The sequence below is a fragment of the Lepidochelys kempii genome, chromosome 1 (genome assembly GCF_965140285.1).
Source record: "Lepidochelys kempii isolate rLepKem1 chromosome 1, rLepKem1.hap1, whole genome shotgun sequence".
Taxonomy (NCBI): Eukaryota; Metazoa; Chordata; order Testudines; family Cheloniidae; genus Lepidochelys; species Lepidochelys kempii.
Window position 1 is genome coordinate 56,767,520 of NC_136380.1, and position 270,303 is coordinate 57,037,822.

General features: G+C 41.9%; 3 protein-coding genes and 1 long non-coding RNA gene across 13 annotated transcripts; 2 read left to right on the forward strand and 2 right to left on the reverse strand.

Moving 5' to 3' along the window:
- Positions 1-4,426: 4,426 nt before the first annotated feature.
- Positions 4,427-82,026, forward strand: INTS6 (integrator complex subunit 6). Of its 7 annotated transcripts, XM_073343191.2 has the most exons (19): positions 4,430-4,774; positions 5,743-5,828; positions 5,965-6,042; positions 6,749-6,898; positions 30,992-31,081; positions 41,130-41,313; positions 44,182-44,307; positions 44,964-45,118; positions 52,212-52,364; positions 52,552-52,684; positions 53,266-53,360; positions 53,868-53,978; positions 55,802-56,017; positions 56,130-56,256; positions 57,836-57,978; positions 58,731-58,965; positions 61,536-61,910; positions 68,931-69,024; positions 79,358-82,026. In XM_073343191.2, the coding sequence occupies exons 2-19, from the start codon at positions 5,757-5,759 to the stop codon at positions 79,449-79,451; spliced, it is 2,631 nt and encodes an 876-aa protein (XP_073199292.1). In that variant the 5' UTR covers positions 4,430-4,774; positions 5,743-5,756; the 3' UTR covers positions 79,452-82,026. The 7 variants fall into 7 exon arrangements, with proteins under 7 accessions (XP_073199318.1, XP_073199306.1, XP_073199303.1 ...); XM_073343184.2 differs by having other exon boundaries at positions 4,430-5,828; XM_073343217.2 differs by lacking the exon at positions 61,536-61,910 and having other exon boundaries at positions 4,427-5,828.
- SERPINE3 (serpin family E member 3) lies at positions 81,042-130,078 on the reverse strand. Of its 3 annotated transcripts, XM_073343218.2 has the most exons (11): positions 129,907-130,078; positions 109,355-109,376; positions 108,111-108,306; positions 106,865-107,162; positions 99,409-99,642; positions 97,278-97,475; positions 95,391-95,589; positions 94,044-94,144; positions 88,777-88,863; positions 82,753-82,836; positions 81,042-81,248 (listed from the first exon to the last, which is right to left on the reverse strand). In XM_073343218.2, exons 4-11 carry the CDS (start codon positions 107,121-107,123, stop codon positions 81,205-81,207), a joined length of 1,206 nt encoding a protein of 401 aa, XP_073199319.2. In that variant the 5' UTR covers positions 107,124-107,162; positions 108,111-108,306; positions 109,355-109,376; positions 129,907-130,078; the 3' UTR covers positions 81,042-81,204. The 3 variants fall into 3 exon arrangements, with proteins under 3 accessions (XP_073199319.2, XP_073199342.2, XP_073199323.2); XM_073343241.2 differs by lacking the exon at positions 82,753-82,836; XM_073343222.2 differs by lacking the exons at positions 109,355-109,376; positions 129,907-130,078 and having other exon boundaries at positions 108,111-108,327.
- On the forward strand, positions 86,916-116,630 carry LOC140911044 (uncharacterized). Its single transcript, XR_012158822.2, has 3 exons — positions 86,916-88,881; positions 91,758-91,864; positions 116,527-116,630. It is a non-coding gene; the product is annotated as an uncharacterized LOC140911044 (long non-coding RNA).
- Positions 130,079-153,460: 23,382 nt separating the features above from the next.
- FAM124A (family with sequence similarity 124 member A) lies at positions 153,461-223,255 on the reverse strand. 2 transcript variants are annotated; one of them, XM_073343264.2, is made up of 5 exons: positions 223,026-223,255; positions 213,589-213,620; positions 188,027-188,065; positions 169,399-170,138; positions 153,461-158,141 (listed from the first exon to the last, which is right to left on the reverse strand). In XM_073343264.2, exons 1-5 carry the CDS (start codon positions 223,082-223,084, stop codon positions 157,305-157,307), a joined length of 1,707 nt encoding a protein of 568 aa, XP_073199365.1. In that variant the 5' UTR covers positions 223,085-223,255; the 3' UTR covers positions 153,461-157,304. The 2 variants fall into 2 exon arrangements, with proteins under 2 accessions (XP_073199365.1, XP_073199374.1); XM_073343273.2 differs by lacking the exon at positions 188,027-188,065.
- Positions 223,256-270,303: the final 47,048 nt, after the last annotated feature.

A 270,303-nucleotide genomic window follows, 5' to 3' on the forward strand; every position in this document is an offset into this window, starting at 1 on the left:
CCATACTGGGGGGCCATGATCTAAAGGGGAGGTCACATGTCCCCGTGGGCCAGCCCCCCCGCACCACTGCACTCTCCCGGCTGCATGTTACCTGCGGGGGGACGCTCTGTCCTCCAACTGCACCTTCCCCACCCCACCCCCAGCACATTCTGCCACTCTCCCCGGAGGGAGGAAACCCAGGCAGGGAGTGGGAGGGAGCCACTTCTAACACCAGCCTCTCCTGGTTGCTGCTCTACTGCCCAACAGCTGTCTGAAAGAGCCTGGCTGGGGAGAGGTGGCTTCCATTCCCTGCCCAGGCTTGGCTGCCAGGGATAAGTGAGCCAGAAACTTGCTAGGAGGGGGTGAGGGCGCTTCGGCTCACCCACCCCCAGTCCCCAGCACATGAGCCGGGAGCGGAATCTGCCTCCCCAGCCAGGCTCTCTCAGGCAGCCGCCAGTCCACCACGCTGCAGAGTAGCATCCCAAAGGGGCTGATCCCACCCCTTCCACTCCCTGGCATCTGGGGCATGTGTTGCCCAGCACTGCCCCCACGCCATTGTGTCCCCTCGCCCCCCAGCGCCGCCTGCAAGCTGCCAAACAGCTGATTGCGGGGGGTGGGACGTGCTGGGGGGGAGGGAGAGGAATTGATTGGTGGAGCCCACCGGCCACGGGAGGCACTGGAGGGGATGAGGAGGGGCCCGCCAGTGGGTGCTGAGCACCCACTATTTTTTTCTGTGGGAGCTCTAGCCCTGGAGCACCCACAGTTAGTTAGTGCCTATGCCTAGGCCCATCACCCGCACATCTGACAGCACAGATGCTAGCTGCTTAAGTGCAGTACGCAGGAGTCATTCTAGAGAGGTGCAAGATATTTTGACTCAGAGCAAAAAGTCTTTTACAAGGCTAACTGATATAGCCAAATGGCAAGATCTTTCATTTTGGGCTGCTCAGCAACAACTTCAATAGTTGGAGACATCTGTTCCTGTTATTCTGCATTATTTTATTTTTCTTGAAATGCTGAGGATTTTCCATCAGATCAGAGAAGGTATATTTAGCTGTAATACATGCCCATCACCACTCAATTTGGGATCACACAGTATTTTTGCACCCACATCTTTTAAATTTCTGAAGTATCTGATCCACATTTCCACTAGAAATATAACCCTGTCACGCTCAATTTGATGTTCCTGGCCCTCAGAGAAACCCAATTTGTGTCTATAGCACTATGTTCCTTTTATCATCTCACATTGCTAGTAGGTCTTGTTCACACCCTCACGGTCATACTGATTATCATTTTTGGGGTCCAGAAGGAATTTTCTCCCAATTCAGATTGACAGGGACTTTTTTTTTTTTTGGTGCACATTCCTCTGCAGCATGGGGTGTTAGTCACTTGCTAGGATCATCTGGGTACATCTCACCAAATCAATTCCCTGCCACTGCAGGGGTTGCAAGCATTGGTGCACCTCAGTCCTTCCTATTTTCTGCCTGTAGCACAAATAGTCTCCCGAAGGGTATAGTACCTGAGTCTAATCCAGGCTATTTGGCTCAATTCAAAGGTAGCTGGGTTAGTGGCCTGTGCCACGAAGGTCAGACTAGATCTGTTGGCCCCCTCTTGCTTTACACTCTATTATCAAGAAAACATTTTTGTTGGTTTCTCTAAGAATGAGTGAGATTGAAGTATAATGGCAGGTTTCTCTTACACTATATTTCATGAAGACAAGGTGATTCTAAGACCTCACTCAAAGTTCTTACTCAGTGAGCTCAGACTTTCATCTGATCGGTATATACACCTAATGTTCTTTCCCAAACTTCTTTTGACTCCTACAGAAGCAAAACTCCATATGCCTGACTTGTTGAAAAGACTCTCTTACTACCTACATAGAACTACCTTCACAGAATCAGACCCTTCCAAAAGTCACCTTGGACACATGTAGTGTTTAGGGACAGGTCTAGAGCAGTGGATCCCAAACTTGTTCCACTGCTGGTGCAGGGAAAGGCCTTGGCAGGCCAGGCCAGTTTGTTTACCTGCCGCATCCGCAGGGTCGGCCGATTGCGGCTCCCAGTGGCTGTGGTTCGCTGCTCCAGGCCAATGGGAGCTGCTGGAAGCGACGCAGGCTGAGGGACGTACTGGCCGCCGCTTCCAGCAGCTCCCATTGACCTGGAGCAGCGAACCACGGCCACTGGGAGCTGCAATCGGTCAACCCTGCGGACACGGCAGGTAAACAAACCGGTCTGGCCCACCAGGGGCTTTCCCTGCACAAGTGGCGAAACAAGTTTGGGAACCATTGGTCTAGAAGGCAAACTATTTTGACCCACAGACTCTAGAAATGCATATCAGATTGTATTAGATCTTCTGGAAACTAAATAAATTAGCTCCTTCTCAAATTAAAGCATACACAGCTAGGGCTTAGGTAACCTGTTTGATGAACATGCCTCTATCAGAAATTTGCAGGGCAGCCACTTGGAATTCAGTACATTTACTCAACATTACTCTCTAGTCACAGTTACTAGCCCTGATGCTCAAATTAGTAGTGCAGCCCTACAGTCTTACCATGGCACCCAACTTCTTAGGGAGACAGCTACTAGCCAATCATCTTCAGTGGGATTTAAGTGAGAAAAAATTAAAAGAAAAAATCATTAATTTGCCTTACAGTAACTTTAATTCTTCAAGGTGTTTTGTCCATATGAATCCCAGGACCCACCCTTCTTTGTTGCTACTGTGGAGTCCTTTAAACTTAGGATTCTATATTGGCAAAGGAACTAAGCGACAGTTGGACCCACTCATTTATATCTTCAGGAGAGGTGGGGGCGGGGTGGTGGTGCAGGACACATGCACGATACTGGTGGCCAAAAGACTGCTCTTACACATGACGTGTGTATACATCTATAGCAGGATCTAAGTGGACAAAACATCTCAAAGAATCAGAGTTACTGTAAGCAGCCATTTTTTAGCTTGAAATGAGCCTGGGAAAGTGAGCTGAATAAGGCTGGGAGCTCCTGGCTTCTTTTCTGGAGGCAAGAAAGGAAGGAGCACAGCAATTCCTAAGCTTCTAGTTCTTTGGGAGTGATGGGAGCAGATCAACTGGAGCCGGTACATTTTTTCACAGGAAGGGAAAATCAGATAGGGAACAGAGCAGCTCCTGAGCTGTTGCTAAATTCACAAGTGAGAAGAGAAAAGAAGCCTCTGATTTCCTACTTCTTTAAGGGTTGGGGAACAGAAAGGAAAAGCAAAAGGCTCAATTGCTGGAGAAAGAGCTGGGAGCAGATGGGTCCAGCATACTGGTAGCAACGTTGCACTAACTGATTGGAAGCAGCCCCAGCATTACATGATTTACTGGAAGTAAGTTTAGGTTGCCTCAGCACTGAATGAGGAAAGGTTGAGAAGAGGTTAGACTGGGGTTAGCTAAAATGCATCCCCTAACCTCAACCTATTATCATTTTTCCTAGTCTAGACAAACTGTAAGACAGCCTGAGCCCCTGACAGTTTATAATTGAGATGGTTCTGCCTGTGCACTATTCACAATTTTTCACACATTAAAAACCCTAAAGTGAGCTGCAGCTCACGAAAGCTTATGCTCAAATAAATTGATTAGTCTCTAAGGTGCCACAAGTACTCCTTTTCTTTTTGCGAATACAGACTAACACAGCTGTTACTCTGAAATCTAAACAAAACAGCTTGGGTTGTAAATATTTAATCCTGTCATGAGTGCAGGGGACTAGACTAGATGACCTCTCGAGGTCCCTTCCAGTCCTGTGATTCTACCTTAAACTTCCGGCATTCACTCTAGTTTAACTCACCACTTTAAATGGAAGAAAGTATCATATCTTTGCTTCTGTGGCCTGGCCCTACCTCTTAACCTGAGAAACAGCACAGCCTTGGCTTCTTTAAACTAAACAGGAGCAAAATCTTGCTAGTTTTTCAAGTTCTTTGAGTGGGCTCTGAGTGACTTGTAGGGTGGCAGTTTTGTTTTTATTGGACAAGTTAAGTGTCACATTTCAGATCCAACTAGGGGAGCTGGAACAATATTTTACAGTGCAGGTGCTGAAAGCGAAAACCATGCATTTAGTTTTTATTACTACTTCAAGCCAAGGGATGCAGCACTCCCACTTCCAGCACTCCTGGATCGAAGCAGAAGAAAAGTGCAGTTCTTCTAAGGTCAAAACCACAGCACTCCAAGCATGCAAGGCTGTCTCAATCTGAACGTACCGACTGTCACACTGAAAGATACAGTAGAACTGCCCCAGCTTATTCCTCCAGAGACTGTAATACTGAGTCCCGCCGCCCTCAGAAAAGGCATCTACCCCCACTCCCCCCTCCCCAAGACATGGTTGCTACACCCCACGCCTGGCAATTGCCTCCCCCAGAAGGACTCGCCCCGCAAAGCCTCCGCCCTTGACCCTCCCACGAGGCAGTGTCCTCCGCACGCAGAATGCAAGACACACCCCGCCTCCAGTCCCTGCAGCCCCTGGAACGGATGCGGGCGGACGGGCGCTCCCAGCCCCCGCTCTAGCTCAGGCCTAGCCGGAGCTTCCCCCGTGAACACGCCTCCCGCCCGCTCCCTGTTCCGGGTGCCCCTTGGGCCCGCCCCTGCCGGGGACTGCGTCGCCGTCAGGAAGGATCCCAGCGAGGGCTTCCCGCAGCCCGAGGGAGACTCTCTGGGCGCCTGCGTTACGGGAGCCGGAGCGGCCCGCGGACAGCAGCAAGCGCCGCCCCGTGACTCACGCGGGAGCCGCGGGTGGACCGGACCGAGCGGGCTGCTCGGCCAGCGCGCAGAGGACAGTCACCGCCCCGGCCGCCGGTGGGCGAGCGGCTCCCCGCGCCAGGCCCTGCCGCCTCCCGGGCCTCCAGCGCCTGCTCGCCCCGCAGAAAAGCGGCTCCCACTGTCCTCGCGCTTGAGCCCCGGCCCCGCACGTTACTCCCGAGCCGACCCCCGGGTCCTCAGCTCCCCGCAGCCGGGCATCCTGCTCCGTCCCGGCCGCGGTACCGGCCTCCTTGGCGGCCGAGACCGGCCTACGCACCCGCGGGCCCCACCCCCTTCTCGCGGCCCGCCCTGCCGGCTCCCTCTTCCCCCCACCCCCTCCGTGCCCCATCCAGCCCCACTGAGCATGTTCCTGGGGGTTGCTTCCTTCCCTGTACAAGGCAGCCGGGGCACCTATGTCATTGCTACTCCCCCTCGCTGAGGCTGCAATGCGCACGCGCACCCCTAGAACGCGTGCTCATCAACTGCCTTTCCCTTAACGGCTGGAGCCGCCTCGTTTCTCTTTCCCCACGATTTAAATATGCTAATGACGGGTCGTCGGGAGTCCTATGGCGGAGCAGGAAGGCGGTCACGTGGCTTGGGGACGTGCCTGTAGGGGGCGGCTCCCGACCTGCCCAGGCTGCCTTAAAAGCGGGCTGCGAGCGAGGAAGCGCCTCAGTTAGAGAGCGAAAGTGCCGGGGTGGGTGGGTTGTGGCTGCTCTGCCTGAAACTTCTGAGTAACATCAACAGGGGGGCCAGCGGCGGCAGCAGCCGTGCAGCCCTGTCCGCCTTCTCCTCATAAACCAGCCCGTGCAGGGTTCGAGCGGGCCCCTCACACAAAGGCGAGCAGGGCAGCTCCCTGGAGGGGAGGGCGGGGGGGGGGGTGGCGGAGAGGCGCTCCTCCCTGTGCAGAGCACTCACAGCTCCTACTGCCCGCCCGTCCCCCGTGTCTGCCCCCCGCCCCCTGTCCATGTAGCCGCCGGCCCCGCTGCTGCTCCGCACTATGCCCATCTTACTCTTCCTGATAGACACGTCCGCCTCCATGAACCAGCGCACCCATCTGGGCACCACCTATCTGGACATAGCCAAAGGCGCTGTAGAGACTTTCATGAAGGTACCGGCTCTGCCTGCGACAGGCGGCGAGGGGGGGGGCGCCGTGCCGGCGCGGGGCTGGGGAGGGCCGGGCGGGGGCTCGCATGTGGGGCGCTGCTGCTGGCTCCCTCGGGTAACCCTGCGCTTTGTGCCCGCAGCTCCGCGCCCGGGACCCCGCCAGCAGAGGAGACAGGTACATGCTGGTCACTTTCGAGGAGCCTCCCCACGCGATCAAGGTAACCCCCGTGAATCGCCCTCCTCCCCCCGGGCCGGGCTGCCCGCCCCTCCCCCGCGCTCCCGGCGGCGCAGCGCAGCTCGCCCCGCACAGGCACACACAGGCTCTGGCAGCGGCGGCGGCGCTGACATCAACATGGCCGACATTTTTCCTGTGCGGTGTGTGAGCAGCAATGGACTGTGGGGGATATTGATTCAAGTTAGGAAAAGTGACAGCAACTCCGAGGCGAGTTCGGCTGCAAGGGGCGGCGAGGAGCGGTACCTGCTTCGCGCCGGGCAGCCTTGGCTGGGCGCTTCCCCCTCGTCGTGCGTGGGGACCCGGAGCCTCCACATGACACATCAGAAGGGAGCCTGCTGTAGGTCATTGACCGGCCCCGTCCGCTGCCGGGGACCAGGCTCTGGTTATTCCAATGACCCGCAGTAAGTTGTAGGCTCACTCTTTGGACCGTGAAACCAAACGCTGATATTCTGCTGGGTGCGGGACAAGGGGGCGTGAAGGCTTGGGGGAGGGGTGGGGGGAGCTTTGAAGCCTTTAGAACAGAAGAGGTTCTTAGTTACTTGTAAGATGAGTTAGTAGTTTGGGGGTTATTTTTTAACCACATGCATGCAAGAGAGGAAGACACCATTTTTGTAATCTGTAACAGAAAAGGCTCTCCTTGTGCATAGCTAACATCTGAAGGATAAGCATTCTTGCCTTTCTCTTTGCAGGCTGGCTGGAAAGAAAACCATGCAACCTTTATGAATGAATTGAAAAACCTTCAAGCTGAAGGACTTACGACTCTTGGCCAGTCTCTAAGGACAGCTTTTGATTTATTAAACTTAAATAGATTAGTAACTGGCATAGACAACTATGGGCAGGTAGGTTGAATATAAACAGGGGGAAAACCTTTTAAAAAAAAAAACAGACAAACCCTTTCAGAGACCACAAATGATTAGTTGAGCAAAATAACCTCTATTCATGAAATATGAAGTATAAAACATAACAGGAGGGCTACTGTACAAATAAACAGTGCTTAGACAATTGAGAAACCCATTACTACGATGTTGTTTTGTACCCAGCTTTAGTTCAGTTTTTATTTTATATCAGGCTGAAACTTCAAGTTTTTTAAACACAAATGTAGGCATTGATTTTTTTTTTCCAGTTCACACATGTCAACTTTTGGTATATTTATTATGATCGAGATAATGAAACCTTATATTTCAGCACATTAGCCAATTGCATGCAGAAGTCATGAAGATTTTTTTCTCTTCCATGTACAGTGGTGCACAATCAGTTGAGTGCACTTTGAGGCTTTAGCTTTCCTCTGAAGTACACTTGTTATTAGCCACTGTGGGGACCAAACTATTGGGCTAAATGGAGCAGAGGTTTAATCTTACATGTCAAATCTTCTTTTACTCATTAATTAGACCACTGCTTTTGGTCTTTGCATACCCCCATATCATTCAATCTGTTTCCCTCATATTAAAGCCCTGAAAAGCTCTGGCTTCATTGACAGCCTGTACTGGAGCTGCCATCCTTCTGGCTCAGAAGGATTTGAACAGGACTTCTTTTGGAGTGTGTCAACATTACCTTTTAATCAATAGTATGGGTCACTGTAGAACAAAGAGGCACTTCTTTACCATTCTCCCTCAGGTTGAGTGTATGCCCTAGAAACACTCTCAGTTGCTCTTGGCCTGACGAGTAAGAGACTGGGACTATGAATCCAGCCCTAGTTTTGTTTTGCATAGTAGTGGAGAGCATTACCAGAGGGTACACATATTAAATGTATATTGTGCACTTTTTAGCCTCACATTTCCCCTTTTTATTTTCTCCTGTGACATAACGCCCTCTGAGAGGAAGAAAGGCTGTTGCTGCTTGTTTCACTAGAGAATGAAATAAGTTGCTTCAGCCAAACGCTCTGAGGCTGAGCATATTGTCTCTGCGTTACCATGTTCTGCTTGTGTAGGAGGAAAAAAAAAGTGTTGCACTGCCACTAAACTACCAAGTCACCCTAAACATGTTTTTGAATGCAATCCTAGTAATGAAACTTTGAAATGTACCAATTCCACACACACAGCTAATCTCTTTAGTCTGTTTTCATGCGTTGCCCTCTTATAGGCCTATGTGCATTCACCTGTTTTTCTGCTTTCCTTCATTCCAGTTTGTTAGGTCAGCCTTACGAAGTTTTCATGAAAACTTACCCTCCCAGGTGCAAACCCCCCCTGCCATATCCACCCTTTGCCCTGGTTATTGATAATTAATACAGCAGTGATATTCATCCATAAAATATTACATGCCCTGGGTGAGTCAGCTATGCTCACTTAGTCTTTTTTAACAAGTGGGCAACTGAGTTTATGCCATGGCTCTCATTGGCTGGTTATACGTTGAAGAACGAGTGCTTTTTGTTGTCTTTTGAGCATCTGCATTGTTTTCATTTGCGCCTGGTCTGTCTTGTCCTTAGATCTTTGATTCCAGGTCTCTTTCTGACCTCAGAAACACCCTTACTCTTCTAGATATTATAAGTTGATAACTTCTAAACAAAGTTTATCAGATACTTCACACTGTTCCATGTGTGGTGGACTTAGCAGAAGAGAATGGTTTCTGGTACATGCAAATATTCACTCACATGATTAAACAATCTTTTCTGAACTTTTCGGTGTCCTTTACAAAAATAGATGTCTATGTGTTAAATAGATTTGTTCTGCTAGATCCTGTGCTGCTGAAGTCCCTAGTTCTCATTGTAGCACCACTATCAGACTAGAACTTTTTCATAAATTAGACTAAAATTTCAGCAAAAACAACGAGGAGTCCTTGTGGCACCTTAGAGACTAACAAATGTATTTGGGCATAAGCTTTCGTGGGCTCACTGGAATTCACTTCTGGGACTGAACTGGTCCTTGAAGTTCACATTGGCCTATAAGCAATACATATTGCCGTCCTGTCAACTGACATCAGCAATGGGAAGATCCACCGTTAAACTACTGTTCTGAAAATAAACATATTAAAATTTACATGTTGCAAAGGACATGGGAATAATTCAGAAAGACAAAGGTGGTAAGAATACTCAATTGTTGAAATATTGGAGACAGTAGCTTACTCCTACTCATCTAATTTTTTTAATGAAACACTTAGAAAAAAATTTTTACACTGAGACTGCTTGAATAGCTCAACCAGTCTACTTTAGCTGTAGCTAAAGCTACTCTTTCTTGGGTTCAGAAGACAGGATGATTTACAAATAAACAAGATCTAATAGGTATTCGAGAAGCTACTACCTGAACCATACAAACATTTTTTAATGAAGCATTTGGGAAATTATATCAGGCTCTCTCTTCCACTAAATTATTTATCTGCCCCTCCCCCCATTGGATTGGCAAGATTCTAAAATATTTGTTCAGATTCCTTTTGTTTCTAGTACTTGAGTTGTAGAACAAATGTGCTCCTCTTTTCAATACTAATGACAAGACGTGTCAAACTTACTGAGATTCAGTCTGGTTAAACCAGACTTCTGAATTGGAACTTCTGAATTGTTTATCTAAATTGCTAGGACACTTGTTATATCTGACATCTTTTGAAGTTGGCCAGAGTTCACCATCAGCAGACTTCCTGGATCGGACTGATGGCTGAATGTTTGTTCTGAAATTAAACTTGAGGAAAACTCCTGCTGCATATTTTATTGTATCACCTCTGTTTGGACCTTAATACAAATATCTCAATTCACTATATGTATTTTGCATTGGTACCGACTCATGAACAGATAATGACAGTGTTTGAGTTACCACTTGCACAGATGTATTCGATCACATAATTTCACATTTGGATCTTTAAGGGACACAACCTAATTTATTTTTAAAAGTTCTAGTTTCTAACAGAGGAGCTTTTAAACATATCCTGAATTTATAAACCCCTGTTAGTGTTTTTACAAGGATTTTCATGCTCCCTCATTTTTTAAGGATCTTGTTAACAAAGGAGAAACTCTCTTACTATATAGGAGAACAGTTGGCCTGACTAGAGGAAAAATATTTTTCCTAATGTAAGTTATAATCTAAGGGTTAACTTGCATCTACTGCAGTTAAGTTTTCAGACAGAAATGTGATTTTTTTTTTTAAACGTTGGCTGTGTCCCTTTAATTTGTGTAACACTTTCCATTTGATGTTAAGCCATATCTTATCCTTGCTTGGCTCTAACAGCATTCGCAAAGTGGAGTAGTTTCGTTCATGTATTTCACTGTCTGAGACTGGTTTTGATAGATGAATTTACGAGGTTTTTAAAGAAAGTGTTAGCCTTTAATATTACCAGTAAAAGGTACTGGTCCTCTGCACCTTACTGTGGATCTTTATTAGGTAAGCTTCAGTAACAAAAACAGCTTAAATGTGAATGTGTATAGTAGAGACACCATTTAAATACATTGACTTTATACATCTGCTGCCTATCACATCACCTTGTAACTTTGCTAGCCTAGCTTGCACTTACCTAACTGACCTGTTTTATAACATTTTTTCTCTGATCAGCTTCTCTATCCATTGTCTTACACTAGCCTGAATTGTTAGACCTCTTATTAGCAGATTTTCCTCAATCACCTCCTGCAATACAGTGATGCATCTTGTCACTATGGTTTTTCGTGATTGCTAGATAAATTGTGGCTACCTAACTTAATGGATAAAGTTAAATATCACTAATATTAAATGCAGTTTGCTGTAACTGGTTATAGGTTAATACTACTAGTGTTTGAAGTTGTGGTTAATTCTGAAATGGAAAACAGAAGTATGTAACTTCCTAAATAATGCAGCAGAAACGTAGTGGACCATCTAAATACCTATCTTGACAAACTGCAAACTGTTGAATTTGGTAGTGAAACCATAAACTATTGAAGCTGTAAAGTATGTAACACCAAAATAGTAAAAATTAATGCATATAAATGAAAAGTACAATAGTGCTGCAAGATTTAATCTGATGGATCTGTTTTAAGTCACTAAAACTCTGATTCTGTGCAGCCTAGCGCACTTTGTCTTGCAAACAGTTATTTCTGTGGTGAGTGGGTCATTACCATGCTCTCTTACTGCAGGACCAGTACAGTATGAGGTGCATGCTAAGAGAAAATGTGCTTGTTTAAACAAATGTTTTCACAAAGTACTAAGGCAAGAGTGTTTCAAGCTAACAACATTTTTTGTATGATGTCCTTTTCAAATTTTCACCAGCGTGAAATTTTCTCTCATGTTTTGGGTAGAAACTTCTGTTATCAGACACCAACACAGTATCTCTACAGATGTACCTTGCTTTTAATCAAACTTCTAAAGTATGCGGCTGATTCAGTGAAACTGACCCATGAGATGTGAACTGAATTTCAAGAGCAGACTTACTGTAACAAAAGACAGCCCAGATTACAAATTTCTGAAAGAATATTTTCCTATAATCAAAGTGGACTTTCTCTAAAGTAGAAACTTCTTCTTCTTCACACTAAATAACACATTACATGGAATAAAATATAAATTCCATGAAAAATTACTGTAATACCACACAACATCCTTGTTCTTGGCAAAGGTCTTCCTAATTTTGTTCAGTGCATTTCAGGTAGAGCTGGACAAATAGCCATTATTTATTAGTTTGCAATTTAAAAAGTCAAAAAAATTTTGAGTTGAACAAAATGTTTTGTCAAAATTGAAACGTTTTATTTCATTTTTGACCATTTTTAAATACTTGATTTTTTTAATTACATTGTTGAGAATTTTTAAATAGAAAGTGGTTTCAAACCAAAAAATCAAAATGTTGCATTCTGAAAATGTTGAAACAAAATGTTCTGAATCTTTTGGAAGTTTTTTTTTGTGTCCCCCCACCCCCCAACAATTTGGTGAAATCAAAACAAATTAGCAAAATTTTGGTGTCACTATATCCATTTTTTGCTGAAAAAAGTTTTGGCTGAAAAATTTTGGTGAGCTCTGATTTTGAGTATTTACAAATACGTGGGAAAGAAACCTTGAAGCAGAAAATAACCTAAAATCAGATTTGAATCTTAAATACATGAAGGCTATCTCAAGCCATTTTGGAATAAGCCAAAGGCTGTAAAGAGATTTATCATCCTGTACATTGAGAGGTTTTGTGCACATAATGGGATGTTTTTAAACAACCCAATTATCCAAATTTTATCCAATTTGCAAGCTTCTCTCAAGTAACCTCATTTTAGATTGATCGCTACTCGAGTATTTTTTACTTAATTTTTCATTAAAGCTATTTGTAGATGCAAGAGATTTTTATTTATTCTGATCATTGGAATGTTTACACAATAAAGCTTGCTTCACATTGGTCGGCAGAGGATCAGTATTTTTGGCTTAAATATGTGAACTTCTACTAATTTGTAGAACATTTAGATTGTGTAAGAGAGGCATCTTATTTATGCTTGTGGAAAGACTTCATTTTGTCCAAATTGTTGGAATTGTTTCCATCTGTGGCTCCTCACACCTGTGTCACTGAGTAACCTAAATTTAATATATTTGGTAATTGAGGTTCAAGTCACAAACTTGGTCACTTTGGTAAAAGGGGTTGTATATGTATATAATGCCACTTTATCTAAACATCTTTTGAGTGAGGTGTTGTAAATAATGCCTCACTATATCATGTCTTAATTTGCATGTTAGTCTCTAAGGTGCCACAAGTACTCCTTTTCATTTTTCGCTAGTTGTCATGCTGAGTTTGATTTGATTTCTTTGAATAGTCACTTAAATAGTAGTGTTTGACATTGCAGATTTGTAGTTACTGATTGTAGAGGTTTGTAGTGTGTTGTCACGGAGAGGTGGGTTCTGGCTAGATGTCCTTAAAGCTGCTGGGCTGTTCGAAGGTATGGCAAGTGTCTTTAATGGGCTTGTGGATCATGTGACCTGGAGCTCATGACTTTGGGTAGGGGTAGAGAATGTAGTTATCTTGTCTGCAATCCCTTGCTTACAAAAAATTAAAATCTTTCAAGTATAAATCTCTTGGCAGTCAAGGGTGAAAAGTATTGCAGTGGAATGACCTGTGCTTTGAGAGCACATCCAGATTTGCAACCCAAGTTTAGACGAACATTTCCTGCCTTGTCAGACTTGTCCTGCTGCAAAGGCAGTTTCTTTTTTTTCTCTTTGGTGGTGATAGAAGCTTGTACTGCTCTAGAGTAACTGCGTCTTCTTTTCTCTCCTCTCCCCCACCTCTTTAAAAAAAAAATTCTACTCAGAGCAACTCTGTAACCCAGTCTAGGGAGAACTTCATCCATTAGGAAGCAGGAGCACTACACTTTTAAGGCCTGACAGTTGCAAAAACAACAAGGAGGTTAATTGATAGCAGTAGGTACACAGAAGGATTCTCTGTCCTTCAAAATCTCGCTATTAAATGGAATTGGAACAGTCTACGAAGTAGTGTTCATGTAAACGCGTCCAAAGCCTTCAATCAGTAACTGACTCTAGGCTTCTGTTAAAGGCATGGATACAGAGTGCTTGGGTGAGCTGGAATCTTTGCCTTTTCATATTTCCATATTGGGTGGTATGCACTGAGCTTGAGTATTTTGCCTTCCAATTATGTATTTTTGGTATAAGGAGTTATTTTCTGATCTCTAGGCATGCCATCCCCTCCACTGCTTTCCTAGAGTAGTTTAAATTTCCAGATACCTCTTTTGTTCCACAGTATCAGTTAGCAGTAAACACCACTGGGGGACCATTGCAAGAAAGCATGCTTAGTTTTAGATCTCTACCCAAAGCTTGGGCCCAGCTAAGTGACCTGTTTTACTCTGGAATAAATGAATGAATATCTAAAGTGGTGACTAGATTTTGAGCCACGTTCATGTATGCCATTTATCTAGCCTTAGGCTGCTTAATGTGTTTTTAAAGGAAGTTCTAAAAAGTAAGACTCATCCTGGTAAACAAGGTTGCATGAAGTCTACCTTATTTTCATTGATATAAAACATTCTTATCATCCTGTTCCATGAGTGGAAAGGAGGTATCTTTTATTTGAGGTATTTCCTGATATTCATATATCAATGAGGCTTTGATCATGTTGAATCTTGAGGCATGTACTTAAGTATGTACATCTTAAGTATGTACTTGTAATTAAAGGAAAAGTACACCTTGGGATGGACAACTGAATCCCCTGTTGTCTGTCTTTGTCTCTGCACCCTGTGTCTTGGATATATCAATACTAATAGTTTTGCCTTTCCACTAACCCATTTGCAAGTCATCAGAGCTAATTGCCCTCAGAAAGGCAGGAATATACTGTAGGGAAGGGGGTTGGAAGAAAAATAGGTTTTTGCTTAAGCCTTGACTGGTAAGGCTGCAATTCAGACCTTTCTTATACCCTGAGTTTAGTGAAATATTTTCTGAGCAAGTGTCAGGTAAGTAAAAGCAAGTTGAATAAAAGCAACAAGTATAATTAGGAAGACGCTGAAAAAATTCATATACCTCAAATAAGTGATCTGGATAAATCCTGCTCAGTATTGTGCTTTGTTTGTCCCTCTCCTTGGGGGCTACGGGGAGGTGCTACTATTACACACTTCAGAACTCTCCTGTCCACAGTTAAAACTATCACTGTTACCTCTTGTGAAACTTTGTGATTCCATCCCATCCCTCTTCTGTTAAAGATACATTACACAAAATTCTACTTGTTTGAATACTAGTAGGAAGAGAAATTGTACAATATGTCTCATTTCACACAGTATTCCCAGTTCTGTACAAATTTCCTTTATAAGAACATGTTTCCAATTCAAGCTGTTGCCTTTTGACCTTGTGTTATCTGGGCATGTTTTCAGTTGTTTTCAGCCATTGTTCTGTTATTTATTCAGCAGTCTGAGAACACATTTGGTATGCCTGGCTATTTTAATAACTGGGTGATCCAGGGCCATATCAAGCTGTACATTCTGTATGCAGTGACATGAGAATGGTGGAGTTAATTTTAGTTCTTTCCCTAAAGGGTAGGTCAGTCTTCCTCTCATTTTAAGTATCACAGTTTTTCTTGGGGTGGGTTGAACAGAAGGTGGCCTTTCTAAATGCAATTAGAGCAAATCTTTCCTATATCTCAACAGATTTCTTATTTTAAAGGTAACTTCACCAGTGACAGTTCCATTATTTTTGGTCACCATGTGTAATTTCTCTGTAGTATTTTCAAAGGATACATGCGTATCAGTAGTCTTAACTTCATACAATCTTACCATAGCTGTGTAAGTCATTTTCCTCTGCTATATCCCACCTTAGTTGAAAAGTGTGTAGACATGTAGATTCTTCACTGTTAAAACATTATATTCAAATTAAATTGGGAAATGTTTAATGAGTTTTGTACTCTGACCTTGGCTCCTGACTGTACTAGACCCTTAAAAAAATCTACTGTACAGCTATCTCTGTCTCTCTAGGTATGTATATATCCCCCATTACTGTTGTATCTGAGCACCTCACAATCTTTAATATATTTATCCTCTCAACACTGCTGTGGGATAGTTAATAGTATAATCCATATTTTATAGATGGGGAACTGAGGCATAGAGACGGTGACTTGCCCAAGATCACACAAGATGTCTGTGGTGGAGCAGGTCTCTCAACCCAGGTCTCTCAAGTTCTGGACTAGTGTCCTAAATTGAATTATTATTACAAATAAATGGAAAGTCACTAGTATTTAATAGCATGGATATTAATATCAACAAGAATAAATTGAGCCCTTGTGTTTGGGAGCAAGGCAGTAAGACTTTCCTGATTGCATTTTACCTTTCATAAAAGGAAAATATGTAGTGAGATTCTGGTCCTATCCAAGCTACAAGCCACGACTATTCTAGCTACAATGGTTGTTCTAAAATGGTTGTCAAGCATGGATTTGGCAGAGCTATGTCTGACAAACATCTTCTGAACATGGTGATAACTAGCACAGTTACATGGCTTTCAGAGGCTTTCTTAAACAGCTATGCTACTAGAAAGTGTGGTATAGACTCTGTCACACTTAGTACTATGGTTTCCAAATAAATATGTGTTCCAAACACATACTAGGCAGGTTGAAAATATGTTTAGCTGTAACTAACAGCTCAAATGTGCTTAAATGCCCTATTGTTGACAAGACCTCATGTTTTCACCTGAGTCATAAAACTGAATTTTCTGGGCATAAAATAATTGCCTTTACAAGTGTTAAGTTTTTTCCTGTATCCATCCCAGTCATCTTCAATTGACAGTATCTCACAATTGCCTTGATCTGTTAATGGGTTTTCCTTTCTTTGTGGTATGAGTTACTGGCTACTGCTAGAGGCAACATACTAATATCTGTCTGGTGTGGTAACTCCTGTGGATGGGTCATCTTGAGTTTCCCATATATTATGTGAACAACCGTTCCTTGCAGTCAAAGAACTGTGTGGAACTCAGCCAGAACAGCAACAGTTGAGGTGAATCTAAGTGACTGACCTCTTTTTTTCATGTAAATCAAAATTTGCTGTCTAAATGAGCTAGAGTACTAAATATGAGCATCTTCCGAGTCTCTGCTCTTTAATACACTTGGAGTAGACCTAAAGCATTTGGGTAATGAGTATGTTATATGTAGCTCAGGTTCCAGAGGGAAGACCTGGAAGAAAGTTGCTCAAAATCAGCCTTACGGTGGATAACATCACCTCCTAAAAGGCTATGGCTGATATACATTAGTATACCTTGTTGTTTGTCTCCGGTGAATGATAGCATTATGTAACTATACTGTAATAGTACGTTAGTGGTACACAAGTGGAGTACACAGTTACAAAAAATCAGACAAGATATAGCATGTACAGAATTATGACAGTAATGGGGGTGTTTTTTATATTCTTTTTAAAAATATACCTAAATATAAAGTAATCAAAATACAGTAACTTCCATCCATGCATCCTTTTTTCCTTTTCTAATCCAATTTCCTTTTCAAGTCCAGTGCCAAATTCTCTTTGGCACTGCTGCTGGAGTGCTTGCTTGTGGAATCTAGCAAGGACATGATGTTTTGGATCTTTCTTGCCCCTCCACTTAAGCATCTCAAACTGCCTTACAAACATTGACAAATTGAACTCTCAGTACTCTGGCTCGGGGTCACACAGGAGTCTTTGGTCCCATTGGGAATACAACCTGATCTCCTAACTCCCAGTCCCCTGCCTAACCACAAGAATATATCTTTTCTTGTAGAAGCTCAATTTTTTTTTCACTGATTTTAGTGATGATGTTGGCTCTGTCACACTGTATTTAGCTCCACACCTTGCTACCTCTTCTTCTTAATGGCATTCTTTAGCAATATATTTGTTGGTCTCATTTTTATTTATTCACTGTTGTATTAGTGACATTAGTCAACTCCTTTGCATGTCTTTAAAAAAACCAAAAAACCTTCAAATGGAATCTGTATGTTATGTTAACCTAGATGAAAGGAGAGTGATCCAATTTTTATTTTAATGCACAATTTAAGGAGAATTGTTAAGACCTGAATATGGATACCTCTTCTCACCCAATCCTTCTCCATTTCATAGGGTACATTTTAAAAAATAATCGTAAGTGTGGAAAGAATTATCAACCCAGTAAAACAAAAAGGATGCAATAATTAAGGATCTGATCTAAAGCCCAGTGAAGCCAATTGTTTTTGGATTTGCATCAAGCTCTTTACAGATGTCTTTAGAACACATGACTAAAACTAGCTTGGGAATCCAAATTCCTTGGGATAGATTTTAAAGGTAAAGCTGCTAATTTTGGAGGAGGGGTTTGGGGGTGGGGGGAAGGTAATAGGTATTTTTACTTATACTCTTTATAAAAAGGGTATTATCTAGGCCCAAAATTTAAATCTGATGATTTTACTTTTTTTGTACAACAGTTGTAATCAAAACTATAACTAGACAGAAATATGACTAGATTCTAAATAACTTTAAGTACATTCACTAGGCCACTGAGAAGACCTGGGGGCAGGGAATCCCAGTTTCTAAGTGATTACACTAGCATATGTGTGTGGGCTTCTCTCTTAATCTGCAACTAGCTGTGCATACTTTTTTCTTTTGCATTTTAGTAAGCAGGAATCAGTACCATAGTTGGATGATGAGTTTTAAACTGAATACAAGAGTGCCATTTTTATAGTACATTCGCTCACAAATCGTTACTTCTGTATTTAAAAAAATTAAGCAAATTAGATGTACTGTCAGTAGCTGTCATTCTATAATATTTTCCGTTAAACTGACATTCTTGATTTTAGTTGCAAAACTTAATTTTTAATTTTCTGTAGTGCAACCCAATCTTAAACATCTTAGCAATAGTTTTGTTGAGAATTCTAGGTTTTAATCAAAAGTGATACTAAATTAATACAACAGAACTGCTCGATCGTTATTCTTATTTCCTGATCTTCACTAGGTGTACTTAGCTCAATGCTCTTGCCTTTACTTGATAGTGACCTGCAATATGATATTGGGAAGGATTTTTAAAGTAGTTAGGCATCATATGGGATTTTCAAAAGCATCTAGGTGCCTAATATCCATTGAAATTAATGAGTTTTAGGAACCTCTGTGTTTTTGAAAATCCCACCAGATACCTAATACCTTTAAAAATTGGTCCGATTATCACAAATTGCTCAGGATTCAAGGATTTTATTATTTCTCTAAATTTATCAAGGAAGTAGTCTAACTTATAGCACTTTAAAGTTTATTATCCAAAAAGTTAAAATCGTTTATATAATCCTTTAGCTACAATTCACTTAAATTAGCTCTTACTTAATTTCCCTCTCACTTATATCCCTGATCCATTTTGATTTTTTAGGTGGCAGGGGGATTTTTAAAAGGGTCTGTAGGACTTAGGAACGCAAGTCCCATTGGTTTTCAGTGAGATGTGTGCTTCCATTTTGATTCAGACTCCTCTTCCCCCATCTCTATACGTGCATATTAACATACACTGAAAAATGTTGTACCTTTTGTATTGAATCTTCTGTGCTTGGCCTTTTTGTGTTTGAGCAAAAGCTTATCAGGCTTTGTGGGGTTATTAGAGAATAAACATTTTTCTAGTTTGTGTAAAACAAAATGACCATCTTTTTAAACAGTTCTAAAGAGGCTGAAGTTTCACAATTAGTAGCTAAACAGTCTTAATAAGCAGCACTTTCTTAGCTAGACTTGTGAGCTCAGAAAAATTTTAAAGTTATGAACTTTTGATAATGTGGCACCAAGCACCCCCAGTAAAATGTTCCATTAAGCAGCCAGTTGCACAGTTCAAGATAGATCTGATGTGCTGGTAATTGTGTGTATTACTGTTTGGTTTCAGAAATTTACAAACTCAGGCAAAACTAGAAAAATGCTAGTTTAAAAATGAACTGCAGAGAGATTTTTGAAAACTCGCGTTGGGACCTTTTTGCTGCCTTATGGTATTTCAAGAATGTCTGAAACTTTTGGGTGTTTTAAAAATATAATTAGGAATGTCATGTTTGATCTTTCCTGTTTTTGCTGGAGGACTTCTTGGGGGGAAAAAGAGGGTCTCAGAAGATGTTTTTTGAGCTTTCACCGATTCATTGTAGAGGTTGTGCATATTGCTAAATTTTTAAGGTAGCTCCTCTCTTCTGACTGCTAGCCATTGGTGTTAAATTTTTGTTAAAAACAAAGTTTTGACTATTGAAAATACAAATTCCTTTCCCTCTGGTTCTCAGTTTTCAGTCTCATGACATTTGTCACAGCATGATTTCACTGGTTTTCTGGTAACCATAGACTAATCAGAAGGAAGAAGTCCTTTGTTTTGGGGTCTTACAAACCTTGATAGTGTCCCTCTAATTCTTATTTAGAATGGATTACTTGATTGCCTGTTCTCTTCATTCCCTCTGAAGCACCTGGCATTGGCCACTCTCAGAAGACAGGATACTGGGCTAGATGGACCTTTAGTCTGACCCAGTATGGCTGTTCTTATGTAATATGTTTATTGAATTTATTAATGTACTGTGTCAGAAGGATCAAAACATTCAGCTATAAAGTATCTTACAGTTGTGGGTTGCATTTTGTTGCTCTGTTATTTGCCAATTTTCCTCAGACCTGTCAGTGGGAGGAAGAAGGGGGCAAGAGCTGTTCCATTTTTTGACCATTTTAGAGTTTCTCTTTGAAAAGTTGTCAAATGTTTTATATAGTGAATATAGCAACCTTTTCATGAAGTTGTCTGTTTCTAAGCATAAAAACTAGGAGAACAAATGCTGTTTCTCTAACTGAATGATATATTTCAGTTATGAGTCTGAGTTTGTTTTGATCGGAGATTATCAGAAGTCTCATATTGTACATATGCTCTGCTATGTAATACCACTTGGTGACTATTTCATGTTGTGTGTCACTTTTCACTTATATATTTAGCACCTTATTGTCCAAAGATTCTAAATTGCACTACAGAATGACTGACTGTACAAACTGCATATACACAGATCATTTAATCAAAACTGTACTGCAGCTACCTCTAAGGTACAAGATGGCAGCCATCTGAAGCACCCAGTAATTCTCTACCGAAGTAGGCAAAATTTACTGTATGCCATTGAGACAAGTGGGGAAAATTTTATGTAGGTAGAATGTGTAATTAGCCTAAAAAGAATTTTGTGAAGGTAGTAAGACTAATGCTCCTACAGTGTTTGTGAATGGCTGTCTTGTGATCTATTGGATTGAACAAGGGACTTAAAACTCAGACCACCAGCATTTTATGCCTGATCACTACTGCATCATTCTGACCTTGGAAAAGTCATTTAATCTTTTTACTTCTGTTAATGCATTGTTTAAACAATGCTTACCTATCTCATGGCACCTTAGAGACTAACCAATTTATTTGAGCATAAGCTTTCGTGAGCTACAGCTCACTTCATCGGATGCATACTGTGGAAAGTGTAGAAGATCTTTTTATACACACAAAGCATGAAAAAATACCTCCTCCCACCCCACTCTCCTGCTGGTAATAGCTTATCTAAAGTGACCACTCTCCTTACAATGTGTATGATGATCAAGTTGGGCCATTTCCAGCACAAATCCAGGTTTTCTCACTCCCCCCCACCCCCCACAAGATCTCTATCAAGCATTCTTACAACTACAATACCCACCTGTGGAAGTGAAGAAACAGATTAATAGAGCCAGCAGAGTTCCCAGAAGTCACCTACTACAGGACAGGCCTAACAAAGAAAATAACAGAACACCACTAGTCGTCACCTTCAGCCCCCAACTAAAACCCCTCCAGCGCATTATTAAGGATCTACAACCTATCCTGAAGGATGACCCAACACTCTCACAAATCTTGGGAGACAGGCCAGTCCTTGCCTACAGACAGCCCCCCAACCTGAAGCAAATACTCACCAGCAACCACATACCACACAACAGAACCACTAACCCAGGAACCTATCCTTGCAACAAAGCCCGTTGCCAACTGTGCCCACATATCTATTCAGGGGACACCATCACAGGGCCTAATAACATCAGCCACACTATCAGAGGCTCGTCCACCTGCACATCCACCAATATGGTATATGCCATCATGTGCCAGCAATGCCCCTCTGCCATGTACATTGGTCAAACTGGACAGTCTCTACATAAAAGAATAAATGGACACAAATCAGATGTTAAGAATTATAACATTCATAAACCAGTCGGAGAACACTTCAATCTCTCTGGTCACGCGATTACAGACATAAAAGTTGCTATATTACAACAAAAAAACTTCAAATCCAGACTCCAGTGAGAAACTGTTGAATTGGAATTCATTTGCAAATTGGATACAATTAACTTAGGCTTGAATAGAGACTGGGAGTGGCTAAGTCATTATGCACGGTAACCTATTTCCCCTTGTTTTTTCCTACCCCCTCCCCCGACGTTCTTGTTAAACCCTGGATTTGTGCTGGAAATGGCCCACCTTGATTATCATACACATTGTAAGGAGAGTGGTCACTTTAGATAAGCTATTACCAGCAGGAGAGTGGGGTGGGAGGAGGTATTTTTTTCATGCTTTGTGTGTATAAAAAGATCTTCTACACTTTCCACAGTATGCATCCAATGAAGTGAGCTGTAGCTCACAAAAGCTTATGCTCAAATAAATTGGTTAGTCTCTAAGGTGCCATGAGATAGGTAAGCATTGTTTAAACAATGCATTAACAGAAGTAAAAAGATTAAATGACTTTTCCAAGGTCAGAATAAATTGGTTAGTCTCTAAGGTTCCACAAGTACTCCTTTTCTTTTTGCGAATACAGACTAATACGGCTGTTACTCTGAAACCTACCTATCTCATATGTGCTTTGAGATCCGTGGATGAAAAGTGCTATGTAAAATGTGCCCTTGATTAATTTAGGTCCTTGTTTAAGTATCTGGATGGTCATCACAGCTCTGGGGATATATTTATTAACTTGTTTCAGAGTAAGAGCCGTGTTAATCTGTATTCGCAAAAAGAAAAGGAGTACTTGTGGCACCTTAGAGACTAATGAATTTATTTGAGCATAAGCTTTCGTGAGCTACAGCTCACTTCATTGGATGCACCTAAGGTGCCACAAGTACTTCTTTTCTTTTTGTTTGTTAACTTGTGCTCCCTCTGCTGGCTAGCTATACAATTACAAAGCAAAATTATAGCATCATACATGGTCATCGTAGTGATATATTTTTAATTTGATTACAGAGGTTTTAAAGAGACATTGTCACCTGATTCACTACTTATACCTTCAAATTATAATTTGTGGTGTTAGGGGATCAATGCGATAATAGAAAGCTTGTCACCGTTAATTTACAATATTTACAGGAGTCACTGATTTTAATAAGACTACTGAAACTTGAGAGAAGTACAGAATATGAAAGTCATAAGGACTATCTTAACGTCTCTGGTTTTTTTGTTAAATTTCTCAGACTAGTGATGGTGACCCTGTGACATTGATCTGATCCAAGAAATGATAGATACACCAACAACTGTCTTACAAAATTTGTTTTTATTAGAATAACAGTCATTCATTGGCTCGCTGTACTATGTTGATCAGTGTTTGGAGGGCAGAAGTTTGTGGACTTTGTGGCTCTACTAAACAGTATGTAATTTGTTCTGAAAGTCACATGAGAGTATTAAATGTGTACCTTGTGCTCATACCTCACTTGAGTTGTTAAATGCAAAATTAGTTAATACAGTAAGGTTAGATAAAACAAAAAGGTTAATGGAGACAGTAGTTCACCCATATTATACATATAGTAGGTACAACAGCATTTAGCTTTGCATTCAGTAGCCTAGTTAGTAATCGCAATATTTGTAAATGTGGGAGGGTTAACGTTATAAAATCCTATGAGAACCTTAACTTTGCATTTTCATTTTCATTTTCATTTTATTTTTGCACTTAAATATGCATCCATTATGTCCTGCTAGTATAATTTTTCTGTCTTTATTTTAAATTTTCCTGAGATGACTTGTAGACAGAAGTAAAATTGAGTTTGTACTTCTTTTGCTTAATACAAAATGAAGGCCTGAACAAAAAGTAAATGTTGCTTTACATTAGATATTTGTCTGTCTACCCTTCTCTCCTGGTAAACTGTAGATTACTAAAGAACTAGTAGTCATATTACACATTACTGAGGAAGTGAAACATGATTATTAATTGACAGGATATTATTTTTATTTAGACTTTTTTCTTGTTGATGCCTATCTGACTCAAACAGCCTGCAAACAGTTGGAAGAAAAGATGTCTTAAATATTCAGCGTCTCTACCCCCTCAATAGTGAGCAGAGGGATTACATACCACATCCGTGAGTTTGACAGTTGAGATATGAAGCAAAAACAAGACAAGATTCCACATTGATGGTCACAATAAACCTAGTTAGATGGGGTAGCTGCCTAGACTCTTTGCCTCTTGATCCTTTAAATCTCTGAGGCTTTTCTATCCACTTCTGCCTCCAGCCCTTTTCAGTGTTACCTCTTGGAGGACTTTTCTAAAAAAAAATTCATTTTTTTTCATACTGAGATGATCAAGTCAGTTCCTTAAAGCCAAGAAGGTAGAGTATTTTATACCCAATATTTTTGTCATCTCCTACAAGACTAAGTTTTTGAGGCTTATTTTAGATCTGGGAAGTAAAGTAGTAATTCCCCAGTTTCCTCAATCAAATCTGCATGCTTTCGGTTGTAAAGTGTGCTTGCATTAATCTTACTGTGTTCTTGTTACTTTTATTTCACTGTTGAAGATTCTCCATATTATTGCAAAGTTCTGGACTTCGGCATTTCTACAGCTTTGTGTATGTTTCTTCCTTACCATGCTTCTTCCACCCCAGATACTTGGTGGAAGTTGTACAGCTGACTTGGATTTACAGATGATGATTATGATGTAAGATATCTATAGAGGGAGGGAGCTCTTTCTTCTGCTAAATTAGGCATGGAGATCCAAAATCCATTATTTTACTACAGTATGTGGTAGTATCAGACCCTTGAACACATTTTATCCCTCACTAGAATGAGTTACTATCATACGAGGATGAATTTAAGTGTTTATTCAAAAGATATAAGACAGCAGTCTATATTCAGTGGAGTAAGAGGGAATCTGATTTTACCAGAGTACTCCTTTGCTTCTTTATTCCTTGTGTTGTCTGGTTTTCTCTGCTCTGAGTCCCTGACCCTCTTTCTTCAGCTTACTTTCACATATGTTCTTTTCACACATCCCGTTCACCCTTTCCTCACTGGTGCAAAGCCTGCTCTTTCTACTCAGTTTTGCTGTTCAAGTTACACTTTCTCATTCCCTAACTGCCCAAATCATACACAATTGTTACAGAACCTTCTGATTCCACCTTTCAGTCCCTCTTTTTGTCAGAGATATATACTAAAACATTTTGATTGCTGCATGAAAAACAGAGGACAATAACTCCTTGTTATACTGAAAATTATTACAACTTTGAACTTTCAGTTATTTCACACTCTGCTTTGCTTTATCAAATGTCATATGTTATGGTGCCAGTTTACAATCTTCAATCCTTTGTTTCTTACCTGGAACCTTGTAGATTATGCAAGTTGTTTGGAACAGCGGCTGTTCCCTTTGTTACTTGTCTGCATGGTGCCTAACACAGTGGGTTCCTGGCCCTTGATTGCATTCCTAGGTGGTACTGGGATATACATCATAAATATGTCTCTATGTTCTTGCTGGAAGGAAAATTCCAGACTAGTTGAGGAAACTAACGTTATTCCTTCAGCTACTGGCTGACAGCAGGCAGTGAGACAAAGGAAAGCAAATATAAACGAATGATTTCCCTATTATAGACCACAAATTTCAAGGCCAGTGGAAATGGTAGTCTGTAGACCTCCACTAATTTGAAGCTAATCTGGCCAGCTGGGAGGTATATTTTGTGAACCCTAGTTAGTTAGGGAAATTTGTCTGTGAGGGAATAGAGGAGGCTGAAAGTGATCTCCTAACAAAGTCAGGAACGTGGCACTAGCACCTTGATAGGGATCTACTTGGCCCTTTTTTATCAATGAATTATGACAGATGGAGCTGTTGTATGTGGAAATGGAGGCATCCAGAGCAATCAAGTTGTTCTCAGTACGACAAGATCTTTTTTGCACAGGCATTCTGATAAACTTCTCAGCTTGAAAAGCAGAAATCAGATTGGATCATTTTCTGATCTCGGAAGAATGGCCTTTCCATCCACAAGTCTTTTAGTTTACCTAAATAGACTAGTTTCCTTTCTGGTCTAATATCAGACTTCTCAGGTTAAAATCCAGGTCCTATGGCTTTAGGCTTCCTGCATATATACTTTTGACTTCCTGATGGATTTGGCAATGGAATTTAGGTACTTTGTCCTTTCATTCTTAAGAACTGAGAACCTAATAATCTTGTAAGGTGGAATATGCAAGGTTTCTTTTTCACTTCATGTGAGTCTTACCTTTCATTTGCTTTACCTATAATACACTTTTTGAACTCTCAGAATCTATGTAGGTACATCTGGGTCAGCTTTCATTGATCTCTAAACATATTTGCACATAATGGTGAAATGTTTTGTTACACTGTAAAATCATGACATTCTATCAGTAACTTTATTCCTATTGTAGTCTTTCAGAGGTGATCCAGGGTTCCTTTCAGAAGGTGTCATATTGACCAAAGTGTGCTAGATGTGGCTTGGGATAACTAGAGGGAATTACTTAAGAGCTCTGCAAAGAGTTCCCAGTCCCTGCTTGGTCAAGGAAGCTTGGGATCAGTGGGCTACATACCCCAGTTGGGGTAAGTGGTAACTAACATCATGATTTAATTGCCTCATGATGTGAGACAAAAAAAATGACATTTTAACTATTCAAAAATAATTTTGTGAGATGTATTGGGATACTATGTTAACAGTAATTAAGATACTAACTTGTTACTGGTTTACTGGGACTTTCATTCTAAGAGTTTGAGGCCCTCATTTCCCAGTATATTCTATATTAATCTAACAAATTTCAAGTTTTCCCTGTTATTTATGCCAACTTCAAATATAATTTTCTTTAAAACTTGCTATGCTGAGCTAATGGAGCAACTACCTTTTCTTTTCACTTCAGTACACATCTGCGCTTGATAGTGCAGGGTGTGAGTGAAGGGAACAAATTTAGACTTCTTCTACCACTTCCCAGATAATATCTGCTAAAGGAATAGAATGAGTCAGTCTGCCATCAGATGCTTCTTCCTCAGTTTTGGGTATTCTCCTCCCCCGCCCAGAAGGCTCTAGAGTGGGAAGAAAATTATTCCAAAGTTGTTGCAAGATAGTAACTCTAGTAGTTACTGAGTATTGGAAGCTATTGAAAAATGCCAGCTGAGCTAATTAGTTGTCTATTTGACACAATCAATTGAAGTCCCTACAGGAGCAAGTTGCCACTCTGAATTCATCAACTAGAATCATCAGTAATGCACCTTCTGTAAGGAACTTGTCTGTGAGCAAGCCTATTTAGATAACTAAGTAAATTTCTCAGTTTTCTGCAGGCTGAGTTGGAATTTGCTGTTCATGGCTTCTCGCCAGCCTTATGTACAGCATTAAATATAACAAATTAATGTTTAAAGCTCTAGAGATATGATATACATATTCACCTTCAGTGCTCATAAGTCTATCTTAATATCATCTTAAGTCTATTAAAGGATTTGGTATTTTGGGGATTAGTATATTTTTGTGTAGGACTTTAATACTCGGACAAAGGCCAGTGGCAAAATGGATTTGAATGATTGTTTTGAAATTGGAAACAAAGACTATTAGAAAAGTAAATAAAATTCTACCGAGACATCCATGGAATAAATAGTTTGGTATAGCTTTCCATTTACATGAAAAAACAACTTTTTAGTCTACTGCTAACTTCTGTGTATATATTTTTTCTACAGTACTTGATTTAAAGTTGCTTGTCCTGCATACCTTCTTACAGATGAATTGAAAAGTCATAGCTGGTAAATCAGGATTCCTCTGTTTCCTTCAAGAGTTGATGACCTCTATAATTGGTCAGAAAATTGAGAAATTTTAATAAAAAGATATTTTGAGCAGAAATCTTTTTCCAATATTTACCCATTGTAAATGATATCACCATTCCTTAAGACAGAGTGTTGTAGGTGTTTATGATATTAGAAACTGTTGCATGAGGTACGTGGGGTCTTGAACTCAGCTCATCTTTAGCCTTGTTCTGTGGTCTTCTAGACAACTGAAGTGCAGCTGTTGCATTAATCTATAGTCTTTGACTACCACGAAATATATCTAACGTCTAAATTATAGAGCATCAATGTAGACCAGTTCAATGTCATCAACCCTTGCAGGAGTGTGGCTGGGTGGACTAGGTCCGGAGGCCACCTGCTGCAGGCCTCATGGCCCTGCATCACCCTGCCCCAGAATAGAGCAGTGAAAAGTCCTCCAGGCAGCCTAGAGTGGCTGCAGAGGAGCAGCCAATCAGAGGAGCTGTTGGAGCAGCCAATAAGGGGCCGGAAGGGTCAAGTAAAAGACAAGCAGCAGAGGAGAGCCATCAGTTGCTGTGTGGAGCTCAGTGAGGGAGGACTGGGTGCCTGGCTGGCTAGAAGAACAGCTGGACCGCGGACAGCTCACTGCACAGAGCTCACCAGACAAAATCGAGTCCAGGGAAGCCTGCGAAAGACCGGGTGACTGGCTGGATAGAAGAGCAGTGGGACCATCAAAAGGTCAGTGTGGGCAGACTGAGCACAGAACTTGGCCCTACCAGACGAGAATACCGAGATGGGCTCTGCTGGTCTAGTTGCAGAATGAGCCCAGGGAGGGCTGCTGAAAAGGATACTAGCTGAGGGTACTGAGATGGGCCCCAGCTGGGTGTCTGAAGAAGGCAGGACCTCTGGGAAGAAGCCTAAGAGCTATCGCCCCATACCAGGGCCATGATAAGAACTTGGGACTGTATACCTTGGAAGGGGGGACAGTGTATACGGCTCGGCCGGAGGGCTGAGTCGCTGAAGACCTGCTGAAAGAACCATTGGCCAGAGAAAGGGGGAGCTCTGAGAGGCAGAGTTTTTTTTATATACTGGTTATGGTGGGAAAGATTTATCAAAGAGGAGGGTCTTGCAGCATGCTCTGAATGGTCAGATTATGGAAATGTCTAATATCTGGAATGTCTCTGCACAGCCAAATCCCTGGACTAAGAGTGCTTTCTCTCATGCTTTGACCTGAGTTTTGTAAACTATTTTGTCCAAAGGAGCACAACTGTTTTGGTGGATTATGGATGGAGAAGTAGTCACTGATATAGCTGAATTCTGACCCAGTTATGGTTTTTAAAGGTCAGATCTGCACTGAAAAGTTTGTTCAGCATAGCTATGTCTCTCTCAAGGGTGTGAAAAAAAATTCTTCTGGATTTTGTCAACCTAGCTTACGCCTCGCCGGGAGGTAAATTACTTATAGCTATCGGAGAACCTTTCCAGTTGCTGCAGTAAGTGTCTTCACTTAAAATGCTATATTTTAAGTGAAGACCTAGCCAAAGATTTCTCATACCTGTTAACAGAAGCAGACTGGAAACCATCAGACAGAAGAAAGAACAGAGATATGCTCCTGGAGCTCTGTCACAGGATTCCATCTTCAACCCCAGATATAGTGAATTATAGTAACCCACTCGGAATTGACGCATGCATGGATGGAACACTCTGGCTAGATACTTCTCTTGAAGGTTCCTGGCAGGTTCGTGGTGGAAATGGGAAGTGCCAATGGCAACGTAGGTCTGATTGTCAGGGCTTAATGATGAGTTGAACTGGACCCCAAGGCCTTCAAGCCATGTCTTCTGTAATTTTGGACACTGTATCTTAAATGGCGCTGATGTAGAAAGCTTGTCAATGTTTATGAAGACTTAAATAGTTAATGAAACAAGTGTGTTTGTGTGTGTGTGTATGCATGAGAGAAAATCACTCTGGTTGGAATGTGACCCAAATAACTGGGTACCACCCAGTTCTAAGTAACCCTGTTGTTTCTAGAATATTAAGTTATCAGCCTTTAGGTTGTGAAGATGTTTTCTTGAGATCCTATAGTATTCTGAAAATCTTAATTTTTGATCGGTAGTAGTGGAGGGAGTTGCAAGCTCTTCTGGTTATGAAGATAATGTTCCACTTGTGAACAGCTGCACCATTGGATTTACTGAACATTTAGTATTTGCATATGTGCAATTAATGAAATTCTCAAAAAGGCTAAAATTTTTTTGTTAATTTAACATATGACATTCTGCAATGCAGGGTGGATTTGATTTAAATCAAATTGATTTAAATCACTAGTCAGGAAGACTCGATTTAATCATGGATGTCTACATAAAAGTGCATTCTTGTTGGTTGTCATAACCTTAATACATATTCTTCACAACTCAGAGATGTTTCATTTTTAGAAGGTACACACTATATATTTTTAAACAGTAAGTTTATTTTGAAAATTTTTCACAATAGTTTTACTGCTATATCAGAAAATGAATGATTGGTTATTTCATTTACAAAAGGTAATTGAAGCAGATACTTATGAAGTCATTGGGAGGTGAACTATCTCCAATTCAACAGGTTAATCATTAATATTTGGAGGATTTTCTTGCCATGCTGTATTAGGAGGAGAACATCACCAGATAGGTATTTAAGTGGTTTTATTTAACTAAAACAACAACGTTAAGTATTCTGGATTTTTTTCTTCAACAGCAAACTTACAATATTTTAACAAAACAAGCATATGTCCGTCGCTTCTCACATTTATCTCCAGACTTCTCCTTGTCCAGATCTAGTCTGCCCCCAACAGTCTTCTATTCATTGAACTTTTTGAAACTTGGCACGTTTAGAGAGAGGTAAGGGATTGACTGTGTGTACACAAATCTGCAGAGGGACAGTAGAGTTGAGATCTGTTATTTCTCACCTCTATATATTTTATTTTAACACTTTTGCTGTTAACAAGCATGTTACCTCTGGAGACACACATCCACAGTTTGAAAACTGCAAAACTAAGCATCTCTGATGATATCTTCTAGACTGAGCACTGAGTCCCATTGGGTAGATAGAAAGATTAACCTAAATAATCTATACAGAAGCCTGTGGAACCCCATAAGATTGGGTCCCTAATCCATGAACTATTGGAACTCATTTACAAAACTTTTCTTAAACATTACTATGAGACAATATATTCATGTATAGAATTAGAATTTGTAATCCTTATTCCATGATGAGATATCTTTGAGCTATAATGTATCTTTATCTTTATATAGGTTTTTTCCTCAAAGCATTTTATAAAATAAATCTGATTAAAATTAAAACTGATTTTTGATTTTTTTTTAAATAATTGATTTTTATCCATCCTAATGAAATGTACAGTCAATAAACGTAAATGCCTGTTTTAGGTGTATGGTAGCATATGTATTGGCTCTAGGATTGCAGGTGTAAAAAGGTTGAGGAACCTATTCATAGCATAGAGTATTGCCATGGAACCAAACCATCTACCTACGACCCCAATCCATCACCTTCTGAAGTCAATGGGAATATTTCCTTGACTTCAGTGGGTGGTGTATTAGGCCCTTGGTGCATCACTATGGGTTTAAGCAAGAACTTTTTAAATTTGAACGTAGCATTTCTAATGTAATTACACTTTCTTTTAGGGAAGAAACCCTTTTTTTCTGGAGCCAGCAATAATTATAACAGTTACTGATGGGAGTAAATTAACTACCACAAGTGGGATACAGGATGAGGTAAGGTCTGATCACTGTTTATCTACTGTACCAGACTTTCTGATAGAAGGCTGATATGTTAGGATTACCAGTTATTTAAACATGTTCAAATGTACATATAGGATAAACTTACTGTGTTTCCTTGAGTTTGAGACATTTTTATGTAATCATACTGTGCTAGAAATGGTTTGAAAGCCTTTTCAGCACTAAAAACTTGAGCATTTTTAAGGAATATGTTTTTAAACTGATTTGAAGAGTTTCTAAATACTCAGTTTGCCAGTTTCACAATCTGATTTAAAACACTGGCAGAGACATGGAACACCATTCTATTGAAGGTAATTGGGATATTCGACACACTTATCAAATGAGTATACATAGCTTTTTAAAGGACTTACCAGAATAAATGGATTGTACTGAAGCATATACATCTTGAAAAAGTGTAAATATACATAATTTGTATGGACCTGATTTAATGTAGTGATCTTCCAAGGATGGGAACCATGAACCAGAGAGCAGGTTGGGACACGTGAAGTGCAGAAGAAGAGATTACTTCTGGATTTTATAGCTGTCTGTTTAGCATTATTGTCTGAGCTCTGGAATGTCCCTTAACAATTTAAAACAAAAAGGTGGGCTAAAGAGGAGTTAATTTCAAATTAAATGCACACCTATACCTTAGAATATTTAAGATAAAAAATACTGGGTCCATGCTCACAATAAACTTTACAGGTCACCATAGCTAAAACTCTGAGGCAATAAATTGTTTTATCACCAGATGGCATGAGCCTCCCTGCTTGTGAAGTTACAACTATTCCTAACTGCTTTGATTGTCAGATCCTCTTTGTCAGATTGTCAGACATCTTAGGGTATGTCTACACTACCCGCAGGATCGCAGGATCGGTGGGCAGCAATCAATCCAGCAGGGATCGATTTATCGTGTCTAGTCTAGACACGATAAATCGACCCCCGAGTGCTCTCCCGTCGACTCCCGTACTCCAGCTTGGCAAGAGACCCAGGCGGAGTCGACGGGGGAGCGGCAGCAGTCAACTCACTGCAGTGAAGACACTGCGGTGAGTCGATCTAAGTACATCTATTTCAGCTATGTTATTCACGTAGCTGAAGTTGCATAACTTAGATCAGTATTTCTCCCCCCCCCTCCCCTTAGTGTAGTCCAGGCCTCAGATGAATGGTGAGGGGTTCTTTACTGATACAATGGTTCTGGTCTGGTTTCTTCTTTGTACAGGCCTTGAAACAGAAAAACATTGCTACAGGCTGGTCCCTCTTTTCAAAAGCAAAAGCTAATATCTGAGCCCCTTTCAGTGCTGGTGGGTTTTCTTTTTTCTTGATTTTTTTTTCTTGGAACAGGTTCTCAAACATTTTTGTATGGTGCATCACATTTTAATATAGAGATTATCTTACAGACCACTTCCCTTCCAAACTGTAATTGTGCAGACTTTTTCTCCTGTTTTCCTTGTATTACATTCCTGTGGCAATTTAGAGAAAGAGCTTTCATGGAAAAGTGATATTAAGAAAGTGTGAAATATATTTTTAGCTTTCTTTTAATGTACTTAAGTTGATAAGGAGCAGGGTAGGAGAAAGGACATGGTTGCATAATGTGTGAAGCCAGCTGTCTGTGGACCACTAGCAAGTAGTCTGTAATTCAGTTTGATCATTTCTGCTTCAGCGTATTTGATGTTTTGGGTTTTCTTTTTTTATGTCTTTGCACTAGTCTGTCTCCTCCCCCCCCCTTTGAGTGATGAGTAATGAGGTACAGTAACTCCTCACTTAACGTCATCCCAGTTAACATTGTTTCGTTGTTACGTCACTGATCTATTAGAGAACATGCTCGTTTAAAAGTTGCGCAGTGCTCCCCTATAATGTTGTTTGACAGCCCCTGCTTTGTCAACTGCTTGCAGGAAGAGCAGCCATTGCAGCTGGTTGGGGCTTGGAACCAGCAGCCAGCAGCCCCGCTGTCAGCTCCCCTAAGTTCTCTGTGCCGCAGCCGCCTAGCAGACTATCAATTGCCGGGCAGTTCAGGTGTCCCTCCCCCCACTGCCTTGTGTCACACATACATGCAACCCCCGGGACTTTGGAACGAGTGGTGTGCTCCAATGGGATAATGTGGGTTTGCAGCCACTGCCTTGCATCTATTGTGTCTCCTCCCTCCATGCTGCCTTGTAGAGTGTGAGGCTACATTAACAACAATGTGTTAACCCTTGAGGGCTCAGCCAAGTGCTAGTTCATCATTTAGCAGCAAGGCATTCCCTGGGAAATATCCCACGCTCTTTCACCCTCTGACTCCACCACCTCAACCAAGCTTCACAGTCATCATTGCTGTGTACAGCATTAAATTGTTTGTTTAAAATTTATAATGTGTGTGTGTATATATATGTATAGTCTTGTGTGGCAAAAAAAAATTTCCCTGGAACCTAACCCCACCTATTTACATCAATTCTTATGGGGAAATTGGATTCGCTTAACATGGTTTCACTTAAAATAGCATTTTTCGGGTACATAACTACAATGTTAAGTGAGGAGTTACTGTTGTCTAGTACTGCTCCAAATGTGCTCACATAACTTTCCTCCCAGAGAAATACTGATATTTTTGATTCCTGCATTGGAGATCACCCTGATATATCTGATTGTGAAGTTTACTTCAGGGTCCTTGAGATTATTCTTGACTTCCCATAATTCTGTTAGTCCAGATGTTCTTAAAATTCTTCAAAGGCTACAGTGACACTATCCTGTAGGCAGTTCATTCTATAATTGAGCTGTCTATTTCAATGCAGATGTGATTAGTTTGTCTAAATATCACTACTAGGCTAACTTTAAGCAGTCTGCATATTTATGTTTTCCTACCGTCCTCTGAGTAAGGGCAGTACCCCAGCCTAGCTGCTGTTAAGGGGCCATGAGGTTTTAAGGCCTGACTCTGGACAGACAACCACAGCCAATAATCAGGAAAGCCACCTGTGTACCTTTTTGGATCTAGCAAATTACCACCTAGTATCCAATCTTTCTTTCCTGAGCAAACTAACCAAATAGTTCTTGAAAGTAGTTTTCAACTATTCCTGTACATTGCTGAGATCTTGGACCTTTCCAGTCAGGTTTCATGCTGGGATGTGGAACAGGAACTGCCCATGCAGATGGGCTACCACTTCTTGTCCATTGATGAAAGGAAGACATTTTCTCATGTTACCAGCTCCTTCTGCAACATTTGCTACTGATAGCATCAGAATACTATTGTTCTGCTTTGACATTTCAGGGGTTATTGGGAAAACGCTGAGCCGGATGAGGTCCTTCCCTTAGGATTGTACTCAGGGTGGTGATACAAGTAACTTCTTTTCTGTTACTAGACCACTCATTTGTGAAATCTCTCAGTGCATTCACTATAATTTTTCCCATCCTGTTCTTGGTCTAATAATGGAAGTCTCAAGGGATGGCACTGTAGTGCTGCTTATGTTTAAACAAATCGTCTGGCCATACCAATCCAGAAGATTCTGGATCATGCAGTGCAAATGTGGCTACTTTTTGTCCTACCTGCCTTTTTAATATGATTTGTCAATGAGCATTGGTGTCTGTTGTTCTCATTACAAGAATACAGTAGAGGATACCACATATAAAGGTGCAGTCCGTGGATGAGGACCTTCTGTTTTGAGGGCACGAAGCTCTTTGCTGAGAAGACTGCCACCTCCCTTTATATCCTGAAGGATTCCAGGGCTACCCTCCGGTCACTGGTATCTATACAGTGGGACAGAAGAGATGATTTAGTCCACAATCCCAGCATAGACCATGCATGTCTCAATACCAACCTCAGCTCCACTGTAAGATGCAAATAAAGAAAGGGAAATTTCCTAAACAGAAACCGTCTGGCCCACAATCTTCATCCCAGCCCAATACATCTAAACACCACTTTTGATGGGCAGGTCGAGGCACCGTTAGACTATTCCCCGCCCCCAGCTGACACAGCCAACCATCGTTCCACACCCATATGGCCACTGATTGGCAGTGTTCTGCAGTGCCTGGAACTGCATAACATCAAACTGATGAGACTGTCTGAACTGGATACTCCAGCTTACCTCCGTACCTCCTTCCTTGTCCCTCTTCAGGGACTCCTCTCATGAGAGTTTACTATGATGCAAGATAGGTCACTTCCTCCAGCTAGGAGCCATAGAACCAGTACCTCAACATCTGTGAGGCATGGAGTTCTACTCTCGTTATTTCCTAATATCTAAAAGGAAGGGAGGTTGGAGACACGTACTAGACTTCAGAGCTCTCAACAAGTTTGTCAAGGCTCAAATTTCAAGATGGTCACCTTATTGACAATCATTCAGCATTGGAACAGGTAGACTGGTTTTTGGCCCTCAAACTCTAGGACATCTATTTTTGCATCTCAATCTACCAGCTCACAGACAATTTCTTAGATTCACTCTGGGACACGACCACTACCAAAACAGACTGCTTCCCTTTGGTCTATCATTAGCCCTGAGGGTATTTTCCAAGGTTCTCTCAGTGGTGGCCACTCATTTATGCTCTCAAGGGATAATGATTTATCCATACCTGGACGATTGTCTCCTCGGACCCGATCTCTCCGGGAAGCTCACCAAGTCACCGACACTACAATACATTTGTTTGTAGAGCTGGGTCTACAGAGCAGCACCCAAGATGTCAACCCTCACTCCAGTGCAATACCTGGAATTCATAGGGGCTGACCTCGACATGTTAGAGGCCAAAGCTGTCTTACTTCAGTACAGGTTCCTATCCTTAGTCTTACTCATAGACATCTTTCAGAGCAGCCCACAAATACTGGTCAGGCTTTGCCTCCAGTTCTTGGGACATATGGTAGGGGCACGGCGGTGATACCTCATGCCAGGCTTCCCATGCAATGCCTCCAAATATGGTTTGGTTTACAGAGTGAACAAGGACAGGTTGTCACTACCCACCAGGATCAAAAACTCCTTAAACTGGTGGAAGGACCCAGGCATTGTTTACAAAGGAATCCCCTTCTTGAAAACATCACAATCATTGCTCCTCGCCACTGACACGTCATTCATAGGTTGGGGCGTGCACCTAAATGGTCGCCCACCAAGATATCCCTCCACATCAATCTCCTCAAGCTGAGAGTGGTTAGGAATGCCTCTACTCATTTCCTCCTACTGATCTCGCGCGCACGCACACACACACACACACACACACATATCCTGAGACAACGTTACCTGTATGTACTACATCAGTTGGCAAAGGGGAGCCAGATCACCTTTCTTTATGCAGAAGCAATGAGATTATAGAATTGGAAATCTCACACAACATTACACTGTCTGCAGTGTACCTCCAGGTGCACAAAACTTGGTAGTGGACGGTATCAGTTGCAAATTCCCACACGAACATGAGTGGGAGATGCTTAGGTACTTCATGACCTATTCAGATGATGGGGGACACTGTCTACAGATTTGTTCGCCATTCAGCTGAACAAGAAGTGTCCATGCTACTGCTCCAGACCGGAGATGGGATAACATTCCTTAGTTGATGCTCTCTGTTAGAGAGCTTATTCCTTCACTCTCCCACTTCCCTGGTCCTTCTCACATGAACAGAGAGCATCAATACCGGAAGTCCGAAAGTGCAAACAATTCAATGTTTGTTGGGGTGAACTTTCAGCAAGCTTAAATCCAAGTTCCTTTTTCCTTATTTTCGAATCCCAACTTACTTCCTGTTTGCCCCTAATTTATATAGTAATATTCTTAGCTATACCTTAACCAATCATTCTACTGAAATTTAACTAACCAATCCTAACATATTGTAACATGATTAGCGAACCAATTATATCCCACCATCTTAATTGGTTTACACCCAGCAAAATTAATTATACAGCAGACAGAAACAATCACAGAACCAGACAGAGACCATGCCAATAAACAATAGCAAAGTGGGAACTATAATGACAAAACAATACAGAAGTGAGGACTTCACAATTACATCTATAAAGACATAAGGGTTTCCCAGCTGTGTCTATTGATAAGTGAGTTCTTACCAGACAGAAAACTATCAACCTAAATTTCCTTTTACATCTTCTAGGCTCTTCCCTTTCTCTGGAGGTGATAGATCGGATCACCTTCCTAACAGCCCCACATTGACTAGTTTGGAATGTGAGGATGTGACCGTACGCTTCCCAGCTTATGGCTGCCTCTGCTGCTTAGCCAAAGGCATTGGCCTAAGAACAGGGCCTCAGACTGTCACAGTGAGAGAAGGCCCTTACACAGATTCTTTCTTGTATACTGCTATTACTAGCTAAATGATAAACATATACCTACATTCTTAGAGTATAGGCCTTTACAGACAGGCCTGAATATCTATATCCTAACACTCTACCCCTTTTTTTTCTTTTGGGATCCTCCTGCCCAGGTATCCCTGGAAAAGCATAGGACATATGGCGACGCACTTTCTGACAGGGCCAAGCATCAAGGTGGAAGGTGTTGATGTTCCATCTGTCCCACTGCCCCTTGTGTAGTACCATGCACTGTACCTTCTCTCGTACGGTCATACTACACCTATTCCAACTAGTGTTCCAGACTTTCCAGTATAGTGGGAGAAGGTTGGGTCCGGGTTGTCTAGTACACTACAGGGGCTTACTACATTACTTACAGGTTATAATTAGTGGCTGTTCTCTAGGGGGTTGTGCCCCCCTTGATTGTTTCCATATGCAATGTAACACACATATAGTTAACAATACACCAGCTGCTATGATAATCCACGGCAACACCAAGAGTCCTGACCACTGCAGTATGATCCAGCATCCTGGCCACCAGCAAAAATACTGCTTCTCCTCCTTTGATAAGGTTAAAATTTTGTCAGCACCATCCTGTAGTGTGTATTGTAAGTGTGGCCAACTGTTGGCGCTTGCAGCAAGTTGCTCTTGTAATTTTTGTGTACTTTTGTCCATTTTGTGTGTCCATTGAATATCCACAGTGAAATTTGGTATTGTCCAAACCAATTCAACTACCTGGTACAGTATGGGATAGTAGGTGCTAGTTCAATTGTTTACAACGATTAAGTCCACTGATCCATTGGTGCACCATAGTCCAGGTGGCAGTTTATAGAAGTTCATAATTTGGTCATACACTGAAAGGATTTTGCCTCCTAGTGTTATATTGGAAGATTGCATACATTCCCAACAGAATACACCGTACCCCATATACATTACCCCTAAATGCCCCCCCTTTGCAATGGGCCATTGATCCTGCTCTTCCATAGTCATAGGAGAGGGACACATCCATATTCCTCCTCTGGATATACAACTGCTTAGTGTGATGCAACTGCTCCAGACCGGAGATGGGATAACATTCCTTAGTTGATGCTCTCCTCCTCCCCTGGGACAGGGACCGTTTCTACATGTTCCCTCCATTTCCCCTACTGTCGAAGGTCCTGCTGAAAATAAAAAGGGATGGAGCTCATGTCATTGCGTGTTTCTACTTGGCTGAGACAGATGTGGTACCCTTACCTCTCTCAGCTTGCAACATGTCTGCTGATCTCTCTCCTGGCCATTCCGCACCTCCTCTCACAGAGCAAAGGATGTACTCTACATTCCAAACTGGGAATTCTGTGCTTCAAAGCACGGCTCCTGTTTGGTTCCAACACCTAGAAAGCTTGTGTTCAAGAGACATGACGCACTTACCTGCAGAAATGGTCCAGGTTTCAGATTTGGTGCATGTCCCAACGAAGCTTCCCAGCATCTGCAGTTCTTTTACATATCCTAGTCTATGCTTTAGTCCTAAAATGGTTCGGACTATCTCTAAGCTCTCTCAGCGTCCACCTAGTGGCTATTACAGCCTTTCACCAACCTGTAGGGGAGTACTCTGAACTGTCACACCCAACTACAAAAAGGTTCCTCAGTGACATAGTAAACTTATTCCCTCAACTTCAGCTTCCTGTCACCACATGGGACCTGAACGTTGTACTGAAAGGACTGACTAGGCTCCCCTTTGAACCATGGACACCTGTTCACTAACATACCTATCCTGGTAGTAGCGTTCCTGGTAGTGATTTTCTTGACCAGGAGAATAGGAGAGATAGCAGCTCTGATGGCACATCCTCCCTACATGGTATTCTTCCGGATAAGGTTATGCTCAGACTGCATCCAAAATTCATCCCTAAGGTAACCTCCTACTTTCACATGAATCAGTTGATTCACCTTCCAATCTTCAACTCTAAGCCTCATCAAGACAACAGGGAGGCTATATTGTGTACCTGGATGTCAGGAGAGCCCTGGCCTTCTACCTGGACAAGACAAAGATCTTCAGGAACTCCCCTAGGCTTTTCCTCTGCACAATGGAAAGTTCCAAAGGCTCAGCCATATCAGCCCAAAGACTTTCCAAGTGGGTCTCGAACTGTATCAGACATTGTTACCCAAGTTCATCATATGACCCCTCCAGATGCCATTCATACACACTCAACAAGGTCAATCTCCTCATCCGTTGCCTCCTTCAAGGATGTCATTATCTTAGAGATCTGGAGAGCGACAACATGAGCATCAGTCCACACTTTTGCAGATCACTGTGCCATCGCTGGGGACTCTGCCTTTGATGCCATCTTCTGCTCCATGGTGCTGTCATCTGTAATAGACTCAACTCTGAAGTTCTGACCCTCCAGAAAGGATACTGCTTGGGAGTCACCTGCAGTGGAACACCCATAGGGACACTACTGGAAGAAGAAATTATTCACCTTGTCCAGTAATGATGGTTCTTTGAGACCAGTGTTTCTATGAGTGCTCCACAACCCATCCTCCTTCCCTCTAGTTCTTGTGTTCTGTGCAGTAGAGAAGGAAATGGGGAGGGTTAGCCTGCATGCGCTGGCTAGTCTCATGGCACAGCACGAGAAAAGACCACATGTGCGGGCTCAACGGACACTGCTACCAAAGTTCTCCCATCAGCAGCACAGGGACACAAGCATACCTAAAGTGGAGCACCCATAGGGGGGGCACATCTTGAAGAACCACTGTTACTGCATAAGGTGAGTAACTTTTGTCCTTTCTTCAGACAATGAAAATAAAATGGGGAAGACTCTGTATTCTTGGATGGCATTGTTAGCAGCTTAAAAGTTCTTCATAGTTCTCTTCAGATGTTGAGTCAACAGCATGCAGTAGGAAGGCATTTTTCCCTGTATGGATGCTTGTTAGACATTGTGATGTCCTTGGGTGAACATGAAATGGGTCATTTTACGTAAATATTAATTTAAATCTTTTTATTTTTCTCTTTCTGTACCATGTCATGGTGGACCTAAAAGTTTAAATCTGTCTGTAGTATATCCAAGGTGAAGTGCTTCAATCACTTCTTTAAATTGCTCATTGTGTGCGACATTAAAAGTGATATTGTCATAAAAATTGCAACTCTTATCAAGTTAAGTCTTTTGACTTTTAGTTCTGATGGTGTAATCACCAAATGAACCCCAGAAGTTGGCAAAGGATAAAGATGAGCAGGATCTACTCTTCAGTTAAGCTGCTGTGGAAGCTAGAAGGCCTGTAACAGAGACTTGATTTATCATTAGTGCTAGATTTTGATACCGATGGCACTGAAATTTTTCTTTTGCAGGATCATCATACCCACCAATACTCTGTTCTCCACTTAGTTGATAATTTCATTCATTGGTGCATTTTATATTGAAGATGAATGCAAAGAAACAGACTTTCTGAAATGAGCCTGGATCCTTTCGGTACTTACCAAAAACAAACTTTAATTTAGTACACTTTAGGCAAATGAGATTTTAATATTGCTGTGGAAAGAACATTGCAGTAATGCAGTTCTGCTTGCAGGATTCTAAAATAAAACAAGTTTAAAGAACTTAAAAGTAAATGTACATCTTCAGAACTTCATATTGCTGTGAAATGAATTTATGTACAGTGTTGACTGAATTATGGATCTCTCATATTTATTAGACATAAAAAATCTACTATGTTTTATATTGTAAGCTTCTCTGGGTTACATATCCATGTGGTTGACTTGTACAATAAATTGCAGTCATGTAGCTACTAGAATTTTGAATTCACTGTTTTGTGAAGAAAAAGTTTAAATATTTTTCTTTTCAGCTCCATTTACCTCTCAATTCTCCTTTACCTGGAAGTGAATTGACTAAGGAACCTTTTCGTTGGGATCAGAGACTGTTTGCTTTAGTTCTGCGTTTGCCTGGCATCACAACTCCAGAATCAGAGCAGATAGCAGGTGTGCCTGTTGATGACTCAGCAATTACACCTATGTGTGAAGTCACAGGAGGTGAGTGCCTTAGCTTCACTTGACAAAGTAGATCTTTCAGAAAAGTGATCTAGCATATAGCTCAGTTGTATTAGATAGTGTTTGAAAATTTGACTCCTTTGTTTAATCTCTTTAAAACCCTGGGCACAATGGGGCTACGTGTTACAGCTTTCTTAGGACACATAAGTAGTAACATTACAAATAAATTCATCTGCTAATAGTCTTGAAAGTAGGTGCATTTGCTTTCTTCAGCAATTTTGACTAGAAGGGGGAAAATATACTTTGTAGTTTAGACACTCAGCCAGAATTCTTAAGAATCATGAAATCTGTTGGGTAGTGAGATTGTGTTCAGTTTGCTGGCACTGGACATGCTAGTATTCGAAGGCCATGGGGTGTGTTTTCTTTTGAGAGCTTTTAAATATTTCTTAAATGAAGAACATCTTTGGACAAATGTCTGCACTTTCCCTTTTCCTCCACTGCTTCTCGTGTTCTTTTGTAATCTCTCATGGTTATCTCTCATTTAGATTGTAAACTTCTCTGATACAGTCTAGAAGTTAAGTCTTGTCTGTAGAGTACCATGAGCACACACCAAGTATTAAAAAAGAAAAAAGATCCTTTTGATAGTAATTGGGGTGGGAGAAGAGGGAGAAAAGGAAAGAATTTAAAGAAACTTCAAGTAGATGTGATCCCCACACTTCTCAGAATGTAAAGCAGATGCCTCAACCACTGGATTAAAAAGGCTTTTTGGGCCATTTAAAAGGTGTTGAAGTGTGCCACAAGGGGGAGCTCACATTCCAAGAGTTCAGTAGAGACCTTAAGTTAACAAGGAAAAAATCCTTAAAATGTAAAAGGCAATAAAGTTAAAATGAAGTATGTTTCTTAGTTGTTACCAAGATGCGTTCAGAACTTCATTAATGAAATCATTTAATAGACTCTCTTGCTGCTTCAACGAAGTAACATATGTTTTCTTTGTAACTTGTTTATATATTTCTCCATAACTAGATCAGCAAAGTTTCTTGTTCTTCCTTCTAGTTTCTTGATTAAGAATTAAAAGAGCTGAATGTCAGCAACTTGGCTAAGGGATGACTAAGAGGGGACATAAGTCTAAAAATACTTGATAGGCATAATCTCGAAAGTAGAAGAGACAATACATAGTGATACACGGAGGTATAACTAGGAGTAATAAGATGCAATTATGGAAGGAAAAACATTTACAGATGTATTGGGCTGTGTAGTGTCTACCAAGGGAAGTTATGGATGCATCAGTGTTCCCTCTAATTTTTACATCCATGTGTGGAATTAATTTTATGTGCATCAATATGGAGGTGATGTGTGGTGGGGCTGAGGGGTTCGGAGTGTGGGAGGGGGCTCAGGGCTGGGGCAGAGGGGTGGGGTGCGGGTTCTGGGGTAGGGCTGGGGATGAGAGGATTGGGGTATGGGAGGGGGCTCAGGGTTAGGTCAGAGGGTTGGGGAGTGGGGCGGTGTGGGCTCTGGGCTGGGGCAAGGGATCAGGGATGTGTGAGGGTGCTCAGGGCTGGGGCAGAGGGTTGGGTGCAGGGGGTGAGAGCTCCGGCTTGGGGTGAAGGCTCTGTGGTGGGGCCAGGGATGAGGGGTGGGGTGCAGGCTGCCCCAGGGCTGCGGTGGGGAGAGAGGACTCCCCCAGCCCTCTCTTGCCACAGCAGCTTGGGGCCAGGTGAGAGGGGCCTCTCCCTGGCTGTGGCAGTTCCAGCTTGGTTGGGCTGGGCCAGAGAGAGGGGCTCCTCTCCCTGGCAGCTCTGGCCGGGCTGGGCTGGGCCAGGCTGGAGAAGGAGCTCCTCTCTGTGGCGGGCTGGGGGAGGGGCACCTCTCCACACGTGCAGGACCCTTGATAGCCTGCTGCACGGCTGTACAGCTTACAGGGAACTTAGGACACCCCCTTGGGAAAACAGACTTAAAATATAGTGTAGGAGACAATCCTGCATTGATGTGGACTGCATGACTTTATAAGTCTCTTTCCATTGGTATCTTGTATGATTTTATGTTCTGTTAAAATGCTCTAGTTGCACTATACCTTTTTAAAGGATTCAGTGCAATACTTAACAGTATTAGGGCAATACCTCAGGTTCCCCATCAGGAAGTAATAGAAGTACTCTTTTTATAGCTTTGAGACATTGATACACAGAGCACAGCAGGGCATTATTTGTCATTTGGTCATTTTCTTACATTGACAACACAATCCTTACTTATATTGACAAACATAATCTATGAAGCAAAAAGAAAAGGAGGACTCGAGGCACCTTAGTGACTAACAAATAAATTTGTTAGTCACTAAGGTGCCACGAGTCCTCCTTTTCTTTTTGCGAATACAGACTAACACGGCTGCTACTCTGAAACCTATCATAATCTATGAAGACATCTTCTATTCTGTACACATAAAACTTGTTACTTTAAGTAATTGTATAGTTTGATACTTTTTTTATTTTTCTAATTACTATGTGGTTGGTTATACAGTAGTTACCAATAAGATATTTGCTAACAATAATCCACTAACATAGTATCTGAGGTACTACACTATTTCTTTATACAGGGTACTTCAGAATAGTATATAACTGGAGCTCCTCAAATATCATAACCTGGTAGATGTTGATATCTGGTGTTCTCTGAATGGCCACTGCTTTATAAACAAAAATACCTGCTTGCATGGGCAAAATAATTTTGAGAATGTAATAAACATGCAGCATACTGTCACTTTTAGAATACTTGTTACATTGGGAGAGGATGGTAAATGTCTTAAATTAAATGCATTATAGCTAGACTTCTATTAAATGGATTAGTCTGAAAAAATTTCAAAGGTGAAGGGAGAAATATAAAATAGTAGACTTGGTCTTGAGACTTTTTCTTTCATTCTAGGTCGCTCATATTGTGTGTGTTCTCCAAAAATGCTGAATCAGTGTCTTGAGTCATTGGTTCAAAAAGTGCAAAGTGGAGTAGTAATAAATTTTGAAAAATCTGGACCAGATCCTTCACCGATTGAAGGTATTTGAAAAATTCTACATACTTTTATAACCAATTGGATTTGCATTTGGTATTCAAATTTAACAATAGCCAGAAATGTACATAGTTTAATTTGAAAGAAGCACTACAGTGTTAGACACCATTGTTCCTTTCTAATGTAATAATATGACCACATTCTTGAGTGGTTTAAATTTCTGTAGCTTTACTCCTTTTTTGTTCTAAATATGAATAACTTGCCTACTTCTTCTAGAACAAGTTCATGGAAAATACTAGCTTTTTTCTAACTCTGAAATGTTGTATATTAAAAGTTCATTCATGTCATCTTCATGCACCAGGAAAATATTTGATTCGTCTAGTATTTGTGATAAGGAAAGGACACTTCAATTGAGTTCTGAAAGTACATCAGATAATAGAAGAACTGGTTTTTTTTTTCAGACTCCCATTCAGTAAGCATTCAACAGTGTTACTCAACTCTAAATTAGTTAGCATTCCTGCTGGAAATGCTAAAAATTACTTGGAAACTGGTATATACTATTGTTGTGGTTTCTAATATACTTTTAAGGATATCCCTCTTAAGGTGTATAAAAATCCTTGCACACTCCATTTAAAGTGTTTAAATAATTTGAAATACTATATAATTAAATATAGAGTTATGGAGGTAATTTTTTTTTTTATAGATGGACAGATGGATATAGCTAGGTCTTTTGGACCCCAACCTTGGCACAGCTGTCACAAACTTATCTATGTCAGACCAAACCCTAAAACTGGAGTTCCCATAGGCCATTGGCCTGTTCCAGAATCCTTTTGGCCAGATCAAAATTCTCCAACATTGGTAAGTCCTTGAAGTGAGGGAAAAATCATTTAACTGTTTCCTGTTCATGGTTTTAAATCCTGGGTTACCTGGTTCAAATATAAGCACTGTAAAGGAAATTCAGGCTAACGTCTGCTGCATTTCTTTTCAGAAACAGATGTTTCAACTGCTGTGAATAAGATACTGCGTGGCAATTAACATACTATGTTCATTGTGGAATAATTGCATAAGAGACATCTGCTTCTTTAAAAAACAAACTGCCTATAAGACTTTTATTGCTAACATCTGAGCACAATGCTGTGAACATTAAACATCTTACTTAAATGTATCTCTTTGGAGTTTGAACAGAGATCAAACTGAGAATTTTCCCTTAAGACACAATTTAGAATGCAAACAAAGATCCTAGAACTGATGCATGTTCGTCTCTTTATCATGTGAACTATCATATTTAACCATCCAAAAGACATACTATTGCTGGTTAGGGGCGGGGGGGAGGGCACTTCTATGTAAATATCTCCTAAATTGGGAAAAGGTAAAAGCTAGTGGTGACAGTGTTCTTTCAATGCAGAAGTGGCAGAGTTGGCCCGTATCGCCTGTTGTTCAGTGTAGCAGTGCTTCTAATCTACCACAAATAGAAATTTTACCTCACATTGTAAAAAGTCTTCACTTGCAATACATTAGTTTTCTTTGTGCTCTATTTAATTACGAATAAAAGGATGTACCCATGCCAATTTGTATTAGTAATGTAGTATAATATAACAGTCAACACTGATTGAAAATATTAGTTGAACTGATGTAATTTTGGGCTATTTCCTGCTTTATAAGAGGATCTTCACTTTAGTCTTTGTGCCCTACCTCTGATTTATTAAAGTTTACAAACTTTAAGGTGTTCTGTGCATTTGGCTTGCAGAGAACATGAAATGCTTCAACTGAGTATAGAAAATGGAAGACTAGTGTGGTGTGTGGGAGTATTTTATTCTTAAATTTAGTTCTTATTTAGTTTGTGTATATTCATTGTCTCATTGTGCCCAGTCCAGTAAGACATACACAGCCTTCTGAGCTGTATGGCAGGCTAGCCTATTCTGAAGAAAAATTAAACTCCTGCAACTGTTTAAAAAACAAACACCTCCTCCCCCCAAAAAAACAAACAAACAAAAAAAACCAGCGTTGTGCACTTGGGTATTATGGAGCTGTTTTTTCATTCATCTGAGTCTGGACTTAACACAGTTTTATGAATTACTGCTCTAGGCCCGTGGTTCCCACACTTTCTAGTAGTGCGGCTCTTTTAAAGATATTTCAAAACTTGGTGTCTCCCCTCAACCAAGTACCCCCCCCTTTTTTTAAATAACTTACTTGGGACAATAGAGTTCAGATGATTTTGAAACTTTATTAAACTACACACAGTTTAATTATATAATCTGATCTAATCTGGGTTTTTAAAACTAATTTGAAAATACGGATTGCTTGGCATGTTTGGACACAGACTAATATTTTAGTGACAAGGATGGGTCTGTTAAATAAAAGTTCAACTATTGTACCTGCTTTGACCAATCTCGCATAACTATGGCCTGCTATGTCTTAACTGACTGCCTATCCAGTTTTTTGCTGCCGCTGGTCAGAACCTCCAGGGCCTGGAACTTTCCTTTGATTCCTTCAATCTGTAATAAGTTAGCCATGGTGCCTTTTGTATATAGTTCCTGATAGTAAGTTTTAAATAGTTTTATAGTTTTTAGCAGTTTTGTAGTTAATTTCCCAACTTGGGGACCTTCTCTATCCCCATACCCCCTTGTGAGTACTGGGGAGAACTTGGGACTTCAAACTCTGTGTCCTGCCCACATTCGGTCTTCGTCAGCAACAATGACCAGCTCTATCTGTCGTGTCTCGGGAAGGCACACGTCGCAGCTAGGTGTATTATCTGCCGCTCTTTCCCTAGCCATAGGCATGACATGAGGGAATTCTGGCTTAGAAAAGACCTCATGCAGAAGGCCACAAAGCTAGCGTCGGACACAGGCTGAGGCAACCCCTGAATATCAACGTGAATTGACGCAGAGCACACTTCCTGCCAGAAGCTCTGACTGTTGCAGGGTGATCCATACCCACAGATTCCCCCCCTTCAGCATCTTGTCAGGAGACGGAACACTTGGATAAGCATAAGAGCACCCTCTAGTTCTGCTTCAAAGACGTCCAATACAACTTTGCCTAAATCGAGCAAATCTGCTTGTTCAAACCCTAAAGACGTTGGACATCCTGAGTCCCCGGGCCATGACTCTAAAGCTCATAAATACAGGGCTTTATCAGTATTAGACTCTCTGCCAATAACATCCACTCCAGTGGTACCATCCAAGGCAAAAAGATGATCCATTGATTCCAGCATAATCACAGCTTCTACCACTGAAGGTACCATCACTTTATCGCACACCGGCCACACGGAGCCTCCCTCCTCCAACCCTGACAGCACAAATGGATTGGACTCCTTGTACTCCAGAGAGATCAGACTTATACTACACTGGAGGATATCTTTGCTCTTTATGAGTCTCAGTTTTCCCCCATCATTTGGGACCTTCTCTCCTGACTCCACCAGGGGATGTACTTTTGATAGAAGCCTATCTCCTCTTCTATCTGCTAGCTGTGCTTTTCTTCCGCCAAAACTGTTGATTCCATTGTTGGATCCAGACCCTTTTTTCCCATTCCTCAGCAGAATTCGAACCTCTAGAAGAGCCGTCATCTCCTCCAAGAAACATTAGTCCAGATAGGAGACCGAGCCTTCTGGTACCAACATCTGCCTCGACATTTGCCTCAGGACCGTTGGTACCCCATGCCTTTGAGCCCCCCACAACTGCCTCCTGAACCAACAGGATAGCTATACTGGAGAACCTGGGACCTGTGTGTCAGATATAGAGAGCCCATGTATTCTGCAAGGGAATCATTTCACCATTCCCTTCTAAGGGAAGAGACAGAGACTCCTCCTGAGACCCCATAGAAGAGGAGGAATATGAAACAGTTCCATCTCTAACAACAAAATTACCGTCTTCATCGCCCAATGAAGCAGTCATCCTGACATCTCTGTCCCCTCAGAACAATCATAAACAGATTCACAATTCATTACAAAAGGTGGCCAGAACAACTCCAGATCTCCCTAGAGGAGGCCTAGGACCCTCAATACAAACTCCCGGATATCCTGCAAACCACCAGCTCCAGTTAATAAAGCTATTCTGGAACCTGCTAGAGCAGCGTGGCAGACATAACCACATACCCCACTACTCCCAAGAGGGCATAGAGATACTATTTTCTTCCAGCTAAGAGAGTGGAATTTCTTTTTACCCATGCTGCACCAAATGCTCTGGTCATCAGGGCTGCCAGGGAGGAATCTAGACAACAACATTTTACCTCCAGTAAGGTGCAATAGAGCACGTAGAGATTTTTGCTCTACGTATTTCCAGGTTCCCAAAAAGAAGGTTGGAGACCTATTCTTTAACTTCACAATCTCAACAACGTTATTCACAAACCGATTTCACATATGAAAGACATTCTTTCACATGGCTGTTCACCCTGCCCATAATGGTGTTTTCTCAGATTCATGGTGGGTCCTGACCATTTTCCATACAGGGTGCTCTTATTTGGCCTCACCATTGCGCCCCCCCTCCCAGGTTTTTACCAAGGTCTTTCTGGTAATAACAGCTCATTTCAGACAGAACAGTTTCACCATTTCCCCTTCTCTCAATGATCAGTTTCTCATTGCAAAGACATCTCAGGAAGCCCATAAGTCGACCACATCAATGCATTAACTACTTTCTTCCGACGGAATCGCTGTGAACTTTGAAAAGTCTCTCCTTACTCCAGTTCAGCCTGTAGACTTCACAAGGATCACCCTATATTCAGTTATGGCACGAACTTCCTTACCATGGGACAGGTTTTGAACTATGAGCGCCCTAGTAGGTCAGGCTATACTCAACTCTCAAGCTCCAGTTAGAACTTATCTTTCCCTTCTGAGGCATATGGCTTCATGTACTTATGCTACCCCATTCACCAGACTCCTCCTATGTTCCATTCAGGTCTGGCTCCAGACAGTACATTCATCAACCAAACACAGCATGAACACCATGGTAACAATTCCTTCAAGAGTAATGTCTTCCCTGATCTGGTGGAAGAATCCCTATCAGGTATGTGTGGATGCACCCTTCTTACCATCTTTGCCAGACGAGATAAGTGTTACAGACGCTTCTCTCTTAGGCTACAGAGTCCTCATGGACAACCCTATGGTGCAGGGCACTTGGATACCCTGAGAAACCAGGGTGCACATCAACTTTCTGGAACTCCAGGCAGTTTGAGAAACTTGAGAGGGTTTTCTACAGTTCATCTGGTCCCGCTATGTCCTCAATGTCCGATAACATGACAACTATATTTTCCTGTGTGTAGAAGCAGTCATCCTGTGGAAGTGGTGTATGAAGAATTGAATCACCATGTTGGCAGCTTATCTTCCATGAATTCAAAATGTTGGAAGACACCCTCAGCAGGCATTTTGCCATCGATCACAAGTGGGAATTGCATGATTCGTTAATAAACATCATCTTTGCTCATTGAGGGACGTTTCCTTCTCAAACAAATGAGATGTAACACATACTGCTCCACAGGAGCTCTAGGGCTACACTCTCAGGGCAGTGCTTTCCTTCTTCCCTTATCAGACCATCTCAGCTATGCTTTTCCTCCCTAACCACTACTTCCTCGGGTCCTGCAGAATATTCTTCAGGACCTGGCAAGTGACGTCCTTATAGTCCCCGATCGGTCCAGACAGTTTTGGTTCCCAAATCTCCCACAACTGTCATCTGAGTCTCTGGTCACCATCCAATCCTTTCCTGATCTCTTGACACAGGAAAAGGGCAAGATCAAACATCCCAACTCTGAAGAGATTCCTCTAATCTCTTAGTTTTTGGATGGGAATTGACATTAGAACATTACTGCTCTCAAGCTGTATAAACAATCCTTAATAGCAGAAAGATTTCCACTAGTAAATGCTATTCAGCCAAGTGGAAACGTTTTTTCATCTGGGTACATCAAAACATTTATCTCCCGAGTCAGTGGATATACCCCTCATTTTGGACTAGCTTTTCTCTCTCAAAACAGCTGAGCTTTCCCACAGCTCTGTATAAGTTCATCTGGCAGCAATCAGTACGTGCCATCCACTATCAGATGGTTGTTCAGTTTTCACTCACCTGTTGACTACCACATTCTTAAAGAGACTTATCAGAACTTTTCTGCCAGTAAAGGGAACATGTTCCTCATTGGGACTTGCATCTTGTACTTTCGGCACTCCCAAAGCCTCCCTTTGAACCAGTATCTACATGTTTCATGGGTCACTTATTAATGAAAGTTGATTTCCTTATGGCCACCACCTCAGATGGAAGGGTGGTTGAGCTAGGATCCCTAATGGTGGGTCCACCATTTGCTATATTCCATGAAGACAAAGTCTCTTTAGGACTATGTCCGGTATTCACTTCCAGAGTAGTTTCGGAGTTTCACATGAACCAGTGAGTACTTTGTTTTTTCCAAAACCGCATGCATCTGAAAAAAGGAGACCTCACTCCCTTGATGTGTGTGACATATTCTCGCCTGCTACCTGAAAAGGACAAAACAAAGTAGAAAATCACCTAGATAGTTTCTCGCTATAGCAGAACGAGTCTGAGGTCAAGTTATATCGTCGCAGAGGATCTCTGGGTATATCCTGCTTTACCAGTAGTTGCATCTTCCTTCCCCTCATAGGGTGAGAGCTTGTTCTACAAGAGCATAAGCAACTTCAATGGTATTGCTTCAGGAAGTACCCTTATTTGTGGGGGAATTCTGCACCAAAAAAATAAAAATTATGCGCACGATATTTTAAAATTCTACATATTTTGTCAAAATAACAATATGATCATAAGAACATAGCTAAGGCTATGATTTGATCATGGAGGTCGTGGACCGCAGACCTCCATGATTTCAGCCCGCAGCAGCTGGGAGCTGCAGGGTACCCCCACCTCCTCTGGTGGCTGGGAGCTGCGGGGTATCCCTGCAGTTTGGAGTGAAAGGGGTCCCCTGCCAGCTCCCCAACTCCCGCAGGCAGTGGGGGATACCTGGCAGCTCCCCAGCAGGTGGGGGAGGGGTAAGCAGGGAGTAAGCAGGGTGGGCCCTTGGGGAAGGGGCGGGGTAGATTCTGGGTTGACCTTGAATTCAAAACATGATCTTGTGCGTAAAAAGGTTGGAGACCACTGCTGTAAAACATGTTTTCTAATCTTCTTGTCATTCTTGTGGCTATGCTCTGAACCTTCTCCAATTTATCAACATCCTTCTTGTATTGTGGGTACTGGAACTGGACATAGTATTCCAGCCGTGGTTGCACCAGTGCCAAATGACCTCTACTCCTATTCAAGATTCCCCCTGTTCATGCATCTCAGGATTTCATTAGCTCTTTTGGCCACTTCATCACACTGGGAGCTCATGTTCAGCTGGTTATCCCCCACGCTCCATCCCTGTCCCCAAATCTTTTTCATAGTCACTACTTCCCAGGATAGAGTTCCCCTATCCTGTAAGCATGGGCTACACTCTTTGTTCCCAAATGTCTACATTTACATTTAGTTGTATTAAAATTCATATTGTTCGCTTGTGCCCAGTTTACCAAGCGACCTAGATTGCTCTGAATCAGAGACCTGACTTCTTCATTGTTAACCACTCCCCCAATTTTTCTGTTATCTGTAAACTTTATCAATAGTGATTTCATTTTCTTCCCAGTCATAAATAAAGATGTTAAATAGAGTAGGATAATCTACTCCATTTGCAAATCATTGTCCTTGCCTGACCTGTTGACTTAGCAGTTAAAATACTTAGCTTTTACTTTCTAAATATACTTACTCTATATTAAGATAGTATTTACTACCTACCTAAACCCAACAGCTGTTCAAGGTTCAATAAGATGAAATATTAAGTTAGTGTTCATATTTCTTTATTTCAGAGACACATTAACAGATACTAAGGGACAATTTTCAAAAACACTTTTATATTGTTTCAGAGTAAGATTTAGTATGCATAGATCTTGTATTTGTTGGTGCAGACCCACACTTAACAGCTGAATGTTTCTGTTTAGCCACCTCGCACATCTCACCCTGTAGTGAAGTTCTCCTGCACTGACTGCGAACCAATGGTCATTGACAAACTGCCTTTTGATAAATATGAGTTAGAACCTTCACCGCTGACCCAGTTTATCCTGGAAAGGAAATCTCCTCAGACGTGTTGGCAGGCAAGTTGAATATGTACTAACTAAAGGACATTTAGCTGAGAAATAGTATTCTGTAAATAACTTGAAATTAAATTATAATTATGTGTTGATTTACTGTAAATTCACTGACATCAGACCTTTAACTTAGAACTCGCACTTAAAAAATATTTATGTACAACATGAATTACACGAACTCTTCTTATTGCAGGTGTATGTGAGCAATAGTGCAAAATATAGTGAACTTGGCCATCCTTTTGGTTACTTGAAAGCCAGTACAGCACTGAATTGTGTGAACCTGTTTGTGATGCCTTACAATTATCCAGTCCTCCTTCCCCTCTTAGGTAAATACAGCTTTCTCAAATCCTTCTGATGTGGTAGGCAGATGGAAAATTGCTTCAGCCTAGTTACATTTTTTGTGTTATTAATGCTACTGTTAATAATCATAAGCCTATATAAATCCAAAACATTAAGAACGTAATATTCCTACTGAAAAGAGAACTTCTAATTTTTCTGACACCTTATCATGAATCACCTTTCATGATTCACTTATCAAAAAATTGCTACCATTCCTGAATCTGTGTATAATCCTGTTGATTTCTAAAAATGAGTGTTTATTGTTCAGGTATCTTACTCCCTTTCTAATATGCTGTGACTGCCACTTCCCCCCCTGCTGCTACTGCAAAGGCACTCTTTTCCCACTCCCATGGATCTGATGAGTTAGATTTTATAAATATGTTACAAGATTCTGCCTTCCTTACAAATCTCATGGATTGCATCCAATAGTGATTAGCTCGGATTAAGCCTTAGTGTAGTAGGACGAACCTTTAGAAGAAATGTTCTTAGAAAATGTGTGGTGAGTGATGCCTTATATTAAGAAACGCACCTCTTATTTAACTTTATCTCTGTTTGTATAACTTCTTAGATGACTTATTCAAAGTACACAAAGCAAAGCCAACCTTAAAATGGCGGCAGTCATTTGAAAGCTATTTGAAGACAATGCCTCCTTACTATCTAGGGGTAAGATGATTTATTGTACGTGCTTTTTAAAATTGCTGCTGTATCCTATAATTTATGGTAAACTTGTATCTTCAGTTATTAGCTTGTTCTGTTAACTGCCTTCTTTTGGATTATATTTTATAAAGCAATTAGGATGTTCTGAACATAATAAAAGATTAATGTGTACAAATCTAGGATTTCACATTTATGGCGTCATGTATGCCCCTGGAAGAATAACTTTCCTAAAATTTACATTAATATCTTGACTTTTCCCTTTGACCATAATATTATAAAAACTTGGTCAGGTATAACTACTGCTTGAACTATACCTCCACGAACATTTAATAATTCCGCATTAATGTTGCAATACTTAAAGGAAACGGATGTTATGATGTTGTCTTCAGGGGTTGCAAATTCACTTTGAAATGAATGCATTAAGCAATATTGTGCTTTTAATTCTTGCTACAAACTTAAGGGTACAAATGTACAAGGATATAAATATGTAAGTGTATATATTACTTGTTTCAGCCTTTGAAGAAAGCTGTGAGAATGATGGGAGCGCCTAACCTTATAGCAGACAGTGTGGAATATGGACTTAGTTACAGTGTCATTTCATACCTCAAAAAGTTGAGTCAACAGGTAATGTTGATGCAAAAGAGCAGTAAAAAATGAAAACTAAAATTAAAAAACACTGTTATACTAATATCAGACTAACCTGAAAATATCAGTAAACCATGTTGGTTCTCATAGTAAAGGGGCAAGAAACCTCAAGTTACCTGAATTCCTACATGTGATTACTGTTGGTACATTTTCCATTCTCTGAATTAGTTGAAAACTTTGTTTATAGACTAAACTGTACATACATACTGAAATGTGGCTGATTGGATGACTCAAGGTATATAGTATACGAGCAGTATTTTCATATGTGCCAACTTGAATATATTTGTGATTAAAAAGGCGCAGTCCTTCCTGCTCTGTGCTAAAAATCACCTGGCATGAGATTAGGGATTTGTGCCTATATGTAATTGGGCCAAAATGTAGCCGCCTTTCCTATTTGGCCCATAGTTTTTGAAGTGCTTCAGGATCCATAAAAAATGAAAGGCATTAGCTAAATATAAAACATCAACAGTGCCTTTCATCCCTATTGAAGTGCTTGCTTACAAATGAAACAGGCACAGAATGGACAAGGTTACACCCCAAGCCACTGGCAGTGGTGGGGAATCGAATCGACATCTCCCGGCTAGTCTCCTGCTCTAGCAGCTAAAAACCATTGATTTCCCATTATCACTTATGTTTTGTGTTGTGTCAAACTTTTTTTTTGGATAATCACAAAATTGAGTAGCTTTGACACAAATGGATGTAGAGATGCAAGTATTAATGCCTTTGTATGTTAAAATTTCATAAAGTTTAAAAATCTTCAATATAAATATTATTTTTTAAACTCCTAGCTATAGCCTGTGGAAATCTGTGATGAATCTTACCAAATTGTGTGATCATTTTGCTCAAAAAATCTTGCATAATATATAAATCTGTATATTTATACATTTTTGGCTCAAAATACATAAAATACATTGTTCTACAGTATGTTTTAGCTACGTTAGAGTAAACAGTGATCCTTCTTCAAATATTTGTTTCCTTTTGAAAAATTCTACTAGTTTAAGAGAGTTCTGTTCTTAAAATGGGAAATAACATTTGATCTTGCAGCATGGAAGGAACTTCTCAAGTGCAGCCTCTGAATAAACACTATATAGCAGTCAGAAGTTCTCAAATGATTTTTGGCTCATTGTTCAGCTGTATTCTGCCAAACTACTAGTGATACATTTTAGAGCATATTTATTTTGGGACATACTGGGCAGGTGAAAAATTATTGGCTGTGGTGGATTGTCTGCCAAATGGAGGAAGAATCAAAAGATTGCAGTGTGTTCCCTCATTTTGTTGGAGTTGAACTGCTTCTTCCTTGCTTTAATCTCTGGTTCTTTTCTTATCTTCTGTTGACCTTTTAAAAAAAGAAATTGACACAATCATATGAGTCCATAATAAATACAGTTAAATGAGATAAGTTACTTTGAGAATTCTAAGACTTCAGCTGTTTTCACAGGGAAAAGTGAAATCCATGAGCACATGCAGAAATTGTGGCACAGTTTTCCTATAATGGTAATCAAGGCATTTTTATGAAAATAAAAGCATTGCATGCATATTGGTGCGTAGATACTATGATAATGGGCACCCTAGAAATACCTAAAAGAGCTAGACACAAAAACTGTTTACCATATTCTAATGATTTAGAATTGTAATAGTACATTCAGCAAACCACCTTAAACACTCTTCCACATTATATTTTTTATAGTGTATTAGCACATTGCCGAATCTTCTAGGTGAGAATTAGGAATGAATTTAATATTCTGACTAATCATTTTAAGAGTATATTGTCAATTTTATTTATTTATTTATTTCAAATTAAGGCCAAAATAGAGTCCGATAGAGTCATTGGCTCTGTAGGCAAAAAGGTAGCGCAAGAAACTGGAATTAAGGTCAGAAGCAGATCACACAACCTGTCTATGGCACATAGGAACGATTTTCAACAACTGCTACAGGGGATTACTGGGGAAATTCCTCATAGACTTCTAGACCTCAATATGAAGGAGTATGCTGGGTTCCAAATAGCTTTGCTGAATAAGGTAAGCACCATTATGTGTAATGTTGTTATTTTCAATACACTTCCATTGAAGTATTAGATGTTGTTTCATATGTAGTATTAATCAAAGCTTTATTATATTGCTGCAACTGTAGGAATTGAAACCTCAGACATTTAGAAATGCTTATGATATACCCCGAAGGAATCTTTTGGATCACTTAACAAGAATGAGGTCTAATCTTATGAAGATAACTCGCAAGTTTCTCAAAGGACAAGATGAAGGTTAGATTTCTTGGTTTATTGTTTGCATATCTTAATATATGTAGTAGTTAGTACTATTAGCATAATTTTGTATAGTGTTCTGAATGGAGTTGAGCCTTCTTCAATAGATGCTTAGCTAGGAGCATCTTTCTGAAATGAGGTTTTCTTTCTGAAATGAACTTATTCTAAGATTGCAGCTGTTGCACATGAACCCCAGTGACTTTTCTTGGGCTTTTCCACGACACCTTTATTATAAGTTAGACATTTTCCAATGGCTCATAGAAGACAAATCTTGTCTTCTGTTTAATTTCTTTGACTGTCCTTGTCTTAAGAACAGTCTTGTTTTCATCAGCTTTTGATTCTTTTGTTTTTGTTTCACTTCTTTTTTCCAGCTTTCTGGGTATATCAAAGGACAAATATCTTCTAGACAGTCCTGGACACTGAAGTCCTCTGTCCATATAATAGGTACATAATAGGCACTGGCAGAACAAGCTTTCCCCCCGCATCCTGCCAACTTGCCTCTCCCTTGACCTGAAAGGAGAGTAGTTGTCTCCATGCTAATTCAGTTTTTTTCTCTCTCTGGTGACTTTCAGCAGGCAATACAATAACCTGTGCTAGCCATAAATGACAGTAGTAGTAGTAAAAAGAAAAGGAGTACTTGTGGCACCTTAAAAACTAACAAATTTATTTGAGCATAAGCTTTTGTGAGCTACAGCTCAGGAAAGCTTATGCTCAAATAAATTAGTCTCTAAGGTGCCACAAGTCTTCCTTTTCTTTTTACGAATACAGACTAACATGGCTGCTACTCTGAAAGTAGTAGTAGTAGAGCTCAAAAGTAGAAGTACTCTGCAGTTAAAGTGCTTCATTACACTGTGGCACCTGATGAGTAGAAGACAATAATGGAAAGAATGAAATAAGAATAGACAGAGAGAAAGGAAAAAGAACAAGAAAAAATAGGACTTCCAATAACATTTCTAGATTACGAATATTAGTCTGGTCTAAGTAGCGATAGAATGTCACTACCATTCAGTGTTTATTAAAAAAGTTGTGTCCAGTTCCTGGAGAGGTGTCCATATTACAACTGACATTAATTCTAGTGTAATCTGCTACCCAGCCTACCTCCTTGCTGAGCAAAGGATTGATGGGTGAATTTTGACATGTTGTGCGGTCAAGAAGACATTGAGGACCTGAATCACAAGGACCCTTAAGAAAATGCTGAATTTTGTTTTAAGTGTGTACAAGATTACAAGTATCTTGTACCTTGCTGACAATATTAGAAAGGACATTTCTCAAGTTGTTGGTGTTTTACTTCTAATTAATAAAATGTCTTCATGTTTTTGGCAGTTATGAAGGGGCTTTTGAGTAATCATAGTTCAGAGTAGCATGTAAAGTGGAATATTAGATAATAATTTCATACATCAGTGTAGTAGTAGCCTCAGTGCATTTTACAATTAATGTGTTCAGATTATCCTGATCAAAAAGATGGGATATGAAAATGTGGATGTGTGAAATACATCCAGAATTAAATTCTGACAAAACAGTGTCATACTGTTTCTATAGGCATAGTCTTTTGATAAAAAACTGTCTTCAATTCCAATAGATCAAGTTCACAGTGTACCAATAGCACAAATGGGAAATTATCAGGAGTACCTAAAGCAGATACCATCTCCTCTTCGAGAGCTTGACCCTGATCAACCCCGAAGGCTACATACATTTGGTAATCCATTTAAATTGGACAAGAAGGTAATTTCTCTGTAGTACTCTTTTTGTGTAAAACTAGTGCTGTGGAATTTGTATGTGTTGCTAACTAGAGGCCATCCAAGTGCATAGGAAAAGAAGGCCACTATATTTCTTAAGAAATTCCCTCAACCTTTTTCAGACCACTTGTTTTCTCATGGAGGGACAGGCTTGATTAGAAATCACTTATGAAAGCTCTGCATTTTTAGTATGAAATATTCATATGTTGTGAAATTTCCAACACCCTACCCTTTTTTCACTCCCCCACTCCTCCTTTTATTAAACCCCTTCCTTAGCAAAAGCTTGCATTAACTTGATGGCTTCTCTAGTTTTCCACTAGCCCAAGGACATGGATTCTCAATCCCTCACAAATCCAGGCCTTTGACTTGACTTCAGTGAATTCCCAAGATAGTTGAATATTTAACTGACTAAAAATTACCTTGCATTTGACTCCAGTTTAGAGGTCATGTTTTACAGACAAATTTTATAACCATAGTCAGCTTTCTTACTTGGCATATTGTTTATAGTGTGGTCTTCAATACATCATCCCTCTCAAAGTAAGTCATTTGCCCAGGTTTTTTTTAATTGGCATTTGAGAGAAGCCAAGACAAGGTGGTATATTTTCCTGATTGGATTGTCTTATATCTGGCAAAAGTCAGGAAATTGTTGGATATGTGATATATTTTTTGTTAAACTTGCTATGCAAGATAACACAAATTTGAGGTTTTTTTTTAAAAAAACAGATTTATTTGTTACAGGGAATGATGATAGATGAAGCAGATGAATTTGTATCAGGGCCTCAAAATAAGCACAAACGACCTGGAGAACCAAATATGCAAGGAATTCCTAAAAGACGTCGGTGTATGTCACCCCTTCTCAGAGGCCGGCCACAGACTCCTCCTGTCATGAACAATCATATTGGAGGAAAAGGACCACCTACACCTGTAATGCAAGCACAGCCAGATCTTGTTAAACCTATTCCTATTCTCAAAAGTAAGTGTAACTCTATTTCAGTTAATTTTTCCTGTTGCCTTCATTTGGTTCCTCTTCAGAAAATTCGCTTTACTGTTTATACAAAAAAAATTTTAGTTGGTCTACAACAAATACTCATCAAGAAAGTAAGCATGCTGTAGATTTCTCAAATGCGTGCATTTGAATATCCAGTTCCAAAATGTCAGTATGTAAATGTTCAGCCTTAATTATCCAATTACTTTGCTTATTTGGCACCTCATAGGTTTCAAACCTCTGCCATTCTTCTGTAATTTCAAAGCAATATAAAGGTTTCTGAAATTTGTTAACTATCTGCCATTGAAACACCACTTCCTAAAACTAAAACTACCTTGATGTGTACAAGGGAAAGTATTATACAATGTAGACAAAGGTACTTGTCCTATGCCTTTTAATTGTTTCACATACATACATTTTTAGGATTTAGTAATACATAAATTGATTGTGATTTTATAGTAAGTAAAATAAACGTCAGTGAAATTTATAGTAGTTACCCTCCCAGCAAATCTAAGAGGGGGAAGAATATGGGAGGGTTTCATATTTATAGACTTGCCATATTTGTTGATTGTTTACCTGCGCTCTTTATATTGAGGATTTATATTTTTCTTCCATAAATCACTCTTCTGAGCCCCTAATTATTTCTGTTGCTCTTTTCTTCCTCAGCATTTTTGTAATAAGAAAGTGGACGTATTAATTTAACATTTCAGGTTCATTTGCACCAGAGACAAGTAGAGGGGTCCTTACCTTCCTATTCTGTGATAGATGAAGAGTTTAAAAAAGGAATTTAATATTTCAGCCATTACATTTAACTCCTTTGTTACAAATAGGCCTACTTTTTTCTAGCACTCTTTTCTTAGCAATATTGAAAAGCTTTTTACTTTCCCCTTAGCTTTTTTAACTAACGTTTTAACTCATTTTCTTATATGCCCCATATTTTTTCATATATTACTAATTTAATATTGTAGTTCGGTTTCCTTCTGTCATTTGACTTCCTGTATTAAGCAGATCCTTGTGAAATCAGTTGGTTAATCCTTATATTCAATTTCAGAGGAATTGTAGCTTGTTTTAATTATGGTGTCTTTAAGATTCCCTAGCTGCCTTGCACCATGGTACATTTAAAACCTTCCATCTTGTGGTGTTCACTGACTTTTTTAATTCCAAATTTTTATTCAGGTGGTGGTTGCATTTTCTTATTTTTGGTTCATAATCTTTCCCCTTGTAACACAGGAATCTATTAATTAGATAAGACCACACTTAAAATTAGATACTGCTATAAGGCATTCAAGTAGACATGCAAGAGTAATAGCCAGCACCTGATTTTAGCTGAATTTCAGCCTGGCCTCACTTCTTGCAGGTGTAATTTTGTGCTTGCAACTAAATGTTTTATTAAATCTTACTATTCAGATGGCAAAATATATGACTGATTTGCAGATTCAAGTTAGGTATGCAGCGGATTAAGTAAGATTTCTTCCTATAAGTGTGGGCAGAAGAGTTCAGTTTTTGCAGGCACAAATTGTCCCTCTGAAAGAGAGGATGTCTGAAAAACTAGGGTCAGTCTTCTTTTGTGGTGTGACTTTTTTCCAGGAGGAAGTGTGTTGTACTTAACCTGGCCTGGAATAATTTTTGGACTTCTGGTAAAGGCATAAACAAATACATATTTTAAAGTTTTTCATATGGTAAAATACATTTTCAACCATTGTTGGTTGTTCGCTTTTCCACTTTGCTGATAAAATACAGAACATAGTGCATTTGAATTTGGCGGTTTGCAGTAATTTTCTCACTTCTCGGAGGTCGGACAATATTACAAATAAGCATGTAGTTCACAATCCTGTGGGAATTGACACCAGGGCAAATTACAATTGAATCACTGTATATAGTCAGAAGTACTGGGATATACCTTCTTATAACAAAATTTAGGAACCTTCTCAGTACAAAGAGTTTGTTTCCCCTCTTCTCTTTTAATACAGTGAATAAAGTAAAAGCAAGGCCAGTATATCCCTTTAAGTGGGTCTCACTGATATCTGATTACATTAGTGAGTACAATCTTTGATCTGACTCACTCCAAAATATTGCAACACACAAGCTTATCTGGTGAGCTTCGTTCCAGTGAAGAGTGAACTTTATTCCTTAATGTGGGCCTGTGTGTTGCACAGGGCCCTTGAGCCAGCCCTTCTGCACTGAGGTGAATTCTACCCATTAATCTTAATGGGACCAGGTAAGTAATTCCTCACAGAAACATCTTTTATCTTCTGTTCATTTGACTTCTTGCTTTGTTGCTAGTCTGTGTAACTCTTCCCGTTTCCTTATAAAGAATGCTTCCCTGTATTGCTAGACCACTACTCCTCAATGGACATTCCAGGGTGTTCTCTGCCACCAGCAACATCATCTTGGGACTCCCCTGGTGTTGCAGAAGTATCTCTTACCTTCCTCTAAACCTACCTGCTGCAACATGACTGCACAAGACTAGATTACCCCTATATCTATCAATACATGATTTTGATGTTTTTTAATGCATGAGTGCCAGCTTGTCCCTCTTCATAGTCTTTATTTTTCAGCTTCAGAAACCAATAACGAGATTGCAGCGGATGATGTGATTGAGAATCATGTTGCAGACCCACTTTCATCAGATGTTTTTCCAAATGCTATGGATTCTGAATTTTCAGTGTCCTCTTCTCCATTCAATTCATTGGACGGACCAACAACTCATTCAGAGCATTTAGGCCATGAACATTTAGGAACTAATAACCTTAGCATTGATGAATTTATGAAAAATCATGAAGAGTCAGGTGGTAAAGAGCGAAGTACTCAAGAAAACTTGCCAGCATCTTCGCCCAACAAAGGGAAAAAAGTGATACATTCCAGAAGTGCGAGAGAGGTTAATATAGAACTAAAAGCACAAATTATGAAGGAGATTAGAAAGCCAGGAAGAAGTAAGTATAAGAACCCCAAACCACTATCTTTGTGTCCAGATGATTGGAGAGACAACTAGACTCAGTTGAAATATTTAGACTAGAACATTGTATTTTGTAAGCTACTGAGTCATGCAAGAATTATAATAGAGAGAGATCTGTGATTACTAGCAGAAGTAAAAATAAGAGAAGAGAAACCTAATGTGTAGTAGAGAGGAAATCCTTTTAATTCAAAGTTTATAAGGCCTCTTTAGAAAGTTTGAAAATGTTTTCTTTCATACTTTCCTGAGTGGGTGGGTGGAATAGGACTAAATCCATCTGTGTTTATATTCAGATTTTGTACTTACCTACTTTGACAGTAGCCTAGATTTAGTACAATTGATTTTTACATTAAAGTTAACAACTTTTAATTTTTCTTTGAGTGATGGTCCCTATGTATATTCCACACGTGGGATAAGCATGTGCACCATGAGCTTGAGTCTGGAACATTTTTTTTTACAAGCAGTGTCCATTGGCCTGTACATGTGCCATAGCTCTCCTCGTGCACTGAAGCGAGGGCATAAAAGGTGGTGTGGGCTGACACCTTTCCAGTTCCTTCTTACTGTTTCAAGGTCTGAGTCAGAATCTTTGGTGTCCTCAGCTCCTTTTTTTTTTTTTTTTTTTTTTACTGTGTCATTGCTGTAAGCTATTGTGTATAGTTAGTTTTAGTAGTCTACATAGTATAGTTAGTGTTTTTTTCCATTGTCTTCCCCCCCGGTAACTTTTTCCCCTTGAGAATGTCCATGGTTCCAGGGTTCAAAAACTGTTTCCTGCCCTCATTCATTTTTGGTGAGCAACTAACAACAACGTTGCCTCTGCTGCCTGTGTGAGGCTCATATTTCTGCCAAGGAAGGGTATAAAGATATGGATCTGATGGTTCAAACATCAGGACTGATGGTGAAAGCTCGGGATGAACAGCCAGTTGATCCATCCTACTGTGAAGAGTGTGGGATCCCTACCCTAGACACCCAGGATTGGTGTAGGAGTCCTATTTTTCCATCACCTGGACACTCACAACTGGCCCTGTTGGAATATTTGGAAGGGGAGACTGAGGAAGATCATATGGTTCTGGGAGCAATCTTGTTGTCTTCACCAGATGAGGCGGTTACTCTATTATCTGTGTCTCTGCCAGATGACTTGAAATAATATGCCTAGGGTGGCTGCAGAGCTATAGATTCAGCTTGAGGAAGTCCTGGAACCGCAGCATATTTTTTTAAACATTCTGCAGCCTTCCTGTCCCAGTTGAGTGGCCCTCCTCATAAATGAGGCCATCATGGACACAGCACAGATAGTTGGCACACTCCTGCTTCTTGTGCTCCCACCTGTAACCGCTCTGAGAAGCACTACTTTGTTCCATCCATGGTGGGAGCTTTTGTTCTCTCACCCACTGCTAAACTCTTTTGTGGTTTAGGCAGCTACAAAGCAGCCCAAGCAACAGCACCCAAAGGCTACTCCCTCTGAAAAAGGACCCAGGTGACTCAGCCTTCTAGGGAGAAAGGTCTTCTCTTCCACCTCCCTCCAGTTCAGGATCTCAGGTGATCAGGCCCGCTTGTCCAAATATGATTTTTACTAATTATAATTTTTTGGAATTTAAGGACAAGCTCCCTAAAGGGGGGCCTAATTCTAGGTCTTAGTGAATGGGGGCAGATTGGTGGCCAAAGCTTTCTTCCAAGCTGCGATTCCCTAGAGAGGTGAAGAGTACCATCGAAGATCTCCCCTTCAGTACTATCCACCTATTCCACAAGAGGGTAGATGAGTGTCTCCACTCCCTCAAAGACTCAAGGATAACGCTTCACTTGCTGAACATTTATGCTGCGGTCCCTAAGAGAAAACACTATAGACTTATGTATAGGGCAAGGCTGCCTCCTCAGCTGTTTTACCACCAACATCCACAGGAGCCACCACACAAGAGACTGAAAGTTTATATACCCAGGAGCCCAGCCTCTGCAGCATCCACCACCATGTTATGCTCTAATCCCCTAGTGAAGAGTTTCTTTTGACAGGACCCATGTGCCTTTATTGATGCTGCTTCACTCCCTTCCTCTGATATTCAAAGGCTGCCTTACCCAATTTGCCAAAAATCTGGAGGGCCCTGACTACAGACAGATGGGTGTTAGATTATTCAGGGTGGTTATCTGATTGAGCTGCTGTTACCTCCTACCCACAGACCGCCTTCCCAGGTCCGTTTTCAAGGACCACTCTCACAAGGAGATTCTGTGACAAGAGGTGAACTTCCTTGCCCTCAGGGGAGTAATAGATAGGGTTCCACCTCAACTTCAAAGGAAGGGATTCTAGTCCCCTTTCTACTTTATTCCCCAGCAAGGTTGGGGAATGGAGGTCAGTTCTAAATCTGAGACGGCTGAACAGGTTCATTCAAAAACTAAAATTCCACATGATATCCTTGGCATCAGTAATTCCCTTGTTAGAGGACACATGGTTCATGGCTTTCGACCTGAGACACATATTTGCACGTAGACATCCACCCGCTCACAGGAGATTCCTCTTTGGTCAAAAACATTACGAATTCAGAGTCTTCCCCTTTGGTCTAGCTGCAGCACCTAACATCTTTACAAATGTTTTTTTCAGAGTGGTAACGTGGATGAGACGAGAGAAATTTACAGTAATCCTTTATGTTGACAACTGACTTCTGACAGACAGTTCCTATGAGGAAGTCCAGTGGTTCTGTTCAGTCTACTTCCTTCCCTGGGTGTCTGCGTCAATCACAAAAAATCTGTTGATCCCCGCAAGGTTCATCAATTTTATAGTGGAGAGATTGGACTTGATCACAAGAAGAGCATATCTACCTCAAGAGGTTTCATGCCATGAGCACTTCCATATATAAGGTCAATCATAGGGCCACTGGACAGTTGAGGTGCTACAGGAGCACTGAAGGAAGACAAGACCATTGAAAAGAACCTAAATGAGTACTTTGTATTGGTTTTCACCGCAGAGACTGTGAGGGAAATGTCCACACCTGAGCCATTCTTTTTAGATGACAAATCTTAGGAAATGTCCCAGATTGAGGTGTCAATAGAGGTGGTTTTGGAACAAATTGATAAATTAAAAACAGTAATAAGTCACCAGGATCAGATGATATTCACCCAAGAGTTCTAATGGAACTCAAATATGAAATTTCAGACCTATTAACTGAGTATGTAACCTATCACTTAAATCAGCTTCTGTATCAAATGATTGGAGGCTAGCTAATATGATGCCAATTTTTAACACAGACTACAGAGGCATCCTGGCAATTACAGGCTGGTAAGCCTAACTTCCAGAACCAGGAAAATTGGTTGAAACTATAGTAAAGAACAGTATTATCAGACACATAGAAGAGCACCATTTGTTGGGGAAGCATCAACACAGATTCTGTAAAGGGAAATCATACCTCACCAATCTATTTGAATTCATCAACAAACGTGTGGACTAGTGTGATCCAGTGGATATAGTGTACTTGGGCTTTTAGAAAGCCTTTTAAAGGCTCTTAAACAAAGTTAGCAGTCCTAAGATGAGAGGGAAAGTCCTCTCATGGATCAATAATTAGTTCAAAGACAGGAAACAAAGCATAGGAATAAATGGTTAGTTTTCAAAATGGATAGTGGTGTAAATAGCGGTGTTGCCCAAGGATCTGTATTGGGACCAGTGCTGTTCAGCATATTCATAAATGATTTGGAAAAAGGGATAAACAATGAGGTAGCAAAATTTGCAAACAATACAAAATTACTCAAGATAGTTGAGTCCAAGGCAGACTGTGACAAGGGATGACTGGGTAATGCAAGTGACATTCAGTGTTGATAAATGCAAAGTAATGCACATTGGAAAACATAATTCCAACTATATATACAAAATGATGGGATCTAAATGGACTTTTATGACTCAAAAAAGAGATGTTGGAGTCATTGTGGATAGTTCTCTGAAAATATCTGCTTAATGTACAGCAGCAGTCAAAAAAGCTAACCATGTTAGAATTATTAGGAAAGGGATAGATAATAAGATAGTAAATAGCATACTACTACTATATAACTCCATGGTATGCCACACCTTGACTACTGTTGCCCCATCTCAGAAAAGATGTATTAGAAATTGAAAAGGTACAGAGAAGGGCAACAAAAATGATTAAGGGTATGGATCAGCTTCTGTATGAGCAGAGATTTAAAAGATTGGGACTATTCAGCTAGGAAAAGAGGATGTGGGGGGATATGAGGTCTTTTATAGAGGTCTATAAAATCATGAATTGTGTGGAGAAAGTGTTATTTATCCCTTCACATAACAAAAGAAATAAATGTCTCCCAATGAAATTAATAGGCAGCAGGAACAAAAGGAAGTACTTCTTCACACAGCACTCGGTCAACCTGTGAGACTTGTTGCCAGGGGATGTTGTGAGGGCTGTAACTATAACGGGGTTCAGAAAAGAATTAGATGAGTTCATGGAGGATAGGTTCATTAATGGCTATTAGCCAAGATAGGTAGAGATGCAATCCTATGTTCTGGGTATCCATAAGCTTCTTACTGTTAGGTGCTGGGACTGGACAATGGGATGGATCACTTGATAATTGCTCTGTTCTGTTCATTCCCTCTGAAGCATCTGGCATCGGCCACTGTCGAAAGACAGGATAGTGGGCTGAATGGACCATTGATCTGACTCAGTATGGCTGTTCTTAGGTTCCCTATCAGACCCAGGACATTCATCAGAACTTGCCTTTCCCCACTCTGCCACGTGGCCTCATGCGCACACTTGATGCTGTTCGCCAGGCTTCTGCTTCACTGCCTACAGGCCTGGCTTCTCTCTGTGTACTCAGCAGAGAAAGGCAACATAAATTGTAATGTGACAGTTTTGGCCAAAGTTTTAGACTCTCTCATCTGGTGAACAACACCAGAGAACATTCGTGTGGGGATTCCTTTCCTCAATCTGACTCCCAAGGCAACCATCATGTAGGAAGCTTCCCTCTTGAGTTGGGGTGCTCACATGGGCCATTATATGGCACAAGACACAGACCCTACAAAAGTCCAGAATGCATATAAATTTACTAGAACGCTAGGTGGTCCATCAAATCTGTGATGCCTTCCCCTCACTCATCCAATCCAGACGTGCAAACAATGTCGGACAACATGACAACAGTATTTTACATAAACAAGCAGGGAGAAAGTGAGATTTGTCTGTCTCTGTTCATAGAGAGGCAGTTGCCCTCTGTAACTGATGCATCGATCATAGCATAACCTTAGCAGCAGCATATTTACCAGGCGTGCAAAACTCAATAACAGACTGCCTGAATAGACATTTTTCCACAAATCACAAATGAGAGATTCACAGCTTTGTTCTTGATGATAACTTTGCCCAGTGGGGAACACTGGCCTGGGATCTTTTTGCCTCATGGGAGAACAGGAAACTTCCTTGGTACTGCTCCAGACCAGCCCTGGGTAAAGGCTTAATGGGAGATGCCCTATTGGTGTCATGGAAGGGTCATTGGGTATACCTTCTGTCCCATCTCACTGATATCACAGGTTCTTTGGAAGAGTCACTTATCCTGTCACAGGAGATCCTGTCACAGGAGAATCTTCTAAAGGAGATTCTCGGATCCTTTCCACCATTGGTGAAGTTCATATCTTAATGGACTCAGTTTTGTTTTATCGTCACTCACTAACTTCTCTCCCCCCCCCCCCCCCAAGCTTCTAGCCACATGTGCTGCGGCCCATCCGTCCATGAAGGTGGCCTTTCTATAGCCATAACGTCAGCCAGAAGAGTCTGTGAACTGGGAGCACTTGTGGCAGACCTACCACATACTTCCTTGTTTAAAGAAAAGGACTCATTACGACGCCACTCTAGATTTGTTCCTAAAGTAGTTTCCAAGTTTTACATGAGCCAGGAAATCCACTTACCAGTATTTTTTCCAAAATTGCATGCCTCAGATGAAGAGAGACAGCTGCATTCTCTAGATGTCTGAAGGGCTTTGGGCTTTTATCTTCAAAGAAAAAAGGATGTTGGAAAAACACACCTAAATTATTTGTTTCCATAGCAGAGCGATCAAGTGATCTAGCTATATTGGTGCAGAGACTTTCAAATTGGATCTTGGGTTGTTTGTATTACCCTTTGTTACCAACTAACTCATATGCCCCTTTGGAGGGGGTGTGAGTGCTCATTCTGCTAGCAGGGGTGCTGGAACAATTTGTATAGTGTGGGTACTGAGAGCCATTGAACCAAACTGTAAACCTGGTGTATGATGGAAACCACTTCAAGCTGGGGGTGCAGCAGCACCCCTAGTTCCAGCATCTGTGTCCACTAGAGGGCAAACTACTTCTGCTGCATCTCTGAGAGACATATCTCCCCTAGAGATATCTAGGGCAGCTACGTGGAGCTCTTTGCATACCTTAATGAGATATTATGTTCTGGTCAAGTTGTCAACTACAGTTACAGCTGTGAGGACAGTAGTACTACAGTCAGCTACCACTGTTGCATCCTCTCCCCAACCCCCATCTGACTACTGCTTGTTAATCACCCACGTGTGGAATACACATAGGGACTATCACTCAAAGAAGAAATAGAGGTTACTTACCTGTAACGGCAGTTCTTCAAGATGTGTGGTCCTGGTCTGTATTCACTACCCGTCCTCAGTCCCCTCTGCAGCGGATTGTTTGAACTGTGGTAAGAATGGGAAACTGGAGAGGTGTCTGCCTGCACCACTTTTTATGCTCTCTGTTCAGAGCAGGAGGAGAGCTATGGCACATGTGCAGGCCAATGGATGCTGCTCGCAAAAAAAATTCCGGACTCAGGCACATGTGTATCCTACATGTGGAATGCAGATAGGGACAACACATTTCGAAGAATCTTCAGTTACAGGTAGGTAACCTATATGTTTACTTGCCTACTTCATACAAATACAGTACCATGTCTTAAGCTGTACAAAAGCTGAATGAAGCTTGCAATTATGCTCATAAAGCAGGGTGTTGCAACAGATATATCTGTGTAGGTTTCATCTAATGAACTTTTTTGCTTTATTTTTTAAGAATATGAAAGAATCTTCTTTTTACTGAAGCATGTTCAAGGCAGTTTACAAACACGACTAATATTTTTACAGAATGTTATTAAAGAAGCCTCAAGGTATGTAGCTAACTAAAAATCTTGTAAAATTATGCTAATGTACTGTTTGTAGTCAGAGGTATGTCCATAACTACTATATATGTCTGCTTGAGACCCACACATTTGTAACTATCATTCACATTTTGATTAACTTATCCTAGAAATTAACTACACAAATGCTTCAAATTACAGGCAAAGGCCCTGGGAGGAAATCTCTTCTGTTCTAGTTCATCATGATCTATGTAGTTCTTGCTCTTTTTTCCCCCAAGCCTGTATATTTGTACAAACTCAGCTCTTTGCTGCTGCTTTTCAATTTAATATCTTGGAAGTGATGACTAAAGGTGTTAAAAGCAGGAAATTGATAAATCCACATAAATCTAGCAAGCTGGGGTGTTAATGTCCAGTATACTAGCTTGCTGCATGCTAACTGGCCATGTGAACCCTGCTACTTGCACACTAAGACTTCTGTAGTGTGCTTTGACCTACTGCTGTTTGAAAAAGTTCCATAGTATACAGTATCCATGTCCACACAGCCAGTTACTGTGTGGCAACCTGGTGCATGGTAGATTTATACCCTAACTTGCTGAGCAGTAAGTCTCTGTAGATAAACCCTACATGGATAAGAATGGTGTAAAATGGGAGAGAATCAGTCCTATTCCACAATGTGGAGCAATGCACTGCTGAAGGACGAATTTGAGTGTGCTTCCCATTTCGAAGAGCTGTGTATTGTAACCAGAACCAGTGGTTCTCAACCAGAGGGGTACATCAGTTCATCTAGATATTTGCCTAGTTTTACAACAGGCTACATAAGAAGCACTAGCAAAGTCAATACAAACTAAAATGTCATACAGACAATGACTTCTTTACGCTGTTCTATATACTATACACTGAAAGGTAAGTAGAATATTTATATTCCAATTGATTTATTTTATAATTATATGGTAAAAGTGAGAAGCAGCAATTTTTCAATAACAGTGTGCTGCGACACTTTTGTATTTTTATGTCTGATTGTGTAAGCAAGTAGTTTTTAAGTAAGGTGTAACTTGGCGGTATTCAAGACAAAAATCATACTCCTGAAAGGGACACAGTAGTCTGGAAAGGTTGAGAGAGACTGTATTATAAAGACTGTGGGCCAGAATGTCAATGACGTAACTCAACATAAACTCATTAACGACAGTGGAATTATATATAATGCTCAGGATCTGGCCTTATATACTTTAATATGGGAGCATCATTCATCTTGCTCCAGAAAGATGTCCTTCTACTCCTCATGTTGGCTTTCTCCAGAAGGAGCTAAATCCACACTTCCTTAGTCAGAGGTTAGATCGATGTAGTGGGTAGTGGGCAAAATCCTGGTCCTTGTGCTTGTTATAGATAGGATGTCCCTGTCTCTATAACCATGGGAACAGTTCATGGAGCACCTGCACAGCCCTTCTGGCCTCCATGCCTTGCTAAACCCTCTCATATGCTATGCCACCCATCCTCAAATTCCTCTTCAGAAGTGTGCTCTAGCTTGTAAGGTGTATGGAGGCCTATGCATAGTGTTTGCTTCCTTACTTTCCCAACACAGTGAAATTATGCCAATTCTGTTGGTGTTAGGATCTCTTGCAGCCCTTAGTTGGGCTTGATGAGTTGTCCATTCAGAATTAGTGTCTTCAGGATGCTGCATAGTTTCTTTCCTCATTCGTCGGTAATGCTCCCAGTCAACAGAATTCAGAGGCAGTGACCAGAGTTGCTGGAGCCTTCAGCAACAAGCCCTGCCCTTTAGCTCAGGACACCAGTTTTTCTGCCTTTGATGGTGGAACATATTGGCAGTTCAGCTTCTCTTGACTGTTTTATTCCGTCATTTTTGTGCAGTAATATCTATACTCGTTCTTTGTTCTCCTCCTCCCCTGGATCTGGTTTTTGGCAGCCTGGTAGTTTCAATCACCTGACTCTGCACTGCAGCATCTTCTCTCTGGGACTCCTCTTTCCATCTTGCACCCATCCTCCCCCTATGTATGGCAGAGCTATCCGGCCAGCACTGGGCTAAATCTAAGCAGTGCTCTCAATATGAGGCAGCATTTACAGGCTCTATAGAGGGTGAATTATGCGCTGCCTGTTCACAGCCATGTGACCCTTGCAGTGGTAGGGCACAGAGTTCAGAGTTGGACCAACATGTCTAGTCCTCTCGTCTGCCCTGAGGAGCCATGAATCCAGTGCAGAAAAGCCTGCTCAGGCACTCCTGAGCAGTTTTTGGAGAGAGTCTAAGGACATTCTTTGGCCCCCTGAAGGGGCAAATCCTGCAACAGTCCAAGGTCAATGGGTACAAACCCCTGAAAGGATCCAAAGTCCCCCCAGATACTGAAGTGGGTCCAGAGCTTCCTGACAAAAGAACTTCTGCACAGCTCCCCTTCCTCCCACTGTGAACTAAGGGATTTTTATGATGCTACGGAGTAAGTCTCACAAACCTTAGATCTCTGGGTCCCAAAAAGGCAAAAGCAGGTATTACCTTTGCAAGGTAGCAGTTAGTATTGAACAAGTGGGATGAAAATCAGGGTTAGACCCCTTCTCCTTTTCCTTTTTGCCCTGAAGGAGTGTTTTTGGGGGCTTTCCTCAAGAAGATTTCTCAGTGCTCATATTAAGCTCATAGCTCTTCCCCACCCAGAAGCATGCAGACAAGCCTGTTACTGCTGTGCCTGTGAAGCCCTCCCTCAAGCTGCAGTGTAATGGAAATTGTACCTGTTTGGCTTTCAGCCCAGGGCCCCTCGCTCTGCTAGGAAAAGGGGCTTGGATTTCAGGCATCAGCAGAATGGGAGTTGGGCCTTCTGTTCATCAGCCAGGAACAGGGGCTCAGAGTCTAAGAGGAAGGAATGGGTCTCTCTCTACCCCTCCCCTTTTTCACAGGCTGGCTCCACATTAAAGTGTATGGGGCATTTCATGCTGACTGACCCAGAGCAGAGGCATATGAGGATTCCACTCTCCATGAAGCTGTAAATAAGAAATCTCCTCCAGGGTTCAAAATAACTCCCAATTTACTGAACAAAGCGCCAAATTTTATTAGGTTGCCCCTTGGGTGCTAGCCAGAGTGGAGGAGCAAGCAGGCAACCTTTCAGGCTTCTAGGGACCTCTAACAAGTTACTTCCTCAATTAAATTAAGGTATTTGTACCAATACTCTTCCCTAAGTGGTCCTCAGGCCAGGATGACTATCATGCTACCTCCCTCTGTGAACAACATGAGCAAATACCACACATGCACCATCAAACACCACCCCCACCAAAAAAAACCAAAAAAGCCTGCAGGATTTTGTAGGACAGGATGCCAGTAACTCATTAATAAAATATATTCCATTTCAAGCATTATTAGATACACAGCTTCCCATAGAAGCCTCTTTTGGGACATCGTAAAATCTGAATGAGGACTTCTGATTAAATCCAAATGTTAAACTAAAATGTATAAAAACAAATTTCCAAAGTTCGGTGCAGAGGTAGCTCCACCAGTTAAAGACAGTCATGTCTTCAGAAGGGGATTTTCTTCCAAAAGACACTGAATAATAATTTCAAACCCTCAGCTATATCCATTCAGACCAAAAAATGTTCATATATTTTTGTAAGGAAAGCCTACTAGGTGGCATGCAAGTGCTACATCGTCTAGGGCTGGGGTGAGCAAACTTCTTGGCCTGAGGGCCGCATCGAGTTTCTGAAGTTGTATGGAGGGCCAGTTAGGGGAGGTTGTGCCTCCACAAACAGCCAGGCATGGCCCAGCCCCTGCCCCCTATCTGACCCCCCTGCTTCTCAGCCCCTGATGGCCTCCCTGGGACTTCTGCCCCATCCACCCCCCCACCCCCCTGCTCTTGGTCCCCTGATGGCCCCCACCGCCCCATCCAACCCCCCCGACCCCTGCCCCATTCACTCCCACCCTCTGACCGCCCCGACCCCTGTCCACATCCCTAACCACCCCCCGAACTCCCCTGCCCTCTATCCAACCTGCCCCCGCACTGCGCTGCCTGGAGCACCGGTGGCTGGCAGCACGGCTGCACCAGGAGAGGCAGCCGCTCTGTGTAGCACAGAGCACCAGGTCAGGCCGGACTCTGCAGCCCTGCCACCCAGAGCATTGTGTCACATGGCGGCGTGGCTGCAGGGGAGGGGCCGGGGGACAGCCTCAGGGGCTGGCCAGGATGGTCCCATGGGCCGGATGTGGCCCATGGGCCGTAGTTTGCCCACCTCTGGTCTAGGGGTATGACTTTTTTTTGTCTGGAGTGAAACATCTCTGGTTTTTGACCTGATCAAGCCCTTGATGTGATTTTGTGAGAAGCGCACTGGCTTCTAATGTGGTAGCTACAAGGAAGCTGTGCACCTGTGAATACCAATCAGTCATCCTAAACACATACTTATAGGTGAGCAGCTGTTTGGAGAAACAGAGGAATTAGTTGCTGAGGATGCAGAGAAGCTTCAACCCTCACTTCAAAGCCAGCATAGCAATACGTTTTTTGCTATCAACATAAACACTGTCAAGGAAAGGACTATTTCCCCAGCAGAGCAAAAATTCTGAAGGAGAAGCTTCCAAGGATAGATTGATAGAATATCCTCCAAACTAACAAAATCCTCAGCATGAAAAAGAGCATTTGTGTATGAGAATTCACAATTCCTGTATAAGACTCTTCCTTTTGATCTACCCTCTGCATCCAGAGTCTTAAGAAATGACTGCTAGTAGTCACAGGAAGGCACAGGTCATAGGTTGTTATATCAGTCACTTCCTGGCAGTAGTCATCCGTAGCTAGTTATCTCCAAAGGCTGGGGTTTCTGGTGCTACACATTGGCTTCAGCCCCTTAATAGGTTAACCCAAATGTGCCTGCAGAATTTATTTTGTATAACAATTTTGCAGTGTATCATGTGTGCAGTTCCTTGCCCTCTAAAGGACAAGGAACTGCACACCTGATACAATGCAAAATTAGGTATCATTCTCCCATCACATCTGAATGTCCCTTTGCGGGCAAGTAAGTACAAACATGCTGAAAGCAAACCCAATTTTCACTCTAGACCCTTGTACACTCACTGTGGAAGCAAGCCTATCAAGTAGGGAGCATACTTGAAAGACACATTTTCCAAAATTTTAGAGTATGCATCCTTTTAACTCCCTTTTGTAGTTCTGAGTGGTGTGTTTGAACCAACCCCTGCCCTAAATGTGACCATACAGGATTGGACCGGTGTCCTGTATGACCGTGGCCAGTGCCACTTCAGAAGAAAGTACAAGAAAACCATGTAGTAGGCAATTCATTGTGGTTACTGGAGAAGTTTGTTGCTTCCCATTGGAGGTTGGCTTATGATTGAGGTATGAATGTTTATATTGCTTCCAAAACTAGGAAGTAATCAAAGGACAAACATTTCCAGGCCAGTGGAAATAATGTCCTGGACAGAGAAGAATCTGTTACCTTTCAAGACAGTTAACATAAAGGCTACAGGAAAGGGGAGAATTGAATTCCTCTTCCAATGCTACCACAGAAGTCACTTATAGTAAGGACCAGACCTCCTCTTGAAGTATGGACTCCTTTGTCTGGACTAGGAACAGCTACAGTTAACTACCTGGCTACTGGAAGAGAAATGTAGTTTAGTATGGATTTTCCATTAGCTTCTTCATACATTTTGGTAACTAGACAGAACTGAATCAGGAAATTGCATTCATTGATCTGGTCAAACTTAGGTTTCTGGTGCAAGAGGAAACAAAGCTCTGGAGGCAGGGACTGCTTCTTTGTTTGCACAAGGCCCAGCACAGTGGGGCTCTGGCCTCTCCGCTATACAAGAACTCCATCATGGTTGACATGAGGAAAAGGTTATTCTTATAGCTCCAGACACCTTTGTTTAAGGGGAGTTCCTCTTTCCGCAGTTCCTGGGACATATTGCTTGTCGACCTAAGTTACACTACTCCAGCTACACTGTTCACGTAGCTGGAGTCAACGTAGCTTAGGTCGACTTACACCGGTGTCTCCACTGTGCTGGGTCGATGGGAGACTCTCTCCAGTGAACTTCCCTTTCTCTTCTCAGACAGCTGGAGTACTAGCAGTGGCGTAGCCAGGTGGAGAAAACAGGGGGAGTGGAGATAAAAAAGGCACCACCCACTTGTACTCACCTGGCAGTGCTCTGGGTCTTCAGCGGCACTTCGGCGTCGGGTTCTTCACTCGCTCCGGTCTTCGGTGGCACTGAAGGATGCCCGCCACCGAAATGCCGCCGAAGACCGGAGCAAATGAAGACCCGGAGCGCTGCCTGACCCGCCGCCGAAGACCCAGAGCACTGCTGGGTGAGTAAAAATTCAAAAGGCGCAAAAATTTTTTAAAGGCGCAACTTGTGCTCTGTGGGGGAGTGGCCACTGCCCCGCTCCTCCCCAAGCTACGCTACTGAGTACTGGGGTCGACCGGACAGCACTCTGCCGTCAATTCAGCAGGTCTTCGTTAGACCTGCTAAATTGACCCCTGCTGCGGCAATTGCAGCAGTGTTGATTTCCCCATAGTGAAGACAAGCCCATAGTTCTCCCATTGTTTTGTTCTAACCCTTAGACCTCCTTTGGAAGGTTGTGGTATAAATGGGTATTCTGAGGGCTCTAAAGATGTGTCTCAAGAATACCAAGCTAGTAACAAAACAGCTTCTATAATGCCTTACTTGTTACCCAGAAGCCAATAACACAGTTCCCTTAAAGCAACCCAGCCTTGTTGCTTCCTCCCAGACAGCCAAGTCAAATATAATGAGGATTATTGAAAAACTTGTTCATCATATGAAAAAGTTCTATCCATGCCAGTTAATATTTCAGTTCTTACCCAAATACATGCTTACAGTCAATTCTTATTAACTAAACTAAAATTTATTTAAAAAGAGAGCTGAGTACTGGTTAAAAGACATACATACAGATGTGAATATAGTTCTTAGATCAGTCTCTTAGTAGAGATGATGAGTTGTAGAGTTGCAAAGAGTTCTTTCAGAATTAGTCCCTAGGTTCACAAAAAGAAAAGGAGTACTTGTGGCACCTTAGAGACTAACCAATTTATTTGAGCATGAGCTTTCGTGAGCTACAGCTCACTGTATCAGATGAAGTGAGCTGTAGCTCACGAAAGCTTATGCTCAAATAAATTGGTTAGTCTCTAAGGTGCCACAAGTACTCCTTTTCTTTTTGCGAATACAGACTAACATGGCTGTTACTCTGAAACCATAAAATTAGTATTACCTCTCATTCTCTAATAATACACGTTTACATTTCAAAGTTCTAGTCTATCTAACATGGCTGTGTTAGCTATTTATAAGGAATAGCCCTAATTACCATTTATATACTTCTCTAATATGTCTTTAAAGGTTGAATTAGGGTCATTTAGCCTACAAGTTACTTAACCCTTTCTGGCCCTGTGTCACACCTGCCCATCCTAGCTAATAGCTGTTGATGGACCTGTCCTCCATGAACTTATCTAGTTCTTTTTTGAACCGTGATAGTCTTGGCCTTCACAACATCCTCTGGCAAAAAGTTTTATAGGTTGTGCATTTGTGTGAAGAAATACTTCCTTTTGTTTTAAACCTGCTGCCTATTAATTTCATGTGGTGACCCTTAGTTCTTGTATTAGAAGGAGTAAATAACACTTTCTTATTTACTTTCTCTACACCAGTTACGATTTTATAGACTTCTATCATCTCTCTCCCCCCACCCCGCTCCCACCCCTCCAGTTGTCTCTTTTTCCAAGCTGAAAAGTCACAGGTCAGGGCAACTACATCTGATTCCCATTAGTGGTTCAGCAAGAGCACCCATTCTCAGGCTTCTGGTTCTCTACCCATTGCCTTTCTTGTGTAGAAACATGTATCTCTCTCCTTTTTGACAGGTTGAACAGTTCCCTGCCTTCACTGTTATTCCCAGCAACATAGACTTTCTAAACAGACCTGCTTGCTTTCTCTTCAGAGACTAGTAGTGTAACTGTCCACAGTTAAGCTATCTCACGGTTCTTCTAAGCAAGCATATTTGATTAAAATAAAAGCACTACGGAGAAAACAATAAAATCTACAAGCATGCTAATAAACCTACCAGAAATCACCCACCCCAACATGGGTTCTGGTAGGAATTTCCTTTAAAGCCTCACCCAATGGTTTCCCTGTGGTTTCAGTTTCATCCAGAGAAGCTGTGTAGCAAAATAAGATTTCTTTCTGTTAGCAGCCTCTCTCCTCATTTAACTCACCCCAGTGGTCTGGAAAGTGACCAGAATACAAACTGAAAATTTTCTCTAAAGTGAGACTTAAACATATAATTTTTGCCTTAAATTGATTGTTATTAAGTTGTTGTCTTACTGCTAATAATTGGTTGTTGAAAAGTTTCAGCCATGTTGGAAGAACTCTGCTGAAGGGTCGGGCTGCCCCTCTGAGGGGATCTGAGCTCCTCTGCCTGCCCCTCATGTCAAACCCAGACACATGGGAGCCTTGACTCTCTGAGGGGTCCTAACTCCTTTCCCTGCCGTGTGTGCGCGTGCGCACGTGCTGGAATTGGCGGGTGGGTAGTGCATGGTGTGGCTGCCCCCCTGGATGGGAAGCTGAGAATAGGCATGCTTGGAACATGCACCAAGCACATAGTGCTGAGACCAAGGCCAGGAGTTGGGAATAGGCATGCTCGGTGCATATCACAGACTCGTAGCACTGTCACTGAAAATTGGGGACGGAAATACCTATTGAGATAAATGGAACAGTTTACATGTCTCAGAGCTTTCTTCATGGAGTGTTCTCATTCAGCGCAGAACATCTCATTGAGATGAATGGGCCACTTCACACCTGTCTGAGCTTCCTGTGCTGCAGATGGATATGTAGAGCCCCTTCCCCACACACTAGGCCCAGATTCACAGGGATTTTTTCTTTCTACTCTCTTTTCCTGCTTACAGCTGATATGGGCACTTCTCAGACACACCACCTTCCCACCCCTACAAAGCCAGGGGTGTGGAGAAGGGTGAAGCTGCTCTGTGGGGGAGGAGGGGAAAGGGCAATAGGGGAATGGGTTTCAAATCAGTAGGATGTGAGGAGCTGAGGTCAGAACAATGGTATAATGGAGGGAATGCTGGAGCAGTGGTATGAAGTCTAAGCATTATCTCAGGAAAAAGAACAGGAGGACTTGTGGCACCTTAGAGACTAACAAATTTATTTGAGCATAAGCTTTTGTGAGCTACAGCTCACTTCATCAGATGCATTCAGTGGAAAATGCATCCGATGAAGTGAGCTGTAGCTCACGAAAGCTTATGCTCAAATAAATTTGTTAGTCTCTAAGGTGCCACAAGTACTGCTTTTCTTTTTGTGAATACAGACTAACACGGCTGCTACTCTGAAACCTGTCATTATCTCAGGAGTATCTTGTGCCCTTCTAGAAAACAGAGTTCAGCAAAACTCTAACTTCTGAAAACCAAGGAATATAGAATTAATGTGCATGCCAGCAAAACCTTAACTCTGCTGCCCTGGAGCTGGTAGTAGCCAATGGGAATTATCTACATGCACACCAGGTGTAGCTGTACTGAATGTTTAGAGGATTGGTTGGTGCAGTACGGCAGAGCTTGATTGTGATGTGAGATCTAGGGACTTCTGCACCCCTCTCTTTGTCCCCCTCTGTGTGTGAATAAAGGAAAGCGGTACATGTGTACCTATTGAGATCCAATATGCTCCTTTTAGCAATGAGTTTGGAAGGTTGTGTTAGTAGCTGTGCACTAGGGTCTTACTGCTATGGGGAATGTCCACAATGAGGCAGGATACGAGTGGTCTGTGGGTTTAATGGGGGGGGTGAGTGAAAGTGTGTTAAATAGCGTCTTGTGCATAAGGGTGAAAGTGTTCGTAAAAGGGACTGAAATTGTAAAATTCAGCAGCAGGGGTATTTCTATGGAGTGGGCTTAAATATAGGTATCTCCTGTTCAGTACAGTTGTGTCCTACATTGGTCATGTGCCTATACCCCGAGCATTCTACAGTGTCTGCAAAGGCACTGTGGAGATATGTGCATTATGGATGTATTTGGTCATTGCTCAGAGTGTAGAGTTAAGGTTGCATTGGCATATATGTTAATTTTGTATTTCCTGGTTTTTAGAGGTTTGAGTTTTGCTGACTTCAACGTTCTGGAAAGGCACATGGTATCACTGGATAATCTTGACTCTGTTAATTAAGTTTTTGTCAGTGAATACATACAGGAAAGAGGGTCAGAATAAATAATTGTGCTATGACAGTAGCTTGCCAGAACTTCTACAGACAAGAGTGCATATACAGTGAACCTCTGATGTATGTAGTGAAAAGTTTTCAGAGTTAAGGTCTAGTTTTGAAAATTCCATTTCTTTACACTGTCAGTTTAATATTAACAGCATTATTTTTATACTTCCTTTTCCGTTCAGGTTTAAAAAACGAATGCTGATAGAACAGCTTGAGGGTTTTCTGGAAGAAATCCATCGCAGATCCAACCAAGTTAACCATATCAACAGCAGCTAAGAGATGTTTTACACATCGAAAAGCCACAGTAGGGCACGGCTGTATTACCTGCATTCATTTTTGACATGCACTCTTGGCTCAAGTACCCTATCTGAAAGACTAAAAGCTGCCCTCTAGTATGATGGAAAAAGTATATGTAATCTTTTTCTTCATTTGTTATTTTTGTAATGTGAAAAATGTCACTAAAAGCATTTTTATTTAACAAACTAAGAACAGAGAATTTCTTGCTTGTCATTGACGTAAATGTCACTTTCCCTCAGGTTCTATTTTCTTAACCCAACCTTCAAAACTATCATCTCTGTTAAGGTTGAACTTTGCCAAAAAAAAAAAAAAAAAAAAGGTAAAAAAGTTGCTTTGTAATTTCAAGAAAAGCACATACATTAAACAAGGTAATGTTTTGTATATACAGTTATTTTGGATATATTATTGTAAGTTGTACAAATGTATTTTGAAAAATATTTAAAAAAAGCACTTTTGTTATTCCATCAATAAAAAGCCCTCTATTTTAATCTTTGGTGGTTAGGAATGAGTACAGTTTTCACTGAAGTGGCTCATTTCTCTCCTCCCCTTTTTAGATTTACAGTTTTATTGTCAGTTTTGAGGAACCAGCTACAATTTTAAGCCTCATTGGAAATGCTGACTACTTGGTTCTCAGAATAAGATATAAATTATGAAAAGAAACTAAGAAAGCTGCCATTTGGCCACATAGTTATGGTGATAAGTTGGCATAGCATCATGTATTCTAAGTCTTATTTTTACTGAACAGCGTCACAGATCTCATGTACTGTATTCACACCAGAGAAATGGCAAAATGTGGGATTATTTAATTTTTCTTTGAGATTTAACCATCCTTCCAGTTATGCCAACCTTATCCTTTGCTCCTTAACGAGGCTGCTTGTGTACCTAACCCTCTCTCCCTTCCCAGGCCCTGCACTGTAAAGTAAAAGAGAATTTTTTTGCTGTAAAGTCTGCATTGGAAGTAATGTATGTGGTGGTACTGATTCAGTTTAGGTGAGTAGAGACACTCAGGCTATGTCTACTACAAGTGAAGGTGTGAGTGTAGCACAGGTATGCTTACCTGTGCTGTTAGCTTTAATTTAGCTCAACCAGGTGACAACAGTAGCGTAGACGTGGTGGCTCAGATTAGCAACTCGGGTACATAGAGTCCCCAGTGGGCTTGTACTCTGGTGTCCTGGTGCCAATTCCTTAACAGCCTGTCTCTCAGCTGGATTATTTCTTGGATGCACTTCAGGCTGCTTGTTTACCTCAGCACTTCAGCTTGATAATGTAACTGATTCTGGAACCTAATTCAGTTTTTAATTTTTTGTTTAAAATTTTAATTTCAGGAGCAGAAAATAAACCACCACTTGAAAAATAGCAGATAATGTAAAGCTTTGTGGTGGGTTGGTATTGCCTCCTCTCAGCTGATTCAGTCTTGTGAGCAAAGAACACAAGTAACTAATGCATTCTGTTGGTTTTAGCTAGTCTCCTGTTACCTTGTGACTCCAACCATTTTTTAAAAAGAGTAAAAGATGCTTTTATACAGCAACAAAATAAAAGCACACTACACAAAATGCAAAAGTAACACATTTTTATTTATAAGATTATTTGGTTAAACATTTATCCGCTCTTGTGGATTTTTTGCAAAATACTTTTAAGTATCCAGTTTTTAATAAATATGCATAGTGTGCGTCAATCTCACTGAAGGAAAGATGGCTGCAGAAGGAATAAGGGGAGGGTGCATTGGACACACTTATTCTGAGGGATTTGTAACTCTTCCTATAAAGAGCACTGAACCTGTGAATTAAAATAAACACTTCATTAAAATTGCACACTCAAACACTCATGGCCTAACTTGCAAAAAGTGTATACATGTAATTGTGCACCTAATTTTTACATGCAACTTGTTGGTTAACTGTCAGATGGTCACATACATGCAAATATTGGTTTTGTGGGTCCAATTGCAGTAACTCTTGCTTTTTTAAAAGTTTGTGAAACCAGTTAAGGGCCAGATTAATTTGTTAATTTGCACATTAGATTCAGTTGCTTATTAAAGTGTTGGCAGCTGAACAAGAAGCTCCCTTATCTAGTATGATTAAATCTTGGCCAAAATGAAAATGGCTTTGAACTTGACCAAATAGTAATGGGTCAGATTCATTCCTATGTATATGTACTAGAGTTACAGCAGAGATGGATTTGGCCCATTGGGTTACTGCCTCATTAGATTCATAATTCATCTATGCTTTAAATCACTTAAGATATCATCGCATTTCAGTTTATCAGCTTGTCTTTTTTTCTCTAGACAGATCTGTTCTGAAGTTGAATTTCAGAGAAGACGGTGGTGCTCTTAACTGTACCATAATTGGGTCAAGGGCTATATTTTCCGAAGTCTTTGGAAAGTGCCTAGCACATTGCAGAATATAAATATGAGGGGAGAGTTTCTGGGCTTTTGTTCTGTAGTGAGACCTAACTTGCAGGTGGTAGGAGTTTGGAGCTTGCTGCCTCCCAAATGGATAATAAACCAAACATTAAACATCACTATTTTTAATAGTAGCTTTATTTACTCTTTTCCCCTCCCCAAAGAAGACAGACTTCTACCAAAAACAAATGTACATTTTTACACTTTTTTATGATAAATAGAAGAAAAAAATGTGATTTGCAATACTATATGACTGTTTCTGGTGCTATTCTGATTAGAATGCTGTCTGTGGTTTCTTTCTTGCTCTACTTGATTTCTCTAAATTTGTATTTTACAGTCCAATTTTCATCCTATTAATGTTGAGTATAGTTGAGCATAGTTGAGTATAGTAAGTTTTATTTTTTTTTGTTCAATTTGCTCACTAAAGACACTTTTAATACTTACAAGTGGCAACTTTCTTGCTTGTCTCGGCAAGACACAAAGCAGTGGCAGGACAGATTAGGCCCCATGCCTCTCCAGATCAGGAGATGCTTAGATTTGAGTCATAGAGGCAGGACAGGGGAGGAGAAACTTGTACTGCCCCTGCATGTGCTTTACCTTTCCATTCTTTGGATAAATGGATGTTAGTCCCCAGGGCCATCAGAGTGCCTTTGGTTACTAAATTTATGCTGAAGAACAGTCTAACTGAATTCCCATGATTGTCAATTTTTCTGCTTCCACTGTTTGTAGTTGAAAATTTATTCTACAGATTGTTTTTAAAGGAGTTTTATGGAAATTGAAGTCATTTTAGAGAATAGCTCCTTATTTATTTATGGGACACACTCATAAGATTTTTTTACTGTTAGGTGAGTGACTCCTATACTGAATAAATGAATTGTGTACCTGTATTGGCGTGCCTTAGGAAAAAGATGAAAGGTCTGTCTGCTTTGAAAATAGGAGTTCGAGATCTTTTTAGTAGCACCATAGCTGCCATGCAAGAGAGAGAACATTCACGTGTCAGTTTCAGTTTTGCCTTCTCTTCTATAGAGCACCCTCAAAAAACTCAGGTTTTTACTACCCTAACCATCAAATTATTCATCTGCCCTTACTGTGATAAAAATAAATGTAATGTTTAATTAACCAGCAGAAAAAAATCACCCCAGGTGAACAAGCAAGTAAAAGTTTGCAAGGATGAATTACACAGGTAATGTAGTGCTGTCTACTCACTGAGTAATTACTCCTGCTTGCCTTTGAGTTTTAAGACTCACCACTGATATTTTTTTGTTGCTAGTACTAACACCCGGTCAAGACACTACTGCACCACTTGCCCTGTTCATAACCATGTGTGCATAGAGATAGAGTTTACGGTAAGTTGACAAATGATGCAAATTCTCCCCTTTTTGCAGATGGAAAACACAGGCACACAGAGATGAAGTGATCTGCCCAAGATCACACTGGAAACTTATGGCAGACCCCTCTGAATTGAACCCTAGTATCCTGAATCCCAGTGCCGTCCCTGAACTATAAGACTGCTTCCACTCTGCAGTTATTTTGTTACTATCTATTTAACTTACATTTTTAAAGTTATAAAAACCCTGTTTAAATATAATTGATACGGCTGTCAATTAATCGCAGTTAACTCACACGATTAACGAAAAAATTAATCACGATTAATCGCACTGTTAATAGAATACCAACTGAAATTTATTAAATATTTTTGGATGTTTTTCTATATTTTCAAATATACAGTACTCACTTTATTTTTATTACAAATATATTCACTGTAAAAATTATAAAAGAAATAGTATTTTTCAATTCACCTCATACACGTAGTGCAATATCTTTATTGTGAAAGTGTAACTTACAAATGTAGATTTTTTTTGTTACATAACTGCACTCCAAAAAAAAAAAAAAAAAATTTAGAGCCTACAAGTCCACTCAGGTCCTACTTCTTATTCTGCCAATCACTAAAACAAACAAGTTTGTTTACATTTACAGGAGATACTGCTGCCTGCTTCTATTTACAATGTCACATGAAAGTGAGAACAGGTGTTCACATGGCACTTTTATAACTTACGTTGCAAGGTATTTACGTTCCAGATATTCTAAACATTTGTATGTCCCTTCATGCTTCAGCCACCATTCCAGAGGACATGCTTTCATTCTGATGATGCTTGTTAAAAAAATAATGCATTAATTAAATTTGTGACTGAACTCCTTGAGGGAGAATTGCATGTCTCCTGTTCTGTTTTACCCACTTTCGGCCATATATTTCATGTTATAGCAGTCTCGGATAATGACCCAGAACATGTTCGTTTTAATAACGCTGTCACTGCAGATTTGACAAAATGCAAAGAAGGTACTAATGTGAGATTTCTAAAAATAGCTACGGCACTTGACCCAAGGTTTAAGAATCTGAAGTGCCGTCCAAAATCTGAGAGGGATGAGGTGTGGAGCATGCTTTCAGAAGTCTTAAAAGAGCAACACTCAGATGGGGAAACTACAGAACCCAAAACACCAAAAAAGAAAACCTGCTTGTGGCATCTGACTGAGATGATGAAAATGAACATGCGTTGGTCCGCTCTGCTTTGGATTGTTGTTGAGTAGAACCCATCATCAGCATGGACACATGTCCTCTGGAATGGTGTTGAAGCATGAAGGGACATATGAATTTTTAGCACATCTGGCATGTAACTATCTTGCGTCACTGGCTACAACAGTGCCATGTGAAAGCCTGTTCTCACTTTCAGGTGACATTGCAAACAAGAAGCGGGCAGCATTATCTCCTGCAAATTGTAACCGAACTTGTTTGTTTGAGTGATTGGCTGAAGTAGGACTGAGTGGACTTGTAGGCTCTAAATTAGGGGTGGGCAAACTACAGCCCAGGGGCCGTATGCAGCCCTTCAGACATTTTAATCCGGCCCTTGAGCTCCTGCTGGCGAGCGGGGTTGGGGGCTTGCCCAGTCCACATGTGTCATGGCTCCGCGTAGCTCCCAGAAGCAGGGGCATGTCCCCGCTCTGGCTCCTATGCGTAGGGGGGGCAGCCAGGGGGCACTGCATGCTGCCCCTGCCCCAGGCACCACCCCACAGCTCCCATTGGCTGGGAACTACGGCCAATGGGAGCTGCAGGGGTGGCGCCTGTAGACGGGGCAACATGCAGAGCTACATGGCTGTGCCTCTGCCTAGGAGCCAGAGTGGGGACATGGCGCTGCTTCCAGGAGCTGCTTCAGGTAAGCGCCACCCGGAGCCTGCACCCTTGATCCCCTTCTGTCCCCCAAGTCCCTGCTCCAGCCCTGATCCCCCTCCTGCCCTCCTAACCCCTTGGTCCCAGCTTGGAGCACTCTCCTGCACCCCCAACTCCTCAGCTACACCCCAGAGCCCACACCCCTCAGCCAGAGCCCACACTTCCCCCTCATACCCTAACCCCCTGTCCCACCCCAGAGTCCCCTCCTGCACCCTGAACTCCTCATTTCCGGCCCCACCCCAGAGCCTGCACCCCCAGCCGGAGTTCGGACCCCTAACCCCCAATTTTGTGAGCATTCATGGCTCACCATACAATTTCCATACCCAGATGTGGTTCTCTGGCTAAAAAGTTTGCCCACCCCTGCTCTAAAGTTTTACATTGTTTTATTTTTTGAATGGAGCTATTTTTTTGTACATAATTCTACACTTCTTTCAACTTTCATGATAAAGAGATTGCACTACAGTACTGTACTTGAAATGGGGGAATTGAAAAATACTATTTCGGTTTTTTTACAGTGCAAATATTTGTAATAAAAATAAATATAAAGTGAGCACTGTGCACTTTGTTCTGTTTCTGTTGTAATTTAAATCAATATATTTGAAAATGTAGAAAACTCCCCAAAATATTTAAATAAATGGTATCCTATTATTAACAGCCTGATTAATTGTGATCAATTTTTTTAATCGCTTGAGAGCCCTAATAATTTCCCAAATACATTTCTAGGTAGCTATGTAGTGTAATTAATACACTGACCAAAAAAATTAACACATTTGTAGGCTTTTTAGGATAAAACCATTTGCCAAAAATAATTTTAATCCAAGATATATATTAAAAATATGTAACAAATCTAGTTTGATTAGAATGATTTCCTTCTGTCTCCCAATCTAATTATTTCCAAATTTTTCTTTTCAATAAAATGTATGACTAGATTTTCCAGATTTTTAAGTAACCAAATCTTGTACAATTGCATGTAGCTATAAACATGTTAAAACCAGCCGTGACTGCTCTAGCAGTGGAGTACAGGAGGAAGAGAAGAGAACACCTTGGTGGCTAAAGAGAAAGTTAACCAGGTAGAAGACAGAGTGATAGAAAAGAACAGTGGCAAAAACACTATCAAGCTGACCACATTTGGGATTGGAGAGAGAGTGTGTGTGTAGAGGAAAGCAGATGGCACTACCCTGAATATGTGCAGTGCTAAGCTGACAAATATTCTGGTCCTGGCCCTATTGCTCTCTTTGCAGCCTCCACATTTGAAAAATCAAATGCACAGCTACAACATGCGGAATAATTGGGTAGGTAATAGTATTGCTGAACAAGATCTGAGGGTTATAATTCATGACAAATTGGATGAGAGTCAGCAATGTTATGCGGCTGCAGAAAAGGCTAATATTCTGGTGTGTAGTAACTGGAATGTTGTATGTAAGATATAAGAAGTAATTGGCACTGGTGAGGCCTTAACTGGAGTACTGCATCCCATTCTAGGCACCGCACTTGAGGCTATATGGGGGCAAACGGCAGAGAGTCGAGGAGAGCAACAAAAATATTAAAAGATTTAGAAAATGTGACTTTTGAAGATAAGTTTAAAAAAGGGGGGGGCACATGTAGTCTTGAGAAAAGACTGAGGGGGACCTGATAAATCTTCAAGTATGTTAAGGGCTGTTATTAAGAGGACAATGATCAGTTGTTCTCCATGTTCACTGAATGTAGGATAAAAAGTAATGGACTTAATCTGCAGTAAAGGAGATTTAGGTTAGATATTAGGAAATACTTTCTAACTTTAAGGGTAGTTAAACCCTGGAATAAGCTTCCAAAGGAGGTTTTGGACTCGCCATCATTAGAGGTTTTAAAAATCCAGGCTGGCCAAGTTCCTGTCAAGGGATGGTGTAAGTATACCTGGTCGTGCCACAGTGCAGGGGGGTGAATTTGATGACTTCTTGAGGTCCCTCCAGCCCTACATTTCTAGGATTCTATGACAGATTACCTTCCTATTTTTCCAGCCTTTCCTGAACCCAATCTCTATTTCTGAAAAGCAGTTCTTTTCAGTGGGCTGCCTCCTGCTGAAATTAATGGGACTGCCGTCATTGACTTCAGTGGGACTAGGACTGGGTGCTATTTCTGCTGATTGCAGTTATACTTAGTCTTTGATATGTAAACATTATAAGTATAAGATGACTTGAATCTTCTATAGAGGATTTTATTGGAAACATTACAGGTGTGTTAGTTTACCAATAAGGATGAGAATTTAAGTCAAGGAACTCAAAATCTTTTTCTCCACAGCAAAGTTAATTATATAGTGTGCATACAGACACTAGCATCAAGGTAATCCTACTACAGACCTATTGAGACAGATCCTTAAGTGTGGTTGAGCAATGCTTAGCACTAGACACAAGGGGCGTAGACTGGAAACACACGTCTTAAAGCAGCCTTTATGCTCCCCTCATTTCCATAGCAGCTGGGGACCAAATTAGTCCCTCCACAAGATGAAGCACCTTCAGAGTATTCTAGCCCAGGATTAAAAAGCTGCAGCATGTTCCAGGTATTCTACCAACACATCCCCTGAGTTGGGATAGACAGCAGCGAGTGGCATAGACATGAATGTGCCATCTCTATGCCACCTGGATATTCCCATATGCAAGGAGATGCCGTGGTAGGGCTTTTGTGGCAAAAAGAGGATGGAGCAGGAATTGAGGACAATTAACTTTTGAATCTCACTATTTTAAAATTTTCGACATTCAGATAATAATGTAAGGTTTTCTATTTACATGTCAATAGTTTTTCATATTTATGTCTTACCAAAAAAAAGCCATTAATTTAAACCACAATCTTTGCTGGAAGGTGGGATTTTGCATAGAAAACATTTTCCTTTTAATGTAAAATTCCATCTGCCCCCAGAAACTGTTGCACATGGGAAATGCGACTCCAAATCAAATGAGAAACTAAATCTGCAAAGCGTGCACAAAGATGAAACTTCAAATCCTTAACTTTAACATTATTGTTGTATTTTCCTCAAAACACTGGCTCTATAAGCCAAACGTGGAAGGTCAGTTGCCAAGGGCATCATCTCAGAAAAATTGGGAGAGAGTGACAATGTACCAGCACATGGAACAGTATACATGATTATATTACATCCTGCAAAGTTGCGGGGAGGGTGGGGAGTGGAAGGCCTAATGGAATCTATCCACCTATTAAAAATAGGGGTGGAGGAGGCACTAACGGTCCTCCTTGCCCCACAGCAAATGACACCTGTGTCAATTGTCTTTCAGTGCAGTTACTTGAGCATAATAGAAGGTTTGAATTAAAAAAAGATGTTTTTGGGTGCTGGTAGTTCTTCAACGCTTGCTAATCTGAAAAATAGATAGTTTGAGGAAAACCCAACCATCCCCTGTTGCCAGACTAAACTTGAAAAGGAAAATGTTTTAAAGTTCTGAGCAACTGAAAATAGGAGGTAGAATGGAAATGGTTTCTTAAATGTGGGCCTGATTCATCAAAGCACATAGGGGTATTTTTATCTTTGGAGTTAATGGGGCTTCAATAAAGCACATTCTTGTGTGCCTTGCTGAATAGGGATGGGTTTAAGCATGTGTAAATTCCTTGTTATAATTAAAGGCCCTGATTTAACATTTGTTACTGCTATGATATGGCTCAGATGCAGAATATTACTGAAGTTTGTATGTCTGATTTACCTGTAGCTCCTGATGCTTTCGCTCCTTCTTCTGTCACTTCAATCTTTGCTCTATGAATAGCTTCTGAAATGTAAAGCCCGCCTTGCTCTAACAAACCAACCAAAAGTAAGTATTAAGTTATTTGTTTCATTGTAAAATCAACACAACCCAGTTTAAAAAAAAATTGAGACACTTTTATCTTATACTGCTTCTCATTCCCATAGTATCTGAACTCCTAAAATCCTATAGATACCAGGTTAGGTAGGACAGTTTTTGTTTGAATTATTAAATTCAGAGATGAATTTAGACCAGTTAGTTAATTCCTCTTGCCTAGGTCTGATGGGATGTATTGGCTATTAAAGAGAGAACAGATAATGCATTTTATCTTAACCAAAAATGATGTCTGTAAATAGAATTTTCAAAGACAATTTCTGAATAACGATCAAAATAAACACCTCTCCATTCCTGTCAAAACCCTTTAACCTATGTAGTTCATTGGTGACTTCTTAGGGCATTCATAATTTACAGAATGACTGCAGTTACAATTTTTAATATGCTTTTACCAGCACTATGTTCACAGTGCGATCAGTTTGTGAAGTTACTAATTGCAGGTATTGTTTCTAACGCTGCTAGACAAACAGCAGCACACATCAGAATGTTTCCAACAAATGGCACTTATTTCTGCTGCTCTCTACCAAAAATGAATGCTGGTTGTAAACCACTGCAATCCCTCCTTTAATCTTTTCTCCAGTTTAATTTTAATTATTGTAAACTATATACAAAATGCCATTAACTAAAAAAAAAGTTCAATTACTTTGTAAAATTAGCCCAATTTTTATGGAATGGTTAGTTTTCCAAGTATTTTACTGTAATAATGTAAAGTAATAACCTGCTGACTACAACCTACATAGTAGGTACAGCCTTTCCTTTTGTCACAGATGTCTTTCACCAAACTCTTCCCTCTATGATGTTAAAATACATTTTCTTAAAAAAGATGGTGGAGAAACTTTCACACATGGTGGGATTGGGTTTTACTCTGCTTGTCTGTTTACAGTGTAAATGTGTTGAAGGTAGGTGGTCTGGAGGAATGAGCATGGGCTTGGGCATTGGAAGAGTGTGACTTCTAATCCTGACTCTGTCACTGTGTAGCATTGGGCAAGTCATTTTGTGGGCCTGTGCCTCTGTCTCCCCATCTGCACAGTGGGGCTAGTATGACTTACCTTACAAAGGGGGTTTGGGGGTTAATCAGTTGTTAATATTTTGCTATATAAATACTAAGTAAAGCAATCACTTGTCATTTGGGAGGCAGTGGTATAGTGGTTAGCGAGAACAGGCCACAGAAGCATAACATCTGGGTTCTGTTCCCCTGCCTATCGCTGGCTTGCTGTGTGACCTTAGACAAGTCACTTGACTTTCCTCATGCCTCCATTTTCCCCCTATGTGAAACGGCAATAATAATGTTTTCCCAGCTTTTTGAGGCATGGTTTGAAGTTCTTCTATATAACACTACTACCAATATAAATGATCTACAGTAGAACCTCAGAGTTACAAACACCTCGGGAAAGAAGCTTGTTCATCACTCTGAAATGTTTCTAACTCTAAAGAAAACATTATTGTTCTTCCAGAAGTTTACAACTGAACATTGACTTAATACAGCTTTGAAATGTTACTGTGCAGAAGAAAAATGCTGCTTTCCCTTTTATTTTTTGAGTACTTTACATTTAACACAATACTGTACTGCACATGCTTTTTTTTTTTGGTCTCTGCTGCTGCCTGATTGCCTACTTCCAGTTCCAAATGAGGTGTGTGGTTGACTGCTCAGTTCGTAACTCTGGTGTTCAGAACCCTGAGGTTCTACTGTATTTATTACTGTTTGAAACATATTCTTCATACTCAAAGACAAGTTATTGGCTCAGTGCCAGAGTAATGAGGTGAATTTATATGGCCTGTGATACACAGAAGGTTAGACTAGATAATCTAATGGTCTCTCCTGGGTTTACAATCTGTGAACGTTATTAAAGGTGAATTGATCCATATAGTGTTTTTCAGCAGCCTCACCAGTATTACAAACGCTGAATAGCTGATAAAGCCTGTATCTCCACAGACAGCTCATTGATTGGACAGTTCTAAACGTTTGTGGTTGTCAAAACCTGAAAGTGCAATAGCTATAAAAAGATTATATCCTTATTTAACTTAAGTATAGGTCAAGTAACACATGACCATAGGGCAGAAGTTCCACATAAAACTCTAGGTCTGGTTAGGGCTGTGCTGCAATTCTGTTGCTGTATCATCTGCATCAAGCTATTTTACCATGTATAAATAAGCACATCAAAATTGATTTAAAACCAAATAGAACCAAAATATGTCTCTGTACAACAATTAAGAGAGAACATCTGCAGGAAAATTTCATTGTCATGATTGCTAAAGAATTTTTTTTCACTTTAGTAGCAACTACGGAGGAGAACCTAGTCTAAAAGTTATCTGCCTACCTTATAGAGAACTAACTGCTAGTACGAACATCAGAAAGCTAGTAAGAATAGAAGACTGATTTCTGTCCCCCTGTCTGCCAGTGGTATGCTGTGTGACCTTGAACAACTCACTTAACCTTTCTTGTATCATTCACACAGAGAACTTTTTGACATCTAGTATTAGCTGAAAGATGCAACCAACCTACTATTGTCTGGTCATCAATTTTAAGAATTTTTTTTAAAGGTATTGGGCCAAATCCTGTCAGTGTGCAAATCTGGAGTAACTCCAGAGATGTGTAATGAATGGAGTTTCCACAAAGTTATACTGATATAACAGATCTGAATCTGGCCCCTATTCTCTGAATAATCATTTTGCGTACGTGCAAGGTAATGGGAATCAGGCCCACTGTCTTCCTAGAGAGGAACTGCACTGCAATGCATCTTAAAAGCATGGGATGAAGTTTAAGGAATAAGATAGCATTCAGTCTGTTTGCTTCCTTCCTGTTCTTTCATCTTCATGTACCCACCATGTAGACAGCACCTGGTTAAAACTTCAGAGAGGAACCATCCAGAGACTCCAGCTGGCAGGAGCAGGAACAGCCACTGCAGGGACCTTCAGACATTCGCCAAACTTTCTACAGGTTTGACTGGACTTTCTCTGCCCAGTGCTCAATGGCTGTTTGCTCTAATCCTCCTCCTACCCATCCCTCACTTCACGCCTGCCCCTCTTACTCCTTTCTCTCCTGCCCTATCCCCTTCATCTACCTTCCCTTCAAAGTACCCTTTCCCTTCACTTTTCTTTCCACTTAGCTTATCCCTTCCTAACTAACCCTCTTCTCCCTCCCCACCAAAAAACAGTGGAACTAAGTACTGTTTTTGACAATCACATTGTTCACTCTGCTTGTATATTCTACCCGCTCCCCCACCCTGTGTCTATCTTGTCCAGTTAGACTTTGTCTTCAGGGCATGGACACTGCTACTCAGTGTTTATACAGCATCTGGCACAATAGGCCCCATTCTTGGTCAGTCCTTAGGCAATACTGTAATAAACATGATTAATAACGCTGAATTAAATGCTGAGTTCTATTGGTAAGTGACCAACCAGTGGTTTGATTGTTCTTTCACTAATTCTAGTAATCAGTAAGATTTCTCGGTATGAATGGCAACTACCGAGTGTATTGGGAACAACGAACTAATGTTGGATCAACTAAGCGATCCAAAGAAACTCCCACAAAAACATGTTGAGCAGGAAGAATCACTGGTAAAACAAAATAGAACTCTGAGAAAAGTGACACTTTGTAAGATTGCTGAGGATAGTTCTATAAAACCCCAACAGTAGCTCCCCCATTCAATATTTATTATTATGGGTAATAGTCAGTTGCACTGCTTTTCTCCTTTGTGCCTGAGCCTGTGGGTCAACTCAGAATTATACCGGAGTGGGGGGAAGGGAAGGACAGGGAAAATAAAAGGAGTACTTGTGGCACCTTAGAGACTAACAAACTTATTTGAGCATAAGCTTTTGTGAGCTACAGCTCACTTCATCGGATGCATTTGCATCCGCCACAAGTACTCCTTTTCTTTTTGCGAATACAGATTAACACGGCTGCTACTCTGAAACCAGGGAAAATAGACACCCTTAAATAATAGGTAAAATTTGAGAAGAAGTGCCACTCAAATTTGTCTTAATCAAAAAGCACAATGGGAATAAGTCATAAACAGTATAGAAGAAGCTCCCCAGTATGCTTTGATCCATTGTATTTCATCCTCCTTAAGCACTCATCCTATCTAAATAGCTGTTGTACATATTTATAATGTGAACCATCAGTGAATTTTAGTCAGCATATTAACACCTCATTTCTAATTAACAAGGCATTCTGTGCAATTAGTGATCATATTATAATGAACACATACTCAAATTTAATAGGGGGTAGAAAACAAAATCTTTGCCCTGAGCTTTGTCCCATGGGAGAAGCAAACTTCCATCAGGAACATCCTCTAAAGCATTTTCCACTGTACCAGAAGATGTTCTTTTGGCTATGCCTCCATTTAATGACAATCACACACTGACGAGAATCATATTAGAAAGGCTGAGAGTCTCACCATAAAATCTCCATTTAAGAGTCTTTGAATGCAAGTGCCCAAATTGGAATTGTTTACCTTGCTGGAAGTGATATGTGTTAGTCAAAGTACATGGACAGTTACAGAGTCTTTTAATATTAAATCAGGATAAAACTTTCTAGTGAGTAGAATAACATCAGGTTTTTTGAGACATGGTAGTTAGTCAGTTTCTATCTTAACAACATGTGGTCATGGGATATTGTGGGCTGGGTATTATGATGTTGATTGTTGGCTTGCGGAACAGAAACAAAGGGAGATTACAAGCATGTGTAAAGGTTGTTTGCGTGACGTCGGGACTCAGAATAAAGAGGCCTGTGGTTGTTACACCAATGTCACTGACTATGGAATGGCTATTTAGAACCAGTAATAAATGCTTGATCTGCAGTGATCCTTGTAGACTTCAGCCGGCACCTAAGCAAACACATTCCAGCAGTGTTCTGTCTCACTGGCTTTAATCTCTAAAAATCTTTCCCCACCACCAAATTTTGCTTAACCTAAAATGCAGTAGTTTGAAAGAAATTTCAATTCTACAGTAGTTAAATAGAATCTGGATTGTGTTTTTAATTTTCTTGGAGCCAGAAGTAATTAATTAATTAATACAGAAGGATCAGCTCTCTAGAATCAGTCAAACAAATATCATGTAAACCTCTACAATACATCTATACACTGAGTGATCATTTCCTATATAGGGAATAATCTTACCTGAAATACCTTTAAAATCAGCCTCAGTTGGATCAAACATGTCTGTAATTCCCAAGGCAGGTAAAACCATTTTTAAGTCAAAGTGACTTTGAATTCTGAATCTAAAATGAACACAGTAGATTTCATTTAAATATATATGTGAATTTTGCATTTGCCCCCATTTGTGCTTTCTATTTTAAAAAATTGTCATAAATTTGGTTGTAGGTAGGAATGCATCTGCAAAACATCAGCTGGGAAAAAGAACATCAATGCACAAAACATTTTTCAGTGTTTCATTAGCATGGGGAATGTATTTCTGGAGGTATGTAATAAAGTTTTTCTGTGCTGATTGATGTGCTAAGTACATCCAGGAAACGCCCTCCCTCTTTTGCACCCAGGTGGTACATCCTATCATTCTATTTGTTTGAAAAATGCTGTGGGGTCATGTGCAAATTTTGGCAATAGTGAAGGGCTGGAGTGATGGAGAGTGTGCACTTGCCCTGTACACAGAAGAAATGCAGTGATTGGTGAGAGTTGCTGGAGCTCCATTTAATATCGCTAATATTAAAAATACATTGTAAAGTACGTTAAAATATTTAAACAACTCTTTTTAGAAGTTTTCTTTACGAAGCAAAAAAGCAAGAATGGGCACAAATAATTTTCTTCCCTTTGTACATTTTTAAAGCATTATTGTACCCCAAATAAACTTCTTACATATAAATAGGACTTGTAGAATCAAATTCAGGTTGTTTTTTAAATAATGGTTCAGTTATAGTACATAACAGCTGTTCTCAAACTACCCAAAGTGGTTTGCAAACCCTTTTTAATGAGGTCGGCTGGTGTTAGGCTTGCTGGGGCTTAGGGGCGAAGCCCAAAGGACTTCAGCCCTGGGTGGTGGGGCTCAGGTTAGAGGCATCCTGTCTGGGGCTGAAGCCCTGGGGCTTCGGCTTTGGTCTCCCCACCCAGGGCGGAGGGGCGCAGGCTTTGGCTTTGCCCCTCCTACTCCCACCCAGGGGAGCAGACTCGGGCGGGCTCAGGCTTCAGTCCCCCCTCCTGGGGTTATGTAGTAATTTTTGTTGTCAGAAGGGGGTCGTGGAACAATGAAGTTTGAGAACCCCTGGTCTATAAGATATGTATAGTATTTGGCATTCCCGAGACCACCTCTCCTGGCTAAAGAAGGGAGAGAGGGTGCTTTGCTTTGCTGATCATGTGATCAGGAGACTAGAGTTGAAAGTGTCCTACTAAAAGGACAGATGTCCTATATGTCATTGGTTATGCCAACAATGACGTACACAACACAACTCTGACAATAAAAGATATGTATGGTTAGAGGATGGCCAGGCCCTCGAGAAGGAGAGTGTCACTTACCTAGGTAGAAAAATATCCATCTTCATTCTCTTTAAGCTGTTGGCCCAAACAGTGATGATTTTAGCTGAGAGGTGTGACTCAATCTGGGACAGAGATGTCGTCCTGTCACTGGGAAGCACCACAAACATACTGACTCTCTCCCCCAGATAAGGCAACTCTGCTACACTGAAACGCTCCAGCGATGTGGTATGGAACTGACCTACAGGTTTGAAAACATAATCCTTGGCATCACTCAAGGGAAAAAGCAGTTCTGAGGAACTTTAGGTAGCTCAAGGCACTAGTACGAGGATACAGAGCCTTTCACCACTAAGTCACTGGCTTGAATGTGGACCAGGTAGTTAATAAATGAAGGTCACTGGCTCATGTGAACTGAGTTAATGGTCTTAATTCACTTCCGAGCAGACAAGTGTCCACATCACACATTTGCTAACACAAAGAGCGATAACTGACATCCTTTGTGGCTGTCTCAGTGGCCCAGCCCAGTGAAGCATGTGATTTAGCTGTCTGCTCATGGTACTCCCTTTGGGTCAGAGCTGAGGAACTTGGATGAGAATGGGTGAGTTTACAATGTGACTGGTCTTATGACAGCTCTTTCTGAATACATAGATGACTTCATTCTCCAGCTCTTTCAATGTAGCACTTTTCAGCAGAACTATACTTACTAGGAAAAAAGAAAAAGCAGTTCCTGTTTGACTCATTGAGAAGTACTTTGCCCAATACTCTCATCCATACACCCAAATCAATAGCACAGGTTAAGCTGCTTTCAAGAAGCGCACAGCTTTATTGAACTACAAAGCATTTAGAAGCTGTCAAATTCAGACAAAAATCTTTAAACCTATAACCTCAAAAGAGGATACAACTTAATGGACCTTCAAATGAATAATTGGTTAGGGAACAGGGTACAGCATCCATTAATTTAGGTGTCATTAATATTAACTAGTTGCTGGCTGCGTCACATAAATGCATATAAAACTTTTTGCAGTGTAACATCACAGCCCTGCTAAACTCCTTTTAAGGAGGCAGTGTTCCAATGGAATAATGGCATGTCCAAGAACAACTCCTGCAGTGCTCAACACAGAGAAGGAGTTAGATATAGCAGCTGATGCTTTAAGAGTAGAGGTGTTTGGGGTTTTTTGACTCAATGATCATCAGTTTTATTTGCAGTCTCACAAATACTGGTGTGAAACTATGTCTATATAAGTAATTGGCTGCATATCATTACAAAATGTCAGTAAGGTTTAGTTGGTAGTGCTCATTAGTTCTGAAAATCATGGGTTCTAGGACAGCAGTAGGATTTAGATTCTGACCCAGTGTAGCCTTGGCAATATGCACAAGAGAGGGTGCTGCACTGTTAATGACACTTTTCTATCCATGAGATGTTAAAATATCAACTCTCCTTTCTGTCGTCCTCAAACGACTCTCCAGGTGAAGAGATCCCACACTTTTCAGATTGAGCAGGGAAAAATCCCAGTGTTTTGCTCAACATTCTGTCTCTCAATGGGAGTCCAATCCTGCTCCCACTGAAGTCATCAGGAGTTTTGCCATTTACTTCAGCGAGGGCAGGTCTGAGATCTAAAACAAGATCTCATGTTCAAGCCTGTGCTACTGTAGGGCATTACTCGCTCCTGCTTTCACCTTCAATCATTGTTAAACTACAGTATCTACCTCAGGTGAAGTTTGGATAGAAGCATAACACACACAGGTTTTATAAGTCAGAGAAAAGGTCTATTTCTGAGCTATTATATTTTGGCGTTTTTCCAAAGCGCTCTCCTCCATGGTTGTGCAGTATCTAGCACATTGTAGGCAGTGCTGGAAGTAAATAAATTTAAAATGTATGTAGTTTACAATATTGTTTCATATGTCAGACATAGCATGAAAAGTAGTTACCATAATTGACCACAGCCGTGTGGTACATTGTGGGCACTTTCAGGGTGATGCCCTCTGCAGTGGTAAAAGACAAGGACTGAGTATCTGTGAAAGAGAATTTCTTTTGCCACATGCTTTTGAAGTACATGGTGCTCACCACAGCCATCTGGGTAAGTGGTGAACCAGCTGTATCCAGATGTATGCAGTCTGCTTCTCCACCTGCATAAGAAAAGGAGAAGATGAATTATATTTTCTTTCTCTCTCTCTCTCTCTCTCTCTCTGTGTGTCTGTCTCACTCACACACACACACACACACACACACACACACACACGTTGCAGAGGGAATCCTGCATATCTCTTTCTCTCTCTCATTTTTTAAGTGACATACATAGGGCCAAATTATCAGATTTCTTTTTAACTCTTCTGAACCCTTTTATCCTGATGTGCTACAAAAGTGGCCAAGTCACAGAGGTGAGCATTCTACCTCCAACAAATTGGGTCAGGATGACATCAGTTTCATACTTTTGTTCATATTTGAGCTCAGAAAATTAGTATATCCCTTACTTTTTCTTGGCATTCACTACATTCAACATTAGTTATACACATACATGTTTTTAAAGAGATGAAAGTATGTCAATCATTGGCTTACTCTGGTATGGCAAATGCTCTCTTACTCAACAAGTTTCATCGTTAAAACACTGTTGCTATCTTTACTTTCTATGTTAGAAAGTATATTTAAAGTAAGTCTTCTGCTCTACTTAGAAGAAGATGAAATGATTGCCACATTTGGAGTCAGGAAGGAATTTTCTCCTGGGTCAGACTGGCAGAGACATAGGTTTTTCACCTTCGTCTGCAGCTTGGGGCATGGGTCACTTGCTGGTTTGAACTAGAATAAATGTTGGAGTCTGTGTAACTTGAAATCTTTAAGTCAAGATTTGAGGACTTCAGTACCTCAGCCACAGGTTATAGGTCTATTACAGGGGTGGTAGGTGAGATTCTGTGTCCTGCAATGTGCAGGAGGTCAGACTAGATGGTCATGGTGGTCCCTTCTGACCTTAAAATCTCTAAGAAGGGTAAATGTTCAGAGTCTTAAATGACTGCATAACTGCTTCTAGCAGTAATGAAAAAAGTGTGACTAAATCTATGTGCAAGAAGTTGAACGTGAAATTATGCCCAGAGGGTCTGGTAGTGTCAATGATAGAAAACAGGCCTTGGGCAGGTTATGTCCCCTTTGCCATGAAATAAAGGCTCTAGTGTGAAGTTTTCTAACTGATCATGCCATTTTATTCACCTCCCTACCATGAAAGCCATTGGCAGTGTCAAAAAATATAGGAAAATTTTATCAAAGTGCGAGCTGACATTGTCAACGTTTCCTGGAGCAATCAATCTCTGTCATAAAGTCCAATTATAGTTCTGTTGAGGAAGATAGAGGAGACTTTTCAAGAGCAGCTAGTATCAATTTCAACATGCATGTTTAAAATCACATTAGTTACCTGCTAATCAAGTTGATGGCCAAATTCATCCCTAGTATAACTCATGCAAAATCAGTGGCATGAACCAGAGATTAATTTGGCCCAGTAATTCTAATGGCTTACAGTATATTTTTCATTAAGATTGCATTTAGTTTCATTAAACTTCCTGGTCATGTAAAGGAATAAAGTTCACTAATTTCATCTTCTGTTTTCACTGTACAAACGAATAGGTCAATACTGTAAACACCTACTACTGAGTTTACTGGAAGTATTCACTGTGGTGAATACTACACTCCATGATAGCTGGGAGAATTTGGTTCTAGCTAATTGTTCTTAGAACATCCCTGCTATGTCGATGATATTATTCCCATTTTACAAAGCAAGGGACTAAGGCAGACTGGTTAAGGGCTTGATCCTGTAATCCTTTATTTAGGTACCTAGAATTACTGCAGTCTTGCCCAAGGTTATGCTGTGAGGCAGTATTGGAGTTGTGATTAGAGCACAGGCGTTCCTGGTTCCCAGTCTTGTGTTCAAGACTGCTAAACTATGCCTTTCTGTATAGAGCATAGTACTAAACGTTATTACGTTTGGTTAAATGCTAGAGTGCTAACTGCTGGTATCTGTATAGTTTTTATTATTACAGCTGGGGCCTACATAATCATCTCTATTAGTTATTTTACCTTCAGTGTTACTGGTAACCCATTCATTTATCTGTGCAGCAGTGCTGTTAGGCTCACTGAAGTTGATTTTTTGGAGACTGCTGTTTGCCCAGAGTGCAGTATGCTCAATGAAGTCAGGAGACAGGTGAACTCCAGCTTGCACAAATAGGGCACATGCCAACTGAACCACAGGGCCTTGGCTAGAGTTGGTCACTTCTTCATATCCGGTATGCAAGAAGTCCTGCACTTTTGGTTCTGCCAGACAGGAGAAAAATCAATGCTGTAATTCTCATGTTGAACTTAACAATAGCAAAAATGAAGTGTTAATGATAATTCATTGCCAAGAAAATTGTCAGCACTTAACAAATAGCAACGGACCTATGTGATTGCAACAGCACTTAACATAAAGCTGATTGGGCCGTCTGGATGCTACAAGGACGTAAAATAATTCAAAATTCAAGTATGTGAAACTATTAGTGAGGCGGAGACTATTGCCTAGGGATAGCCTGCAATACGTTGTATATACCAAGAGCTTTTTGTAGCAAAAACACAGATGACATTAATAGAAAGAACAAAGGTCCACCAATGTTAGCTCCTCCCTTGCTGCAATCACAGGAAAATGACTGTTTGGACATGATCACTTAATTCTAATGGATGGACACTGCTCCAGAGGAAAGTGAAGAAAGCCTAAGAGGTACCTTCCAATATGCCCTGGTGGAAAAATTCCTTCCTAAGTTAAATTTGGCTATTTCCATTCTGTGCATGTGAGCAAGAATCACTGTAGCTACAGATCTAATCTCTGTATACCTGCAGGTGCCATGGCTGTTCAGGTAACTGCCCATCTTTTTCACTGGAAGTTGAAGAGCATTCAAAACACTGATTAAATTCAGAGAAAATAAGCCTCTCTGTGTATTTAACCCAAGCTGTGTAGCGTTACTACTTGCAGCTGTAGGATAGACAGTACCTTAGAAATTGCTATACTGTTGCTACACTAAGTAGTTGACCTTACATCACAGTCTGACTTTTCTATTTGCTCTTGTTTTAAAAAAAATACTCCTCTTCGGGGGCCTCTGTGCATCCCCACTTATATCTTCTGCTGCTGCAAGAGTTGAGCTGCCGGACTGTATAACACAGCTGTAGCCGCTTGGGGGAGGAGAGGAGGGGAAATGCAGTAGTACTTGTGCTAGCATGACATCTTTGTCTCCATCTGTATAAGACCCTGCATCCCTTGTCCATCTCAGTTCCTTCTCTGCTGCCAGAGACCTAAACAGAACTCTCCCTTTTTATTGTTAGTTCTTCCGTCAGCCCTTTTGGCCACAGCTTTGCACTGGGAGCTCACGTTCAGTGGTTTATCCACCACAAGCCACAATTCTTTTTCAGAGCCTCATATACTGTAAGGCCAGAAGGGACCATGGTGATCCTCTAATCTGACTTCCTGCACATTGCAGGCCACAGAACCTCATCTACCCACTCCTGTGATACACCCCTAACCTGTGGCTGAGTTACTGAAGTCCTCAAATCATGATTTAAAGATTTCAAGTTACAGAGAATCCACCATTTACACTAGTTTAAACTTGCAAGTGACCTGTGCCCCATGCATCAGAGGAAGGCGAAAACTTCACTGGGTCTCTCCCGTTCTGACCTGGGGGAAAATTCTTTCCTGACCCCAAGTATGACTATCAGAGCCTGGGCATGTGGACAAGACCCACCAGCCAGACACCTGGGAAAGAATTCTTTGGAGTAGCTCAGAGCCCTCCTCATCTAGTGTCCCATCGCCAGCCATTGGAAATATTTGCCAATAGCAGTCACAGATTGGCTACATGCCATTGCAGGCAGTCTCATCATACCATTCCCTCCATAAACTTATCAAGCTCAGTCTTGAAGCCAGTTTGGTTTTTTGCCCCCACTGCTCCCCTTGGAAGGCTGTTGCAGAGCTTCATTCTTCCGGTATTTGGAAATCATTATCTAATTTCAAGCCTAAACTTGTTAGATCCATTTATTCTTGTGTCAACATTGGCGCTTAATTTAAATAACTCCTCTCTCCCCCCCTGGTATTTATTCCTCTGATGTATTTATAGAGTGTCACTGCTTTCAAGGATGGAGGCTCCCACCTTGTAAGCACAGCTGACAGTCTTTGCAGATATATGCATTTACATTTAGCTATATTAAAACTTACATTGCTTGCTTGTGCCCTTCTTACCAAGTAAGCCAGATTCCTCTGTATCGGTGTTCTGTCCTCCCCCAATTTTTGTGTAATTGCAAACTTTATCAACGCAAACTTTGTTTTCTTCCACATCATTGATAAAAATATCAAATAATGTAGGGCCAAGAATCAATCTCTGTGGGGCCCCCAATGGTAACACATCTGCTCAGTGATGATTCCCTGATTACATTTACATTTTGAGACCTAGCAGTTAGCCAGGTTTTAATCCATTTAATATGTGCCATGTTAATTTTATATTATTGTAGTCTTTTAATAAAAATGTCATGCAGTACCATGTCAAATGCCTTACTCTAAATATGTATCAGCCAAACTTACTATCTCTTCAAAAATTATGTCATTAGTTTGACAAAATATATTTTCCATAAACCCATTCTGATTGGCATTAATTATATTACCCTCCTTTTGTTCTTTATTAATCAAGTCCCATAGCTGCTGCTCCATTATCTAGCCTGGGATGGCTGTTCACAGCGAGTTCAAGCAGTACTGTTGTAGTCCAGAAAGAGCGCCACCTTGAAGTGTTAGTCTAACATGGACACAGTTTATGTGCTGAGCCAAAAGTAAAGGGTTAATCCCGTCCTGGGTGGGAGTCCCTGCAATTTTAGAGTTTCTCTTGCATTTATAATCACAAGGTGTAGCAGTAGCTTCCCTGAAGGATCATTTAGCAGTGATTTCTTCCTGTCATAATTTTGTTAGACACAAACCTTTATTCTCTCACTCCAGTCTCCATGATTTGTAAGGGAATGGCTAATGCCTTTCCTACTACTAGAGGGCCTTCCCAATCCTGGGATTTGAACTTAGTCTTAATGATATTGATGGGTCCACCCTAAAAGTCCCTGTCCGAAACCTCCTTAGAATACTTGTTTATCAAAATGGTATTTTTCAAAGCCATTACCTCTGCTAGGAGGGTTAGCAAGCCCAGTACCTTAATGGCCTCAACTCTACACAGTAGTACCCAAAGAAAAGGTCATTTTGAGACCTCGCCTCGGCTTTATGCCTGAGGTGTTCTCAGATTTTCACCTGTTGCAGTATGTTTCCCTCCTCCTTTTCTTCCCCAGACAAGTGGAAGAACCATGCTCACCCAGAGGAGTCTTAGATGCCAAAAGATATTTATACTTAACAGCACAGGTCTCTGTCTGCATCTATCTCTACTATTACCTGTGTGGGACTAAGCCCTCTGAAGATCAGACAGATTATTTGTTGCCTATGGGGAGAGGTATAAGGAGGAGCCTATTAGTAACAAGCTCTTTCCCACTTGATTAAGAGATGTATTGAAGGTTGTTACTACTTCGCCAGAAAACCAGTATCTCTTGGCTTAAAGACACACTCTACTAGGGTCACAGTTGCTGCTGTAGCTTTTCTGAGCTAGGTTCCTATTGTAGAGATTTACAAAGCAGCTACATGTAATTCTGACACACTTTCACTAAGCACTATTTGTTGGACTTGGCATCCCGCGGCAATGCTTGTTTTAGTAAGGCAGTGCTGCAGTCTGCTTTTTCCTTGAACCCCTTGCCTGCAGTCCTCTGATGGTGGCACCACTTGCTAAACCCCCATTCATGGGAATTCAGAGGCTCTCAAAGAAGAAAGTTAGTAACTGCTGCTCTTTAAGAGTTGCCTCTGTGCAGTCATACTACCAACCCACCCTCCCCTTTGTCTCAGCGTTCTTTGTATTTCCGGACTCTGCAGGCTAGGGAGAAGAAACTCAGGCTGTCGCGGAGGTGCACTTCCTTTTATAGATGGAGCCGATGATGTCATCCTAATAGGAGCACGCTACTGCACCACCAGTGGACATGGCTTTATTGTACAGTTCTGGAGCTCGACTAGCGGCCCGAGAGACCATAAATGTGAAGGCATAGAGGCAACTCTTGAAGAACAACAGTTATCAATAAGTAACCCTTCTTTTATACATTCTTGGTTTTGGTTTGGTCATCATGAAGTTTTTGAAGTTTTAAAATCCAATAATGCTTTGCATCTAAATTAATCTAAAAGCACCATGTAAGAATTAGGGTGGTGTTAGTAGCATTAAAATACAATCCACTAAGATTCATTTGATCTGCAAGAGGAATGCTGGGGGAGGGAAAACTCTGGAGCTTCCCCTTCTGGAATTTTCTCTAAATCATTCTGTTGAGGGGACGCACACACATGCTTGATGCCCTTAAATCTCTGATTTTGGGACTGTGCTGGAAGCACAGCACTGGCATTAAAGAACCCCTTTGCCTCTACATTGGCTCTGGGGCTTCCTGCTCTCCCCTCAAATGGAGACCTGGTGCCAATGCTTCCTATGTCCGCAGCTGTTTCCAGAATCCCTTCTGAAAGGGGGAGGGTGTCCACTGCAACATGGAGCAGGCCTTGGGCTGCACTGATTTCTCCATGGAGTTAAGGGTGGATGATGTTGTTCCCAACCTTCCCCTGCCCCATACAACAGCCCAACACCCTGTGGAGTGTCCTCTGTGGAGTCGGGGTAGAGGAGAAGGATGCTGTGGAAGTGGTGATACCCAGCCTACACCGTACAAAGAAAAAGAAGAGATCCTGGGAGACAAGCTTCCCCTTGGGCTGAACACAAAAAGTCAACTTGCATAAACCTAAAATACACTTAGCAGGACCCTGTCGCATCCAATTTGACTTTATACAGAGATTTTGCTTAAATTTATTTTTACAGAATCTAAAACCACTGGAAATGTGTCAATGAAATTCTCTGTTAACAAATTCTAATTGAAGCTGGTTTTTATTTTGTAAATGGATTAACATCCCCCTGAAGTGTTTGCAACTTAAACACAGCAGCACTTTGCTAGTGCAGGAGAACTGGGATAGTGATTGGCTTGAATTAACTACAAACAAAAATGAATATTACTAGCTTTTTTACCACTTTTCAAAGGGGGAGAAATCCAAACAGGAAATAAACAGCATAAATGGGGAAAAGCAAAGTAGATTTTTCAAAATATTCTTCTGGTTTTAATTATCAGAGGTGGTGTTTATTATTATTATTATTTCATTGTGTTATAGCAGTGCTAGAGACCCAATGGAAATAAGGGCCCCTTTGTGCTAGGTACTACTACAAACACATAATAAACAATCTCTGTCTCAAAGAGCTTCAATCTAATTGGACAAGACAAAGAGTGGGAGGGGAAACACAAGCATAGAGAGCTGAAGTGGCTTGCCACAGATCACACAGGAAGTTAGTAGCAGAATCAGGAATAGAACCTAATTCTCCTGATTGCCAAACCTATGTCCAGTGAACAGGAGCCTTCTTCATCTCAGTTAGGACATTTTAAGTATATGGGGCCAGATTCTCAGATTCCAAATTGGCCAGTTTACACCACCTGAGAATCCAATCCATGATTTTTAACCTAATGGTGTCCCTTTAATAACCTGCATGAAGACTAATACAGCTTAGTGTTAAAACTTAGCTCTGTTACTCTTTAAGGGAAAAATATTGAACTCCTTGAACAGATGTCAAGAAGATTCAGATTTTTTTAGGTGTAAAGTGCCTTTCTCATGTGTTTTGCATTAGTATGCTAGTGTTTGGCAAGCTCCTACGTGGATGTAAGAACTCAAAGATGGTAAAATAAGAAGCAGATGTTATATGAGATGCAGTATCCTCCGCTTGTAACCTTAGTAACACCAACAATCTTAGCTAACCAAAGTTCTGAATTTTTACTTGTAGGCTAGTTTAAAACTGCTTTCAAATATTTTATTTGATGTTTATTATTCAGACAGACATATCTTTAGACATTATTTTGCTCAGACAGCCCGTGCTAGAGCAGATATTAGGAAAGCTGCAGAACATTAAAAGAGGTTATTAAAGCCAGGGAAAGTTGATTCTCTCTAAGGAATGATTGAACTTTCAATGGATACTGATGGCTATCAGTGTAGTTTTTGCCAGATTGGTGCATTTTTGTACCACATCACTCATTATAGTTAAAGGCAGAGCTACAAAAATGTTAGCCGCAAAGTATAATAGAGGAATGCAATTTTCTATCTGCTATGTATGTCAGTGAGTTGGTTTTACTCATCTCAAGGAAAACATTTATTTGATCTATTTCTGCTGGATTTAGCCAAACATGCCATTTGGGGAAAACGGTTTTCTTTCTTTCTGGAAGTTCATTGTTGTCGCAGATTGGTCATTGTTGCCATTCTGATTTATTTTCACATTAAACACAAGTAAGTTTACATGAAGTCAGAAACCTATGTGGTTTGTGATGTGTACAACTAAAACGGTGAAAAAATGCCAGCCTTTTCTCAGGGATATTCCGTTTTGTTAATATTATCCACAGCACGGAAGGAAGGAAGAAAAGCATTGAAACAAGTAATAGGTTTCACCAATAAGTGGAAAATCTCTTCAGTGCTGTTTGTCAATTTTTATATGGATGGGACTATTGCCTTAATTTCATTATCTAGTCCATTTTCTAAAGTTCTCTCAATAATTAAGTCCCTAAGAGGCAAGATGTATGGCAAAGAGCAAGGTATAATGCTTCCATAAATGAGAATTGGTTAAAAATTACTTTATTGAATTATAGCAAAATGGCATCATTGCAACTAATACCTTTGTTTGATAGGGTATTTGTGCTGTAGATAGTGTGTGTGACAACCAGAGAAAATATATAGTACATATAGGTTTTATCTGAATATAATAGCTGGGTTGAGCTGGAACGGTTACTTCTGAGTACCAGTGCTTCACAGAAAGGCAATAATAACTAAGTAAGGTTACAGAACACAACAGCAATCTCTATAAATTTTAACTTTTGCCTTCATTTGATGAAAATAAATGTCATGCTTAAGAATACTGATAGCTCTAAAGCTGGCCCAGTATGTATAAGCTACAAATTTTGAAGATGAGACATCTGTTTTCTATAACCAGTGCACAGATCATGAAAAATAGCTATGGATATATTGTGTCAGGTGGTAGGATTAATCTTTGGTTAAAATGGAAAGAAAATCCGGAGAATCCAACATTAGTTTAGCTGGAGTTACATGTTCCTTCCAGATCTTCATTTGTTTTGTTTTAAAGTGTAGTAGAAAGAGTGAGCACTGCTCAGAAAGAAGTAGGATGAATACATACATATCAGCTGGTTACACAGTTCCTACAGTTCAATCAAATATGGGAAAACAATGCAGTATGAGCTCTTACAGATCTTGTTAATTAGAAGTTTAGCTCCACTGTGCAGTTGCTTTCTCCATAGGGAAGCTGTAGTGTGAATTTATGATATAATGCAAAGCAGTTATTGCTAAAAAATAATTTGTCAAAGTGCACATTACCGTGGATGTTGTATCCAAGAGCATTTTCCAGCTGCATAAGGGTGTTTCCTTGAGCTCCAAACTGCAGTAGCCCCAAAGAAATGGACACACTTGCTGGTGCAACTATCAGGTTAGTTCTGTTCTCTGGTTCTGCTAATCGCTGGTAGAGATTGATGTCAAATTCAGTTTTCAACTCCTTTAGCTCATCATAGAGCTCACAGCTTCCATTGGTTAAGAAGCAAGAGTATAGAACAAGCACAGTGAAGACAACGGGCAACATGAAAGCGAACTATGGAATATCTCCCACAGATAATTACACCTGTAATTAACAATATGAACAGTCAGAAAATGATAGGGACGGATGACATGTGAACTATTGCTTTACATGCTCGTAAAGCTGAGACTTACCATGGAAATAAATACTGGTAACAAATCTACCAAGGTACAGTCCAATTGGTGTCATGCATAAGGACAATATCTTTGGATACTGATGTGCTTTCACCAGCTAACAATTTCCAGTCTTCCTCAAGACCACAGCCAGTATAGCAGCTCTCATTTGATGGTTGACCATTACAATACATGTGACCCAGATATGCACCCACAAAAAAATTATTCATGCTCCATAGTGTAAAAAGCAGCTGTCCAGCATATTAACTACCTGTTCAATTCTGATTTTGATTCCTTAATAAATATTAAGCTACAGTTTTGACCCTTGAGTGCTTACAGGCTCTGTATCCATCGGCTGCTACATCCATAGTTAGGTACCTAAATAAAAGTGATCGATTTTCAAAGGTGCTGGACATCCATAGCACTGGTTGACTTCCATTGGGAGCGGCGGTACTGAGCACCAGGCTTGAGAATTTTGGCCTTAGCGTGCAAAAATCTGCAGCCAAGGCATCCCTCCTAACTACCATCATAGAATACCTCCACTGCAAATGGGGTTGTATTTGCAAAAGAGTTCTGTGATTGCTGACAGAGTCACCGCTTTGGATTTTTATGTTGGGGGGAAATCATCTTTTTAATCAGGTCTGAGGTAGTACGAGATTAAAACTATTTAGAATGTTTCCTAAAAAAGCAATAAATAAAGCAACCCTCCAAATTGCTGAAATGAGACAGTAGTTTTCTACACACCATTTTAGATTCTGAATATTTTATATGAATGTGTATTTTTTAAAAAGTTACTCTTGCTTCAGTTTAAGATTTCACACAAATCTCCTTCTGTGCCCTTTGCTCTAGAGAGCACCTCCAACTCCTTATGTTTACTCACAGTTAGCTGTATTTAATTGCCTTGCCGTGTCCTGTGCCTCTGAGCTGGAGCTCTGTATGTACTTCTGTCCCCTTCTTTAATATGTGGTGGAGTAAGGTTTAAGTCATGGGACTGCATTTAAATGAATAGTCAGTGATCGCAGTCTCTCTCGGCGATGTCTGTACCACTCTGTCCAAATTCCTGTAGGCTACAGACTCTAGGTAGAGCCAGGCAAAGAGGCATGTCACTGATCAGCAAATCCAAGGCAAGGAACAAAAAGGTACAGGAAAAGCTTTATCTGGCATGTTGGGGGGGAATGGGGGGTGCCGGTTAGTCAAAAATTCCGATTAACTAAGAGTTATACTTACCAATGGAGGGAGGGAGTTTGAGTTTGGGAGGAGGCTCAGGCTGGGTGTTGGGGCGCAGGAGGGGATACGGGGTGCTGGATCCAGGCGGCACTCACCTCAGGCGGCTTACCGCAAGCGGCGATGTGTCCCTGTTGCTCCTAAGCAGAGACGCGGCCAGGCGGCTCTGCTTGCTGCCTCCGCCTGCAGGCACCACCTCTGCAACTCCTATTGTCTGTGGTTCCCAGCCAATGGGAGTTGCAGAGCCAGCGCTCGGGGTAGGGGCAGTGTACAGCACCCCCAGGGCTGTTCCTCCTCCTAGGAGCAGCAGGGACATGTCCCTGCTTCTGGGGAGCCAGGTAGGGAGCCTGGCAACCCCACTGAAGATTTGGATTGGGAGATATCAGAAATGCTGGTTTCTAGAGCTTTCCAGTTGGTAAAGTGCCAGATAACACAGCTTTTACTGTACATATGGAGATACAGTCAGCAACTTCCTTTCAAGGGACTTGTGACCTGCTTGTGCTAAACAAGGCATCTCCTATCTCTCATCTTTCTCCTTCCCCTTTTTATGAATTCCATTGATTTCTCTGTCACAAAGGGAAGGAGACATAGTTCTTTGTGTACCAGGCACACAGTTTTTCATTTTGAAACGTTATTCAGAAATCCCATGCAATTAAAGGTCTGTTGTCCATGGTATTTTTTTAACATCATTCCAAACTTTTAAGGGTTTCATCTACTCTTTGTTGTTGTTCTTCCTGAGAAGAGATTAGAAGTGATGAAACTAGCTTTGAATTAACCAGAAGTACAATACTGACAATTACCCATTTTAAACACAATTTCAAGTTTTTACAGCTTTCCAGGTATGACAGGGCCAGACCCTAATCATATCATTCATGCATAGAAAGCAAAGAGATATCTTACCTAGGGCAAGCAGGATTTGGGTCTATAATTTGTAGAAAAAAAAAAGAAAAATTACTCAAGACAATAAATGAATTCTAAACTACATGTCTCTGTAACATAAAATTTCCTTATATTTATGACCAAATTTCCAGGAAAAACTGTGTAAAGATCAAACAGTACTGCACCACAGTATATTTAATGCAATAATTAGATGCATATTACTATATTCATCTGTAATTTTCTTCTTCTTATGAAGTAAGGACTGAAGGGTAAATTGAACTAGTGCCCAAAGTGGAAATCAGACTAAAGGCTAGTGTACACTGAAAAATTACTTTGGCATTGATACATTTCTCAGGAGTATAAAAAATCCACACCCCTAAGAGACATAGTTAAATCTACCTAAGCCCTGCTGTAGACAGCACTAGGTAGATGGAAGAATTCTTCTGTCTTTGTGGATTACCTACAGTGAAGGAGAACTGCGACTGTAGGATTTCAAGTGTAGACATAGCCTGCATCTCTCCTCATTGTGCTCATCTGTCATTATGCTACTCCACTCTTTTTGTTGTTTTTAAAATGAAGGTGAATTTAGTGCAAGGGGAAGGTGCTGGCTTGACAGTTTGAAGTTCTCAGTTTCAGGGTGGGACAGTAAAGAAGGGCAAAAGGATGAGTATTCATGGTCATTTAAGCTCCAGTTTTGCTAAGCATTTAAGAACAGGCCTAATTCTAAACATGAGTTGTCCTGTTGATTTCAATGATATTATTCCTATGCTTAAAGTTAAGCACCTGCTTAAATGCTTTGCTGAATGAGGGCCTTAATTCTTGGCCCTCTGACTACTGTACAGCTGGATTTGGATTGGTGACTGGGTGTATGTCTACATGGGAATAAAAAACCCGCAGCTGGCCCGGGTCAGCTGACTTGGACTCACATGGCTTCTGGGCTGAAAAATTGCTGTGTAGACATTTGGGCTCAGGCTGGAGCCCATGCTCTGGGACCTTGAGAGGGTGGAGGGCCCCAGAGCTCAGGCTCTGAGCCCAAGCCTCTACATGGTAATGTTTAGGCCCTCAGCCCAAGTCCTGTGAGCCTGAGTCAGCTGACCAGGGCCAGCAAGGGCTGTGCTGGGGGCCTTTATCCCCATGTAGATGTACCCTGTGAGGTTAAAGGCTCTACAGTGCATCCCAGTGCATCCATGCCCTGTCCTAGCAGACTCTTTGCACATTAAGGCTTAGGGAAAGGGGTAGGAAATGCTAAAGATATTTTATTTCACTTATAAAATATTAGCAACCTTTTTGTGCCCATTCCTTTCATAGCCAATCTATCACTAAGCACTGACAAGTACAATATAATATTTACCATCACCTGCTCTAGCAACATAAATTCCCACATTAAATATAATTCAGAATTGACTGACACAAACTGCCTATACACAGCAGATAAGTGAGAGACCACCAAATTCTGATGTAAACTTTATCCAGCCTGAACCCACCTAATACGTTGATGCTGCTATCATTAGAATACATACACTTAGATGGGAATCACAAGAAAATTTATCTGGCCCCACCTGGTGGGCTGTGGCTCTGCAGTACCATATTGTGGAGGGTCAATCTTAGGGTACGTCGACACAGCAGTTAAACACCCATGGCTGGCCTGAGCCCAAACAACTACACAGCAATTTTTAGCTCCGCAGCCTGAGCCCCATGAGCCTGAGTCAGCTGACCTTTATTCCACTTTCGGCGTACTCTGAAAGGCTGAAGCTCAGGACTGTACCTAAGGCTCAGCTTGGGCTGTGGGCATTGTGGAAGCAATGACTAAGGTGCAACCAAAGAAGGTATTAAAATCCACCAGTTGGGGAATGCTAAAAGACACTGGGCCTGCTTCTGGACGGCTTTGCACCTTGTATATTCATTTACACCTTTGCAAAATTGATGTCAAATGCTGTTATTCTGATTTGGTAGTGTTTTACACCCACGTTGCACAGGGCTAAATAGCTATGGAAGGTGTGTGGCACTGGAGAATCAGGCCTATTATAATTAAGGTACAACAGACTATAAGTTCTCTGGAAAAGAAAAATAGAAGAAAAAAATCATACTGGTTGATGTGGCATCATGTGGTGCTGAGACATAGATTCATAGATATTAAGGTCAGAGGGGACCATTATGATCATCTGAGATTTTCTAAAACCCTATATTAGTATTGAAAAAGCAGGGAAGCAACCACACTGGAGGACTCAGACTCGCGGGGAAAGATAGTGGCACCAAGAAAATGAAGCCAGTCACAGTAATAATGGGAAATAAGATGAGCATTTATAAATGTAATGGGGGTGGGGGGAGGAGAGTACGTTCATTAGTGATTGAGGAGAGGGATGAAATGAGGGACAACCCAAAAATACAGTAAAGATATTTAGACAATTACAATGGAGCCTATAAATACCTATTGCTAAGGAGCAGATAGGGAAATACTAGGGAAATAGGAACATATATACATCAGTTAATCTGGATGTGCATCCCAAGATATTATGGAAATTAGTTGGCAATTGTTATTGTTAAATTATGGAAAAGGTACCAAGGAGGGAGGAATTATTTAGTGTAGGACAGTGGGATACAAGGAAGGGGTAATGCACTGAACTGTAGAAAGGAAAAAAATAAGCGTGACTTTCAGGAAATACATCCTGATGCTGAGATACGTTAGACTGTGGAATAGTCTCCCAAGGAATGCCCCACCATTTGGAACTCTTAGGAGTAGCTTGGACAAAACATGGGAAGTAGGCTGGAACAATCCCGAATTGTCATGGGGCTGGACTGGATGATCTAATAGGGGCCATCTGTGTCTTATGTCTGTGGTTCTGTGCTGAGCCCCTGGAGACGAGAGCATGCCATGTGTTATAGCATTGTCCAAGGAACAAATCTGGCCACCTGTCGGAGCAGCACTGAAAGGCTTTGGAGGAAGCTAAGTCCATTTCTTTTCATTGAAGGGGTAAGATCACTGTGACACAGGGTGTGGGAAGGAGGGGGGAGGTAAAAGGCAGCACCGTGTGGCACCACTCTCCACCGTCACCACCTCTAGCCAGAGAAGAAATCTGGGGAATTTGTGAATAGGAAAATACCAGAGAAGACAAGAGTGGGTATAGGGAAGAGTCAAACAAAAATTGCTCCTGGAAGGCTCAAGGGACTGGTAATAGACTGCAGAGTTTTTCACCATCAGGTGAAAGTTTTTCTCCTTTTTGTTACCAGCAGATGACAATTCAATGTCCTGTAAGGACACCATTGTGGACAGACACACACCACAAAACCTATCACAACTGGCATTAATTGGTACCCTTTCTGGTAATGTCACAAAGTCAGGGGGGAGAGTTGTCCAAGAGCAGAGAGAATACAGAGACTCAGTGGACTGGCAGCTGAGGTAAGCCTGGAGAGGCACGGAACAAGCTCAGAGGAGAAAGGCCTAATTCAGAGCTGTTGGTCTCAACATTTTCCTCTTCCATGCCTTCTCTGGGGCAGATTCTGTTCTCATTTATATCAGTGTAAATCCCAAGTACCGCCATTGACTTCAGATGGAGTTCAGAGTTAATACCTGATTTACATTAATGGAAGTGAGAGTAGAATTTGGCTCAGGGAAGGCTTGAGAGAGAAAAAGCTGAAACCAACAGCTCTCAATTATATTTTTCTCTTCAGAGCTTTCTATTGTTCCCTCTTCTTTATCAGAGCTTCTCTCCACTGTCATCTCCCTCTGTTCTAGGACGAGTCTGTAAACCGTGGAGTTACATCGTCACAACCAAGAACAGGTATTGGCCTTCTGTCTAGCTCGCGCTCTCTCTCTCTCTCTCCGAGTTAAACTAAGCCAAAGATAGCTTTCTTTCCCCCTTCCCCATGCAAATATCCCTTGTCTGCTGTATTCCAGGGAACATTCCTCAGGAAACACACCAACAATACATATGTTAAAATATCCTGTGAAACTTCTAAAGCAGCAAAGGAGATTATGGCACCAGAAAACAAAGGAACTGGGTGATTCCACGGTATTGGTGTGTGTATGGGAGTGTCTGCTAATATTTATGCTCACTTATGTCCAAAAAGTTTTTACTGCCATCTCTCCCTCTGTTGCCCACTTTTTGGGGAAGAATGTGAGAGCAAAATATGATTCTTCAAATGCTAAGTCTTATGGAAAAGTCCTATAAAATGTAATAGGCTTGTGTACAAACTACTGTAAAAAAACAATCACACGTAATACAACATGAATAGCATCTATAGGGTTGTTTTTAACCAATCTACATAATTCTGTAACAGGGACACACTTCCCCATTACATTCTGTATTATGGTTTCAAACAAAAATAACACAAACTCTGCAAAGTTGATCAATTATTAAATTCTGTAGAACTTTTCCATTCAGGGAGCTTAAGAAAGTGTTCCATGCCTAGAAAACTGAACTGCTGGCACACATGATCACATTACATCAGGGTTGTAGCACTTTGGGCCAGATTCTGCTTGGCCCTTCTATGGGTGTATAGATGGAGGGGCAGGGACTTCTGGTCTTTGCACAGCTAGGTAAGTACTATATTAAGTAGAACTGCAGTTCCTGCATTCAGGAAGCTCAGAAACTGCTCCATTCCTATTTCCCTGGGAGCATAGGGTGGAGGATGGCTGGGAATATGGGGGAGTCATGACCATAACCTACTGTTCACTTGTCTGGGAAGTGGGACTGGCTCACTCAAAGAAGTAGGTTGCACCACCTAAACAGACGTCATAGCGGGAGTACGTCCCCTGTGTGCCTAAGGCACTGCAGGAACATGCTACATCTGTGAGACAGAACACACCCTAGTGCCCCATCTTGGGCAGAGAAGGTTCGCACCGACCTCCAACTGGCACTGTTCCTTAAAGGCACAGTTAGCCCTTTACTGCTATTTTCATTTAAATGGATACATGTGGATCAATAATACTTCAATTAAAGAGATATAAATTTCAATAGCAATTTATTTTTTCAACACACACACTGGCGGATCTATCTTCCTATGCACACAATCCAGCCATAGGGCCAACTTCTGCTCTCCATCCAATCCGTGTAACACGAACCAAGTCAATGCACTGAAATCACTGGGATTACACAAGTATAGCCAAAATATGACTTATAATTTCCCAGGGTAGATGTGCTAATGCACAGATGTGATTACTTAGGCAGTGTACATAGTTAGGTATTCTTACTGCACTCTTCACTGTGGTGTCTGAGCACCTAACCAAAAATCACTCTGTCTATCCTTGGTTCTCTCTAGTTTTCTCTCCCTTCCCAACAGTGTATCTCAAAGCCAGGTTTTTTTTAATTTGGGGGAAAGCCCTGAGGCAATAATGGGTTTTACATATCATCCTGGATGTGTCAAGACTGAAGGTGGTTCTCAGCTCTCATGGAAGGGCTTTCCATACCCACAAGAACATTGTCTCCTATTGCAGGAGTTCTCAATCTTCTTCTTTCTGAGGCCCTCCCCCAACATGCTATAAAAACTCCACAGCCCACCTGTGTCACAAAAACTGGTTTTCTGTATATACAAGCCAGGGCTGGCATTAGGGGGAAGCAAGCAAGGCAATTGCCGGTGCCCCCCAGGAAGCTACATTGCTCAGGCTTTGGCTTCTGCCCCAGATGGTGGGGCCCTGGGCTTCAGCCCCATGCAATGGAGCTTTGGCCTTCTGCCCTGGGCCCCAGTGAGTCTATTGCTGGCCCTGCTTGGTGGACCCCCTGAAACCTGCTCATGGCCCCCCAGGGGGCCCCGGACCCCATGTTGAGAACCACTGCTCTACTGGTACTAGTTTTACTGTTGCTTGACCATTCGAGTACCACTGATGATTACTGCTGATGTGGTAAGGCCTGAACTTTGATCAAGAGCTGGTCCTTGAGATAGTCTGGACATGAATCATCAAAAAGAAGCCTTTGAATTTGAGACAGTATTTGGTGGCGAGCCACTGAAGCATCCAGAGTCTCACCCTAATGTGTTTGCATCCGTGGGCTGCTGCACACTGAATAGGGTGACCAGATAGCAAGTGTGAAAAATCGGGACTCTTTTTTTCCGAGGGAGGAGGGTGGGTTGTGTATATACAACAAAGCCCCTAATATTGGGGAGGATCCGATAATAGTGGGCCATCTGGTCACTCTAATGCTGAACTAGCAAGAGCTTATCCAAACCCACTCATTTTATTGCAGACACACAGCTTTGCTGTTGTTGCGATGGAAGGTCACAAATGAGTAGTTCACCGTGGTGAGGACTGCTTCCATCAGGAGGAATCATAGCCTTGTGGTCAGCCATAGCTGGAAGGAGGGTTTATTAGCAACTGTAACTATTTGAGTTTTCAGTAGGTCTTCACCGAACTTCCCCAAAATAATTCCTAGAACAGATCTTCTAGAAAAACATTCAATCTTGATTTAAAAATTGTCAGTGATGGAAAATCCACCACTACAGTCGGTAAATTGTTCCAATAGTTAATTACTCCCACCATAAAAGATTTACACTGTATTTCTAGGCTGAATTTTTCTAGCTTCAGCTTCCAGTCAGTGGGTTGTATTATAGCTTTTTCTGATAGATTAAACAGCCCATTATTAAATATTTGTTCCCCGTGTAGATACATATATACTGTAATGTAACCCTTAATCTTTTCTTTCTGAAGACGAATAGATTGAGCTCCTTGAATCAGTCACTATAAGTCACTGTTTTCTAATCCTTTAATCATTCTCGGGGCTCTTCTCTGAACCCTCTCCAAATTTATCAACATCCTTCTTGAATTGTGGGCACCAGAACTGGACATGCTATTCCAGCAGTTGTCACACCAGCGCCAAATACACATGTAAAATAACCTCTGTAATCCTCCTTGAGAATCCCCTGTTTATGCATTGCAGGATTGCATTAGCTCTTTTGGCCACAGCATCACACTGGATACTCACATGCAGCTGAGTATCCACACATTTGCCCAAATCTTTTTCAGAGTCACTGCTTTCCACAATAGAGTCCCCTATCCTGTCAGTATGGCCTACATTCTTTGTTTCCAAATGTATGCACTTACATTTAGCTGTATTAAAACGCATATTGTTTGCTTGCACTCTGTTTACCAAGCGATCTAGATCGCTCTGAATCAGTGACCTGTCCTCTTCGTTATTTACCATTCCCCACATTTTTGTGTCATCTGCAAACTTTGCCAGTAATAATTTTATGTTTTGTTTCAGATCATTGATAAAGATGTTAATAGCATAGAGCGAAGAACCAATCCCTGAGGGACCCCACTGGAAACAGACCCCCTTAATGACGATTTCCTGTTTACAGTCACATTTTGAGACCTATCAATTAAACTATTTTTAATCAAGTTGATGTGTGCCATGTTAATTTTATATCATTCTAGTTTTTTTAATCAAAACGTTGTGGAGTACCAAGTCATTCTCCTTATAGAAGTCTAAGTATATTACATCAGTGCTATTACCTTTATCAACCAAACTTACAACCTTATAAAAAAAATCAAGTTAGTTTAGCAAGATCTTTTTTCTATAAATTCATGTTGATTTGCATTAATTACATTACCCTCCTTTAGCTCTTAATTAATCGAGCCCTATATCAGCTGCTCCATTATCTTGCCCAGGATTGATCTCAGGCTGACACGTCTATAGTTATCTGGGTCATCCCATTTACCTTTTTAAAAATTAGCCCAACATTAGCTTTCTTCCAATCTTCTGGAACTTCCCCAGTGCTCCAAGACTTATTGAATCAACATTAGCAGTATAGTTAGCTCCTCACCTAGCTCTTTTAAAACTCCTGGATGCAAGTTATCTGGACTTGTTGATTTAAAAATGTCTCACTTTAGTAGTTTCTGTGTAACATCCTCAGAGATAGAAGTGGAATAGAAACTGTTATCATCACCATATGATGAGACTACTGCATCTGTTGTCCCCCAGCCCCACAAAAAGAACAGAAATATTTATTGAATGCTTCTGCCTTTTCTGCATTATCATTGATAAGTCTACCATTTCCATCTAACAATGCACCAATACCTTGTCAGGATTCTTTTTGGTTCCTAATATATTTTAAAAAACTCCTTGTTATTGTCTTTATCTCTGCTGACCATAGAAGTCTTCTTGTGTACCTTGGCTTCTCTTATCAATTTTCTACAATTCCTAACTTCTCATTTACATTCATTACTATCAACTTCCCCTTTCTTCCATTTGTTATGTATTATTTTTTAATTTTTTACAGCTGCCTTCATGTCCCCTCTAAAGCATATTGGGTTTTTTTTTAACCAGCACAGCTTTCTTCCTCAGTTGTGGAATTGTTCTTTTTGGGCCTCTAGTAGGGTCTGCTTAAGTGATTCCCAATTATCATTCATATTTTGCTGAATAAATTCTTCCTCACAGCTGATTTGGTTCATAAATTGTTTTCAGTTTTGTGAAATTGACCCTATTAAAGCACCAACTATTTATATTACTAGTCTGACTTTGTTTTGCTTGTACATGATAAACGTGATCAAGTCTTGATCAGTTGTACCTAAGCTACCAGTAAAATTTAGATTTGAGATAAATTTCTCTTTATCTGTTAGGTCATATTGTCCCTCTTTTTACTCTCCCCTTTTGCTACTTGTTTAACCCCCTCCTGACTTCTCTAGCCAGCCTGTCCCCTTCTATTGATTTGGAGGCTATGCAGACTATACAGCCCCCTCTCCTCATAGAAGGTGGACCAAAGTCCCACAAAACCAAAGCCCTGCACCCTGCACCATTTACCTAGCCAGTGATTAATGTACAGAATCTTCTGACTCCTGTCTTCCTTTGCTCGTGGGACAGGAAGGGTCTCAGAGAAGACTGCTCGGATATTTTTCTGTTGCATGCAGTGTGTTATGGAGATCTTAAAAACTGAAGGCTTGTCTGGTCTCTGCGGACTCTGAAGATACCATGGGACCCTTTATCAGAGTAAAGTTTTGCCCATGACAAAAATCTCCCGTCTCATTACTGAAACATTCCAATTGTCTGCTCCAGTTCAGAGGTGGCTGCATCTCAGACGTAGTGTCAGCTGCTTAGTTTGTCAAGTGCCATTTCCCTCTTTGCAGATCCACCATTTTGGTGTTCGTTTGCACATGCGAAATACATCCATGGGAAGAGAGTCACTGTGATGTGCAATAGGTATGGAGGACAATAGTGTCTGAAACCAATCAACAGGAACCATAAAATTGGGGTCTATCCGTGGCAGCACATTGTTCTCCCAGAAGAATATATGGACCGAGCAGTTTAAATACTCTTTATTGGTGACAGGTGAATCTCAAAAACTTCAGACATCCATTTTAGCTCAGAGAATCCTTCTGAAGTCTGAGTGTTTAGCTAAATGACCATAGAAGCACTTCTTCAGTATACCACACTAAACTAGGGGTGGAATCTCACGTCAGCAGACTGCCCCATTTGATTAATGCATCTGATTAGCACTGGAATAGCCTTCCTAATTTTTTTGATGCTACTTCCAGTTCCTACTCAAACCAAGAACCACAGAGGTGCCCAAACCTTTTTTTAAAACTGTTTTAAAATATTTTTTTAATCTTAAAAAATGTTTGGGTTGTGTTCTGACAGAAGATCCGGGCCCATTCTTATTTTATCTGAACTGATATGCCCACCTCTAATATTTACTCCATATTTAATGTCACCTCTATGTCTCATTTCTAATCAAACGTATGGGTGGATGGATATTAATGTGTAGTTTGTTAATTTAAAGCAATACATACATAAAACTGTAATAGCACCAGGATTGTTTTTTGCTATGCTTGACCCCACTCTTTATGTACAGCCTTGTAGAAGGAGGATTTGGCTAAGAAGATGAGTGCCATATAGTAGAGGAAAAGGTGAGATATGAACAGGGCTGACTCTAGGTTTTTTGCCGCCCCAAGCTCCGAGAGCACAACTGTCCAAGGGAAAAACAGAAAAAAAAAGAAAAAGGGGGGGGGGTGGAACGCCGCCCCTGGAATTGTGCCCCCCTAAGCACGTGCTTGCTTTGCTGGTGCCTAGAGCTGGTCCTGGCTATGAACTTCCAGAGTGAATGAAGGGGGGGAATGCAATGGAAACAGCATCCATTGCTATACATTGATCCAGCCTAGAGGATAAAACAGAAAAGTGGTTGGCGCCAATCTTCTGACATGTTTGGAAGTAACACATTTATACAGGATGATTGATACTGGAAATGGCAGTTTCAGAAACTGTACAGGGGAATCAGAGTTGAACAGATGGGCAGCGTGGAGTGGGGTGTGTAGCAAGAATAGCAGGGTGAGCACTGCTGTCATTCTTCTGTATCCCCTTCAGTGTGGGCTGTAGTTTAAAAGCTACAATCTGGCCCCAAGGGCACTGTGCTGTACTATCGAATACTGTAGTATTGACCCATAAGCCTTGCTTGTAATATAAGACTGGGCTGGACAGAGATGAAAAATGAATATATGATGGTATGAGCAAACCTTTGCAGGAAAAAAAAATCTCTGCAAAAACTTAACAAAGTTGTATAATTGAATAGAAAGGGGCCCAAACATCCTTAAACTCCAGGACAATTCAGATCTGAGTCATAAAGTCACCAAATGGCAGCCATTTTCATGACTTTCTCATCTCTTCCCTATGCAGGGTCCTATACAGCACCCATCATCCTACAGCCCAAACCCTTGAGCCACACAGCCCTTGGGGACAAGTCTGGATCCAGATTCAAACTTTGCATCTCCACTCTTCATCACTGCTTATGATCCAGTCATGCTGCCAGTAAAGTCAATGGCAAAATGTTCATTGTTTTCAGTGGGAGCAGAAAAAGGGTCTTTAAGGATCAGCTTACACCTCATGGAAAAGCTTTGAATAATGGTCTATTTAACAACAATCCTGCTGGTGTCATATTTTGTGCAGTTTAGGGGAGAGGGTGGGCAAGGCTCTTCTTTCCTCTTTTATTACCAGGTCAGTTTACGTCAAAGCTGGGTCTTTATTCTTTAGGAGCTGATCTGTTCCTGCAGCTTAGACCCCACTTGAAGTCATAATCCTTTGTTGGTGACATCACAGTCATTGCCACAGTGACCAAAGTGATGTCACAAAAAGAAGATTACAACTTTAAATGCGGAATAAGCCTCAAGAGGAGACGAACTCCTAGGGAACTAATAGCCTGTTATTATATAAATGTCCCTAATAATTATATAATTGTATTAGGAATAAAAAAAGAAGAAAAGATGTACAATATAACGGTATTGGCAGAGATGTTTCTAAATGTTCAAAGTTTTCCATGAGAATCAGAGTTTTCTTATATCTAAAATTCTATATAGTTTTTCAAAGTTTTATATTACCATTTAGCTTGTTTAATCAATTGCAAAATCTCTTCAAATTTTAAAATGTTTATTACATTTTAAATCAAAAGGAAAACACAAGTTCTGTACAATCCTTAATTTGCTTTATCCACTAAAGAATTCCATATCAACACATAAGTAAAATATACCTTTTTTCATTAGGGGCTTGTTACAGAATTTGCACATATGTATGTATAAAACTATTCTCTAAAAGAATATATGCAAACAAAAAACAATCATTGCAGCTTTTTATGAGCTTGGTTATATATGACCTACATCTTAGTTTTTAAACAAAGGTGTATATATATATATAGAAATGACAATCCCATTCCACAGGCAGTACCAGAGACTGTTTATATATACTAAGCTATCTGATTATTACATTGTTTTATTTGTATGGTAAATAGGAACCATCATAATGGAAAATTAGGACAAGAATACCCTAGATGAAGCTTCTCAGTAAGGTATTCATTGCTAGAATAATTTAGACATTGAAATATAGTTTAACAAGCCCAGGGTAATTTCAGAATCTTTACTGAGAACATTCTTTGCAGATGTCCCCAATACACTGGGTGGTGTCAAAGCATGGTTTTCCATACTCAAATAATTATTAAAAGTTTCTACTTGGGAATTTTAAAGTTGATTTTCTTGCTTTGTAATGATAAGATTAACTTTAAAAAGATTTTACATCAACGCTTCTGACCACATATTTTGCATCTCCAATAGCTTTTTACATTATGCAAGTAGACATGTAAGGTACTTAATACTTTCTAACCTCTAGTGCCCTATTTACACAGAGACAGGCAGTCAGCATGGATTAATCTGATCCTAATTAACCTCAAACTCTTCTGATATTTGGTCATTGCACAGTAGCGGGCTGCCAGGTACGCAGAGGTAAACTGAGCTGGATTATCTGCCAGCGCATGTGCTTCATGGAGGGAGGTCTAACCCTTGGTATTTTGAATGAGTTATGTGCATAGATGGTTTTAAATCGAGAGCATGGAAATTGCTGTGCAAGGTTGGAGCCACAATGAAACTGGAAATGACTGCTTGTCCGGCTTCTGCCTAAAGTCCTTTTATCTATCTAGGTTAGATTTTTATGTGTGGCATCTATCACCGTGGCAACTAAACACAACACAAAATCAAGAGCACAAAAGCCTGGAGAAAAAGGCATTTTCTTTCCATTTCTCAAGGGGGAAAGGAATGTGATTTCGTATGGGAATAATTTTTCCTTCCTTTTTGCCTTCTTTCTTTAAGTGGACATGTGTGAGACATGCTTTGATCTGAACTCTGCCAGGCTTGGCTTTTGTCTGATCTCTTCTGGCAAGGAGTTCTACAGCCAGGGTCACAGGCAACATGAATAATATCTTTCATAAAAATGGAATATATCTCTGTATATTTTATGCTAACAGAATGACTCTCTCTCTCTCTCTCTCTCTCTCTCTGTGTATATATATATATATATATATATATGTACACACACACTACACAGTACCTAGATAATGGGTGCATTAAAGATTGCATATTAGATCTATGGCCAAGCAGCACTGCATGGCAATAGCAGGGATAGATCTCAGATCCTCCTGCTCCAAAGCACTTGAGCTAAAGGAGAATCTCTGCAAGATGAAACAATGTCAGGACTCTTTCAGTCTGTGATAAAGTCAAGTTCTAGCTACCCTGCTGCTCAGCACAATCTTCAGTCTCAAATCACAGGTTTACAGGAGAATTTCCCCGACGTGTCAGCAATATGAGATTTATGATCCACAGTTGAGCAGTTCTAACTCCAGCTAACTCCTAACGTAACAGAAGACTAGACTGAACTGTTTTTTGGTTTTTATTTTTCCCAGATATATAGAAGCATTTCAACCAAAAGAAAAAAAGGAAATGTATGAAAAGATACTGCACTAGAGAGAAAATGACAAGCTATAAAAATCATACAATGTTGAGATTTCTTAGGGTCTGTCTACACTTGGAGCTGGAGGTATAATTTCTGGCTCAAGGAGCCATACCTCAACTAGCTCTGATCGAGCTAACATGCTAAAAATAGAAGTGTATCCATGGCAGCACAAGCAGCGGAAGGGGCTAGTTGTCCCGAGTACATACCTCTGGTCTTGGATGGGTACGGAGCCAGGGTGGCTGGACCCTCCTGCTGCTTGCACTGCTGTGGCCACACTGCTATGTTTGGTGGACTAGCTCTATCACAGCTGGTGAGGGTAAGTCCTCTAGAGCTGGAAATTGCACCTTCTAGCTCGAATGTAGATATAACTTTAGAGAGAAACAGTCCAAGCAAAGACATGAACATGCCTTCTGAGAGCAAATGAGAAGAAGTAGAGGAGAAAATATGAATGAAGTGCAAGATGGAGAAAAACATCCAGGTTACAAAGGTCTAGTGGTACAGACCAGAAAAGGTGGTGTACTCCAGGAAATCAAATTATTTGAAATCTCTCCTGAGACCACAAATCCTGATCCCCAAGCATGGTAGAGTCCACATGCTTCTCTCTCTTATCTGTGTCTATCCCACCTTAAGACCAGTGGCCATGGGTTTTCTGTGCTCCTTGGGCTGATGGCAGGTGTTAGTCCTTAGTTTGCTGATCACTGGCGCTAAAATGGACTCTCAGTGCATGGTGATTCCACCTAGTGGTTGGGTGAATATATTAATATACAACCCCCATGACCTCTAGGCCATAACAAATAGCAGCAACCAAGGACCAACCAACCTCTGTATTTGGCACTGGTATAACCACTACTGGAATACTATGTCCACAATTGGACAATTGTGGCGAACACAATTCAAGAAGGAGGTTGATAAATTGGAGAGGGTTCAGAGAAGAGCCATGAGAATTGTTAAAGGATTAGAAAACATGCCTTATTGTGAGGATTTAAGGAACTCAATCTGTTTAACTTTAAAAAGAGACCGTGAAGGTGTCACTTGATCACAGTCTATAAACACCTACATGGGAAAAATATTTGAAAATGGGCTCTTCAATCTAACAGACCAAATCAAATGGTTGGAAGTTGAAGCTAGACAAATTCAAACTGGAAATAATATGTAAATGTTTAGCAGTGAGGGTAATTAACCACTGGAACAATTTAGCATGGGTTGTGGTGAATTCTCCATCACTGGCAATTTCTAAACAAAGATTGGATGTTTTTCTAAAAGCTCTGCTCTAGTTCAAACAGGAATTATTTCAGGGAAGTTCTATGGCCTGTGTGATACAGGAGGTCAGACTCACAGTGCTCCTTCTGGCCTTGGAATCTCTAAATCTATAAAAATGAACAAACACTTTATTAGGGTAAAGGACGGGGAACCGAGGCATGAACAGGGTAAACTGCAGAGCAATAATCAAATAAAAATATCCCTCTGATATCTGAATACAGTCCAAGTTCTGCAAAGAGTATACAAGCAAATAGTTGAATCCTGAAGTGTGTTCACAGTTCCTAGATGGTCATGGTATCCAGTGTTCTCATGTCAAAGCTGTATAGGGCTGACTGAATACCAGTAGGACAACAATCAAAGGAACACTGCAGGCCTAACCATTTCTTGTCACACCCCTTCAAGTTCAGGTGAGTTTTCACCTGGCTGTGCACCATCATTCTCTTGCTAGCAGCTAACATCTAACAGAGATTTCCTTGCCCATGGACTTCCTATCTAGTTTGGTGAAGTATTCCCAGTACTCACTGCTAAAGCTACAAGACAGATCCCTATCTGAGTGGAGAAGGTCCTGGGTGGCTCAAACCTCGGCCTTTCCTTTGCTTCTGGAGGTGAGGCTAGCAGATGGTTCTCTCCCTCTGGCTATGGCATCTTGGGTCTCTGTTTCTTTCTCTGGGTCTGGCTTGTGACTGGTGACTGCTTGGGTGGAAGGCCTGGCTTCTCTTCCTGCCTGATGCTTTCAACAGCCAAACTGTTTCAGAGACAGCTAACTGTGGGGGGAACAGCCCTGAGAAGCTGGGGGCTTCTGGTTAGCTGGTCTCTTGGCTGAGAGGCAAAACTGGTTCTCTCCTCTCCTCTGCTGAGAGCAACTCCTGAGGTCTGTCTCATTCTACTTCTAGCAGTTGACACTCATCACCCAGCCTCCTTGCCCTAAGCCATGTGTGTCCATAAGCGGTACACATGTGCAGGCTGTTGGGGCCTGTAGTTGGTTGCACTGGCAAGTCAGTGAGGCTTGTTCTGGCCCAGAAATGCCTCCTCTGTCCCAAGCCCCACTGCTGTTTGGGGTCCCAAGCTCGGGCAGGCAGTTTCAGTTTTGGCAGCCCTGGTGCTGCTCTGTCTATGTGACGAGGGGTCTACATATATAAAACTGTAATGGAGTTTTAGAATTGAAACTGAAGAATGCTATGCACCGTGGCTCTAAGAAGTCAGATTGCTCTGAGACCAGTCGCGATCCTGGAAGATGGTGAATGCTGTTACCTCCCATTGCTTGCTGGCAGGTGAGGGCACTCAGCTCCTTGCAGGATTTAGCCCAGAGTTGGGTAAAGGGGCAGAAATAAAATCAGTTACCTGGTGCGGCAGAAAGTGTTGATCTACAAAGCACATGGTGCTAAGTGGGAAAGCTGGCGTCTTTGACCACCTGAGCTATTATTTAAAACACATTTTCTGTCTCTCTTATTTGCATGCATTTGGGCTAAATTCCATATATGAAATTAGCCAGATAGGCACTCGAGCAGGAGCTCAAGAACTGAAAATAAAATTGATTGCTGCCTGACCAGGAGAATGGGTACTAAAAACGAAATGAAGGGGTTATGTTTTCCCCGGGAGAGGAGGTACTTCAAAGACTCTCTCAAATCCCTTTGCTCAGTGTTACCGAGACACCTTCTCACTCATTCTGCTTCCATTTTGAAGGGAAGATTGTGGTGATGTTGTTCAGTACCTCTGGCTATTGCTGAGTCATACTGGAACTGATCAGCCAGTTCTCCCACACTCTCCGTAGCCTGCTACTGAGGGTATTGGCCTGGGACATGGGAGAGTTTTTCATCTCAGTTCACTCTGATTTAAGCAGAATAAGGACTTGAAACTGGCTTTCTCACATCCCAGGCCAGTGCTTACCCACAGAGGCCTCTCTCTCCCCATTGGTCAGGCCTTTTGACACCTCTTCCCGAATGTAAAACCTCAGGTGTTCAATTCGAATATGGATATTTTGAGACCATTCTATTTTCATGAAAATGTTTAAAAGATTTTGTTTTCATTCCAGATCAAAAACAAATGTCAGAACCTTAGAAATCGCTGTGAAACAGAATTGTCCTCCTCCAGCCAACTCAAATCATAACAGCCTGAGGTGACCCATCCTGAGGGCTCAGACAAACAGTTCTGAAGAGGAAATTTCTGCTTATGTAATGGACCTGGCTTGCACCAATGGCAGGTATCTTCAAAACATTTCCTGTGGGGGAATGGGGGGGTGGGAAGAGACTTCCCCGCAACCAGACCCTAAGTTTTAATTACGTATTTGGTAACCAGCTAGAACTTTCTGAGGAAAACACTACAGAGAGGCTAGATGCAGGCATCACTAAAAGAAGAGGAACAGGGCTCCTTTGCTGTTTGCCTAACTCTGATGTTAACATTGGGTCTGGCCTGGGGCAACTTAAAGACTGGAATGCATAACTATAGGCTATATAAATGATTATCCTTTAGAGAAGCAATAAATACAAAATATATGCAGTACTTAGAATGAAAACACATATAATATTTGCATTTGCACACAGCTTCCTTATGCCATATTCATACAAAAACTGATGTTGGTCGGAGCACAAGGCCAGGTCAGCACTTAAGTGGAAATGTGTATGCAAATGAGGAACTGGTGTGCAGTAGTCATCTGCAAATGTATGTATTAAATGTGCACATAACTTTGAAAAAGTGGCCCAGAGAACACAGAATATGTTAATATTAGGTAGTTACTTACAGGGAATAATTATAAGCAGGGGCAAAATACAAGCTACAATGCAAGCTAAGGCCCAATCCTGCAAAGACTTCCACACATGCTTAACTTTAGACACCATGAGCAGTCTCATTGACTGTTGACTTCATTGGGACTACTCACAATTAGGGTGACCATCTTTTCAAAAGGCAAAAGTGGGACACATGCAGGACATTCTATTACCTTGGCAAACAAGATTTTTCTTTCGTTTCAGTGTTTCAAGAAAGAAATAAACATTCTCCTTGGATTGTGCAAGAAAAAAATTTCAGTAACTGTCAGCATATTGTCAAAATCAATGATCCTGGATTGATCCATTCGCCTTAGATCTTTATGGGCATTCCAAATACTTTATCAATCATTCGTTTAAATTCCTTAGGTAAATCCAATACCTCATTACAAAAAGAAACAAGGAAAGTCTTGATATCCTTTCCCTTAAGTCTGTCACTCAGGGCCCAAAAATACACAGATTACTGCTTCTTAGGCTATTCTCAAGCAGTTCAGTTTTAAATTGCAAAAGCGCTTTTATCCTCTCCTATAACACTAGCAGCATTCTCATCAGAGCTCACTTTCTTGCCAGTCCCATTATGATTATCTTCCACTACCACATTTAGTATCAGTGGCTACAATAGGGCAAAATAGGAGAGGAGCATTACAATTACTGGTGACTGTGTAAATGTCACATAGCAACAGGACACTACTTAGAATTGTAGTGATGGGACAATACAAGGAAGGGAAAGGAGAGGGGAAATTTATTTGGAAGGAGATGACGTACTAGAAGTTGTATATTTGGAAAGGCCTACAAAATTTATGAATATATTTATCACCTAAGGGTGAAGGCAGCTATTCAAGCTATCCAGATCTGGAAGAGAGGGACATAAAGACATGAAACTGTTAGGTTCCATGTTGCTCAGGTGGTCTGGGCACTTCTGGCACAAAATTTGAATGGATCATTGTAACTCCTGTTCTGCCAAGCCACAAAATGCATTGAATAAAAACAATGGAAGACATAGGGATAGGGAAGAAGGCAAAACAATCTTTGGAGGTTTTCACTAAATTCTGTCTCCTGTGGGTGCTATGTATCCTCTGCAGCTTCTTTTCTGAACTCTTTAGGCCTTTACACTGGGTTGAACTAGTCACATTTCTTTTTTATAACCGCCATTGATTCTGCAGTGTTCAGGCAGTTAATTTCCAGAAAGAACTAAATCTGCTCAGGAAAATTTCCATTTTTTTCCTTCCCTCCCTCCCTCAATTTCCTGCCCCTGCACCATTCCCTCTCTTTGTTAGTCTTGCCCTTCTCAGTTTTGTGGCACACCAAAAATCTACCCTCAACACTTTCAAAAATTCACATACCCTCCCCCCCGCCCAAGCCCTCTCCTGTTTGTGGGTATTTGGGTTGAAGGAACATTTCCCAGTGCCTACATTCTGCTGGGCACGCCAAAGAATAGGAGCTTCCCCACTTCTCAGCATCTTCATTTCTCTCTCCAGAAAGGAGGTGGGGAGCTGCAGAGGAGTTTTGCATGGTTTCAGGTTTCAAAACTAAAGGTTCATGTGGCTCTAATATAATGTTGGAAGCACCAAAGGAAAACAACGTTGAGTTTGAAAACCCCAGATTATGTTTTATGATAATATGTAAATCTGCCTTTTTGCTTTCAAAGCGTTGCTTACCCTCTACTGAGGGCTCCATGTTGGTTAGCTTCTAAGGTCATGGACCCTCTCAAAAGCAGAGGTATTATTGGGATAGACACAAGTGACATTTCTCTATTTTTACAGTTCCTCTCCCTCATTTTAATTTTCATATCCTGTTTTCCCTCAGAGTATGGTTTTATGCCATCTCAAGGGGATGTTTAGAGGTATTTGTATATGTAGTTATTTTTGCTTTTTAACCACCATTTTAATTTTTCTATGTCTCTATGAGTTTGGTTTCCTAAGTATCCAAAATAATCCTTTTATGTTCCTCCCGGGGAAAATTTGTGCCACTGCGGTGCAGCAGAAAAATATCCCCACCCCCAGATTCCTTTTGCTTTCTTACAGAAAATGGTTTCTGTGGAGAAGCAAAGAGAAGCTGCAACGGTGCTCACTCACCCCTCCGGCAGCTCAGACGCTCTGTCCAGGCAGCTGGGGGAGAGGTAGATCACTTGAGGGAGAGGGGTCTGGTGATGCCCTGGGGCACCCAGGGACATTAGTCCCTCCCCTTCCCTGAACAGAGCAGCCAGGGCTGGGTCACATCAACCCCCAGAAACTTCCCTGGGCTGCAGGAAGCTCTACACCGTGAGGGGAGGGGGAGGACTTGGCAGGAGGGGGTCTGGGTGAAGGGTGGGGGTGGAGCTCAGCGGGGTGGGGGTTGGGTGCAGGGGGGTCTGGCTTGTGAGGACACGGGAAGCAGCTGCCCACACGCGACGCCTCCTCCCACCCAGAACTCGCCCACCTAGCCCCCTTGTATCAGGAGCCCCCTGCACCCATAACCCCCGCAAACTCCCTCCCGCCAAGCCTCACCCCTGCATCAGGAGCCCCCCACCCCACTGAGCCCTAATCACCTTCACCTGGACTCCCCTGCAGAGTCCCATTCCCCCTGCACCCAGAACCCTGCACTGAGCACCTGTGCATCCAGATTTCCCCCCAGACCTCCCATGGAGCTGCCCTCAGCCAGGATTACACCACATAGAAACCTGGTACTTTTGAGGGAATTCTTCGCCAAAAAATTAAAAATTTTAAAATTCTGCAAAGTTCTGCATATTTTATTTGTCAAAATAACACAGAAACACAATAACAATATAATCACACCATTTTAAATAATTGAAAATGGTAGGATTTTCAAATAAAATATGCAGAATTTTACAGAATTTTAAAATATTGTGCACAGAATTTTTAATTTTTTGGTGTGGAATTCCCTCAGGAGTAGTGTGTGTATGTTTTATTTTGTGTAGCCAGTATATTAAATCTTTAATCCTGTGCATCTCTCAACTCCTGGGAAATAAATTAAAAGATTGTGGTATTTCATAAGGTTGTGCAGGGTTAGGCAGCAGCCAGGTTGGAGTTTTGTGGATCACAGTGAAGCCTAAAAAGGGGCTTAAGGGGCCTAAGACGAAGGTCAATGGGGCTACTCATGTGCTGACTATGTGCATAAGTCTTTGCAGGATTGAAATTTAAGGCCTTGTGTACACTGCAGAGTTTTGTCGGAAAAAAGGCAGCTTTTGGCGGCAAAACAGTGGAGGTGTACACACTGCAATGCCACTTTTGGTGTCAAAACTCTTCAGTTTTGGTGACAAAATAAAACCATCTCAACGAGAGAGAAAGGGATTTTTGCGGAAAGGTTAAAATGACAAAGTGTCAGTGTAAATGCTGCCATTCATTATATCGCCAGAACTTACCTCCCCCGGTATCCCACAATACCTGTGACTGCTGGGCTCACTGTTTTCAACTGGGCTGCCCTGCAGGCATGTGTCCCTCCCCTTTCAAAGCTCCATGAAGTTCTGACAGTTCACTGTGCTGCTCTGCTCTGGGAGCAAAGAGCAAATCATTAATGTGGAATGCTGTTGTCTCCCGCACTACAGACGCAGAGGCAGGCAGGCAGGGGCGTGCATGCGTGTTTGTGTGTGTGAGAGAGTGAGAGAGAGAGACTGCTGTGCTATGCAGAGCCAGGGAGGGAGAGGGGGGCTGATGTTGGGGGTGTCCCCCTCCCCATGCCTCAGGACTGGTTACTCAGGCTGCTGTCTGAACTTAGAGACAGTATGCCAACACACTCACTCTCCCCCAATACTCACTCTGTCTCTCTCACATCCCCCCAGACTCTCTCACACACTCCCCAACACACACGCTGTCTCTCTTTCCCACTCCCTGTCACATGCTCTTGTCCCCTCTCCCCCACACACGCTTCAGTTGAAAATCTGGCAATCTAGTAGGATGCCTATGGAAGAATGGGATTCAGAAACCTGCATCATGTGATGCGGTGCCTGTCCCATGGGGCATTGCAAACCCTTCCCAAAGCACCCGCCGGCCAATTGCACAGTGGGATAGCTACCCACAGCGCACTGCTCTCTGTGTTGATGCAAGAGCTGCTAGTGTGGATGTGCTCTGCCAACACAAGGAGCATAGTGAGGCCACGCAACAACGCGTTAATTAAAGTGGCATAACTTTTGACAACAAAACTCTGCAGTGTAGACATAGCCTAACTAAAGAGAAGAAACACCAGCAATGTGTAACAAACAATAAGAAGCAAATGGAGAGGGAGGATGAGAGCCACAGTCATGATATTGTGCCAGTAGCATCATGGAGCTATTTAAGCTAACTGCACACAGCTTCCTGGGTCCGGACAATTCAGATGTTATTTTTAAATTATGATTTGAAAAATTCCCTATCAAACCATTGCTCCCTGAGCTCCCTTACCACTTGCCCATTTCTAGATAAAGTGATCCTGATCATGATGCCTTCTTTGATTCTTTTGTCTTTGATTCCCATCTGTCAGCTCAACAGCGACAATAGAACCAAATGAAGTTTTTCCACCTCTATCTTGCACTGGCTTTGTTCATCTTTAACGCTTTTTATTCGATGTCACTCTTCACTGCATCTATCCAACGCATCCTTGGTCTTCTTTTATTTCTAGTTTCTTGCACTCTCATATGTACTGCCATGTATGGTATCTGTAGGAGTGTGCGTGACCATCCCTCCCTGTCAGTCTCGGAGGGAGGCCATGCCTCCTCACTACTACACAGCTAGAACGGCCATCTGTAAAGGGGGGAAATTAGCAGTCTCTGGAGTTCAGGCCCTCAAGCAGGGTAGAGCAATAGAGAGTGTAGGGGCCCATGCCCTCAGGGAAGGCAGGGCACCAACCAGTCTAAGTGGGCTCTGGCCCTCAGGCAGGGCAAAGTAATAAATAGTCTAGAGTCTAATGTCCTAGCCCTGGCAGACAGTACACCAACACAGGCCTCCTGGTCTTAGGAGGGGAGGCTGCCACGCCCCCCCACCCTCGAGGTGGGGTTGGCAGCAGGGGGGTAGGAGGACCTGGACCTACCCTACTTTACTGGGTCCCAGTCCAGGGCCCTAACAGTGATGGAGTGTTCCACTACTGAGTCAGCAGGGATTTGGCTGCAACACGCTGACCTGGCTTCAGGCAGCAATGCAGCCAGACTACAGTGTTTGGGGTGTCTGGCAGCTCTGGAAGATCTGACGAGTCCTTGGGGCAGTGGAGGTCCTCTTCAACTTCCCGTTCCAGCAGCGGGTGGGAAGTGTCTGTCTCCCTCAGTGGCTACTGCCCAAGTGAGGTCAGGGCCCACCTTTTGTACTTCCTGTACTGCCCGTCTGCTGCCAGAGGAGCGGGTGTGGCCTCCCTGTCAATCTTGGAGGGAGGCCATGCCTGCTCACTACAGTATCTTTCTGGGTCCATTCCTGACATGTGTCCAAGCCATCACAATCGTCTTTTATGAATCTTCCATAACAGCATTACTTTTTGCCTTAGCCGTATTTTTATTTTTTTTATTTTCTGCTTTCTTAACACCCTCAGCCAGTTTATTTCTGCAGTCAATAACTTATGTTCATCAGCTTTCCTCATCCTCCGACATTCCAACCCATACAGCAATATCAACACAATTGTCTCATATACGGTGATTTTCATTTTTGTCTAGCCTTCCAGATGTTGCAGAGCTTTCCAAATGCAGTAGCACCTTGTCTGAGTCTTCTCTTTTTATGTCATCCTCACAATTCCCATCCTCCACTGTACACGCATTTTCCTACTTATTCTAGTTCTTTGTCTCTGTTTTTGATCTTTACCTCTTCTTCTTGTCTTCCATTTGACATAGTTTTTGTCTTCCCCATACTGATCTTCAGTCCAAATTTTCTGCTTTCCTGGTCTACCTTGTCAGTTATTCTTTGTACGTCCTCCTTGGTCAATTCTAAGAGATCAATATTGTCTGCAAATCTAAACTTATTCACTGTCCTCCCACGTAACATGACTCCTCATTTCATCTCTCAGTGCTACAGCCGTCACTGCTTACAATGCCAAGTTAAACAAATCTGGCGATAGCATGCATCCTTGCCTCACGCCTGTGCTCATCCTGAACGTTCTGCCAGCTTCTTGTCTACTCTGACTGCACTCATCCATTGTGTGTGTTTATATGTTTTCTGTCAGCTTGATCATTTTGCCAGGGACGGCATACATTTGCAAGACTTGCCATAACCCTTTCTGCCAAATGCTATCAAAAGCCTGTTTGAAGACTATAAAGTTGTTGCAACAGGCTTGGGGGTGGTCTATGTATTTCTCTGATAGCTGATCTATTACACTTTGTCCTAGCCTAAATCCAGCCTGTTCTTCTGCAAGCGCCACTTCCATGTACCTCTTCATTCTCCTCTGCAATGTCTTGGTGAATGCTTTTTCCGGCACACTCAGTGGGCTGATTCCTCTATAGTTCTTACATTCACTTTTATCTCCTTTCTTATGAATTGGTACTATTATCATTTTACCCCATTCACTTAGCACTTGCTCTTGCTTGTAAATCTTGTTGAATAGCTTGTGCACTGCCTTTACTATGTGTTTCTCACTTGTTTGCAACAGCTCTGAGGTTTTGTTGTCACTTCCTGGTGCCTTTTCCTTTTCCAACTTTCTATTGAGATCTTTACTTCTTCTTCTAAAAATTCTAGCATCTGCTCTCCCTCATTTGTACTGGGAAGCATCTCTAGGACCATTTCATCTACTGTGTTCTGCATGTCATAAAGCTCTTCAAAATATTCTTTACATCATTTATTCTTTGCTTTTTCATCATCAGTTATTTGCCCATGCTTCTTTCACTGCCAATGTTTTCTACTTCTATGTCCCACTCAGTTCTCTAATCTTGCAATACAGTGTTGCATTTCTCTTTGCACAGTCTTCTGCTTATTTACATTTATCCAATTGTTATTCGCTCTCTTCGCTTTCTGTTTTATCTTTCTGGTCATAATGCTGTACTCCGTTCTTAGACTTGCATCTTCCTTTTTATTCTCCTTCCATTTCCTATTCTTGTCGCTCAACTGCAGCACTTCGTTCTTTGATTGCTTTGATTTGGACTCTAGCCCAACACTTGTTCAGCTGCTCTTGTAATCCAATATTTTACACTCACTATTCCATGTCTCTTCAGGGTTTGGGTTTTTTTTCACCCGAGATCTGATATTTTTCCATATGGCTTCCTTGTATTCTTTCCTGGTATCTGGCTCTTTCAATTTGTCCACATCATATATCTTGTTCTCAGTACTTTTTCAGTTGTTCTCAGCCTCAACCTCATTGATGACAACAGTAACTTATTATCTGATCTGTTATTGGTCTCAAATGATCTGCAGGACAATACACCTGATTTCCATCTGCAATTCACGAGTACAGAATCTATCATGATCTTCGTTTGCCCATCAGGTCAGTGGCGGATTACCGCGCGGATCCATGGGACACATGCCCAGGGGCCCCGGCCAATTTGGGGGCCCCTGCCAGAGTTTTGGACCTCTGGCACCACCCCCTGCTCCTCCTCTCCCCACCTGGAGCCCCGCCGCCCTATCAATACTTTCCCAAGTATTTGCTGCACCAGTCCCACGAGGAGCACGAGCATGCTGAAAAACTCATGAAGCTGCAGAACCAGAGGGGCGGTCGCATCTTTTTGCAGGACATCAAGAAACCAGATCGTGATGATTGGGAGAATGGGTTGACAGCAATGGAGTGTGCCTTGCACCTGGAAAAGAATGTGAACCAGTCACTCCTTGATCTGCACAAGCTGGCAACTGACAAGAATGACTCTCATTTGTGTGACTTCTTCCCCCTGAGGTCCTCTTCCCCCTGAGGTCCTGCCCCTTATCCAGCCGGAAGCTGGAGCCTGGCAGTAGTAGGGTGAGCATATTCCCCCTGCCCCCTCCCGTGCCAAGCTGGCCTGAGCTGCTCCCTGCCCCTTCGTGTGGAGCTGGCCCAAGCCTCTCTTCGCCCCACGCGATGCAGAGCTGGCCTGAGCCCCTCCCTCCCTTGCCCCACCACTCACCCCTTCCCCCCTTAATCTGTTTTTAGCAAGACTGGGCATTTGTCCTGTTTGTTCTTGCCAACTAATGATCAGCAAATGGACAGGGGTACAGGGGCCCCGAGAGCAGCCACTTGGCCCATGTCCTGCCCCCAAGGGCAGCTGGAGCGTTCAGGGATCCCCCTAGCAGCCCGGGCTCCCTGGGCAGCTCTTACCACAGCCCTGGCTTCTGGCCAGGCCAAGAGGCGCAACCTTGGGGGGAAGGGGAGGAGCAGGGGATGTGGCCCCCAGGCTGGGATTGTGTGTGTGTTGGAGGGCCCAAATGTTCGTTTTGCCCAAGGCACCAATAAATCTTAATCTGCATCTGCATCAGGTAATACCCAAGTTCATTTCTTCTGCAGTTTTCTTTGTTGAAATAGCCTATTTGTTATCACCAGGTTGTTAGGCTACTAAATTTCTGCCTTTCTCTTCTTTCATTTTCTTCACCGAGCCCAAATCTGCCTATTGCTCCAGCCCAGGAATTCCTCATTGATCTTTTTTTTGTGTTAAAATCTCCTATTACCAATACCATGTTTTGTCTGGAAACTTCTTGTATTGTTTTCTGTAGATTGTTATAAAATTAACCAATTTCTTCCTTGTGCCCCATTGAGGTTGGTGCATTGTGGGTGCATTGGATTTGACTCTGAATCCTGCCTTCGCCATATCGGGTTAAATGCCGTAAGAGGCTAACTGGCCTTTGGCTTTAGCACCAAGGTGACTCAATCCTGGTGTCCATCATCTTTTCTTCCTGATGCACACACATGTACACGGCCAGTTCCAAATGGGATTTTACATGCCAGTCACACCAGAAAAGAAGAGATCTTCAGCATGATTTTGTTTCCCATTCAAGAAAAATGTTTATCTTGTTGCCTTATAGGATTCCCCCGGGATTGAGATACAATAGTCTGGTAATGTACTATATACAGTGTACAGGATACGATTCCCTCTGTTCTTTCCAAATTCCTCATTTTGTTCTCTAAAATGAACATTTCCTGCTCTTTGCGACACATCACAGTTCCTGTTGTGCATATGCTTATTTTTCCAGCTTACACAAATCTATTATTTGCTGCCCCGAGTGGTCTCAGTCTCTGAAGTCTCCTGTTTTCTTTCTTATTTACTTTGCCTCTTGTATGCCACACTTGAGGCCATAACACACTTCTGATATTTTAAAGTAGCATTCATCACTGATATTGCTGAGGTATCAGGTATCATGGTGATGGACAGAGCTGGGCATAAATACTTGATATATTACACAGCTTAAAAAACGATGGTTGCTCTGGCCCTCTGTGTTGTCTCCTGGTACAGTATTTCCTCTCATTCTGTTTTCAGAATGCTGTCTTTTGTACACATTTCTTTAGAACTTCAGCGTCAGTTTGATTTCCACTGTTAATACTTCATTTTTCGTCTGCAGTGAGTTCTGGAAACTAATGTTTATTTCTGGGTTGCTGCTGAAAGGGAATAGGACAGCCAGCCTACAATAAGCCATTTAAACATCAAAGTGTGTAGATTCTGATGCAATCTCCATCTGTCTGAATTGTGTGCTATGATAAATTGCAGGAACGAAACTCAATGGACAGTCCTATCTTTCAGTACCTCTTCTCATTTGTTAAAGACACTTATAATGCTAGTATTTAAAATTAAGGTCCCAGAGAGTCATACATGGATATAATAACTGAGTGAGCCATAAAAAATGTTTTATGCTCCAACTCCCTTCTGTCCCTTCCTTCATCTCCATCTCACTCCGCACTTTCCCTCTCACCGTCCTCTTTCTTCCTCTCCTGTTCTCGCCCCTTCTTCCTTTGTCTTCCTGGTTAGCTTATCCCCTCCTAACTAAATCAAAGCAAAAAAGAAGGTGGGACAAACATGCCATTTGCTGCCATTCGGTAGATCACTCTGCATGTATGTTATGCTCCTTTTCTCTATCTTGCTGCGATTGTCTTGTCTATTCAGAGTATAATCTCTCTGGGCTAGGGACTTTTTCACTGTTTGTTCGTTACAGTGCCTCACACAATGGGGCACAACATTGGTTGGTCCCTCAGTATTACTATAATACACACGGCAATAATAATAATGTTAAACTGTTACTGTTGTAGATTATAGTTATGTATCTTTCCATTTGTTGTATACCCAAGTTGGCCTTGCAAATCTTATCACTTGTCATTTAGTGTAGTGTAAAGACCAGACGGTAATCTGCTTTGGGATGTGAAGTATGTCCGTTGTGAAAACCATGGTTTAATGTCATCACAACTGCATCTCTGTAGAGGCCTGATCCAAACCCACCAGAATCAATGGAACGATTCCCATTAACTTCAACAGACTTTAGAGCAGACCTTTTCCTCCATATTTGTACAATTTTGTACTAATAGTTCTTACACCGCAAGGTCTCAGTTCTGCAAACGCTCGAATACAGTCTGTAATCAGACTACCTGTGAGAGTAAGGATTACTCGTGTGAGTAAAGCCATGCAGGATTAGATCCTGAAGCTGTAGTTCCATCCAGATGTTGTAGTACCATAACAAACAACAAGAAAGAGGGCTTCAATTGTTCGTGCTTATCACCAAAATTCCACGAAGGGTTACATTTAATGTATTCAGATGTGTTCAGATTTGTATTGATACATTAACAGGTAACTCGGTGAAAAATCTTCACTCCTGCACCAGTTCTTGTGCTCCCCTTTACATCACCCCCTTAAGTATCTCAGAGCTTCCTTCTCTCATTCTCAACTTTAGCACATTCCATTGGATTTTTAAAATTATTTACACTTCCAAATGTAAGGGGACTATTGTTCCCTTACTAAAACTCAGTGGGCGTGTTTTGGTTGGCTAGCTCCCAGTACCAAAAGAAAGAGGAAGGGTCGATGGTAAATCAGGTCCCTGAGACAGACAGTCCTCAGGAACAATGGGGAGAGGCCAATGCTTCAGGTCAGCCTGAATGACAGGGCGGGCAGGCTAATCAGGGAGTCAGGAAGCCAGGGTGGGTCCCATCCTCCATGTGAGCTGGAATTGCCTGGGTCAGACAGAGTGGAGCCAAGCTAAGGAGAAAGCAGGGGCCCAAGCTGAGGTGGGGAGCAGAGCCTTGCCAGTTCCAGAGGGGCCAGAAAAGCAGCCCAGGAAGCAGGTCAGTGCTGGGAGCAGAGTCACAGAAGCAGCCTGCAGAGCAGACCTGTCCTGGGAGCAGAGCTGTAGCAACCAGTTCCAGAGGGGCCAGAGAAGCAGCCCAGGGAGCTGGAGGCAGAGCAGCAGCAGCAGTGCTGAGGCAGACTGGAGCAGGAGCTGAGGCTGGAGCAGTCCAGAGCCGAGTGCGGTGAGCAGCTGAGGAGCGCGAGGGGGACCCTGGGCAGTGTGCCCAGCGCAGGGAGATGCCCCCAGCTGAGAGGCCCTGCAGGCCAGACTTGGAGGGGGATCGTAACCCTGACGGGGTGGTGGTGACGCAGGGAAGAAGGGTCCTGCCACCTAAAGCCTGAGAGCGTGTGGCCACCACTAGAGCGAGTGTCCGACCTGCAGCATCCCTGCAGCACAGCCCGGGCCTGAGAAGGGGCCTGGGACTTGTGAGGAACAGACTGAACTTCCCTTACATCCCATAGATCAGGGGTCGGCAACCTTTCAGAAGTGGTGTGCCAAGTCTTCATTTATTCACTCTAATTTAAGGTTTCGTGTGCCAGTAATACATTTTAACGTTTTTAGAGGGTCTCTTTCTATAAGTCTATAATATATGACTACACTATTGTTGTATGTAAAGTAAATAAGGTTTTTAAAATGTTTAAGAAGCTTCATTTAAAATGAAATTAAAATGCGGATCTTATCAGTTTAGTGTGATCCTTGCCCTTGCTTTTCCTTGCTGAGTTTTCCAATGCTGGCACGTATTTAGATACTTTAAGCTGCACACAGGCTTCTGAGTGATCAGTTGTTAACCGGCTCCAAGAGAGGCAGAGGACAGCTTTCATGTGTGAAAATACCTGTTCACACAGGTATGGGGATCCAAATGCTGAAAGCATTGCAAACGCAATTTTCTTCAAACAGTTAAATTTCACTGGCAGGGACGTCCAGCAGGTCAGAACAGAGGTCCCATGATCTCTCTCGGTAGCTTCAGGTGCTCTCCGCAGATCTCCAAACTTTGATGCCCACAATTCTGAGCTTTTTAACTGAATGAGCTGCATTTTGAAATCTTCAACACCCATCCACTGAAAAACAGACAAATCCAAGTCGCTTTCGTTGAACTTTTCAGGTTTCATTAGAAAAGAAAGCATTGGGCCAAATTGCTGGAAATCTTGAAATCTGTCGGAAAACTCTGATTCCAGTTCTTGCACGTACATTCTAATCTCAACGTCAAACGCAGTGCGCTGTTCCATGTGGCATGATAGTGATGTAAGCAGCAAATCATGACTTAAAAATATCCCAGTACAGTGGCGCTGGGACAATTTTTAAGGTGGGGGTGCTGAGCTGTGCCCCCTCCTGCCCCGTCTGCACCCCTCACTGCCCCAGGCTGGGGCCAGTGGGCCACAGCTGGGGGTGGCTGCAGAGTCCCGGGCCAGTGGCCGGAACCCAGGCTGGCAGCAGAGCCCCCCAGACCGGTGCCTGGGACCCTGGGCTGGCAGCGGGGTGAGTGGGGCTGGCGGACAGAGCCCCAGCTGGCAGAGGGCTGGTGCCCGGTAGCTGAGGCCAGCAGTGGAGCCCCTGGGACCGGTAGCCAGGACCCAGGCAGTGTGAGTGCCACTGAAAATCAGCTCGTGTGCTGCCAGAGATGCTGGTTGTGATGTCCCCATGCCACAGAGCAGGGTTATGTGTTTTCCTTTAACCTTTCCCATTTTTCCTTATTTTTTTTAACTGATTGCTGTTTAATAAATTGTATTTGCTTTGAACTGTATATAATGATCAGTGGGTCAGGGAAGCAGCCAGTGCAGAGAGCACCCTGCAGTGGGGACACCCTAGCCCCTGCCCTAAGTGACCATGACAAGGTTGGGGGTCGAGCCCCCAAGGAATCCTGGGCCCAGCCTTGTTGGGGTTACGAGAACTCTCACACAGGAGAGTGGAAGGGGAACCCTTGAGGTCAGGCAGGCCTCTGAGTAAAGAAAGTGGAAGCACGGACTCAGATCCTTTCGCTAGCCCACTTCACTGGAGTAGTATATAAGCCAGGAAAGTTCCCCACAAGAGCGGGACCATTCCCCCACTTACACAAAGGTACATCTGTTGGTTATTATGTCCATTTCTGATGCCATTTCCTTTTCATTTCAAATAATAAATATGGATTCACACACCCATTCCTGTGGGCCTCCTTATATAATAGGATCAATTCCGTTTTTTTCACCCAACGATGCTGCTGGACTTCCTGATAAACATACCAGCGGAGATGGCCTTGGGCAACAATCTGTTGCAGTTCTGCCACACTATTCAGTTTTGTCAAGCTGAAGGCTAGCATGCGTTACAGAGTATATCTATGCTTCCTGTTTGCTATCCAGCAATGAGTTTGTAGTGTTCAGTCAGGCAGTTGTCCTAGAAATAACACAGGTGCACAGCAAAACAGAAGGTTTAAGTATCGTTTTCTATTTAACGGACAACAAACAGTCAAGAAAGTCAATAGAGTAGCACATGCAACGGGGAATTTTCAAACGTGATGAGCTAGGATGTCACTGCGTGATGCTTATTGTTAAAATGCAAAGTCTTGTGTATTGCACAGCATGTTAGATCTAAGTTATGTGGCAAGCTCCTTCATGTTTATTTTAGTGGTGCTTAGAAACTAACCAAGGATGGGGCCTCATTGTGCTAGGTGCTCTACAAACACATAGTAAGAGACCGATCCTGCCCCCAAAGGCTTGCAATCTAAATAGACACCGGGCAGGAAAAGGGGCAGAACATGCAAATGGAGTGATCAGTGTGATGGTGGCAAATTGTATTTTTTTGTGGGGGGGCTAATTTTGGGGGGTTGGGTTTGTTGAAAGACGATCAGGTAACTGGGAAGACATGGGAAGGGAGATGGGACATTAAAGGAAGGAGTGCAGGGGGACAGGAAAGGGGAGAAGAGAGGAGGGGGGAAGGAAGAGGGTATGAAGGGCAGGTAGAGACTCTGAGGTGAAGAGACTCTGAGGGAGGAGGCGGAAGTAGCGAATGGCCAATCAGTACAGGCCAGAGAATGTCCAGTCAAAACTGCAGAAGATGCTTTATGGACATCATCCATGTCCAGCAACCCTTGTTACAAATCCAGCATAAGTTCCTGCTGACTTCAGTTTCTTTGCCCCCTGGGCTAGCTCCTCCTTGCTAATTTCTTCTTTCCCCGGCCCACATGGCTTGGGGGTAGAGGGCCCAGCCTGAGTCCTAGTGTGTCCGGAAGGGGAAGGAGGGGTTATCTCCCCTGCACAATACTGGGTGCAGGAGTCTTGAGATTGAGGGGTGGGCCAGGCTGGACCCTGTCTCTGGACCCTGTGGTACAAAATCTGCCAAAGCTGCACTGAATTATGTGTCATTTGGGGAGAAGGGGAGAGTTTAGGAGGCAGCTCTTTCTGCAAGACTCCCCCATGCCCATAAGAGCTGGAGCACCTTCAGCTGTTGGCTACCCATTACAAAGCTGCAGGAGAAGAGTAGCTTGCTGCGTGCTTCACACCTTCCCTGGCCTAAGGGATGACAAACCCCACCCTGCCACCTACGTGCCATTGGAGAGAAAATCTGGCTAAGCTCCTGAGCATAACCTGTCCTTGTTGCTGCCTTTACTGTGGAAGGATCTTCCTCTTGTTGACTTCCATTTTATAAGTAGAGCAGCCTGGGAGCTAGCACATGCAATTCATCCTCATCCCTCTTGTGGAGAAGCCACAGAACAACAACAATAAAAAAATGGGAAAGAGGCAGAGAGGTAAAATGGCAGATAGAGAAGGATTTATGGGGCACCAGTAGGGAATTGTGGCAACTGGACAAAAACGTAACGTATGCAACCATTTGCTCAGCCACAAAATCATTAATTTAAGCTGGGTTTTGTCCTGTCTAAACAAAACAAAACCAGCCCTAGAAAAGTCACAATTATGTTATGGAGAACAATGGGGTGAGGGGGAAAACCCAGCAAACCCTCCCCCAGCATTTTAGCAGAAAACACGCCCAAGTCAGAGAGTCAGAGCAGATATTAGTTGCAAATATATTGTTTTATTTTTGAGATAAGTTGAAACCAAATGAAATTCATCCAATTCACCTGTAAGACACAAAATAACAAATAAGTTCTTTTAAAACGGGTACTAGAACTTGTTTTCTTTCCTAAATTACTTGTTTTTAGATTTCCTCTCATCTCAAAACACATCTTGATATAAAGCAAGGAACACCTTGTACAAGTATTGTTTGTTGGTAGGACATAGGAAGACAGCACTCCATCAGTTACACTTGGGTCACATTTGGGAGATTATCTTTGTACAAGGAGGGCTAAAATTTCCATTAAAAATGACAGTTAAAGGTGTTCAGCAGAGGGTTATTGAGCTGCCGGGACTTTTATTTTTTAATTGCAAAAATTGTGGAATTTGTGACAACCTGCCAGCCTTATGCATTATACGCAAGGCTCTGTTAATAGCAGATGTGCAGTTAAATCCCAAGGCATAGCTTTGAAAATTGACCTCACTTAACGTAATATTGTACACATAGTATCATAATATGGTACGTTAGCAAGATAAATCATGTTTCAAGTTCTGTTGTAAAAACTATGATGCAGACCAGTTTGGTTTGAAAACCAATCTGGTTGCCCTGTCAATGTTTTGGTAGTTAAAGGGTGATCAATAAAATGTAACGACAGCATGTGCGCTTGTCTCCAAATCTGCCAGCAAAGAATAATGAAAGGCAGAACTAATACAGCATCAGGGCAGACAGATCTGTTTTGTAAATCAGTGAAATGCTATCCATTGCTCTTTTGAGAGAATATCACCTCACAGCACTTATTTTGAATAGGTCAGCAATTTTTTGTGACAATAGGGAGCGTGCTGGGCTTTCAAAGGCGAAAACGATGATCATCAAATGAAGCTACTAAGGAAAGGTAGGACCTTGTCTTCATTCCGGAGCAGGTAAATCAAAAAACCTACTAGTGGATATTTTGGAGGGAGGTCACTATTTTTTTTCTATTACAGCTTCACATTGTAGTGCCACTTGTTATATTCTTTAAAACCACCACGAGATGGCACTAGCAGCTTTCACAGACCATATTCAGTTGCTTCCTGCTCAAGTTTGGTAAGGCAGAGTAGCACAGTCTGCAGAAACCCTTATATCATCACAGAACAGTACTGAAACATTCTGCAGACTTTGAGATACCTGGACTCCCAGAGCTAGTTCCTAAGCTACAGTAAGACTGGGAATTTTCCTAGTTGTTACCACTGAGTGATCAGTCAGTTCTAACAGATTGTTTTGCTTTGGCAAACCTATTCCAATTCTAACTGCACTTAGTATTAATGGACAGTGATTTTCATTTATGAGAACGACATTAGATTTTAAATGCCTCCACTGAGCAAGATATTTCGTATTTCATGCATTAGGAGAAATTTTATTTAAATGGACAATTAACTCTAATTTCAGTCATATATAATTCAAGAGACTCAAAAGAAGAGAAGGACGGAGCCAGTATAATTTTGGAACCGTCTAGGACTCCAGCTGTCCTCTCTGTGGCCTCATCTGCAAATGATAAGTGCATGGGCGGCACGTAATGGAGGTGAGGGGAGAGAGGGAAAAGGGGATTTGGGTCTCCCAGAAAAATCTCCCCCCGCCATGGCCCCGGGGCTGGAGGAGCTGTTGCTCCCTGCTGTGGCCTTGCTGGGGGAGGGGTAGGAGTGAGTGGGGGGCCAGGCCTCAGGGGAAGAGGCAGAGTTGGGGAGGAATGGGGGAAGGGAAGGAAAGGGGTAGGGCCACGGGCAGGGCTGTGGGTGGAAGGAGGCGGAATGGGGGGAGGAGCTCCAGCCAGGGCAGAGAGCTCTACTGCTGACCCTGCCCAGGGCGAGAGCTCAACCTCAGCTGAGGCCAAGCTCTCAACCTCCCCACCCCTCGTGCCCCAACTGAGCTCTCTGCTTTCCCCTCTGCCCCGGCTGGGGCCTTGGGGGTGGGGGGAAGGCTAAGTTCTCAGTCCCTGCTGCCTGGCACGGGGGGCGGCTGAGAGCAGCGAGCGGGGGCAGGGTCTCAGCCAGAAGAGGCCAGGCAGGGGGCTAGCCTCCCCAAGGGGAAGCTTTACCCGCTGCCCATGGACAAGTGCATATTTCAAATCATGAGGCTGACATTGTGTAAAAGCAGTCAAATACCTCACCATCCTGGGCACATGAAGGATGCTGCTTTCTAGGTGTCTCTTGAGCCATTCTTTCCTGACAGAATGACAGAAATTTTACAAGAGCCTGAGATAATGCACTACAGCATACTATATTCATTGCAGAGGCGAATATTCATCTAGTGTTTAATTTATTATAGTAATTTCTGTCTCCAGCACATCTTGTTTTATCACAGCAGACACGCCACAATGCAGCAATTCTAATTAGGGCTGTCAAGTGATTAAAAAAAGTAATAGTGATTAATCATGCTGTTAATAATAGAATACCATTTATGTAAATATTTTTGTATGTTTTCCACATTTTCAAATATATTGATTTCAATTAAAACACAAAATACAACGTGTACGGCGCTCACTTTATATTTATTTTTTATTATAAATATTTGTACTGTAAAAATAGTATTTTTCAATTCACTTAATACAAGTACTGCAGTGCCATCTCTTTATCATGAAAGTGAACTTGCAAATGTAGAATTATGTACAAAAAAACCTGCATTCAAAAATAAAACAGTGTAAAACTTTAGAGCCTACAAGTCCACTCAGTCCTACTTCTTGTTCAGCCAATCACTCCGACAAACAAGTTTGTTTACATTTAGGGGAGACAGTGCTGCCTGTTTATTATTTGTAATGCCACCTGAAAGTGAGAACAGGCATTCACATGGCACTGTTGTAGCCAGTGTTGCAAGATATTTACATGTCAGATGCGCTAAAGATTCATATGTCCCTTCATATTTCAACCACCATTCTAGAGGACATGTGTTCATGCTGATGACATGTTCTGCTCGATAACAATCCAAAGCAGTGCGGACTGACGCATGTTCATTTTCATTATCTGCGTTAGATGCCACCAGTAGAAAGTTGATTTTCTTTTTTGGTGGTTTGGGTTCTGTAGTTTCCGCATTGGAGTGTTGCTCTTTTAAGACTTCTGAAAGCATGCTCCACACCCCATCCTGATCAGATTTTGGAAGGCACTTCAGATTCTTAAACCTTGGGTCAAGTGCTGTAGCTATCTTTAGAACTCTCACATTGGTACCTTCTTTGCATTTTGTCAAATCTGTAGTGAAAGTGTTTTTAAAACGAAGAATATGCTGGGTTATCATACGAGACTACTGTAACATGAAATATATGGCAGAATGCAGGTAAAATAGAGCAGGAGACGTACAATTCTTCCCCAAGGAGTTCAGTCACAAATTTAATTAACACATTATTTTTTTAACAAGCATCATCAGCATGGAAGCATGTCCTCTGGAATGGTAGCCAAAGCATGAAGGGGCATACGAATGTTTAGCATATCTGCCATGTAAATACCTTGCCATGCTGGCTACAAACGTACCATCTGTTCTTTCAGATGACATTGTAAATAAGAAGCGGCCAGCATTATCTCCCATAAATGTAAACAAATTTGTTTCTCTTAGGGATTGGCTGAACAAGTAATAGGACTGAGTGGACTTGTAGGTGCTAAAGTTTTATACTGTTTTGTTTTTGAGTGCAGTTATGTAACCAAAAAAATCTACATTTTTAAGTTGCCCTTTTATGATAAAGAGATTGCACTACAGTACTTGTAAGAGGTGAATTGAAAAATACTATTTCTTTTGTTTATCATGTTTACAGTGCAAGTACTTGTAATAAAAATAATATAAAGTGAATACTGTACACTTTGTATTCTGTGTTGTAATTGAAATCAATAAATGTAGAAAACATCCAAAATATTTAATAAATTTTATTGGTATTCTATTTAACAGTGCGATTAATCGCAATTAATTTTTTTAATTGTGATTAATTTTTTTTTAGTTAATCGCATGAGTTAACTGCAATTAATTCACAGCCCTAATGCTAATCTAACAAAGTTACTAACATAGTGTAAATAATATTGTAAAAAGTGATAGTAACATACAATATTATAAAAAGAAAAGGAGTACTTGTGGCACCTTAGAGACTAACCAATTTATTTGAGCATAAGCTTTCGTGAGCTACAGCTCACTTCATCGTATGCATACTGTGGAAAATACAGAAAAAAATTGGTTAGTCTCTAAGGTGCCACAAGTACTCCTTTTCTTTTTGCAAATACAGACTAACACGGCTGTTACTCTGAAACCATACAATATTATACATATCTACAATTGCAGGGAATGTTTTTATATCATTGTAAATCAGAGTGGCTAGTCCTATAGGAAAAGGGGAAGAGTCAATGGAGACTACACCAAATACGAGCCCCAAGAGGATACAGGATGGGTTGAAGAGGATGACAAGGGAGAGTAGGAATGGAAAGAACTTGCAGCCAGAGGGAACAGCCATTGACCAGAGAATCACACCGTCACCAGGAAAAGGCAGGTCTGTGTGATCGGGGACTCCTTACTGAGAAGAATGGACAGGCCTGTAACCAGAGCTGATCCAGAGAATAGAAGGGTGTGCTGTCTTCCAGGTGCTAAGATACAGGATGTGGACCTGAGGTTGAAGAGGATCCTAAAAGGAGCGGGAAAGAATCCACTGATCCTCCTTCATGTGGGAACAAATGATACCGGTAGATTCTCACTGGAACGTATCAAGGGAGACTATGCCAGGCTGGGGAAGACACTTAAGGAAATCGAGGCTCAGGTGATCTTCAGTGGGATTCTGCCTGTTCCTAGAGAAGGGCAAAAAAGCTGTGACAAGATTATGACTATCAACAGATGGTTCAGGCAGTGGTGCTATAAGGAGGGCTTTGGGATGTATGGCCCCTGGGAGGCATTCATGGACAGAGGTCAGTTCTTTCGGGATGGACTTCATCTGAGCAGGGAAGGATATAGACTTCTAGGATGGAGGCTGGCACAACTGATTAAGAGAGCTTTAAACTAGGAATTTGGGGAAGATGGTTCAGAGATGTCCAGGTAATCTCCAAAGCATTGAGAGGGAAGAAAACAAAGTAAGAAAGGATATAGCCGTGGGTAGGAGAATGGACATAAGGAGGAAGGGCAGTGTGGATACCAGTCTAATAGGTCATACTGGCTGTAGAATGTCCGTGCCTAATCGGGTATAGAATGTGAGTGAGGCCAAACAGCAAAAATTAAGATGTCTGTACACCAATGTGAGGAGCCTAGGTAACAAAATGGAGGAACTAGAGCTACTGGTGCAGGAAGTAAAACCAGATACTATAGGGATAACAGAAACATGGTGGAATAGTCGTCATGACTGGACTACAGGTATTGAAGGGTATGTGCTGTTTAGGAAAGACAGAAATAAAGGTAAAGGTGGTGGAGTAGCACTGTATATCAATGATGAGGTGGAATGTAAAGAAATAAGAAGCGATGGAATGGATAAGACAGAGTCCGTCTGGGCAAAAATCACTACTAGAGCCTCCCCTGTGATAGTGCTTGGGGTGTGCTATAGACCGCCAGGATCTAATTTGGATATGGATAGAGCCCTCTTTAATGTTTTTAATGAGGTAAATACTAATGGAAACTGTGATCGTGGGAGACTTTAACTTCCCAGATATAGACAAGGAGGACAAGTGCTAGTAATAATAATAAGGCTCAGATTTTCCTAGATGTGATAGCTGATGGATTCCTTCATCAAGCAGTTGCTGAATCGACAAGAGGGGATGCCATTTTAGATTTGGTTTTGGTGAGTAGTGAGGACCTCATAGAAGAAATGGTTGTAGGGGACAACCTTGGTTCAAGTGATCATGAGATAATTCTATTCAAACTGAATGGAAGGATAAATACAAATAAATCTGCAACTAGGGTTTTTGATTTCAAAAGGGCTGACTTTCAAAACTTAAGGAAATTAGTTAAGGAAGTGAATTGGACTGAAGAATTTATGGATATAAAGGCAGAGGAGGCCTGGGATTACTTCAAGTCAAAGCTGCAGAAACTATCGGAAGCCTGCATCCCAAGAAAGGGGAAAAAAATTCATAGGCAGGAGTTGTAGACCAAGCTGGATGAGCAAGCATCTCAGAGAGGTGATTAAGAAAAAGCAGAAAGCATACAGAGAATGGAAGATGGGAGGGATTAGCAAGGAAAGCTACCTTATTGAGGTCAGAACATGTAGGGATAAAGCGGGACAGGCTAAAAGTCAAGTACAGTTGGACCTTGCAAAGGGAATTAAAACCAATAGTAAAAGGTTCTATAGCCATATAAATAAGAAGAAAACAAAGAAAGAAGAAGTGGGCCTGCTAAACACTGAGGATGGAGTGGAGGTTAAGGATAATCTAGGCATGGCCCAATATCTAAACAAATACTTTGCCTCAGTCCTTAATGAGGCTAATGAAGATCTTAGGGATAATGGTAGCATGACAAATGGGAATGAGGATATGGAGGTAGATATTACCATATCTGAGGTAGATGCAAAACTCGAACAGCTTAATGGGACTAAATCGGGGGGCCCAGATAATCTTCATCCAAGAATATTAAAGGAATTGGCACATGAAATTGCAAGCCCATTAGCAAGAATTTTCAATGAATCTGTAAACTCAGGGGTTGTACCTTATGACTGGAGAATTGCTAACATAGTTCCTATTTTTAAGAAAGGAAAAAAAAGGTGATCCGGGAAACTACAGGCCTATTAGTTTGACATCTGTAGTACGCAAGGTCTTCGAAAAAATTTTGAAGGAGAAAGTAGTTAAGGACATTGAGGTCAATGGTAAATGGGACAAAATACAACATGGTTTTACAAAAGGTAGATTGTGCCAAACCAATCTGATCTCCTTCTTTGAGAAACTAACAGATTTTTTAGACAAAGGAAACGCAGTGGATCTAATTTACCTAGATTTCAGTAAGGCGTTTGATACGGTGCCACATGGGGAATTATTAGTTAAATTGGAAAAGATGGGGATCAATATGAAAATTGAAAGGTGGATAAAGAATTGGTTAAAGGGGAGACTACAGCGGGTCATATTGAAAGGTGAACTGTCAGGCTGGAGGGAGGTTACCAGTGGAGTTCCTCAGGGATCGGTTTTGGGACCAATCTTATTTAATCTTTTTATTACTGACCTCGGCACAAAAAGTGGGAGTGTGCTAATAAAGTTTGCGGATGATACAAAGCTGGGAGGTATTGCCAATTTAGAGAAGGACCGGGATATCATACAGGAGGATCTGGATGACCTTGTAAACTGGAGAAATAGTAATAGGATGAAATTTAATAGTGAGAAGTGTAAGGTTATGCATTTAGGGATTAATAACAAGAATTTTAGTTATAAGCTGGGGACGCATCAATTAGAAGTAACGGAAGAAGAGAAGAACCTTGGAGTATTGGTTGACCACAGGATGACTATGAGCCGCCAATGTGATATGGCCATGAAAAAAGCTAATGCGGTCTTGGGATGCATCAGGCGAGGTATTTCCAGTAGAGATAAGGAGGTGTTAGTACCGTTATACAAGGCACTGGTGAGACCTCATCTGGAATACTGTGTGCAGTTCTGGTCTCCCACATTTAAGAAGGATGAATTCATAGATTCATAGGTATTAAGGTCAGAAGGAACCATTATGATCATCTAGTCCGACCTCCTGCACAACGCAGGCCACAGAATCTCACCCACCCACTCCTGCGATAAACCTCTCACCTATGTCTGAGCTATTGAAGTCCTCAAATCGTGGTTTAAAGACTTGAAGGAGCAGAGAATCCTCCAGCAAGTGACCCGTGCCCCATGCTACAGAGGAAGGTGAAAAACCTCCAGGCCCTCTTCCAATCTGCCCTGGAGGAAAATTCCTTCCTGATCCCAAATATGGCGATCAGCTAAACCCTGAGCATATGGGCAAGATTCACCAGCCAGATACTACAGAAAATTCTTTCCTGGGTAACTCAGATCCCACCCCATCTAACATCCCATCACAGGCCATTAGGCCTATTTACCATGAATATTTAAAGATCAATTAATTACCAAAATCATGTTATCCCATCATACCATCTCCTCCATAAACTTATTGAGTTTAATCTTAAAGCCAGATAGATCTTTTGCCCCCACTGCTTCCCTTGGAAGGCTATTCCAAAACTTCACTCCTCTGATAGTTAGAAACCTTTGTCTAATTTCAAGTCTAACCTTCCCAATGGCCAGTTTATATCCATTTGTTCTTGTGTCCACATTGGTACTGAGCTTAAATAATTCCTCTCCCTCTCCTGTATTTATCCCTCTGATATATTTATAGAAAGCAATCATATCTCCCCTCAACCTTCTTTTGGTTAGGCTAAATAAGCCAAGCTCCTTGAGTCTCCTTTCATAAGACAAGTTTTCCATTCCTTGGATCATCCTAGTAGCCCTTCTCTGTACCTGTTCTAGTTTGAATTCATCCTTCTTAAACATGGGAACTCAAACTGGAACAGGTACAGAGAAGGGCTACTAGGATGTATCATCCGCAAACTTTATTAGCACACTCCCACTTTTTGTGCCGAGGTCAGTAATAAAAAGATTAAATAAGATTGGTCCCAAAACCAAAAGAAGGCTGAGGGGAGATATGATTGCTCTCTATAAATATATCAGAGGGATAAATACGGGAGAGGGAGAGGAATTATTTAAGCTCAGTACCAATGTGGACACAAGAACAAATGGATATAAACTGGCCATCGGGAAGTTTAGACTTGAAATTAGACGAAGGTTTCTAACCATCAGAGAGTGAAGTTCTGAAACAGCCTTCCAAGGGAAGCAGTGGGGGCAAAAGACCTATCTGGCTTCAAGATTAAACTCGATAAGTTTATAGAGGAGATAGTATGATGGGATAACATGATTTTGGCAATTAATTGATCTTTAACTATTCATGGTAAATAGGCCCAATGGCCTGTGATGGGATGGGATCTGAGTTACTACAGAGAATTGTTTCCTGGGTATCTGGCTGGTGAATCATGCTCAGGGTTCAGCTGATCACCATATTTGGGATCGGGAAGGAATTTTCCTCCAGGGCAGATTGGAAGAGGCCCTGGGGGTTTTTCGCCTTCCTCTGTAGCATGGGGCATGGGTCACTTGCTGGAGGATTCTTTGCACCTTGAAGTCTTGAAACCATGATTTGAGGACTTCAATAGCTCAGACATAGGTGAGAGGTTTATCGCAGGAGTGGGTGGGTGAGATTCTGTGGCCTGCATTGTGCAGGAGGTCAGACGAGAAGGGACCAGTATGATCATCTATCTATGAGTCTATGAGCTATTGCAATTATTTACAGTGCTGCACACATCCTGTGAAACCCCCATAATTATGGCCCATCCCCAGAAACTCATGGACCTATTCAGATTACAAAATATTTGTGCAGGTAAATTTGCCCTACCAAAGGTCATGGAATAGAAAACCCAGTTAGAGTCTGATCCTGCTCCCATTGAGGTCAATGGCAAAACTCCCACTGGCTGCAATGGAGCTGGATGAAGCACTTATTCACCATATCCTCTCACTAACCACAGCCATCAGCACAGAAGCAAAGAAATCCTATCTTTTCTCCACCATAGCAGCAGCCACTAATTATACCCCAGTGAACTATTCAAAACCATGAGTGCAGGGGACTGGACTAGATGACCTCTCGAGCTTCCTTCCAGTCCTATGATTCTATGGCCACAACAGCTGCATTCCGCTGGACCAATGTCAGGTTCAAGAGCGCAGGACACTGGATCTGAAAATCACTCCCAAGAGATGACAATGAACCTCAAGGCACCTTCGAAGCAGAATGCAAAACGTACTTCTAAAGTGGCACAATGTTTATCTTTGTGTATACTGTGGAATTCTGGGATGCACTCAGATCCCGTGATGATGAGTGGCTATAGACAGATAGAAAGAGAATGTCATAGTGTAAATGTGGGACAAAGACCAAAAAATGAAGGCCATATAAAAGAAAGTGTTATCACTCTGACCACCAGGGAGGAATTGGTTGCGAATCTGAAGGTTGAAGTGAATTTAGGTGAAAGTGATCATGAAACGATAGATTTCATGATTCTAAGGAAAGGAAGGAGTGAGAGCAGCTGAATAAGAACCACGGACTTAAAAAAAGATTAGCTGAAATTACTGTAAAGTGGGTGCAAAACCAGCTGAAAGACTGTACTGAAAGAGTAGTTTTATGAATGGTTCATTGTCAAACTGGAGCTCACGAAAGCTCATGCTCAAATAAATTGGTTAGTCTCTAAGGTGCCACAAGTACTCCTTTTCTTTTTGCGAATACAGACTAACACGGCTGTTACTCTGAAAACTGGAGGTATGCATCTAGTGTGGGGCCTGCAGGGCGTCTATTCTAGGGCCAGTTAAGGTGACCAGATGTCCCAATTTTATAGGGACAGTCCCGATTCTTGAGTCTTTTTCTTATATAGGCTCCTATTACCCCTCCACCCCCGTCCCGATTTTTCACATTTGCAGTCTGGTCACTCTAGGTCTAATGAAAATATTGAATAGTACTAATGAGCTAGACAATGGTGTAGAGATTATGCTTATAAAATCTGCAGATAACATCAAGCTCAGAGGAGCTACAAGCACTCTTGCAGACAGAGTTAGAATTTACAATGACTTTGCTAAATTTGAGAATTGGTCTGAAAACAATAAGATGAAATTCAATATAGACAAGTGCAAAGTACTACACTTAGGAAGGAAAAATCGAACACGTAGCTACAAAATGTGGAATAACTGCCTAGGTGGTAGTACTGCTGGAAAGGCTCAGGGAGTTATGGTGGCGCACAAACTGAATATGAGTGAACAATGTGATGCAGCTGCAAAAAAAAAGGCTAATATCACTCTGGTGTGCATTAACAGGAGTGTCATATGTAAGACATGGCAGGTAATTGTCCTGCCCTACTCAGCCATGGTTAGGCCTCAGCTAAGGTATTGTGTCCAGTTCTGGACACCACACTTTAGGACAAACTGGTGAGCATTCAGAAGAGAGCGACAAAAATGAAAAAAATATTTAGAAAACCTGACCTATGAGGAAAAGTTAAAAAAACCTTTGGGTTGGACTAGATGACCTCCTGAGGTCCCTTCCAACCCTGATATTCTGTGATTCATATTCTATGAACCTGGGCATGCTCAGTCTTGAGAAAAGAAACTGGGGGGGGTGGGGGGGCGAACCACTGTAGTCTGCAAATATGTTAATGGCTGTTATAAAGGGGACAGTGATCAATTATTCTCCAAATCCACTGAAAGCAGGACAAGAAATAATGGGGTTAATTTACAGAAAGTGCGATTTAGTTTAGATAGGAAAAAATTCTAACTGTAAGGATAGGTAAGCACTGGAATAGGCTTGTAAGGGAGTTTGTGGAATCCCCATCATTGGGGGTTTTTCAGAACAGGTTAGACAAACACCTGTCAGGGATGATCTAGGTTTACTTGGGCCTGTCTCAACATAGGGAGCTGGACTAGATGACCTCCCAAGGTCCCTTCCAGCGCTACATTTCTATGATTCTAATACAGGAGACAAACTGAAGCGGGATTCATATATGTAAAATTTTTCATAACCTGTGTTAGTCATTTAGCTTTACTGGGATAGATAATTTGCAATAAGAAAAGAGAAATAAGACCTGTTTGTAGAGGTAAATCTGAGTCTAAAATAAGAGACATCTCTTGTATTTAAGGCTGTGTTTATTTTATATTTGCTCTATTGATCAACATTGCCCAGAAGTGATGTGCTTATGTCTGATACAGTGATCTTTTGAAATCTGAGGCAGGCCTTGCTAAAGTGACCAATATGACTCCACTGTGTTTAATAAATGAACACACAGAAGTTTAAATACAATTAACTTTCTGACTATTTTATTTGATAAAAGCAACACATGCTGGCATGGGAGAAGAGAAGTAGTTAAGGGGAAATCTGCAATGTTCATAACATAACAACAGTGATATGATACATAAGCAAAATGCCATAGCACGAATCTTGTGCATCTCCAGTCATCTGGATAAGTTCAACTCCCTTTTAAATTATAGAAAAGGGAACTAATGACACTTATTTTAATTGAAACACTCTTCAAAAGCTGGCTTTTATTATTATGACATAAAAGGTTCCAGTACAATATTATTATTCCGTTTCCTCTCAGTGGAGCATTCTGTGATTCCAAAATTTTGTTACACACCCCATGAATTATTCATACAGAACTTAAAAAAATAGAACATTATTTTCTAGTTAAATATCAGTAAACAGTGTAGAAGTACTTGGAAGAACAGAACCATCTGAGACAATATAAATTCTCTCTTCTGAGTCTGTTGAAATTTATTTGGCTTCCTTCCTATATTGGTTTACGTGATACAGTCTGGAGTTTAGATGTTCCCATTCCTGTATATTTACACCATATTAGTTGCTACTTGGTAATTTGCTATCTTGTGCTAATTTGCAGCCTTTCAACATCATCAGTATTTCTGATGAAGCCAGGCTATTGCTTTTAGCTACGCTGAAGTCCAGTCATAAGGCACACAGTTGGTTGACAGATATATCCAAGTCTTCTCTCCAGTAGCAGAACAAGCCAGCTTCCGTCAGGAGTCTGAATACTGACATGGTTCCAGGAACAAATAGACATGTCACCTGAAGTCAGTTCTCTGAAGATCTTTTGATTCCCTGTTCTTACGACTTTTTATAAGTATTATAAATATTGCGAATATGCTTTTTCGCCAACAATGAATGATAAAACACATTTTTTGACAAGGTTGAGCCAATTCTTTCCTGTTTATTGTCATATCTGAAAGTGGCTAATGTTGGTAAAATGGCTTCATAATGTTATTTCATCATTTATCTTTGTGCCACCACAAATTTTAGAGAAGAATATTGTGCCATTAGTCTAAACCAGGGGTGGGAAAACTTTTTGGCCTGAGGGCCACATTGGGGAATAGAAGTCGTATGGCGGCCCATGAATGCTCACAAAATTGGGGTTGGGGTGCGGGCTCTGGTTGGCGGTGCAGGCTCTGGGGTGGGGTTGTGGATGAGGAGTTTGGGGTGTAGGAGGGTGCTCTGGGCTGGGACTGAGGGATTTGGAGGGCAGGAGGGGCATCAGGGCTGGGGCATAGGGAGAAGCTCGGGGTGCAGGCTCTGAGTGGCCCTTCTCTGGTTCCAACACGGAGGCGCGGCCAGGCGGCTCTGCATGCTGCCCCATCTGCAGGCACCACCCCTGCAGCTCCCATTGGAGCACTTAGGAGCTGGAGTGGGGCCATGCTGCAGCTTCCGGGAGCCGTGTGGAGCGGCCCCCAACCCAGCACCCCAGCTGGAGTGGGGTAAGTCCCAGTGGGAGCTCGCAGGCCAGCTTAAAATGGCTCGCGAGCCAGATCCGGACTGCGGGCCTTAGTTTGACCACCCCGGTCTAAACCTTTTGGGCCTGATTCTTCACTGCCTTGCACCTTGCATAGTCATTTGCCAAGTGAGTGCAAAATGCTACCATTCTGATCTGGTGGTGTTCTACACATATTTTGCCCAGCTGTAAATAATTACTTATAGCCCATGACAGTGGAGAATCAGGCCTACTGTGCTCTAAGAGTTCTCAGACCCTGCAAAGGAGAAAGGTCTCAGAGCCTGGGCTCCAGCTGAAGTCTGAATGTTTACACTGCCATTTTTAGCTCCACAGCCCGAGCCCCACAAGCCCAAGTCAGCCGACCCAGCCTCAGACTTGCTGCTGCAGGTTTTTTAGACATACCCTAAAGTCTCACCTACACCCCAAGACTCCCACTGACTTTGATGGACTTTGGAGCAGGCCGATAGTTGGTAAACATTCAAACACCATGTTAAATCCCTCATTCATGCTGCTTCTGCTTCCAAGCATCTCTAGACAGGATTGTTTATCAAAAGTTGGAGTGAACCCAAACAGCTCTGGGTGGTAGTGGTGGGGAAAGTGCTAATATTCAGCTGGGTGTCCAGATCTGAAATACAATCCAATTTTTATAGTTAATAAGGAAGACAAGGTTTCCACGCAGTTCATGTTGTCTCAGTAGCTGACAACAGGCAGGAAACTCATAGATGAAGCAGATGCACCATTCTCTATCACAGTGAGGAAAAAAAAAAGCAAAAAATTCTGAACAGCATACAGGAGGGCCAGTGAATTGACTGCCAATTCCTGCAAGCCTTTACTGTCAATTTCCTGCCTTTTGTGGATTTGGGTTACAACTTTAATGGTGTTTAAACAGAATGATTTTATATTTATTTCTTCCAGACTTCATGTTTTTTAAGGATGGTTTGTGAAATGGTATAAACTGTATATTTAGTTGGGGGTTAGAATGGAGGTTTTTGGAGCTGTTCCACTCTCTTATGTAACTATTTATTTAGGCTGTTTTAAAATGAATAGTATTGTTGTGAGTAAGGCTGCTGAGTAATACACACAAGATCATTTTTCCTCCCTTGGCTTATTACTGACTGATCAGAGTGGATCTTCCGCAACTGTACCTGTCTATTGATTAAATACAGATTTGTATACACTACTTTAAACCAGGTAATGTTCTTAGTGCCTAGACCAGAGCAGCAGTCAGCGTCAGTACTGTTTAACACAGAGATATATTGTCAGAACAGTTTGAAATAGATGGTAGAAATCCTCATAAAGGTACTTAGCCATTTCTCAGACTAATGGCTTCTCCATTTAAACATTTTTCCAAAATACCAAATACCAGGACAGCTTGCCACTGTAACAACTTGCCAAAAATGTAACTTGATAAAAGGTACAATTCTACATGTTTTTCCCTTCAGATAAATTAAAAATTCTGATGAAAGTTTGGCAAGAAATTTGTTTTACAAAGAAATTGGGCTGCGACCACCAATATTAAGTTTATGTACGAGGTGAATTTTTTACAACCAAAATAACAAACCCCTAAAAATAGGGAGCCTGCAGTGCATTTCTAACAGTGGGTCACCCTGCTCCCTTCCCGTATGAGGTGGGGAGAAAAGCTGGTCCCCTCATGGCATTTTCCCCAAACCAGTCCCGCAGATTGGGGATGTGGTGCGGGTTCCTTCTTCCACATGAAACAAACAAGACATTCTCTCCCCAAATCTGCAGATTCTCAAAGATCAGCTGGAGGCCTGTGCCTCTACACTGGTTCTGGGGCCCTCAGCCTCCTTGTCTGGCTCCACTGGAGCCATGCTACTAGGGTCTGCCCTTTTCATACCTGCCTCTGGAACCTCATAAAGGAGGTGGGGAAGGGTTTGCCAGCGTCGAGAGAGCTTCTCAGAAAAGTTAGTGCAGCTTGAGGTTGTATTTTCCTTTCAGTATCTTTACAGCTACTTGTCAGGGGAAGGTGGGTTACCATGTGCATCCCTAGGCACTTCCTGCTCTACATGCTAATGGTCAGTCTCCCAAACCCCTTTCGCCAGAGCTAAAGGACACGGAGCACAAACCCCCTATCCGCACAGCTATAGACAGATCTACACATCGAGGATCCTCTCCACATGAATCCAGTGGACACAATCTCACCTGATATTATAATAAACATTTATGAGGCACCCATTACAATGGTGTGGGGGAACCTTTTACAACATTTAGCACACAATGGTGTAACACCTTCCCCTCAAGAAGGAGCAAGGAACCTGCCAACCCAGATGGCTCAGATAGTGGAAATGCACTACTATAATTCACATATGTACAAATTTACATTAAAAGGTTCAGCATGGAGAAAGCTCAGATGTAGAATTCCTCCTCGTTGGTTGAAGAGCCTGGCTGAATGCTGCCAGGTGTCTTCCTAGCATTCAGAGAACAAGGGTTTGCTCTTGGTGACTGTCTGAGTTGGCAGTGAGATGCTAAGGGGGATGCTGAAGATGACAAGAAAGAACTGGAAGACCACTCCGAGAGAGACGGAAGTGAACTACTAGGGAGCTCAACAGTACTGCACATGGCTGACAATGGCCTTCTCCTGGAGTCAACCCGTTTAGATCTACTGACACTTTGCCTTTGTGAGGGAAGAGAAGCTTCCAAATCACTGCAAAATCCATTAAAGGTAGAGTAGGCTGAGACCACGGACAGATCTGAAAAGGACAGCTTCATCCCTGTGTCGACATCAGTCTCCTGTGAACCCTCCAAGTCCTCAATGTTAAGCTTGGGGCTGCATCTCCATGTTTTTAACCTGTTCACAGGTGACCCCGTATTTAAAATCTGGAATGGTTCACTAAAGTGAAAGGAGTCAGAGCCTGGGGAGGAGCTTGTTGTGGGCAAGCAGAACAGAGACTTGCTTCGCTGAAATGACCATGAAATGCTGGAGGCACTACTGGATCTTCGGGTGAAGTCTCCTCGGTCACCATTTCTCAAGTCCTGCTGGGAGACACCAAGGTACTGACCAAGGCCATTTGCCCGATGCAGCTTGATTTGACCAGCTGACTTCAGATGCTCACTAATTTGATCAGGGGCAGGTCTGTGACTGTGAGGAATGTAGCTTGGTGAAGACGTGAAACAGGAATCCCTTGAAGATGGGAAATGAAGCTTGTTCCGCTTAGCAGAATTCCTATACCAAATACGTGCCTGCTGCGGGGGGAGGGGGAGGAGAGAAAAGAGGAAAGACCACATTAACACAGACTTGGCAATTTTACAACTGTAAGTCTTCATTGTTGAACTGTTACTGCATGTAACTATAAAGCAGACTGTCACTCAGTACACTCACAGTAAATATTTCACTTTAATAATAAAGAGAAAGCACTGTGCCAAAATCCAAATATTTATATAAGGGTCCTTGGAGGAAAACAAAAGTGAAGCCTGGAGCCTTAAAACTGTCCTGCCTCACAGGGTGAACTCCATGAAACAATAGTGAGATCCTGAGAAAGACACACATCTCCTGGAAGACAGGTGACATTTTAAGACTCTAGGACTGTAGCAAAATTTTCAGATGTGCTCTGAGAATTCTCTATGTAAGATTTTTAAGAACTATAGTATTCTATATGAGATTTCAAAACGCTGAGCTCAGAAAGACCCTTTTGAAAGGCATCTAATTTTATTCCAATTTAAAACAACCTGGCTCTTTACTTGTTTTTTATGTCTCATCTGACATTCAGTAAATCCTGCATTGATTGATTACACACTTAGATAGTATGTGAAAAAACAAAACTATAGGAAATTGACATAAAAAGTCTCTGGAGTTTGTGTGTTGAAGCTCAGGGCACAATTGAATGGGTGAGAAGAGCTAGTTAGTCCAGCTCACCAGGTTTTCCTTTTTAATCACAAAATCCCCAAGTTTTTCTCATTCTGAATTTTAATATATTGATTTATTTATTTAAGCTTTTATGTAAAACCCAAAGAGAAACTGTTTATTGGTATTCTACAAGTTTAACAAGCATGGACTTTTTAACTAATATAGATTATTATGCAACTTCATTCATACTCTACTTCCAGCATTTCTTCTTTTAGTAAAGGAAGTTGAAGATGAATAGTTCTTTCTCCATTCATTTCTTCACTAAGGATGGTGAGAAGTTTGCTACATTCTTCCTTTTGATTTTGACCGCTGCCATAAACCCAGAAATCTCATTCTCCCTCTTTTTCTCTGAAACTCACCACCCCTTCCACTTCTCGCTGATCCAACTCATCCCCTACCTTATATTTTGTAGGAATGAAAAGGGCAGGTTACTTAGCTGTAACTGGAGGTTCTTTGAGATGCGTGATCCCTATCTGTATTCCACTGAGGAGATTCAAAATCTGTGCTTCCTGCCTACTCTTGTGAGCCTTGGAACGACTCGTTCCTCCATGGCCGGAACTTGTTGACAGGGCAACATCCTTCTTGGACTTGGAAGAAGACTTTCGGCCATGTTTACGCGCATGCTTCCATGACTCATGGCTAGGTCCCTGCATTGGGTCTGTAGGACTGGTACTTGCAGAACCAGATGGAGGTTCCATGGTAGGGGGAGCGCTCTTAGGTTGCTCAGGCTGATGGACAGAGGGGATTTCCTGGCCAGGATCCAATTTTGGCCCCATTGCAGCCTCCATGAGGTGATTTTTGAGGCAAAGAGCTCAGCTTTCCCATGTATGGACAGGGAAGGAGAGGAAGATACTGCACCCAGACATGATGTGGGATTTCCCCAAACAGTACAAACAGCACTGGTGCTCATCACTGATGGAAAACAAGCGAGAGCAGAAAGCACAGATTTTGAATCCCCTCGGTGGAATACAATAGGGACCATCACTCGAAGAAGAACTTCAGGGCCATCAACAGCCCTTTCTCCCCAGCCTTCCAACCTCAATTCTTATGATAGAAGGGCACCAATGCCACCACTGTCACCTATAGCCTTGCCCTTATATCATTACCCTGAAACACTCCAATTCTTAGTGTCAGTCAAAACCCACTCTTTGAAAAACACTCACGTCACCCTTCTTCTCTTTTAACATTGCCCTATCTCCAAGATCTATTGTCTGAGCAAGGGACCCTTCCCCTCCCCCGCCCAACCCCCCTACTCCTAGCAAACCTTTTTTGAGTGGTTAATGACTTCCTGGATCCTTCTCCTCATATTAGTTATTTCAATGTGGCTTCAACAGTTTGTATTTAAATCACTCCTTTTGACAGTTTTACTGGAATTTCTCACATGATGCAAATACCAATTTTTGCCCCCAGATATGCTTTCATGCAATTCCCACAGACTGCAGCAGGAGCTTCACACACATCCAAAGTTAGAATTAGGCCTAAATAAGCCAATACCTTATATTTTGTCCTCCACCTCATGACTTAACATGGCATGGTTCAAATACTGTACCACAGAGACAGTGTATCAGAACTGAGAAAGTATCTCACCTCTCAAGTTTCCACATCCATTACTTGACAGCTTGCTGACTTATTCAGCAAATGACTTCATTATTTATATTTTAAATGATGTTATTACTCGATAAATTTTAAGAATTTTAAGATGGTAACAACTGGAATTTAGTGCAGATAGCAACCTACTGTTACTTTAATGCCTAGACAACGTCCAAGCATTGTTGTTGCTCATTTCTCACTAGTGCACGCCCCCATGGTCTTAGTGGCAAAGATGTGCTATTGTGTTTAAATCTTTCATTATCCATTACATTGATTTTAGAGAGAACAAGGTACTTTCACATCTGCAAAAAATTGTTCGCTCATTTGTAACTGTCCATGCCAAGGGTACGTTATGGGACATAAACCCTGTTGAGTTCACTTATGTATTGTGGATGAATACACTAACACATGAAGCTATGGTAATTCATAATACATCTTTTCATAATGTAATAAGCTGTTCTTCTTAATGCCATATAGAACTAACTGAATCTTTGAATAAAATTAACTACAGTATTGTACCAGTTTAATTAATAGATAAGGGATCATGATTTCAAGAGAGTCAAACAGAATGGGTCAAACTGAATGGTAGTCAATGAAGTTTTACCAGAGATGAATTTGGAGCTATGTTTCCAAGCTATATTATTTTTACTTATGCAGAAGGCAAGATAAGTTATTTTAGAAATTTCTGCATCAATTTGTATTTGAAGAAATTTCTGGGTAGCCTACAGAATGCAGTATTTCATTTTCAAGGACACAAACAAATTATCCCATTACTTTGTGTGTTTGTGCAGGAAATTATTTTGTTATATTGTTGTCAAGTATATGAATACAGTTTACACTCACTAATGATTCAGATTTTTCTGCAGAATTGTTCTACTGTGAGATAATCCATCTGTTTGCCATACAGCTGAAGTAATTAAAAAATAAATAGTTGATAAATATTTAGACAAAATATGCACCAGTAAAAACTGAAGCTAGACTCAATGGGCTTCCCTGCAGGTGTTAAGAGTTCTTATTTGTGGATTCCTGGACTAGGGCCTTTGAAACATTAGATCACAAATACAGTTATCAAGTCAAATGACTTGTACTAGAAAATCTAAAAAATGCTTTGGGGGACAGATGTACCATTGACAAAGAGGCTGGTCTTATGGATAATGCAAAGGACTGGAAATCCAAAGGAGATATGGATTCTACTCTTGCACTGTCAAGTCTTTGGCAAGTTACCATATCCCTGCACCAGTTTCTTTGTGTTAAAATATTTGTAATGTAATGACCTATAGTTTATGGGTCACATTTTCAAATACCATCTTAAATTATATGGGCAAGTGCAATATTTTCTGGAACACTTTCAGAAGCCCTTTATCCCATATCATGGGAAACTATCCTAACAGTGAGATGTATTAGACTGTATAATAATCTCCCAAGTGAAGTAGTGGAAATTCCATCTCTTGGCACATTTTATACCAGACCAGAGAAAACTCTAGCAAATATAGATTAGTGCAGAGGTGGGCAAACTATGGCCCAGAGGTCACATCCAGCCCGCGGGACCGTCCTGCCCGGCCCCTGAGCTCCTGGCCCAGGAAGCTCGACCCCGGCCTCTCCCCTGCTGTGCCCCTCCCCCGCAGCCATGCCGCCACGCGGGCAGCACGGCTTGCACCCGGCTACCTCCCAGACTTTCCAGTAAGCCTGTCCTGCCGCTCTGAGTTGCATGGTAAAAAGGGGCTGGGGCTGTGTAGATAAGGGGCAGGAGGTCCTGGGGGGCAGTCAGGGGACAGAGGGCAGTTGGATGGGGCAGAGGTTCGGAGGGGACGGTCAGGAAACAGGGAGCAGGGAGGTTGGATTGGGGGTGGGGGGTCAGGGAGCAGGGGGGGTTGGGATGGGGGGGCAGTTAGGAATGGGGGTCCCAGGAGGGGGCAGTCAGGGCACAAGGAGTGGGGGGGGTTGGATGGGTCAGGGGTCCCAGGGGGCCTGTTAGGGGGCAGAGGTGTGGATGGGGTCAGGGCAGTCAGGGGGCAGGAGGGTTGGATAGGAAGTGGGGTCCCAGGGGGGCAGTTAGGGACGGGGGTCCCGGGAGGAGGTGGTCAGGGGATGGGAAGTGGGAAGGACCAGACAGAGGGTGGGGACCAGGCTGTTTGCGGAGGCACAGCCTTCCCTACCCAGACCTCCATACTGTTTTGCAACCCCGATGTGGGCCTTGGGCCAAAAAGTTTGCCCACCCCTGAATTAGTGGATACTCCTCTATTGGTAGAGAGCTGGAGTGGATAAAATGAATAGGACTTTTCCCTCTCTAAATTCTCTGATTTGCTGGATATCACAGAGGGAAAACCATATTTTAGCCTGGATTAAAACTCAGGGGAAATTGGCTCCCAGTCCTGTGTTGAGGCCACTATGCCATGCCTTTACTTACTAGCCAACTACTGTATTCAGAGAGCTAGGCAGTCTGCTGTTCCTCTTTGCCTTTACCAATTAAATGTATATCACATTTAAAAAAAAATAAAAGAATTGGAACCCATTTTCAAAATGTGATGGACCATAATGAGCCATGAAACATGAGCGAGAGAGACTGATCTTCCTCTGCTACTCTGACCTTGGAGAGATGAAAAGAGAAAAACCAGTGTTTTTCTCTTTTCAAGTAAATGACATGGACATCTCAGATGTTCTTTTTAGCATAATGCCTTTATATTCCCCATGTGGGGCAAATCTTTTGTCTGACTTCAGAAGCAAAATCTCATCAACTAACTCTTTTTTTTCCCCTTCAGCCTCCTTACAGTTTGCTTTTTGCAATGCCCATTACCTCACTGCAGACTGACAAAGCAATGTCTGGTATATCTGTGCTGCTTGTGCTAGAAACAAAAGCTCCAGCTACACTGGAAAAGGATCAGCCATCTGACAGAACAGAAATGCTGTGTACAAACTGACATGCCACTTGCACAGCCTCTAGAACACCAAAAAGGTTGATTTTGATTGAAATTCCAAATAGAGAGGACGATATATCTGTCCACACCATCTAAGCCTTTGCATGAATACCCATCAGAAAACAACTGTTGATTGAACAGATTAGCTCTATAATAAAAAAATATATATTTTTAAAACCTAATGCTTGGTCTGTTACCCATGCTCACTGTAGTCTTCACAAATCTTCATAAAGTCTATGGGAAATTACAATCTCTCCACATCTCAACAGAATTTTTGGAGGATAACCAGTCAAACATTCAGAAATGAAGGAAACAACTTTTGGTGAAAGCTACAGAGATCTACAGAGGCTATATTATTAGGGCCTCATACATCTGATGAGAAGAATCCAGGACTGCTAGTTAACGTTTTGCATGTTGACAGAAGAAAGGAAATTCCTACCTTAAAAAAAAAAAATTCTCTTATTAGTCATTATTTTTATTTCAGTAGTTCCTAGAGGCCTCAACTGAGACCAGGGCCCTGTATAAACACAGAGTAAGGGACAATCCCGACTACAAAGATTTAAGGGTCAGATTTTGACCCTTCCTTACACCAATTAGTATCTTACTCTGTTAGATGGGCTGTTGTATTAATTTCAATGGAATATATGGACCCAAAGAGTCAAACGTGTTAAAATGACCTTGTCAGAGATCTCCACCTGCTTAGTACCATGGTAAACACATTATTACAAATCTGTTAAATCCTTGATTAAAGATACAGAGAAGAAGGAAACAGTTCAGCATTTGACATGTAAAGTAAGTAAGGCTTTTATTTTGATAACATCCCTTGTTCTCTTTCCCTTTAGCTGGAGAGAGTCTTTAGAAGGAAACCCCCCCATTTGGCAGTTTCTTAGATGGCATTAAAGATAGTAATAACTGTCCTTTTTTGGGGGGAGGAGGGAGGGAAAGAAATGAGCTGAGATGAACTGGAGCTGTGATTACTATTGTTGTTGAAGTCTGATCCAGTTTCCCAGAAGACAAAACAAGACAAATACACACAAAAGAGGAGAGAAAAGAATAGCAAATATAGAAAATGCAGCTTCTGTCTCTGGTTGACTTTCACTTGCAACCTCACTGATGGCAAAACACAGGTATAGCACTTAGTCTTATTAGCTTCTCTGAGACCTGGCGAACTCGTACCAGCACCAAGCTACTTAGAACATTGCTTTTAGTTTCCTCTCTGGGCACAGTTTCATCAATGTTGCAAAATATCCAGTCTTGGCTGCCTAAGGCAGACTCTTATTAGACAAGAAGAAAACAAGAGAGGGATACGAAGGAGAACCAAGTGAAGGAAAAGGACACACACACGGGGAAGGGATGACAAAATCTCACATCCCAGTTGATGGTTGGGATTTAGCCAGAGCCAGTGGAGGAGGTGACATCATCAGGATCCCTCTCTTTCTCTCTCTCTGACCCAGTCTGGTCAGGACATCTCTCAGGACCAGGGCAACTAAGACTGAACAGTGTCATCATAGATCCTGGGGTTCCAGGAGATGGCATGGGTGGCAGCCAGGATGTGAAGCTCACTCCTTCCTTGTCTTTCAGTCAGCCAACATCCACATCCGTCCGCAATCCCCCCTGCTCCCCGAAGTCTTTTCTTTTTAAGAACCCAAAAAGGAGTGTGGGGTGTGTGTGTGTGTGATGGAATAGCCCATCCCCTCATTATTTTGTTTACTAATTAGGCCTAATTCCCAACATACCAATATTGATCCACTGATTTTTGATCCTACACTTTTCTTGTTTGCCAGGCATGATCCTTGAGTTATACTAGTAGGCCTCTTTGTTTGGACTAATTCAATCTGTCTGTCTTCCTTTTGCACCTTTCCCTATCAACATTTGTTGTTATAGCTTATTGTGACATTTTATAAACTTTCACTCACTTTTTACAGCTGAGCTCACAATTACAGTAAATTTGTAGTCCCAGTCATCACAACAGGAATCTTGTAACATTATATATCTACACTGGCTTTTTCTGACTGTATGTTATGTTTAAAATGGCATTCAGTATATTGATATGCTATTAAAGGTAATTTTTTAAATAAAAAGATATAAAAGAGGTTGTCTCTCTCTCGCTCATGGTGAAGGACAGAATGGCTGAAAGATCACTTCCTGTTTTACTTAGCTTCCAAGACCTCAATTTAGGATTGTGTGTTTCTATTAAAACCATCACTGATACTAGAGAACCCACAAACATCTAAGGTAGAAAAGGCAAAGCACATCTTGAGGGAGAAACACCAAGAGGACAAGATTTTTAAAAATACGAAGCAAAAGTTAGGTTCTTATATCTGTAACTAGACACAGGTCTTATCAAGTCAACGGTCTGCCATTTTCAGCAACATGTCCAACACATGCCTATCAAAAGATGTGGTGTACCTCATCCAGTGCACTAAATTCCCCAATAAAAACTATGTGGGTGAAACCAGACAATCACTATGCTCTCAAATGAACCCACACAGAAAAACGATAAAAGATAAAAATACCACAGCACCCATGGGGGAACACTTTTCACAAAACGATCACTCCATATATGACCTCTCAGTCCTTGTCCTCAAAGGAAACCTACACAAAAGATGAGGCTAGAAGCTTAAATTCATAACTTTACTAGATACTAAAAATCTAAAGACACTGGATTTATGGCTTAGTACAACAATCTATAAGCCACCAATCTCCCTTTTTGTCTTATAAGTGCTGGAGTGTTAACAGGACACTTCACCTTGAATGGTCGCTTGAAATATGTGTTAACTATTTATGCTAAACAATCTGTTCCACCTTGTACTTAGCTGTGATGCTCTGAGTACTTTCCCAGACCTCAAGAAGAGCCCCGCGTAGCTTGAAAGCTTGTCTTTTTTACCAGCAGAAGTTGGTCCAATAAAAGATATGACCTCACCCACCCTGTTTCTCTAATTTTCAGCACACTAAGAAATTAAAGGAAACCTTTGTAAAAGCTATTCTTTTTGTCCTTCCAGTCAGAATTCCTCCTTGCCTTCCTTTCCTTTTACTGTTCATCAAATTTGTTCTATCCACCTGCACCATTAATTTAAGATGTCTCATGCTTTTCTTTAAATCGCCATCCTTTCGTTTTGTTCCGCAGAAGTCGCATTTCTCCGCCTTTTTGGGGGGCTGCCCTTGACTTTCTATTTCCTTTACACCTCCTTTGATTTCTAGTTAGTTTGTTCCCCTCTTTTCCCTTTTTATTTGTTCTTTTAATTGCAATTGCTCAGACTTTGGAAATGGAAATGCATACTGCTATTTGTCTCAAAAAGTGTTTGTAGCTATACCGGTTTTGAACACAGGCAAGATAGATAAAGGCAAACCTTTCACTGAATTAACAAATAAATAGTCATATACAAGCTTCTGATCCCTTTTTATATAGTACAACTTATTTGTTGATATTCATTTAGCTCAGTAACCTTAATTCTTTGTGTATTTAAATTTTCTGTACTGTACATATTTATCAGGATCACACAGAATGCCTTCATTTACATAGGTGGAATACCTCTGCACTCACAGATTTACTTCTGGGAGTTACACTGAAATGCTTGACAGTTATTTACTGAACTACTACATACATTGTAAAAATTCAACATATGAAAATAATGACAGAACCAATACTGATCATAGACAATCTTGCTCACGCTAATTCAACAACATAGCTACCATTGACTTCAGCTGGAATAAGATCAGGCTGTCTGAGTTAATTTGAGGAAGCAGACAAAGCAAAGATGCCACAACAAAACATTTTTGCGGGGTTTTATGTTTGCAAACAAAGGATATCAAATGCCAGACTCATCCATTAATAGGTTTTTTTTCTTGCTCTTAATCTAAGGGCCCCGATAATTGCATATGCAGAACGGGTTAAGAGGATGGAGCAATCTTACTGGTTGGCAGGAGTCCCAACCCCTGTAAGCATGCCACAAGATACACACAGGTCACATTGCTGAGGTATATTAAAATCCCAGTCACATTAAGTACTTTCTTGTTACTCCGAAGTATAAATTTATTATTGGTGGGTATAAGTGATACTTTTGGCATGTGTAGATAATCTCAGTTTTTAGCAATCAAAATATTCTTGTTATTAATAACACAAACCTATATGCAAGTTGAAAAATGTTAAAATGTCATTTTGATGAGAGGTGAAAATTAATACGGCTACTGTGGCAATAGCCATGGAATGTTTAGACCCCTATACAGTACCCTACACACAGACATTACAATTTTTTTCATTCAGTGTCATTGTGCTGTAAATTATTGTAGTTGGAAGATTCACTATTAAAAACTGGAAATCAGAGAGAATTGCTGTAGCTCACGAAAGCTTATGCTCAAATAAATTGGTTAGCCTCTAAGGTGCCACTAGTACTCCTTTTCTTTTTGCGAATACAGACTAACACGGCTGCTACTCTGAAAAGAGATTACTAATAGGATATGGACCCTTTAATCTATAGAAGAAAAGCAATAAGTGAAGGTGATCCCAAGTGGCTACCACATCAAGGTGGTTCGTGGCCATTTTGAAATAAACTGGTTATCCCAACCTAGTGCCTATCCAGTCCACGTCACAAAAACCAGTCCAACAACTAAAGAATTAGTGGCAGTCTCAGCAGAGAGGCCAAGGACTGGATGGTCAGGAAGCGTGAATTGCCTTCTCAGCTGCAGTCAGACTTGAGGCACCTATGTGGGGCAGTGCAGTTGCTGCCAGTGGGATAGAGCTTCTACATAGGTGGGATCTGCAAGATGGTCTGCGCACACCCAACTCTGCAGAAGCGTGCGGAGGACAGAAGGAGATATGGGTGCTCAGCAAGTTCAAGCAGAACCTCCCACAATTGTCAGCATCCTGAGCTCCACGAAGCAAAAGGATCAAACCTGGGGTGCCTGTTCTGTAGACAGAGGACTTCAGTAGCAAGGGCACCTTTCACAAAGAAAATTCACTGTAAACCTCCCCCCTTTAAAATCGGAATGATTACATTCTTCTAAATGTAAGGGTCTAACTTTCCTTGACACACATGCTTAGCCCTATTAGCATTAAGAGCATGTGTATTTCGGGGATGATCTGTCCTGTGGATTTTTAAAAATAAAGTGAGCATTAATAGTGGGAGTGGGCTATTTTTATTAAGCAGAAATATAAATCACAAAGTATTTAAGAATAAAAGGTTAAGCAAGCCTCAGGAAACCTCTTTAGCGAAGCAGTGGCTTTGAGGCACATTGTTAAGCAAAAAGCCACAATGTGTAACTGTGAAGCAACATGCCTCTGTTCAAGCTGTTGTATGTATCTTGATGAAGAGTGCAGTTTTGGAAAGCTTGCTATTTGTTATTCTATTTAACTCACTTGCATATGTTGAAGTGACTCCGAGCAGCCTTAGATACAGTATGGGTACTGTGCCTTTCACAACCTTTCCCCTCCTATTGACCAAACTCTCCATAGAATCTGTCTATGAGTACATGCAGCTTGAGATAAGATTGAGAGGGCAGACTGCAGGGAGCATGTCTCCTAAACAGCTCAGGTTGCTTCTCTGCTTCTCTCTCCTTTTTTCTGGGTCTGATAGCTATTTTGCAGAACAAGAAGATTCTTGGGCCATCTATTGAGGTGCAGTTGGTCACGCAGTGTTTTAATACATATGTAAGAAAATAATTTGTACTATCAAAAATTCTGTTTACCGCTAATAAAAAGCTCGTAACTAATAGCTATTTTATAAACGTGTGTGACCTGGGTACTCATGTTTCTTATAAAAACTGCAAAAACATGCACCTTTAGCTATCAGTTCACAATCTTTCCCATTTCTACACTTGGCTCATCTCAGTCTCTTCTTTGCCGAACATGGGGCTAAGGGATATCTGAACATCATGGTATCACCTATAGCTGTATTGATTTTTATATTTTTCCACGCATACAGCATTTTATAAGCTCTCTTTTTAGCAGTATTTTCTTGGGTCTGCCTACCAGGATATTGTTATGGAAGCCCCACTCTTTATTTGCTGTTCTGGGACAAATTAGCATTCTTATACAAATTAACAAATAGATTTCTGTTTCATCACATAAAAAAATAGAGATGTTAGAGAATACCTGCAAAAGGATCTTATTCCCATCATGGTCTTCTGTTTGCCACCTGCCTTCACTGATTGGGCTACAAGGACTGGGCAAGAGAGGAACAAGCTGTCCAACATCTTCTACTCGGAATTCCAGCACCGCTGACTCTGTAGGGGTTGGAATCTGGCCCTTAGGGAGTCTTTTTAAAGAGAACTGAATGTCTATATCCATGTTAGAATAGACAGGAAAGACACAAAAATCTGCCTTTTTCTGACACACTGGTCTTTTCAGGATTAACTGGTACAGTTTCATAATGTCAACAAAGTTTTCATTCCTGCAGTATATGGCAAAGCGGATAATTTCTCTCCCATAATGCACTGGTCGGATGGCCCACAAAGGGGTCCCATGGGCCAAAGTGAAGAAGTCCTGACTACATGGCATGTAAGGGAGGAACTTGCCATGCACTCGTTCTGTATGGTGGTAATGCCAAGGTGGTCTCTGAAAGGTTTCATGGAGCTGTAAGATTGGTTCTTCTCCATATTCCTCTTGCAAAAACAGAATGACTGCTAGGGCAGGCTGAGAAACAGCAGCCTTACCAGACTTCCTGTGCTTCCTCGAGACCCGTCTTTCTGAGACCTGGAACAACTGGAGGTCTGGATGGATCCATGCTAACAGTTTATCAATGGCTTGCTGGAGAACTTTGGATTCACCAGGGTCTGTGATTATATGTATACTAACAAGGAAAGGGTCCTGATTGTCTTCCACAGAAAGTTCACCTGATAGTATAAAAAAAACAAAATCTGTATTAGGTTTTAAAAATTTATTAATTCCTCGTATTGTGACGTGATTTATGTAGGTTTTGAAGGAGAAATACATTATTCAGTCAGTTACGTGATTTTTCTATATCAAGCTTGCCTACAATAGTCAGTAATATCTAGAGGTAAATATAGCCATAAATAAAAGAACCTAACAGAAAACAAACTAGTATTTATCAAGACAATATACTGCAATAATTATTATTTATACTACTCAAAATGGGCTAGGCACTGTACATTCCTGTGTAGAAAGAGACAGCCGCCTGCCAAAGAGTTTACAGTCTGAAAGGCAAAAAAAACAAAGAATTGGGAGAAAGCAAAACAACAAACAAAATGGTCAGGATCAAAATGGGTATCTGGCTTGTTCATTCCATGTTTTCGTTTTAATTTGTGCCACCTGGCTTTGTGCATGAAATTTACACAATGGAATTCTATTCTATCACCTTGCCATTAGTATTTCCCACCAAGTTAGAATATTCAAGGGGCCTGAAGGCAAGTATCAGAAGATTGTATATGCGTAGTGAAGATATCTGCTTAGTACTAGCAAGTAGCACAAACATCATGGTATTCAAAAGCTGAACATCATTCAGGCAAAAATTACTTGTTACCCCTCAAATGCATGAGGGAATCTCTATGATGTAGTCCCTGAAATCTCCATGACTACAAAGAAGTAGGTTTGGCTAATACCAAGTGACAGCTGATTGGAGGTCAGTGGAGACATTGCCAATTTCGCTCTGTTGAAGCTGTGTGTGAAGAGAGGTGTATGTAAGCAGAGACCCCAGAGAGCTCAATAAATTACTTGGCTAATTTAGCTATTTAGTTGAACTTAGGGCTGTCAAGCAATTAAAAAAATTAATCACAATTAATCACATGATTAAAAAATTAAATGCGATTAATCGCTCTGTTAAACAATAGAATACCATCTATTTAAATTATTTTTGGATGTTTTCTACATTTTCAAATATATTTCAACTGCAACACAGAATACAAAGTGTATAGTGCTCACTTTATATTCATTTTTATATCAAATATTTGCAGTGTAGAAAACAAAAGAAATAGTATTTTTCAATTCACCTAATACAAGTACTGTAGTGCAATCTCTTTATCATGAAGGTCAAACTTACAAATGTAGAATTATGTACAAAAAAACTGCACTCAAAACCAAAACAATATAAAACTTTAGAGCCTACAAGTCCAATCAGTCTTACTTCTTGTTCAGCCAACCGCTCAGAAAACAAGTTTGTTTACATTTACAGGAGATAATGTTGCCCATTTCTTGTTTACAATGTCACCTGAAAGCGAGAACAGGTGTTCGCATGGCACTGTTGTAGCCGGCGTCACAAGATGTTTACGTGCCAGATGCACTAAAGATTCATATGTCCCGTCATGCTTCAACCACCCTTCCAGAGGACATGCCTCCATGCTGATGACGAGTTCTGCTCGATAACTATCTAAAGCAGTGCGGACTGAAGCATGTTTATTTTCATGATCTAAGTCAAATGCCAACAGCAGAAAGTGATTCGGGTTCTGTAGTTTCTGCATCAGAGTGTTGCTCCTTTAAGACTTCTGAAAGCATGCTCCACACCTCATCCCTTTCAGATTTTGGAAGGCGCTTCTTGGGTTGAGTGCGGTAGCTATCTTTAGAAATTTCACATTGGTACCTTCTTTGCATTTTGTCAAATTTGCAGTGAAAGTGTTCTTGAAAAAGAACATGTGCTGGGTCATCATCCTAGATTGGTATAAACACGAAATATATGACAGAATGCGGGTAAAACAGAGCAGGAGACATACAATTCCCCCCCCCCCCAGGAGTTCAGTCACAAATTTAAACAAACACATTTTTTTTTTTTAACAAGCGTCATCAGCATGGAGGCATGTCCTCTGGAACGGTGGCCAAAGCATGAGGAGGCATATGAATCTTTAGTGCATCTGGCATGTAAATATATTGTGACACTGGCTACAACAGTGCCATGCAAACGCCTGTTCTCACTTTCAGGTGACGCTGTAATTAAGAAGTGGGCAGCATTATCTCCTGTAAATGTAAACAAACTTGTTTTTCTTAGCCAGGGGTGGGCAAACTGCGGCCTGCGGGCTGGATCCGGCCCATCAGGTCTTTGGATCCAGCCTGTGGGACTGCCCTCTGTGGTGCCGCAGGCCCCACGCCACTCTCAGAAGTGGCTGGCACCATGTCCCTGTCGTCCCTATGCGGTAGAGGGCTCCGTGCATTGCCCTTGCCTCCACGCACCGCCCCCCGCAGCTCCCATTGGCCGGGAATGGGGAGGTACCTGGAGGCGTGGCAAGGGCAGTGCATGGAGCCCTGTGCCCCCCTGCTCTCCCAGGGGCTGAGCAGGGCGGTGGCTCTGGCCACTTCCCAGAGTGGCACAGCTGGGGCCAGGCCAGGCATGCAGGGAGACTGCCCAGGCTCCGGCGTGCGCTGCTGCCACCCCAGAGCCACTTTAGGTAAGCAGCGTCGGGCCGGAGCCCGCACCCCGAACCCCTCCTGCACCCCACCCCCCAACTCCCTGCCCTGAGCCCCGTTGCACCCCGCACCCCTCCTGCACCTCTGCCCTGAGCCCCCTGCACTCCCCACCCCTCCTGCACCCAACCCCCTTTCCTGAGCCCCCTCATACACCCTGCACCCCTCCTCTGCCCCAATCCCTTGCCCTGAGCCCATTCCTGCACACTGCACCCCCTCCCACACCCTGCACTCCCTTCCGCACACCAACCCCCTGCCCCAGCCCTGCATACAATTTCCCCACCCAGATGTAGCCCTCGGCCCAAAAAGTTTGCCCACCCCTGGTCTTAGCGATTGGCTGAACAAGAAGTAGGACTGAGTGGACTTGTAGGCTCTAAAGTTTTACATTGTTTTGTTTTTGAGTGCAGTTTTTTTGTACATAATTCTACATTTGTAAGTTTGACTTTCATGATAAAGAGATCTCACTACAGTACTTGTATGAGGTGAATTGAAAAACATGTTCTTTTGTTTATCATTTTTACAGTGCAAATATTTGTAATAAAAACTATATAAAGTGAGCACTGTCCACTTTGTATTCTGTGTTGTAATTGAAATTGATATATTAGAAAATATAGAAAAACATCCAAAAATATTTAATACATTTCAATTGGTATTCTATTGTTTAACAGTGCAATTAAAACTGTGATTAATAATGATTAATATTTTTAATTGCAATTAATTTTTTTGAGTTTATCATATGAGCTAACTGCAATTACTTGACAACCCTAGTTGAAATGGTTCTCTTTATTTAGTACTCTGATATTGCCTACATGCATGAGACTGAAGTGGAGACAAAATGCCTAAATATGGTAGATTGACCAAGGGTTCCTAAGCTTTTAATTGTGTGGACCACATTTTAATAGCAAGATTATCTTATGGACTGTCTCCCCTTCTATTGGCAACTGTGTGAACGCCTTCTCGCCAGACTGGCAACTGGTATGTACAGCATATACCAAACATGCATTAACCTACAGGAGATTTGGGCAAATCAAACTGATTATGAGAAATATAGTGGCAGCAAAGTTCTCATGTCTCTGTCATGAAATGGGTGATGAGAAGTGACTGTGCCAAGTGGTTAATGGAAGAGAACAACAACCTGCAGCAAATCAATCACTGGTCATAATGATGTCGAAGGGCTCTCCTGCAGAGAATACTGCACGTGCTATTGCTCCAAGGCATCTATTGCTGATGTCCCTGTACAGGCTAGGAACAGTGGCTTTGAAACAAGAAATGGGAATGGGGACAGGGGGGAATCTAATAAAACCAAAAAGAAAACCATGTGGATTAGTTATACAATCACACTTTTTTTAAGAGCGGAATGCAAGATGTTCAAATCTGTTCTCCCTCCATTTCCTTTGATAGCATCTATGTAACAAAGACTGTAACAAGGGACAGGCCTGATATTTATGCAAATAGATGGCTACAGCTTTGTAAGAAGCCTGGGCAGAAGGATGTGAAGCAAAGAGCTGCCATTCCTGTGGGCTGCTTACTTTGCATTAAAAAAAAAAAATTCACTGAGCATGGCCTTTCTGCCCTCTTGTCGCTCAGCATGGTAGAGGGGTGCTGAATGGTCTAAAGCATTTTTCAAAAGCCAGGCTTTGTGAGAACCAGCATTGGCATTAGTATTCCAGAGCTATCACCAGATGTACCCGTCAGCACAAGACGCTAAAACAAACAGCCTCAGAGGACCACCAGAGTACAGCAGAAAGCCATCATTAGGAGCTAAAGCTACGAATACACCAGAGAAAATCATCTTTTGTTGTACTAGAAGAAACCATGAACTAAGCCAAAGCGGGAATGAGTGTAACTAATAAAAGCTGAAAGAGCTTCCATATCAACTTTACATTAGCAGGAACACTTCTACTGCAGTACTGGTCCTACCTTTTTCCTGCAAAAGACAGCCTTTTCATTAAGGTGTGAAAAATGTAAACAGGAATATGAAGAGAGGAGTTTGATGAAAACGCTCCTAAGATGATTACATGGTGTGAACTGCTTCTGTGCTATTAGCAAGGCTTTCTACTTCAGCTTGCACTTATCAAGAAAGGGGCAGGGAAAGCGCCACTGCTTCTCAAGTTAGTGCAATTCAGTTTGCCCTCTGGCCAATTGTCATAGAAGCAAATTAAAGTCTCAAATAAATTTGTTAGTCTCTAAGGTGCCACAAGTACTCCTTTTCTTTTTGCAAATACAGACTAACACGGCTGCTACTCTGAAACCTGCATATCTATTAGGCTCTCTGTGCAACTGATTAAACCCACCACCACCAACATGCTGAAACATTTATTTGAACCTAAACCGTACAGTTCTCACAACTGTTCTATTTTTGCCCCAGCAGACGGGAATTGTTTCTTTTTAGGGTGGCAGAAACATTAAAATTGCTAAAAGGGAAACATTATCAAAATTTAAATAATATTTATATATATTTTAACTTATCTGTTAATTTCTGTTACTACCATCAGCTGGAAGACTTAAAACTGAGATATATTAGCAAACTGAGAGCCTGATCCCACAAGGACTGAGTGCCCTCAATGCCCATTAGCTTCAACGGGAGTTCAGGGTGCTCAGCATATTGCAGAACTGGATCCGGAATTTTTCTTTATCCGCGTGTACAGCTTGATATTCTGTTGCTGTTTGCTTTGTTTAAACTACAGACGTTTATTTATTTCCTGGGCAGAGAAACTGGAGGTCTCATAATGGCAAGGCAGCAGTCCAATCTTCCCTATATTCTCTCATCAGATATTACAAGTATATCTGGTGAGGAATTTTCAACTGGAATCATTTTCTGACAGAAAATGCAGTTTCCACAAAAATCAAAACTTTCTATAGAAAATTCTTGATTTTTCCGAAAATTCTTGATTTTTCCATCAGGAAAATTGAAATGAAATATTTCATTTGGGGTCGGTTCAACATGAATATGAATATTGTGTTGTTTGAACTGTCCAGTTTTTTCATTGAGACACCGGTCAATAAATCACTAAATTGCATTTTCCGATTAGTTTAGTTCTGGGCCCCATTCTCTCCTATGGGCTGGGCTCCCCGGAGAAGTACGAGTCCCATAAGGTGAAGTGTTCACTTCACTCATGCGAGTCAGGTGATTCTGGGTGCATTATGGGAGATGCACGCCAACCTGGGGAGCCTGGTATATAGCGGGGGAATGGGGGGGGGATCATACCCCTGAATTACAAATCCCATAAGGCAACGTGCCACCTTAAGGAAATGGAGTTTAATGTTGAAATTACTTGAAACTGCGTTTTGGGAATGTTGACATGTTTCACTTGGATCAAAAATATTTCCAACACAAAATATTTTGGAATTTCGCTCCACAGGAAATTTTGTCTTTTCATCCCATTTTGGGACACAAACAAATCCTGACATGTTGAAATTTCCCCTCAGATGAAAATTCCAAGTTTTGCTCAACTCTAATTACAATGTTGACACTTCATTGGAGTGTTTCTTGAAAGATGTACAGTGAGGCACAGGAAGAAAAGTTATTTTATCAACAAATTGCATCATGTCTTGGATCGCTGTGAGAGAAGTAGTTAATGGTCATCTCTGGCCATGGCACTACATTGTCCTTTGATAAATCAAACACTACTAATAAAACAAGCAAGAGGGGAATCACAGCAATAGATTCACCGGCTCCTCCTTCTCCAGGTTAGTGGCATCTGCCAAATGAAGTGAGAGCAGTGAGCAGTAATCTATTCCTCAACATACCCTACTTTGCATACTGCCTCCGTTTATTCCAAAGGATGCTTGGGAGCAATGAGAAGTGCCGGGGAGGCTCACTACAGCCTGTATGACATGCAGTCTCTTCTGTCAGTCTTCCTCACCACATCTCCACTAGTAGCAGCAGGTGATGATGCCAAGGTGGAATTTCATCTGTATGTGGCTGTATAGGCAATTCATAGCAATACAAGAGTTTTACATGCAGTTCAGGATGGACAGTCCACATCTGCGGAGCCTCCTATGACAGAGAATTGGTGTGCCTTCCTGTGGTCATTTCAGGATAAAATAAGGATGGTGAGCCAAAATGACACGGATATCTAACAAATCATGCCGCTCATCTGCTGCTGGAGGTAAAAGATTTCTTCATGACCCATTAATGTGAGCTGGCAGATGACAGGCTGTGGTAGTCCTTGGTGCACAGGTTTCAGTTAACACAGCAAAGTCAGCATTGTTACAAATCACACCTAATACCCACCTACGTATTGCTGTGCACATGATTGTCACTCAGGTAAAACATTCTCAACCCTGTTGTACTTCTGATGTTGGCAGGGGTGGAGTAATTGCAACTCCTGGGGTAAGCCACAACCTCAGATTCTGCTCACCAGGAGGTCCCTACTGCAGCCACATCTTCATGCTTCCAAGTTCTGGCCTTTTCCCTCAGTCTACACTGCTAAAGCTCTCAACTACGCTGTGACAAACCCTGCACTGTTAAGGAAGGGGTTAAAAAGCTGCTCTGGGCCCTCATGGTCCCACCTCAATACATCTGCAAAGCATGCATGGCTTCGCTGAGGCGCTCAAAAGGAGAACAGACCAGCTCAGTGTGGCGGCAGAAGGGGAGCTAATTTAGGGCTTGTCTACACTGGCAAGTTTTGTCACCAAAAACTGGCTTTTGGTGACAAACCAGTGATAGCATACACACTGCAATGTGACTTTTCTCAACAACAACAACAAAAACCACCTAGTTTTGGCGACAAAAAACTTTCACCCCTGCGAGACACTTTTGTCTTTTCCCCTCCCTTTATTGTTGACAAACATGCAGTGTAGAGACCACAGGGTTTTTTTCCCTATTTTATTGGAGCTGAGGCAGGCGTACCATAGGGCGCGGGAGGCGAACCATCGCTCCAGTGCTGCAGCTAAGACCTATAAGGAGCTGAATGCTATCCTCGGTGGTGACTCCATCTCCATTGCCGATAGCCCCATGGATATTTCACAGGCAGGAGAAAGGGAGGGGGTAACCCAGAGGCTGAAGTTCTGGATGAAGAAATCGAGCTAGAAGAGGATGTGCTGCTCCCAGCAGGGTTGCCTGGTGGGGCAGGCAGCCAGGAACTTTTCTCCACTTCAGAAGTGCTCAGCGGGGAGCAGGAAGCAGATAAGATGCCGGGTAAGTTGCTGTGGCTTGTGTAGGGAATCAAAAAGTGGGAGGCAGGTAGTGTTTTCTGTGAGCTGGACATTGCCCTGTGTAGTTAATCTGCATGGCCAAGCAGGGTGTCGATGGACATTGAGACCTGCAAGGAATCCTCCAGAGAGAGGCTCTGGAAAGTTTCCAAGAGGTACTTGTTAATCTGCCACAGATTCCAAGAGATTGCAGCCTTGTTAGTTCCCCCATTGTAGGGAACTGTACCATGCCATTTAGCCATCACTGGAGCTAGGACCAAAGCGGCACATAGCTGAACTGCATATAGACCAGGGTGAAAGCCGCAAGCATTCAGCAGCTGTGCACTGGTTTCTCTGGTCACCCACAGCAGCGCGACGTCAGCCAGCAGGTTGACCGCCTGTGAAAAAGTGTGGGATAATTTTAGAATGAGTTTCCTGCAAAGCTGTCCTGCAAGCCGTGACCTTTTTGTCCATATGCACAACGGCCTTCCCCCCCACTCCCAAAACTCACCATGACTGGGGTGCTCACAGAGCTGTGTGCCTGCCTAGAGTCTCAGAGAGAAAGTGATTTCTACTAGCAAAAGGCCATTTTTACTAAAATGTTTCAATCACTTGCTGGAACGTAACAATCCCTCTTCTGTTCAGCACAGACCTTGAGGAACACACCATGCACCCCTGAGGACTGGCTTCGGCAGATAAGAAAGAACCCGAGGCGCAGCAAAGAAGACGTGTTCCGGGAGGCGCTGCAGCGCGATGAGAGACAGACCAGGGCACGGAAAGAGTGCTGGAAAGCTGAAAGGCAGGTCAGAAAGGAGAGTGCTGCTTTTGCTAGGCAAGCGACAGAGCGGATGATAAAAGTGATGGAGGATCAGACGGAGATGCTCAAGTCTTTGATACAGCTGCAGACTGAGCAGATCTGTGATCAATCTTCCACTGCAGCACGTGCAGATGCACAATTCTTTGACAACCCCACCCCACCCTCTATGCCCAGACCTTCCTTTTCACTTCACAGCCCTCCTGAGCCTCCCCATCACTCCACCCCCTCTCACAGCTTGCACAGTGATTGCTGGAGCTACACACACAGTTGTGAGGTTTTATCCTTTTTAACAATAAATGAAGGCTAAGGTATTTAACGGCACAGCGTTTTTATTCTGTGTTCTACAAAAGCGTATAGCAATCAATTCACTCTCGGGAACAGGCTTCTAAAGCATTGTGTTGCATGGATCTTGGGCCCCAAAACTGTACACAGATGCACCAGGAAAGCAACTCCATAGCACGTGTAACTGCCCCTCATTGTCAAAGTGGTTCCTCAAAGCCTTTCTGATGTTAATAGCAGCCCTCTGGGCTCCTCTGACAGCCCTAGCATCTGGCTGTTCAAATGTGCAGCCAAGCGCTCTGCCTCAGCGCTCCACACCTGAGCAAATATTTCACCCTTAGATTCACACAGATTATGCAAAGTGCAGCACGTGGCTATGACCACAGGAATATTATCCTTGGTAAGGTCTAGCCTGCCATTGAAACACCTCCAGTGAGGTTTCAAATGGCCAAAGGCACATTCGACTACCATGGGGTACCCGCTCAGCCTGTTGTTAAAACGCTCCTTGCTGCTGTCCAGATGACCTGTGTAAGGTTTCATGAGCCAGGGCTGTAAGGGGTAAGCTGGGTCTCCCAGGATTACTATGGGCATTTCCACATCCCCCACTGTGAACTTGTGGTCTGGAAAGAAAGTCCCTGCCTGCAGCTTTCTGTACAGGCCACTGTTCCTGAAGATGCGTGCATCATGCACCTTTCCAGACCAGCTTGCATTGATGTCCGTGAAACACCATCGGTGATCCATAAGCACCTGCAACACCATGGAGAGGTATCCCTTCCTATTGATGTATTCAGAGGCAAGGTGGTCTGGTGCTAAAATTGGAATGTGTGTGCCATTAATCGCCCCACCACAGTTAGAGAAACCTTATCTTTAAGGCCATTCACAACTGAACTCTTCCCTACAATTCCATTTTTGTATCGCATCTTGTCATGTTCTCTCCCTTCCTCTTCCGTTCTGCCAACAATGCCAGCCTTGACTGCCCAATCGATTGCTTCACCAGCTAACACCATCACACTTCCTTTCATGGCATGCATTCTGTGAGGAACACCATTCCAGAGCTAAGGGCTACCCCACCTTCGTTCAAATCCCTCCAGTTCCACTTCTCCTGTCATTCCTTTGATAAATTGCTCACAATTGCAAGCCAGGGAGCCAGTAGGGATTGTCCAGATCATTATATCTATTAAAAGAAAACAAAAACAAACCAACAACCCAAACTCAATCTTCAAATTGTGTGCATAGGTCTCCTATTATTATCCAGGGTTCAAAAAAGAACTAGATAAATTCATAGGAGGATAGGTCCAACAATAGCTATTAGCCAGGATGGTGTCCCTAGCCTCTGTTTGCCAGAAGCTGGGAATGGGCGACAGGGGATGGATCACTTGATGATTGCCTATTCTGTTCATTCCCACTGGGACACCTGGCATTGGCCACTGCTGGAAGACAGGATACTGGGCTAGATGAACCATTGGTCTGATCCAGTATGGCCATTCTTATGTTCTTATCCTCATCTTTTTTCCCCCACTCCCTGTTACACCCTCTTGTTGCATCTTTTCTTTACAATCTAAGTTAACTCCACAGGGCAAGAACTACATTTTATTTGGTGTCTGGATAGCACAATGAAGCTCTGACCCTCACTGAGGCCTCTGGGGCCTACTGTAGTAGGAATAAAAACTAATAATAAAAATAAGGATTGGGGGCTTGTGCTCTTGCACTGTGGCAGAAGGTGAGCAGTCAAAATATTTTGTAGCCCCCAGTACACACCTCCTTGCGAAGGTGCTTCCAGCTCCCTCTCCTCCTGATGCAGGGTCAAGGACTCTTTGTCTGCACTGTGACCTCCTCCTTCAGTTCTTACTCCTGAGACTATGAGCTCGCCCACTCCCCAGTGCCACAAATCACCATCCTCAAGCCTGCTGCTCTCCTGACACAGACAGCCACACCTCCTTGGTTATCCTCCACGACTATATGCTGCTGCTGCACTCTGTACTGCCAACCATGAGTGTTAGAAATAATAATGAGTCAAGTCCCCAAAATTATGAGATTGGCTTAAAATCATGAGATTAAAATAAATACATAAATATGGGTTATTTTTATTTGTCTCCTTGTTTTTGATCCTTTAGGGTGCAAAGGAGGTACAAGAATGAGGGCTAGAAATTTAATTAAAAAAAAAACAAACAAACCAGAGGATCCTCACAAGGCTCCAGCAGCTGGGGCTTTAAGAAAAATAACAATTATTTCAAAATTCACAGTAGCAACACTACCTCTGAGGTAACACTTTGCTTCCCCATGCACCATTATGCTTATGCTACCTATTGGCTTTGGGCTGAACTTCAGGGTAATGGTTCTCAAGGTGTTTTGATAAACTTATGGTACTCATCTTCTGCTCACCTCTTGCTCAGACTTGGAGGAGGCACAGCATGTTGCGCATGTGCATGCATACCCGTTTATTCTATATAACAAACCCAAATTTGGGACATGTTTCATTCTGACTGGTGACCCTAATTTTCCAACCTCCTATACATCCCCATCCCTCCCTCCACAGTTCATTTCTGTCTGTGCTGGACACACACCAACAGTGAACTGCAAAATTAAAGAACTCCCAGATAGTGTCTACAATTTCACAAAGAACCCCCATCAATGGGAGGTTGATGGGATTCTGAGTTTCTGCGGGCGTTACGTGTTTACAGTTCAAAGCTTGCAAATCAGTCTGGTGCAAAAATTAATGGAAAGCCATGTAAACTGGAATCATGACACTAAGCACAGGGGATTAGTAATGGGATTTAGAGCCTTTCACCCCTAGACTGCTGGTGTGAATCCCCCCAAAGTCAGTAATGACTGAAGTTTGTTAAAATGTGAGGATGGTTTAGGAGTCTCTGCCCAAATTCCCATTGCATAACTGCCCATTTCACAAAACTGAGAAATCAAAAAAACACAGAACCCCTCTCTCCTAACAGATGTCAGAGCTTCATGTCCAGGTTCCATAACCACAGGGTGGCCTCTACATCAAGACACGCTAGATATTTTAGATTGTCCTCCAGATGTTGGGTTGGATGCTCTTTCACCACATGATTTACTGTCTGCTATGCTTCTCCACAGTCACAGAATGGGGAGGAAACCAGACCTAGCTACTGCACGCTTGTGGTAACTCTGGTTCAGCCAGCAAGTAACCTATTGAGTCTAGTCCAGGGTCTACAATCAAGTGGAGGCAGGTGCAGCAATGGACCCCTGAATTTACTTAGCGTGCTAGACTCTCTTTCCTACTGATGCTTCTAAGGGCGTAATTTTTGGCTACCTGGTGATACTGATCGTCCGTGCATGGTGAAGGATCAGCAGCTCTTTTGTCCAAGAGTGCATGAGCTGCCATAACAAAGGGGGCCCGAGAGCGTCATATCCCAGACCACAGGAATGAGATTCATCCTCTGAATATATCTGAGATTGGGGCACTAGTCAACTGGAGACGTAATAGGCTGTTTTCATCTGTCACAGCTCTCCAAGCAGACCGAACAGTAACAACATCTCACTGACAGTCTGGCAGAGCTCTATGTGCTAGCACATACAGACCGCAGGTTTGTGTGTAGTTTGAACAGCCACTAATGACATGAGTGGCCAAACTCAGCTCTGTGTCGACAAGCTGAATGTGGAGGCTGCAGCCCCAGACTGCAAAACACTATGCAGCTGGAGCAAACACCAGTGCCAATACAGAAGTATGAAAGACCACAGGGTCTGCTCCCCAGGAGGTTCCCAATAGTTTTCATATCAAGGTGGTATGAAAAGAGATCTTCATTTTCCGGTGTTCCAGGTGAGGCTGTTTGCCAGGCTATGGTGGAGTGACAACTGGATGGAATGGCAGTGGCCACCCTTGGATCAAGATGGGTTGACTGGCAAAATAACTGCTTAGAAGACAAGTAATTGCCACTATCACAACCTGCTCTAATTGGCAACTTTGTTAGCAGTCTTCCCATAAAAACCAAGAATTGACTCTCTCTCTTTCTCTCTCTCTCATCTGGATACTCAAATGAACTCATTACCTGTGGGCAGTTCCCATGTGAGAGCTGAATGTGACAGCTGAGGTAAACTGGAGAAGCTTGGGAAACTTGCCCTGCCACCCCTCATACTATACCTGTTCTGTGGAGAAATAGGGGAGCTGTCAATTTAGCATCCTTCGTAAGCACTGCAGTAACACAAATGAAAAGAGACGGAGTACTCAAACAGATCCTGTTTCTGCAACCTTTTTCACACTGGTGAACAGCGTGTTCAACGGGACTACTTGTATGAGTAATTCCACATCAACATGAGTAACAGTAGAACAATTAGGCCTTAAAATAGCAGCTTGTCTTGCTTCTGAAGTTAAAGGCTTAGCAAAAATGTAGAGAAGTCTTAATTAAGTAGTAATTTATAATTAGTATATTTGTTTTGATTATTAGGTAACATATTTAGTTTACAATTGACTAGGGTTGCATCATTTTTAGTGGGGAATAAAAAAAGCTGAAAGACAATGAAGTCTGGATTCTGACCAACTCCAGAATTCCACTTTAGAAGATTTAAGATTTGCAAAAATGTAAGTCCCTTCCAGTCATAAAATTTTTCAAAATAAAAATATGAATTGCTATACTTGGCAGAAACCCAGGTTACTGATCTTTGTTATATTGCAGTTCTCTATTCCAAGTTCGCAAGGTGTACTAATTCAGCAAAAAAATCCATTAATAATCTCTCAATAAATTCAAAACTGTACGATTTGTATGAGCTTTCAAAATGCATCCAAAGAGTTAATCAGTCTTTTCACTCTTTCCTTCAATGGTTTGATTTAATATATGTATGTACTTTACTAAAATCTGGTTCACAAGTGAAACAGAGTTTTTCAAAAGTATGATTAAAAAAAGGGTAGAAAGTACATTGCCTTTTAAAAAATAGTTTGGAGCTGTGCACACTTACACTATTGCTCAATTTGGCCCAAGAGCTAACTCTGTACACTATATAATATCATCTAATTGGCTAAGACATGGTCATATGCTATAAAATATGTTTGTGGTAATGCCTGCACAGGTAATCAATAGTTTGTGTACAAAAAACAACAAACTTATTACTATTTCTAAGAATGGAAAACTATTCTGGGGCTCATAAACCTTTCAGGTAATAGGACTGTGCCATGAAATAGACACATACACACCTTAGCTGATGGGAAAGGAAAGCAGTAAGAGAAAGCATGCTTTGTGACTGAAGGCCTAACTCTCAGCCCTCCAGCCGAGTCTCACACACAGTCTGTATGTGAAACAAATCAGACCCTTTCCAGGGTATACAGTTCAGCTGGACCTATCCCAGTACCCCGCCATTGGTTTCTCTGTAGCTCTCCCCAGGCTCAGTCTAAGCAATCCTGACCCTGGAATGGGGATGTACCCCCGGGGGCTTCCTCCCGGGAGACACACTCTTTACATGCTCTGGGCCCACTAAACCATCCAATCCCCTTCCTGGGGTGTTTCACAGTTCAGTAAACTCCCTTCCTCAGGACTTAAGCCACTTTCCTAGTGGCTGGTATGGGGGGGGACCCAGAGCCACCCACTACTCCAGGCCGCAGCACAGGGACCTTATGAATGGCAGCTACGTGCTGCTGCATTCCCCGTAACTAGCCACCATGCTGCTACCATTGCCTGGGCCACTTCCCCGCGGCCCCAGCACCTTCACAAATGTTTTACCCTTACCATAGGACTGAAGTCTTTTACTCCGGCCCAACAGCCAGCCAGAAGCGCTCTCTTGCTCCCCCGGTCCCTGCCAGCAACTGATCTGTCCGTGGTCCTGCCAGTCCTTCCGCCAGCCAGGAAAACAATGGTCATTCCTCCAGCTCCAGTCACCAGCTGACTGACTCCTCCGGCCTTGCTGCGCCTTGTATGTGAGCCTGCTGGGCCCTGAATGGCTGCTCTCTGCAGCCTCTCTCATTGGTGCTTCCCCTGCAGCTAGTCTAAGCAGCCTGGAGAACTTCTCTACTGCTCCTTTCTGGGGCAGGGTGTGGTAGGATCCTGAGGCCTCCAGCCATGGGCCTAAGACTCCCTCTCTTACAGGGGCAATCTAAAAAAACGTACATGTTTATCACGTACACTAATTCCATTTCAGCTAATGTCCCATGTGACAATTCAAAACAGAAAGGCTCTCCTGGTTTACAAAGTGAAGTTATTTTATGACTTAGTTCCTAAAAGACTCTAGTTGCTGTACTGGAAACAGTTGATGAATATAAATATACACTCTATGCAATTTGCAAGCATTATTCTTTAAAAGTTAGTAATACACTTTTTAAAAATTGAATATTACATTTCTAAAATAAGCATTAATTCAGCTATTAATTTAAATCTTTTTTCCTGTTCCCATTCAAGAATGGATAATTTATTTTAAAAATGTTTAAAATGCAAACTGGTTCTGAGACTCTAAAAAAAAGTCTTGCTCTCAGAAACAGAATGACAAAATGAGGGAAGCTGGCTAATACAGATTGAATACACAGAATATTTAAATAAAATGAAATCCCACATTGCTTAACATAAACTCTGTTTTTAATGGTGGTGGTGCTGAATACATTTACTTCATCATCTATTAGAATCAAGGCATTTTAAACCATTATTGCATTTTTTAAATTCATTTTTAAATCAATTAAGTTAGGCCAAATAACCCAGATACAACAAAGTGCAAGGAAAGAAATGGATAAGTTAGCAGCTAAAATTTGTTTATATCTCAATTATACACTATTACTTCACTGTGTTTCAGTTACCTCCTCCATAAAAAACCCAGAGGAACAAGGATACTTGCTATAAGGATTAGTCTTGGTTAAATTAGTTTGTAAAATGCTACATACATACCAATTATTTTTCCCAAACCCTAAAACTGTAAAGTAAATTCTAGATGTCCTCAAAATGGTGTAACACAAGAGAAATCCTTAAAAGACAGTAAAAAAAAAATCTCTTAATAGCAATAGCTATATTTGATAGCATGGAAAGTATTAAATTACAAGGCAGCCAAAGTTAGTTAAGAATTCTGTAAGGGTCTGAGAAATCTGATGAATATATAACCTGAAAGGGCAGAATGGCAAATAATTTACTTCAGAGATACATTTTTACATGCAGTTCAGGATGGACATTCTATATCTGCAGAGTGGCGCACGTGATAGAGAATCTGTGTGCCTTCCAATGGTCATTTCAGGATAAAATAAGTGTGGTAAATTGAAATGAGATTGATATGTAACAAATCATGCCACTTATTTGCCTGATGGAAATAAAAGATTTCTCCACGGTCCATTAATACAAGCAGGCAAATGACAAGGTGACATTGTCCTTGGTGCACAGCAATGTTAAAAATCTTATTGACTGCCCTTCTACAGGGAAAGAAGAATGCAAGTGGAAATAATAGAATTATTTATTTGTTATGGGACTAAGATTGAATTGATACATTGGTAGGTGACATAAGTGCTTTCTCTGACCTAATTAATTTATCCTTTTAAACAACAATAAAAAAATTGTACCGTCCCTTTAGAGACAAATCAAAGCTTCTACATACACCCGTCACCTGCAAAGAAGTGTATGGCCTGATTTCAGCAGTTCTGAACATTCAGAAATCCCACTGAAGTCAATTGATGCTGCAGAAGTTTAGCACCTTAAAAAAAATCACTCACGAAAGTCCAAAATCCTTGCCTTTAGCATGTTGGTAACCGGGCAAATATATTATAAAGCTCTTAGAAATTACACATGAAAAAAAGACTTATTCAAGTCCATTCACCTGCAAGGGCAAACTATGCTCCCAACAGAAAATGTATCAGGTATTAAACTACTACTGCTACTTGCGTATTCTAACTGTGTGTCATTTTATATAGCTTGTACATACCCACATGAAGACAATTTATTGGAGCAAACAGGATTTGACACACGCCTACCTAGTGCTCACTTGGAAAAAAAGGCGTATTCTTAACTCAAGTTAGAAAACTTGAGGTAAAATCCCAGTGATAACAAGGCAGTTTGTAGTTTTCACACATTAGCAGGCAGAATTAAATCCTAGGCTCCCAACAGCCTTTAACTAGATTTGCTAGTTCACATGGAAACTACAAGCTGCCTTGTCTTCACTAGGATTTTACCTTGAATTATTTAACTCAAGTTAAGAACATACTGTTTATTCCTGATGAACACACTACCATATAGGTCAATCCACAGAATACAGCAGGAGAGAGGAAGAATGGTACTACAGTGATGAGTGCAACAGAAAAGCTTGTAAGTAATGAGATCATCAGATTAGAATAAGAATTTATACTACCTATGTAACTCAAGCCAGTCCTACACCCTTCATCCTCCTCAGCTCATATCTTCTTCTAAATAAGAAATTACTAAAGAGAAATTAATGTAAGACCTGCAGAATACTGATTTCTATTTGTGTATAGGTGCTCAGCTCAGTGGAATACTTCAGAAAATTTACTCCAATCAAGCACAGTGTAAAAAGTAATACTGATCTACTTGGAGAACATGCATTTACATGTGGGTTCTGCTCTCTTGATGCACGGAGTGTGATGCATGTACATCGCATACATATGGGAAAACTAAATATCTCTCTCTTTAAAGTAGACTTCAATACTACTTTGGGAAACTAACTTCAGAAATCTAGCATTTTCAAACACTGGACTAACTTAATTGAAACTGTCTTAAGAACCTCTATTTTCAGAGATCTTCTGTCATTGGCACAGAATAGCAAGCAGCTCTGCCCACTTTATTCTAAATAGTGCATGTGGGTCAGCAGTTAGCATGGGACCAGGTTACCCTTCCTTGCTTCATTCCTTGGCTTTAACCATTTTGACAGATGTCACAAGCTTTTAAAATAATTTTCAGCATCATTTCAGCTGAGCTTGGATTTTCAAGGAAGACCTTTTCTGTAACCCTTAATTCAATGACAAATCTTTCTACCTACTTACTTGCAGTATTTTGGAAGCTGCAGCAATGATACTGTCATATAAGAAAACATAAACCAGGAGACTTAAATATATAATTTTCTTCTGCAAGACATTTTTAGCATCTTTCTTGCTATAACATTAGAGTGCCATTTAGTACCTTTACTGTAGTTAGGGGTTTATTGAGGTTTCTTACAAGCCAAATTTTGATTGTTGGCAAGGAAGAGAAGCAATTTGCTTACTTGTTTTTGGATTTACAGCATGGGTCCTCAGTGCGGTCGCTGCAAAAAAAATACAGGGGGTGGGTCACAGTCAGCCTTCCATTCTTTATGGTTAGATGGGAGGGGAGCCTCACCAGCATTTTGTCTGTTGTAACATGACATTAGGGTATGGAAAACCCTCATTGAGGACCACTCATTTAGAGATCAGATATACAACTTGTGATGCTCTCTCTGGGTGCTCAGGGCTCATTACTCCCCTATCTCCAGTGAGAAGAACACTTGCTGATACTTACCTGGGTGTCAGCTCCCTGACACCACTAGTCTGTTAGCCATGCAAACAATCTCCTCCGGGCTCTGCCAACCTTTACGTTGCCCTGCAGGATAACAACAGGTGTGCCACAGCTCCCAATCCCCTCTGAAAGCATCCCCTACCATGTCCAGCCCTTACCCACTGGACAGTCACAGAAATTACAAGAGAAGCTGTCCCCACAGGAACAGTGCACACACCTTGTTTGATTCAATTGAGGCTCATCTCATATATAATATCACAGCACTAAGATACATTTATAGTGAAAACAATGATAAAAGTATTATCAAGAGCTAAGTCTTAAGAGACAGTGAATAAGGATAATGGAAACGGAAATGAAAACATATAGAACAAAATCATAAAACACAAAGCTGGGTCTACACTAATCAATGGTTACCTCTCCTATATAATAAAGGAGTTTTCCCCCAAGGATTCAGTCTTTTGCAGAGCTCGCTGGTTTTCTGGCAAACCAGGATCGAAGCATTCATGCAACACCCCTGCTGCTCAGGCCTCCTTGCATTCTACTTCTATTCTTCAAAGTTCACACCTGCCCCACAACCAGGGTATAGTCTCCAGTGTTTTCGCATCCCCCTGTTTACTTTGTATGCAGATTTGGCTTCCATTGTGTTGGCTCAGAACTAGGGTTGTTGATTAATCATAATTAACTCATGAGATTAATTAAAAAAATAATCACGAGAAATCGCACTGTTAATAGAATACCAATTGACATTTATTAGATATTTTTGGATGTTTTTCTACATTTTCAAATATATTGATTTCTATTACAACACAATACAAAGTGTACAGTGCTCACTTTATATTATTTTTATTATAAATATTTGCACTATAAAAATGGCAAACAAATAGTATTTTTCAATGCACCTCGTACAAGCACTGTAGTGCAATCTCTTTATTGTGAAAGTGAAACATACAAATGTAGATTTTTTTTGTTACAGAACTGCACTCAAAAACAAAACAATGTAAAACTTTGTAAAACAATGTAAAAAAGTGGAACCTACAATGTAAAAAAGTGGAACCTACAAGTCCACTCAGTCCTACTTCTTGTTCAGCCAATCGCTAAGACAAACAAGTTTGTTTTACATATACGGGAAATACTACTGCCTGCTTCTTTTTTACGTCACCTGAAAGTAAGAACAGGCATTTGCATGACACTTTTGTAGCCACATTGCAAGATATTTATGTGCCAGATATGCTAAAACATTCGTATGCCCCTTCATTCTTTGGCCACCATTCCAGAGGACATGCTTCCATGCTGATGATGCTCGTTAAAAAATAACACGTTAATTAAATTTGTTACTGAACTCCTTGGAGGAGAATTGTATATCTCTTGTTCTGTTTTATCTACATTCTGCCATATATCTCATGTTATAGCAGTCTTGGATGATGATGACCCAGCACATGTTCATTTTAAGAACACTTTCACAGCAAATTTGACAAAACACAAAGAAGGTACCAATGAGAGAGTTCTAAAGATAGCTACAGCACTCAACCCAAGGTTTAAGAATCTGAAGTGCCATCCAAAATCTGAGAGGGATGAGGAGTGGAGCATGATTTCAGAAGCCTTAAAAGAACAACACTCAGATGCGGAAACTACAGAACCCAAACCAGCAAAAAAGAAAATCAACCTTCTGCTGGTGGCATCTGACGCAGATGACGAAAATGAACATGTGTGGGTTCTCTCTGCTTTGGAGCGTTATCAAGCAGAATCCATCATCAGCATGGACACACCTCTGGAATAGTGGTTGAAGCATTAAGGGACACATGGATCTTTAGCACATCTGGCATGTAAATATCTTGCAACGCTGGCTACAACAGTGCCATGCAAACACCTGTTCTCACTTTCAGGTGAGATTGTAAACAAGAAGCGGGCTGTATTATCTCCTGAAAATTTTAACCAAACTTGTTTGTCTGAGCGATTGGTTGAAGGAGGACTGAGTGGACTTGTAGGCTCTAAAGTTTTACATTGTTTCATTTTTGAATGCAGGTTTTTTTGTACATAATTCTACATTTGTAAGTTCAACTGTCAAGATAAAGAGATTGCACTAAAGTACTTGTGAATTAAAAAATGCTATTTCTTTTTGTTTTTTACAGTGCAAATATTTGTAATCAAAATAAATATAAATATAAAATGAGCACTGTACACTTTGTATTCTGTGTTGTAATTTAAATCAATATATTTGAAAATGTAGAAAACATCCAAAAATATTTAAATAAATGGTATTCTATTATTGTTTAACAGTGTGATGAATTGCAATTAAATTTTTTTATTGTGCGATTAATCGCGATTAATTTTTTTAATCACTTGACAGCCCTACTCACTACGCTTAATTTACATAGCCAACAGCAGACAGGTGAATCAATTTTCTTTGTCTGGCAAAACCTGTTTGACAACCCTACCTGGGACACACTCTCTAAAACTTATTTTCAATACATACACACAACTCCTTAAATATCATTCAGACATACATCTCACAACAATTATGATCTTCGGCATGACATAAGCTTTTATTAGATACCTCACTTGACCCTCTCTGGATAAATTATTATGAAAGAAATGTATTCGGTGTAGTGAGTTTGTCATCACTGTCAAGAGTTACTGTTACAGAACAGCGATCCCTTTGCCTGTTGGCACTGAGGGGTTCTTACAGTCACACAATTATCAAGGTATGAGACATTTAAACAAAACATTGGTGTTTTTCATAGCCACATGTTTAACTTTAAGCAAGCGAATACAGCATGTACTTAAACTCTTTGCTCAAGCAGGGACTTTGTTCTTATCTTAGAAAGGTCAGAGATAGAGCTTTGAATTGAACCTAAACTGCCTACATCCCATGCTACAGCCTTAACTACAAAGCCATCATTCCTCTATGACCTGGGGCAGTCACTTCATGTGTCCATGACTCAATTCTTTCTTCTCACCCATTGTCTGTCTTGTCTAGTTAGATCATAAGTTTTTTGGGACGTGACTGTCTTTAATTGTTTCTGTACATGCAGATATTTCATCTCTAATTCCCAGGCGTCTATACTACCACACACAATGACATATCTCAGGGTCCCTAGCACAATGGCAACTCATTTTGGTTGGGGACTCTAGAGGTTTGTAATACAAATAATCAATACCACCACCACGATAGCTTAGGAGATGTTTCCAGGCATTCTATGCCCAGCAATGGTGACATATGCAGATTTCCATGCTGTATATGACAGACAGGGCTCCACTCACATCCTCTGATGATTGGGAAGGGTCAACAGGAAGGATGCCGGAGCCAGTGGGTGAGATCTGCTGCTGCTGCTGGGAGTAAAAGAGGTGGAGAGCTTGCAGACTGCGCATGGTCAGAAACCACAGTCAAACCTGGAGGAAGTTGGGATGGCAAATCAAGAGATGGCAGCTGGGAGGGCAAATCAAGGGCTGAGTTGAAACGAGTGACACTGACTTTGCTTGGGGCAGTGGAGCCAAAACTAGACACTTTCTTCCTGTATTCAACCATCAGTTCTTCCACTTCAAGCCTAGTGGAATCTGATGAGCAGAAACATGGTTTTAGCATAGCTGCATACTGCTAGTGGGTGAGAGCAATGACAATGCTGTTCGTCACACAGCCCGTGAGAGGTTACAGTGCCCTTTACCCCTAGCAGTATGTTACAGGCCAGGATAGAGGTGAAGAAGATACCCTCCTCACATTTTCCACAGAGTTGAACCTTCACTCTCAGCCTTTTACTGCAACTTTTTAAACATATTGTCTGAGTTTTTAATGTTGACAGAGGCTGCAGACTGACTTCCAGATTACTTGGTTCCAATTTCCTGTCCCCACATCCTATTTAATTAGTCTTCTTTTTATAGTAACAACTTCCAGAAATGCATCATGCTAATATAAAGCCCACCATGAAATTATTTTTACAAGAGTATTTAGCAGAGCCTCTCACTAGCAATTCTGTGGATCTGTGGAAAAAAAAAAAGATCTGTGGAAAAACGAAAAACAATATGGAAAGATTTCTGCTTATTGTAGAAAAAGGAGGGTGAAATCTGCAGAGATTTCTTCGTTTGCAGCAGGAAAAGAAATCCATAACAAAGCTATTCCTTTACATGTCTGCTGAGATATCAGAGGAAGGTAAATACATATGTAATACAGAATTTAATGCATTTGACAGCTGGTTTGAACTAACTGAACTTGCAGTGGGCAGCTATCTTAGGAAGGTTATTTTTGTGACATGGGTCTTTAAAGGCTAAGTCAAAACCATGCCCCAGCTTGGTTTTCATTACTGTTAGCAGTTACGAAGCAGTTAGTGAAGGCAGTCAGGCTCTCTCTGTATGTTATCATTTCTGTTTGCCTATAAATACATGCACTACTGCAGCTCCTCGAGCCTGTCACTACACTGTAGGTTATCTCTGCAACCAGAAGGGCTAAAGCTTTGTCTTTTAGTGAAAAGATCTAATTCTGGAGAATACACAGAAATGTGCACAGATTTTGCTGTGCTGTATATTTATACGCTTTGCCTCAATGGAATGCGAACTCGAAGAAATTAGAGGTGAAAGAACTTGTGAGGACAGTGACTCCATCCTCCAATAAGTAAAGGGCATAGTTCTCAGACACTAAACTGATCCTACACTTTCCTTTCCAAAAGGCCTCCTTTTCTCTCCACTTTTTCTTTTGGCAATGGATGCAGAAAAGAATAGAATTTCTGTCAGCTGGCAATATAAAAACCATCTGGTCTCACCCATCAAAGTGAAGGGGAGAAAGGGCAGGCAGGGAAAGAGACAAAATTGGAGGGCAGAATAGAAAAACTGTGTTTGCATGTGAATCATTAAAAAAAAAAAAACCTCTCTTTTCTAACTAGTGGTGTGGGCGTGTCCTACCTGGAAGATTGGAGCCACAAGGAGGCCTGGTCTACACTACAAACTTAGGTCAACATAAGCCATGTTAAGTTGATCTAATAATGTATGTGTCTACACTACCGAGTTCCTTCTGCTGACCTAAGTGGCCTGTAAAGTGGACTTCTGTACTCCACTTCTGTGCAAGGCATAGCGCTTGATTCAACATCCAGGGCTTGACATGGGGATAGTGTAGACACTGCATTGTGTAATTTGAATGAATTGGCCTCCAGGACGGGTCCCACAGTGCTGCGTAGTGACCGCGCTAGAGAGCGCTTTCAACTCCACTGCACGTCAGCCAGGTACACAGGAAACAGCTGCTCCCCTGTTAAAGCCCCAAGAACTTTTGAATTTTCATTTCCTGTTTGATCAGCATGGAGAGCTTGCCAGCACAGCTGATCATGGAGACTTAAGGCTGCACACGCACTTCAGCATGGAGTACACAGGAGGTGGTGACTCTTATTGCTGGGTGGGGAGAAATGTGTCTGTGCAGGCAGAGCTCCGATCCAGCAGAAGAAACGCTGACATCTATGCCAAGATTGCACAGGGCATGGGGGGAAAAGGCTACACCAGGGACACACAGCAGTGCTGCATGAAAATAGAGGAGCTTCAGCAAGCGTATCAGAAGACAAGGGCGGCGAACTGTCCTTCTGGTTCTGCCCCCCAGACATGCCGTTTTTATGAGGAGCTGCATGGGATTCTTGGCAACGAGCCCACCACTGTCCCAAAACACTCCGTGGATACCTCCCAGCACCCCCGGACAACCTAGAGCAACGAAGAGAACGCTGTTGATGATGATGAGGAGAATGCGTGGCAGGCAAGTGGAGGATCCATTCTCCCTGACAGCCAAGAACGTGATGCCCGGGAAGGTACCTCTGGTGAGTACACATTTCCAATCAAACTGTAGCGGTTACATGCTATTATTTTTTATGTTTAATCTGAACAAAAAAGTAGGTGTAGTGGGTATCAGTGGCAGCTGCAGCTACACAGAGGGTGCGCTCCGAAAAAGACTGTTTATGTGCATGGCGATGGCCCATGAATCCTCCATGGAGATCTCTAGGAAGCTTTCATGGAAGTACTCTGCAATCCTTTGCAGATGGTTTCTGGAAAGGGCTGCAGTAGGACACTTTCCCACACTACTCCAGTATTAACTCTGCAGGCATCATTGCAGCACACAGCACTGCAGCATAAGACCAGGTCTGTTCCCAGATGCTTGCAGCATCTACTCCCTTGCCGCTTCTTTTACCCTCAAGAGAGTGATATTGCATAGGGTCACCTAGGGGAAATGGGGAAGTTTTCAATGCTAGCCCTTGAACCACAAATAATTCATCCTTTGGTGAAATCTGGGTCACACAACCACGCTTTCCCAAACATGCCATGGTTGTGATTGGAAGGGATCACCTTTTAATGCTGCTTGCAATACACAAGGGGGGGAGGGGTGTTGGTTGCCTGTTTGTCTCCCTTCCCACATAACCCAGTGCCACTTTTGTAAAAAACAAACTATCTGGGGGTCTTTACACTGGTGCCTATCCTCAAGCACCATCCAGGTTGCTAGGGGAAAAGGGGCTTTTCTCAAGTTCCAACCTGTGATCCCAAGGATGTCTTCACAAAAGCAGCAGCACAAGACTTCTTGACCATGCCTCGTGGCCTTACTCACCATAGCTGGAGCAGCAAATCATCTCTTGCAATAGCCAGCACTTGTGATTACATTGTGGCTTGCAGTGAACTGTATCGAGGGGTGTTTTTTTTTATAAAAAACATTAACCTTGCACCAGAAACAATGTATGCATTGTCAGTGCTACCCTTTTGCTTTGCATTCCTTGCAGCTGAAACGTTGTCTGTAGGTGCATCCTCCAAACCGGGACAGAGATTTTCCCAGATTAGAAGGCAGAAAAAGAAGACTCGCAAGAACATGTTCAGTGAGTTAATGCACGCCTCTGACAGTGACAAGACAGAGCTCAAAGCATGGAGGATTACACTGTCCGAGAATCTGGACAGGGACAGGGAAGACAAGAGAGCATGCAGGGAACAAGAGCATGCCACGCAGGAAGAGATGCCGTGGATTATGAAGGGGCAATCAGACATGTTGAGGTGTCTGGTTGAGGTTCAAGAAAGGAAGCTGGATGATAGAGTCCCTTTGCAGAGAACCTACTGCCATCACCACCCAGTTCTACAGCCTTCTCCCACAAACATCCCATGGTGCGCAGGCAGGGGGGGAGTCAGTATCCCTTGCAAACAACACCAGGGGAGGGTACAAGGACCAGAAGGTGCCCATTCCCACACCTTTGATTGTTATTGCAGTGCATCTGTAAGAAAGCTTTCCTAGTTTCTCCCTCCTCCCCAATGTTATCAGTCTTTTGCCCCAGGTTATCTTACTTTTCTTTGCTGTCTCTGTGTGTTTGTGTGCATAATAAAACTTTACGGATTGAGGAGAAAAGGCTCTGTCTTTACTCAACACATGGAGGTTGGTGGGGTTGGAGTTTACAGGGGATAAAATGCAATGGAGGGGACAGTTTGGTAAGGAACAACACAGATAAGTGTCACATTACTCTGGCTCATTGTCTCCCTGAGGTTTTGACAAACAATTTCAGCACAGAGCCCTTTGATGTGCTCTTCTTATTGCCCTGGTGTCTGCCTGACAGACAATTTTGAGCAGCCAATCTCCCTCAACAGCCCACCCTGGTGGAAACTTTTCTCCCTTTGTTTCACAGATATTATGGAGCACACAGCAGGCAGCAGTAACAATGGGGACATTACTAGGTTAGACCTCAGTGAAAGCAAACAAACGATGCCAGCAACCTTTTAAATGTCCAAAGAAACATTCCACCACCATTCTGCACTTGCTCAGTCTATGACCTGATCGGTCCTTACTGCTGTCCAGGCTGCCAGTATATGGCTTCATGAGCCATGGGAGCAAGGGATAGTCTGGGTCTCACAGGATCACGATTGGCATTTCAACATCACCAATGGTTATTTTGTAGTCTGGAAAGAAAGTCCCTGCTTACACCTTTCTGAACAGACATGTGTTCCAAAAGATGTGCACGTCATGCTCCTTTCCCAACCATCCCACGCTGATGTCGGTGAAATGGCCCCTGTGATCCACCAGCGCTTGCAACACTATTGAGAAGTACCCCTTTCGGTTTATGTGCTCTTTGGCAAGGTGGTCTGGTGCCAAGATCGGGATATGTGTTCCGTTGACTGCCCCACCACAGTTGGGGAACCCCATCATGGCAAAACCATCCACTATGTTCTGCACATTGCCCATAGTTACTACCCTTCTTAGCAGAAGTCTGTTAATGGCCCTGGAAACTTGGATCACAACAGATCCCACGGTAGATTTACCCACTCCAAATTGATGCCCCACTAACCGGTAGTAGTGTGGTGTTGCAAGCTTCCACAGAGCTATTGCCGCTCACTTCTCCACTGTCAGAGCAGCTCTCATTTTAGTATTGCTGCACTTCAGGACTGGGGAAAGCTCTTCACACAGTTCCTGGAAAGTGGCCTTACACATTCAAAAGTTCTGCAGCCACTGATTGTCATCCCATAGCTGCATAACGATGCAGACCCACCAGTCAGTGCTTGTTTCCTGGGCCCAGAAACGGCGCTTAACTGTGTCAAGTTGATGCATGACTGTTGCCAGCAACTACGAATTGCTCCGCTCTATGTCTTCCAGCAGGGCTGCTTGCATGACATCACATTGTTCCAAGTGGCGGCTCTTGTATCAGTTGTGTAAAAACTTCAGGATAAGGCGCAAGGTGTTTGTAATGCTCACAACAACAGTGTACAGCTGAGTGGGGTCCATGCTTATTGTGCTATGGCATCCGTGTAGGTAACCCAGGCTTACGAAAAAGGTTTGGTTTGTTTGCCATTGATTTCAGGGAGAGAGGGAGGGAGGTAAGTGTATCACGGGAGGCTAATGCCATATTCCCATAACCATATGGGATCAAAACATTGGCACAGAAGGCATTGCAAGTCCAACCCAAAATTCCACTTGTCTATGTGCACTGTGGGGTAAATACCCACATTGCAGAGCTCTGTGCATCGATGCAAGCCCTGCTAGTGAGGATGCACTCTGCTGACACAATGAGCGTAGTGTGGACACGCAAGATTGACTTGCTTAAATCAGAGGCTTGATGTCGACTTAACTTTGTTGTGTAAACATGGCCGAAGATACAAACACCACACGATTAAGTAATCTCAATGTATTGAGACTTTTACTGTTCCTTTGAGAATGGATGTTGTAAACTACTGCAATGAAGTGCTGAGATGGTGGTATCAACTATGACTAATGAGGAACCTTTAAACAAACACAAAAGGTCCCTCTACCACACATCGAGTAACCTAAAAACCATTTATTTTAATTAGTTAACTGACTGCAAGGATTTATGTGGCTTGAACTTTGGGCCACAGGTCGCACTTCCACGCTATTCCTGGACAGCCTCGGCAGAGCCACTATAAACACACCATAAGTCCCGGGAGACCAGTCACTGCAGGAAGTGCCACCCACAGTAGAGCTGATTGGAAGCTCCTCCAATGACCTGGCCCAGGCCCGGTTCTGAGTCTCAGTTCGGATTCATGGCTCTGACTCTGGTTTGATCCTCGGCTCTGGCATCCAGCTTCTGACTCTGGTTCTGACACTTGTTTCTGTTTCCCAATTCCTGACTCCCGCTCCAACCATAGGACCTGACTACCCTTACCCTGGTTCCTGACACCGACAATTTAGATCGTGTTTCATGGGTGTCAACTGTGATGCTGGCAAACTAGGTGCCAGCTCATGCCAAGGCCCTCATGTTTCAACTGCGCACTGACAAATATATAGATATTGTTAAAATAAGTTGAGTTATAAAAATGTGCTTAATGTTTAGACTTTATGAAATACTTGTAAGATGTTTTATGCATTAATCTCACTTATAATATCTGTATCCCATGTTATAAGGTAATATTTAAGTGTTTGCATTGTAATCCTCTGCAACTGTGTAAATCACCAGACAGGAGAGAGAGACATGAATTAGTGTGAAATGTTGGCTTCCAACAGAAGGTGTTTGGGCCTTTTATGTTGGGCAAGGCCCTCAACACCAGACGAACTAATGGGGAACATCACCTGACAAAAAAGACTTTCCTGATTGCTCCCGGCCCCCCAACTCCCCATGAAGAGGAGACATGCAAGTGAATTCCTTCCATCAGCTAAGATTGCAATTAGAAGCAGAAGGGACAAAGGAATAAAGTGTCCTAATGAGGAGGAACCGTATCTCTATGCTGCTTGGACTCGGGAAGGCAACGTTTTCTAAGCATAAGCAAGAGATCCCCAGTGTTTAGACTCAGTTAGCCATAAGGGACATAGAGAGCTTGCTTATTATTGAAGCTTCTAGTACCTTCTGAAACTTAAGAGTCTAACTCAGTTGTGAATGTATGTTTACCTGCTTTAACCTTGTAAATAACTCATTTCCTTTTTCTAGTTAGTAAATCTTTAGATAGTTTATTACAGAATTGGCTGTAAGTAAGGCTAAGATTTTGTCATGGTTATTTTTAGTAAAAGCCATGGACAGGTCACAGGCAATAAACAAAAATTAATGGAAGCTGTGACCTGTCTGTGATTGTTGCTGCTGAGACGCTATGTTTCCCGCCCTCCCCCTCTGGTGGCTAGGACAGGGAGCTGCAGGGTTCTCTCCCCCCCACTCCCCGCAAGGCTGTCCCCAGTTGCTGGAACACTAAGGAGGGCTCCCTGAGAAGGCTGTAGCCTTTCGCTGGAACCCTGCAGTGGGACCTTGAGGAGGCTGTGACCTGTTGCTGGAAACCTGTCGGGCCCTACTGGCTGCCAGCTCCAGTCCCGCAGACCCAGGGGCTGAAGCAGAAAATGTCATGGAAGTCTCTGGAAGTCCCGGCTTCAGTGACCTCCGTGACATAAATGTAGCCTTAGCTATAAACATTGTTTTGGTGTGAGATCTGAGGTGAAACTGACCTGGGGTCAGTGACTGGTCCTTTGGAACTGGAAGTAACCTGAATATTGTTGTGATTTTTTGTGTAAGAGACCATTTATCACAAAGGCAATCTTACCTTGCTCACAAGATAGATCAGTGTACCTAAGGGGACTGTCTGTGACTCCATGTTAAGGCTGCTATAGAGCCTGAGGAGTTTGCACTTGATATTTGGTTGGTGAAATCTAAGTATAGAATTCACAACCAATTTGGGGTTTGTGCCCTGCTTCTTAAGAGTCTGCTCTGAGGTTGGTACTCATGTTCTTGAGCCACTGCCAGACAGCTTGACACTAGACAACTGGAGGTTTGGGGGGGTGGAAGCATGTCTTACCCCACTTTTCAAGGATCTGTCCCCATCAGAGCACTCTCTTTGGATGTTACTTGGAAAGTGCACTTGCACAATCCAGTCCGTACAGCAGGAGCTCTGAACCCTCTGGCCAAGGCCTTCTGGTCCTCCTTTTTGACTCTCAGGTGAAACAAAAAAACAATCCAAAGTCAGCAAAAGAAGTTAAACAAAGGGGCAAAGAAAACCACTAGCTTCCTTCCTCAGAGTCCCCTGGGACTCCAGCACAAGCTACAGGATACAGTCTCTTCCCCCTCTTAGCAGAGATCATCTGTTTTCCTTTTTGAGAGGAAAGAGGTTCTGTTGGCTATCAGACCTCTTCCGGGGAGCTGAGAAACTTAACAACCAGCTCCCTTCCAGGGCTGCCCACTGATGAGTGGTGTTCCCTTCTTCTAAACTCCCTCTTTATGCCTGGCATGACTCGTAGGTGCAGCAGGGCATGGCTACTCAAGCCTACAGCAGCTCCTTACCCCCTTCCATGTTGGTGCAGGATTTATACAGACTGTTTTCCATCCCACTCTCCCCCCAAAAAATTAGTGATTGCATTAATAATGGAAACACTGAGTTTGGAACAGAAGCTAGTTTATCTCACTTGATTAAAAGTGGACAAATTTAGTCATGGTATAAAACCACTCATTAAAAAGAGATTCAACAGCTAGTATTTTTTCTCTCTATCACATGAATGCGTGCCCCCTCCCCATCCCAAAAGCATTGTCTATACCCTGGTGTTTTTATTTCCCCAAACCTTGACTCTAATTCCTGATTAAACGCAGGGTTTGGGGTCACCCTGCTGCTGCTATCTGGACCACAACACAGCAGGCTGCATGCAGGCAATATTCCAGCTCCAATGCTGTCACATTGCGTCAGGTAAGAGTAAATTCCACTCTGTCTTCTCTAGTACAGCTCCAGCTAAGAAGATATTGGGGATGAGTGGGCGGGTGGGGGAAAATCTCAGACTTACCAGTGAGATCTAGAGGCAGATTTTCAAAGGTATCTGGGCAACTAAATATGCTGTTAGGCACCTGGTAATATTTTCTGAACTGCCTAAGCAGGTTAGGCAACTAATTCCCATTGACTTCAATGGAAGTTAAGCAGGTTAGATACTTAACTCCCATTGAAGTCAATGGGAATTAGGTGCCTACCCTGCTTAGGCACTTTTATAAATCTTACTAGGCACCTATCCTCATCTTTAAGCACCTAAATACCTTTGTAAATCTGGCCCTTAGAGGACAGTGCACTCTATGTGATTTGGGATACTTGTTTTCTGTTCCTGACACACACCTACTGCATGACCTTGGGCAAAGCAGATCACTTATCTGTGCCTCTGTTCCCCCCCCCACCCCGCCCCATTCGTTTTCTCTATTTAGATTGTAAGCTCTTTGAGTCAGGGGCTGTCCCTCACTATGTGTTTGTACAGCACCTAGCACAATAAGCACCTGATCTCTATTGAGTCCTCGAGGTGCTATTGTAATACAAAAAATAATAATTAAAACAACCCTGCTTACAGAAGGAGACAAGATTCTGCTTTCTGGTGGTGGAGAACACAAACAAGACTGAAAGAGGAAGGGAAAGGGTCACTGACAAGTAGGCAGGCAGGGGAGCCATTTGCCATGACGGAAAGATTTGAAAATTGGAGGATAATTGCACCACAAACAACTCTGTGCACAGATGAAACAGGTGGCCTTAAACTGACTCATCATAATCTATGTGACTGACTATCAACATCTAGCTTATGGCTATTCTTTAGAATGCAAGTATGCATGTAAAAATACTGAATTTCTGTTTCAAATTTTGAAACTGGAAGCCACAGAGCCTCAAACCAACAGCTGGGCTTGAAAGTGAAAACAGTGATTCAGTAGAAAAGCTAACCAGTTTAGGAACTAATCAGCAAAGAAATGCAACTCTGCTCCAAGAAACCACAAGCGTTTACCTCAAATTCAATCCATGCACATGTTCTGCAGTAGGATTAGAGGATATCATTACATTTTTGAAAGAATTATTTCCTATTTGAATAGTGTTACTTTGCATAAACACCATTAATTTATTCTGACTGCACTTAATGAGAACTGCCAGCTGTCAAAATAAGATTAGGCCTTAAAGATCTTAAAGAGAAAGAACACTGATTTACACACACAGAGACAGTATGTTCAAAACTTTTTTCTTTTATATACACCTGGTACTGTAGTGCTGGTTGTCATCTCTGGGCCATACTGTTCTTTGCAGTGGAGCAGGCCATGGAGAACTGAGCCAGCAGAGCGAAGCCATTAGAAGAGAAGGTAGCTGGAAGGAGGAATTGCAATGGGAATTTTGCTCAATCCTTGCACCCTTGTTTATCAGTGACATTTCAGACTGATTATATAAAATAATTAGAAAAAAATAAGTCTTGTGGACCCTCCCTGACAAAGAAATCACTGGAGAATTAAAATTCACCACCCATACTAACATTAAAATAGCAGAATTCAACCCATCTTACCAGGTGGCTCCAGCTTTAACAGCTCCATGATACTACCTGGAACCAAAAACCAATAAAACCTCTACACTTGCAGTTCTGAAAACAAATATTACACCTGCATAGACACAAGCCCAACAATGGCTGCAGAGCAGCATTGGGATGGTTCTCTCCAAATGAACATACAAAAATAGAACATTCCATTTCCGGTGGCATCCTGACCAAAGTAACACATACTCTTGCCTCTACAAAAGATCTATCCCCTGTTCTATGTATATATGTACAATGGCAGCTAGCTGTATATGAATGCAGCCACAGATCACTGCATTTGGATTGCCAACTCTCCCAAGATAAAAGGTAAAAAAGGAAGGTTTATGCTTTATAAAATACAAGTTTTAGAATATGACAAATTTTAAAATTTCCTCAACTGTAATTACACCTTAGGTGTTTCAAGTCAGATATAGAAAACATGAGATTTTTTGATGCACAAAGGAATTCTTGAATAGCCATTCTTTCACTAGGAATAAACACACAAAGTGCACCTTTCAATTTTATTGAGGCTAAAGTCATAATGACTTGAGTTTGGATCCTGTTCTTCCAATGAAGCTCATATAGAATGTCATTATTTTAGAGACTGTAAGACCAGAAGGGACCATTGTGATCATCTAGTCTGATCTCTTGTAGAACATCTAATCTTGATTTAAAAATTTCCAGAGAATAAAATATCCACCACAACCCTTGGTGATTTAATATATGTATCGATCTCAAACTACTTTGTTTTTTGAGCACCATTTTGGTTGTAAGACAGTACTGTCCCTTTCCCGTTGCCTTTTTACCTCCGTCTTGGACTGAAATTCCAAGAGAAGTTGCAAGGACTAACAATGCAAAGCAATCAAGGGTCATAAACCTAGAGGGTCTTATTCAAACACAAGCTCTCTTGAGCAGTGAGTCAGCTACCACTCAGAGAAACCCATCCTTCCATGTGAACCAGTAACCAAGCAACTGATCATCTAATGGTGACTCCAGTCACCTGAGGAAGGCATTGATGCTGATCAGGAGAGTAACCTTACAGAGGGGACTAAAAGTTTATAAAAGAAAGACTCTCTCACCAGCCATTTGAGTGGGGGAGGGATCAGAAGCACGCTAGAAGGAGCAGGAGGGTCTTGGGACCCTGAAAGGGCACTGACCAAATCCCAAGGGGTTCTTGGAGTGGCGAGGACGCTGGAGGGAAGGCTGTGTGTGCAGGTTTTGTTCTTTCTGCATGGATCTGTAAGTCTCTATGCTTTGTCTAGGAATAAAGTGTATGGGAGTGTTTCCAAAGTTACTTTGCAAAGCTTCTGGGTTCCTTGCTGTAACTATTACATGTCCCTAATGGGTTAAACTGTAAACTGTAGTACCCACAAGGGCAGCGCTCTGGCAAAGGGTGTGCTTAAGTTACTGAAAAGACTTGGGGGGGGAGGGGTCAGCACTGCTCCATGGGGGGTCCAGGGCAGCTGGATTGTGGGGTCCGCACAGCTGAGGGGGGAGTATCAGATGGAATCTGCACCCAGGAGTGAGCCTGAGAGGCCAGAGCCAGTACCTGGATACTGCTCAGTCTCAGTTGGTTTAGCATGCAAGATCGAGTGTTTGGGTCTAAACCTAGCAACCAGGTGATGCTCAGCAACCAGGTGACTTGGACAGTGAAGAACTTTCCAAGCAACATATGTGAATGATAATTTTTTTAAACAAAGAATAAAACAGTTTAATACATTCAATCAAAAACTTCAGTCCCTTCTTCCTTGACCCTCAATAGAAATAAGGCTTCCAGCGATGCCTTTCCTGATTTTTGTGCAACAATGCAATGACAAAATGGAAAATTGGATAAACTGAGCACTATGAAACTTTACTGTGGTCTTTGTAGGAGAACCTCACAAAACAAGGTTCTCCCATCTGCTCTGTGCAGACCTTAAAGTTTCCCATTACACTTTCCACAAGATTTGGTGTTTGCCTTGGTGTCATCACCAAAATATCCTCTTTCCTCTTGCTCACTGACATCTGCCAAGTTGTGAATTGGTTAACTGCCCCTCTCTATCCCAGATGTGGCTGTATTTCAATGGTGTTGTATGTACAATGTACATTATTTGTGAAGCTCACTTGGATTCTCCTAGATAAAAGGATCTATATATAAATGTAAAATTATTACTCCTACTACAGTAAATTTCTACAAAAAATTGCAGTGACTTGGCTTGAAATGGAACCATATCCTTTAAGAGATTTTAAAAGAAATATTCAGTTAATCAAAGACTACTGATGACTATGATGAGCATTGTAATACTAGTATTATTGTTTTTTTTTTAAATAAAAAGAACATTGAGGCATTATCTAATAAGTACCCCTGGAGAATTACTGGAACTTTGCAAATGAATATGAAAATAGAAGGTTGGTTTCTCAGCATACGATCTTGACAGTGGACATGTGTCCTTTTGTATCTTTTATTAGGCCTACATATTCTCAATAAAAATTATGCATGTTTTTCAAAGGGCGTTCTGAGAGTGAAAAATTAGCACCTCTGTACTAGATTCATGCCATTTGGGCACAGAGTAAGAAGCAGGCAGAGCCACAGGAAGCTAGTTTATGTTACAGAGGCAGACGGCCTCCCTGAATTCTCTTATGCCCAGGGAAAGTACACTCACTGCTACATCCCTTATGAGGTGCAGACTATTCCACTCTGAGTGCCAGATTGGTGTAAGGAGGGGGAGGAACAGCCCAGCTTCCTCCCCATCCTCTTGTGGGGGAAATAGGGAGGGAGAAGTTTTTACATTCCCTGGAGCTCAGTGCATGTCAGCACAATTTACAGTAAGTGCCTAGGAAAAACAACTCAGTCAGTCTGCAATCTGACCAGTAGCACTGAATGTTAGCAGACTTGTTTATTTAGATAATCTTCTTCTGTGGGGCTCTGCAACTTCAGAGCACAGAGGAGTTGTGTGTATGTGTCTGGGAGAAGAGATCACGAGGGTATATATTTAGAGAGATTCTTCTAAAGCAACATTTTTACTGGTTAAAAGTAAAAGTTTTAAAAGTACCTAAGTCAATTGACTTTTAATGAGATGTTAGGTGCTTATGTCACTTGGGCAGTTTTGAAAATTCTACACCAAAATTATATGCATGTTTTAAAGCAAAGTGAAATAATTAACACTGAGCACTGATAACAGTGAACGCCAAGCTGGAGGCTAGAACACTCAACACTTAGGCTCCTTGTCAATAATGACTCCAACAACTTTGGATCTGACCATAAGAGGTGGTGCTTTAAATAGATTTATATTCATGTCACAACCACTCCATTTTCTTATAACTTTTTCAGAGTGTAGTTCCCCAGACATTCCTTGTGTGCCTCTGTTTAAGAAGTAGTGTCTCTGAAAGGCAGCACTAAATATAGACTATTTATCGTCTTAATTTACAATCAATGTCAACTAGTTATCTAAACAAAATGAATGTATTTACACTAACAAAGGAACAGATTATAAACAGAAAGCAATATGTACACTTTACAATAATACTAGCTAGTTACAGAAGAAATATGGGACCAGATTCTGCTCTCAGCAACTTACACTAGTATAAATCTGCTTTGGAGAAATTACATTGCACTTAAAAAAAAAAAAAAAAAAAGAGAGCATGGATGAAACTTCCAGGCTTCAATGACGTATACAACATGAGTATAATTCTTTCATCCTAACCATGAAGGTCACAGTAAAGGAATACATACAGCCTAAAAATACCCCAAAAGTATTAGTTCGTTTTCCAGTTACAGTAGGGTGACCAGACAGCAAGTGTGAAAAATCAGGACAGGAAGTGGCGGGTAGTAGGAGCCTATATAAGACAAAACCCCAAATATTGGGACTGTCCCTATGAAATCAGGACATCTGGGCCCCCTCAGTTAGAGTCAGTAAATGAAAGGTAGGTCAGTCATCAGCTATAAACTGCAAAGCAGGTGGGTGACATGCCTTTCACTTAATTGAGAACCACAGCACAAACCACAGTATGCTATTCCTCCTCTCACAGTCTTTATTTAAGCTATTTCTATCGAAGAATGACCTCTCACCCACTAAGTTTTAAACTGAAGAGTATTAGTGTTATATTGGTTTCTGGTTAAAACAGATTTTTGCTTTCTGTAGCTCAAGTTCCCTACACACTGTCACAAATACACATCCTATCCAATAGGGGTAGATATGCATTTTGCTCACTGATTTAGCTGAAAGTCGAGTAAATACATATATCCAGACAGTTCCTATTGGTTGCATACCTGAAAAATGCCAAGAGCAAAAGTTATTCCTTAAAAAGCCATTGGTAACTGGCTCCAGATCTAAGTACTATATATTTCAAATGCTACAAGGCAAATCAAGGCTTTGCTTAAAAATGCCCAGTTTTGGAGAAAGCCTTGGGAGAATGGATATCCAGAGCTATGAAAATGACCCATTTTTCAGTTTGCTGGCAATTCTGAAAAATTTAAAGAAAGTTCAGTTTAGGTCAAACCAAAACCAATTTTTTGGAGAATCAAAAAAAAAGTCAGAAAAATTTTCTTTCTGGTTGAATAAAACATTTTTTCTTTGGCATTTTTAACCTTTTAAATGAAAGCAAAGGAAATAAAGGACTACATTCACAAAATGATGGGAGTGTCCTCTCTTATGCCCAATCACCAGGGCACTCACCCAGGTTCAACTATCTGCTCCACAGCAGAGACTATGAATCCACAACTCCTCCACATCAAGATACATTTCTAATCACCAGGCTATAGAGTCAGGCTCATGCTCTCTTTGAGCCAATAACTGATCAAGTACTTTATACAAAGTGAAACAATTTCACGGGAGAGACTGAGAAAGGCCCACACCAGATTAGCCAATAGCCTGGTGATTAGGGCACTCCCCTGAGTGGGGAAAGACCTGGGTTCAAGTCCATATGCCTGAGGAAGATTCCAGCCTGGGTCTCCTGTAGCTCAGATGAGTGCCCTAACCACTAGGCTATTGGGCACCGGAGAAGTAGCATCTCTTCCTCAATGCTGTGCAGAAATCCCCTTGTGAATCAAGACTGAAAAATCAAAATGATCTGTTTTGACATTTCTGAAATTTTTTCTTTTTTTGTTTTGATCAACTTTTTACTTAAATGGACACAAATTCACAAAATGTTTTGGTTGACCCAAATCTACATTTTCTCAGAAAAAAATGTTGAGGTGAAAAATGTCACCCAGCTCTGTTATCACAAATGTACATGCAGAACTGGAGATTTGGAGATCCTCCAAAACTCTACTGAATCAAAAGGTAGACAGAGAGGCTGCTGGCAGCCTCTCAAAATCATAACTTGACAAAAACTTCACAATGGCTAGTAGACTAAGACCACTGCCTACCATATTGACCAACATTGTCTCACTGTTTCCTAGTACTCCCCTGTCAGTGGCTATCTTTTGTCTCTGTGCGTTGTGTGAAAAAAACACTTCCTTTTGTTTTAAACCTCTTGCCCATTAATTTCATTTGGTAATCCCTAGTTCTTGTGTTATGAGAAGGAATAAACAACACTTCCTTATTTACTTTCTCTACACCAGTCATGATTTTATAGACCGCTATCCTTTCCGCCCTTAGTCATCTCTTTTCCAAGCTGAAAAGTCCCAGTCTTTTTAATCTGTCCTCATGTGGAAGCTGTTCCATACCCCTAATAATTTTTTTTGCCCTTTTCTGAACCTTTTCCAATTCCAATATATCTTTTTTGAGATGGGGCGGTCACATCTGCATGCAATATTCAAGAAGTGGGCATACCAGGGATTTATATAGAAGCAATATGATATTTTCTGTCTTATTATCTATCCCTTTCTGAATGATTCCCAACATTCTGTTCACCTTTTTGACCGCCGCTGTACACTGAGTGGATGTTTTTAGAGAACTATTCACAAAGATCTCTTTCTTGAATGGTAACAGCTAATTTAGACCCTATCATTTTATATGTATAGTTGGGATTATGTTTTCCAATGTGTATTAATTAAATTGAATGTCATCTGCCATTTTGTTGCCCAGTCACCTAGTTTTGTGAGATCCTTTTGTAGTTCTTTGCTCTCTGCATGGGACTTAACTATCTTGAGTAGTTTTGATTCATCTGCAAATTTTGCCACCTCACTGTTTGCCCCTTTTTCCAGATCATTTATGAATATGTTGAACAGGACTGATCCCCATACAGACCCCTGGGGACTCCACTGTCCATTTACCTCTGTCCATTCTGAAAACTGACCATTTATTCTTACCCTTTGTTTCCTATCTTTTAACCAGTTACCGATCCATGAGAGGACCTTCCCTCTTATCCCATGACAGCTTGCTCTCCTTAAGAGCTTTTGGTGAGGGACCTTGTCAAAGGCTTTCTGAAAATATAAGTAAACTATATCCACTGGATCCCCCTTATTCACATGCTTGTTGACCCCCTCAAAGAATTTGAATAGATTAGTGAAGCATCATTTCACAAAAAACATGTTGACTCTTCCCCATCAAATTATGTTAATCTACGTGTCTAGCAATTTTGTTCTTTACTATAGTTTCAACTAGTCTGCCCAGTACTGAAGTCAGGCTTACCAGTCTGTAATTCCGGGATCACCTCTGGAACCCGTTTTAAAAATTGGCATCACATTAGCTATCCTCCAGTCATTTGGTAAAGAAGCTGATTTAAAGGATAGCTTACAGACTAGGCATCTGATGAAATGAGCTGTAGCTCACGAAAGCTTATGCTCAAATAAATTTGTTAGTCTCTAAGGTGCCAAAAGTACTCCTTTTCTTTTTGCAGATACGGACTAACACGGCTGCTACTCTGAAACCAGACTAGAGTTAGTAGTTCTGCAATTTCACATTTGAGTTCCTTCAGAACTCTTCAGTGAATATCATCTAGTCCTGGTGACTTATTACTGTTTAGTTGATCAATTTGTTCCCTCCTCTAATGACCCCTCATCTGGGACAGTTCCTCAGATTTGTCACCTAAAAAGAATGGCTCAGATTTGGGAATCTCCCTCCCACCCTCAGCCGTGAAGACCAATTAACAGAATTCATTCAGTTTCTCCACAATGGCCTTACTGTCCTTGAGTGCTCCTTTAGCATCTTGAACGTCCAGTGGCTCCACTGGTTGTTGAGCAGGCTTCCTGCTTCTGATGTTCTTAATTTTTTTGCTATTATTTTTTGAGTCTTTGGCTAGCTGTTCTTCAAATTATTTCTTGGCCTTCCTAATCATATTTACGTTTCCCCTCAGGTCTATGGCTTTCTCATGCTTTTGTATTGGCAGAGTAGCCTACAAAACTTTTGCAGTCTTCTCTGCAGCAGTTTAATAGTCTTCACAATGAGCCACTAAACTGAGTGCAATGAAGTCACCTGACAAGTCACCTTTCCTAGTTTCTTCTTTGGCATCTCTGTAGTAAACCTTTGCCCAGCTGACTTGATTCAGAAATCTGCCAGAAAGAATGGCTTACTAGTTTAAGATTCAAATTTGAAACCCAACACTCCACAGAACCAGAGATTACAATCCTGGCAGGACCAACAAAGCTCTTTAACTTTCTGGGTTAGAAAACTGCCATTCACCAGAAAGGGGTATTTAGACATTTGCAAATCAGACAAAAATGAAAACTGCCAGAGAATCTTTAGTAAGAGTAGGGGTTTGCCCTACTATCTCTGCCCCAAATTTCTTCTCCTCCCTTCTCCAAATTGTTTTGCAGTCTACTATGTGTTGGTTAGTTGCTATCTTCAATCTTGGCAGTTCATTTTAGTGGATCTCTATAGTGCGCACATAATTTGTGAAGTCCTTTGGGATGAAAGCAGCAATATAAAAGTAAACATTACTCCATTGTTTTTACTCTTTACTGGGGACATGGAAACCATTTCTGTCAAGTGATTTAATATTGGGATGTGGAGCAGTGAGTTTTCATGTGGACTTATAAAGCCAAGAGCTAACCTCTGCTCTTTTTTCTAAAGAGTTTTAAAAGAAGCTATCACAATTTATTATTTGCAAAAAGAACAGGAGTACTTGTGGCACCTCAGAGACTAACAAATTTATTTGAGCGTAAGTTGTCATGGACTACAGCCTACTTCATCAGATGAATGCATGCATGCATCTGATGAAGTAGGCTGTAGCCCACGAAAACTTATGCTCAAATAAATTTGTTAGTCTCTAAGGTGCCACAAGTACTCCTGTTCTTTTTGCGGATACAGACTAACACAGCTGCTACTCTGAAATTTATTATTTGTAATTCAGTGGCAACTAGAGACCCGAATCAGATTTGGTGCGTGGTTATAGTAGGTGCTCTATAGAGAGTAGAAAGGTAGTCCCTGCCCTGAAGAGTTCACAGTCTGATCTACTCAAATATTACTATTCCTCTTGTGCTGTCTGAACAGACTGACTACACAATGTCTATGAAATAAAAAACTAAATCCCATAATTTGCGGTGCTACACCAGCTTCATTTGTCTTGGAAGCAGAAAAGAGACACATCACATTTTTAAGTTTGTATGTAAAAAGGCTGTCCTGTCTCCTGAACTTTTCTGTCTCTGCCAGAATGATAATACTTCCCAGTTCTGACAAAGGACTGGTGTTAAAATACTATTGTAATCCCCACCACATCCTGGACTGCCTTGGTCAGCACAACGTCTAGGTCACCACATTTAATGTGACAAACTGCAGCTGGCATGTAACTGAAATCACTTGTATGTACTAATCCATTACAAGTAAGAATTACCAAGATGAGTTTGCTCCTATTGTTTTCACTCAACACAGCAGTAATATAAATAAATAACTGATTACAAGTCAATGTCTAGACGAGAAATACTTTGCTTTAAGCCTCATCAGTGAGTTCATTTGTCAAATACTAATTATTACTAGGCCCATAATCTGCCAACCATATAGAGAATGATCCCTGCCAGTAGGAAATCAGGAATACATTCAAATAATAAGAACATTCTTAGGCTAAAGGCCTGAACTGCTCACTGGAGACATACATCCAGCAGACAGACAGCTAGCCCTTTGTCAGTCACATCAGCTCAGGATTCAGACATGTAGATAACTTTATTCTTTAAGGGCCTGATACAACTTTCAGTGAATTGGAATTCAACTGAAAGCAACTACAATATTCCCACTGAGTTCAATAAGAAATAGATAAAACCTCAAATTATTCCTTCTGGCTAGGTGATACCTTGGGGAATTAGTCTGAGAACTGGACACCTGTGTGGAACTGGCTAGAGAAACTCCATTTCACCCAGAATCATGTGGATGGAGGACATTTGACAGCTCTCTTCTGATTATAAGAGAATTAGGGCTGCAGGGTAGGAAAGTCATCTTTGTGAATTTCTGTAGTGTTCACTGTGAGTAACAGCTTGCACCTATGAGGAGAAATCAGGAGGGAATTAGGGGGAAGAGATGCCATCTTACATTGATAAGAGGGCTTTATTTGCAGTTTTACTTGAACAACCATTTCTGGGATTCAGAGAGTAGTAGATACAGTTCTTCCAGTAAATGACAGACTATTTTTGGGAAGATAAAGTCATTATCGTAGAAGACGGAAAAGCACCATGTGAAATTCCTTTTGGTGAAAGCAGAAAAATTTGCCATATCACATCACTGGAAAAAAGAAACCAGATACTGTGTTTCATCTTTTATCACTTAGTTAACCTGAAATCTAATCTGGTCATAAGAAATATTTGGGAAGACTGGAAAACTTTCAGTTCACTTTCTCCCTTCTTTAAGCTCAAACAAAGAAATGTCTTACAGAATTCTCTCCCCTTATGTTTTCTTGGCATCAGTTTATAATAGGCACTCACTCATTTCTAATTCCTGTGGCCTTTGCTGAAACGACATTAATCATTACAAACTCTGAGACCCTATTCACATTGAGTAGCCAAACCATGTTTCAGAATTATGCTCTCACTCTACCCTAGGCACGGGCAAACTTTTTGGCCTGAGTGCCACACTGGGTTTTGGAAATTGTATGGCGGGCCGGTTAGGGAGGCTGTGCCCCCACCCCCATCCAACCCCCTTGCTTCTTGCCCCCGACAGTCCGCCCCGCCCCCCCCAGACTCCTGCCCCATCCAACCCCGCCTGTTCCCTGACAGCCCCCCCAGGACCTCTGCCCCATCCACCACCACCACTCCCGCTCCCTGTCCCCTGACCGCCCCCGGAACCCCTGCCCCTGACTACCCCCTACCGCCCCATCCAACCTGACTTCCCTCACGGGACCCCTGCCCCCATTCAACCCCCCTCCCCCCCCCATTCCCCACTCTGACCCCATCCACACCCAGGCCCCTTGATCACCACCCCAAACTCCCCTGCCCTCTATCCAACCCCCTCTGCTCCCTGCCCCCTTACCGTGCAGCACAGAGCACCAGTGGCTGGCGGCGCTACAGACGCGCCACCCAGAGCGTTGCATTGGTGTAGTGTAGTAAATTGCTCTCCTCCGTAACTGCTACCAGTAGCACATTCTTATGCGGAGCAGTTTAATACACTACACCGGCAGCATGGCGCACTGAGGCTGCGGGGGAGGGGGAACAGCGGGAGGGGCTGGGGGCGAGCCTCCTGTGCCAGAAGCTCAGGGGCCGGGCAGGAGGGTCCCAGGGGCTGGATGTGGCCAGCGGGCCGTAGCTTGCCCACCTCTGCTCTACCCTATCTTCTTATGATTTTAATGTTTATATCTTTGAGCATGGTTGTAACTCAGTTTGGCCCTATCCACACTGGCCAACCAATCCATCCACTGAACCACTGTTTCCAAACGGAGTTCCAAGCAGAGCATGGATGGGGTCCTTACTATGTAAGTGGCACATGTAATTCCCTGGGAACTCGGCTATCTCCCTAATAACAGCTTTGAAATAGAGCTGTCACTTGGCAGTGGAATACAGGACCAATCTAGGACACCACCCACATAGTGATCAGGGCCACTCCCCTCCTGTGATCTCTGATGACTACTTTTTCCTCTTCTGACTGTATTTTGGGGACTCATCTCAGTCCCCCTTTTTCACTTGCAACAGCTCTGCATGGGTTACTGAAGCCCCAGAGCCTACTGCAGTGAACTTCATAGGCCCGTGAGAGGCTAGGGATGAAGATCTGCTTCGTGGTGGAAAGAGATAGTGAGAGGAAATATTTAAATGATCATTTGCATGAGCCTTCTCTACACCCGGCTGGGTCACACAAGGTCAGTGCAAACTGGGCATATGAGTGGTAAGTGTGTTCGGTGCTGCTGTGTAAAGCAGGACCAAGATTTAGGAAGTTTTACTACTGATCTTAATGGGAGCAGAGTTAATCTAGTGCCAAGTGTTTTTGCAAATCCTGCCCATACACTGAAGAACTGATTTCAGTAAACATAATAGCCAAGAGGCTTTTTAAATTGTATACAAGGTTTTTGTAAAAGGTCTGTCAATCAACACTTTTATTTGTCTTTTTATTTCTCCTTTTATTATTATTACTTTGATCTTTAAACACATTTCTGCTAGTGATGGAGAAGAGTTTAGATAGATCCAAAACATATCACTGTAATATAATTTGAAAACCTGGAGACTTCTTTATTGCATTAAGCAGACATTAGCAGACAGCAAATGAAAAAGAAAAGGGTGAGATTTTATTTTTAAAAGGTCTTAAAATTATACTTACTGCTTGTAGAGGACATGCGGCTGTACTCAGATCTGCAAGACAAAAATCTTAGTTCAGCAAGGCTGTACTATATTTAAATCTTTAAAAGATCATATACAAATTTGGCAAAGGAAACTATTGACTTTATTTAATTTGTTTTAAACTGTCAAATTGCTTAAAACCTACATACAGTTATTTTTATAGTAAAATAACTCACTATGGAAAATATTTTGAATGTGCCCTCAAGATAGCGGACATTCTGCAGGAATGTTAAAAATATCTACAGAGACTACACAACTAGAGAAGAAACTCTTTGAGGCTGTAACTAGTTTTCCAATACTGCTGGATTTTGACCCTCCTCCCCTTCCAAATATCTCCAAAAATGCTTTGCACCTGAAATTTCTAATGTGCATTCTGTAGACAGAAGAGAAATTGAGTTGTCCTTTGCACAACATTTGAAGGAAACCATAAAATTGGTCTTAGAGATATGATTAATTGAAGAACAAGGTTTTTACCCTTTGGAGAAGTCTTTTCTGTCTCTTTTTTTCTTCTTTATAATGTCATATCTCAACAGAGCCCCAGTCTAGAAGTTCCACATTAGTTTTATTCAATTTATTGTCCACAACAAGAACTAGTGCTGTTCAGTATTTTGAAGGAGGCTAGGTAGTTAATTTTGCAGCTGTTCACTATATAACTCTGAATCTTTGAAATTTTTATTCATTCCTGAAGGAGCTAATAAACTTTTATGGTCACCAATTAATCTGTGATTTCATTTTACAAATCAAAATATAAGCCCTTTTTATTGTGAGCTGGGGCTGAAAGTTTGTCAAAGATTTTTAATAGAAATCACAGGTTATTCACAATGTGTTGACAACTCTAAATGTTGTGATATTTTATGCTTTTCTTAAAGCTCCAGATCTTGGAAGCAAGTCTGAGACTCTCAGCTTTTTATTTTTCAAAAAAAGTAAATTCCTAGCCCTCATGTTTGCACAGAAAAACTGAAAAAGTTACTCAAAAGACTCAGAAATGAGAAAACATCTGATAATTTGCTCACAGAACAAACAAACAAAACCCAAAACAGTATGTTGCTCTCTTTTTCTAATAATGATAGCTAGCTGGAATACTTGAGCTCTGGAGCTCTTGCAAATATTTTAAGCATTCTAGGTACTATACAAAATGAACAATCACTTTGACAGGTCATAAATTTAAACAAGTTAAATATAGAAGTAAAAATCTCCTAAATCATTTAGCCCCAGCTTCCTGGAATGTCGTTTTGTTCCTGCTAGTTCATGTACTGATGTTGTTCTCATCCCCATTTTAAATGTTCCAAGTGACGGGGCTTCTACCAGTTCCCTCGGGAAAGCGTTCTGTGGTCTGTGTTCTGAACATAGACTGGGGAAGGGATGCAAGAAGCGACTAGTGGAGCAGTAGCAGCTGTTACAGGGCTTGATCCTATGTTCACTGAAGTCAATGGCAAAGCTATCATTGACCTTAATGGTGAAGTATCGGGGCCACAGTCTTGGGCAGTACTGGGGACAGAGGCTGGGCTTTGTAGCAGCCATTAGTTCTGCATGTTTTAAATGAAGGATGTTACCCTTTAAAGGCGAAATGGAAGGTGAAATTCAGGCAAGAATGGGTAAGGAGGATGCATCTCCTATACAGGATCATTTTCAGACCTTCCAGGTATCTTAGGGGGAGGTAGTGGAGTAACAAAGGCTCTGAAGCAAGGGGGTGTGCGTGTGCGTATTTTATATATATATATATATAAAAAATAAAGGGAGTGTGTGTGAAGGGTTGTTTTACTCACTGTCCAGTCATTGTTTCTATTTCTAGGTTTAACAGCCTCTCCTCTCTCCCATGTCTAAAAGTCTCCTTCTCCAGGCCTTCTTTATACCAGGAAAAATAAATTATGTAAGAGCTGACAGCCCTCCTGCTGCCTGCTCCCTTTGCTTGCCCAGCACTGGCATGATGACACCTATTGTACTGAGATTTTTCCCTAGCACCTTTTACCTAGGAAGTATTCTTTCACACCACCGTTATGCCTAAGAGGCTTCTTTTCATCCTTAAATAAACTATTATTAAATAGGCACATGGGGAAGAGCATGGTATAGTGAATTAACTACAGGCTTATGAGTCAGGAGAACTAGATTCTATTGCTGACTCTGACACCAGCTTGCTGTGTGACCTTGAGCAAGTCACTCAGTTCCTATGGATCAGATTATGATTTCACTTATATTGGTATAAATCCAAAGCAACTCTACTAACTTCATTGGATTTCCACCAGAGTATCCGAGATCACTGCATTAGTGTAAGTGATAACAGTGTATTTTAATGGAGTTGCTTTGGATTTCTACCAGACAGAGAAAGTTCAGAATATGACCATCTGTGTCTCAATTTAACTACTACAAAGGGATGTTTACTAACATTTTAATGGTTTTGGAGAGCCTCCGGTAGCAGTATTCTTCCTGTGCTTTAAACTGCCATTTATAATATTTTAAATACAGTGGACTAGAAATAACCACACCAGTATGTGGCACGCAGCTTCTGGTGTATTTCTCAGGTGGCGGAAAGCATGATGCTTACCTGCCTAGGATTTTGTACCTTGTTCTTTAAATAGTAGTACACAGTACACCAAAGGAATGAACCACTAACCAATAATGCATACACTGTTCTGGCTCAATTATAGTAGATGTCAGTACAGATCTCCCTGCTAGAAAAATTCAGTTATTAAAGTCTACATAAAAGTTGCTTTCAAGGACCATATCTATAATAATATATTAGCAGGTTTCTCTACTGAGATATGAAAAAGCACACTGGAACTTTTGCATTACATTGGTGATGTCTGGTGGTAAAAATCATTTCAATACCAATCTGTGACAAAAGCTCCATTTAACATATTTGAATACTCAAATCACAGGTGAATTCTGTACAGTGCCATGACAAGAGTGATATATAGAAATATAGATATTATGTGAAAGTTACAAAAAAAACCCAAAGGTAAAAACAGTCCTTAAAAATAGGTTACAGCAGCAACGGTTTCTTCTCCTGAGAGGTTTCAGAGTAGCAGCTGTGTTAGTCTGTATCCGCAAAAAGAAAAGGAGGACTTGTGGCACCTTAGAGACTAACAAATTTATTTGAGCATAAGCTTTCGTGAGCTACAGCTCACTTCATTGGATGCAGCATCCGATAAAGTGAGCTGTAGCTCACGAAAGCTTATGCTCAAATAAATTTGTTAGACTCTAAGGTGCCACAAGTCCTCCTTTTCTTCTCCTGAGAGTTACACATAAATGGACGTAATATATGATGTGAGACTGACATCTGAGGGATGAACCAAATCAGCTAGAAGGAAGGATTTAATCAGAAAAATGTGAATGATAATTGGGAATCGTTTATGAACACCATACAGATGCCAAAAATACCACAATCAAGAAAGAAGGCCATACTGGTTTAAAAAAATGACCTGGTTAAGAGGGGAGGGGAAGGCAGCTATAAATATATAACAAATGGAAGAAGGCAGAAGTTGATAATAATGAATATAAATCAAGTAGGAATTGTAAAAAATTGATAAATGAAGCAAAGGGACACAAGGAGAAATCTATGGCAGCACAGTTAAGGACAATAAGAAAGAGTTTTTAAAATATATTAGGAACAAAAAGAATCCTGACAATGGTATTGGTCCATGATTAGATGAAAAGGTAGACTAAATAATAATGCAGAAAAGGAAGACATGTGCAGTGAATATTTCTGTTCTGTATTTGGGGAAAAACAGATGATATACTCTCATCATATGGTGAAAAGAATACTCTTTCCATTCCACTAGTATTTATGGAGGATGTTAAATAGGAGCTACTAAAGTTAGACATTTTTAAATCAGCAACTCCAGAACACTTGCATTCAAGAGTTTTAAAAGAGCTGCTGAGGAGCTCGCTGGACCATTAATGTTGATATACTATACTTAGATTCCTGTAACGTGTTTAACATAGTATCACATAACATTGTGATTAAAAAACTAGAACAATATACAATTAACATGGCACTCATTAAATGGATTAAAAACTGGCTAACTGGTAGGTCTCAAAATGTAATTGTAAACGGGGAACCATCATTGAACGGGCGAGCTGGGTTTCAGAGCCTGGGCTCCAGCCCAAATGTTTACAATGCTATTTTTAGCTCTGTAACACGAACTTAGCGAGCTTAACTCAGTTGACCCAGGCTCTGACTCTCTCTGCTGTGGGTTTTATTTTCACCCCTGTGTAGATGTATCTTAACACACAAATGTACAAATTCATAAGAGAGTGTCTATAAGCTGAGCTGTGTGGCACCAAAAAATAAATAAAATCAACTCATGAAACTATTTATTTTATTTTAAGCATCATGGCCTCTTTGTTTGAAGATGAACATTAAATAGATTATTTTAATTCTGTTTCGACATGTAAGTATTTTACACCCATTTTACAGCTAGGTAAACCAAGGTACAGAGGGATTAAATGACTTATCCACGGTTACGTAGTGAGCCAGTGACAGAGCCCCGAGTAGTACCACTACATAACGGTAGCATGGTCAAGAAGCTCACATATGCCATGTAGTGATCAACTGTGAGAACACAATGATGAAAAGGGATGTTTAAGGAAACATTTAATGCACAAAAAACTAATAAGTAACAATGTAGCCAGGTCCCAAATGTGTTCATAATTTGTCAAATATACTTTTAAAAATATCTGATATATGATGCATGTTCATATAAGATAAAAAAAGACACCAGCTTGGGTTTCTCCATGTTGACACAAGCATTGCACAAACACCACTGTTTTCCTGCCTCCCAAAATTAGGCAAGAGCTTTACAATTTAATAAGCAGTGGATTCAATTTGAAATGTAACCATGAAGACATATATAAGTGGAACATTTATATTTTGTCCATACAGTAAGTTATAACTGCCTTTCTTCTTATGTTCTACATGGGTATATTTTCCTGACTTTCACTAAAAGGATTAATTATTAATTATTTGAAATGTAAGTGGAAAAGATTCTTAAAGTCACAGTTTCAAATAACTTCTAATTAAAGAAGGGAAAAATTAGAGCTTTGAATATATTAGTAAATTAATATTGCAAGTTGTTAACTCTTTAAAGCTTTTCACATGCATTAAAAACCTTACTACAGACCTCAATCCTGCACTCACTGAATTCAATTGAAGTTTTATCATTGACTTCAAAAGACAGCAAGAATAGGTCCTGGGCATTAAAAAGTATATGCACAACAAATTCTAAAATTATTTTAAAAGATAACTTTGTTTTGGTATTTTTCATTAAAAATATAGCATTGCACAGAAAACTGTGCCTTATGGTTCATATAAAAGGTCATGAATCATAAAAGCCATATAGATTAATTTTAGTAAAACTAAGACAAAGAAAACATTATGGCAAGTCACTCTTTCAGACAGTTTAGTATTAATTTTTCATTTGCATACATATATGTCACCATCCTCCTTATTTGTTGCTTCCCCCACCCTTCCTTCCAATTAAAGGAGAGGCTATATATAAGAAAAAAATAAGGCCATGTATATTTCTCTCTCTCTAAACATGCAGCTTTCCTCAATATCAATGGGTGTTCTGCCACAGATTGCAGCTGTGTATGGTGGCATATATGTTCTATTCTCTTTATTTAAGTACTTGGCAACTCAGCCCAATCCAGTCTTATTGGATTCAGTAACTTAAAATATACTGGTTTTGATCTGCTTTCCAACTTGATCAACTGAAGAACATACAATAGCACAAAGATACATTCCAGTGGATTTGTAAAACGATGGTTTAAAACTGGAATCAAACTCTGCTGTAGAATAGGGGTTTGCCTACTATTGTGGCTAACAGCAGCATCAGCTCAGGAAGAAAAATACATTTTATGGAACTATTTCATGAATTATAGTGTTAGTTGTTGCTATATAACAGTTTTAGCAATACATATATATAAAGCTCATGCTTGAATAGAGATGAAAATGGTTCACAAAGCTTGGATTTGCTAGAGTGTCAACACTACTATTCACTAAATGACAGAAAGAGACCACTTGATGTATAATAATAAAACTGCTACTGAATGATTTTGACAGTTGTTCTAAGAATACTTTCATAGTATGATTGTTGAACTTAAAAATAGGTGTCAATTGATTCTTTTTCAACACCGAAATAGCTACATAACAAGGAAACCAGCTGAGTTTTTGCAATACTATTATGAAGATACAGAAAACCCTATTTCTGCTTTAAGAGTAATAAGCAAACAATATGAGTAGCCTTGATAGAATTCAATTTTTATATAATTTTGACACATAATATTGATATTATTTTTAAACATTTTTTATCCATTTAAATTTTCACAGTTGAGGGAAATCACGGGTGAGTCAGCCAAAATTATTTAATGACAGCCGTTGTGATTAAAAAAGTTAAACTTTATAACCATTAAAACACAAATTGTCAACAACATGTCAAAATATACAAAGTAAATAGCCTTCCATCAAACTCTAATTGGCTAAGTAGGAACTGCTTGAGAACTTATCTGTAAATTTCTATTATTGATGGAAATATTTTTTCATCCGTTTGTGTATGTACGGTGAAATCAACGTTTATCAACATTTACCAAAAAAAATCTCATCCTTCCAACCCTAAATATGAGCAGCTGATTTGGTGAGTAAACAAAAATAAAAATATAGTTGCATGTACCTCTTTCACATGTTTATCACAGACTAACATCTGCTAAACATAGTAAAATAATGAAAATACAATGACCTATTTCTTTTGAAGACATATTTCAGTGTAAAGCATTCTAGTTGATAATTACCATACGTCTTGGTTAAAATTCCGCAAAACAGTGCGTTCTTCTAAAGCTACATGTTCCAGTGTCAAAAGTGTGACAGGGATGAGACACAAAATCATCCATATTAACAGCTCATCAACACCAGACATAAGCAGCTGCCACGCTGATCACTAAGGTCTAAAGGCTAATGTCACCATCTGGGGCAAATCCTTTCAAGTGCCCCTTCCAACAAAAGACAGGTTTTTCTATTTTGGAAGAGCATGGTAAATTAAAAGTGACTTCACATGTCAAGGATTTTCTGAACTTTGACCCAGCTATGAATTAGCTGATTATGTTGTTTTCCCTTTATTCGCATTCCAGATTCCCAGAGGGTAAAATGAAAAGCCTGTTGCCCAACAAATAGAAAAAAAAGTGTGGATTTTTTCCTTTATGCTGAAGCCAGATAAAAAACATTAACCTGCAGGGACTAGTCATGTCCACAATATTGTAGCTATTTAAGGTGAAAGGAAAAATAGCCCACAATCTCTCAATCTCAGAAATGTGCAGAAAAATGTGTAATTTATAACGAAGGTATTTAAATTTTGCTCATTTGATTACGATGAATATAAAAGGAAATCATAAACCTAATCCCATATGCAGCTGAATCCCTTTTTTTTTTTAAACCAGTAATAATATTATTTTGAAATTGTATACCCAGCATCTGACAGCAGGTGGCAGAATCCGTTTCACTGTTTTGTCACACTTCTGGTCTTGTACACTAGCATAGTGACATGGATCTCATACATTGCAAAGGGTATAATCCACCAGCACAAGTTGAGCTCAAGGTGCCTCCTCTTTTCCTGAATCTCACCATGGGACTCAGAAGCAATTTGAACCCATGACTGGTGTGAGAGAGGGAAAGAGAGAAAGCCCCCTTCTTTACTCCCCAGACTCCTGTATGCGGCCAGGGACCAAGGTGAGAAACAGGAATGCTCTTGACTCCTCTGACTCCTTCACAGCTGGAAAGGAAGCATCTGTTGTACACATGCACAACCGTATGCCTCTAGCTTGGGTCACGCAGAGAAGAAAAAGTCCTGGCAAGAATTGAGGAGGTACTGACCTGGGAGGGAAGGATGGCAGGAGAAGACTTTCAAGCCCCTTTGTAGGACCCAGAAAAGATCTAGAGCACCTGGGACAAGATGGAGAGGTGGCAGCCTCCTCTAAGCAGAGCCAAGAGGCAGCCAAGGGCTAAAGGCACCCCTCCATGCTCTCCCTCCCTCCCCCTAAAGACAGGAGAAGGGAGGGAGATGAGACTAAGAGGTAAGGAGGGCTGCGAATCCCTTGTCCATGGCCCCCTCCACAGAAGTCCTACTTGAGGACTCAGCCTCTCTTCCCACAGGAAGCCAGGTGACAGGAGAAGGCAGCAGCATCTGAGATAGGGCTGCAGTGGAAATACCCTGTCTCTGCCATAGAGAGGGGCAGAAGGTTGCAACAACAGTAGATGGGAGTGAGAACAGAAGGGGATTTGGAAAAAAGTATTGTCTTGTGATCAAAACACTGGACTGATCCTCAGGAGATTTGGGTTCTGTTCCTGGATCTGCCATAGTCTTCGTGTGTGACCTTCACCAAGTCATTTACTATGCCTTGGTCCCCCATCTGTAAAATGAGGATGACGATAAAACTTTCCTGCCTCAGCTGGCTGTTGAGAGAGTCAATTCATTAAGATTGTGAGCTGCTCTGATACTATGAGATAGAATATTTCCTGCTTCCCCAGGGCACTAAACAGGAGGATCAACAGGTGGGAGCTGGCTAAGAGACACCCCCCACCCCAATCCTTTGTGGAGACAGGAGCTGGAAGGAGACAGCCTCTTGGCTGCAGCTGTCCCAGTCTTGTGCACAGCAGTACATTTCAGCTCCTGTGCATGTCCCCTGAGAGCCTCTGCTGTGGGCTTGCACACTCCCTTGTTTGTATGGGCCTTTCTGGAATACAGTATAACAAACAGCCAGGAAAACTGAGTCGAAATCAAAGGGGCACTCTGGGGCAGGCCAGCTGCACCAACATGTAATGATTATTTGTGACTGTCATTATAGATACATCTTTTGCGTGCCCTGACCTAAAGCCAAACCTAGGGAGCAACTACCCTGAGTATTTATGACCCAGCCCAGATTCAGCTCAGTGTTTGCCCAATCCGCAAGGTAACGCTGATAGTGCAAAGCTTGAACTTAACTCACCAGGCAAGACACAGAACAGGGGAGCGAGCTGCGGACCCGCTGCTGCCTCTCGGAGCAGGAGCAAAAGAAAAGAGGAAGCAGAGAAAAGCAACAAGTGCAGCAGCATCTCTCTCCGTCTCGCTGCGAGATCGGGGGGGAATCAAACCAGCAAGACGCAGGAGCTGAGCCAGCCAACCCCACCGCCCCCCCACTGGCTCCCCAGGGGATGGCGGGGGGGGGGGGGAAAGTACCGCACCGCCCCCCCCCCATGCGAGCCAAGCGGGCTCATTTCTGGGGACCGCCCCCGGCCAGGCTATCCGGGGCTCAGCAAGCCTGCCCCGCTCCCCTGGACCCCATGCCCTCGCGGCAGAGCCGGGGGCCCCTCCACCCGCATCCGGGCCCCAGCGCCCCGCTTTTGCCTCCTCTCCCGCCCCTGCGCTGCCTGCGCCCCTGCCCGGGACTCACCCTCCTGTCTCGGCTCCCGAGTCCACGCAGTCATCCTCGCCGCCCGGCTTCCTCTCCATGGCAGGCGTCAGGGCTCCATCTCCGCGGCCGCCGCCTCCTCCCCTCCCCCGGCTGGCTGCGGCCGCCTCCCGCCAGCGCTGGGGGCGAGGAGCCCGCGCAGGCCGCCGGGCTCCCCTCTCCCTTGGCAGCGAGAGCGTGTGCGGGAGCCTCCCCGCCTGCAGCCGGCTCCGCCGCGCGGCTCCGGGTGTCAGCGCCGCTCCCCTGGCCCGGCCCCCTGCCCGCCTTCGCGCGCGCGGCTCCTGCGGCTCCCCCGCCCGCGCCGAGGCCGGCCCGCGCCACAGCAGCGACTCTCCCGCTGAGAAGGGGGCGCAGCCCTCCCCCCACGCTGCGGAAGGGGGTCTGTCCCACAGGTGACATCTTCGCTGAGAAGAGCTCCCCAGCCGGGCCCTATTAGTTATTACAAACACATCTGGGAGTCACACTCACACACACGTGCTTGGGAGCACATGACACAAACTCCAAGGAACCCACCCTGCTAGGCTCCAGTGGCTCTGGCTGAAGCCTGCCTTCTCCCCCCTCGCTTTGCTGGTTACAAGGGGCTACCTTTCAGGGGCCTGGGTCGTATATAGTCTGAGACGTACTTTGAGATCTGCTGGGATGAAGTGGGAAGGATTATTGCCTGGGCTTTTCAAAGGGACTTGTCGACACTAGGAAGTGTTGCCAGTTTAACCATACTTGTAGTTAAAGTGGTAACCCACTCCCCTGTTGTGGGCGCAGTAAGGTAGCTATAAAGGTGCTTTCTTTGACTGGTTGAGCTGATTCTGGTTCAGGAAATGAAATAAATTATGTGGGCATAAGGCCCTTCATGCCCCTTTATAACTGCATGCAGACTACAGTTTCAGGTGCATAGCAGTATCATGATTTTGGTTTTAAAAAAACCCAACCTTTAACCAACATATAACTTTTCTAGTAGACCAAGCTGAAGAGAGTTGCGTGCCCAATGCCCATTGAAAGTCACACTCTGATTTCCTTCCCCAGACCTGAAGAGATCTGTGTAGCTCAAAAACTTGAACCTTCTACCAACAGAAGTAGGTCTAATAAAAGATATTACCTCACTCTCTCATTGAAGATATATGGAGCTTTCTCCCTTCTCACCTGGTTTCAACTTGTGCTTGATACTCCAACAAAGTTAAATACAATTACTTTTTAAATTATATCATCCCATTCTGCAGTCAATCAGCACACAATTCCTACTGACTCAAAAGAACCATACAAATAATTCTCATTTCCTACAATCTGTATTATTACTCACTATGACCAAAGAAAGTGGTGAAAGTCTCAGCATTTGTGACATTTAAAACTACATTGGACAAGACATTAAATAATATACTGTGGGAAACAAGCCTATATTGGCAAAAGGTGGACTAGATGCTTTAGTACTATATGTGTTTTCCATCTCTAATTTCCATAGCTCTGTCTACTTTGCCATAGATTTTGGGAAATTTCCCTTTATTGCACCATAACCAGTTCACTTTCATTGGTGGGAGCAGTGTTGACAACACTACCGTAGAGTAAGTACAGGCAAGGCATAGGTTAACGTCCTGTTGTCTAGACCTGTTCTAAGCAAGTCTGTTGTAGACATAGGTAGTTGGCACCATATTAAAAAATGCCTTGTGGTCTGTTTGTACCATCTCTGTTCCTGGAAGTGGAACTTGTTTAGAAGTAATGCAACAGTGGATGATTCCTAAAACACCCTAAAGACCCTAAACCAAAGGTCCCCAAACTCTGGGGCATTGTTTAAAAAATGCCCCAGAGAGTGTGCGGATAACAAGGGAGGCATGGAGGAATGTCTGTGGGGGCATGGCAGGGCCCAGGCCAGCCTCCACAAGGGGTGGGGAGGGAGTGCCACCCAGCCCCTCCACGTCCCCAGCTCTGCTCTGGTTCCGTCCCCAACCTTGGTGTGGCTCTGCTCCCGGCCCCAGACCCACCCCAACTGTGGTCCCAGCCTCGGCTCCCTTACCCCGTCTTTGTTCCCCCGTCCTGAGCCGCATCCCCACTCCCATCCCCAGTTCCAGGAGGACAGGGGGGCATTGACAAGGGTTAGGGGGATGCAACCCTCAAAAGTTTGGGGACCATTGCCCTAAAAACAATAAGACTATTTCAGTTTCACTGTATGAAGTACATCAGTGTGCAGAGGGGCCATGGGAGTGGCAGAGACTCCTCAGCCCCTGGGCACTATTCCCCTATGGTTCTGTATGGTACTGCAGAGATTGGTCTAGGCATGTGGCCAATGTGTCCATAAATCATACAGATCCATTATCCCCAAATACAATTGGTATATAAGGATTGTAGGCTGTAGCAGTTTTGAATATTTTAATGAATTTTAATATATGTTAACATTGGTTCAAAATAACCTTTCCCCCCCAGTATACAGGATCTCTCCTACTATTCAAATAAAAAAAAGGCTTATATATTGTATAAACTCTGTTCAATGAAGTCCCATCTCCCCCACCCCCACTGAGTTCGTAAAAACTAGTTTGGATAAAATGCTAGAAAATGTCCTATAAGGAACAGTCCTGCACTTTCAGGGGGATGTCACATATATAGCCCTTTATACATTAAAATATTAAGGGACAGATTCTTCCCCACTCCCCCTGACTCCTGTAGAATAACACAATTGAAATCAATAGGGTTAGTTACATGTGCAAAATTACATCTGAAGGACTGGAGACAGAGTACTGTACTAGGCAGCATAAACAATGGTGGCAGAATCTGGTCCTAAACTAGTTAATCCTCAAAACACCCTGTGAGGTAAGAGGTATTTGTGACGTTTTGCCCTGGTGTTATCTGGACCTGTGATTTGCTAGGTCACTCCAATCCTTGACTCTGGGAGCCAGCCTTACCCTGCTCTGCTGTGAGAACCCCCACTCCTGGGCTGTTCACGCACAGCCTCTGGCATGTAAGCTGCTCCTTGGATTGTGCAACCAAATGACACTAGCCAATATCTCTGGTCCCAGACACAACCCTAGGAACCTCTGTCTTGCAGTGTCCAGTTATGGATGCTGCAAACTTATATGAGTTTGTCAATTTAACAAAGAAATTGATATGTACCAGGCTTTTTATCCCGAGGGGAGTCTCTGACACGCTTCAGACCAAATGCACTGCTTCAGGTAGAATAAACAAACAGATGTATTAACTATAAAGATAGATTTTAAGTGATTATAAGTCAAAGCATAACAAGTCAGATTTGGTCAAATGAAATAAAAGCAAAACGCATTCTAAGCTGATCTTAATACTTTCAGTGCCCTTACAAACTTGGATGCTTCTCACCACAAGCTGGCTGGTTGCTCTTCAGCCAGGCTCTCCCCTTTGATCAGCACTTCATTTGCTTGGTGTGGTGTCTGTAGATGTAGGTGGAAGAGAGAGGAAGAGCATGGCAAATGTCTCTCCCTTTTACCATGTCCTTTCTTCCCTCTTGGCTTTGCCCACCCCCTTCAGAGTCAGGTAAACATTACCTCATCACAGTCCCAAACTGACCAAAGGAAGGAGGTGACTCACTTGAGAGTCCAACAGATCCTTTGTAGTTGCCTAGGTCAGTGTCCTTTGTTCCTGTGAGGCTGGGCTAGGTTTGTCCCATACATGCCCTGATGAGATGTGAACTGCCCCTCTGCTTTTGGAGAGTTTTTGTCTGGGCTTGCTTTAAGCCATGAGGATACATTTTCAGCCTCATAACTATATACATGACATTATAACCTATAACATCACTATAACCACAATGCTCAGTGCATCATGAGCCTTCCAAAGACACCAGACATAACAAACTTTGCATTGGATACCACACAATCATTTTACAAGGATGAACATGGGGATGCTGGACGTTCCCCGAAGGGACAGGGGGTCACAGTATTATCCCGTTACAGTTGATGAGATTAAGTGATTTGCCCAAGGCTACAAAATGAGTTAGTGGCAAAATCAGGATTAGAATTCAGTTCTTGGCTCTTAACCTTGGCCCCAATACTGTGAGGCACTGAATGTATAACTCCCATTGATATCAGTTGAGGTCATTGAGCATCTCTCAATAAGTATTCAGCACTTTGTAGGACAAGGACTCTGGTGTTCAAGTCACTCGTCCTCACTGCCTCTCTTGGATCCAGTCTACACACAGAAATCATACCTAGTTAACTAAATCGATTTATAAATAAATTTAGTTACATCAGTGCAACTGCATTTACATCAGTTCACTTTAAATTGGTTATAAGTTTGATTTCAAACCAAATTGAACTAAATCAGTTTAAGAGTGGCTAAAACTCATTTAAGAGTGTCTGCACAAAGGAGTTTGTACTGCTTTTACTAAACCAATTTAAAAACAGATGTAGTTAAATTGGTGCAATTTCTTTAAGTAGACTTTTAGATAAGCAACTAATAGATCATTTGCATCTCTGACTTTTACTATTCTAATTAGTAATGTATATGCATTGGCATTTGAGAGGATCTGGAATAGATTTTATGCCGCATTTAAGATTAGTTTGCTCCATCTATCCCAGGGGAAAACCCCCACAAGCTTAAAGGACATATATAATTAAGGTAGTAAGTAAAGCTACCACAAACTAGAAGCTCTCTTTATTTATATATTTGCCTCATTTAACCGTGTTTAATTCTGGTCTTTCAGGTAATTAGGATGAAAAGAACTCTAATAAATTCCAAGCATGTCAGAGATTCTAGTGAATGAGGTGCTAAACCACCTCTTTCACTCAGCTGTTTCTTATTTACTAGTACCTCACATGAACTCTTTTGTGGTATGTTGAAAAGGAAAGTTAATATAAATTTATTTCCTATATTTGGAAGGTCATGTTGGTACTTATAAAGATTAGACTAATGCTAATGCAACTATTCCTGCGTAAGGGTACGTTTACAGTATGAAATTATTTCGAAAGTATTCTATTCAAATTTTCGGAAGCGATTTTATACCTTCGGTCTTGTGTGTCCCCACTAAAGCGTGTGCATTCGGCAGACGGTGCAGTATGGTGCACCGCTTCTCTCCTGGTACTATGAATCCACCTCGCATTTCCTCTCATCTTGCTATGTAATCTCTATAAGTATCTCCTCTTTCTCTTCCTCATCGACGGCTTCCGCTGACAACTCTGCTCAGCTATCGTGAACCAAGCAGCATAGCTTCCGTCGCCAGCTCTGCTCTCCCGCTCTTGCCGCGCTACCGAGCTTCTCCATGTTGTCTGTCCTGGGCTCCCGCTACCGTGAAAGCTACAGAAGACAACCATTTCCCACCTTTTTTTGGCTATCATGAACCAAACAGCACCTCTTCCGCTGCCACTCTGATCTCCTACATTTCGTGCCCTTTTTCCAGGATTACCCATGGAGGCGCCATAGCGCGGCAAGCATGGAGCCCGCTCAGATCTCCGCTGCAGTTTTGACCATTATAAATACCTCGTACATTATCCAGCAGCATGTGCAGTACCTGCAAAACCAGGTGAGGAAGCGATGACAGCACGATTACGATAGTGATGAGGACATGGACACAAACGTTCCTAGAAGCGCAGCATGTGGCGATTGGGAGATCATGGTGGCATTGGGCCAGGATCATGCCGTGGAATCCTGATTCAAGCACAGACTGGTGGGACCACATAGTGTTGCAGGTTTGGGATGATTTCCAGTGAGTGCAAAACTTTCATATGCGTAGGGCCTCTTTCATGGAACTTTGTGACTTGCTGTGCCCTGCCCTGAAGCGCAAAGACACCAAAATGAGAGCAGCCCTCACAGTTGAGAAGAGAGTGGCCATAGCCCTGTGGAAGCTTGCAATGCCCGACAGCTACCGGTCAGTCGGGAATCAGTTTGGAGTGGGCAAATCTACTGTGGGGGCTGCTGTGCTGCAAGTAGCCAATGCAATCATTGTCCAGCTGCTATCAAGGGTAGTGACTTTGGGAAATGTGCAGACCATTGTGGATGGCTTTAATGCACTGAAGTTCCCTAACTGCAGCGAGGTGATAGACGAAACACATATCCCTATCTTGGCCCCGGAAAACCGGGTGCGGCCAGTACATAAACCGCAAGGGGTACTTTTCCATGGTGCTCCAAGCACTAGTGGATTACAAGGGACGTTTCACCAACATCAGTGTGGGATGGCCGGGAAAGGTGCATGATGCTCACATCTTCAGGAACTCCGGTCTGTTTGAACAGCTGCAGGAAGGGACTTACTTCCCAGACCAGAAAATTACTGTTGGGGATGTTGAAATGCCTATAGTTATCCTTGGGGACCCAGCCTACCCCTTAATGCCATGGCTCATGAAGCCGTACACAGGCACACTGGACAGTAGTAAGGAGCAGTTCAACTATAGGCTGAGCAAGTGCAGAAAGGTGGTAGAATGTGCTTTTGGACATTTGAAAGCGCACTGGCGCAGTTTACTGACTCGGTTAGATCTCAGCACAAGCAATATTCCAATTGTAATTGCTGCTTGTTGTGTGCTCCACAACATCTGTGAGAGTAAGGGGGAGACGTTTATGGTGGGGTGGGAGGTTGAGGCAACTTGCCTGGTGGCCAATTTCACACAGCCAGACAACAGGGCGATTAGAAGAGCACAGCAGGGCGTGCTGTGCATCAGAGAAGCTTTGAAAGCCAGTTTCATGACTGGCCAGGGTACGGTGTGACAGTTGTGTTTGTTTCTCTTGAAGTTACCCACCCCCTATATATATGAAAGGAAATAAAGTCACAATTGTTTAAAAAACGTTCTTTATTATTTGTTGCACAACACATTGAGAGAAATCAGAAGGTAGATCGGGGGGAGGAGGGGTACTGGGGGAGGGAGGTGGAGGAGGAGGGAAGGACAAGTCCAGAAACCAAATCAAAATTTCGGATATGCCAGCTTTCTGCTAGCTTGTGCAGTGCTCTGGGGTTGAGTGTGTGGGTCTCCGTAGCTTCCCCCTCTGTGTTCTTGCGTGTCTGGGTGAGGAGGCTATGGAACTTGGGGAGGAGGGAGGGCAGTTATACAGGGGCTGCACCAGCAGTCTGTGGTCTTGCTGCCTTTCCCGCATTAGATCCACTATACAGCGGAGCATGTCAGTTTGCTCCCCCATGAGCCTGACCATAGCATCCTGCCTGCTCTCATCACGTGGGTCCCTCCTCTCTTCGTGTTCATTTAGCATTTTATGGGACTCCGCAATTGTTTGCCTCCACGCATTCAGCTGGTCCCTAGCAGTGCGGGAGGACTGCATGAGCTCGGTGAATATGTCGTCCAGAGTTCGTTTTTTCCGTCTTCTAATCTGGACCAGCCTCTGGGGCAGAGTAGACAGGGGCCGCGTTGAAACATTTGCACCTGCGGGAGGAGAAAAAGGGAGGGTAGTATTTTAAAAGATACATTTTAGAGAACAAAGGGGACACTTTCTCAGTGAAACAGGCAATTCATAACACACAGCACATGTTCTTTCTGTACAAGGTCGCATTTTGCCTCTTTTACTGAAGTGCCTGCCACTTTGGTGAGTAAGCCATCACACGCAGCCAGGCAACAGAATTCAGCTTGCAGGCAGCCATGGTAAGCCCTAGGGGCACGCGGGGTTCTGCTTCTTCCGCATTCATTTCAATGCTTTCAAACTGCCAGGCCCCCTTTCCCATAGCAAGCAATGCCTGGTGGGTTTGCTATATAAAAGGAGGACCTGCGGGCTCTCTGGGACGATTGCTTCACACAACACCCCCACAACACCCCGCACTCACCGTGTGGCTCTGATGAGGCTCTGAGCAGGGATGAGCCCTTTAAACTAAACGTGAACAGCCCAGCGCAGCTGGGTTTTCCTCCACCCCCCACCGCGTGGCTCCAATCAGGCTCTCACTCACCAGAAGTGTCTTCTCCAGGGTCATGGTCCGGGAGCCCACACTGGGAGTGGGGGGAGGCTATTGGGTCCAGCATTAAGAATAGTTCCTGGCTAGGGGGGGAAAATGGATTCCCCATTTGCCGCCTGTGCACTGTCCTCCTCTTCCTCGTCCTCCAATAACTCATCCTCCTCGCGCCGTGCAACTCCCCCCTTGCAGGTGTCCACGGACAGTGGTGGGGTAGTGGTGGTGTCACCCCCCATAATTGCATGCAGCTCACGGTAGAAGCAACATGTATGGGGCTGTGACCCAGAGCACCCGTTCGGCTCCCTGGCTTTTTGGTACATTTGCCTGAGCTCCTTGATTTTTATACGACACTGCTCTGTGTCCCTGGAGTAGCCTCTTTCCGTCATGGCCCTGGAGACTTTAGCGTACGTATTTGCGTTTCTTTTTTTGGAACGAAGTTCTGCCATAACAGATTCATCTCCCCAACATGCAATGAGATCCTGTACCTCCCATTCGGACCATGCTGGAGCTTGTCTGAGAATCCGGGACTGCGTGGTCTCTTGTGATGGTGGATTCTGCATGGTCACCTGTGATGGTGGGCTGTGCTGATGGTCGCCTGTGCTGATGGTGATCGCTCAAATAAATTGGTTAGTCTCTAAGGTGCCACAAGTCCTCCTTTTCTTTTTGCGAATACAGACTAACATGGCTGCTACTCTGAAACCAAACAGGAAATGAAATTCAAAAGTTCCCGGGGCTTTTACTGTCTACCTGGCTAGTGCATCGGAATTGAGAGTGTTGTCCAGAGCGGTCATAAGTGAGCATTTTGGGATAGCTCCCGGAGGCCAATAACGTTGAATTTCCTCCACAGTACCTGTAACCCGGAACTGCAATCTCGATTTTAGCGCTACTCCACTTGCCGAGGTGGAGTACAGAAATCGGATTAAAGAGCCCTTTAAATCGAAAAAAACGGTTTGGTCGTGTGGACAGAATCAGTTTTATTTCGAATTAACTCAGCTAATTCCGAAATAACCGTGTACTGTAGACCAGGCCTAAATTTCCCCATTTTCTAACCCTTCAGTTGTGTAACAACAATGCTTATAAAAATCATCAGAGACAAAGCACCAATATGAGAGGCAATCTTGCAAGAACCCTGAAAAATAAACTATTCTTATTGAGTGGTTTTTGTACAAAATAAGTCCAGCTAGCACTTAATAAAGGAAATTAACATCAGCTCTTCATGCAAATGTTTTGCTAGTTGCTTTGTTCTCAAGATGCTGGCTTTCTCAATGGGTGTTGATGAAGTCATCAGGATAAGCCCTGTTAAAGTGCAGTACCAAACTCAGGACATGCATGTTGGATTTTGGATACAAAATCCAGAACAGTTACATTTTTGGAAGGCAGAGGAGGATTACAGTTTGACATACCATTCAATCTTCATGCTAGATCAGCTCTAAAATGATGGCTTTTGTACAGGTGAATATTGTCAAAATAGTTGTGGTGGTTTCTCACAAAGAGTGGGCTTTTTTAAAGAATTAAGATGAGGTCACATTTCATTGGTGGTGAGTCTCAAGCCATGCACCCAACCTCCTATAATATTTGTTAACAAATATATATGCAATAAAAAGTTGTTCATTCAGAGTATTAAGGCCAGAATTTACTATGGAGTTCAAGGGAGTTTGGTTCCCAACTTCCATTGTCCTTAGGCTTCTTTGAAAATCCCAGCATACACACATCCACATACAGTGAATGGTGTACTGCATTAGATATATATCTTTATAAGCAAATGACTTGTAGTACTTAAATTATAGTATATTAATATGTTATTGAGAAAATCTAGTCGTCAATAACAGCTGTTATAAAATCTTGAGTATTTAGATTCTGATCGGTTTCAGAGTAACAGCCGTGTTAGTCTGTATTCGCAAAAAGAAAAGGAGTACTTGTGGCACCTTAGAGACTAACCAATTTATTTGAGCATAAGCTTTCATGAGCTATAGCTCACTTCATCGGATGCATACTGTGGAAAGTACAGCAGATCTTTTTATACACACAAACCATGAAAAAATGGGTGTTTTCTCTCCCCCCCACCCCACTCTCCTGCTGGTAATAGCTTATTTAAAGTGATCACCCTCCTTACAATGTGTATGATAATCAAGTTGGGCCATTTCCAGCACAAATCCAGGTTTTCTCCCCACCCCCGCTACAAACCCACTCTCCTGTTGGTAATAGCTTATCTAAAGTGATCACTCTCCTTACAATGTGTAGGATAATCAAGGTGGGCCATTTCCAGCACAAATCCAGGGTTTAACAAGAACGTGGGGGGGGGAGGGAGGGGGTAGGAAAAAACAAGGGGAAATAGGTTACCTTGCATAATGACTTAGCCACTCCCAGTCTCTATTCAAGCCTAAGTTAATTGTATCCAATTTGCAAATGAATTCCAATTCAGCAGTCTCTCACTGGAGTCTGGTTTTGAAGTTTTTCTGTTGTAATATCGCAACTTTCATGTCTGTAATCGCGTGACCAGAGAGATTGAAGTGTTCTCCGACTGGTTTATGAATGTCATAATTCTTGACATCTGATTTGTGTCCATTTATTCTTTTACGTAGAGACTGTTCAGTTTAATCAATGTACATGGCAGAGGGGCATTGCTGGCACATGATGGCATATATCACATTGGTGGATGTGCAGGTGAACGAGCCTCTGATAGTGTGGCTGATGTTATTCTGATCCTGTACCACTGAAGTCAATGGGAGTTTTGTCATTGATTTAAAGGGGAAGAGGATTGAACCCCTATCTTTCAATGTATAAAGTTAGAGTCTTACTAGGTTAGGCAATGAAATATGCTATTCATGGTTGGAAATCTGAGATAACTCAGCACTGTGTACTTTAAAAAAATCCAGTGTGCATTTAGGCCCCAATCCTGTAAAATGAGCCAGCTGGACAGGGCTTTACATACACACAGAACCCTATGCAGGAGCAAGAATCCAGCTTGCAGGACTACAGCCTTTGTGTGAAATTCATACCAGTGAAGAGACTGTGCAAGGCCCTCTGCACCATTTAAGCAGTTAGGGCCAGATCCTCCGCTGGTGTAAACTGGGCAAACTCCATTTGACTTCAATAGAGCTAGGCTGATTTATACCAGATGAAGATCTGGCACTTAGGTCCAAATCCTGACTCAGTCTTAAGATAGAGTGAGGGCTGCACAAGGTCCTTACTCCCATGTAGAGAGCTCAGTACTGGCTTCAGAGACCCTGAAGATGGTCAGGCTGATGTAGAATGGCCAAGTCCGGCAAAAATTTGGAAGGGGGTCTGTAGATCATGCAAATGAGCTCCACAATTCTTCTACCACTAGCTGCTGGGAGAGGGGTAAAGGAGGGGAACTGGAGCTAAGGCAACAAAGCATTCCACTGTATTTGTGTGGACTTGGGGCGTTGTCAGAAGGGTACGTACAATCAGACTGTCCTCTGATATACCTGAAGGAGAGAAGTCTTCTGTCCATCTGAAAGGGTCCATTTTGGAACTGTCAGCTTGAACTGTTTGGGCTATACTTCCCTTTTAGAGGCCTCCACATATGACAGGAGACCCCTAGAGACACAGGCCTACACTGAGTTAAGAATGCCTTGTGTATCAAGTCATATATTCTGCCCCTTGGGCAGAGGGTGGACTAAAGCTGCTGTAAAATCGCTATGTGCTGGCCCATAATGGGGGCATTGCTTCTCAGGAATCCAATTACATTCCATGGGCCTGCAGAGCTCAGTGAAGCAGGATTTGAACCACAACTGGGACCTTTAATGATGCACAGGGCCTTGTTGGTTCTCCTGTACTGGGGTGAATTTCACTCTTGCATATCAGGCTTCTGGGGAGCTCAGATGGCATGGAGAAATCTGCACTCCCCTCGACAGGCAGAAACAGTGTTCATATTATTTTATGGGGGGCGTCACCACATGCTTGGGAGCGTTAGAGGTTATTAATATGTATTGGGTGTCCACAAGAATTTAAGGAGAACTAGGGGGTTGTTAACAAGTATTATGGGGTTGTTTGCCCCACAGAGTGAGTTTGTGTGTGTGTGTGGGGGGGGGGGGGTGAGAAAACCTGGATTTGTGCTGGAAATGGCCCAAGTTGATTATCATACACATTGTGAGGAGAGTGATCACTTTAGATAAGCTATTACCAGCAGGAGAGTGGGGTGGGAGGAGGTATTTTTTCATGCTTTGTGTGTATATAATAAGATCTTCTAAACTTTCCACAGTATGCATCCGATGAAGTGAGCTGTAGCTCATGAAAGTTTATGCTCAAATAAATTGGTTAGTCTCTAAGATGCCACAAGTACTCCTTTTCCTTTTGCGAATACAGACTAACACGGCTGTTACTCTGAAACTCCTATTGGGAGGCTGTTCCAGATCCTCACCCCTCTGATGGTTAAAAACCTTCTTCTAATTGCCAGCCTGAAGCTGTTCATGGTCAGTTTATATCCATTTGTTCTTGTGCTGACACTGTCCTTTAAATTAAATAGTTCTTAACCCTTCCCCCCATGTATTTATAGAGAGCAATCTATCCCCCCTCAGACTTCTTTTTGCTAGACTAAACAAGAAACCTCCTCCCATTGCCTCTCCTGCTGCCCATTACTGTGGTATCTGAATGCATTCCATGGCAATAGTGAAGTCTCTAGAGGACTCCCTGGAATCTCTGGCTCTTCACTCTTTGGAGGTTATAACAGACTCTTCTGGGGTAGTTATTTTATGGGACAGTGGAGGCATGTTATAGAAGTGGTAGCTAATGTTACTGTGAATGCCATTTAGGTTATGGTAGGAAAAGTTTTATCAAAAAAGCAAGTTTTCCTGAAAGTGATCAGGCTGTGGATTGATCCCCTCTGGAAATTTATTCCACAGCCAGATCCCTTCAACTGAGAGTGCTTTGGGCTCAGCTGTCATGTATTTCATTCTGGACTTTACAATCTGTCTTAGGTCTTTCAGGGTATGACTACAAGCAATTAGACACCTGCGGCTGGCCCATGCCAGCTGACTCGGGCTTGTGGGGCTTAGGCTAAGAGGCTGTTTAATTGCGGTGTAGGCATTTGAGCCCGGGCTCTTGGACCCTGTGAAGTGGGAGGGTCCCATAACTCGGGCTGCAGCCAATGCCCAAATGTCTACACCACAACAGGTTTTTAATTGCAATGTAGACATACCCTCAGTAAGTCTGCATAGAGATCCATGCTAACAGCAGGCAAGGCTAGTGTGATTAAATTGTATCTTCTCTGTAATAATGTATGAATACTGGATGTTGACCTGGTTATTGGGATGTTTACTGTATGAATCTGTAAAAACAAGCAGGAAGGACACTGCAGCTCAAGATAAGATTTAAAGGGACTCTCTCTCAAGAGAGGAAGGAGTTCAGGGGAGTTCGGGGGAACCAGATTGAACTACAGTCACATGCTGGGGATGGTATGATTTAAGATAATATAGGCATGTGTGTAGACTGTTGTTTTAAAATCTTTTTCCTCTATATGCTTTGCTCCTACTGTTAAAGTGAACAATACTTTGGCCTAAGAAGGCTGTCTAATCACTTTTTTCACAATGGTCACTGACTCCCGGAGTCAAGAATCGCAGTTGCCTAACCCAGTTGGATCTGCTGGGTAAACACAGTTGATACACGAGTAACCCGAGGGCCAGTCTAAGGGTAGGAGAATTATGGAATTCCACCCCAGGAGAAGTAAAGGCCCAAGGCCTAACAACTGCGGGGATGCATTTGGAGATCAGGAAGGGGGCAGCAGTGCAGTTAGCCCTGTAACCGTGACAGCGACTATCACAGATCCACTGGGAGGATAGTCACTTCCACAAAATAATGGGTAAGGGATGTCTGCATGATGTTCTAGCAATTGCAATTCAAAAAAAAGCATTAATTCAAGTCTATTTTATCAGCCATTCACAATTTTCATGAGATAAATTGAAACAACAATGGAACTAATTTATGAAAAATCAACTGTCTGCACTTACTTTCTTTCTCTGTTGACTGTTGGATCTTTCCCCAGGCCTTGGCCCATCTAGCCCACAAGTAATATATCCCTGACAGACTTTCAAGAGCACAGAGACAGGCAGTGAAAGGATGTCTTGAGAAAAAGGATTGCAAAAGCTACACTCAAAGCATCTAATACGTAGCAGCTAAAAAAAAAGACAACAACGCGTACAGGATGCTCTTAATCCAAATCCCAGTAATTGAATTACATGATAGGCTACAGCTTCTTGTCTCTTAATTTATAAAGGGATCAAGCAGTATTAGAATAGGGCTGCTACACACCATGAAGTGCTCATCCTAGCATGACAGCACGTACAAAAACACCACATATCATGAAGGAGCAAGAGAAATGGATTCAGCAGCCATTCTGTAGCTAGAAATTCAAGAAATGGGATCTTCATGTCCTTGTTTTTCTCTTCAGTAACTGAAAGATGCTATTTGTGTTCAATGCAAGTGTATGACTTTCATGAAATGGGAGTTACACGCATGTATCCAGGGCAGAACAGAAATACAAGCACGCAAACAATTAAAAATAAGGCTCATTGACAATTTATGGCTAATCTGAAGATATAATATTTATTATTGTGTACCGAGGCTTTTAAAATGTACATTTTATTTCAGATGTATTTATTTATTGTAATGGAGGACCAGATCCTTAGTCAATTATGTGGTCCCATTGACATTACTGGGACTGCTTGCATTGGTATGTAAGGACTGCTCACACACATAAGGGTTTGGAGGACTGGCCAATAAGTTACATTTCAACTTTTTTTCCTGTTACTAGTACAGCTATAAAAGCTACACAGAAAGAAGAGCAAAACTGAAAAGAAAAACAAAATACAGACTGTGTAAAAGCTCGCCAAACTTATAACACAAAGTTACTAAAAGAAGATGCAAGTGTTACCAGCCCTCAGGATGAAGTACTTAGTGTCAACTAAAGGGACTCGAACATAATCAGCATTTGGCCCCCATTCTGTTTCAGCTTGTTCTGTATATGAGGAGATTAGGTCAGATTCAAAGTTATTCAGCTAAGATTTATCAAATATACCTTGCTGTACGTTTAGACCAAAATTTTCAAAATTTAGACTCCCAAATAAAAGTGGCTTGATTTTCAGAGGTGCTGAGCACACACAAGTCCCACTGCCTGGAATGGGCATTGTCTTTTACTGCCTAACTATGACTTTAGAAGCGTAACTGTCAGCACCAGTTTTGAAAAATATTGTCTGTAAGAATAATAAAATCTTCAAAAATAAAACCAAGAAAGAGGTGGAGTGATTGATATATAGATATGTAGGATGCTCACTGCAATTTATCAGCTCCACAAACTAGTGTCAAATTGCATCTCTGGTTTCGGCATCTGTTTTGCTTTCATTTTCACAGTCAGTTTGCCTCTTCTTTCTCCCTCAACTCCCACGGATGACTTTTCAGAGCTAATGGTTTTAAGACTATCATGGTCTGACCTCCCTGAGCTCTTCTGCCAGACCCCCACCCTGTATACATTTATGTCGCACTCAGTGCTTAATTTGTAATGAAAGAGGTGCCAGGACTCAAGCAATTAGGTGCCGGGGCTCAAGCAATTTTTTTACATTCATAACTGATGCAGCAAGCCCTGAGATGCCGGGGCTATGAACTGCCAAGCCAAGAGGTGCCGGGGCTCAGCACTGGCAAGCCCTGGCACAAATTAAGCACGGGTTCCACTTAAAGACTCATTTCTGCCATGCTGCTCGCAGTGAATCAAAGCGACCTGTGCTTGTTGTTATTCTTTCTCCTTGACTTCTTTCTACCTCCCTGACATTCAGTTGTGAGCTAACATTTGGAGAGCACTCAGCACATCACGGGCACCGCAGCTTATAAATAAATAATATTAATAGTAATCTTCTACATGTAAAACAGGACTCTGTAATCTATTTATAACAGAACAGCTTCTATGTATTGTTTGAGTGACTGTGGTTGATGCTGAAAAACCACAGTTCCTGCCCCAGGGAGCTTACAGTTTAGATGTAGATACAGGCAGAACAATTCAGCCATGTCATATGCCAGGTTGCAATACAAGCCTGAGGTAGTGGAGAACTCTTGAAGTGCTCACTGAAAAGTTTCAAGGAAGAGAAGTGTTTTAAAGGGTAATTAGAAGGCTAAAAGGAAGATTGTTGAAGCATGAAAGTGGGGTGAGTTCAATGAAAAAAGGGGTGCACACAACTTTATTTTACACTCCAAAGGAGCTACAGCTACCCCAAACACATACAGCTCCTAAATTGAACTATTCTCCGCTCCAGGCAGGCTCCCTCCAATTCCTAGCCCTGGAAGACTCTTCTGAATACCTACTAACCTATTGTAGTTAATATGACTACTTTAACTTATCAATCCTAGATGAATATTTCTTGTGGGATAAAACATTTCTCCATGGTGAAATAGTTATTTTAAGTGACTATTTTAGTTACTGTGGTTGCTGTATTGTGAGATCACCCCCATGAAGACTGCTAAGAAAATGTTTATTGTTGGAGTGATTGCTTCCACTCTTCCTTTTTGGCAAGATTTGGTCACTGAGAGAATTACATGGAACAAGGATCCCTCACTCACGTTCCCCACCCACAATGTATCTAAAAAAAAGTGCAGCCATAATATAACACCATATGTTTAAACATTTGCTATGTATACAAAAATGCTGAAGTGTGGTAATGTTGGAGGTTTACAGGATAGTTTTGCAACAGTAATAGCTGCAAGAAGAGTATTAGATGGCTCAGAGGACTGGAAAAGGGCTGGGGACCCTTTCACCTCTATGGGGCTGGTTCAATCCAGCCTCCAAAAGTCAGCTATGATTTAAAGTCCAGAATCTAGACAGTGGCTCGTAGGCAATGAATTGGAATTTTCATTGTGGTAAACAGATGATCATATCCCCAAAACACCACCACATTTAGTAGCCTGAATTGAGAGGCAAAGGTATGTAAAGTAACCTATGCTATCACCCCGAGAATCCGTCTCTTTAGGATAAGGAGGAGTCATACACAAAGAGCTTTGCTGTTCTGTACAGCAAGGACTCTGATATTAACTAACTAAAATTTACACAGTGCTTTGAAGATACCAAGTGCTGTTTAACTGCTAAGTTTATTATTACAGTTTTTATATAATATTATATATTATATATTCTTAGTACATTTGAAGAACTATTAATCCTGCTGTTAATCTGGTAAATAAAGAGATCAGGAATACTCTCTACTCTCAATTGTCAGTAACAGTGTATTTAATTAGTCAGAGATACTGATATTTAGCCTTTTCATTCTCACGCAATTCTGGCTTTATGATTTGCATTATTTCTGAGCTAATTTTTGGACAGAACAGTTTGGTAGTTTCTGTTTTGTTGCATCTGAGAAATTTACTAGGGGCCCCAATCCTCTCCTCTGCACAAAGTTCTGGTAAATAGACTTTGTGCAGGGGCTCCCATAGCAGGCATATGCCCTCCCCCTCTCTCAATCTGCCCCAAAGTACTTTTCTGTACGGCTGCAGATGGAGATCCTAGGGAGCAGAGCTCTGCAGTATCTACCCCTCTGCAAGGGCTATCTGAGGTCTCCTGTGTAACAGGAACACACTCACCTTACAGCCACTCATGTGTAGGGCATATGTGCTGCTTGCAGAGGATGAGGCAGGTTATGCCCCTTGTTTTCTCACAAGGATATATAAAATAATCAACAATGATGAGAGAAACAGGTGTCCACTGGAAAGCTGATGTTGGAAGGTCTGCAATATTACTGTGCATTATTCTACTGAGGTCATCAACCAGATCTGTCATCGTAGGTACAGGAGCCGCCGCAAGCTAAGGCAGAATTTGAGCTCACACTCACATATCTCTTATTTCACAGGCTTTGTACCACCTCCCACTTAGCCTCATCGTAACATCTGTTTTTTCAATGATTATCAGTGGAAACAAATACTGTGTTGTCTGAGATGTGTGAAAAAGCAGATTGAGAGGTAAAGCTATAGGCAATCACCCACATGACGAGATGCCATTGCTGTTTATCTTTGTCTTATTGTCTGAACTCCCATTTAATAACAAAAACCATTCTAGGAGACGTGTACCTCAGAATTGCTAGGACTCAAGACGCAGTCCAGTCCCTGGTAGCTTGGATTAAAAATTACTGGTAATTTAAGATTTCTTTTGTGAGAAGGCATCTCCTCAAATGCTAAAAATTACAGTTCCAATTCTGCATGACTCTCAAGTTGCTCAGACATAGAGGAGGGAGGCGGCTGAATGAAGAGCAGGAGCAGGCCCACGCTAACTTCTGTCACTGATTTAAGTTCAGACTTTGTGCCAAATGAGGATCAGGAGCTCAGCTCCACTCCACCTCAGCCATGACCCTTTGTGCTGGGACTGGTGTAGGAGGTGACAAGTTTCCTATCAAAAGGCAAATTCTCCACCAGGATGTCTGGCTGTTTTAAGGCCACTTTGTGCTGCAGACATGTTAATGGGCTAATGTAGCACCATGCAGCTTTAGCTCACTGGAGAATTTAGCCCAAAATGGGAGGTAGGGAAAGAGCAGAATCTGCAACTTTCAGCACAGGGAAGAGCCAATTTATTAATTGGAGTGTCCTACCTTATCTATGCTGTGTCCAAGCCCTCCCAATCTCACACCTTTCCTTGTTAAGGAGGAACTAGGTCAGATCTGCAGGTTCTTTTGTGTGTGTGTGTGGAAAGAAAAAAAGCCAGGAACACTCTATCAGTAGCTTCAATTCAACTACCCAAATAAAATGAAACCTCTTGCTTCCTGATTAGCAGCACTCCCCAAATCCACAAGCAAACCCACCTCACACCTGGCACTCCTGGGAGTCCCACACGCCTCACCTCATAGATTGCCAAAAGAAGACATTTGTGGGAGTAGACAAATGGGGTGTCACAGCTGGTATCATTGGCAGAGTGGAGGTAATCAGTAGAGTCCTTCGTGGTGACATAATCTGTATCCACTTCCGAGCCGCAAACATGGTCTGTGGATATCTGCAGATATAAAGCAGATATCTGCAGAATTGCAGGGCTCTAATAATGGGGAGCAGAGGGAGAGACAAGAACGGATAAGTAGAGAAGAGCAGAGTTATAAAGGACTCTAAAATTGAGAGCAAGAAACTCATTGAGTCAAAGAGGGAGGCTGTGATATGGCCATTGAGTCAAAGTGCCTTTCATTCCAAATGATCCTAAAGCACAGTACAACTGAAATGCAGCCACCTCTGGGGTCAGAGGGTGGTAACCAGCCAGTGGATGATAATCTGCACAAAAGTGGAGGCAGGGGAAACTTTTGGCCAAGGACAGTGGAGAAAACGCCCACAATTAGGGAAGAGCCATGAGCTCTTTAACGTAGAAAGGACCTTTCCAAAGAAGTAAGGGCAATTTGAGCTATTGCAACCAACAGAAATGAGGTCTGATTCTGATCTCCCATATTTTCACATAACTCTGTTGACTTCTTTGAAATTCCTCCTGGTAAGTCACCAGCATGAGTGAGAAGAGCATCAGGCCTGTGGACCACAGCATTGCACCTTTTGCGTTAGGACTACTAGTTCCCTTGCTGTGAAAACTTCTCTGTCAGCACTCAGAAAAGTCCACAGAAACACTGAGAAACTAGGAGCAATTTGAAGGACAACTGCCCGAGGGCACGAGACTGCCATGAAAGACTGACAGTTTTTATTTCCGGAAAGACCCTTGTAGCCATTGTTGTCATTGGCAATTTTGTTCTCTTTGACAACAAGGGCGAACGTTATTACAGTTGTGACTCCTGGCGAAAGGAAGTCTGCCTGCCTCTGTATACCCCATTGGCTTCATTCTGTTAACCTAATTGTGTAGGACACTGTAACCAGTACAAAGCTATCAGACCCACCGTGAATAACACAGGCTGGTAAGACTATATTAAAAATGAGACTTGCATGTCTGCTGTAGAAACAAGATGAGTGACGTAATATCTTTTATTGGACCAATTTCTGTTGGTGAAAGAGACAAGTTTTCGAGATTATGCACTAACAGAAGTTGGCCAGTAAAAGATATTACCTCATCCACCTTGTATGGGTACAACACGGCATGTCTACTGTAGGCACTTTGTATCCATTTGTAATATCTGTTTGCAGGCAGATTGTGAATCTCTTACTCCCACATTGGTGAGCTGTTAGGGCTTCTGTTTCTCAAGATTTATTTTCATTTTGGGAGGTTATTTATAGCAATTTTTGAGGTTTATGTCCATGTCTTTCTCTCTGTATATACTATAATGAGTAATGTATGTTGTATAAATTACTCATTCCAGTAGTATTTACTCTAATGAGTAATCTCTTTGTAATGTTCCCTAGTGTGCTTTAACCTAGTACTTCCCCCTGCTGAATGACATAAAAAAACCCCACCTGAAACAAACAACCTAAACAAACAAAAGTAAAACAAAATAAATAATAAAATACCAATATAGAAATTAAAAAATGGAGTTTTTGTCCCAAAAAAGGGAGAAATGCCACAGACTTCATGATGTCCACAAAAAAACTTCATTATTGTTCTCAATTTTACATGCAAGGCACTCAGATACTACAGTGATGGGTGGCAGTATAAACCCCTAAGATAAAGATAAGGTAAGGTAAGAACAGATACATGGAACAAATTCTTCTTTTACTAACTTATATTGTTCTGTACTATATTGGACCAAATTCTCATCCTCAGTGTAAAATGGCAGAGATCCATTGATTTAATGGATTGACACCAGCTGAGGACCTGTCCTATTGTTCTGTACTTTGTGCACTCTGAGATTTTATCCTTTGTTTGGCACACACATTGTCTATTGTACAACACTGCAGATTAGTGGCACTACATAGATAATAGCTTTAGTGTTGGATGTGAGAAAAATAACAGGAATAAAGAGTGGGATTATATTAACTGAGTTTGTAATCCATATATTAGTGCTCAAACAGGCAACAAACATCCTCTTTCTTTTAGCCTTATATGTGAAAGGACTAGGGACAGATGAACATTGCAAAATATTTTCAGTGAATAGTTCTTTGAATTTTGAAAGTAATTTGTTTTGACTGTGTTCCCTGCAGTTCTGGGTTCACTTTTTGTGAAAATTCTAGCAAATGAATATACAGCTTGCCAAAACTATGAGATTTGAAGGGTCTGATCCATCATCCATGGAAAGACAAAGCTGCCACTGACTTGAATGGTACAGGATCCGAACCAAAGCTGATATTCACAGAAAGCAAATTCTGAGTTCATAATCACAAGTGTTCAGAGCAGAAACCCAAGTCTAAGAGTTACTCACCCAGTCAGGGGGTATACCCTATGTGACCCATGTTTTGAATCTAAACAGCTTGCATTTTGAATATTTAACACATGCAGTTAATTGCTCACAAACAAGCTATGGAAAATTATTGACAGGAAGTGATGAGTGAATAATTTCTAATAATGAATAAATATGAGAAAAACACTATCAGTTTGTGATCAGAAAAATGTTAGGAGATCCAGACAGCACAGCTATTGTGCCACATAGGATAGGTCATGGGGTGAGCTCCCCGCTGCCCCCTTTGGAGAGTCTAATGCTGCTGAGGGCAGCAGTCTGGCATAGTCTTTGTGATCCCTGAGTGTAAAGTATGATCACTAGTGCTTGACCCCTGTGCTGGGACACAGGGATGGGGACGTTCCTATTCCTTGCATCCTCTCCTCTCCATCTATGTAGGACCACACCCAGTCTAGCTCTATATTTATAGTAGGGCTGTAGATTAATCGCAGTTAACTCACACAATTAACTCAAAAAAATTGTGATTAAAAATATTAATCCCGATTAATAGCAGTTTCAATCACACTGATAAACAATAGAATACCAATTGAAATGTATTAAATATTTTGGATGTTTTTCTACATTTTCAAAAATATTGTATTCTGTGTTGTAATTGAAATCAAAGCATATATTATTTTGATTATGAATATTTGCACTGTAAAATGATAAAAGAAACAGTATTTTTTAATTCACCTCATACAAGTACTGTAGTGCAATCTCTTTGTCGTGAAAGTGCAACTTAAAAATGCAGATTTTTTTGGTCATATAACTGCACTCAAAAACAAAATAAAGTAAAACTTCAGAGCCTACAAGTCCACTCAGTCTTACTTCTTGTTCAGCCAATCGCTAAGACAAACAAGTTTATTTACATCTACAGGAGATAATGCGGCCCTCTTCTTATTTACAATGTCACCAGAAAATGAGAACAAGCATTTGCATTGCACTTTTGTAGCCAGCATTGCAAGGTATTATGTGCCAGATATGCTAAACATTCATATGCCCCTTCATGCTTCAGCCACCATTCCAGAGGACATGCTTCCATGCTGATGACGTTTGTTAAAAAAATAATGTGTTAATGAAATTTGTGACTGAAATACTTGGGGGAGAATTGTATGTTCCCTGCTCTTTTTTACCCGCATTCTGCCATATATTTTATGTTATAGCTGTCTTGGATGATGATCTAGCACATGTTGTTCATTTTAAGAACACTTTCACTGCAGATCTGACAAAATGCAAAGAAGGTACTAATGCGAGATTTCTAAAGATAGCTACAGCGCTCGACCCAAGGTTTAAGAATCTGAAGTGCCTTCCAAAATCTGAGAGGGTTGAGGTGTGGAGCATGCTTTCAAAAGTCTTAAAAGAGCAACACTCAGATGTGGAAACTATAGAACCCGAATCACCAAAAAAGAAAATCAACCTTCTGCTGGTGGTATCACACTCGGATAATGAAAATGAACGTGCATCGGTCCGCACTGCTTTGAATTGTTATCGAGCAGAACCCGTCATCAGCATGAACATTTGTCTTCTGGAATGGTGGTTGAAGCATGAAGGGACATAAGAATCTTTAATGCATCTGGCACGTAAATATCTCATGACACCAGCTACAACAGTGCCATGTGAACACCTGTTCTCACTTTCAGGTGACATTGTAAACAAGAAGTGGACAGCATTATCTCCTGCAAATGTAAATAAACTTGGTTGTCTGCGCAACTGGCTGAACAAGAAGTAGGACTGAGTGGACTTGCAGGCTCTAAAATTTTACATTGTTTTATTTTTGAGTGCAGTTATATAACAAAAAAAATCTATATTTGTAAATTGCACTTTCATGACAAAGAGATTGCACTACAGTACTTGTATGAGGTGAACTGAAAAATACTATTTCTTTTATCATTTTTATAGTGCAAATATTCATAATAAAAATAATATATGCTTGAATTTCAATTACAACACAGAATACAATATATATGAAAATGTAGAAAAACATCCAAAATATTTAATAAATTTCAATTGGTATTCTATTGTTTAATAGTGTAATTGAAACTGCCATTAATTGGGATTAATTTTTTTTATCATTTTTGAATGCAGGTTTTCTTTGTACATAATTTGTAATTTCAACTTTCACAATAAAGAGATTGCACTACAGTACTTGTGTTAGGTGAATTGAAAAATACTATTTCTTTTGTTTTTTTTCCAGTGCAAATACTTGTAATTAAACATAAATATAAAGTGAGCACTGTACACTTTGTATTCTGTGTTGTAATTGAAATCAATATATTTGAAAATGTAGAAAACATCCAAAATATTTAAATAAATGGTATCCTATTATTGTTTAACAGTGTGATTAATCACGATTAATTTTTTAATCACACGATTAATTGTGATTAATTTTTTAATCGATTGACAGCCCTAATTTATATTACATATTTGTAACTTTACTATAATTAATTTGGGAATGTAAGTGTATCTTGGAGGTTGGAAAGTGCAATGCTTTGTAAGAATTGGTGGGCAACAATGAATGTCCTAGTACAGCCAATGTCTATATTAATGTCTGATTAGATACAGTCCACCCGTTCTCCAAGAAACATCTGTGTAATCTTAAATTATTAGAAGTCTCATGCAGTAACTCTGGAGGTCAAGGCTCCCATCTAGTGGTGAAATGTAAAGGTACAAAGGTAGCTACTAGCTGGAATTGGAATGGTTGAAACTTTTGTAAATAGTCACATATAGTGCATCATCTTCCAAGGGCAAGGAAGAGAGAGTCTTAGATGAGTATGTTCTCAGGACAGCTAACCCCTTGTGCTGCCACTGTAGCTACACTCTCTTTTTAGTGCACTTGTTTGATCAGAGCTAGCTGGGGTATGGCTCCCTGAGCTGGGAATTATACCCCAGCTCAATGTGTAGACATACGCTTTGAGCCCTTCAGGGCTGTGCTGTCTGTGCTGCTGCTGATAGGCACCCAATTCAGAAAGGACTTAAGTGTGGGTTAAGGTCAGTGGACCTTCACCGCATGCTTTCAAGTTAAACATATGCTTAAGGGCTATCCTGAATAGGGATGCTTTGCTTTTCTGAATCAGGATGCCAGTGAAGGTTTGGTGCAGAAGAAATAGAGTGACAGGTTTCTGTTACTAGCACAGATAGATATCTATCTCCCCCACTCCCCATAGTATCAGAGAGAGTGACTTGCTGACCTCAGAGAGTAGGGAAGGAGAGTGATCTGGAAGGCTTCCTACGAGTTAGGTTGCTGTTACATAATTCAGTGGGTTGGGGAGGAGAGAGGGAGAGTAGGAGGAGGAGAGACTACAAAAACTAACCAACCTAATAAGAATTCCAAGGTTGGGAAAAGGAAGGAGACGAGACCACAGAGGTCAAGGGAAAGGGGAACATTGTCTATGGCAGGGCATTATTTTTTCTATTTATTAAGATCAGGCATGAAACTTTAATCAGGTGGTGGTAATCAACTGTACTAAATAAGCTATAAAATGTGACACACTGTGTAAGACGTGGTTGGATATAAAAAAGAAAAGGATCTAAATGAATTGATCTATGTTTTTAAACTTAATCACTGAAAGCTGCCCACGTTACTGATGGTGATGAGTACAATGATTTTCCCCGTCAAGATCATTCTGTCAAAAGCCCTTGAGCATATCTTATCTCTCACGTGGTTTAGAAATGTAATCTGGTTAATCTCTTCTTGAAGGAAGTGCAGAAGTGATGCACCAAATGGAGACTTTCCTGGAAACAGTAATGTTTGTTACATGCTAATTATAGGCTGTGTTACATGCAGTGAACTCCATAAACAAAGAGGGTTTATTACCTTGCAGAAACAGTTTTTACTTCTTAGTATGAAAAAAGTACTTTAAGCACGTGGATTCAGAGCCAGGCAATTTCATGATCTTTATAGAAAAGAATGTTGTAAGGACACATTGTACTGGAAGTCTTATTATTTGCTTTACTGAAAGACCATGTTCACTATGCAAAAAAATGGAGAACAGCAATGCTTTCTTTAAATGAAAGACGCCAGAGCTGTCATGCAGAATATCAAAGTTAATAAAGTGGACTGAACTGGATTAAAGAGAAAGTCTAAAGTTAGTCAACACGTAATAAACCTGGTGCTTTCAGGTAATTGGAATTCTTTGTATAGAAGAAAGATTATGAATGACAGGCTATATTCAACTTTCAGGTACTGTGAGGCAGCTCCATTGGCTTACTAGAATAAATATTTGTGGACATTTTTGCAGTACCCTTAGCTACAGTGGGGTAAGTGGTAGAGGCTCCTTGATGTAGGCTTTGCCTACTCCATTTTGAATCAGATCTTTTGCGATCTTTATATGCTGCTGCTTTTGACCGTAATTTTGTCTGCCGCCTTTGCCTACCCACTTTCAGATATCATCATGCTATCCTGGAGATGGTTTTATTAGTAACGGTTCTAGAAAAGGTCACAAAGGGAGCACTGATTCCCTCAAGCGTTTCCATTTTTTCTGGGCTCTGTGGGTTTGTGCGGGTGCCCAGAGTATCAGTTCTGTGAGAGTCAGCTGTTTCGGTTCACTGGAGTCATGAAAACATTTGCTTCTGTTTCAGTTAAGCTAGTTTCACACTCCCTGTGTTTTGCTGAAAACTTTCAAAGCAAAACATATTTGAAACTCTGTTTCACGCAATTTTGAGTTGAAACGACAAGTTCAGTGTGGTTTTAATGTGAAAGTATAAAGCTTTGTGTGCCCTTAAACCCAACCCAGGTTCACTTGAAAGATTTGCAGATTTTAGTAACATGGTAACTAAACCAGGGAAGTATCACATGGCTTTGTGATTCATTGCAAACATTTTGCCCAGCCTGTCTGCTCACACCTATATCGGTTTCCTGCTTTTTCAGCTGCCCACAATCTCATCCATCTAACTCTGTGACTTATGTAGGTTCTTGACAATCAAAAAGGCTTGAATCTGGCTGACTTGAGGCTGTCTCTGAGAGGCGTAGCAGCTCGTGAAGGCTCAGCCACTCTAGAATTTAAAAAAATATATATAAAATAAATCCCATTCAGTGCTTCCCCTCCACCACCTCAGTAAGACCTGATTCTTGTCTTCAGATATGTAGATGCAGAATCTTGAACAGTTTCTTTGAGTCTAGATGCTCCCCCATTTCCTCTGGTAGGCTAGCACAGCCTAATCTTGTACCCATGAGGCTATTTGCTGGTCAGGAAAAAAAACTGACTGCAGTTCCATGTAGCTACTGCAGCAGACTTTAGAATGAAATATATTTTCCTGAAGTTGCTTGATAATGAGATCCTACATAGTGGGCCTCCTGGAAGCTGTCAACAGTTGTGTGAGATGTCACAGGAGGATGCTGGACATGTTGTAAGTGAAAAGTGCTCAGGCTTTGGTTGTAAAGAGTGCTGTTGCTGTAGAGTCACTCATAGAAGAGGAGAATTTTTCCAGTAACAGTGGTGTAGATTTTTTTTACCCCTTTCTGTCTTTCCTTGTCCTTTTTAAAAAAAAATGTAGGGGGATTTATTTTGCATCATTAGGACTGCAGCTGGGCAAACTTAAAAACTCCCAAATATTTTGGCTGACTGTGTTAAATAGTCGCTCTCTTTCCTCGTAGAAATGCTTTCCATGCAAACAACACACTGAGTGCTGGCAACATTCATTCAGTTAGGCACACTGAAGATTTTCACCATATTGATTCCTTTCAGTTGTGTGCACGCCAGTCAACAATGCTATTGCAAAACTCAATCCCAGTCAAGATTGTGAACCTGGGTTTGGAGTAGCTAAAGTTCTGTTATGGAGAAGGGCATGCAAAGGTGAATGGGAAGCACTGGGTAGCGCCTGGCACAATCAAGTTCTTACTTTGATACAGTAAATAGCCCCATCTGGTAACCACTTCTGTAGATTCTTAATGGGACACATTAGATGGTCTGCTCAAGGAATTTATATGAAGGAGAATTATTTTTATTTGTTATTTGTATTGTGGTAGCATCCACGTTCCCCAGTTAGGACCAAGACCCGTTGTGCTAGGCATTATATATACTCACAGGAAGATAGAGTCCCTTCCCCAAAGTTCTTACAATCTAAATAGATAAGATAAACAAACATTATCAAAGCGCTCAAGGCTAGGGTGACCATATTTCCCACAGGAAAACAGGACACAGCATGGGGCTGGCCTGAGCCCTGCCCCCGCTGCCCTCCTGTGCATGGGGCTGGCCCATTCTCTGCCCCTTCTTCCCTCCCCTCCCCTGCACATGGGGCTGGCCCATGCCCTGTCCCCCTCCTGCCCCTGCACAGAGCTGACCCAAGTCACTGGCCCAAGATCTGCCTCACTCACACGCAGGGCTCTCGTCCAAGCCCAGTCTGCTCCCTGCGTGGGGCTGGCATTGCGCCAAGCCCAAGCTCTGCTGCTCCTCTCCCCAAGTGAGACTGGCATTGCTGCTGGCCCAAACCCTGTTTGCCTCTGCAGGGCTGGCATCGCTGCTTGCCCTGCGCATATTCCTCTGCATCCTGCTAGGAGTGCGCACCCCACTTTTTTTTGCAAAAAAAGCATCAGTTGGCAAGAGCAAGTGGCACAAATGCCCACTTTTGCCAAAAAAAGTCAGGACGGCCGGGACAGGGCTCAAAAAAGGGACTCTCCTTAAATACTCTTAAATACTCTCCTTAAATATCCTATTTAAGGTATATGTTTGGTTTCTTTTTCCACCCAACCCTCCCCAGCATCCACAAAACATTTCAGTTCTGCTCAATCCCTATTGTTCACGTGCCTAAGCCAACCTGCTCCTCCTTTGCTTCCCAGTGTGCCCTGCTTCCTCCCTGACCATTTCACAACATAGATTTTTTGGCAGGAGAGAACAGGGGGAAAGCCAATCAGAGGGTACCTGTGTTAGTGAAACGTGTTTATGGAAGGGGACTGTTGTCCCCTTACTAACATTCAGTGGGGGTGTTTTAGTTGCTAGCTCCCAGTACTCAGAGGGGAAGGGTTGATGGGGAACCAGGACCCTGAGACTGACAGTCCCCAGGAACAATGGGGAGAGGCCAATGCTCCAGGTCAGCCTGAATGACGCTCAGGCTAATCAGGGCAGGCTAATCAGGGAGTCAGGAGGCCAGGGAGGTCCCGTCCTCCGTGTGAGCTGGAATGGCCTGGGTCGGGCAGAGTGGGGGCCGAGCTAAGGAGAAAACAGGGGCCCAAGCTGAGCTGGGGACCAGAACTGTGCCAGATTCAGAGGGACCGAAAAGCAGCCCAGAGAGAGCAGATCCTGTCCTGGGAGCAGAGCTGCAGCCCCAAAGCCAGAGGCACAGCCCAGAGAGACCAGACCCTGTCCCAGGAGCAGAGCTGCAGCAACCAGAGCCAGAGGGGCCAGAAAAGCAGCCCAAAAAGCATGTCAGTGCTGGGAGCAGAGTCACAGAAGCAGCCTGCAGAGCAGACCTGTCCTGAGAGCAGAGCTGCAGCAACCAGAGGCAGAGGGGCCAAAGAAGCAGCCCAGGGAGCTGGAGGCAGAGCAGCAGTGCAGAGACAGAGTGGTGGGGCTGGGGCTGGAGCAGTCCGGAGCTGGGTGCGGTGAGCAGCTGGGGAGAACGAGGAGGACCCTGGGCAGCAGGCCCAGTACAGGGAGACGCCTCAGCCAAGAGGCTCTGCAGGCCAGGCTTGGATCGTAACCCCGACAGGGCGGAGGTGACACTGGGAAGAAGGGTCCTACCACTTAGAGCCTGAGAGCGTGTGGCCACCACCAGAGCAAGTGTCTAACCCACAGCATCCCTGCAGCAAAGCCAGGGCCTGAGAAGAAGGCCTGGGACTTACAAGGAACAGCCTGTGAACTGCTCTGACATTCCAGAGACACTGTTCGTGATGTTCCCTGCCACAGAGCGGGTTGATGTGTTTCCTTTAACCTTTCTCATTTTCCCTTATTCTTTTTAAAATTAATTGTTGATTAAATAACTTGCATTTGCTTTAAATTATATGTAATGGTCACTGGGTCAGAGAAGTGCCCAGTGCAGAGAGAGTACCCCGGAGTGGAGACACCCTAGTCCCTATCCTAGGTGACCGCAGCAGGGTTGGGGGTCGAGCCCCCCAGGAAGCCTGGGCCCAGCCTTGTTGGGGTTACGAGGACTCTGCCAGATAGGAGAGTGGAAGGGGAGTCCTCAAGGGCAGGGAGGCCACTGGGTAAAGGAAGTGGGAGCGAGGACTCAGCTCCTTTCGCTAGCCCACTTCACCAGGGTAGTGCAGAAGCCAGGAAAGTTCCCCACAATAATGGGACTATTCCCCCGCTTACATTTACACAGCTCATGTCTACAGGTCCCTGCTCAGAGTGGGTCCGGTACAGCGCCTGCTATTCTTCTCCTCTGTGGGGGTAGGAGAAGGCCAGTCTGGCCTAGGTTCCAAGAAGCCCTCATGGCTGATCCCTGCCCCAAGTGTTGATGTGGCTTCTGCCAAACTCTCTCTCCATGGAGGACAGGGGCTGCTCTGGCAGTTGCTACAGCAGGCATCCTTCGCAGGAGGAAAAAAATAGCATATCAGAGTTTAGTTGGAACTAGAAGTAGATCATCTGGGTAAAGATCAGGACAGATAGGTCAGTGACATATCTGCCTCTTATGCATTAATTTGAAGAACTGCTGCTAGCGAAATCCATTCTTTATTTAGTTATCACGAAGGAATCTCAAATATTTATTGCCTCTGCCACTGGAGACTTTATCAGTGGGTTGATGGATGAGGCAGGCTGCTAGCCAGACCTCACAGTAATTCCCCAGCCATCTCTGGAACAAAAGACCCAAGAGGCAAAAGAGTAATCCCAGAGAGACCAATAAAGCCTTAAAAGGTTTTAAGAATGTTTCTACCAAGAGGACACAAATTCCTTCAATGAAGAAAGTAAGGTTTGTCCCTTAACCCTTTGTGATTTACTGAGGGCAAGACAAAGTTTGCTTGTCAGACTTGTCACACAGATGGAGCTGACAAGGGCAGTGGAGTTATATTAGGAAACAATGGGGAGGAAAGGCGAGGTACTGCGTGGATAAATATGATAACCCTTCGCCCCCTGCTGCCCTCTGAGAAATGCTGCCAGCAATAGTCACAAAGACATTCGTAAAAGAGGGAAAGTTTTCTGAGGATCACTATAGCTGTTTCAGAGTAACAGCCGTGTTAGTCTGTCTTCGCAAAAAGAAAAGGAGTACTTGTGGCACCTTAGAGACTAACCAATTTATTTGAGCATGAGCTTTCATGAGCTACAGCTCACTTCATCGGATGTTATTGATTCGTCGTGTAATGTCTGTTAAACCCAGAGACTAGGAGCATTTAACTAAATTATGTTGAATAATAACATTTATATAGCTCCTTCCAAAGCATTTTCCTGCAGATAAACTGTACATGGTTTGTATTTATCCCATCCTCCACTGAAATGAAATCATCTCTGAGATGGGACACAGCTGTCGTTTCACAATGAGCACCAACACTATATCACAAATAGAAATGAAAATGTCACCTCCAGTCAAACTGTAGGGAAAATGTCCAGGACGTAAGCCAAATGTATCTACTCCTATTGGAATTTGGCCACGACAGAAGGGCTAACACCCATTTTTATGAAAAGTTCTGTTGGCTCTTTAATGGGCAGAAGTGGTCAGGACCTCAATTTTAAGTCTGGCCTGGGCAGGAAGCCATCAGCTCTCAGGATACTTCGACTAGTACAGAATCCTGCAGTGCATCTCCTCTGCAACATGGACTAGTGCAAGCTCCTGACGCTGGCTTCCCATAAACTATTGAGCCAAGTTCACGGTCCCTGTCTTTATCTTCAAGGTGCTCAATGGACTTATCTAAGAAACTACCTAAAACTCCAGAATGAAGACCATGGTTAACAATTCCTTTTTTCTGGCACAGTGGAACTTTCTACAATAAAGGTGAAGCTTGGCTGAGCAGCAGATGGAGTTTTCATAGAATCATAGAATCATAGAATATCAGGGTTGGAAGGGACCCCAGAAGGTCATCTAGTCCAACCCCCTGCTCAAAGCAGGACCAATTCCCAGTTAAATCATCCCAGCCAGGGCTTTGTCAAGCCTGACCTTAAAAACCTCTAAGGAAGGAGATTCTACCACCTCCCTAGGTAACGCATTCCAGTGTTTCACCATCCTCTTAGTGAAAAAGTTTTTCCTAATATCCAATCTAAACCTCCCCCACTGCAACTTGAGACCATTACTCCTCGTTCTGTCATCTGCTACCATTGAGAACAGTCTAGAGCCATCCTCTTTGGAACCCCCTTTCAGGTAGTTGAAAGCAGCTATCAAATCCCCCCTCATTCTTCTCTTCTGCAGGCTAAACAATCCCAGCTCCCTCAGCCTCTCCTCATAACTCATGTGTTCCAGTCCCCTAATCATTTTTGTTGCCCTTCGCTGGACTCTGTCCAATTTATCCACATCCTTCTTGAAGTGTGGGGCCCAAAACTGGACACAGTACTCCAGATGAGGCCTCACCAATGTCGAATAGAGGGGAACGATCACGTCCCTCGATCTGCTCGCTATGCCCCTACTTATACATCCCAAAATGCCATTGGCCTTCTTGGCAACAAGGGCACACTGCTGACTCATATCCAGCTTCTCGTCCACTGTCACCCCTAGGTCCTTTTCCGCAGAACTGCTGCCTAGCCATTCGGTCCCTAGTCTGTAGCTGTGCATTGGGTTCTTCCGTCCTAAGTGCAGGACCCTGCACTTATCCTTATTGAACCTCATCAGATTTCTTTTGGCCCAATCCTCCAATTTGTCTAGGTCTTTCTGTATCCTATCCCTCCCCTCCAGCGTATCTACCACTCCTCCCAGTTTAGTATCATCCGCAAATTTGCTGAGAGTGCAATCCACACCATCCTCCAGATCATTTATGAAGATATTGAACAAAACCGGCCCCAGGACCGACCCTTGGGGTACTCCACTTGATACCGGCTGCCAACTAGATATGGAGCCATTGATCACTACCCGTTGAGCCCGACAATCTAGCCAGCTTTCTACCCACCTTGTAGTGCATTCATCCAGCCCATACTTCCTTAACTTGCTGACAAGAATACTGTGGGAGACCGTGTCAAAAGCTTTGCTAAAGTCAAGAAACAATACATCCACTGCTTTCCCTTCATCCACAGAACCAGTAATCTCATCATAAAAGGCGATTAGATTAGTCAGGCATGACCTTCCCTTGGTGAATCCATGCTGGCTGTTTCTGATCACTTTCCTCTCATGCAAGTGCTTCAGGATTGATTCTTTGAGGACCTGCTCCATGATTCTTCCAGGGACTGAAGTGAGGCTGACTGGCCTGTAGTTCCCAGGATCCTCCTTCTTCCCTTTTTTAAAGATTGGCACTACATTAGCCTTTTTCCAGTCATCCGGGACTTCCCCGGTTCGCCACGAGTTTTCAAAGATAATGGCCAATGGCTCTGCAACCACAGCCGCCAATTCCTTCAGCACTCTCGGATGCAACTCGTCCGGCCCCATGGACTTGTGCACGTCCAGCTTTTCTAAATAGTCCCTAACCACCTCTATCTCCACAGAGGGCTGGCCATCTCTTCCCCATTTTGTGATGCCCAGCGCAGCAGTCTGGGAGCTGACCTTGTTAGTGAAAACAGAGGCAAAAAAAGCATTGAGTACATTAGCTTTTTCCACATCCTCTGTCACTAGGTTGCCTCCCTCATTCAGTAAGGGGCCCACACATTCCTTGGCTTTCTTCTTGTTGCCAACATACCTGAAGAAACCCTTCTTGTTACTCTTGACATCTCTGGCTAGCTGCAGCTCCAGGTGCGATTTGGCCCTCCTGATAACATTCCTACATGCCCGAGCAATATTTTTATACTCTTCCCTGGTCATATGTCCAACCTTCCACTTCTTGTAAGCTTCTTTTTTATGTTTAAGATCCGCTAGGATTTCACCATTAAGCCAAGCTGGTCGCCTGCCATATTTACTATTCTTTCGACTCATCAGGATGGTTTGTCCCTGTAACCTCAACAGGGATTCCTTGAAATACAGCCAGCTCTCCTGGATTCCTTTCCCCTTCAAGTTAGTCCCCCAGGGGATCCTGGCCATCCGTTCCCTGAGGGAGTCGAAGTCTGCTTTCCTGAAGTCCAGGGTCCGTATCCTGCTGCCTACCTTTCTTCCCTGCGTCAGGATCCTGAACTCAACCAACTCATGGTCACTGCCTCCCAGATTCCCATCCACTTTTGCTTCCCCCACTAATTCTACCCGGTTTGTGAGCAGCAGGTCAAGAAAAGCGCCCCCCCTAGTTGGCTCCTCTAGCACTTGCGCCAGGAAATTGTCCCCTACGCTTTCCAAAAACTTCCTGGATTGTCTATGCACCGCTGTATTGCTCTCCCAGCAGATATCAGGAAAATTAAAGTCACCCATGAGAATCAGGGCATGCGATCTAGTAGCTTCCGTGAGCTGCCGGAAGAAAGCCTCATCTACCTCATCCCCCTGGTCTGGCGGTCTATAGCAGACTCCCACCACTACATCACTCTTGTTGCACACACTTCTAAACTTAATCCAGAGACACTCAGGTTTTTCTGCAGTTTCGTACCGGAGCTCTGAGCAGTCATACTGCTCCCTTACATACAGTGCTACTCCCCCACCTTTTCTGCCCTGCCTGTCCTTCCTGAACAGTTTATAACCGTTTTCTTGGGGGCTGGTCCAAGACTATGGAACAAACTCCCCCAGGAACTAAGAACCATCACAAACCTCACCATCTTCCGGTCCAACTGCAAGGCACATTTCTTAGCCCTGCCTTCTCTAACACAAACACATAGTAGCATGTACATTAAAAAAAAAGAAAGCTGAAATAAATTCCTTTCAAAGCAAAGCACCCCGCCTCACAAACACAATTCTCCCCCGTGGGAGCGGCTGAGAGACAAAACTAATAACAAGGGACAGTTGTTAATCATGTCACGTAACGCGTGAACCTGAATGGAATAAAAAGTAGAAGGGCACTTCCAACAATCACAGTGCCCTATAGCAGCAGAACTATATGGTGTAGTGTATAGACTCAGATGGAAGAATTCAGACAGATCAGTACCATTCCCGGCAACACTGAGCTTTCATTACAAGTTTTCCATCCCAGACTAGACCAGTTCTGATCATATTTAGTTTGCAAGGTTTGACAAGACCACCACCAAAAGTGCAGGCAAGAGAATGGGCCTTATAGTTCAACAAGGCAGCTCTCCCAAAGTCTGCCACCTAGAGCCTGAGAGTGTGTGGCCATCACCAGAGCAAGTGTCCAACCCACAGCATCCCTACAGCACAGCCAGGGCCTGAGAAGGGACCTGGGACTTTTGAGGAACAGACTGAACTTCCCTTGCATCCCAGAGACACTGGTTGTAATGTCCCTATGCCACAGAGCGGGGTTTTATGTTTTCCTTTAACTTTTCCCATTTTTTTCCTTATTTTTTTTAATTGATTGCTGTTTAATAAATTGTATTTGTTTTGAACTGTATGTAATGATCAGTGGGTCAGGGAAGCATCCTGGAGTGGGGACACCCTAGCCTCTGCCCTAAGTGACCACAACAAGGTTGGGGGTTGAGCCCCGCCAGGAATCCTGGGCCCAGTGTTGTTGGGGTTATGAGGACTCTGCCACACAGCAGAGTGGAAGGGGAGCCCTTGAGGTCAGGCAGGCTTCTAGGTAAAGGAAGTGGGAACGAGGACTCAGATCCTTTCGCTAGCCCATTTTACCAGGGTCGTGTATAAGCCAGGAAAGTTCCCCACAATAGCGGGATCATGCCCCCGCTTACACTATGATCTCACTTCCAGGCTTGTACTAGCTTCTTATTTTTTGTTAATTATTTTTGGAATTTTTAAATTGTTTCCTGCAAGTTGGCAGACTTCAAGGCCAAGAGAAACTGATGGCAACTACTCACACCTTCTTGTCAACTGTTTGAAATGGGCCATCCTGATTATCACTACAAAAGTTTTTTTTCTCCTGCTGATAATAGCCCACCTTAATTGGTTAGTCTCGTTAGAGTTGGTATGGCAACGCCCGTTTTTTCATGTTTTCTGTACATATCATCTATATATATATCATAGAATATCAGGGTTGGAAGGGACATCAGGAGGTCATCTGGTCCAACCCCCTGCTCAAAGCAGGACCAATATATATATTATATATCTATCTATCTATCTTCCTATTGTGTTTTCCACTGCGTGCATCTGATGAAGTAGGTTTTAGCCCACGAAAGCTTATGCCCAAATAAATTTGTTAGTCTCTAAGGTGCCACAAGTACTCCTCATTCTTTTTGCTGATACAGACTAACACAGCTACCACTTTGAAACTTATTCCAAATGTGTGGTCTCAGGATGACTGCATCTCAAACAACTTTGGGGGTTTTGCAGGCTGGAAAGGCAGGGATCTGTGCCTAAAACATTATCAAATGCACCTCTCTGACGCCAACAGGGAATGCCCCATTGTGACTCGCCAAGGAAATTAGTTAGGGAAGTGGATTGGACTGAAGAACTTATGGATCTAAAGGTAGAGGAGGCCTGGGACTATTTTAAATCAAAGATGCAGAAGCTATCAGAAGCCTGCATCCCAAGAAAAGGGAAAAAATTCATAGGCAGGAGTTGTAGACCAAGCTGGATGAGCAAGCATCTCAGAGAGGTGATTAAGAAAAAGCAGAAAGCATACAGAGAGTGGAAGATGGGAGGGATCAGCAAGGAAAGCTACCTTATTGAGGTCAGAACATGTAGGGATAAAGTGGGACAGGCTAAAAGTCAAGTAGAGTTGGACCTTGCAAAGGGAATTAAAACCAATAGTAAAAGGTTCTATAGCCATATATATAAGAACAAAACAAAGAAAGAAGAAGTGGGACCGCTAAACACTGAGGATGGAGTGGCGGTCAAGGATAATCTAGGCATGGCCCAATATCTAAACAAATACTTTGCCTCAGTCTTTAATAAGGCTAAAGAGGATCTTAGGGATAATGGTAGCATGACAAATGGGAATGAGGATATGGAGGTAGATATTACCATATCTGAGGTAGAAGCGAAACTCAAACAGCTTAATGGGACTAAATCGGGGGGCCCAGATAATCTTCATCCAAGAATATTAAAAGAATTGGCACAAGAAATTGCAAGTCCATTAGCAAGAATTTTCAATGAATCTGTAAACTCAGGGGTTGTACCTTATGACTGGAGAATTGGTAACATAGTTCCTATTTTTAAGAAAGGAAAAAAAGGTGATCGGGGTAACTATAGGCCTGTTAGTTTGACATCTGTAGTATGCAAAGTCTTGGAAAAAAATTTGAAGGAGAAGGTAGTTAAGGACATTGAAGTCAATGGTAAATGGGACAAAATACAATGTGGTTTTACAAAAGGTAGATCATGCCAAACCAACCTGATCTCCTTCTTTGAGAAAGTAACAGATTTTTTAGACAAAGAAAACGCAGTGGATCTAATTTACCTAGATTTCAGTCAGGCATTTGATACCGTGCCACACGGGGAATTATTAGTTAAATTGGAAAAGATGGGGATGAATATGAAAATTGAAAGGTGGATAAGGAATTGGTTAAAGGGGAGACTACAACGAGTCCTGCTGAAAGGTGAACTGTCAGGCTGGAGGGAGGTTACCAGTGGAGTTCCTCAAGGATTGGTTTTGGGACCAATCTTATTTAATCTTTTTATTACTGACCTAGGCACAAAAAGTGGGAATGTGCTAATAAAGTTTGCGGATGATACAAAACTGGGAGGTATTGCCAATTTAGAGAAGGACTGGGATATCATACAGGAGGATCTGGATGACCTTGTAAACTGGAGTAATAGTAATAGGATGAAATTTAATAGTGAGAAGTGTAAGGTTATGCATTTAGGGATTAATAACAAGAATTTTAGTTATAAGCTGGGAACGCATCAATTAGAAGTAACCAAGGAGGAGAAGGACCTTGGAGTATTGGTTGATCATAGGATGACTATGAGCCGCCAATGTGATATGGCCGTGAAAAAAGCTAATGTGGTCTTGGGATACATCAGGAGAGGTATTTCCAGTAGGGATAAGGAGGTTATACAAGGCAGTGGTGAGACCTCACCTGGAATACTGTGTGCAGTTCTGGTCTCCCATGTTTAAGAAGAATGAATTCAAACTGGAACAGGTACAGAGAAGGGCTACTAGGATGATCCAAGGAATGGAAAACTTGTCTTATGAAAGGAGACTCAAGGAGCTTGGCTTGTTTAGCCTAACCAAAAGAAGGTTGAGGGGAGATATGATTGCTCTCTATAAATATATCAGAGGATAAATACTGGAGAGGGAGAGGAATTATTTAAGCTCAGTACCAATGTGGACACAAGAACAAATGGATATAAACTGGCCACCAGGAAGTTTAGACTTGAAATTAGACGAAGGTTTCTAACCATCAGAGGAGTGAAGTTTTGGAATAGCCTTCCAAGGGAAGCAGTGGGGGCAAAAGAGCTATCTGGCTTTAAGATTAAACTCGATAAGTTTATGGAGGAGATAGTATGATGGGATAACATGGTTTTGGTAATTAAATATTCATGGTAAATAGGCCCAATGGCCTGTGATGGGATATTAGATGGGGTGGGATCTGAGTTACCCAGGAAAGAATTTTCTGTAGTATCTGGCTGGTGAATCTTGCCCATATGCTCAGGGTTTAGCTGATCGCCATATTTGGGGTCGGGAAGGAATTTTCCTCCAGGGCAGATTGGAAGAGGGCCTGGAGGTTTTTCACCTTCCTCTGTAGCATGGGGCACGGGTCACTTGCTGGAGGATTCTCTGCTCCTTGAAGTCTTTAAACCACAATTTGAGGACTTCAATAGCTCAGACATAGGTGAGAGGTTTTTTGCAGGAGTGGGTGGGTGAAATTCTGTGGCCTGTGTTGTGCAGGAGGTCAGACTAGATGATCATAATGGTCCCTTCTGACCTTGGTATCTATGAATCTATGAATCCTTCAAGCAGTTCTGAAGGGGAGGAACCAGCCAGGCTATCACCTTCATACCCTTAAAGGAAAGAAGAAACCTGATTGGTCTACCTTCTTTCCTCTGACCATGTGATGACACCATGTTTGACAAGAAGGCCTATGCTTCCTCCATGCTCCCAGCTGGTCACTGAAGGGTTGGAATCCAGAAAGACCCAACATCTAATATTTGACATCCATCGCTCGCATGCAAATCTGACACTGTTAAACAACTGAACTGAGAAAACCACTGGCTGATCTTTTCATCCACATACCTTCCTGAAACTGAATAAAGGGGAGACATTTCAGATTTCAATGGGGCAGGCAACTTTCATTGGGGGTGCAGGGGCAGCTCAGGCCCCTGGAAGCTCTTAGACTGATTTTTACATTTTATCCTTCAAAAAAATCCCCTTTGGGAGCATTTGTTTCGATTACTTCCTATATTTTGAACAATTTGTATTGGTTTACTACAACAAAATTACCAACACAAGACAGACTGGCAAGCACTCGACACCTGTGGCATGCAGACCCAGTACAAAATGAAACCTAAATTTTAGGGCTGTCAAGCGATTAAAAAATTAATCACGATTAATCACGTGATTAAAAAAATTAATCTCGATTACCATTTATTTAAATATTTTGGATGTTTTCTACATTTTCAAATATATTGATTTCAATTACAACACAGAATACTAAGTGTATAGTGCTCACTTCATATTTATTTTTGATTACAAATATTTGCACTGTAAAAAACAAAAGAAATAGTATTTTTCAATTCACCTCATACAAATACTGTAGTGCAATCTCTTTATCATGAAAGTTGAACTTAAAAATGTAGAATTATGTACAAAAAATAATTGCACTGAAAAATAAAACAATGTAAAACTTTAGAGCCCACAAGTCCATGCAGTCCTACTTCAGCCAGTCGCTCAGACAAGCAAATTTGGTTACAATTTACAAGAGATAATGCTGCCCGCTTCTTGCTTCACCTGAAAGCATGGCACTGTTGTAGCCAGCATCGCAAGATATTTACATGCCAGATGCGCTAAAGATTCATATGTCCCTTCATGCTTCAACCACCATTCCATGGATCATGCGTCCATGCTGATGTTCTGCTCGATAATGGTTCTGCTCGATAATGATCCAAAGCAGAGCGGACTGATGCATGTTCATTTTCATCATCTGAGCCAGATGCTACCACCAGAAGGTTGATTTTCTTTTTGGTGGTTCGGGTTCCATAATTTCCGCATCTGAGTGTTGCTCTTTTAAGACTTCTGAAAGCATGCTCCACACCTCATCCCGCTCAGATTTTGGAAGGCACTCTGATTCTTAAACCTGGGGTTGAGTGCTGTAACTATTTTTAGAAATCTCTCATTGGTATCATCTTTGCGTTTTGTCATATCTGCTGTGAAAGTGTTCTTAAAACGAACGTGTGCTGGATCATCATCTGAGACTGCTATAAGATGAAATATATGGCAGAATGTGGGTAAAACAGAGCCGAAGACAAACAGTTCTCCCCCAAAGGAGTTCAGTCACAAATTTAATTAAAGTGTTATTTTTTAACGAGCATCATCACCATGGAAGTATGTCCTCTGGAATGGTGGCCAAAGCCTGAAGGGGAATACGAATGTTTAGCATATCTGGCATGTAAATAACTTGCAGCGCTGGCTACAAAAGTGCCATGAGAATGCCTGTTCTCACTTTCAGGTGAGCTTGTAAATAAGAAGCATGCATAAGCATCTCCTATAAATGTAAACAAACTTGTTTGTCTTAGCGATTGGCTGAAAAAGAAGTAGGACTGAGTGGACTTGTAGGCTCTAAAGTTTTACATTGTTTTGTTTTTGAGAAAAGTTAAGTAACAAAAAAAATCTGCATTTGTAAGTTACACTTTCAGGATAAAGAGATTGCACTACTGAACTTGTATGAGGTTAATTGAAAAATACTATTTCTTTTGTTTATCATTTTTACAGTGCAAATATTTGTAATAAAAATAATACAAAGTGAGCACCGTACACTTTGTATTCTGTGTTGTAATTGAAATCAATATATTTGAAAATGTGGAAAAACATCCAAAACTATTTAATAAATTTCAATTGGTATTCTATTGTTTAACAGTGCGATTAATCGCAATTAATATTTTTGAGTTAATCGCATGAGTTAACTGCGATTAGTTGACAGCCCTATTAAATTTTTAAGCTTATAAAAACAGAGTACAGAACACACAGGAGACAAATCCAATAAAATACTATTAACCCTAAAGCCCTGATGTATCAATTTTTTAGCCTTTACACAGGTAGCAGTGCTGTCACACCACATGATACATTGCTACTATTTTTTGTAGAGAGCAAAATCAAAGAATTTAATTTTACAAAATCTACCTCCCACCCTCTCCTGTGACACTCTGTACCTCAAAGTAGCACCCTGGAACCCCATATTCACCACTGTCATGTAAGTATGATATGTTTTGCACAAAGTATGCCTTGTGAGGTATCATTTTAAAAGTCTTGATCTGTTGAGCATTAATATTTGTTGGATTGTATGTGCTGTTATTATGTGTGCAGTTATGAAGAATTGCTGTTTGTGTTACTGAAATACGTTGTGAGACGCCCACAGCCAACCTTTCAATTGCAACGAAGGACCAGCCAGACATGTGCTGATGGTCCATTAAAGGCTATCCACTCTCCCCATGGCCACCCCAGAGACTTCTCAGAGACAGCACATATGCAATGGAGACTGCTTGACCAGTGGGGGCTGCCTGATCACCACATCACAGCAACGATCTTTCCAGCAAGCTGGAAGAAAATATAAAAGAGGGGAAGTGACATCATCACTTGGCCCCACTCTCTCCTCCCCCAACTCAACACCTGGAAGAATGTCTGGAGGACAAAGATTTTGAAGTGGGGAGGGTGGTCCCAGGTTGGAGGGCAGTCCCAGCCTGTGTTTTGAGCCTGCTTGTACCATCTGTCTGGGTGAGAAAAGCTGTTTGGTTCAACTCTTGCTTAGACTAAAAGTTTAGGATTTAGAAGGTATGTTTAGTTTTTATTTTCTTACGGTAACTATCTCTGACCTTTATGCCTACCACTTACAATCACTTAAAATCTATCTTTCTGTAGTTAATAAACTTGTTTGATATTTTACCTAAAACAGTGTGTTTTGGTTGAAGTGCTCAGGAGATCTCAGCTCAGTTTACAAGGCTAGCATGTGTCCATTCCACATTGGGGGAGTGGCAAACTACTTAATGAACTTGCACTGCCCAAGGGGGACTTGAGCAGTACAGTCCTGGGGTGCAAGTCTGGGGAGTTGGGTGGGAATTGGCTGGAGTCTCCCTATTGATGGTTCATGAGTGGCTCTGAGATCATTCAGGTAACACAGCTGTGGATGTCTGTGTAAGTGCAGTACTTGTTTGTAGCTTGACATCAGCACCACAGTGTGAGAGACAACCCGGGTTGGTGGAAGGGAGGGCTTAGTGGTCCCATAGTCCAGGTTGCACCTCGGGGACCCCATCTCACCCACTATACATAATCCCCCGTTATGAGGCATAAACAATCTTTACTGCAGGCTGCAGTGTGATCCCTGGTTGCTTCAAGTCCAAAAATAATACCAGGTGGTTTCGTGACTTTCCTCATTCTAATTTAAAATGTTAACTGTGTTGGAGCTGGAATAGTTTTCTATAGGAAACAACTACGTGTAGCGCTGCTTGAAGGGGAAAAATGTAAAAGTACATGGAAGCAAGAAACTTCTGATATCAGCTATAGTAGGGGATAACGTCTTGGCCAAGTAATCAATGGCCTTGTTGACATCCAGTTATGCAGCTTCATGCTCAGAGGCCAAGAGCACCAAATTGTTTAAGTGCCTCTCTGCCCTTGTGGATCTTAAGCAGTTTTTAACTCTCTGTAGCACAGAAAAGTACCTCTCATTTGATGCTGGAGTAACTGGGAGACTCAAGACAATGTCGACAATTGGCAACACAGACTGATAACCCCTTGGTAATTTGTTCCAGACAGTCTAGAATTTGATGTCATTTTTGTGGTGCAAAGTGCATTTTAGCAGCTTCAGTTTCTACATCAAGATTGTAAAACTGTGTGCCTGTTGATGCATAGTGATCTGCAATTATCTTTAATTTGTTATAATCAAGGAAACTGTCACTGTTTGGATTACAGGCATTTAGTGCAGAAAGCAAACTAGACTTGGAGGTGAATTGTCTGTCAAGCTCAGCAAGAATTCTATGCATCAAGGATAGTAAAAAATCAGTTTTGGGATTCTTGGCTGCTCTTGGGAACAGGATGTGCCTGTGACTGACTCAGTGAGCCAGAAACAAAGAACTGTGCTAGCTTGGAGGATATTTTGTTTGTTCTTTGTGATCTCGCTGTGTTTGCATTGCTTAGGTCAACCTTTGCTTCTGCCTGACTGGGAATGGCAATTTCAAGTTCCTTGGTCATATTTTCAGCTTCATTTCATAGCTGCTTCCATCTTGGAGAGCAGCAATGTTGCTTGCTACTAGTTCTAGGGCACAAGATAAAGTTAGATTTTCATTTTTGCAGAACTTCTGAAGCACAATTCAAAATCTTGCATACTTTTCCAAAATAAAGAGCCTCAGCAAACAGGAACAGCTCTGCATTCTCCCCAAGAGGCCATTTCCAGGGCTAGCTGATGCTCTATCAGCTGTCTGAATTGAATTAGCTTCCAGTGTTTGCACTACAGTGCCATATCTTGCATGCAATTTTCCAAGGGAATCATACTGGCAAGACCAACGAGTTTCACATAACCCACCAAGCTCAAGTACCTTCTGGTCAAGCTCTTGCTAAGCTTTAACAGCTCATGGCACTTGTAACTACTTCTGAGGAAGATGTAGACCTCCTGAGCAAAGGTAAAGACTTCCTGACACTGGGTGGTGCTAGAACTTGGGTCTGCAGTAAAGGGATTAAGCCTGTAAGCATGATGTGCACATAAATGAAATGTGTAATTTTTCTCAAGTTTGATCTTGGACTCCTTGTAAATGCCCACTCAGCACAAAAGCTGCCTCATAGCACAGGGAAACCATGTAACTGATATCAAGCTTCAAACACTGTAGTTCTTGAATAATCAGGCTAGAAACAGATTCAGCAGTTAAATTTTTCATGTGGAAGCACCTGAGAGCTCTTTCCTAAATGATTCCTTTTCGATGGTAGCGCACTAGGGGATACAACTGTTCTTTTTTTTTTTTTTTTAATGCATCTTTAGTTTAGTCAACAAGGACAGAAAAATACTTGGCTTGTTTGACCTCTTCAGCAATGCTTTACCTCAGGACTTCTGCAGTGGAATGTATTACCTCAATCTGGTACTCATGAGATGTATAATGTAAAGCTACTCACTTCTCAGTTGATTGAAAAGGCTGGCTTGAGTAGAAACAACCAGCTCCAGAATGTCAATGTTCCTGTAGTTACAACATTTAGTACTTGGGTCTTATTGAATTAGCTAAAGAGACTCTCTAACTGACAAGCTGTGCAGTAAGGGTGAGCTTTCAAAATGCTGTCTGGGATTTTACCTTGCAATTTTCACCATCTTTAACAGGAGCAACATGGCTAGACCAGTATGCACTTCTCTGAAAATGCCCCCATTAACTTATTAGGAACCTGATGCTAATGCTGGTAAACTTTGAGAACAGCTAAACAAATGCAGTTCCGAGACACTGGGTAAAACCTTTTCACTAATACAGCTCAAGAAAATATGAAAATTAAGCAGAGGTATGTTCATTTTCATGAGTAATTTCATAGAATCATTAAAATGCAGGGCTGGAGGTTCAGCAAATTATCAAGCCCAGCCCCCTGTGCTGAGGCAGAATCAAGTTAATCTAGACCATCTCTGACAGGTGTTTGTCCAACCTGTTCTTAAAAACCTCCAATGACAGGGATTTCACAATCTCTCTTGGAAACCGATTCCAGAGCTTTAACTACCCTTATAGTTAGAAGGTTTTTCCTAATATTTAATCTAAATCTCCTTTGCTGCAGATTAAGTCTATTGCTTCCTGTCCTACTCTCAGTGGACATGGAACCCCTCTGTAAAGACAGTCATCAGGAAGAGGTATCCAGATGTGAAAGGGCCTCATTCTGCAGGGTGCTGAGTACCTCCTTTGAGGTATTAACTGCCATCAAGTTGTTGTAGGAGCTAATAGGAGCTGAAGGCCCTCAGCACGTTTTGCCAGGTGCTGAGCAGTCCCTGGAATCAGGCCATAAAGGAGTGGAGTAATGGGATGTAAAGATGTAGACAGATACCAGTTTATTAATATAATTAAGTCTTTGCATGTGTGGTGTTGAAAACTAAATATTTTTAGACTGTTAAATACAATTGAACTGTTTTGCATGCATCCTCATCAGAAACTTAACTCTGCACTCTTGGGACAGTTGGTTAGCAAAGCTACAGATTAGCTTTGGCTATTCTAGAGGTGATAGAAGCAAGAGTGTCACCAAAGTCTCTTGGAAATGATGGCCCTGGAATACTGGCTGCTCGAGACATACGTGATGAACCCAAGCCAGGTCTCTGTGTTTAAAGCCTGCCTCATCCTGGGTATTGGAAAACAGTAGTTCAATTAAATGTTTCTGACAGGTGACTCCATCTGTTGATTCCTTGGGCTGGTGGTCTGTACTTCTAATTTTTTTTTTTAAAAAAAGTACAGTGATTTTTAGGATGACTGAGGCCTTGATACTGCTAACACCTGCAAACTGGTCAATGGAATTACACATACTTAAAATGTATGTATGAATGTTTGCAGGATCAGGGCCTCACTGGCCAAATCTCTGTCACTAAGACAGTAGATAATATGGGGAAGATGGAGTTTTTTAAGTTGCTGTTTAAAAAGACGATCAACTTAATTATTTCAGAAATTGAACAGGTCTTACAATTGGTGCATTCTTCTAGGAACTGTGGTCCTTATTTTTAAATCACTCCTTCCAGTGCTAAAATACTTAAAAAATATATATAAAGTAATGCTTACATCAAGTTTCCAGTGTAAAAAAAGCTACACACTCAACACTACAGTGCTGTGTCTTCTGTGCAGCACCTAGATAGATGGGTTTTATGGGCTCTTTAGGAAACACTGGATTTGCCATACTGGACTGTGGTCCATCTAGTACACTATCCTGTCTCTGACTAGGGTAGTACCAGATTTTTCAGAGTACCAGAAACGTCAGTCGACACATGTAGGATAATCTGCCCTCCACCTTAGGTCTCCCTCTAATCCCTAACAGAGTTTGGTTTAAACCCTGAAGATTTAATATCTCTTCCAAAAATGTATACCAGCATTAACTGTTATAATTGGAGGTTCTTACTATCCATATACACGTCCAATCCCTTTTTGAATCTTGCAAAGATTTTGTCCTTTTTAAATTTCAGTTCAGAGCAAAGTGCAGTTAATGCAACAAGCTCCTTCTCCCACTAATTTGGATCAAGGACCATGTTCCCTACAAGTATGTACAGGTTCAAAATTTGTTACGTTTCTGATCTAGATATCTCGACAGTACATTTCTTAAAATGTTAAAAAGCTGCATTTTTCTCCCCATATCAGTGGCCCAGAGCTGAATAAATATAAACTTTTTGAAGAACTGAAGCGGTACCAGTTACCTTCCTAATGAAGGGGTTTTTCTTTTTCTTTCTTTTGGCCTTGTTGCTTTGAGGATAAATCCAGGGTCCTGCAGCTTTCCCAGGACAGCTCCTCTCTCTGCCTTGCATCCTCCCACCTGGACTACTCTGCTGGCCCTGAAGGGAAGTTCTCCCAGTCCCCAGCGGAGAGACCCTGATTTAGCATGTGAGGGAAGACCCTTCATGATAGATCATTTTTGCACATTCTCAACCTCATAGAGGACTAGTGCTGTGCGCCCAGGTTTCTTGAGGAAAACACTGCCACCAACTCTCCTGACCTGGCTTAGGACAGCCATGTAAGGTGCCGCTACTGCTTCAGTTTATTGAAAGCCTAATCCAATACACATCGAAGACAATAGGAATTTTTCCATTGACTTCAGTGCTCATTGTATCAGACCCTAATCACACTGGCCCTTCATATCGGAATAGCCATTTTATTGAACAAGGTTGGTTGTTAGTTGATGTATTTGTGTATGTTTGGGGCACTCTTGAAATCTTATGCTGCGCAAATAGCGAAGATCTTTTTCAATAAAGAGAATAAAATACTGAATCAATTTTTTTAAAGTTACCATCAAAAACATGACTATTTCTAATATGTTAACCTGCAACACTGAGGAAAAGAGATCGCTGCTGAAATATATATATCTAATATAGTCATCAACCTAAAAAAGTTCAGGGTTGGTAAGGGTACTTGGTTATTATCTAATCAAGTTAGAAGATACTTAATCTAAATATTTTCTTAAGTTTTTAACCACATTCAGTGTTCAGTGGGTCATGACGAGCCATGAATCTCTCTCCAATGGCTATAAAGCTGTTTATTTTTAGCAGTCAGTTTCTTGGAACCTTTTTGTTTAGAAATGAAGATTGTAAACAGGTTGATCCATATACTGTACTTGAAATGCTCATTGATTTGCTTAGTCACCCCACTACTGTTACAGAAATACTTTGCGGCTTTTGTTTAGGCTGAAGCTACAACAGAGGTGACACACAGCTATAGTGAAAGTGTAAGGGGGAAAATCATTGAGAAAAGTGAACATACTGTAATTTCCTTTATTGCTGGAGTTCTGTGTTTCATCATGCTCCCCAACAGCAATGTCTTGCACACAGTATGGATACCATTAAAAGTATTTCAACATGCTGTTGATTTTCACCCATGGCAGTACAATGACTGGAAATGAGCATGTGTACAACACATGCCAAACAATTGGTTTCAAGTTTTCTTGTACTCTTGCCATGCAAGGGATGCTGTTTTATGCCTGGAACTGAGTGTATGCTGTTTTAACAAACTTTGACAATCTTCCCATTTCTTAAAACCATGCTCAATGAATGTTCAGTTGCCAATCTGTTCCCTTGGTCTAACTTTGCTTTGAGTAGCAAAGTGACGACATGGAAAACAAACAAACAAAACCCCAACAGAGTCCATTATGGCTGAGTAGTCAATGAACGGGTACAATGAAAACCAACTCTAGCTGAAACATAGACCATTTGTAAGAGGACATAAATTCAATTTAGTCTGTATCGGTTGATCACCTTTTCACAATGAAATATCTATAGCTGCCAAGATGCTGTCATTATTCCCATCATGAGCAGGTAACAATCTGTGCCTAAACAACCTTCTGGTGATATCAAGGCACACAAGGGCTTCTTGAGGCATGCATGTGGTG

Coding starts and splice junctions, on each gene's coding strand:
- INTS6 (XM_073343184.2), top strand. CDS start 5,718: ATGCCCATCTTACTCTTCCTGATAGACACGTCCGCCTCCATGAACCAG. Junction 53,361..53,867: donor TGCCTCCTTACTATCTAGGG/GTAAGATGATTT, acceptor TACTTGTTTCAG/CCTTTGAAGAAAGCTGTGAG. Junction 53,979..55,801: donor TCAAAAAGTTGAGTCAACAG/GTAATGTTGATG, acceptor TTTCAAATTAAG/GCCAAAATAGAGTCCGATAG.
- SERPINE3 (XM_073343218.2), bottom strand. CDS start 107,123: ATGTTGCCCGTTGTCTTCACTGTGCTTGTTCTATACTCTTGCTTCTTA. Junction 99,643..106,864: donor TCTTGGATACAACATCCACG/GTAATGTGCACT, acceptor CCTGTCTGGCAG/AACCAAAAGTGCAGGACTTC. Junction 82,837..88,776: donor GAAAGCATCAGGAGCTACAG/GTAAATCAGACA, acceptor CTTGCATGGCAG/CTATGGTGCTACTAAAAAGA.
- FAM124A (XM_073343264.2), bottom strand. CDS start 223,084: ATGGAGAGGAAGCCGGGCGGCGAGGATGACTGCGTGGACTCGGGAGCC. Junction 188,066..213,588: donor CCGCATGTCCTCTACAAGCA/GTAAGTATAATT, acceptor TTTTTTTTGCAG/CGACCGCACTGAGGACCCAT. Junction 158,142..169,398: donor GGAATAAGATCCTTTTGCAG/GTATTCTCTAAC, acceptor CTCCCCCCGCAG/CAGGCACGTATTTGGTATAG.